The sequence below is a fragment of the Astyanax mexicanus genome, chromosome 25 (assembly GCF_023375975.1).
Source record: "Astyanax mexicanus isolate ESR-SI-001 chromosome 25, AstMex3_surface, whole genome shotgun sequence".
Taxonomy (NCBI): domain Eukaryota; kingdom Metazoa; phylum Chordata; class Actinopteri; order Characiformes; family Acestrorhamphidae; genus Astyanax; species Astyanax mexicanus.
Window position 1 is genome coordinate 19,720,651 of NC_064432.1, and position 243,793 is coordinate 19,964,443.

The following is a 243,793-nucleotide window of genomic DNA, read 5'->3' on the forward strand; positions in this document are numbered from 1 at the left end:
TCATTTTACCCCAGTAAATGTTATGACAACGTAATATCATAGAACTTACGTCAATAGACACCAAAGTCAATGTCATAAAGTTGCCTTTATGACAGTTGATGCCTTTAGAGTTGTCATTTAGCACTTATGCAGGTGTCCTTTATATAGCCTTATTAATACTCAACTATAGCGAAGTATTGCCAACTTTCCTTAAAATATACACTAAATACAACTGTAAAAATGTTATACAGTGCAAAAATACACCAAGTGGAAGAAAGATGGAGATTTGATCACTTTTTTTGAACAATAAATCAATGCATATTTTGTTAAATATTGTCATACCCGATTCTAACATTTCAAATCAATGTTCAAAACATGCACAAAATAAAACAGAACTCAATCATTTTTTTCATTTTTCTTCATGGTTTGAAGCTACAGTAAGGAAAGTTTGAGCTCTAGACTTTCTAGAGTTTCTCTGCCTTATCTCTCCCAAACCTTCAGACCCGCTGGCTCTTGACTGCGTCAGGGTTGCCAGATTGGAGACGCAGCCGTGCTCGCCCACTTTGCGTTGCCAGATTGGGTCCCACAGCCATGTTGTGGGGACACAGTGGGGGGGGGGGGGGGGGGACGTTGGTGAATGAATGGATCCTTCCTGACGGGCTGGCTGAGGAACGTTCGTTAGCTGAGGTTCTTCTCGGTTCTGCTCCGTCACACAACTGGCAGCTTTCAGGAAGGGAGTGAAGGCTGAAGCTCCATGCATTTGAATTGAACACTAGCGCAGATAGTTCAGGCTGAAATACGCAATGCTTTTTTTTCTAGCAATAGCCTGAACTGAGGGAACCTGAGAACTTCACAGTATAGTATAGTTTGACAATGAAACAATGAAGAGAAAACACCTACAGTGATTTAAACACATTAGGAAAAGTTAGTGAGGGTATGTTAACCCTTTAGAATCACCAAGTGTTGCTTGGTATGCTCCTTACATACAATAATATGGAAAATAACATTTTTATTTCATTAGATGGTACCACACATATGTATGTATTACCAAATGAAAGCAGTAACAGAAATAATAGGCATTGTTTTATACTGAAGTGAAGCAATAGAAATTTGACAATGTCAATTATACTGATTAATCGCTGCAGCCATAGCGCCTTGTGGTAAATTAGCAGTTTTATTTAGCGATGTAAACACAGCGTCACTAGGGTCAAGTTCAAAAAGTAGATTATTTTGTATTTTTGCAGAAATATGGAATAAATCTCACAACTAACTCTCATTCTTCTCTCTCTCTCTCTCTGTAACGCTGAGTGTGAAGACAGGACGAGGAGAGCGGACGCTAATGCAAGTAATATTTATTTAAGAACTGAAAACAAAACATAAACCAAACAGAAACTCATAGACAGGGAGACTAACTAACAGACGAGATTAACACAGCCGTGACAGACGTGTAAACGCACAAGAACCGAGCCCAACACTAACGACAGAGACACCTAAATACACACACATGGCGGGAACAAGAAGAGGCTACACCTGGGGAGTGACTAATGAGGGGCGGAGCTACAAATGGACACAGGTGAGTGGAAAAACACCAGGGAAGTAACGCAGACCTGAGAATAACACAGACATGAGAAGCAGACAGACTAAAGGTGTGACACTCTCTCTCTCACACACACACACACACACACACACACACACTGTTGCTGCTTCTGTGTAGCATACATTTCTTTTAGGATAAGAATGAGCTTAATGATTATGTAATTTGCAAAGGTTTCCAGTACACCCTCTTAATTGTAATGTCCTGAAGAACGAGGTTATTCATTTCTTAGCTTTAAAAATGTTTAGGGAAACACACTCTGAACACTAAGGATAATCTTTCCTTTTCCTTTTTTGTATTTTGCATTTTGAACATAGTTTACAAAAAAAAAATAAAAATAAAGATATTTGGATATAAATATATATTTTTATTTTACACTTAAATACTCAATATTAAACCTTCCGGTGTTAAAAAAATAAATAATGTGATTAAGCATCATAAATCACAGCAAATTATGTGATTAATTAGTTTTTTTAATAATAAATCAACAGTCTGCCATTTATTACATTATTTAATTGACTTTATCAAACGATATGCTTTTGCTCTTGTCTCTGCTTTGTTCTCTACCTATAGCACTACCCCTAATCTGTGAGCACATGTCTATAAAATGATACAGGCCGTCTCTAACCTTTCCCACATGCAGGTGAGAAATTCCCAGTGCTCACATTGTCATGAATGATGTAATATTCTTTCTTTTTTTTTTTTCTCTTACTGAAGGGCGGGGCTTCCTCGGACACAGCCACCCTGTTGAGTGTTATGAGCGATCCCATTCATATTTCATTCAGTGACCTGTCCCGTGTCCCGCGCGCCGGTAATGTCTCTAGGCCAGGCTCGCTCGTGCTTGAGTTACACTACAAATCCCACGATGCAAAGGGCTGAGGCATTTAGCATCTCTAAAGGCACAAAGCTATAAATCAATTCAAAGATCGGCAATTGTGCTTCACTTTGTCCAGCATCCATCTCTTTCTCCCTCGCTCCCTGTGTGTGTGGGTGTGGGCGGTGAGCGTTTGACCTCTGCAGGGTTAAGTAATGGTGTTGGGTTCAGGGCAAATGAAGAGAGATAAATTCCACATGGCAGCCCGCGCTCCCTCAGGAGTGATTGGAGTTAGGCCTCTGTGGGCCAACGGCCACTTAAACATGATGGAGACATTACAGGGTCGAGCAGCAGTGGAGGAGCGGTCCAAGCACTGGACAAACGCTGAAGAAAAGAAAACGGCTCCACCAGAAATACCACAACCCATTTTTTCTCTTGGCAAACAGACAAATAAAGAGACATGGGACTAGTATGGTATCCCATACTTTTTTTGCCATGTCTTAACTGAGCTGCAATACATATGTTATGTGGTCTCCTGCATTGAATGAGAATGTTATTTCTGCCAGAACAGCCATAGGACACTGCACAAGATAACACCTCACAATTTACACAGGTTTAAAACATAAATGGCATAAACGTTTTAAACACAGCATTCCCAAACCATTCCCTTAAGGAAAACATCATGATCAGTTTTCATACTGCTGTCCCATGACTTTTGGCATGACAGTGTAGCAGGAAAGCAGGGATGTATAACATTATAACATAATGTTGTGATATCGTAACTCCTGTTCACTATGTGTGATGTGGGAAGGATGGGTATAAAACAAGAAGAAAGAACAAACAAGAATGTAGGATTTTTTTATTTGTTGGAGAATTTCTGAAATCAATTCAGGGTCAAACTTATAAATATGCATAAAGCACATCTAATATTTAGTCAAAATATGTAGTGCATCTGTATCAAATTCCACTTTATGTACTAGTACTAGCACTAGCTCTTCTGTAAGGAACCAATGCTACCACCACCATGTTTTACAGATGGTACAGATGGTACAGATGACTCAACTTTACTCCAAACATACCTCTGTATTTTGTAGCCAAAGACCTCAATCCATGTTTATGACCATAAAGTGTATCTCCATAACTTTTATCAAGACTTTTTATTGTCTATGTTGCAAATTGACTTCTGAAGGTGTCAGTTTTGGAGTAGGTGGTGCTCTTTTTTTCTGGTTCTTGGTTTGTTCCTGAGCATCCAAACTACTTTCCTGTCAGCTGATGGTGACAGTTTGGGTATTTATCCAGCCTTTGAAAGGTGGCTACATTTCCTGATAACTGGTTTCATAACAGACTCTTAGATTTTTTTGCAATAGTTAAGCTAATACTGTGGCATAAGCAAAAACTTTTAATGACTTTGAGCCCATCAGAATCTAGATTCGCATCGTCCTCTCCCATCATAGCTATACATTATTTGCTTCATTTACCATGCTGTAGTGCTTACGTGAGTGCAGTTTTGTGCTCCTGTTAGTCTAGTTTGCCAACGCGTCTATATAAGCGAGCCTAGCATTAGCGTGTCCTAGCATTACCCCCTGTTCTCAACACAGAGGGCAGCCAAAAAAATACTGCTGTTCCCTTGATCCCTTAAGAGCGAATAAAAGAGCACTTCCTGGCAGTACGGCAGTGTTCAATAACCCATCTTTCTCATTGCAACAGTGTGTTAGGTTTTCCAGTTGCTCAGAGGGATTGTAAGTATAAAATCATGAACAGTTAGCTCACGCTAACTATGCTATAAGGTTTCATGCACTTTTGACTCTTTCTTAGCCACTTAAAAGGCAAACTAGGCCCTTTAAGTTCTAATATGTGAGCCTATACCTTGTCCATGTCCTGTTACTGCCTCTTGTTTTCACCACTGAGGGCAGTTAGCTTGCCCAGCCTATTGGACTGACCCCACACTACACTACACCTACTAAACTGTCCTTTACGCACCTGTAAATAGCAATGTACATCGATATATTCACAGTTATATACAGTTTTATACCCGTGCATTCAAAATACAATATTGTATGTTCAAAGTGTATGTAATGTGAATAGCCTAAGTGCATAATTTCTATTTTTATTTTAGTTTATGTTGTATTTACTGTGTTCTTATCTTTTACCTGTTCATGTGATATGACAATAATAACAATAAATCAGATTGATCAGACTTAACCAAATATCAGCACAAAATAAGACATTTGCCTTAATAAATTAATAAATAAATTCCTCTGTACCATACTCAATTATTTTTTTTTTTACCCAAAAGCCCAAAAGCATTAAAAAACTGTACAACATTCAAGCTATTTACATCCTAACATGGATTACAATGCAATGTCCTCCATGCATAGCTAGCTAGCTAGTGCTACATTTAGCTTCAGTTAAGGACAAGCTATTTTTTTGCACAGTACATCCTGAAAAAATAAATACTCACCCAATATATTTGCCCTCATGTGAGCTGATTCCTTTCATACTGTCCAGAATGTGTGTTTTCTACTATGAGCTAATGCTTGTGGAAGGGCTTAAACATGGCTAATATCTGCATTTAGGGGCGAGCCTCCTCTAATCACAGCTGGAGTCATTGAATTGCATCCTTTTTGGACCGTAGCACCGCCGAGACACTAATAAACCTGTATCAGCGCCATCCAGTCCATTAAAACCACAGCTACACTAAAACAAGCCCCTGGAGGTGTGCGCTTTTTCGTCTATAAACATTTACAGGACTCAGCATGCTAGCCCTCCACTTCCCAGCTAACAGAGACTCTCTAAAATCTCTAAAAGTGTGTAATTTTTAAAAGCTGTTGTAATTATTTTTCTTCCTCGCTCAGCGGGGTGTCTTAGCGGTGACACAATCCAGAGTGTTTTGTGTAGGAGCTAATGAGACAGTTGTTAGTTTCCTATGGTCCTGCTTGATTTGATGCAGTGTTAGTCATTTATTCCAATTTGACCTTTAAGCTGTGTGAGAATCCTGTCGTCCATTCCTTTTCCACCAGAGGGCAAATTTGGTTCTACTCCTCCACAGCTTGTTAAAATCAGAGCAGATTTTAAGCTGTGTCTCTGAAAAATGACCCTAAATGTGTGACGAGGAAGACTTTAATTGCTGTTGTTGGTATCACATGTTTCAGATTTTCCAATTATTCTCTTTTTATTTAACTGTTATTTTTTTTATTTATTTTTATTTTATTTTTTTTTTATCTTTGAGACTCTCCTGCCAATTCATATTTAGCCGGCTGCAGGAATCACAAACCTGACTGGTTACTGTCAGCAACTAGTGAACGGGGTCTCCTTAAGGGGGAATCCAAAACATTGATGTTGTACATTGCTTAATTCAATTTCCTTAATTAATGGGACCCTCAGAGTGCGCACTCTCGCAGCTTTTAGACTCTTTGGCTTGTTTTTGTGCTACAACTGCATACTCTCGCCGCTATAAGACTCTTTGGCTCGTTTTCTGCGCTGTAAGTGTACACTCTCTCAGCTTTTAGACTCTTTTTCCTGTTTTCTGCGCTAAAACTGTGCACTCTCGCAGCTTTTAGACTCTTTGGCCGGGTTTCTGCGCTACAACTGTGGACTCTCACAGCTTGTTTTTGTGCTACAACTGCATACTCTCGCTGCTTTAAGACTCTTTGGCTCGTTTTCTGCGCTATAAGTGTACACTCTCGCAGCTTTTAGACTCTTTTTCCTGTTTTCTGCACTACAACTGTGCACTCTCGCAGCTTTTAGACTCTTTGGCTCCTTTTCTGTGATAAAACTGTGCACTCTCGCAGCTTTTATACTCTTTGTCCAGTTTTCTGCGCTATAATTGTACACTCTTGCAGCCTCGTTTTTGCGCTACAAGTGCGCACTCTCTCAGCTTTTAGACTCTTTGTATCGTTTTTGCGCTACAAGTGCGCACTCTCGCAGCTTTTAGACTCTTTGTCTCGTTTTTGCGCTACAACTGTGCACTCTCGCAGCTTTTAGGCTCTTTGGCCGGGTTTCTGCACTACAACTGTGGACTCTCACAGCTTGTTTTTGTGCTACAACTGCATACTCTCGCTGCTTTAAGACTCTTTGGCTCGTTTTCTGCGCTATAAGTGTACACTCTCGCAGCTTTTAGACTCTTTTTCCTGTTTTCTGCACTACAACTGTGCACTCTCGCAGCTTTTAGACTCTTTGGCTCCTTTTCTGCGATAAAACAGTGCACTCTCGCAGCTTTTAGACTCTTTGTCCAGTTTTCTGCGCTATAATTGTACTCTCTTGCAGCCTCGTTTTTGCGCTACAAGTGCGCACTCTCTCAGCTTTTAGACTTTTTGTATCGTTTTTGCGCTACAAGTGCGCACTCTCGCAGCTTTTAGACTCTTTGTCTCGTTTTTGCGCTACAACTGTGCACTCTCGCAGCTTTTAGGCTCTTTGGCCGGGTTTCTGCACTACAACTGTGGACTCTCACAGCTTGTTTTTGTGCTACAACTGCATACTCTCGCTGCTTTAAGACTCTTTGGCTCGTTTTCTGCGCTATAAGTGTACACTCTCGCAGCTTTTAGACTCTTTTTCCTGTTTTCTGCACTACAACTGTGCACTCTCGCAGCTTTTAGACTCTTTGTCCAGTTTTCTGCGCTATAATTGTACTCTCTTGCAGCCTCGTTTTTGCGCTACAAGTGCGCACTCTCTCAGCTTTTAGACTCTTTGTCTCGTTTTAGCGCTACAACTGCGTACTCTCGCAGCTTTTAAGCTCTTTGACCGGGTTTCTGCACTACAAGTGCACACTCTCTCAGCTTTTAGACTCTTTGTCTCGTTTTCGGCCCTAAAACTGCTCACTCCTACAGCTTCTAGACTCTTTGTACAGCAGCTACACATTACACTATAGGCTTTTGACTTAGAGGCAACTAAACTTATCTTCATGTACCAAATAAAAATATGTGTGAGCATTAAGAAATAATCTGTGGTACTTTTTTTTTAGAATTTCCCCTAAAACTTTATTTAAATAACAGGGAATTTTAATAAGGCTACATTTATATTTGATGTTGAGACAAATGTTTATAATTATAAAATGTGATGGGGACAGGGGACAGCCCCCTTCACATTTCGCCTTTCACATGTAATCACTTACGTATTGTATATCAACATTACATTCACACATATAAAGATTCATAGATTCCAACACCTCATTCTTAGTGCATTATATATTTTTATAGAAATGTAATGCATTTCCACATACAACCACACTGTCTCCCCCTGCTATAAAGATGTGTTTTGCTCCAGTATATTGGGCCTAAGGAGCGGTTAAACTACTGATCCATTACAGGTTTAAACTGACAGCAGTTCATCGTTCACTCCCTTCCTCTGGAAGCTCAGGAAGGTGTGTGTAGCAGTAGAGGTGAAGGCAGTCAGAGACGGGGCGAGTGTGGGTGGAATCGGAGAACGGAGCGTGAAAAACGCCCCTTAAGGCTGTAGATTCATTATAAATTCGCCGGGCTGCTGCTGCCACGGAGCATTTCCATTGAGAAAAAGGGAGTTTTCTCCTGCAAGGTCATTGGACAGATTTAGTGAAGTGCAGCGGGATGGAGGTTAAGTATGTGGATATTAGAGACTTGTTTGTACGTGTTATATTACTGTTATATGATGCTGTACTGTTATAATTATCATAACTAAAAAAAGACCTATGCAATGTATTTTTGATTAATATGATCTACACATTGTTTTGTGTCAAATTGAAATACACTACAGCAAGTGTAGGGGGTGTGATTTATTTTGTTTCTTTAAAAATCCTTTAAAAAGTGCTGAAAAATGCTCTATAATGATAACATGAAGCACACAGTCATTTCAACAGATTGTAATACAGGACAGGAAGTGTAGGGGGTGATATGGCTTCTAAAACAACAATTATCATAACTAGATTGCAGTTCCTACAGAAACTGCGAGTGTGATTGCAGTGCTGGCTGGGGTACCCAAACTTTTGACCTGTGGCTCCATTACACACAGTACTGGAGTTCTAGCTGCCGTCCTTCGATCTAGCTGCCATCCTCCGACGGCCCCATTCATTCCTATGGGGCCACTTCGTACAACAATAGTACGAAATCCGTACGTCGTAAGGTTTCGTGACGCATATTTTCGGAAAGAGCTCAATAAGTTCTACAGGTCCACAATTGGTTTCATCTTAGTATCTCAAAAATTGTGACGTACATTCATTTTCAATGGGCAAAAAAGCGCACACTTACGAAGTTTTTACGAAAAACGTAAGTCCGATTTCCCTTCCCCTGACTGTCCCCTAAAACTCCCAGCCAATGAAATGTAGAGCTCAACTGCTCTAATAGCTTCAGATTTCCTACACATAAAGAAGAATGATTAAACAAAAAAAAATGATCATTTTAATATTCTGATTGTTTTATGAGTGGTTATCTTATTATTTACTCATACTGAATTTATTAAACAAACATTGAGAAACTCTATTTTTAAGATTTTAGTATTTTAGTTTATGACAGGAGTGTATCCTAAGTTCTACAAATCAGTTTTGTGCTCATATATGATCTGTTATATGATTTTATTCATAATATCTATTTATTCATAATATCTATATATCATTTTTAATGTTATTCTTATTTAATGTTATTCACATGTTTATGGACAAGACCTTTAGACTAGATTTGGGTTTCTCATTTGAGCTTTCTGGCTGACTGATTGTAAGGCCCAAAAAAACGAATTAATTAGTATTTAATGCAACAGTTATTTATACAGTGTAGGTATTAATCATACACCAAAGCCAAACGATTGTGAATGGGAATTTTTGAGGAATGTAATTAATGAGAAATAAAATACTGTTAATTTAACAGTATACTGTACATTTGTTTGCTTCTTTTTTGTGTATAGTTCTGCATGATTTTGGATTAAACTGACATTATTATTTTTTTGATTAATAAAGACAAAAATGCATTGTAAAATCACCATTTAATAGATCTAAGTGTCTTTGCATTATGATGTCAAACAAAAATTTATTTCTAATAGTAGACAATATATTTTTATGTCCCCATAATTACATTTTCAGTGAACATCAGACAAATACAAATTGCTATTAATTAATGCCATTTTTTGCTGCTAATGTAACCATATATTTGTCTATTTTTCTCAAAAGATAAACACAATTTATATGAAATTTGGATTTTTTTTTTCAACCCTTTCACACCATGCAGTTTACCCCCTATAAAATGAATGATCAGTTTATGTGACATCATCATCATCATCATTATTGAGGATGTCAACACCACACATACTGCACATAATAGCTAACTATTATTAAACTATTATTAATACATAGTTGTTTAGGGGAAGAAAACAATAATGCTGGAGATGAAATTGAATGATTTCTATTATTATCTTATCAAATATATCCCGTCATATTAGACCCTGTCACACTGGAACAGAGGTGCCTGGATCCAGGAATAACTTGTTGAACTGGATGTAAAATCTAAACGATTAATAAAATCTTACTCTTCTAACCTTCATCCCCTGCTATTATTTGTTATTTGAGAGTTTTGTATATGTTGATGATGAGAAGAAATATAAGTTATTTTTTGGTTGAACTTTATATATTATTTACATATAAAAACCCAATGAAACCTAAATCAATTTAATGCACATTTTTGAATAAAATATGAAGGTGACAATTGCTTGACAAAAAAGGATTAAGTGATCATAAACATTAATTTTCCTGAATATCTTTTCAGATTATAATCACACAGGGGCAACATTGTCTGATGGGGTTGAACTTTAGGTGATAGAGAAATGCCTAATACTGATTGGGATTTTTATATAGGTGGGAACATTTTGTTTTCCAAAGATTTAACTCATCAACATTCAGAGAAGACATATGACCCAAAAGTCACTTGAGTAAGAGGATCACCCGATAGAATGACACGTATGGTTCATTTTACATTACTTGGCATTGCATGTGCTGTGATTTACCCATAGCGCCGATACAATGATTATACTGTGCAGCACTAATACCCAAATAAGTATACAGTATCATGTTGATATCAGTACTCACAGGCCCAGTATTTGTATAATCACCCATCTAGACACCACTATGGCAATAAAAAAAAGGTTACCAATAGTAAGCTGACAAATTCTTCATTAGTTAATAAATGGTAGTAGAATATTTAGAATATTTAATTATATGATAAATATGGTATAGTCAGAAACAGGTCAAATGATCAGTTCTACTCCAGTTTTAGGCTGTTTACTCTCTGTTATGGCCAGTCTCCAGTTAGAGCGCTGGCTGTGTTGGCGTTGAACGTCTCTGAATTTGGGGGTCCATTGAACCGCTGGGCCGGCTGAATCAGGGTTTGAATCGTTGGTTTTCTTTTGTCGAGGAAATTGGCTCTCTGCTTCTGGGAAGCCTCCAATGCAGGAGAAATGGCCTGCAACAACAGCAAACAAGAAAGCCACCCTCAGCCCGTCCAGCAGCCACACTGAGGCAAGCAATGGTCCAGTGCGTCGCTTTCATTTCCTGAAGAATGAATCAATCTGACTTCCATTTTTTATTCGGCCTTGCAGAGATGCTGCAAACTGGGGTACATATATATATATATATATATATATATATATATATATATATATATATATATATATATATATATATATATATATATATATATATATATATATACGTAGATATAGATATATAAATGCAGTGCAGCCTGCCTGGGAGCCTGAAATGACACAATTTTGTTTTCTAGAGATGTTGTGGATTTGAAATGCATTGATGGCTATGGGGTGAAATTGAGGGTGTAGGTAGTAGAATAGTATGCCTATTAAGCTGTTGGTTCTCCATGTGCTACCTTAACAACTCACAAGTGACATTTGTGAAGGTGTTCTGTGCTTATTGGTGCCTATAAATATAAGTAGAAGATCTTAGCTTTCACATATGTCTCATTTGCTCTGGATAATCTGACTTCAGATAGCAGTTGTGTAAAATGCCACAAATTATAATCCTTTTCCAAGCACTATTTTGGATGGTTTGGACAATTACTAGAAATTATGGTAGGCTAGCTATCTATGAACTATCCAGCAATAGAAGAAGATAATGAACTGGTGTTGTGCCAAAATCTGACTCCCTGTCACGTGCATGCACTCAACAGATTAGCGATCTACTGTAACTGATCTGTTACGCTTATTCTGCTGTGTGAAGGGAAGTCCATTTCTGACAGGGAGGCAGAGTTTGGCACAACACCTTAGAAAGGCCACTGTATCATTGTCAAGAATTGGGAGACTCAACCCACATACAGTAGTAGGCGATGGTGAAAGTATGAAACCAGTTTTTAAACCATTCCTGAAATGCAGTTTAAAACAAAAGCTAACTGCACTAAAATGATATCAAATAAGAAAATGGGCAAGGATTGGGGTTAGTATGCGCATTCTTATATTGTGACATGTACAGTATACCTCCTACTACCATTATTAAGCATTTCTAAACCTTGTGCCACAGTAGCCTTTGTGTTGGTTCTGTTCAAATAGCATAGTACCATGAGCCTTGGGCGCCCAACATCCTTCGCCTGTCGCTGATCAGACTGCTTTCAGTAGGTAACCACCACTGCTCACTGTAAGCATACAGCGAACCTTGCAGGTCATAATGATCTGGCCCATAAAATACTTACAAAGTCTTTACCTCAAACGTGCATGTTTTTAGAAACTAGACACTTCTTATATCATTTCTTATTACAGAACTTGGTGCTTTGTCTTTTCTTCACTGGTTTCAACCTTATAGCTTTACTGCTCTATTGTCCTCTATCTCTCTCCCTCAATTTTACTGTCGTCATCCCTTTCTCTGCCTCTTTCTATCTCTCCTATTCATCTGTTCATTCAGTTCTCTCTCTCTCTCTCTTCTCTGTTTTTTCTTTGTTATTCTATTATTTTAATCGAGCTAATCAAAGTCTTCTTTTCTCTCTCTATCTCTCCTTTTAGATTCACTCTCTTTCTCTTTTATTATTTACATCCCACCCATCTCTCTTTCCCTCTCTCTCTCTCTCTCTTCTTCTCTCACTCTCTCCCTCCCTCTCTCCCCCTCCCCAAGGTCTGTCTGGGTCGCCCAGGTCCATCTCCTCTGTCTCCCTTCATCTCTCTCCTCCTATTCATCCGTCCATCCCTTCGTCTGTCCCCCTCCTCATCCCTCCATCCCTCCGTCTCCCCCCCCCTCCATCCCTCCGTCTCCTCCCCCCATCTTCAGATCCCCAGAGTGACACAACAAGTTAGCAGGGCAATAAATCAAAGCCGGGCTGCTCCAGTTTGGGCTGCTAATGTAATTAACAGGTGCTAAGTGCAGTTAACAGCCTGTAATTTCCTCATGCCATTTTAAGAAGCCTGTCAAAAGAGGAAGAGAGGAAAAAAACTTGCTTCATGCTCATTTTTTCACTTTTTTTTTTTTACTTTCCTTTTTCTTTCAGAGGAAAGAAGTTGGAGCTACGTGAAAGACCGGCTGTCAGTGAATAATGAGAGGGTAAAAAAAGCGCAGGGAAAGTCTGCAGGAGGAAGCAGCTTGCAGGAAGTTTTTGCGAATGTTTGTCTGCAGTAATTGCGAGAGAATGTGGAAAGCTGTGCTAATGCGATTAAGAGTGTGAAGGTAAATAGAGTGCTGCTCCTGCAGCATACTGGAGCACCACTTTATAATAAATGCAAACAACCCCCCTCTCCACCTCCTCCATGCACTCTCTCTCTCCTTCTTTCCTTCCTTCCTTCCTTCCTTTCCCTCCCTCCGTCCCTCCCACACTCACTCTGCTCCCTACTGCTATCAAAAGACTGACTCTCCAGAGATGATTAATCAATTAAATCTATATTAGTCAACAGCCAAAGCCCTAATCTCTCTCTCTCTCTCTCTCTCTCTCTCTCTCTCTCTCTTTCTCTCTCTCTGTTTCTGTCTCCACATCTAACTCTTCTCTTTCCTCTTTCCTCCTCTTTTCTTCATTTCTTCTTTTTATTCTTCCACTACCTCTAATGATAGAGCTTAATCACCCACACAAACACCACTATTCTCTGTCAAACGCCATCACTCTCCACCAACCACCATCATTCTTCACCAAACACCATCATTCTCAACCAAACGCCATCACTTTTCACCAAACACCATAATTCTTCACCAAACATCATCATTCTTCACCAAACACCATCATTCTTCACCAAACACCATCATTCTTTCTTTTACTCTTGCTTTAACTCACAGGCTTCCTTTTTGATACAGACTCTACCTCTAATGATGAGTTTAATCACCCATATTAATAACCCCTCAAATACCACCATTCTCCCACAAATGCCATCACGCTCAACCACACACAATCACTCCTCATCATTCTTCAAGAAAGACCATCATCCAGAAATATTCCTTCTCCAAACATCATCATTCTCTTCCAAACAGCAATGTACACCGACACAATGCAAACAAAAATCAAATGATCCTCAACATTCCTCATCAAATACCATCATTTTCCACCAAAACCTACTTCCCATTTTCCAACAAAAGTCGATTTTCTTCCATACAACCTTCTCAGGAACATACCACAACTATTCAACAGACATCAAACATACACCAGCATTTTTTATCACCAACACCACTATTCTCCACAAAATAGACCATCACCAAGCTCTCCACCAAACCCATTTTTTCACCTCCATTTACTATTACTCTCCATTAATCATAATCAATCTCATTCAGACCCCATCATTCTCCTTCAAACATGGGATTTCCTGTTATGCCACAGTATAATGGATTTACCATGATCCCACGGCATTCCATGCCCACCAAATAACATCATTTTATGAAAAGCCTAAATATATATAATTCTCAACCAAACACATGGTTTTCCCATTGTCTAACTTCACCTAACACCTTCTCTCCATTAAACACTATCATTCTCCACCAATGATAGTCATCTGTCATCTACTAAGCCCCTTAATTCTTCACCAGACACCATTAGCATTAATTAAAAAAAAAATAATTTTAATCTCTCTTTTCTACAGAAAACATCTAACAATATTATGGTTTCATATCATTTTTGTAGTGGTTTATTGTAAGCTCTGCACTGTCTCCTGTCTCCAGGTTTTTAAAATGTATTTTTCTGTGAAGTGCTCGGTTATGAAAAAGAATAAATATTCCTCTTTCCACTGGGAGAGTTAATGTAGAGAACGTTCAAGGAACAATATTGGACTTTAGGCTTTTGTGCTTTTGAGAGTACATTCATATTGTTTGTACCTTGAGGAGCAAAAATGTACCTGCAGTACTTTAACAGTGTCTGTACAATATAACAAACACAACTTATTGGTTCCTTAAGGGTCTTTTGGGCTGATTAGACTCTGGTCTTGCCACAAGAGGATATCAAATTGCCCAATAATAAAAGCTCTCAGTTGCTACTTTTGAGTAGTGTACCCCTTGGTGAGAGATCACTGACAGCTCGACATGCGTCCACAATGCACTGGAAGACATTTTGCCCATTTGACAGACTTTGAGAAGGGGTGATTTACTGGACTGAGAGAAGCACGGTGGTTAATTTGACAAACTGCCAATGACTCCACTATCTAGGTTGCATATAGGTCAGCATCCATTGTCTTTATTTGAAGACAAAGAATTATCATGAATGAGAGTCCTGGAATGCTATAGACTGGAACTGTATCGTCTTTAGCCAGAAATCCAGGTTCCGTTTGGCATCAGACAACAGTCAGGTACAAATATATAGAGGCTTTGTGGTGAATTCCTTGTTCCTATATGTAGTAGACTCCTGGTTTGATGATCTGGAGAGCCATCACATACGCGAGTTGGTCACCCATAGTAATGATACAAGAGACACATGCTCACCCAAACACAGCAAGGGTTTTCCAGGAATGTCTATGCTAGATTGGTACAATTCTTAGGCCTGCCAGATTGCCAGATGTGTTGCAAATCAAGCATTTATGCATCCTACGAGTGTGCAGGATCTACAGGCCCAGCTGTAACATTTTTGGTGCAAATCACATATATGATATATCATCATTACATTTACACATATAAAGTTTGGTTTGGTTTCACCAACTCCTCTTGGTCTTGGTACATCTAAATCAAGAGGCAGACGGCCAGTGAGAAAACAGCTTCTCTGAGCAAATGATGAAATGATAAAGCCAAGTGGTGCTGGAGTTGTGTGAGGATTACAGTAGGGATCACCATGAGCTCGGCTGATCCACAGCTTGCATCACACTTTCTCTGCAGATGTTTTTAAACTACTCCTAAACCACATCTAAATCACTTCAGTTTTTTTTTTTTTTCGGTCTTATAAATAGCAAACATTTTTCACACTAAAACTGCCAAGCTTTAATGGGCGCGAGGCTGTGAGGGACTCAACTGCTCATAAATAAGGGATTTCCCATGATCCCCGAGTGCTCCATGCCTTCGTATGTTGCTTTAATATTTTAAACACAGGAGGGTAGGCCTGCCCTCAGCTCGTGAATAAGTCACGTGGGACAGAGAGCCTATAGCAGATACAAAATATTAATGAGCTCGGTTACAAAAGGAGTGATGCCGGTATGTGTGTGTGTGTGTGTGTGTGTGTATATGTGTGAAGTGTCACTTTGGAGTTTAGCACACCTGTTTCACACACTGATTCACTATTGATGATTAAAAGGCCCCTTGGGTCATCACTCACATCATTTAAGACATCATAATTGTGTATGATTACATACATTTTCAAGCATAAAGAGTTTTTAACTTTGTTGTGTATTTTTAAGGTATTTCTTAAGGTTCAGTTGTGTGGGATTATGTACCAAAAATAATTGTAAAAAATGTTTATACAATATATGTTTAGCCAGTCTTTAACCCTGGTGTTGCAGTCAAAGCTGCTAGAGCTGAGTCTGAGTCAAGACCAAGACTGGAGTCCAATTAAACACCAAGACTGGGAAACTTTGAGTCCAAGTAAAGACCAAGACTGGAACACATTAAGCCCAAGTCAAGACCAAGACTGGGACACTTTAAGTCCAAGTAAAGGCCAAGACTGGGACACTTTGAGTCCAAGTAAAGGCCAAGACTGGGACACTTTGAGTCCAAGTAAAGACCAAGACTGGAACACATTAAGCCCAAGTCAAGACCAAGACTGGGACACTTTAAGTCCAAATAAAGACCAAGACTGGGATAAATACTTTTAATACAGGTTAATGTAAAGAAATAGCTGTATGCAGTTCTGTGGTTTTAGTTATATTGTTTGTTCATTTTTTTCATGAACAAAACATAAAAACGTAAATAATTACACCCAAGAAATCAGGCTATTCGACCAGATTGTTGGACACTTCCAGGACACTGATACCATTAATTTTACCATACCATAATATTTTGACACCTCCCAACTCAGAAATACTTCTGCTTTTAGTTTAAAAGACACAATCTTAGGGATGCTGCTTTATATAAAACTACATTCTGTAATGTTGCTTAAAAGGTTAAACATGCACCCAAATGAAAAGTCACCTGCTTATTTAAATACGATTATCAAGACTGTAATATTCACAGGAATGCACTTAATGCACTCTGTAAAGGCCATTAGATATTGTTTTATTGTTTTATGTATACAAGGTATGAATAAATACTATTTACTAAACCTATTAAAATAAGTTTATTGGCATCTGGATAAATTGCAGGAATAAATTACGTTTAGGTGCAGAATTACATTTAGAGAGCGTGTTTGGTTTTCTAACAGTAGCTGAAAGTGGAATCTAGACAGCCCCGCTGGAGCAGAAGCGGAGGAGCTTGCGTTTGCATGTCAGCAGCACTCATGTCTGTGGAACACGAGCTAATATTAATGTCCTCTTTTCACGACAACTTACAAATCCCCCCTCCAGAAACCCCACCGAGACGCCTCGCTCTACACAACTTCCTCCAACACAAACCAAATGTTTGCAGAATGCCAGAAATATGAGAGGCTGTTTCCAACTACTCAGACTTATAAACACTACCAAATGTCTCTCTCTCTCTCTCTCTCTCTCTCTCTCTCTCTTTCTTTATCTCTCTCTCTCTCTGTAATGTGTAGTGTGCACTTGGTGACTGTACTGAGGTTTTGTGCTGGAATTTCTGACTGGTTCTGCTCACAGTGGAAATGTATGTACACAGAAAAACCCACAACGACCCACTTCATACAAGTATACACATACATAACATAAAAATGCATCCCCCACTACGTTTTAGTTAGTGTACCTCTTGGTGAGAGATCGTCGGGACATACAGTATGAACAAGCGTCCTGGATTGCAACTAACTGAAACTTTGTCATGGAGTTCAGGCCATGTTTGTGATTATATGATGTTGGCTTCAGAGGTTTGGATGTATGGAGGCTTCTATGTAAGAACTTGATCCTTCATCCACACCTTGATTGACCTACAGTAGCTACAGTATGTGTCATAAAGCATTGTCCTGTTGGAAGTCCAGTTAGAGTTGGAGAACATTTCCAGAACAGCAGTAAGCTATTTTTCTTTCAGGATAACCTCATATATGGCTGGATCCTTGAGACCTGAACCCCATTAAAAAAAAACCTCTGGAATATAATTAAGAGGAAGATGGATGGTCAGAAGCCATCAAACAAAACTATACTGCTTGAATTTTTGCAGCAGGAGTGGCATACAGATATTCAAAAGCAGTGTGTAAGACTGGTGGAGGAGAACATGCCAAGATGCATGAAAACTGTGATTAAAAACTTGCTTTACTGCATTATTTCAGGTCTGAAAGCTCTGCATCTGAACATTTCTAATTTTTATGCAAATAAATGCTCTTAATGACAATGTTTTTATTTGGAATTTGGGAAAAATGTTGTCAGGAGTTTATAGAATAAAACAACAATGTTATTTTACTTAAACACATACCTATATATATAGTAAAATCAGATATCATATATGTTTATATCCTCCATATCGATTTTTTCCTTATGTATGGGGATCAGTACACACAAATCTATATGACAGCCTATCTCTAAAATGCAGCTGACTCCAGCACACATTCCCTTAGCTCTGCTAAAGAGAAATAAAAAATAAAAAGCCAAAAGGCAGGCCATATTGAGTTTTTGTTGTGGTTTGCCCCCGAACAAAAAAGAGCCCATTTAAAGGATCTAAAATGTATGCATTATCCTGAGCCGCTCGCCGACAGCACGCTCAGTTCTCGGCGTTCAGAAAAGACGGCTGCAGCATTACGGCTACAATACAGCAATTAAAATAACCAATACTGATACGCTTCGTCCCCTCGTCCTCGTAAAAACGTATTTTCCACACGCCAGCTTTGATGAATGGCTGGAGCCTGGAGGTAGGCAATGCGATTCTCCAGCAGCTCCAATACACTCGACCAAATGGACCAGAGGGAAATCTATAGGAAAAGTTAGATCGGAGTGAGGAAGGCCAGGAGAGAGAGAGAGAGAGAGAGAGAGAGAGAAGTGAAAGAGTGTGACATGAGAGAGAGAGAGAGCAGGAGGAGAGGAGAGACTCATCATCAACTCCCCCAAGCCTTGAGCCGCTCAGTAAAGCGAGTGTGGAGTGTGACACCCCGGAGTGTGTGTGTGTGTGTGTGATGGCGATCAAGTATTGGATATTAATGTGCTGAGGGGAGTGTGTGTGATCATGTATTGGATATTAATGTGCTGAGGGAGAATGTGCTGCGGGCCATCGCAGTGAAAGATGAAGTGATCGTTTCAGTGTAGCTCTGAGCTGGAGGATGAGATGATGGAGAATGGGCATCAAAGAAGAAGGAGACACTGGGTGTGTGTACCAGCATTTTCTACAAACACGATCCACAGAGGGCTGGAGTCTGATCACTGCTGAACCTGTACAAATAGTTCTTGATCTGAATCTGAATTTGAGTCACAGAATTACAGAGGAGAAAGCGTACAGTACCTGAATTATGAACTTAGTGTTCTCTTTAAAGAGAAACAGTCATGATGGGTTATTTACACTAATAATGTGTTCTTGTGCTAGAACTTTGACAATCATAGCATTTTGCATTCTGTACAAAAAAATGAGGATTAAATTGTCAGACATCTGTTAAGCAAGCGGACATATAAGTGGTTTCCAGTCCATCCACTATTTCTTTTACTAGGACACTCACTAGTTTCTCCCTATAGGTTAGTGCCAGACTACTGCATGACATAGGGCCTGTACATTCTTGTTTTCAAACTTCGTGCCATTATTGGCCACAAGAGGTGAGCTGAGATCTTGTACAACAGAATTAAATTATTAAATTGTATTAATCATTTAGTCCAGATGTCTTCAAATCTTCAAAAATTGAACTGTTGTGACTGAGAACTGGACTCAAGCTACAGAATGCCTAGACTCCACTCCTTCCAGCAGTTTTTCCCTTAGCCCACGATGTGTGAAAACCAGCTCTGGAAACAAATAAGAGACCACTTAAAATTGTCTTTGATTTTACCAAATTGAAAATCTCTGGAATATAATCAAGAGGAAGATGGATGATCACAAGCCATCAAACCAAACTGAACTGCTTGAGTTTTTGCACCAGGAGTGACATAAGTAGGAGTGTTATCCAAAAGCAGTGTGTAAGACTGGTGGAGGAGAACATGTCAAGTTACATGAAAACTGTGATTAAAAACCAGGGTTATTCCACCAAATATTGATAAAAAAAATGTAAAAATGTATGAATATGAACTTTTTGTCTTTGAAAGCTCTGCATTTTTTTTTGTTATTTCAGCCATTTCTCATTTTCTGGAAATAAATGCTCTAAATGACAATATTTTTATTTAGAATTTGGGAGAAATGGTGTCTGTAGTTTATAGAATAAAACAACAATGTTCATTTTACTCAAACATAAACCTATAAATAGCAAAATCAGAGAAACTGATTCAGAAACTGAAGTGGTCTCTTTTATTTTTTTCTTCTCATTTAATTTCATTCTGCCTGATGAAGCTGGTGGGCTCATTTGTATTAGATCAATAATTTTTTTCCATTCTTAAATTTTGCATGAAACAATAAATGAGCAGTTGTCCCAATACTTTTTGTTCATATAGTGTAGATCTGTTTTTTTTTTTTTTTTTTTTGCGGCCTATACTTTGATCTTTAGCCTTGATATGTCCCTCAATTCAATGGAAATATTGTTCATTTTTTATAAATTCTGATAAATATTTGAGTATTCCTGCACTAGACCATCCACTAATCCATAGTCCTTCCATTGTTTAGCCCATTCCTGGGGTGGTGGTGCCGGAGCACAGAAATACACAATCCCATTTCTATTTTCTACCTCTATCATTTGTTCACAAGTGTCACCCTTCTCATTGGAGCAGAGTTACAAGGGAAAGCGGTTAAATTCTCCAGCTAAGCACTGGGACAACACTTGTAGCACCTGATACAGATATATCTACAGCAGTGAAGTGCAGCAAGTTCAGCAACTTAGCTGCTGATTAAGTAGTTAACTTTTTTTAATAATAGTATGTCTTCAGAAAGGGGGCAGGTGGTCATATATTGGTTAAAATACATGTGTCACAATTTTGCAAGTGATTCTCACCCCTCTGTTGGGAGTGTGCCTCTAAAAAAAAACTCAGATTAAAGGGTCATGGAGCCCTAACACTTCCCCCTACCCCTCATCCTAAGCATAACCTAGCATTTCCTAGTCCAGTTGCTCACCTTCTCTTATGCGTAGACCTGGTAAAAGAAAAACTGAGGGAGCTGAAGCAGCTGAGAGACTGAGAGAGAGAGCTTTCTGTAGAATAGTGCGAGAAATAAAACGAAATTAATTCACCGCATCCAAAAAAGAGGCTGACAGCATCTAGACTAATAACTGCTTTGTGTTTGTGTCCAAGTTGGCGACAGGCAGAGTTTGGAGGCGAATGGAGTGAATGAGAGAGAGCCTGCAGCAGATTGATACAATCATTTCTCCACGGCCAATCCGGCGCTATTGTTTTCATTCTGCTGTGTGTCGATTCACACGAGCCAAGCGCAGTGAATAAGAGCATATCAACTATGTTAATCCCTGTCAGTCTTAGACACAGAGAGAGAGAGAGAGAGAGAGAGAGAGGGAGAGAGGAAGAGACGGAGAGATCGAAGGAAAGACACAGAGAGGACAAGGTAGAGAGAGGTAAAGATATAAACACATGGAACTGTATCGGAGGAAGACAGTTAGAGTATATGGATAATGAGATGGATAAAAAGCGGGAAAAGACAAAAAAGGAAATCTCAATTAATGAGTGAGTGCAGTTTCCATCTTGAACTGAAAGACAAACAAAAGCCCTGTCGATGCAACTTGACACAGTAAGCTCATTACGTTCAAAATATTGCATTTACATATAAATTGAGTTAAATCGCGTTTCTCCAGCGGTGCAGTCGGCCCGCTTTGTTACCCAATAGTTGCTTCTGTTAACAGCGATGAATTTTGGCAAAAGCCAGTAAGAGCTGTTTAATGTTCCACAATTAGGCTCTCAAAGACATGACAGAGACATGACAGAGCATATATAATGTGTATATATATCTGGAAAGGTTTCTATGATTTTACCAAATTGAAAACCGCTGGAATATAATCAAGAGGAAGGTGTTTCATAAAGTGTTCCAAAAGCAGCGTGTAAGACTGGTGGAGGAGATCATGTCAAGATGTATGACAACTGTGATTAAAAAGCAGGGTTATTCCACCAAATATTGATTTCTAAACTCTTAAAACTTTGTGAATATAAACTTGTTTTCTTTGTATTATTTGAGGTCTGAAAGCTCTGCGACTGTTATTTTGTTATTTCAGTTATATAACTGAAACTGATTCAGAAACTGAAGTGGTTGCTTAATTTTTTCCAGAGCTGTATGTGTGTGTGTGGTCATATGTGCATTTGTGTGTGTGTGTGTGTGTGTGTGTGTGTGTTCTGTTGACCTGCAAAGGAACCCATGGCACAGGCAGAAAACACACTCGTTACCCCTGCAGGCCATTCTGTCTACTCCCATATTGTGTGATGCCATTCACTCTATGATTGGCCATTTACATAAAACCCGAAAAGCCCTCAAAGGTCTCTCTCATCTCCGGCCTCTTTCTGACCGAGCAGAACGCGACTCAAATCAATAAGAGGGCCGCAGATCACAAGCGGCGAAAACGATTACAGACAGCCTCTGATAACCCATTAGAGCCGCACATCTCTACAACCACAAAGTGAGAGGTAAGGAGCAGCATCTGACTGCTAAAGAGATGAACGCTGTGAAGAATAGCGATGAAAAATCTGATTCTCTGCTTTCCAAGACCTGTTTGGTATCCAAGGTGTGCTTTTTAGGATGTTTTCATACCTGGAAGTCTGAAGTCGAGTGTGAAACAAGGTTTATGTGCTTCAAGTGCTCATGCAGCAAGTGTTTTGAGGAAGAATAAAATCTACAGTTACAGTAGATACAGTATTCAGTAGCATAATCTGTTGTGCCTGTATTGTTGCATAAGGGTGCAGGTTTATTGGTGTGTAATTGGTGTGGTCTTGTTGACCACACAAGCTTTTGAAAAGTTTTTAGGGAATAATAACCTTTTCTATTCATTTAGGCAGGAATGCTATTAACTTTTGTCTTTTAACCCTGATGCGCCGAAATGCGTTGGTTATTTTTGTTAATAAATCAGAAATTCTCCAGTCAACAAGTGCTGCTGTTTTTTTTTTTACCATTTTTTGATCAGTGATTTTATTGCCAGGCACCTTGTTGTGCAGTGAAGTTGCGCCAGATCCATCTGCTTCTATTCATTTAGGCACAAAGAGATGGGAAGCTTCTGAAAGTTGTAAATCTTGAAAATATTCCAATGCCAATGTTTTGAGGACTTACCATCATAATGTCAACTAGGCAGATAATGTGGATTTAGTGGATGTAGTATTGTCTACATGTGAAAGAATGTTCTGCCTTTAGCCTGGTTAGATTTGGTGGCAGCAACACATCTCAGAAACGTTGGGAGAGCTTAGCAAGAAATAGAAAGAAGAGAAAGAAAAGAGGCAATTTGCAATTAACTCACGTGACTGGATATAAAATAACATTTTAGATAGGTGTAGAGCCTTTTAGAAGTTGTGAAGGCATGCATATAAAAATTCTATAACAATTTCAGAAAATGTTGCTCATCAGAAAATTCGAAAATTTAGAGGGGATTTTTTTGGATATCTCCAATCTACACAGAACATAATCTAATTGAGAGAATCTAGAGAAATCCCTGTGCAAAGGGAAAAGGCTGACAGTCAGTTCTGTGTGCTGGTGATCTTCGGGCCCTCAGGTAGCACTACATAGAAAACAGGCATGTTTAACAGCTGATATGTGTTCTGCTTTTGTTCGATTCTGAATAAAGCATGGGTTTATGACATCTTAGGACCATGCTTTTTTTATTGTTATTTTTTTTTACACTTCACACAGTGTTTCTACTTTTTTGGAACTGAGGTTGTACATTCGTCCCTCACCTCCCTACAGAAAGGTAATCTCGTCTGAAGTTTGGGAAACCCAGCTCTTGTTGATTTAAGGCCGAAGGTGCTGACCGTGACTGACGAATGCTGCTTTTCAGGATGACCTATGCCACCTCCACGCCACTCCGTTTATCTGAGAGAGGCATGGTAATGACACTAATGGCTGTGTTTTGCACTCTCGCTGTACTCTTTGGGTCGATACCGCTGAAGGATTCGATTGCGATTGGCTGAGGAAATGAGCGGGGGGGGGGGGGGGGGCGGGTGAAGCTTCACGCCGTTAAGAAACCCCCTTAATGGTGGAGAAAAGCAACAATTGCAAAAGGTGCAGGCATGATTGGGGAGGGAGGGGGGCGTAATTATATGGTTATCTCTCTCTCTAGCCTTTTCCCTTCCTCTGCATCTGTCTCTGTCTCTCTATATGTCTCTCTCGCTCTTCATTCTTCTCTCTGTCTGTCTCCTTCTCTCCTCCTCAGCCATGGCCCGGGGGCATGCCAGCAACACCCAGGATGACAAATGGCTGCTTAAAGAGCATTTTAAGAGGATTACTGCCCCTCCCAGCAGACAGACAGAGAGAGAGAGAGAGAGAGAGAGTGAGAGTGAGAGTCAGGGAGAGTATCTGGTGAAAGCAGGAGCGTATTAGCCTGCTGCTGTTGATTTACTGAGTGTAGGAACATGCAGAGGAAACGTCTACCTACATAAGCCACAGCAACAGCAGAGGCAGCTCTCAGGAACAGGAAAATTTAACGATACATTTGCCCCCAGTTACACAGATCAACCCAAACCCCTCTGGAAGAACTGGGACTTCTGAACTCTAAGTTCAGTATAAAACATAAATCCACACTCCGTGCACATGAAAATGACAAAAATAAAAAACGCTTTGTTCAAATGCAAAAGTCATGCTGGATGCTGTTAAGATTAAATATTAAACATTAATACGATCCACATGATAATTCAGACAGATTGTAAGGTAACACTTTATTTTGAATTTTTTTAATAAACCCTTAACAGAGTATTAGTAACACATTAAAAACATATCAGTGTAGGAACAATGGTGAAGCATCTAAATACATTGAGGTAAAGATCCTGAAGATGTACTGTTAATGCATTACTTACGTTAAGTACATGTGGTTGGTCTGGTGCAGTGTGTGGTGCAGTGGATAACACCGCCGCCTGCCAGTGAGCTACCATGTGGTAGACCGGGGTTTCCAATCTAGGTCTGGGTGACTGAATGCTGTGCTACGCCAATAGCAGTGTAGCGATTTATATTCAGTAACTCTTAATTTAGAGTGTTTTTTTTATGGAATAAAATAAACAGTCATCAGACTCTCAGTAACATATCAACAACATACTGACCATGTAGCAGCATTTATACATCCAGTAGACTATCAAGAGGCTTTTACTGAAGACTATATACATACTAAATTTAGTGTTACCGAATATAATTCACTACAGGACATATAGGGCATCATGTGACTTTTATTGCTTCACTGTAAAATGTGCTCTATAATGTTCGAAAGAAATGCCAAATTGTGAAATTATATATTTTTTTTATGTATAGGTTATGTCTAGCAGGTTTATTTGACACAACATAATGGTCCATATGGCAACAAATTTATAGTACAAAAAAGAATTTGAGACACTTTTAAAAAATAAAATGAGTTAGGTAAATTAGATACTATGAACTAACCAGAAAGTTGGATACTCTAAACATTGCAATGGTGTGTGACTGTATACCCAGATGTAAATTGGCACCCTGTGCTGGGTCAGCTCCTCAGGTGAAAGGTTGTTTTGGTTGAGAGTACACTTTGTGTGGCTAGTGTGTGTTGAGTGTGTGTGGAATGTAATTGTAAGCATCCTTGAGTAACAGAAAGGAACTATATCAATGTAATTGTAAGAAAGTAATTGTAAATAAGTATAATCCTACCAAAGGAATGAAAAGCCAAACCCAATGAAAAGTTCAGAACTGATCAGTCTGATCAGTGTAAACATGCTGTACAGGAAAATACAATTGACTTTATGAGGGAAGATTAAATCTGAGCATCTTACTCTCTACTTATTGGCTAAAACGTACTGCCTCACTACTGCAGGTCTTTGTTCTCATTACACTGCAGTCTGTGAGCTTTCCGACTTTTTTTTCTGAACCTGAAAAGAGTAAAGAGTAAATCTGTTTTCTTTCCTGCTCACCCAAAACCGCTGTAATGATGATGATAAGGATAATGAAAGAAAGGCTCTTTATAGTGAAGCTCATGATGATGTTCTGTGCTGACATGGTTTCGGGAAATCGAGCCTTGAACAATCTGAACCCACTACTATAATACCATTTGTGATGGCGCTCCATTACCGAGATGTTTTTCAGGCGGTGTAATATGATATTGATTACCATTGAAGATGTATACACTGTCAGACAAAAGGACCGTACACAGTGCGCCGCATGTCAAACGTGTGAAGGAATGGCTAAAAATGGTTCTGTTGATTCGGCTGCTCATAACAAATCGCACTGGGATTTCATTAGGCTTCTGATTTCTTCCATTGTCTCTGTTGTGGTATGAGGAGGAAATCGATCCGCCTGTCAGTACTCCCAACGTTGGGACCACAGTCTCCAAAGGTATTTAGAAATATGCCTTCCAGATTGATCACCATGTTGACCAGCATATGGAGCTAAAGGTCATTTTTTCCAACCATGTTATTGGAGATCCACTGTTTTGTGAATCTTAAGTGGTTTTCTGATCCAGCACACCCAATTCAACTTGACTTAGGAACATAAGATTAAAGCAGCAGTCCATAATATTTTTTTTGGGACCTGTTCCTGGCAACATCACATGCCTTACCAACAGCTTTCGCTGGTTATCTAAGTAAATGTGGTGCTGATACAAGAGCTACTGCGAACATGGCGATAACAGAACATCAAACTCAAAAAAGTCTTACAACACTGAACCAAAGAAACACAGAATTAGAACTGAAGCGAGAACCTTCTACAAACACAGGAACACAAAGAGTTCTAGAAAAAAATTAAGCAAGAACAAACAATATAGCCCAGAACACTCAAAAATGCATTTAACTAAACAGTATTTGGACACATTTGGGCACATTCAGCAAATAACTTTTAGAAAACAATTGCCTGGTTCTAGATGTTTTAGAACAAACAGCCAACACTTATGTTTCTCTAACGCACCTTTTAATAGATTTTAAAACATTTAAAAGTTTTAAGGACCACCACAATTATGAGAACAACCATACGTCCAAGCCTAAAACACTTATTAACACTTTATTAGTGGTGAAGTGGTACAGTTCAAGCTTTTACCACACAAAAATCAATTCTAACGAGTGTGCAAGAGTGTGTGTGTGAGATTATTCCTGAAAAGAGCTGCTGCACGGCTACCTTCGGCTGTTTTCTATCAACACCTACGAAGCCAGGAGCCGTGATCAGTCCTCCTTCCATCAACTGATCCTCTGTGAGCAGCGATCCCCTCGTTAATCTTGCTCTGCTTTCTGATGGGCAGCCCGGGGGCCCACTCTGGTGGGCAGTGTGAGTGTAACATAAACACGGCGGCGCTGTGGAGATGTGGGAAAAAACCCTGATGGATCGCAGGAGTGCCGAGTCATCGTGGCGGAGGCGTCTTACTGTTAGCGTGGTTAGCTATCTAGCGGTCGGCTAGTGGTTTCTGGAGCGCGTTCTGAGGCCCGTGCCGTCCCCAGGTCAGACGGATCCCATGGCTCGACGCTCAGCCGCAGACTTCTACAGACTTCCCTCAATGAAAACAATGCCTTTATGGAAGGATTGTGTGTTGAGCTTCAAAAAGCAGGGTTTCTGAGTTCAGCACGCTCAGTCTGGGAAACTTCTTCAGGGTGTGTTTATGTTTTCTGCACGACGTGACCTTTCAGTGGACTGGTTGTTGGGTTAATTACACACGGTTAAATATTTTGATGTATTTTTGGTGATGTTTTGGTCGTCACGGCGGAGGAACAAGATCATATTTGACGATGACGATGGGGAAATCATGAATGGAGGAGCTTTTTACTGTAAATGTCACAGTTGATGGTGACCTTCAAGACTTAGCCTGAGAGGTAACTTTTAGAAATTGAGAGGTATTCCTGTCATTTACTGTACTATAAATGGGAAGACAGAGGCACAAGCGACCAAAGAAACCCACAAACTTGAGTCGTTTTGTCAAGACGGAGCAGGGGGAGTGCACGGAGAGTGGACGCAAATGCGAGTTTATAAATGTATTAAACAGATATAACACGGACATTTACACCACCCGCAGCATCCGCAAAGCAACCAGCATTGTGAATGACCCCACTCATCCCTCACACGAACTATTCTCCCTCCTGCCTTCGGGAAGAAGGTACCGCAGCATCCGGTCCAGCACGACCAGATTCTGCAACAGCTTCTACCCCCAAGCCATCAGACTCCTTAACTGCAGAGACTGAACTGATGTTTTTTCTGTACATGCACACACACTCTTACCCCACTTACCCCAGAAAATGGAAAGCACTAAAAACCCTACTACCTCACTGGACTCTATTGCACACTGTGTAATAGAGTAATTACTACCTCACTGGTCTTTTTTGCACACTGCATAATTTGCACACTGTCTTGTTATTTATTATTCTTTGTCTATATTGTGTTGTATTGTCTGTCTGCACTTTTGTACTGTTGCACTATTGTTCTGTCTACACTGTGTTTATGTGCACCATGGTCCTTGGAGGAACGTTGTTTAGTTTCACTGTGTACTCTATATATAGCTGAAATGACAATAAAAACCACTTTGACACTTTGACTTTGACACTTTGACCAAAGTAAACATATAACAAGGCAAATAAACAGACTGGGGAAACTATGAGAACTACAGAATACACAAAGGCTGAAAACAAAGAAAAACCTACAACCTAACAGATGTAAAACGTACAAAAACTGACAAACTATATATACAGCGAAGGGGACAGGAAATAGGAAACACCTGGGGACAAGTAATGAGGGGGCAGAGCTTCAAATGAACACAGGTGGGAGCACTGAAGACATGGGCAGAGACAAGGAGAGCACAGAGAGGGTTTTGTGCTTAGGAAAGGTACATTAACAAACAGGATGGCAGGAAAAACACAGAGACAGATAGGAGAGACACAGAACAGGACAAAAATATGACATTATTTCTTGTTAAAGTGAAGATTACCACTATATTACCATGGTTTAATATGTAGTTTCAATGTTTTAAGGCCAATTTCTTTATAACAAGCCTAAACACGTTGCCTAAAGTTAACTAGTTGTTCAATTCATCTCTTGAACGCTTTAATGATATTACGCAAATGTGGAAATTACTTCCAAAATTTCTTTACTAGCTCTAAATTACGCCGTGTAAACTTTTATGAAATGTGTTGCAGGCCTGAAATGCAGGAATAGATGCATATTAACAAATTACATTAAATACCTTCTTATTCTTACTGTCTGCAGTCAAATAAATAAAAAGTTTTTTAGCATTTTATATACTGTCTAATAAAACAGTATCTAATGTAGAGTAGAGATGTATGTAAAAGAAAACATGATTTGTTTAGCGTACAAAAGCATCCAGCCTGATGCGCACCCACCCACCCACCCACACACAGTTTATTAAATGGAGGCTGAAATACACAGATAGAGCCTGAGCTGAGGATGAACATATGAAGTATAATATTAGAGCTGAGTGCTCCAAGCAGAGTGAAACGGTGTGCAGACAAATAAACAGAGGGAGAGGAAGAGAAGGAAAAGTGAAGGGTATTTTACTGTTCTGATGCGACCACTAATGTTAATAATGATGTATATTTTACATTTTGATATATGTTTCTTTTTTTTTTCTTTTTTCTATTGTGCATATGTCCACATGTTATGAGTCAAAATAAGCTGAACTGTAGAAGACAATAAAAGAGAAAACAATGAGATATTATATACTTTTAAAAATATTATAAAAGTAAGGCTTGAGTGAGATCAAAAGAGTCTTCTGTGAGACAGTATTGGTTTATTTTCGATGTGATTCAACAGAATTCAAGACAAGGTTAAGAATTCTTTAAGAGCTTTTATTTGATCAGAGTAAAAAAAAAAATAAGAGTTGTTTCTTAGGAGTCACATTTCAAAAAATATAAAAGAAAAAATGCTTAAATCTCAGGCTGGTTTCAAAAACGTCTTAATAATGTCTAAGAGAAGATTCTTTCCTTTGGAAATATAGCATATATAACAAATGGAAATGGTAAATGGATCCAATTCAAAGTAATACTTTATTTAATTAATTCATTAATCACAGAGACTATGGTCTAATAGTGGCCCATTTCCACTCGGCCCATGACGCAATATGAAAGAGCTGGACTGAGGACTGTACTGAAGTAGGTCTCTGGAAATCTGCCTCATTTTCTTGAACATTTTCCACTGCCTTTGTGCCGCTCCATTGCCCGAGGGGATTCAGCCAAGCATTTTCTATTAACAAAAAACATGCAAAACACACACACACACCGCTACCCCCCATCTCCCACCCATCCTCCCTTCAGTGGGCTCTGGCATCTGCGATCATTGGCTCTGGCCTGGTGAGGATGATGGAAGGCCACGGGCGACAGCATGGCACGGTGAACAGGTTGCGTGATGCCTGACCCTTGACTTCTGCCACCTTTCCTTCAGCCGCTGCCGACAGAAGCTTCTTTTTTCTTCCCCTGCAAGCTTCAAATATGGTGAGTGTTTTGGCTGAAGGCCATGATCATGTTAGATTCATTAAACTGATGGCTGCAGCTCATCACCAGAGCTTTCAGCCAGGCCAAAGAGTCAAACTAAAAAAAAAAAACTTTTTGCTGAGAACAAAACGTGACAGAAAATCTCTGTGTGTGCTTCAGAACAGAAGCAATGTTTCGAAATCTTTGAAAAGAGGTTTGGTGTGTTTATTATCTGATCATAGTCAGAATTTAGTAGAATTTAGTAGAAAATGCTGTAAAGAGGAATAAAATAAATATCAAAAATAAATATTACAGTTCATTTAATATTTCTCCTGTGAATTACGATAAAAGTAAAATAATTTTAGCAAACGTTGGTCACTTTGGCCTCATTTTTCTTTGGTACAAACAAGTTAACAAGTTTTGTTTAGTAGACGTTTAATAAGCATTTTCTGAATGTTATAATTAATGTTCTTAGTTCTTATTCAGCATCACTTTCAGTTCAGTATTTATATTTTTAGCATTTGAATTTTTATTTGGAATTTTTCACTTTTCCATAATATTAGCATTTGTCTAGCTGTAAATGTTATGTGTGGAACATTCTAATAATATTGTGATGCAAACCATTATTATGTCACATGTTTATATTATATATGTTTGTCACATGACTAGACATAGGGTATGTTTTGTGTTTTAACGGTGATTGGGACATAAGGTCAAATTGGACAGTTTAGCTCTAGAAGGTTTATATTTTTTGTGAAAGGAAAAAAAAAAAGTTTTGCTTAGTTTTATCTATGAAACTACAGAATCACAATGAACATTACCAGGATCAGCAGCCAGGGTTGCCAGGTCAAGCTAAAAATCCTGCTCAAAGTCTGACTAAAACACACTTGCCAGAAGCTTAATCTAGCTCAATACCAAACTCAGTACAGTTTGAACATTTGCAATTAAGCTTTTGGTGGCTGCAATAAATTAAAAATAAAAAAAGTAACCCCTCAAAAATGCACTCTTTATTCTTTGAATTTTTACCTTCGACTATCACCAGTTTGGTAAAAAAAAAAAAAAAAAAAAAAAAATGAACCTAGCAACTCAGGTAACAGAGGCAGTTCAAGAGTGTAATACAAAGAGAAATATTGATACTAAAAGAAGTAAATACTAATAAATAAATAAATAATATATGAATAATAAATAGACTTAATTGCAATTTACATTAATAAAAAAAACAAGTACTTATGCATTTTCCTCTCAGTACAATTCTTACAGGAAAACTACTCACAATAGAAGAATTTATTTACATTTTTTCTCAAAACATGAGAAAATCGAAGTAATATATGAATTCTGTTAATATTTAATAAAAACACATTTAAGTCGAATTAACTGAAAATAACAACATCCTGCATGTGTGAATATCTTTGTAAAATGTGCTTTGTAATTTTATATAGATACATCAGTTCGAGAACCATAACATAGCATGTCCACAGCGCTGCCTGGTTAGGTATAAAACAAAGTTGGTTAAAAGTGTCATGTCTGGTGCTGTTAGCTCCTCTGTCCCTTCCACACCAAGCTCTAACGGAGGTTCTCAGGTCAACAACTACACTACCCAGAATGCACCACCCGCTGACATCACGCACTCACCTGATCACGTGACACCTCACCTGCTTCCTCCAGGAAGTCCCGAATACTGATTACTGGCACTATAAAGGTGCACGCCAAACAGACTACCACGCCGCGTATTGTAGGTTCTCCTCTTTACAAAGCGTTACTTTATCTCTTGTCTCAGTTTACTTTGTGTATTACCTTGCTTTTGTTTTCTCGACGCCGATTATTGCCTTTGCCTCTGATACTGGATTGTTTGTGTATGACTTGGACTGTGTTTTCACTACTGCCTCTTGGATTACCTCTGATACTGGATTGCTCGTGTATGAACTCTGGACTGTTTCTCATTTATGGTATGGTTTTGCCTTCATTACTGGTGATCACCCATTTCTCTGTATCGACTCTGATTACATCTGTTTATTCTTATAATAAACACATTTTGATTTTATCAGTATCTGCACGTGTCTGCCATTCTGTACATACCATGACAAAAAGAGGTTTGAACACATTTTTGTTAATGATTTAGTTATTTATTTAGCTATTTTCTCAACAACATCAAGCAATTTAAACATGTACAATAATTCCCTTTCCATCCTGTCATCTTGGAAGGACCGTCACTTTTAAACAGCATCCTTTGACATCAGCAACATCACAACCTTCACACTGTCTCATTTTTTAAGAACTGAAGACCTTGTTAAATATTCAGCAGTTAATCGGATTAATTTAATCGAATATTTCTCTTATAAAAGTCTCCATACTTAGCTGAGGCAACTCTAAAAGTCACACTTAAAATGGCTAAAGACGCACACAGGTATGCGATTTATGTTTGGTGTGTTCATGACTGTTGAAGTGGAGTGAACACCATGATGTTTCACATCTGCTTGCACTACTGTTGATGTGAAAGTCCTCGACTCTACATTAAGAGGAAACCTTTGCTCTCTCAGAGAAACACAAGGGCAAGACTTAAGTTGGTCAGAGAGAATGTAGAATGAATGAATGAAGTTCAACTTATATAGCGCCTTTCTAGAAACCCAAGGACGCTTTTACAATTAACACGTTTTACACACAAGCACATTACACATTAACACTCATCCACACACCGGTGAGAAGCGACAGCCAATAGCGCACAGCGTACTCTTAACCGGAAACAACCGTACACCTGGAGGACTGCATCGGGCACTACAACATTTACCCAGGACAGAGTGCCAATCCATATCTGGGCACAGTCATACACACACATTTACACACACACTTACTGTACACACACAAACCTACATATATACCACACACTTTACACATACACACCAGATCAATTTAGAGTAATCAATTTTTCTGGACAATTTAGAGTATCCAATTTACCTGATCTCCATGTTTTTGGCCTGTGGGAGGAAACCGGAGTCCCCGGAGGAAACCCACACAGACACAGGGAGAACATGGAAACTCCACACAGATAGGGACTTGAACCCAAGACCCCAGTGCTGGGAGGCGAACATGCTAACCACTAAGCCACTGTGCCGCCAAAAACTGTAACAATGCTCTTTTTGACAGATGAGTCTATAATGTCATTAGTTGGCCACTATAACAAAAGGCATGTTTGGCGTAAATTAAATTCAGGATTCTAAAAAAAGAACCTCAGAGCAAATTATGAAACGTGGTGGCGGAAGTGTCATGGTTTGGAGCTGCGTTTCTGCAGCAGGAACTGGCCAGCTCATGATCATGGAATCCACCATGAATTCAGTCATGTATTAGAGAGTGTCTGAGGAACATGAGATTGTAACTAAAGTAGAATTGGACCCCACAAAATGACAATGACCCTAAACATGCCGGTAAATGGGGTGACTTGAAACTACTGTCCACTGTAAAAGATGTTCTGACCCTCAACCTCAATTAGGTATTACTTAAAGCTCAAATCCTTATGCTTAGCCAATTTATCTGCTTCCACCACATCAACTTCAAGAACTGACTGTTTATTCACTGCCCAATGTACACACTAAGAAAAGTAAGTACAGATTTGTAATTAAAAGGGTGCAAAGCTCGTCGCTGGGGCTGTACCTTATATTGAGGTACAAAAAAGTACCTTGCAGTGAAAGTCCTTTTTGTACCCATGGTTTTTGTGCCAGTAAAGATTATAAAAATTATAAACATTATCATCAACTAAATATGGCTCAAAAACTTGATGGTCTAAAATTGTCTGGCTTTCAAATAGAAATGTGCAATTAAAATATATATTGTTTATTAGTACAGTGATACAGAATACTGAATGTATCTTTTGTCTGGTTAAATGGTACAAATCTGTACTTATTCTTGTTAGAAATGACTTTGTACTTCAGAGGGAACAAATCTGACCCTGTAAAGACCAATACTGTACTTTTGAGGCTACAATTATGAAGAGTGTACCTTTGAGTACAAAAAAAGTACTCATATCGTACCTCTGTTTTTTAGAGTGTAGTAAATCCCGCCCCTACATTGCCATTACAACCAGATCATCACCTGTGAGTGTTTTTTTCATATGGCTGATTGGTGCATGCTGTGTTTTTTTAATACCACTATTATATAATATTTAGTAAATACATCTTTATGGGCTGTTTCATATCTTTGTGTTGGAGCTATGGAGTTATTACTCCTTCACAGACATTGTAACCAATATGCACCAATATGCATCCCTGTACAGCTAACCTCCTCAAACACATCGTCAGCCCTGCTGCTTTACTGAAGAGCCCCCGCTGTGCCTGAGCACTCGCAGAACTAACTGATGGGGTTTGTTTAAGGTAAATATACACTAGACCTGTGCTGATGTGCAATAATAAGGTGATAACAATATTTGAAATATTCAGTTAAAGTTTGCACAGATGCTCGGAGCTGCTCTCACTTTGGTCCCATGCTTTACTTTGATGTTAGCACAGCTGTTGCAGTGTATTATTGGTGTGAGCAAAGTACAGTGGCAACTCTCTGGGAATGTGTTTTTTTTTTGGGTGGTCAAAGCTATTTTATGAGGTCCAAAGTCTATAAATCCCAAAAATGTAATAGCAATAAAAACCCAGACTCATAAAATGATTCATACGTAAAGGCCTGTTCCACTTCACTCCATTTTTGGTGTGCAAAGTAATAGCATTTATATATTCAGATGAAAAGGAGGAATTGGAAGACCTTTTTTACGTACTGTAATCAATAAAAAACATAACGGGCATTTAATATTAAATTACAACACTACACACACAAAAGCCACACAACGTACAACCTAAACAAACATGCAAGAAGCCATGGGACGGAAGCTAGCATTATGTCCCATTACTTTTGCTATGTAATAGCCTGCAGATATGCTTTAAATGTATACATTTTTGAATATCGTAAATTATATTATACTCTGAAATATCGCCCACCCCTAATTATCACATTAGGGTACTTTGTTTTTTAAATCTGTCACGCAGCCTTGTACTCCTTCCACACTACCGGACTCCATTTCTCAGAATTCCGCTGGTTATGACATCAATAATAACCTTTCACCTTCACCCAATCGCGTTACGCTCCGACGCTCTGATTCACCTGTATTCTGAATTACTTCCGGTTCATTCTTGTCTAGCTCCTGTATTTAAGGCATCCGTTTGTAAACAAACACCGCGAGGTATTGTCGACTCATGTTGCAGACTAAGCGTTTTCCTATGTTCTGTTTTTGCTTTCTTGTTACGACCCTGTTTTCGGATTATCGGTTTATGTCTTTTGTGTTGCCCTTACTGGATTTGTTGTAAGGTTGGACTGTTTCTCGGTTTCGAACTCGGACTGTATTTTTGACTACTGGTATCGGTGAGACCGCTGTTTGCCTGGCTTTCCTGTTAGCAGTATCTGTTAGCTTGCCTGCTAATAAACCTGTTTGTACTTTTAACTCGGCTCGCGTCACTCCTCTCTACCTGGCGTCACAAAATCTGTTTTTACCAAAAGAAAAAGTCACACTGTTCTCATTCCCCATCATATATCCACTAGAAACAGATTATATCTGTCTAGTATCATTTATTTTACTTTAGTCCTGAATATATGGAGATATTTGGAGGTATTTATTAGTATCATCACTTTCTGAGTCATTAACGTCTGTCACAAATCTGATATATCCGATAATCTGATTATATCCTATGCAATGACATGTTTCATTTTGTTGCAGTAGTGTATTTTTTAAATATTTTTTGTAAATCAGTGTTTTGTCATATCATCAAGAGTATCATTATCATGAAAATGCCATAAAATATCATGATATTATTTTAGGGCTATATCGCCCACACCTCGTTTTCATTGAATATGAACATTATTTTTGCCAAAGTGGCTTGTCTGATGCATGGACAGTTATAGCCAGATGCTGCTGGTCACAATCACTCACCAGTATATTAGCCTTATATTATGAATTCCCAATTACGCATCAGACTCTATAGATCAAGGAATGATAAATGCCCAAACAACTTCAGAAATGGAATGTGCCATCCATCTGGAACCTTCTATTACTATAATCATTTTAACCCCCTTGCCTCGAGAACCCTGGAGCACTCATGGTGTTTAATATAAGCTGCTAGTTTCTGCCCAGTAACTTCTGGCATTCCGCTGTATTAGGCAGGTGGTTATATTGTTCTGGCTGATCTGTGTAAATTCACATTAGAAGGAATCTTCAGCGTTAGTACTTGTAAAAGAAAAGCGTAACACCTTGTACTGACAGCCAGTGATGTGAGTGGGTGTCGACTGCAAAATCAAAGCACTTCCATTATAATCAGTGAAGCTGTCTGTAGCAGCCACGAGTGACAGAGAGTGATGCGATACACTGCGCTGTTTTTGATGGACGGACACCCTAATTATACACTATATTGCCAAAAGAATTTGCTCGTCTGCCTTTACATGCATGTGTGCATGAGTGAGATCCCATTCTCACCCTCATAAGTCCACATCAATTCAGAATTTTTTACAAATGAAGGTTTTTGTATATGTTTTGACCTTAATCTACATTCTAATATACAGCTCTGAAAAAAATTAAGAGACCACTTTAGTTTCTGAATCAGTTTCTCTGGTTTTGCTATTTATAGGTATATGTTTGAATAAAATGAACATGTTTTCAAATAATGCGAAGAAAACAAGTTCATATTTATAAAGTTTTAAGAGCCCAGAAATAAATATTTGGTGGAATAACCCTGGTTTTTAATCACAGTTTTTATGTATCTTGGCTTGTTCTCCCCCACCAGTCTTACACACTGCTTTTTGGATAACTTTATCCCACTCCTGGTGCAAAAATTCAACTTCAAGTTCAGCTTAGTTTGATGGCTTGTGATCATCCATCTTCCTCTTAAGTATATTCCAGAGGTTTTTAATCTGCTAAAATCAAAGAAACCCATCATTTTTAAGTGGTCGCTTATTTTTTCCAGAGTTGTAATGTTGGCTATCCCTTTGCAGCTAAAACATCTTCAACTCTTTTGGGAAGGCTTTACACAAGGTTTAGGAGTGTGTTCATGGAGATTTTTGACCATTTATCCGGAAGCGCATTTGTGAAGTTAGACACTGATGTTGGTTGAGAAGGCCTGGCTCTCAGTTTTTGCTCTAATTCATCCCAAAGGTCTTCTATCGGGTTAATTGTTCATATAAAGTTGGAAGCATGAAATTCTCCAAAGTGTCTTGCTATGCTGAAGCATTAAGAGTTTCTTTCACTGCAACTAAGGAGCAGAGAGCCTGAAAAACTCCTGAAAAACTTTAGAAAACTGAAAACGTTTCAGATTGTTTCAGATTCCCAAATTTCAAGTATCATTTATTTTCTAAATTTTACAGTCTATCACTATTGCACTCTCTTCAACTCTCAAAATCCTACTCTCATTCTCGTTGTCTCTTTCTATTAGTGTTTCTCAGTCTCACACTCAGTCTCCTTCTCTTTCATTCCTTCCTCTTTCCTCTGTCTGTCTCTCTCAGTGTCTCTCTCTTTTTCCTCTATCACTGTTATCACTCTTTTCTTGGCTGTACAGTTCATTCTCGTTTTAATTCCATTCACTTCCTTTCATTTCTTCTTTTTATTTTTCCTGCCCCCACCCCTCCTTCTCCTCTTTCCTCGTTCTCCCCCTCCCTTCCTCCATTTGCGGAGTGTTCGCCTGAGTCTGGCTGTTATCCCTCTTTAGCGGAAGGGCAAAAATCTAATCAAGTCACATTTGAATATCACATGGGGCTAAAGGAGAAAAAGAGAGAGGGAAGGGGAAAAAAGAGTGAGCGACTGAGTGAATGGAAAGAAAGAAGGACAACACTGCCCCCTAGCTGTGGGGAAGCTAATATTCTCTTTCAGACGTAATCTCTTCTGCAGAAGAATTTGAGTAAAATGTAAAAGCGAAATTAACTCCCTGGAAGCAATTAATGGAAAAAAGCAAAAATGTTCACATTTATATATTTAGAGAAATGTTAAACTTTCCATACTGATATGTCAGTTTATTTGTTTTTATGAGTAAACTGATTAATAAATAATGTTTGTTCTTCACATTACCAAACAAATAGTACAAATTTATATCTAAATATAACAAATATCCACAAATAGGAATACCTAATCCAGTCTCTTCTTGATCATCTTTGAGTATATGTTTATGGTTCTTTATGCAAATTATAGAAGAAACAACCCTGAAAAAAATTATGGGACAGAAACTAGTATGATGTCCCATTTATTTTACCATGTCCCATAGACACTAAATAACACAGTGTGCGAGAGTCACATGTCTGTTGTCTGCATGGACAATTCCAGCCAGATACCGCTGGTCACAATCATTACCACCCACTGCGCTTGCTGTCCACTGTGGGTGGTAGTAAATGCCTTTAATAACATTTCTGGTGCACATGTGAAACTGTGGATTAAGGAATGTTAAATGCCCAAAAAATATGGAAACTGATTGATCCAAGCATCTGGTATCCACTACCCGTTAATTCAGCTCCTTAATTCAAGTCACCTTGTTTTGAGCCCCCTGAGCCAGTGATAAACCTCATTCACAAGATAGCACCTCACAGCTTATACATATGTTTGAGTTCCCAAGCCGTCTACTGAGGTAAGACCTTATGATCTTACTGCTATCACTGGGACTTTGGGCATACATTTACCAGCATGTGTCTTATTTGCTCTGAAGTCTAATCCCATATTCCACTGGAGCTGAGAAACTGTTTATAGCTGAGGGGCATCATTTAATGGCAACAGAGACGCAGTGCATAGAGATAGCATGACAATAAGTGTCTTAAATATTGACACCCCACGGGATAATCTAAGAACATATTAGTTTAAAGATGCCCTAGAATATCAGATGGAATTTACTTTATTCACATTATTGAACATAAAGATTGGATTTTCACATTTTGCTATCATAAGAAAGGGGAGCGCAAACTCAGTTTCTATACTCCAAACCGGACCAAAAGAAACATTAGAAGTGTAAAAAATGGCCTTTTTATCCTTTTAAACTATGCCTCAAGAATCCAGACCCAAGAAAGTGAGTGTGGACAAGCCTTAATGCTAACCAGTTTACAGTTTCTTCAGCTGGCTAATAGCACATCAGGCTGAGAAGACATAAAATGAGGAAAGCAACATCCGCTATATCCAGTAAGAGGAATAATTACAAAACTTAATTATAGTGTTTTCGTTGCAGTGTAGAACTGGGCTATGCTATGTGGCTATTGTGAGTGGAAGCCGGTGCTGTAAACCAACCAATTAAAGCAGAGCTTAGCCTTTTTTTCACAAGCCCATTTTAAAAGAAAGAATACTCACAGTGTTGAACTCTGAGGCAAAATAACAGGGTTGTAAAACTTGTGCATCACTAGCTGTAGGGTTGTTCTGTTTTTCATTTCCGGGAGTAACAGATTTCAAATCTTGTATCTTGTCTTCTGGGTTTATCGATACTATTAAAGATTCCATTTGGCATCCTGCGGCACATTTACCCACAGATTTTGCAGCTTGACCTGTAGATTCTGCTCAACACTCATAGGTTGCCAAATCTGGGGTCCTAGTTGGTGCTGTAAATACTGGATTGGTGATACACGTGGTGAATAAGAAGGGCAAGAATGTGTCACAATCGGACAAAGACATTTCCGGGAAAACATAGCTGTGTAGTGTGTGGGTGAGCATTATCCTGCTGAACAATGTCAGTTGGATTATAGGACTGCCTATAGGACTGCATACATTGCTGAGCTGTTTATTTACTGCAGTTGGGTTCCAAACAGAACTGATTGGATCTGTTGTTAAAGACGATTCTGTTCAGTAGCAGGTCTAAAGCAGTCCAGGTTTCTCGTTCACAACACCACTGGAAAGGAAATCAACAGTGGCTGGTTGACGGATGGCCCACATGGCAGGCAATTCGTCAAAACGACCATCCTGCTTTTCTCAGCCCAAATTAGCTTTTTCCAAGTTGTGCATCTTGGGGCGTTTTCACACCAGCACTATTTGGTCCGGTTAAAATAGAAACTGGTTCATTTGTACCCTTTGTGTGGTTTGATTGAGCAGGTGTGAGAACAGTATTCAAATTCAGTTGTGGATCAAAACAGCTGGACCGAGACCACCTTCCACTACATAGTCTCGGTTCAGTTGAAACGGTCTCGATCCAACCCTATATAGCTATATACTAAATATAATTCATTTATTTTAGCTAAACTGCTGATAAGGTGCAGTTTAATCTGATATATTGGCCAGATCATGCTAATTACCACAGCTACAAACTAATACTGTCTCTGCTCCATGCTGTTTACATGCGCAGTAAGTGCAGCGTTCATTGCTCGCAGCCGCGCGACTCCGTTTACTATGTGTACATCTGCGCTCCATGTCTCACTGTGTTTGAAAGTGCAGCGGGAAATGTTCATTGCACAGCTTCGCTATATTTGCTTTCTTGCTCTCGCGCCAGACGTTTTCTTGCATATTAAGTTTGTGCCTGTGTGAAACCAAACAAAACAGAGGGTGAAAACATAGTAGTAAAGAGGGAGCAAACAAACTCATCAACTTATTCGGACCGGAGAAACGAACTACGTGTGAAAACGCCAACGGTTAGGTAGACAATACAACATAAATTTGGTGTACTCAAAACCACCAGTGAACGGTAATGCATAGTGTTCTGCCCCCTCAGTTTTTCAGTACTAATTCAGCAGGTTAAGGTTTCCCCAATCACATAACAGTTAGACAGTAATGCCACTCTAGCTCTGAAAGAATGTGTACATATCCGTGCCCAACTAAACATGAAACTTTAAGGGGTATGTTTACCCAGGAACAGTGTGCTTTAGTGTAGAGCAACTCCCTGCTCGTCAAGAGACAAGAGATCATAAGTTGAAGCTCCAGCAATGCCCCTGCACTCCACTGCCAGGAGGAGTCCCCTGGTGTGGGAACATCACGTAATAGAGTGAGTTCTAACCTGCAGGCCGGATTTAGCAGTAAACAAATTGCAGAGGAGGTAGAGGAGGACACAACGTACAAGTCTTTTGGAGTTGATTTTCCATCTGTATTTTCTGCATATTCAGAAATACGGTACAAACCTCTGGATTTATGTCATTTATTATTTTTCACATTAAATCAAACTAGTTATACACCAATCCAGATGCACCACTTCAGTCATTTTCTGGAAATCAAAGTAAAGAAAAATGTTATTCCATGCTGGAGCATTTCTATTGGTCCATTCATCAAAAAATCTAAAACAATGTAAAGAAAAATGTGCTAGATTATTTAGGCATGTTTTAAATAAAGATTGCTTTAGTAGGCTAAGCAAATATGTATGGTGCTCTAAAATATGCCTCTGCTTTGTACGTATCATTAAATAGGAATGAATTATAACAGTATTATGAATAAAGCAAGTATCCAGTTCTTTAGTAGCGTATGTCAATGTAAAATTATATGTGTATTTTGATTTTTTAAGAATTTCAAGAATAAGCTTATATTTTAGATTTTTGTCAAGACATTAATAATTGCTAATGCATGTGTTATAGAGTCTTTGTAAGGTTGATCTTAAAAAAATAAAAAAATAAAAGTTTTTGGGGCCCACTACAGTAAGTGGCCATAACAAGTATGTAGTGGCACATTAACAATCCATGTAATAACAGTGTATCTACTGGTGAAGTACACACTCATAAAATGTTTAAATCGTGTCGACCTACACCTGTAATTGGGTGCAAGTGAAATTATACGTAATAGAGTTTTTTTGTGGAATAAGTTGTCTATACATTAAGATACATTAATAACAGCTCTTGTCTGGTATGGATTTAGGGCTGTGGTTGTTTTCGAATACTAAAAATCATTATTTGGCTTTTCATCATGAAAAAATTGGCTAAATATTCTATATCTGACACTGAACTATACAGGCACTAGGGATATTTATTAGTGGGACTGTTTTTGACCTCAGTTTTAAAATAAGCTAATATAACTCATTGCATTTAGAGCTGGATGACCTTTGGTTGCAGATATATAAGCATATAAGTGTGTGTGTGTGTGTGTGTGTGTTTGAGTGTGTACGAGTGCTGCTCTTTAGGCATCTTCATCCTCCAGCCTCAGAAACACTTCAGCTGAAGGTGTCCGCCAAGGGCGACAGTGGCGATAGTAGCAGATTGGTCAGTAATCTGTGTGATTACAGTGTGTGTGATGTTCTATTAGGCAAGAGTGTGTGTGAAAAGGGTATATACGGGAGTGTGTCTTTATCTGAGTAAACACTGCTGAAGCTAAACTGACATGCCAAAAGTCATGACATTTCCACTATGCTTTAATTGATTTACTTGTGTGGTTTGGGTCATTGTCTTGGTGCATAACCCAGTGTGTTTTCAGCTTGAGGTCATATATTGCTGCCTACATACTACTCCTTAGGAGTATAATCAACCATGATGCTCCTGCCACCATTTGGATGAATTTTTTTTTTTGTCATTTTTTTGTTATTAAAGAATTTTCATGTATCATAAAACCTACATTTAAAATGTGTTATTAATATTCAACCTGGTGCCATTTAGAGTGTTAGAGTAATATTCACCCTATTGAATAAAAATACAGAAAGCATTAGAGTGTTAGGAGTTAAAGTAGCTGAATGACACAGGGTTAAAACTACTTACTGATGCAAGATGACGTGAAGAAGACTGAGAGGAAGCTTGTACTGATGCTAAATAAGAGCATGATAATGATGGAGAAGATGGGAAAGATGTCAAAGGCGTAGAAAAAGATGATTGTGATGAAAACGATTATGAGGAGAATGTGGTGATTAAAATGAATATGATGCTGATGCAAAAAAAGGAAGATGGTAATTAAGCAAAGGTGCGCAAAGTTGGTGATGATGATGATGATAATCACGAAGATGATTCTGGTGGTGAAAAATAAGCTTAAAACGTAGTGATGTAGTGGTAGCAGTAATGGGTAAATATATTATTATAATGAATTTGGCAGTACACATTTTACTACTACATGGTAACTAATGTGAAAATGTACAGATACATACAACAGCGTTTAGACAGTAAAGAGTACGAACCCAAAGTAATTCCTGTTTTGTCTTGTTGCTTAATTGCTTTTTTAATATAAATGTATTCCTGTGTTTCAGGCCTGCAACACATTTTTCATTTCAAAATTCTCCACACTTTCCCTTTGTGAGATAGATTGGGACTACAGGCAGGTCAGTACCCTCTTCTTCCACAGACATTCCTTTGTAATTTTTAAAATAAAAGTCTAGGTAGTAGAAATAAAATAGCATTTTTTTGTATTTTCTATACTGCCATATTTCTATACTTATTTAATAATTACTAAATTATTAAATAATTTAATAAATAAAGAGTTACATACATTCCATCATCACTATTATTTAGTATCGTAAAAGTACAGCACCAGTCAAAAATATGTAAACATCCACACTATGAAGGAGGAAGTGTTAAACCAACCAAAATACTTTATGAAGCATTTAGGTGCTCTTATCCTGGGGGCTGTAAACTTGTGGTTTCTGAGGCTGGTAACTCTGATGAACTTATCCTGTACAACAGAAGAAACTCTTGCTCATCCTTTCCTGGGGCGGTCCTGATGAGCAGGGCCGCTGCTAAGGTTTTGGAGGCCCTAAGCATAACTGGTCAGGGAGGCCCCACCCCCCCCCCACCCCCCCATGGTTCTCCATGCATTTTTTGATTATTTATTTGACTGGAAAATGTCACATCTGGCAACAACCAACAGAGCAAACAGAGCCGTGCCATTTCAGGCAATAGGGGTGGGGGCATTATATTATGCACAAAAATAATAACGTGCCGCTTTTAAGTAGTAGAGTAGGTGCCCCATGCAATGTTTAAAGACAAAAAAGATGAGCGTATCATAAATAATTCACATTGGGTTTTAAATTTAATAATGTCATAATTTCAACACATTTCATTCTCAGTCAATTTGGCTCCCTGCAACTGCAAAATGGTTGAGGCCTAACGCTGGCTGCGTTGTCTGCGTATGCAGAGCGGCGGCCCTGCTGATGAGTGCCAGTTTCAACATTTTTTAATTTATTTTTGTATTGACTGACTGAAGTAATTTTTGTGCTTTACAAAGTTAAATAGTTATTGGTTCTTCCAGGTGATTCTGTCTCTATATAAACAAGAGGTAATCTAAAATATAAAACATAATTGTTTTTGTTTACTAAATAACTCCATGTGCTTTTTTTCGCAGTTTGAATGATGTTAGTATTAATCTACATTGCAGAATGTTTTAAAATATTGAAGAAAACACATGTTTTATGATAGAGAACAAATAAAAATATTTAGATTATTGTATTATATAAAAATTCTTAACAAATATTTTAGTAATGTAAGAACATACAATAAATTTATGATAGAGGAAAAAAAAACAATGAAAATTAAAGTATTAGATTAAAAATACTGTAAACAAATGTTGTAGTACAGTAAGCATAAGCTTGAGTTAAATCCGTCTCCATGAGTTCATACAGCCAATCACCTTCTCTCTCAAACTTTCTAACCACTTTCACTAACACACCTCCATTAGATCCTCTCCGAAGAGCTTAAACCATCCTCTCTTAATCTGTTCCATGCCCACACACACACACACACACACATGCTCTAATCTGGGCTGCTTTGCTATACAGTTTAATTACATTCATTATCGAGGCCTACAGCTCGAGGATCAGTGCGGGCAGGACTCATTCACTTATCTCCTGTTTACTGCTGGAAAAAAAGGAGAATAATAACTGGACAGAGATAATGAGTAATGGGAAAAAGTATTCCAGACATAAATAATGAAGGGAAACAGTGGCTTTTTCCCCTCACATCATCTTTTATATGGACCTTTTCACCCCATAATGGGAGAGGCGGCGTCCAGCAAACTTTTAAAAAACTGGGTTTGGGTGTGAAAGTAATTTACTGGTGTTATTCATTTATATTGCGCCGACTTGTTTGTATGATTAGCAGATTGGCTTGTAATAGTTTCTGAAAGTAACCCACAACTGGAGTTCTGGTGTTTAAAAAAGATGGTGTAAACTGTGTAAACTTTTTACTATGGTAAAACTGCAGATATGACTGAAAACTCAATATATCTATAAATCTGGTTCAACATACAATATGATATGATAAACTAAATAAAGTATAATGTTAAAGTTTCAGTATTTATTTGTGACAACAAAAACACAGCCATCATGCTGCAACTTTCAGTTGCACTTTACTATTAGGCTATTGTGCATTCAGGAAACATAAGCACACTGGTTGCAGGACCTCATTAAAGTAAATGAGGCTGTTAAATTTCTTGTAATGAAAACCAAATGTCATTCTAGTGCACTATTTCAGCAGGACAATGCTAATCCACATATTTCCATGATTATGATTGAAAATGTGATTGAAAATGCTTATGATTGAAAATGTGTGGAATTATATTATGCTTTATCAACACTTAATCAACAATACTTAATACTTGAGAATATTCGTGTTGAGTGTATAAGATGTATATATTATTTTTAAAGGATATATTGTCCAGCTCAATCTTATAGGTTAAGTGCATGCAAAACAAAAATAATAAAAAAGGTACAGAGCTTTTAAACCTTAAATAATGCAAAGAAAACACGTTCATATTCATAAAGTTTTAAGAGTTCAGAAATCAATACTTGGTGGAATAACCTTGTTTTAACTTGTTTTCATGCATCTTGGCATGTTCTTCTCCACCAGTCTTACACACTGCTTTTGGATAACTTTATGCCACTCCTGGTGCAAAAATTCAAGCAGTTCAGTTTGGTTTGATGGCTTCCATGGTGATCATCCATCTTCCTCTTGATTATATTCCAGAGGTTTTCAATTTGGTAAAATCAAAGAAACTCATCATTTTTAAGTGGTCTCTTATTTTTTTTTTCCAGAGATGTATATACATATGTACATAAGTACATGACAGGACGTTAATAATTAATTTTGTATCAGTTATATATGTTCAAATCCATCTCAAGCTCATCTGATTTAACATCATTAAACACTGATTTACCAAATTGGTACAGTATGAAAAAAAATATACGAAAAATACTACACTCCTATGAGGAGAGCTTTGGAGATTTTTTAATTAACTGATGTGTAATGTCTAATGGCTTTTGCAATCTCCCATGGTAGCTAAAGTATGTTACACTGAACTGTGGGATATGTGTGTAGGGCTTTCTGCTAGAGTAGCTTGTCTGTACGCATGGACAGTACTTGCCAGACGCTAAGGTCACAATCATTTCACACACTGCACTGTCCACTGTGGGGGGTAACGTTAGCCTTCTATGACATATTCCTGGTACGCACATGACACTGTGGACTGAGGAGTGTTAAATGCACGTACAACCTTATAAATGGTATGTCAGAATATTCCATCCATCTGTTACCCATTATCCTGCCTCGTCCCAGCTCCGAACTCAATTTACTTCATTTACATTGCCTTGCCATGAGCACACTGGCCAGTATTTAACCTCAATCACAAGATACCACCTCACAACACAGGCCAAGCCATCCCCCAAGGCAGCACTTCCTGGTAAATTTGCAGTACATATTGCTATGCTCAGTATTGGCGGTGTGTGTATTAATAACACTGCTGAACCGGACTGACTAAATAATTGGATGGCCAGTTCATAGATGGTCAGTGTCCATGTTTACTCCATAGGAACGGGACATGATTCCCACTGTCCACTGTGGAGAGAGTTCCTGGCAACACACACACATACGCACACACACATAGTCACACACACACACCAAAACACAGTCACACACACTTTCCCAGTCTGGTGTTGGACACTGAAGGCATGGACACAGTGAGGAGGGGTGTAGCGCAGAAATAGCCAGCAGGGAGGGCGGGACTAAGGGGGAACAGCAGAGAGAGAGAGACAGTATGAGGTGACCCTGCCCATATGGATCACCACACCTACCATACACACACACACACACACACTGAACTGGATTATTTCCCAAAGATTGTTCTCACCCCATGAGACTCTCTATCTCTCCCTTGCCATTTACTGCATCCCCTACTCCCCCACCAACAACCTACACACACACACACACACACACACACACACACACACGTGCACATGACTCCGGAAAAATGCCTGGAATATCCTGTCAACCACCTGCTCTCTGCAGAGCGGGCTGAACGAATGAATCACACAGACAGACACACAGACAGACACCTAGTTGTATATATTAAGCAGAGCGGGAGAAACTGTATTACACTCACAGCGGGACTGAATGAGAAAAAGGTGGAATAAAGAAAAAGGATGTAAAAGAGAGAGGAGAAAGAGAGTGAACGAGAAAGCGAGAGTCTGATGGTGAGATATATAAAAAGAGAGATAGGCCTATACTCTGCCAGGAAGGACCTAATAATCACCGTGTAACACAAAGTCAGTTAAACTTGAGGAATATTAATCTGCCCAGTTACGAAGCATAAGAGATTGTGAGTCAAGTTCACAAGTGAAAGTGACAGCAGGTGCTCCGGAGAAGCAACAGCAATACATCCTCCAAAAAGAGAATGGTGGTGCAAGTGGTGGCCACAGACCAATACTTATTAATAGTGGTCTTTTTCACTACTGGTAACAGCCCTTCAGATTACACAGGTAGTCCAGCTCCTCCAAAATGAAACATCTACAGCTCTTAAGCACTTAAAAATGATGAGTTTCTTTGATTTTACCAAATTGAAAACCTCTGGAATATAATCAAGAGGAAGATCGATGATCACAAGTCATTAAACCAAGCTGAACTGCTTGTGTTTTTGCACCATGAGTAAAGGCATAAAGTTATCCAAAAGCAGTGTGTAAGACTGGTGGAGGAGAACATGCCATGATGCATGAAAACTGTGATTAAAAAACAGGGTTATTCCACCAAATACTGATTTCTAAATTCTTAAAACTTTATGAACATAAATTTGTTTTCTTTGCATTTTTGAGGACTAAAAGCTCTTCATCTTTTTTTTTTATTTCAGCCATTTGTGTTGCCATGCTGTTGTAATGGATGCAGGATGTGGTTTATCATTGTCTTGCTGAAATATACCTGGACTTTTCTAAAGAACGGAAGCATATGTTTAGCTGTTTTAGCATTGATCGCGCCTTTCTGAAGGTGCAAGCTGCCCACACTATTGCATATACCATCACTAATTCCATACCATCAGAGATACGGGCTTTTGAATGCATTAATATCAACTGTGAGATGAAAAAAAACAGTATGGTCCATTAAGAGAACCTATCCTCTTTTGGCACCAAGGTCCTTTTTTCTCCATTCTGATTCTGTTTATGGTATCATTATTTGATGCTGCTGCCATGTACAGCTCTGGAAAAAAATTGAGAGACCACTTCAGTTTCTAAATTAGTTTCTCTGATTTTGCTATTTATATGTATTATATTTGAGTAAAATAAACATTGATGTTGTATTCTATAAACTACGGACAACATTCTTCTAAATTCCAAATAAAAATATTGTTAGTTAGAGCATTTATTTGCAGAAAATGAGAAATGGCTGAAAAAACTAAAAAGAGGCAGAGCTTTCAGACCTCAAATAATGCAAAGAAAACAAGTTCATATTCATAAAGTTTTAAAAGTTCAGAAAGCAATATTTGGTGGAATGACACTGTTTTTTAATCACAGTTTTCATGCATCTTGGCATGTTCTCCTCCACCAGTCTTACACACTGCTTTTGGATAACTTTATGCCTTTACTCCTGGTGCAAAATTCAAGCATTTCAGCTTGGTTTGATGGCTTGTGATCATCCATCTTCCTCTTGATTATATTCCAGTATTTTTTAATTTGGTTAAATCCAAGAAACTCATTACTTTGACGTGGTCTATTTTTTTTATTCCAGAGCTGTAACTGCATGATTATATCTATTGCGATGCTGCTGTGTCTATAAATGTTTTTTTTTTTCTACCAGTACTATTTACAGCTGGATTCTCATCGTTTTGTAACTGCTTTGCTGGTATTACATGGAAAGGCTCATAGAAAGCTATTAAAGTAAAAAGTGAACCTGACAGAGAGAGAGAGGTAGAGCAGTAGTCGGAATGAGAGAGTCGTGACACTTAATGGAATAAATTCCCAAGTGTGTGAATGTGTGCCTCCGGCTCTGTCTCTCTCCAGGAACTCAGGCAGAGTTCTAGATCCTGGGGCTCAGGTTCTGTCTCCACTGGCGTTGCGTCCCAAACTGCTCCCCTGGGGGCTCAGTAATGAGCTACAGGCCAGCAAGTTCAGGCTGTTTTAAACAAGGCTTGCAGTAAAATGGCCAAACCCCTTCAGGGCTCTTGAGTTTTTGACACTTGCTGAGTTTAAAATCATCAGTTAAAATTAGCGCTGTCACAAATCGGAAGACGAGAGATGGTTGGTTAATATAAATATGGTCAACATTTTTTATGAAATATGAGACCAGTAAATGATGGGAGTTGCTAAATGAAAACAAGCTCAATTTCCAGTGTTACAATTCTTAATGTGAGGGAGGTTACCTCTCTTAACAAGAACAAGGAACTTTAAATGTACAATTTAATGTCTTATTTTATTTAAAGTAATCGTTATGTCAGTGTTAAACTCTGTAAGCATATGGGTTCAAATCTGAAAACAGACAGTCCAGATTATTTATAACCTCAAATAAAAAAAGATATACAATCGGGATACAAAACAAAAAGCTAATAAAAAATATGAATTGTTTTTTTGTACATTTACTGTGCCTTTTATTTTTAATTTAGACAGTTTGAACCATAATATGGCTTAACTGCTTAATACATTTTATTTTAGCACATTCCAAAAAAAAGTGTTTATCCATTGCAGTTCATGTTGCCAATGCGTTCATTAGTATTTACAAATGTCATAGCAACTTTTTAGTTTCTAAAAATGTGATAAAGAGCAGTTATTAATTATTAGTTAATGGTATATTAATGAAATCGTACTAAAAGCAATGGCAAAGTCTCAAAATGAGTGAAGTAACACCTAAATCAAGCAAAAAAGTCACTGTTTTTGGACACGCTTGATAGTGCTTATTTTGAGTTCAAATTACTTAAAATAAGGTACAAATTATAAGTAAGAATGATTAAGATAATTATCCCTAAAATAAGTAAAATAATCGAACACTTACACACAATGCTTAGTAATACAAAAAGTCTTATCAGAGAAGAAAATAAGATTTAATGCCTTAAATTTAGAAAATTTCACTTGCTAAGATTTAATTGTTTGCAGTGTAAGACACATAAATTCACCACAAATCCCCAGAAAGATATTCATATTCATTCCCCGAATCTCCAGTATCTAATGAACACAGTAATGACCGTGGCTATGAATGTACTGTAAATGAATTAATGAAGCTGAAGTTGGAAAACCCCCAACATGAGCCCTTTAATTAAAAAGTAACCACGAAAAAAAAAGAAAAGTTGTCAAATATCGTACAGTGTGATTTTTCTGCCACTGACCACATCTGCCATCTGCTAATAATTACTGAACAAACCATACAATAATGTGACTAAACTGACCCTTCCACACGCCCCCATCCCACCCCAAGCTAAACACGAAACAATTACGGGTCTCTTTATTACACCCTCTGACGTGACTCGGACTGGGACACGGAGTCAAATAAACAAAATCAAACAACTTTATGGAAAAAAAAAAGGAAAAATAAATTGAAGAATATAGAACGGCAGGGCTGAGTGTGACAGGGCTCCTCAGTGAGGGTAATGATCAGTGTGACTCAGGGTGAAACACGCAGCCTGACAGGGCTACAATTAAAACCTTTCACAGAGCGGCGCTGAACGCTGTAGCACTGTCATTATATTCCCCCTAAACACACACACACACACACACACACAGTCACACACACACACACACACACAGATTCATGTACACAAACAAGCATGGGGTGCATGGAGGCGGTGGCCTTCTCCTTTGACTTTTTCAAAGAAAAGCAATTAAACTGCCCCTAGCTCAACTGCAGGACTGTGTGTGTGTGTGTGATGAGTGGGCTATGTACGGCCTAAACGCTACACCAGGGGTCATGGCTAATGGCGCAAACTTTCATCAACAAACAACAAATAACAGCATCTCTACTTTGATGAGACGGGTGACGATGGCGACCAATTAAAGCAATAGATTGGCAATTCCCACTAATTTCCCCAGGACCCCTGCTCCCTGCTCTGAAAGTATGCATTCAGACTTAGTAGGGGTGACAGTTCCCCAATGGTTGAAAAAAGTTCCACTAAAGTGCCCTCTTTTAGAGTGGCAAAAAAGTGACAAAGTGATGTATTGACTGCCCTTCTTGTAGGAAAAAAAAAATGAACCATTCTCCGCTAGGATGCCCTTTCTTGAAATAAATATTGATGTGCCCATAAGAAAAAAACCTTTTATGTTTATATTTATTATGTATTTATTTATTAATATTATTTTTCTTAAAGCCAGATCAATAAGCAATAGCTTAAACAATATAGTTCATTTGTGTTATAGGTCACAGAAAGTGTGGGGTTTTTTGGGGTAGCATTGTCAGCTCCCTAAATCAGATCTGCATTTGAAATAGTTGATGTTTGGGTTGTGCTTGCAGATGATTTTTAATTTTTTTTTTTTTTTTTTTTTTAAGTATAACCATTCTTTGGTTAGGAACCTCTCCATCTCTATAACCCCTTAACAGACCAGGATTTCTATTTAAGCATTACATAAAAAAGCTTTAATGTTGGATAAGGACATTACTGAAAAGCATAATTGTAATTGTAATAGAAAGTATAGAACAATAGTTAAGTAAATCTGCTATGTCAAAATATAATTGATAAAATCATAAAATTGGGTCTTTCCTGAATTTCATTTTGAAATCAATACAGATCCTGAATACAAATCAAACAGTTCATGGCCTTCAAACCTTTTGTTCTCTATTTTTTACACCTATTTTCGAACCTGCAGAGTTTGGGTTGATTCCTGTTACTGATCTGGATTTATTAAGTGAAGTAGAGAGAAAACAGGCAGATTCTTTAAGTGTCCTGTAGGAGATTTTAAAGCCCTCGAAATTTCAAATTGTCTGCCACAGGTGCTGCATCTGTGATTTCATTTATTTTTCCAAATGGCATTGCCTTTGCCTGCGTGTTATGTTTATATGATGTTCATAGTTTGAACCTGATTGAGCTTCTGCTTTCACACTGAACCAGAAAATTTGGTTTCAATGGGCTGCACGGTGCACAAAGCTCTGCGGCAGCCCTGCTGTAAGTGGATTGTGGCGCAGCAGACGTGCAGGGTCATAATGATTGAAATTTGTGCTCTGCGCACTTCGGTCGAGACTCGGCACTTCGAGTGTGGCCGATTGTAGATAATCCACTTTTGAGTCCACCTAGAAAGTGCAGAAAGCGCAGGTATCGGACCACAGCAACATAGGCGTAGGAACCGGGGGGGATGGGTGGGACATGTCCCACCCAATATTAGAAATAGGTGGATTTGTCCCCCCCAAAAATGAAATCAGTTCGCTCACATCAGCCGTAATATTAATGAGGAGACAGACCGGACCAATCGGAGGAGGAGAGTCAGTTTGCTGTTGGGGAAGCCCCGCCCCCTCGCTGTGAGATTTAGCAGCGGGATCGGGCTGCAGCAGCTTCAGCTGATTTTAAAACAGATCTGGATATACGGAGATTTTTCTAACAGAAAGGTAACGATAGGCTAACCACGTAAACTGTGATGATATGTTTCTGATAGCTGGTTAAAAATACACGTCTCTGAATCAGCACACAGTTTAAACCCACTGTGATTAATAAACTGCAGCTGTGTTAGTGAGTTAGTTTAACTTAAATTAATTAGATAGGGAGTCAGGGTTAAAGAAAAAAAAATATATATGTAATGTTCAACTTGACCTGTACCTGATCAGCTAATCACTATTTCATTTTCAAACTGTTTATTAATTTAGGATTGCAGGACTTAGTGTGAGCTATAATGAACGAAAATGAATTTAACTAACTAGTTATCTAGGAGCTACATGTAGTGGATAGCCAGGATTTAGTACAGTACTTTATGTTTGTAGTTTAAAGCAGTTTCTTAACCCTGATCACTGCCCTAAATCTGTGTTTTCCACCTGATCCACCTGATCAGCTAATAAACAGTCATTTACTGAGTTTACCTGTTAAAATCCTTTAGCCCCCTATGGAGCCTAAATTGCCTAAACAGTAGAATATGTAAGAACTGGGTTGAGAAATACTGCTGTAACGTGACTTCTGTTCATTTGTAGTTCACAGTAAGACCACATATCCTGATGTTTATAAAAATCTCTATGCAACGTAAAGTTACATTCTTTTACATAAAAGGACACCATCTTAAGAAGAGCTCTCAGTAGAAAAAAAAATAAAAGCGCAGGAGAAAATGTAAATATATGACAGAATTGACATTCCAATACATAATAATAATAATAATAATAATAATAATAATAATAATAATAATAATAATGATAACCAAATCTGTTATATTATTTTAAATATTAGGTGATAACTGATCATTTTTGTTATATGTATATAATTCAGACATTGCATGCATATTTTTTTCTAACAACAGTAACTGTAACGTGGAGTAACCTGTTTAGGTTGTAAAATCACCTTATAATAACAATTTACTTTTAATTTAAAGTAATTTCCACAAATGTTGTTCTAGGAAACTTTAGGGTGGGCTTGGGTTCATATTGGCAAATGTGTCCCCCCCAATATCAAGCCCGCTCCTACGCCCTTGCACAGCAATGTTCATGACCCACAGGTTGAAAAATCCTGTTTTTCACCACCCCTATGAGACAGTAGAGCTGTGTGACATGACAAAATATTTCATTTGACGTAGGAAAAGCATATATTCTTAAGTGCTACGCTCTATCATCTACATTGTTGCGAAATACATCAGCCTTTTCTTTGCCTGGTCGACACATAAAGGCAGAAAGTTGAGTGCAATTTGCCCAGGTTTCCAGAGTTAGCTTAGATTTGTGGCATTCTCTCTATCTTTCTCTCTTTCTCACTTTTTCAGACACACACACACACATTCAGTCTCTCTGCATTTTCTGTCAATTGTGTCCTAAGCCACACCTTTTTAAAATGTGCAAGCCATGTTGTGCAGCAGGTGCCCTCAGTGCCTAGAAGTTTGCTTGTTTAGTTCTACATTAATGCTACAAGAGTATATGCCACACAGATTATTTAACCACTTAATATGTCATTTTGTGTCATGCTTATACTGTATTAAGCAGCTAGTGGACTGAAAATCTACCAGCAATCAGGAGTTCCCTATGTTCCAAAGTCAGTCACTCACTTGAACAGTTCAGGTAGAAAAACACTCACCAGTGTAACGTTAAACCAAGCAAACTGAATAAGAAAAAGTACAAAGACCCCTGTTTGAGAATTTACTGAGTGAGCTAGTTGTGAAAACAGCCTGAGTGAAAACAGCACCTTATCGATGCACATGCTGTGGTCCACATCACAGCACCAACAAAGCTCAATAACCCAACCAACAGAAAAGAGGTAACCTGCCTTCTGTTAATCAATGAACACTAATAGATTTACCTCAGCTTGTTCTAATCAGCTGTTTACACCGTTCAAATAGCTCCGGTAGAGTTTTTCTACGCCGGAGACTCATATTCTCCCATGTTTGCTCAGTCCAGCAGTGAAGCGCAGGCTAATCCACATTTCCAGAAGCTTCATGATTCACTAAAACATTAATGTTCATGAATAATTAACATTTGGGAATTGAGACTGGGAGGCAGGGGGAGGATTTGTCCATATTAAAATAAACCATTTAACAGAACATTATAATAATGGACATCCTGTCTGGATTAAGTGGAGACATTAACAACTTAATACAGCCTCCCCTGGAAAGGTACATATTAAAAAGAAAAAAGTTTTAAATAGCAGCAATTTATTTTCCGCCTAATTGGTCTTGTAGCGTTGGCTAAGCTAGTGCTGAGGAGTGAATGCAGTTCTGCAGTTACTGTTTGGCCAGCAAAAGTATAGCAACCCTTTAACAAACACACTTAGAAATACATTTGTAAGGAAATTGGGGGTGTGCGCTTGCTGTGCTTTTAGAGTTAACACAGATATTACATAGACATATATTTTATTGTCACATTTCTGCCATTTAACAAACAGTGCCGGCACTTTGTCCACATGGATCAAGCAGTCTACTGTCTATATCCACTACCGATATTGCCATTCAGTGGCTGTAATCTGCATTACACACCCTATTGAATGAGGGGAAGAAGGCCAGATGAGTTCAGCAATATGAACTTAGCCATGAAGGTACCATGCACTGTCTCTCAAAGTGTGCTCTCTGGTGATGTTAACAACATTCAGTGCTATAGGGCAATAAAACCTAAAAAAAAAAAACTATAACAAATCACTTAATGTGTCAATAGACACAACTTTGTCCTGCCTGCTTCACCAAAGTTATATAGTGTTGTTAGCAGTGTGCAGATTAATTAAATAAATAAATGCTGTTCTCCCTAGTTTAGGTTGTGGAGCTTCACAGAGATTCTGTTTTGTTCAATTACGCTATTTTAAGATAAAATGCTACGTCATTTAGTTTAAAACTCTCGATTTTCTTTATTATCTGCATTAATTCTAAGAGCTTAAATAAAATATGGGATAATCAGCTAAGTGAGTGTCTGTGCATCTGGTCTGTGTGACCGTTAAGGACCCTTTCATGGAATTCTTGCCAGATTTCAGGGAAATGGTAAAAGCATGCCAGTAATGGAGAGTAAGGTAGGAGAGCATGCCAGATCCTGACTGGATTTCCGGGCTGAGGTGTTCATCTAATAAATCAAACTGCCTCTTCCTCAAAATTCCCAAAAGTCATTCTCAGAACTCAGGCATTATGGAAAGTAGAATGACCCGCTAAGCCACAACCAGACAGAGCTTAATCTGCTTTAGTGTGATTCATCATTTACTATCCAATCAGCTGCGAGGTTACCTCATAATTTAATGTTACGACCTCATAAACCAATAGTAGTGCAAGCTCTGTGTACACCAGTGCTCTCTTTCTAGTGACACCATATTGGTGTAAGCCTGAGACTGTATCTGTTGAAGACACACAATTTTGGAATGGGTGGTACTAAAGATATAATGAACTTCAGCATAGTGAATGTTATTACAATAGGATTATAATAGGAATTCGCCAACACTCTGTTGACTCAAAAACTGCTAATTGAAACCTGCCGTTGGAGCTGAAAATGAAGAACTGCTACATATAAATGACCATAGACCTAGAATGGGAAGTCATAAAAAGTTTCCCAATACTTTTGTCCTTTTTGTGTTTGTCTTCATAGCCCTTCATCAATAGTAAGTTTCTGACCATAGAGCCATTCCTGAGCCTCCCTTAAAGGACACACTTTACACATGTGTTTCTGGACAAGCTGAGATATATGGATCCGTCACTAAAAGTAAAAAAAAAAAAAACGTAGACTGAGATAGTAGAGTAATATTACAGAATTGTACACTAATAAAAGTCAGTTGTGCTGCTTGCTTCATCAAAGTTACAAGTGTGCCAAGACCAGCAATGAAACTCAGCCTTAGCATAGACACTTAAAAATCTGTTTATAATCAAATTACTCATATGAACAGCATTATCTGATTTACTCTTGAATCAGAGTAAGGCCGTAAGAAATCAGAGAAGAGAGCTGGATGTACTTTTTCCTACTATTCTGGCATTTCTCAGTCTGTGCATGCATGAAACAGACCCTGATAGCAGAAATAAGGTTGCAATGTTTTAACAAGATGGCATCCAAACATGTTCAGATTGATGGTAAGCTGTGGGATCTTCTAGCTGATGGATGTTCATATTGTGGTGGAGTTTGGGCTTTAAGGCATGACATATAAGGCATGTCTTATTATGTGAGACAATTGGCTGATTGCAAAGCAATGATCTGATTGTTTCCTGGTTGATTTAAATTCAGTTTTTCCATATTAAATTTAAGTAAAACATGAACTGATATGTTTTTTTGTCTGATGTCTGCACTAAGCAGATTATGTTACCTGTGGTCAGAAACTGAATAATGCTAAATATTTATGAGGAAATATTTATGAAGTGGCCAAAGAGTGGAGGGGCTGTTTTGACTTCATTCAGCGAAGAGATGTAATTGTATATCTGTCAGTTACTCAGTTGTCAGTTGTAAGGAATTGTGAAAGGAGTGCTTCTAGCAGAGACCCGTCCACCCATCCACCTAACACACACACAAACACACACGCACACACACACACACACCACCTTCCAGATTAACTGCCCTGTCACACAGACTCCAAGGGATACAGCGCAGCATAAAAATGCAAAAGCAATACAGACGCAGTCGTAACCATGATGAGAGGCCAATAAAACAAATAAGCGATTGAAAAAGGAGGGGGGAGCAGGGCATGTTTCTGTTTCAAGGCATTCTGGGAAAAGAATGATGAATGGTGACACCCCTTTCCACCCCCTCCAAAAAAAAAAAAAAAAAAACACATTTCACACCATTTTTTATTGTAGAACCTAAACCTGGAATGATTTCCTGCTACACAGGAAAATAAATGAAGGTGAAAAATATAGTCAGATAAAATGGTTGCGCATTGCATGAGCCTGATTTTGTGCTGGATTTTTCATTCCAATTCCAGATTCTTCTGCCTTATTGTATGATTTAGGCTTGTATACAAATTCTGTATGGCATCCTGCGGCACATTTGGTTACAAATGTTGCAGTCGGGCCTGTAGATCTTTCTCAATACTCATAGGTTGCGAGGTGCATCCCATAAATTCTTGATTGGTGATAAATCTGGTGACAGGTCAGGCCTAAGAAGGGTTGCAATCTGGTGGAGACCTTCATGGGAAGCCCTTGCTGTGTGTGAGTGAGCATTATCCTGTTAAAACACTCCCAAAAGAGGCAACATATATGGCTGCAGGATGTCCTGCACATCTTACTGAGCCCCCCTGTTACTACTAGAGGTGAATGAATGTCTAATGCGACGGCTCCCCGTCATGAAAGGCATTATAGCTTCAGTCCAAATAATAGCTAAGTGAAATAAAATAAATGTATGGTTAATAGAAGTGCTTTTCTCTTTTTATTTTTTATTTCCAAAATTTAGGGTGCACAGTGCCTATGATGATTGCTTCTTCAGACATAGTTGCGTGGCTGACTGTTGTCAGGGTTTTAATCAGTCAGTGGCGCACCTGTGTTTCCTGCCGCCAGGTCAGAAAAAAACAGGATTTTTTATGTGAACACACCTCACTTCCAGACCACCACGCCTATTGCCGTTAATATGTTCCTAAACTCTTACCAACGCATGCGCAAGGCGTAAAAATATCCTGTTGGTGGGGTGTAAGATGATAACGAGCATTGCGACGCACCTTTCGCAGGGTGTACAATAGGGCCCCTAGTGTCTAATCAGACCACACTTGTAATAATTTACATGAAGTTTCTGCCTGAGACATACAGTATGACTGCATGCTGAGTTTTGCAGCAATGCAGGGTGCATTATTATTATTACTGTTATTATCTTTAATTGGATGATGCCTCTTAAAGCAAATTACACTCTGGACTTCTAAGAGTTAATCTCCCTTTCCAACTGGCTCCACATTACTTTGTCTAGCGGTGAAAACAGGTGATTGCTTCTAGAACAGTCTGTTCCTGGGAATATAAATGAGTTTGCCTCCATTCAGGCATTTCAGCCTTTTTTAGTGAACCAGCTAATAACAAGGCTTATATTTGACAGCAAATGGAACTGGCTTGCAAAACGCTTGCGTAGTGCTTGGTCAGAATGTTTATGCGTGTGTGTGTGTGTGTGTGTGTGTGTGTGTGTGTGTGTGTTGTGTGTGTGTGTGTTTTTGTGGGAGAGAGAGAGAGAGAGAGAGAGAGATTGGGGTAGGAGAGAGAGAAGAAAATGTAGTGTGTATAAATTGCAGCCTTACAAACTATCAGTGGGTACTTAAGTGAAAATTGACTATTTACACTGAGCGTTTCTGCAGAACAACATTACTGAAAAGCATGCAGCAGCACAGCGGCGGGAAAAAAACTGCAAGGTAATGGACAGCAGACTGAGGTTAAACTGTTGATTCGACCTTTACACGCCGACTGCATTTACAGCGTCCAGATGGCAGAGTCCATTAATAAATCTGAAAAATATACCGGTGGAAAAAAACTGAGTAAATTGGGGAGCGTGGTTCGCTGTGGATAGAATGACTGAGCAGGGGCACGGATGGATGGATGGATGGATGGAGGGATAGAGGAATAGATGTAGTATGGGTGCCTTAGTCTAATCTGAAGTAGTGTGTACACAGTGACAAGCCCGGCTCAGCCCAGAGAAACAGAGCTAAACATTTAGCTGGTTATCTAAATCGAAGGGGAGTCGCTATACACATATTATTAATCTATATGTGGGAGTTGCAGTATAATATTTATGGTGCATTGAATATGGATTTAGATATCTGTGAGAAACATACTAACGCTGACACATTGAGGGATAGTTTCCCAGAGAGGGATTAAGCCTAGTCTTGGACTACATGGCATTTTGAATGGACCCTAAATCTGGATATATAAAAATATTCTACGCTTCTACTCAGTGATAAAACTCTTACAAACGGACCACAATAAAAAAACAGCAGGACCAGTGAGTATTTTGGCTTTCTCGGTCACATGACATCACGTTCAGTAGCTCCTCCATTTCCACCTACTGTTGTGTTTACGATGATCTCCGTGGAAACGCGCACCCAAAGTGTAATTACAGTGCATTGCAGTGGACAAACAGCTATTTTATTAAACGCAAGGTGAGAAAACTCAGAGATGTGTGTCCGGACAGGACTAAAATTATCTAAAGACCATAGTAGATAATTTAGTCTGTATTTTTCTCTAAAATCTAAAGTCTAAAATCACAGAGCACCCTCATAAAAGAGAAAATTACCCCAGGGCCCCTTGAGAAACTAATCCCGTCTGAATAGGGCTAAAGTGTAGGCTGAGTTTCTTGGCCACTACGCCATTAAACACTGTTCCATACTGAAGGACCCTTCTTATATAACCAGGAAATGCAGCCGATGTTTGGAGCAATTTGGAGGACACAACTGATGTATCCTTTGCGACCCTTTATTACCTGAAAATTAATGCAACACAAAAATGGAAAAAGAAAAACACTACAGTAAAAAAACAGCCAAAATAGTAGTTGAATAGTTGATTTTCTAATTAAAAAAGCGTGTGCACACATATATAACTAAGCACACAAATTACGCACTGCAATTTAACTTGCGGTTTCTGAGACCGGCACCTCCAATGAACTTATCCTGTGCAACAGATATAACACTTGATTTTCCTTTCCTGGGGTGGTCCTGATGATAGCCAGTTTCATCATAACGGTTGATGGTCTTTGATGGTCAAGTGCGACCTCACTTGAGGATATTTTCAAAGTTCTTGAATTTTTTCTTTACTTAGTTGAGTAAAAAAATAATATTAATACAGAAAAATGTCCTAATACATTAATGAATCTACAGAACAGCATGCATTTTTAGCGAGTATGCATAAAGCAGTGATTTTCAGAGGTTGTAGGGTAGAAGACTTAGATTTGTATTATAGGAGAAACAGTAGAGCTGGAGATAAGAGAAAAACATGGGGTTTTAGGAAGATGCACATGCTCTTTTCTGGGCCATGCTCTACTCAGCTCTTCATCACACGTCAGGCAGGATGTTCCAGGCATGTCACTCTAGGCGAAGTCTCAGGTGTGTGTATGTGACGGTCTAATTGGGTATTACACAGTCTGTGTGTGTGACGCACCTGTGTGTGTACCCATATAGCATAGACACGCTAGCGCTCTGGACAAAAATCACACAAATTGGTTGGATAGGTGTGAGTCACAGAGTAGATGGCCTTTGTTTTGTGCTATTTTTTATATTGTTTGTATGGAGGGTTTTTTTCTCCTGTTGATGTGATGGATACAAAGATAGAGCAGAGCAATATGGGTCAATATGGGTTGAATCAGTGCTCATAGTTAAGCACAATAAACACACAAAATAAATTGTGTCATTTTGACAACCTAACACATGGTTACTATATTACAGAACACACACATTCTGACTAATGTACAAAACACTGACATTATACTCTGAAAATAGAGATCTAACCCACACAGCATGTTATTAAAGAATGATGTGAGGGAATTTAACATTTTTTAAACCACAATATCACATGTGTACCAGTAAAATGAAAGAGAAGCTGTTACCACCCACAATTAAGGCAAGGCAATTTGAAATTGAAATTTTCCAGATTTTCTGAATAACATCCCCTGTATGTACTGTATAATGCTACCACCATCATGCTTAACAGTTACTACAGCGTTCTTGAGGTTAAATGCCTCACCTTTTTCCTCCAAACAAACATCTTTGTCTTTGAAATTCCTCCAGAAGGCTTTTTTGGCCATGTGGGTAACTTCAAACTGTGGTTTCTGTTGGGCAGCAGCCTCAATCAATGCTGATGTAAAACTCACTTGCCTGTAGACAGTAACAGCTTCCAGTTCATGTGCTTGGGTGGTTCTTGGGTTGTTCCTGATTAATTTCCTCTCAGTTGATGGTGATATGTTGGGTATTCTTCCAGATCTTTCAGTTTGTATATCTTTCAAAAACATCTGGTTACATACAGTTGATTGGATTGGAATTGGATCTTGGAATCCAATGGCGTTTTCACACCTTAGATTTGTTGCTTAGGTGCGAATCAGTTAAAGAGTTTTCGAACTTGCACCCTTTTCCACTTGGTTTTGCTTGTTTCCAGAAAAGGAAAAATCCCAACAAACCACATGATACCGTTCTTTTAGTTTACTGGTCAAACTTGCCTGGGACCAAAATAAGAAAGTAAATACAGGAAGAATGTTCTGTGTTCTGGACTAGTGTATATTTCTATGCAGTTTAACAAGAAGTAGTGGCAAACATTAGTCATTAGTCATTAGTTCATATCTGTAAATATTATGTGGGTAATTTACCAGATTAAACTGGCCAGAGGAGTCGTTTAGCTCAAACTGCAGAGTATAGCTATACTAATGCTCTCACTATTCCAGAATTCGTTTGGGATGAGACTGAGACCTTGGGATCGTAGGATCTCTGGTATATATCTGAGTGCGATTACAGTTTTCACACCTGCCCGAATGAGTCACATTAAAGGGCGACAACAAGCCAGAATCCGATTTAACCAAATTAAAAATTGCAGGTAAACCAAACACTGTAAAGTAGTTTAGAAGTTTTGGCTCAGAGAGACTTTCTTGACTCCTTAGATCCTTAGAGAATTCCTTAAAATTTCCTATTGTGCTGTGTGTTAGTGGTCAGTACACTTAGTGCTGTCGAATATATTTTTATATGTGGGTAGAAGGAAGCTGCTGGCTGTAGTCAATCATGATCACTAACAGGAAGTTAGGAGCCTTAGCAAGTTAAAATACATTTAGGTTCTTTAATTTAGAAACATTAAGGAACTTTTAGCCCCTCAGAATTAATAAATAAAATGATGTATGTGGGTGTGTGTCTATTTTTGACACTGATAGAGTGTATATATTGTTTTTCATTAATGATGTACACTGACATCATTGGACAAGAACCAGTATTGTGTCAGTATTTTGACTTTTGGCCTCTGGGATGTGTGTGTGAGACCTGCTGCATTGAATGTGGAGGCATTTTCATCATGGACAGTTCTAACCATGCTTTCAGACCTTGCTCTAACTCCACTCAAAAACACGTTGCCTTGTCATGAGCACACTGGCCAGTGTTTAACCTCACTCACAAGATAACACCTCGCAGCTTATAAACTTGTGGGTGTTCCCACTTGTCAGTGTTTGATGGACATGATAAGTGAGGTTCTGCTAATCTCCCCCCCAATGCACACAATTTAAAGGGCTAGACCATAAAGTTCATAAGGATGCCACCAGCAGCTCCAACCTTCACTCAGTTATGACCTCCAGAAGTGTGTGTGTTCTGGGTGGGTGTCAGTAAATCATGACATGGTAGCTGGAAAACAGCAGTAGGTGTAAAGTAAAGAGACACACACAGACGTGCACACACACACACACACTCAGCGGGTAGTACAGTCTAGATGGACACTACAGGGCACTCCATCCATCTTTCTGAAGGAGGAGGTAAAGAGTAAAGAATCAGCCCCTCTCTCTTTTCCCCCTCTCCACTCTCTCTCTCTCTCTCTCTCTCTCTCTCTCTCTGTTGTGAAATGAGGGTGCTCCATCATTCCGCACTCTGTTCTTGACAAAGACCAGAGGTGCAGGCACAGAGGTGTGTGTGTGTGTGTGTGTGTGTGTGTGGTACAGGTACAGAAGACTTTGGTGTGAATCTAAAGTTCAGGATGTATAACAGCACTCACACCTATACAGTATGTCCTTCCAGCAGAACTATTATTTTATACAATATATTCTTTAAAGTAGGTGTAAATATACCACACTGCATCAAGCTATTATTATTCAACAATAGCTACTGTATCTTAACATTTGTCATGCACCACAATACAACAATATTATGTACAGTATAAATGGCGATTAAAAAGAAGCCTTAAGCCTTAAGTATTATTTTTAAACAATTTTCACACTTCTACTTAGTGATAAAACTGTTGCACCTGGACTGCAGTTGAAAAAAACAGGAGGACCAGTGAGTTTTTAAGCTTTCTCAGTCACATGACATCGCGTTCAGTAGCTCCTCCATTTCTACTCGCTGTTGTTTTTACATGGATCTCCATGGAAACACGCGCTTAAAGTGTAATTACGGGCCGCAGCAGTGGATAAATAGCTATTTTATTAAACGCGAGGTGACGAAAATCAGAGATGTGGATCCGGACGGGACTTAAATTACAGGAGAACCTTGGCCATCCAAACTATAGATCATAGGTGTTGCCACTATAAAGTATGCTTTCATAATTATGAAACATAATTTAACATTTAATACAATAATAATATTAGGTTATGTGGTTTTAGAGGAAATCTTAAAAAAATAGTGTACAGCTCTGGAAAAGAATAAGAGACCACTTTGATTTTCCTTGATTTTACCAAATTGAAAACCTCTGGAATATAAGCAAGAGGAAGATGGATGATCACAAGCCATCAAAACAAGCTGAACTGCTTGAATTTTGCACCAGGAGTAAAGGCATAAAGTTATCCAAAAGCAGTGTGTAAGACTGGTGGAGGAGAACATGATGCATGAAAACTGTGATTAAAAATCAGGGTTATTCCACCAAATATTGATTTCTAAACTCTTCTGAAAACTTTATGAATATCAACTTTTTGTTATTCCAGCCATTTCTCATTTTCTACAAATGAATGCTCTAAACGACAATATTTTTATTTTTGAATAAAACAACAATGTTTTTTTTATTTGTTACTCAAACATATACCTATAAATTGAAAAATCAGAGAAACTGATTCAGAAACTGAAGTGCTCTGTTGTTGTTTTTTCCACAGCTGTATAGAGTACAAACCCACTCAGAGCCTTTAATGCCCACCTGGAATGCACCAAGATCACATTCCAACCATGCAAGCTTTTTATAACCATGTTGTGAAGTGCATGCCTCAGTGGTCTGGGCAGGGGGTTTAATGTAAGGGCTAATCAGAGTATAAACTGTAGAAGACTATCACTCTTTTTAAGGTCACAGCCGTTTAATCCCTTGCATGTTTTCTCATTTCACTTTTAGAAGACAGCGGCATCCTTTCTTGTTGTTTTGCAGCAAATTAATTTTAATTAGAGTCCACGGACATCACTTTCAGACAACATGCATTTTAATTTAATCTAATTATTTCAGGCACCAGACCCTATCCATAACTGCCAGTCTGGTAATCACTGGGTCGGCTGGCAAAACTCACTTTAACCGCAGGAAAAACACAGCATGGGCTAAAGTATCCTGGACTTTCTTCTGAGCTAAGTGGAGTGTGATGTATGTGTAGATATACTGTAGTATTACGTGTTTAAATAAAGAATAAAAAGTAACTGTTCAGCAAAAAATATATAAAAAACATAGATATGATCTTCTAAAGCAAAGAGATAATGCTATCCTGGGGTCCTACAAGCACCAATGGGGTCTTGACATTGTCTCTGAGGGGTCAGGAGAGTGATGCTGTGCTGTTTATGTGACTGAACTCTTAGTACCTTAATTCTAGGCACGTTTGCTTAGTGTGCAGTTGAACTAGTTAAACTTAACAAGCTTAAAACCTACAGTAAATATCGTCTTGGTACAGAAAGTCCTTATATGGGGACAGTAGTTTATTTTAACAAATTATACTTGTTATTTGGGATCAGAAGAAAATTCTCCGCTCATGTTTCTGTCTGGAATGGCGGGTCAGTGTTTCAAAAAGATGAAGTATCATGGTGCCGAGAAGCAGAAATTTAATGTCCCCACATGAGGATGCAGGGTCTTAAGAGGTTAGAGCCAGTCAGAGTGCAGTTCAAATGTTTTAAAAAATGATATACAACAAACCCTAATCACCATCTTTACTAAACAACACTTTTATTTTACTTAACTTATATTTTTATATAATTATATTTGACCAATATTGAGGCACAAAATCACCTTTGGCACCAAGCTGCAATTTAGAGACTGTAGGAGAAACTAAATTAGTAATGAATAAATTCAATGAACCTTCTCAAATGTGACCTTATGATGTCAAACCAATGGTCAAATTTATATATGTGTACAAAACATGTAGGCATTTAATGCCCCGTCCACACAAAGCCGGATATTTTTTTTTTAAATATCTTTGTCCACATGAGCAGCGTTTTCAGAAATATCTCCGTCCACACGGAAACGCCATACCACTCAAAAACACTGAAGTGAACAGGGATTCTTTAGACATTTTAAAGTTTTTTTGTCACTTCTCAGCAACAACTACTTCATTTTTTTAATTGTCCCACCAGGTGATTGTTGGTAATTTCAGTAACGTTGGAAGACGTTTTCGAAAACCTCAGTTTTTAAAAATACCCGGGTTCGTTTGGACGGGGCCTTAGTGTCAGTGTTTTAGTAAAGCTCTGTTTTCTCCATCCACACGACAACAATGGAAACAGAATTTTCAGTTGGTCATCCCTACTAGAGATACAAGGAACAGTTCAGCGATATATCAGGCATTTTTCAGCAGGATAATGCTCACCCACACAGTTGTCAGTTGGAAGCCCATGAGAAGCAGCACATGTGGCCACAGGATGTCCTCCACATATCGCTCCCTCAAAATCACTACTAGGGTGACCCAAAGACTGTCATATCTGGAAGCTGCGCAGCTGCAACAGAAGAATCCTGTAAACCTGCGCTGCAGTCAGTATGAGATGCTTGACAGGTTTTTTTCATCTCCTGTGTGTTTTATTAGTGTAAGTACAGGGACAGCGTCAGTGTGTAGCGAGGGAGGAACAGGGCTTTACAGAGCAGAGAAACAAGCATGGGAACGGGCGGGCCCTTCACTCCTTCACCCCCACACCGCCGGCCTCAAAAGCTGAAGGCAAATTTTCATTTTACGGCCCGTCAGCTTTCTGATCCGCGCCAAATGAATGCAGCCGCAAACAAATCTATCAAGTCCAACATCAAAACACGCCATGCTCCCTATCACCATGACTGCAAGGAGGAAGAGAGAGAGAGAGAGAGAGAGAGAGGTATACAGGATGAGAAAGAGTGAGTGTGAGAGAGTACAGGGAAATGATATAGAGAAAGAATAGGAAAAGGATTTAGAGAGAGGGAGAGAGAAAGAGACAAAGAGAGAGCAGGAAAAAAACGGGAAAAAAGGTATACAGGGAGAGAAAGAGTGAGTGAGAGAGAATACAGGGATAATATATAGAGAAGAATAAGGAAAGTATTTAGAGAGAGAGAGAGCGAGAGAAAGGGTATACAGGGAGAGAAAGAGTGAGTGAGAAAGAGAGTAAGGATAAATGGTATTAAGAAAGAACAAGGAAAGGGTTTAGAGAGAGAGAGAGAGAGAGAGAGAGAAAGAGTGAGTTTGGGTGTGCAATAAATAATAAATAATAATACTCAAGCTATTTATTTTGTAATAAAGTATTTATAACATGAATTTGAAAGCTGGCGATATTGCCCAAAAATCACAATATTTTGTGGTATTTTTGTGATAATAATATGCTTGGCAATATAAAAAAGCACTGAAAAATATTAATTTTACGAATATATTACTGCAGCGTTTTATGTTACAAAGACGTCTAAAATACAGCTCTGGAAAAAATGAAGAGACCACTTCAGTTTCTGAATCAGTTTCTCTGATTTAGCTATTTATAGGTTTATGTTTGTGTAAAATGAACATTGTTGTTTTATTCTATAAACTACAATTTCTCCCAAATTCCAAATAAAAATATTGTCATTTAGATAATTTATTTGCAGAAAATCAGAAATGTCTCTGATAAGACCTCAACTAATGCAAAGAAAACATGTTAATAGTCATAAAGCTTTAAGAGTTTTATATTTCTGGTTCTCCTCCACCAGTCTTACACACTGCTTTTGGATAACTTTATGCCACTCCTGGTTCAAGTAGTTCAGCTTGGTTTGATCTTCCTCTTGGTTGTATTCCAGAAGTTTTCAGTTTGGAAAAATCTAAGAAAATTATAATTTTTAAATGGTCGCTTATTTTTGTCCAGAGCTGTGTATGTATGTATGTATGGGAAAATGATATTGTAAAAAATCAAATAAACAAAAAAGAGAAATGCCCACAATGATCTATCACAATATTAAACTATACAGTATTTAGTGTACACATATAAACTGTGAACATAAACAGTTACACAAAAATAGAAATTTCATTCAAACAGAATTCTATCATTATCACAATATTTAATGTTTTTTTTTTATGTTTTAAAAATTATAGGAATATTATTGTGTACAATATGATATTTTAAACCCCTTCTGTGGAAATAAATGTTCTTCTAATTGAAGAATCACCAATATATTAAAATGGCTGTAGCAACCCTAGAATTCTTAGGGTTAAACTGAGTTTTTTATGAGTGTTTATATCGGATGATTGAGAACTCATTAGGGGCCTGATTCTGTGCCCTTCTTTTGCTTCTTTGCTGTTATGGAAAATCGTTATTATTCTTCGTTGTCACTAACTCTCTCTCTCTTTCTCTCTCTCTCTCGTTCTCTCTGTAACGTTGTCTTTAAAGGGCCGCTCATGCCGAGATGTCGACATATGAATCCTTCCCTCGCTTTGCGTCTCAGTGGGGAATAGATTAGGGGCGGCTGGTGGAATAGACAGCTATTTGGACGCGTTGTGGCAGAAATAGTGCTCAATAAAGTCCACGCAATCACTCGGTGGCCCCTACTGAGAGCGATCGTTTAAAGCGGCCGAAAAGAATGTCGATTTCATGCCGTAAGGATTCTAATGAAAAGCCTTGGAGATGCCTGGGACGGACGTGACGGGTTGATTTGTCTTTTGTCTGTCTCTACAGGCATCCTCCAATCAACCGAGGAGAATGAGAGATGACAGGTATGAAACGCTGGCGCGTGATTGGACGGCTTTGAAAGCGGAAAACACCTGAAGCGTGAAGCGGTGAGTACATCGATTGGATAAGTACATGTGTGAATGTGCAGCGAGAAAGCGTGTATCGATGTTGTTTTTTGGGTTAGAGGGAGTAATGACTGTTCATTACCGCGACACTAATGACCTATTGTGACATAAATCTAACAAATGTCAGTGGGGCGATTGTGACGATGCATTTGAGTCATATTTGAAAGGAGCAGATGCTTTTTTTTTATCTTGTTCATTAAAAGGATTTTTTTTTCTTTTTTTTTTTTACATTTGTTATGTTGAAAGTGATTTCAACACTTTTTGAGTTCAGAATTGAATTCTTGTTGACTAGTTTCGTGTTGCTGATCAAAAGGTATGACCCCATTATAGCTGATTATAGTAAATTCATAATAATGCATATGCAGTATTATCACCAAAAACTGTTTTAGATTGTTATGTTACACTTTTGAAAATTCTGGAAGTTCTGAGCTACAGTATTCATGGCCTGTAGGCTTTACTAACATGAGCACACCCAGCTTGTTTTTCAGTAAAAAGAGCATCATTTTGTTATTTATAATGTGACTATAACAAATACTTTTTATAGGATTAACGTATTCATTCTAAAAACATAACAACATAAACTTAAAGAAGTTCATACATCAATGTATTTCAATTAACCTGCATTTACACATTCTCACCAAAGCGTATCTAAATCCCCTGATCTTTAAAACATTTGGACTGTCTCTTCAAACTTGCTTTTTTTAGCCAGGTGAAGAATTGTAGGCTCTGGGATGCGACGAAAATCTCAATCATTAAATTTGATGCATCAAATTGATCACATTTTGCGATCCCAGAGGGTTAAGAAGTGTGGTGGTGAAATTTTGTTCCTGCAGAACAACTAAGAGGTAAGTCTTCTACCTATCTATATATCTACCTACCTATCTATCTATCTATCTATCTATCTATCTATCTATCTATCTATCTATCTATCTATCTATCTATCTATCTATCTATCTATCTATCTATCTACCTATCTATCTATTTATCTATCTATCTGTCTATGTGTCTGTCTGCCTGTCTGTCTGTCTATATGTCTAGCATTTTTGCACCAGGAGTAAAGGCATAAAGTTATCCAAAAGCAGTGTGTAAGACTGGTGGAGGAGAACATGCCAAAATTATAGAATAAAACAACAATGTTAATTTTACTTAAACATATACCTAAAAATATTAAAATCAGAGAAACTGAATCAGAAACTGAAGTGATCTCTTCATTTTTTCCAGAGCTTAATATTATATGACCCTGTGTGTCTGCTGCACCCAACTTTGTTTACCAGCATGCCTGCCACAGAGCTCTGGGTAGTGAATATCTGCAAATGCACTGTGCATCCCATTTCTTTAAACAAAAATTAGTTTTTCATGTTAAGTGTAAAAAGTCATTTGAAAAGCATATTGCAGAAGTAACAGCAAAGGTATTAGTTTGTCTGCCTGATGCGGAGAAACAGCTTAACAGCACTCCTTTTTCTCCTTTTTTTTGTGGGCCTTTCTGCTTTCTTAATATGAACAGGTGGGCCATGAGGTAGAAATTTAGAGAGCCTCTGCTGTAGAGTACCAGTGTTCAGTATTCAGTATTCAGGGGTGTGTACAAAATAGGAAAGAGTAATCTATCAGAGATGCTAATAAATCTGAACTGAGTTTATCATTACAGGGTGAAGCAGAGGATTCTGCTGATACAGCCGTGTACACTCAGCCAAGAAATAGGAGGACTTTTATAGTTATTTTAACTTGATGAGTTGTTCCATTAGCCGAGAGTGTGTGTAAGTGTGTTCAAGAAAATGAAAGCATGTGTGTGTGTGTGTGTGTGTGTTGGATTAAATGCGTGGCTGTGTGCATACTGGTCTGAAAAAATGAAGATGCTACCTTTTCTAAAAAGTGTGATTCAACATTATATTACACTGAATTAATTTATTGAGTATTATTAAGTTATTTGATGTATAAATAGTAACTTTGTGATTTTGGTTGGTGTGAAAAACGGTGAGAAAACATTTAACAAGCCTTTTTCCAACCCTGTTACTTTGCCTCGGGATGAAACACACTGATTTCCCTTTTATGGTGGGCTTGTAAAAATAAAAGCTCTGTTTTTATTGGCTGGTTTATGTCACTATGATGGCTCAGAGCCACATAGCATAATTTACCCTTGCCTAGCATTGTTTTTTCAGACTATATATATTTTTTTTGGTACAGTATTTAACAAAAAACGTGAGTACACTCCTCATAATTTTTGCAGATATTTCATTTTGTATGTATATATTTTCATCATATAGCTTTTTATATAATGCATTACACATTACACAATTTATACAGATTGTCAAAATATTTTATTTTATTTTATTAAGTAATTGTTGTCACATTCTCGTCCTGTCCTGTGTCTCTCCTGTCTGTCTCTGTATTTTTCCTGCACTCCTGTTTGTTTATTTTCCTTTCTCCTTAGTACATGGTCCTTGAGTTCCCATCTGTACTCTCCGCCCCCTTGTTACCTTCCCCCAGGTGTTCCCTGTTTCCCATCTTCCCATCTTGTGTGTGTATTTATAGCCCTGTGTTTCCAGTTTCCTTTGTCGGTTCTTGTACATTTAATCATCTCTTAAGTTTGCCTGTTCTTTGTTTTTTTTGTTTCATTAGTTCTAGCTCCTGTGTCCTGTTTTGTTTTATTGTTTTTTTTTGATGATAAATACCTTGCATTTGCGTCCACTCTCCGTGTCCTGTTCCTGCTTCATACCTGACAATTGTAGTGCATTTCTAGTATAATATGATAATATAATGAAATAAATGCAGAATCATAAGAGGTGTGCTCAATTTTGTTGGATACTGTACGTATGTTTTTTTTTTTTTTTTCGGACAGCAGCGATATACGGTACAGGCCAAAAGTTTAGACACACCTTATTATTCAATGCGTTTTCTTTATTTTCATGACTATTTACTTTGTAAATGTGCATTTCTTTTCCATTCATCATCATTTTCAACAAGATTTAATTGTCAAAAAGTGAAAAACGGTAAAAAGAGAGATACAAGGGTTTCGACTGAAAAGAACGATATGCAAGTAAAGGAAAAGTGAGGTAGCTCCACATTTCACAGTAATTACATGGGAATTCATGTTTATAGATGAGTAAGTATTCTCATTAGGTCTTTCCATCTTTGGAAACATCTGATTACATGACCATATCGCTCAGGACTGCTGCACTGTTATTTCTGTGCAGTTGAGATAATGAGTCAATGGGTTTGTGTCCTGTTAGTGTGTGTCTGTGTGTAGTTGCTTAAATAAAAGAATGGGAGTGTGTTCTACTTCAGTGTGTGTGTTACAGCTATTAGTCTGCACTGTGAACTCACAATTAGTCAATATTTTTTAGAATATTTTAGGTTAATTTAGGTAAACATTTTGGCCGCATATAGATTCAAGCAGATCTTTAAGTAGAATCAACTTATGATTACTGAGTTTAGTCCACTTAGTTTCCATGCTTTTGGCAGAGTCTATTGCATAGTGTTTTTTTTTTTAGTTTACTACATCATCTGAACAGCCAAACCACCCCTTACACTGTGCCAAATTTCTTGATGAATGGACCAATAGAAGTGCTTTAAAATCACCTGAAATAAACTCTTTTTACATTGACTTCCATTGAAGGATTGGACGTTTTTTTTCTCTCTCCTATAAAGTTGCTGTTTTGGAGATACTTGTTTTTAATTGGACGGTGATGATATATTATGACGGACTGCCTGGCCTCTATGTTGTAGGCTGTAGGAGCTTCTAACTTTGTGTTGACTGTATGCGATACTGTATGAGAGAGTGTTTTCTTTCTCCATCTAATTTTTTAGGAGCATTGAAATTCTCACTATAAAATTCTAAGTAAAATTACATCAAATATACCGTAAGTCATTGATATAACAAAAAACAAAAAATTAATTAACTTATTAATTTAGACATAACTACATTTTAGGGGTAAATAACATAATCAATAACATAATAAATAAGCTTTTAGTAAACATTACAAAAATCTTCATGTTTTGAGGCAGCAAATCACCTCAAATTAATTAAGTATATTCTACTTGTCCAGGCTTATCCAGTGCATGCCAGTAAATCTCAGTGCTGGCATTGACTGTGGCCGTTCCTCTACACATATAAAAGCCATTAAAGATATTTAAACGTACACTCCATAACTCACACTGTCACACACACCTGCAGGATGGATAACACATTAAAGCTAAATGGGCGGTATTAAACATTCTCACTAATTGCTGTAGACTGTAAATCTTCTGTTTGGACGTCAACACCAGAGGCAAACACTGTACACACTGAGCTCTACAAAGCAAAATATCTTCATAAGATTGTTAAAAGGAAAGAATTATTGTAGAACAGTCTTGAAAACACAGCTACAGATTGATTGCAGTTGCATGTACTTTATGAATTGTGTGATAAAGTTTAGAAAATATATTAAAAATATAATTATTATGTGATTTCAAATAAGTGATGTCAACAGATAATTAGAATTATTATTTGTTACAAAAAGCATATTTCATATTTCATATTTCCTGGTGTATCAGTGCCAGGTCACTGCGTTTACAGTACTTTTAGTTATATTCAAGCTTCATTTCTATGATGTTGTCCCATGAAAATATAATATAATAAAATAAATGCAGAATCATGAGAGGTACTCATTTTTGTTGAAATAAAGAAAACGCATTGAATTAGAAGTTGTATGCAAACTGTTGGCCTGTACTGTACATGTAAAACATTTAAAACGAAACAGCATGGCTGGAATATGCAAACAATACCTACCATTAACTAAAAGGTGACAAATCTGTATTCTATGAAAGTTAAGCACATAGGGAACTTTTAGAAACATGCAAGAAATAAAACAAAAAGCTTCATAACAAAGTGCTTTTCAGGGGAAAAGAAAAAAAAAAGTGACTGAATTTGACAATTCGCCCAAGAAAGGAGAAAAAAAAGAAGCATTCATTTGAACAAAACGAGTTTCCCCAACTTAATACCACACAAATGAGGCGTGACGCGCTCAGCCTGTCCATTTGAGTCGTTCAAAGGAAAGAGAGTGAGGAGGATTAACAAAGCGGCCAGACGAGGAACAACAATTTCCCTATTAATTATCTCCAAAACACATTTCTGGCCCGCTGTAACAAAAAGAGAGAGAGAGCGAGAAAGAGGAAAACGATGGGGATTAGAAAAGAACGACTTCCGGAACGCTCCGGCGTCTAACGCCAGCCTCAAAGACTCTCATTAAGTCCCGGGACCGTGAATGGCGTGAGTGGAAACTAAAGAGTCGCTAATAAAAACTCCCAACTTTAACTCTCCTGGAGGTGAAGAGAAAGCAGCTGTATCTCCGTCGGCCCGAGCGGCTCTCGGATTGACAGCCGAAGACACAATCGCCGTGACAACCTGCAATCTTGTCATTCATTTTGCATGAATATGAGGATGTGCACGCGTGTGAGCATGTGTGAATGAGGCAGAGAGGGAGCGAGACACTGCTGTTAGTGACATTTAAGTGACATTACATTAGATAGATGTGACAGAAAGCATTGGGAGCGCATAACAGGTCATTTAGATGTCTGTCAAATGAGCACCAGCCTTCCCCCGAACCCCAACTCCCATGGTTATTCAAGTATATGGCAGGATATTTTTGCTTTTTTTCTCTGCTCATTTTCTCCATTTCCATCACCAACACTTTAACTGTAAGACTGTCTTTCCATTGATATAGTTGAACAATTAGAGTTTAGTATGTGGAACTATGGAAACGCAAACTTATTTTAGTAGTACATTCTCCTGGATTTCATAATCTGATTATCTAATTATTATTTGTTTGGTTTGTCATTTGTAGTTTGATCAACACATTTACATGAACTTCAGTGATCAGATTTATGGGAAATTGTAGCGTTACAGGCTGTAGTCAGACGCATCCAGTAAAAATGAGACGAGGCTTTAATATAAGGGGCAAAAACAAAGACCGTCTTCGCAATATAGGCGAGGGTCAGAACTAGAGAGACAAATAAACCAATACATCTGAGCTAAATTACTAGACAAAAAACGGAAGAACACAACACAATATAAACTGAACAAATAGGACAAGTCAATAAACTAATTCAAATTAAAAAAATGTCATATGCAGAAAAAAAAACAACTTCAGTGACAAGTTCTGTCTTTGTTTTGTTGGAGACGACCAATGAACCTGTGGAGTCTCTGGAGGTATGTTTTCGTTGAATCCCAGATCACCTTTAAACTTCATTAGAGCCACTAGTGGCCATAGATTTTTTGAACTCTGATTCGCTATTCCAAAAAGACAATGCTCATCCACATACATGAGTAGTTGGATAATAACATGTGTTGGATGTTATTGGACATGATACTAACATTCCAACCCTTCCGCAAAATATATTCAAGTTGTATGGAATGGATTATGGCAGGAAACCATTAGGATCCTCTACAACTTCATTCTGAGATATCTGGTATGTTGCATTATAAATGTGTTATGAGTTGCCCATATCAGTAAAATTTGTATAATTTTTATTCCTGTTACCTTTTATCTCCTTCTGCATAGCACTGCAACCCCACGCTTCCTGCAGAATGCAGCTATTTCTTTAATGATAAGTGTAAATAAACAAACAAAATCTATGGAATAAACTTCTGCTTACAGTGTTTTCTGGCCCCTACTTTATTTATTGACTTTCCCCAGCTCTATTTTAGTGCTGGTGTGTTTCCCTAGGTCTCCAGCTCCTTAAAGTCCAGTCCAGAAACGTCCTCTGCTTCAATAGCCTCTTGCCCTGTTGCCAGCAGATAGCGGTGAACTACATCAACCAGCCAATTCCTCCTGAGCCGACCATGCCTCTGTAAACCCCCACACTCGTCCGCCGCTGTCATTCTGTCACAATGCATCCCTCCATCTTTCCACCTCTCGGCCTCTTATCAGCCTCGTACACACCTAAACCCACCCCAAACCCCCTCGGCTCCGTCCCCCGGCTTGGTCCAGTCCAATTTGGCGCTTCCGGAGTGGTATGTAGGAGATAATGGTGATGGCTGAAGTTCCAGTTTCAGAAACTAGAGATGGACTTGACCTCTCGTAATCAAGGTCAAACAGTTCTAGTACTGAACCAGGCTGCTAGTAGGGTGAGTTGTGTTCGAGAAAAACAGCGATTTTTAGTCCAGCTATTTGTAAAGATTTAATCTACACATTGTAGTATTTTGTGAATGGATTTCAACCTGGGTCCTACAATATCGCTTCCATATTGCCAGTGCTTTATGCTATATTTGTACACATTGTATTATTTACTGATAATTAAAGAGAGTAAATTAACTCGGAATTTGTATTTTTGCTGAACTGTTACAATGGACATGACATGGACATATGAAACTTATTGAGGCCTATCTGAAAAAAATCTAATGGCTGAAACGTAACAGTTAACTTTTTGGAGATAACCACTAGGGTTGTAATAATTTATTGTTTTATAATTATCACAACATATATTTTTACCAAAAAAAAGAGCTGAGATTACACCTTAAATAACATCAAACTAGAACAGAAGATGTTACTGTACTTCTTATCCTAGAAAAAAGAGTGCAGCTAAGCCACATGCCCAATTTATTTTTTTATTTATATTTTACATTGATATTGGGATATCTAACAGTGGTATCATACATCGCAATTTTTTTGTGGAGCAGGGGTTCGGGTAAGAAGAAAATGTTTAAATAAAACACACTTTAAATACAAAGAAAACATCTGTTTTGCTACATTTTATGTTGTCATGTCTTTACCATTGAAACACAATAAACATGATAAAATGTTCAGATGTTCAGACTCAAACATATCCATATACAGAAGAACATATTACATTCTTTCATTATATTTTATTTTAGGCTTGTAATTGTTTATGTTTTACATTATTTACATCTTGTAACATAAAATATATAGTTTTTTTATTGTACAATAAAAAATACATACAAGTGGTAATTGCTAAGAACAGGATGAGAAGTCTTTAACATTTAACAGTAAACAGTAAGCACTACATTAATTTTACCAGTGTTCTGAAGCCTTGACAGTGTCTTTATTTGGTCTTTTTTAACGTCGGATGTTCTTCTCAATATGTGGATGTCTGTATTAAATCTCTATTGTCTGAGACAGAAAAGCTCATCAATCCCACCCACTGCTACTCTCCACCTTATAGAAAACATCATCACTGGTAAGCCGTGAAGAAAAATTAATTAATTAGCATGTCTTTACCAGATGATAGTAATCATAGCCTGAGGTGGCACAGTGCCTAATGAGAAAAGAGTAAGGTGTCTTAATGTTTTTGAGAGCGTTTGCCAATTTAATCAGAGAAAACAATTCATAAACACAAAGCCAACAGATACAGAGCATAGCTGAGCATTTCTAATTTACCAGTGATAAATCAACACTGTTAAGTAGCCAGTAGTGTTGCGGTCAAGACCACTATAGCCAAGGCCGAGTAAAGACCAAGTGGCAAGTCCGAGTGGCAAGTTAATTAAATAAAGATATTTTAGGTGTGTTTGTGGGCAGCAGTGACTTAGCTGTTTGAGCACTGGGGCATCCACAGACAAGATTGTGGGTTTGATACACAGGTCTGGTGGGTTGCCACCAAACAAGATATGTGGACTCATGTGGCACATAAACTCACTGGAGTCAATTTTGAGTCACTTGTGTTTAGAAGGTCATCGGTTTAAGAACTGGTCATGGCAGTCTTTAGGATCCTTGAGGTCTTTATTTCATCGTATTGGCTAGGAGGCCTAAAACCAAGCAAGATTCAATCCGATTGATCCAAAACACCCTGTGACTCAATGGCTACAAGGCCTTTTTCAGTTGTCTGTGTTTCATAGCTCGCTAGTTTGAAACCGGACCTCGGCGGTATTTGGGATCCTTAAGGTTGTTTCTTCTTTAAGTCATGGTATTGGCTGGGAGGCCTGAAATGGAACAAGATACAAATCAAGTAGAGTCTCAGCAGTCTTTGAGACCCTCAAACTGTTTTCTTCATTTTGTCGTTGTAGTGGTTGGGAGGCTCAAAAGCAATCGAGATAGAAATTGTGCAAAACCACCAAACAAAAGCTGTAGACTACTATGGATCTGGAGAACAGCCCGCCGATCCCGTGGTAGGTATAGTGGGTTGTGTTTCTGAGCTTGCCAGTTTGAGACTAGTTTGGTTTAGCTGGTCTTTGGGATCCTTAAAGTATTTTCTTCTTTTTGTCATTGTACTGGCTGCGAGAACCAAAACCAAACAATATACAAATTATGCAAAACCTTCGAAGTATCAACCTAGGCAACTGTGGCTTGTAGGTAAAGTCGATTTATCCCTTAGCAAATTTAGTCATTTGGGGGGTTTTTTTGGGGGGGGGGGGTGGTTGCCAGGTCGAGACCGGGTCTTTGCGCTCTTCCGGACCCTTAAGGTGTTTCATCTTTTTGCATCATACTGGCTGGGAGGCCTAAAACCGAATGAGAAACCAAATGGGTCACTGTGACTCACCAGAGTCTGCTGATCCTATAGTGGGTATAGTCGCTCATGTTTCTGAGGTTGCTGGTGGGCAAGAAATTAAATATAGCAAGAAGATTCTGTGTTCCAGTGCGTATATCTGTAGAGTTTAAAGCTGCTTTAACATTGAACACTGAAAAACTGCGCTTTTAAACACAGTGTTTGGGCGTGCAGGGCAGATATGCACGTAGTAAATGGAGTCGCACAACTGCAAGCAGTGAATGCAGCACAGACCGCAAGTGTAAACAGCACGACCAGAGGCTGCGTCTGTTGGCTGTGGTAATTAGCATTATCCAGCTAATATATCACATTAAACTGCACCTTATCAGTAGTTAAGCTCAAATAAAAGGAGTATATTTGATAGCTGGATCAAAGGTTTGGTCCTAAAGAGAACAATTTTCAGGTGCCAATCTTTACACACTTGCTCTGTTTTAAACCAGTTTGCTTTAATTCTGTTTGTCTCTTTCTTTCTTTTGCTCTTTCTCTCTTTAAATACATCTCACTCTTTTGTGTTCTATATTTTTCTTTACACTCTCCAATTTATTCGCTTGGCTTTCTGCAGCCATGCTCTCTCTTCCCTCCCCCTTTTTCTCCTCTCTCATCTCTGATTGACACAATGTAATGAGAGAGAGATACATCGTACATACATCGTCTTATCATCAGAGCAGCACTGCGTTAAATTACATTGACAGAGAGAGAGAAAGAGAGAGAGAGAGAGAGAGAGAGGGAGCAAGAAGGAACAAGACAGTCTGCGCTGGCAACCTGTTTAAATATCACTGACAATATTAGCTTGACAAAGTAGCTGTGAATTTCATGCATATATGTTTTGCTACAAGAAATACACATGTATGTACGACAGGGTATATCACTATCTCAGTTAGAACACATGATGCATGTTATAAGTTAATGTCTACACCGCTGTTGGTTCTGCTCCATTAGTTTAACAGTCACAATCTCTGGCTAGCATTGTGCTTTGTGATGGGGAGTGAGAGTGTCACCAAGAAAGAGTAAGAATTAGTTACCCCAAGGTTGCCAATCATGTGTGACTGATGAATTTGCCCAGAATTAGGCTATTTTCACACATCAGATGTTTATTGTGATCTCTTCACATGATCTTTTTTAATATCACCAGTATCTGACATGTCTGACCAGTCCGCATATGTGCAAAACAGCATAGTTTCACGTGATGTTTCTGTTTCATACTCTTCAGAATCACAAGAGCTATGAATGAGATCAGGCTCACATAACTTTCTAGTAAAAGTATCTACAGTCAAATACTGTATGATGGAGGTTTAAAAAAGGTTTAAAAAAGGCATCATGGAATCTGAATATCACCAAAGGATTTTAGGTCACAATGTAGGGCTGGATTTGTGTCCTTGGTCATGGGTCTTCCAGCAGGACAATGACCCCAAACAATATTCATAAAGCTCCCATAAATGGATGGAAACAAAGAGAGTGACTAGTAAGGAGTCCAGATCTAAATCCCACTGAACACCTGTGGAGAGATCTTAAAAAGTGCTGTTGGGAGAAGGCTTCCTTCAAATATGAGAAACCTGGAGCAGTTTACAAAAGTAGAGAGGTCCACAATTCTGGTTGAGAGGTGTAAGAAGCTTGTTTATGGTTATAGGTGTGATTATAAATGTGATTTGGTTTGCAACCAAACGTTAAGAGGGCCAATAATTTTGTCTGGCCTGTTTTTGAAGTTTTGTGTAAAATCATATCAACCCTATAAACATTTATTAGAGATCAGTCGCATTATGCGAGTCAGAAACGTTAAACATGTTTTAGATTTGCTCTGGGAGAAGATCAGGTGGCAAAAAATTGGATTGTAGACTCCAACCACTATAGGATCTTCTGGGAAGATCATCATTTACAATCTCCCTGAAACTGGGAAATGTTTTGCGATAGTCAGCGAATGTAAATGGGCCGAAAAATCTGTTTTTCACTAGTATATGTATGTGCTATATGTATTATTTGCTTACCTTATCAAGAGTGCCCACCACAAACATAGCACCTGCTTCATTGTTATGGTGTTCTGGGTAGTTACCTGGTAACCTGTGGGTGTTCCCCAGTCCCCACATGACTTTAATGAGGGTAAAAGCAGAATTCGAAACGCTGAGACTGAGGATGAGAGTCTCACAAAAGAGTTCATACAAAAATACCTCAATAAAAAAAATCTAGAACACTACTATTGCTGTTGCTATTGGTATTTTCACTATTGAACATAAGAGCAATATCACTCACTTGTTCTAGAATGAAGTGGGGAAATGAGTGTGTTTTTTAAATTATAACTTAATAACAGAGTGGGCATCCAAGGGAGAGAGAGAGAGAGAGAAAAGAGAGAGAGAGAGACCGAGAGAGGGGTCCTAGGAAGGAAGTTAATTGCAGAATTCTGGGTTGGAGTGGAAGTCTGACGTTGATCAATAGCTTGAGAAACTCATTAGTGAAGTGAACCTGTGTGTGTGGTGTCAGTTGCACCAAGCAGGTGTGCCCATTGACACTATGACACAATGAGCCAGCATCCCTGAGACTGAGGAAAACGTGTGTGTGTGTGTGTGTGTGTGTGTGTGTGTGTGTGTGTCTACATATATTCACATAAAACAGAATTATATATTACTCTAATGCTACACTAATAAAAATCCAGTTAAGTTCAGTTCAGTTTGGGTTTATACACATAAAACCTAAATATAGTACATTCAAACCACAGCAATAAATCCAGTTCACTCTAATTCAGATTGGTTGCTTTACTTTGGTTTAATCCAAGTTAATTCAGTTTATACCACTAAAATGGGTACAGTACATTTGTGTTTTCACCAGTTTAGATTTTTTAGTTTGGTTTAATTAAACTCTGTTCAGTTTGGTTTATATGCACCTTAAATTCAGTGCAGTCAGGATTAATTTTAGTTTATATAAGTTCAAATCATTTAATTTTCTTTAGCTTGGTTTGGATCAATGCAAAATAATTCACTTTACTTCTGTCCAATCACTCTTTCTCCAGCAAAGTTTTATTAACTTCACTTAATTTCACTTTATATCTCTCAAAAAAAATCTAATTTGTTATTTCACCAGATCCAGTTTATCTATTTTTTACAGTTCAAATTAGATGAGTTCCCTTTTTTCAGATAAGTTTAGTTTAATTCAGGTTATTGAAGTTCAAGTCAGCATTCTCCAGTTCGGTTTAATTGAATGTCTGTAGTTATTTTTAGTTTATACCAGTTTAAATCAGTTCAGTTCAGTTGGATTAAATTTAGTTTAAAAGCAGTTAAACGCTCTTGTCTCTGGTTCAATTCAATGACATATATTTCATACAAGCTTAGTAAGGTTTTAAAGCTGTTAAATTCAGTTCAGTCTTTAAATGTCCAGAACAGGCATGTGGTCATTTCAGTCTGACCACCCATTGAGTCTCTTACACAGTCAGTGATCACGGCGGTGAGAAAAGAGGCTTCTGATTGCAGCAGAATGAGTTTCTCAGATAATCAATGTTCTCTGATCCCTGCATTGTCCTCTCATACTCACCACGCATCTGTCATCGATTTATTTTCCCTTTCTATTTACCGTTTATTGTTTGCACATCAGAAAGTTTTAAGGAGCAATTGAGGTGGATCATGTATTGTGAGCAATAAGTGGCGAGTCTTTCCGCTAAAGCAAAGATTGAAAAAAATGAAAAAACATTCTTTTCATGGTGTAAAAGAGTTAAAGCCACCATTATTACTGCTGTTTAAACCTGCGCACACACATTGCCTGACTAAAACTGAGCTTAAAACAGACGGTTTCCCTATATAAAGGCTTGAAAAAGCTTGGAAAAAAATCATATAATAATCCATATTATATTGCTATATGTTTTGCTCATTTTCATTGTTTGGCAAGATCTGAATCTGGCAGTTCATTTGTATGTTAAGCCAAACTTTCTTTTTTAAATGCACCAACAGAAATGCAGCAGAATTAAATGAACAAAATAATAAAATAACTTTTTTACATGGCTTCTATATTCTTATACACCAGAAGTCATGGGATAGTGTTATTATGTAGTGTTACCACAGGGAACAGCCTGGGAACACCAACACCTGTATAGGTTGTGAGGTGTTATCCTGTGAGTGAGTTTGAAAAGTGGCCAGTGTGTTCACGGCAAGAAAACTTTATTATAATTATAATTCATTATTGACAACGTATTAGAGTTCCACTTCCACAGTGCACCAGGATTACATAATTAAAGGCATTACTGCCCACAGTCGACAGGGCAGTGGGTGATAATGATTGTGTCTGGTGGCATCTGGCTAAAATAGTCCATGGGAACAGCCAAGCAACAGGCATCCTATTCTGTTGTAATTAAGTGTGTTTATTGTGTTTATCTGAAGGTGTGTTTGTTGCTGTCTGTGTGTGTGTGTGTGTGTGTGTGTGTGTTGAAGGAGAAAGTAATTACAGCATTAACCTTGCCTTGAGAGATGTAACTTTGCTGCATGCAGTGCAGACACACACACTCCTACACACACACACACACACATACACAAACTTCTGAAGAGATTTATTCTCATAGATACAGTCGATCCCTCAGATGTCCCAACAATTAAACACATAATTGGCAGGATTATGATGTGTGTGTGTGTGTGTGTGTGTGTGTTTGTGTTTATACATGGGTGAGAAAGTATATCCATGCCTATATACAGTGGTAATTGTGTATATGTGTGTGTGTGTGTGTGCTGTATATATGTATATTTAGCAGATAGTGTGGGTGTTTGTGTGTGGATGGGTTCAAAGTGTACACAAGGTTGAGCCACAGCCATCTGTATCACCTGCTATTGTTAGCAACGCCTTTGTCCACAAACAGTGTGTGTGTGTGTGTGTGTGTGTGTGTGTGTGTGTGCATTGTGCGTGCATTTTCAAGACAATATCATCTTGACTTTATAGAAACGGTCCATTCTCTTGACTTTATAAACTGGTGGTAGTAGTAAAAGTACAGAACAGAATGAAGTAAACTGATTAAAACATCCTTATCAATGGCATAAACAGTATTATACAAAGGAGATGAAGAATTATTGTATATAGAGTGGCTTGCAAAAGTATCCATACCCCTTGAACTGTTCCACATTTTGTCACTTTACAGCCACAAATAGATAGACAATGATGATAGACAAACACAAAGTATTGCATCAGTGTGACGTGGAACTAAAATGATACATGGTTTTAAAATTTTTTATCAAATAAAAATCTGAAAAGTGTGTGACGTGCAAAAGTATTCACCCCCCTTTACTCTAAAACCCCTTAATAAAATCCAGTGCGATCGACTGCCTTCTCATACCACTGATATGCTGAGAAGTAGAATCAACACCATCCAGTAAATGTGTGATAAGTCTAAATTAATGTAATCATTTTAGCATTCTTGTGACACCAGCTTTTCATTTGTTTTAAAAAGAGTGTGTTCTGCTTTTATTGGACAAACTATATCTGTACTTTCCAAAGCAGGCAAACTAGTAGATTGTGGGCCTTACTGTATGATTTTTATTGCATTCATTGACAAAAGTATTAGTAAAGTCAGGACATGGGATGATCACCACCCTAACTCAATTGTCCCTACCTTCATAACTCAATCCCAATGCATTAAAAGTGCTAAAAGGAGCACCAAACATCATCCAAATAACACTATTCCACAGCTCAATGCTAGCCCAGGCCTGGCATTAGGTGTGATTCTGCCTAAATGTTTATAAAGAGAGTCATATTGCGTTTACATTTGAATGCACTTAAACATCTCTATCTGAGCCAATGAATGCATGTATAAAATATTGTTATCCTTTGTTTAGTTGGTTTGTTTGTGTTTCCCACCTGTTCAGAATATTTTTGTCTTCTTGTAAACGCCCCCCTGCAAGGGTATTAGAGTGTGTGTGATTTATAGAAGCCCCTCTATGGTCATTAGCGTTTGCAGAACTCCCCATTCCATCATAGACAAACTCATAATTTCCATAAACACCATTATTATAGTGCTTAAATTCCCAGCTTTTGAATTCCTGTTGTATTACAGCGCGCATCTCGCACAGCCTTGAGCCATCAGCCATGATAAATGCCTCCTAAGTGCCTTTTTTCAGCAGCAGATTAAACAGCTTAGATTATGACCATTATAGGTAAAGCCCCTGGAGCCGAGATTCCGCTCCGTTATAATTAGTTTTCTCGTTAACTTCACACGTTTTTTTGCGCCGGCGCGTTATGTTTTGATGTATTGGCTCTTTAGGCCGCTAGTCGAAGTGGAAAAATGCTAACGTCTTAATGAAATGTTTAGCATTTCCCATCTGCCCCGCGCTCATATTGCCATAATGACCCACGAGATGGTGCTTAACCCGGTCACATCCAGCCTGATGGATGTGCTCAGTTTAGGCTTTTGTTTGCGTATTTTTCAACTTCCTGTTTAAATGTTTCTTCAAATTCACACTCCTCTGCCAGCATGGACAGCGTTCGACCTGTTTTAAGGGGGAATCAGCCCCTAAATACTTTGTGGATTGTGGAGGACAAGCACTTTTTTATGTTTTTAGTCTGTGTTTCTATTAAAGTGGCCAGTGAGTGGAATCACAAGCAAGTAGGGGTTTCTAATAAAGTGGTCAGTGAGTGGAAGCACAAGATAGTAGCAGGTGTTTCTAATAAAGTGGCCATGGAGTGGAAAAAGGGGGTTCTAATACAGTGGACAGCGATTGCAGAAAAAATAGGGTACGTTATTAAAAAAATGTTACAAAATGAAATGTCTCTCGTTTATTTGATTTTTATCTTCCTTGTCATTCTTAGTGTAATTTTGTGGTGCGTTAGAAATGAAATTGGCATTGTCTGACTTCAAAGACGGTCCCTCCAGGAGCTTGACCGCTTTGATTTGGTCTGTTTTCCACTTTATTTGAATCCCAAGGGCCTTTTCAGTTTTATATATTGGATCTGCTATTTTCTGCTGTTTATTTCTCCTGAATCTGCTCAAATACATATATGCATAGTATTTACTTTTAATATAAACATTTAGGTATAGCGTGTGGGCTTATTTTATCAAACTCAATCATCTTTAGATCGCAAACAGAATTTGGATTCGTCAGTAAACATACCGAGTACAGTTTCTGTCTGTAGCAGTCTAGTTTTCTTCTTTATTACAAAACTGCAAATGAAATCAACAGTAGCTGGCTGTTCTAACAGTTCTGGTAGTCATCCAGTGTTGGGCACATTTGTGTGTAATTCTGATTGTCTCAAATTCTGCCAGTAATGACAGTCAACCATTAAAAATGACAATTTAGCTTCTTTTAGTTCAATGATAACACTCCCTCTGACAGTCTGTAAACTGAGCAAAATGTCTTAAGGCATGTCTATCAGTCACCAAGAGGTTCACTAACTGCATGCTGAGATTTGCATCTAAATATAAGATGAAACTGAACCTGAAGCTTTGACACATCCCTCACCTTGTTGCCAGTCTTTCTTTCCATTTCCTGATGTCTGATGTGGTGTTTGGACCATCTTTTCTTCTCAAACCCAATCATTCATCAGTGTGTTCTGACAGAAGAGGTTCTCGGACAGTCAGACTAGGGCACACACTGACTGACGGTGTGTGCATGCGTGAGTCTGTGTGTGTGAGAGTGATAAATTCAGTACATTAAAAACTGAGGCTTAAGGCTGGTCCAATCAATAATGTGTTTGGTGCTATGCGATCCTCCACACACACACTCCATATCACCTGCTCCCTTAAGCCTTCATCTCCAGACGACAGCACCGCCTGAAGAAATGGAGCCACAGCTGTGGAATCTTCTCATCCACCACGTATATAAGAGAGTGTTTCTTAAAGGACCCATATTCAACATATCTTGGGTTTTTAAATAAGAAACACTCTCACTTATACAGCTCTGGAAAACAAATAAGAGACCACTTAAAATGATGATTTTCTTTGATTTTACCAAATTGAAAACCTCTGGAATATAATCAAGAGGAAGATAACTGATCACAAGCCATCAACCCAAGCTGTAAAGTGTAAAGCATAAAGTTATCCAAAAGCAGTGTGTAAGACTGGTGGAGGAGAACATGCCAAGATGCATTAAAACTGATTTAAAACCAGGGTTATTCCAACAAATATGGATTTCTGAACTCTTAAAACTTTATAAATATATAAACTTGTTTTCTTTACGTTATTTGAGGTCTGAAAGCTCTGGATCTTTTTTGTTATTTCAGCCATTTCAATGATAATATTTTTATTTGGAATTTGTTGGAAATATTGTCCGTTGTTTAAAGAATAAACTAACAATGTTCATTTTAATCAAACAGATACCTACCAAATAGCAAAATCAGAGAAACTCATTCAGAAACTGATTTACTACAGACAATATTTCTTGGCATGTTCTCCTCCACCAGTCTTACACACTGCTTTTGGTTAACTTTATGCCACTCCTGGTACCAAAATTCAAGCAGTTCAGCTTGGTTTGATGGCTTGTGATCATCCATCTTCCTCTTGATTATATTCTAAAAGTTTTTAATGTGGTAAAATCAAAGTAACTCATCATTTTAAGTGATCCCTTATTTTTTTCCAAAGCTGTATATATATATATATACAGCTAATTGCTAATATTTAACATTAAGAGACTAAACAGTGGAGAGAAGAGTAGAACTAAAGAAAGGAGAGGGTGCTAGAAGAAGGAATGTAACATGATGAATGCTGATTATGGTTTTCAGTTAGCTTTGTACGCTTTGACCATCTCTCAGCCAGCCAATTACAAACAGGGTGGTGAGGGTGGTGATAATGATGAGATAATGAAGCAAAAGAAGCAATGTGTCCATCACATTTACTGACACACGGCTGCATTGCGTCAGTAAAGCAATTAAAAGTGTGTGTGTGTGTTTGTGTGTGTGTGTGTTATCAGCATGAATTGAACATTCCAAGCAGATGGTCAATGTCAAGTTAGAAGGAAACATCAGAGAAAGTCTCGCTTTGTCCAAAAAAGCTGCAGATGGAGATGTGTGTGAAGTGAAGAAGAGACTGTGCTTGAGTAAGTGTGTGTGTGTGTGTGTGTGTGAGAGAGAGAGAGATAGTGAAAGAGATGTTAGAATGTCAAATTTCTTGTGTGCTTGTGCAAATGCTAATAGGCTAATGCTAATACATCAGAAAAGTCAGTTACTTAGCCTTCTTATAAACCTCAAGCACACAACCTAGATCCCATAAAATCCACCTGGCTTTAAATGGTGCAGTGGTCCAATGTGTTGTCACTATGATCTGAGGATTGCCAGTTTGAATCATGGATCATTGCTGAATCATTGCTTTGCCATCAGCAGCCAGAGTCTGAGAGAGCACAGTTGGCCTGGGTCTCTTTGGGAGGGTAGAGAGTGCTCGCCAAATCACTTCCAGTATAATTAGTTAATCAACACAGGCATCTGTTAGCTGATGTATCAGAGGTGGGGATTCAGCTTTTTGCTCCGGGGGCTCTGGCTACACAGTGATCAGTGATTCTGCATCAGTGGCAGTTCTAAAGGGTCCTAATGGGTGACGTAAATGGCCTTCCAAATTGTGGAGAAAATTGCAGAACATCCTTGAAGCTGCCTGGTTTACCACAGCAACCACTATAACATTTAAATTACAAAAATAACAACTTCCAAAAGCATAGCCAACACTCCGAAGCACCATAATTACCTTTGTGTTTGTATACTGGTTGAAGTGGTTATTTGATGAGCTCAGATGAGTATATCTGTTTAAAGCATTTTTTTTTTCATCATGATGTTTTTGTATTTGTGGCTTGTACTCTGATTTAATCACAAAATGATACAAATAGTGACAAAACTATCACAAAGTGATCTAAAATAAATAATTGTGAGAATTATTGGGTCTTTATAAAACACTGTGCTTTTATTAATGCCCTGTACAAATAAATAATACTTTATTTATTATTATTGTTTAAAAAATGTTGTTCACTATATATACTGTACAGTACCAGTCAAAGTTTTGGACACATGTTCTCATTAATATTTGTTCTTTATTTGTATTCTTTACTACATTGTAAATTAATATTTAAAGACAAACTATAAAGGAACACATATTGTTGCTATTCAGTGAAAAACAGGCACTTTACAGGAGAGAGATATCAGGGGAAGTTGAAGTGTAAAATAACTTATTTCATGTAATTTTGGAGAATTTCTGTTGGTCCATTCATCAAGAAATTTTGAGTGTAAAGGACAGTTTGTGTTCATACTATGTCATAAAATAAAAAAATACAAAAAGTCTTATTGGAAAGCAACAATGTGCGATTAGGTCATAGACAATAAAAAAAGTTTTTAGACTTTACAAACCCCAGACATTTTCATTTATTCATCGTTTTGATATCTTTAGTATTAATCTACAATGTAGAAAATAATAAACATTAAAGGAGAAGGGGTATCTCTATACCTTTGACTGGTACTGTATGTTAATAATTCTTACATCAGTTAAATAATGCTCCTCTTCCATTCTGAGGACATTGATCTCTATAAGAGATTTATGCTATTTTTTCATCAGCAACCAAGAACAAATGCTTTATGTGCATAATGCTGTGGCAGTGCTGGGGGTGTTTAATGATGGTCTTTATGATATTTATGAAGAGTGCTCCTTAGGACGCATTCCAAAGCGCCACTCCGACTAATTATAAATGTGACCAATCCAGCCAATTAGCTCCAATTAGAGAGAATTATCTTTCTGTCTGCAAGCCGAGGAGCCACTTCAGACAGAAATAAATAAATAATTATAACACATTCCAGCCAAAATATTCCGGCTATTTACGGCCATCTTTCTTTCTCTTCTTTCTGTCGAGCCCAATTCTGCGTCCGCTCTACAATCTGCCCGTTCTGAGCTGTGCAGAAGAGTGTGTGTGTGTGTGTGTGTGTGTGTGTGTGGTTGTGAGTGTATGCAGCCAAAAAGTGTGTTTTATTTGCAGCTAATGAAAAGGAAGCTGTTTATGAAGCAGATGATTACAAGGGTTTGGCCCAGCTTTTCCCCCACCCTCGTTGAAAGTGTGTGTGGGGGGGGGGGGGGTTGGGGGGTGCGAGTGTGTGTGATTTGTGGAGGCTCTGAATGATGACATTCTGAAGACATTGCAAAGCATTAGGGCAATGAGCCAATGCCTCAGCTCCAGCCATCAAGAGGAGCTGGTTCAGTTTATTTATTTATTTTTATTTCATTTTTTCCCTCCCTGCATCTCCATAATCCCTCTAAATGCCTGCTAATGTTGTGCATTGATGGAAGACGCACTTTTACACTTATTTAAAAGAGGGTTGCACTACTGGATTTGTATGTGTTTTAGGAATCGGTGAAAAATATTTAGCTAGTAGTTAGTAATGGGAGCCAACATAACGACAGATGCTGTGGTCTGATGTGAGAGGTTCTTGCTGGGTAGATGGTGTGGATTGATATGGGAACAAACAAATATATGATAAAAATAAAACACTTTCCACTACAATTGCTACAGCTCTTGGCTAGCGGCACCAATCCAATGGGAAATGATTGTTGAAGCATTGTCTTTCATGCTAAATGCTAGCAAACAGATGTTATCTCTGCACACCACTGAGCCTTTCAGAGTGGTGTACAGTCAATGAGCCACAACATATTCATGCTGTCCTGTCCAAGTTTTTCTTAAACTAAGTTTGATGCAAGTCAACAAGGAAATAAAGTGTATCACATCGTTTGACAGCGACCCAGTCTTTCACTAGTGTTTGTAGATGCAGGATCTGAGGAATCTGAGTTTAATGATTTGGATGGGTGAGCAAATACATTTAGCTATATAGTGCATCTAGTGAATCCTACCAATCTAGGGCACTACTAAATCCATCATTATTTTAATGAAGGTTTCTACTTTTTTGCTGATTGAACACACTCACTCTGGACTGGCTATTGTTCCCTCTTGAATCTTGAGTCAGAGTGAATGTGCCAACTAACTACTTGTGGTAAATTGGATTCTGGTTTGTTCTCACCCTTGATTTGTTTGTGTAGGTGTTAATACAGGACTTGCAATTTGATGCAGATCAAAATAAATGCACCAAGACCCTCTGAAGCAGTTTATTTATTCCAAGAATTAGATCTGACTTCAATGTGACCCAACACATTGGTGTACTCCATTGCAACATATCTGCTGTTGCTCCAGGTTAAAATGCTCAGAAATATATACTAGTCCAGATCACAGGACCTTCTTCCTGTATTTACTTTCATGCATCTCCCTCTGGCAGATCTGTACTATATAAAGAAAGAGTGGTTTGATGTGGTTCAGTGTGCTCATGCCAAGGCAATGTATATTATCAGATTTCGAGCAAAGTCTGATAGAGGGTGTCAGATGAATGGGACATTCCATTTACAAAGTTGTGCAGGCATTTAACATTCCTCTAGCCATTATGTAACATGTATATCAGGAATACGTTATAGAAGGCATTCCCACCCATAGTAGACAGTGCAGTGAGTTGTGTGTAATGATAGTAACTGGCCCTGTCTGGCTAGAATTTTTTCATGCAAACAGACAAGTGACTTTTGCAGAAATTATATCCACATTCAATACAAGTCAGTGCAGCGTTCTTTAGCTTTTCTCTTTAGCTATTTTAGGGATGTGGCAAAAGTCATGGGACACGATGCAATGTTTATGCTATGTAGCATAAATGCAGTAACATGCATTGGTTGTTTGGTTTGTAGAACATGCAGTCTCACCTGGATGTTTAGTTTCAGGGAGATGGTTTCTGTGAAGATGGCCACACTGCATCCATGACAGAAATCAAATATTAATTTTCCTGTTCACAGTAAACACACACACACACACACACACACACACACACACACACACACTGGTTCATTGATGTTGAGCAGCTAAGCAGCAGTAGCAGTGGCGCTGGTGGCTCTTCTGGAAGCGTCTGCGGCTTACAATACACACCATGTGGGCTTTAAAATCCTTTTACACACTTTCCACTCAGACCTGTACTCCCCTCAGCACTCTGCACCCACAAAATTAAGCTTTAAAAAAGCACTACATGTCTTCTTATTGCTTACGTAATTCTTCAAATATCTGTTCCAAATGAGCTGCAGGAGAGAGGCACTTTCCTTTCACGCTACTTGAGGATCAGCTACTCTCACCGAAATGTAAATGTAACACTTAAATACATAGCCAGGGCTAAAGTACATACAGTACCATCATGGTCATAGTAAACCAGCTAAACCATCAAACTAATCCCTTATCAATACTTGGTTAAAAAGCTTTTCATCGACACCACGTTCCATTTTTGTTTATATGAAGATGTACAGCTCTGGAAAAAATAAGAAATCACCTAAAAATTATGAGTTTCTTTGAGTTTTACCAAATTGAAAACCTCTGAAATTTAATCAAGAGGACGATGGATGATCACAAGCCATCAAACCAAACTGCACTGCTTGAATTTTTGCACCAGGAGTAAAGCAGCATAAAGTTATCCAAAAGCAGTGTGTAAGACTGGTGGAGGAGAACATGCCAAGATGCATTAAACCAGGGTTATTCCAACAAATATTGATTTTTGAACTCTAAAAGTTTATAAATATGAACTTGTTTTATTTGCATTATTTGAGGTCTGGAAGCTCTGCATCTTTTTTGTTATTTCAGTCATTTCTCATATTCTGCAAATAAATGCTCTAAAAGACAATATTTTTAGTTGGAATTTGGGAGAAATGTAGTCTGTAGTTTATAGAATAAAACAACAATGTTCATTTTACTCAAACATAAACCTATAAATAGCAAATCCAGAGAAACTGATTCAGAAACTGGAGTGGTCTCTTATTTTTCCCTGGGGCTGTATAGGTTAACAAAGTATGCAGAGAAAAGTGAACTAAAGGCTAAGCTTCTATATGATCAGAGTTTAGAAACAAGTAAGTGATTTTAAAGTTATGGCTGATCTTTGTTTGGACCAATGATAACATAGAGGCATTTGTTTAATCCTTCAAATGTTTTTTTTTTTTTTGCTGTTTTAAAATTGCATTTTGCTTATATTTGCAGAAGCATTTATAGACACTGACATGCCAAAAATCATGGGATACGAACTACACTGCCTGGCCAAAAAAAAAAGACTTTAATATTTTGTTGCACCGCCTTTAGCTTTAATTGCAGCACACATTCACTGTGGCATTGTTTTGATAAGCTTCTGCTAAATGTCACAAGATTTATTTCAATCCAGTGTTGCATTAATGTTTACCGTGCTCCCTGAATCACTCTTTCACAATTCCAGCCCCATGAATCCTGCCATTGTCATCTTGGAATATGCTCGTGTCATCAGGGAAGAAAAAAAAATAATCCATTGATGGAATAACCTGGTCTATATTCAGTATATTCAGGTAGTCAGCTGACCTCATTCTTTCAGCACATCTCAACTGTTGCTGAACCTAAACCTGCAGACCAACTGCAGCAAAAACAGATAATTTACTTACTTAAATCCAGGTGGCAATGTTTTTTTTTTTGGCCAGGCATTGTACTTTATTGTGTGTCTTTTGCATGTGGGAGGGATTTCTGCCAGTGCTGCTTGTATGTTCGCGTGGTCAATTTTAACCAGACACTGCCGGTCACAATCATTACCACTCAAAGTGGACAGCGCAATGTCTTCTATGACATGCCAGTACAGCTGTGACCCTGTGGATAGGGAAATGTTAAATGTTGAAAGAAGGCTGATTCCACAGCAGTGGGTTTGTGATAGCTTGTGACACTGCGTGGAATTCACAGCTAGGCATACAGTATGGCAAATATAGAACATAATGGAGAAGTTGTCAGTATAGGGCGTTGAGAGGAAGCTGTAATGCTGGTCTAATTTTAGAACGTGGGTTTGAGCTGAGGAAGGGTTTAATGCAGGGGCGAAGCATGGCTCTAGATGACAGCAGCTTGTAAGTCCAGTTCATCCAGGCTAAGGGATGTTTGCAGGGATTTAGCGAGGAACTATGGAGCTAAAAGAGACTAGGCCGGGCTAGCGCACAGGCTAATCCATCAAGATCCATTTCATCAGAAATACACTAATCCTACAATAGTGGTACAGAAAGTAAACTTGTTCATGTATACACAACAGTGTTTAAAACACAAACGCACACATTTATTCAGTCTATCTCTATAATTTTTCAGTTTCCTCCCTCCTTCTCTCTCTCTATCTCTCTCTATCTCGCTCTGTCTCGGCCACCCACAGGCTGTTAAGCAGTGGTGTAGCAGGGAAATAATCTGTAGGCAACATCCTGCTAATCTGACACCCCACTCCCCACAGCAAAAATCCCTCCTTCTCCCTCTTTCTTCCCCTCATCCCTTCTTTCTGAGCGGAGGCATTTAGTCTCTGTCACTCTGAGGCAAATCTAAAGAAGCTAAATCTTTTCAAATGAAAGGCCAACACCAGACTAAAGCACAACAGTCCTCCGGCGAGAGGGCTTTTAAATTGGCCGGACGTCTTCAGAGTTCTGCACTGGTCGAGGTCAGAGCTGCGTGGAGCGCTCAGTCATTTCCTTTTTTTTTCCTTTACAGAAGAAGGGCTGATCACGACACGCAAAGAAAGCAAAGAGAGAGAGAGAGCAGCAGCAGATAAGCAACATGTCTCACAGCCAGGATTAAGCCCTCAAAGAATAAATTAAACATTTTCTTAACCAACCACACTCTTCAAAAAAAAAAAAAAAAAGAATTCATGAGGGGTTTCTTAGTCAAACTATTGGCTGTGCAGACCAATCAGCCATATTATTAACACCAGCTCCACTGAGCATATAGGACACTTTGTAGTTCTGCGTTTACAGACTGTAGTTCTGTTCTGCATGGCCTCCATCCACATGGTTGGGCATGTGCTTGGAAACGCACATGTCGAAAGCTGTGCAGCTCAGTCCAGCACAGTTTTGAACAGATATTTTCAGTTACAACTGAATTTCCGCTTTTAATCCCAGAAATCTTATTTACCTTTTAAAAAGCCATTTAAATGCCAGATTAAAGGGCTGATTACTGTTGTTTTGCTGTTTTTCTCAGGTTTTGAGTGCTTGGCGCCAACTCAGCTCTTGATCGGTCCGGACAGAAGACAGATGGCCTGTGGGGGTGGGGCTGGTGACTTCATGGCCCCTGCATTGTTTAATAATGCGATATACGTATATATATATATATATATATATATATATATATATATATATATATATATATATATATATACACATATTATTTAGGTGGTGGGTATTTCTTAACCACCAGCATCACTGCAGAGCTGGGAATGATCAAATTAGCCTATATAAAGCCTTTAATAATAAGAAGTAAAATATATATTATGATATATTGTAGTATAAGTCAATAATGTACTTATTATAACAGGTCTGCTCCTAACTGATGTTACTCTCAGGGTGAACTTAGCATTCTCTTTTCTTTCCTGTTTATAGCGCGGATCATTCGGTGCCATTAAACTCCATAACAGCACAGAAACCCTGTCCACAGTCCCCGTTCTGCCTCTTCCCAGCCCTATTCTTTCTCTCAAAATATTTTGTTGCTTCACTTCTCCATCCCTCTCTCGCTCACCCGCTCTCACTCACTTTCTCAGCCTCATCCTATCCATGTGTCACAGTGTCATGCAGGATGATAACGATGATTTTTGGCTTTGTCTTTTTATGAGGGAGGGAGAAAAGTGAAAGAGAGAGAGAGAGAGAGAGAGTGAGGGAATGAAAAAAAATACATTTAACACTGCAAAAGTTTTTTTTTTTCTCTTTTTGGGTGGAGTCATTCACAGTATTCACTACAGACAGTGTTTTACTGACCCCTACTGCTGTTATAATGTTACTACGGGTACAGTCTTGCTGTTCGGGTGGACAACCGAACTCTTGAGTGATTCATTTCAAGGTTAAAATGATTTATTTACATGAAAATTCATAAATGTCATTATGTGTTTGCAAGTAATAGTAATAATAATAATAATAATAATAATAACAAAAATAAATTTTATTTAACGCAAGTTTTTGAATGAGTTTCTCTAATTCTCTGAGTAAAATGAACATTGTTGTTTTATTCTATAAACTACGGACAATATTTCTCCCAAATTCTAAATAAAAATAATGTCATTTAGAGCATTTATTTGCAAAAACTATAGACCGTACTGCATCGAGAACTGTCATTCAACAGCAGCTTATAAAACCACAAGGGCAAATTATTATGTTGTCAAACCATTATCAAGCACTGCAATTCATAAATGCCACATTACTGGGCAAAACAACAGAAAATCATGCAGTGGAGAGGAAATGGATACAGTCAGGGCCGTTTCAAGGCATTTAGGGGCCCAAGCAAAATGGACCCCACCACATACCATCACTCAGACAGTGATGGTATGTTCAGACAGAGCGCAGCTACAAATATAACCATATAAAACTCACTTCAGTCAAATAAGCTTAAGATGAGTACGGATGTGTAAAGAATAAGTTAATCAGTTCTACTGTTAAAGACAGTAGTGAACAGCTGGTGTGCATGGATACTGCTGAACATGTTCCACTCTGGTTATATTCTACTGTCAGCAACAAGTGTGAGGTGCTCCCTCAAAGGGGGTTTCCGATAACAATGTTGTTGTTCTTTTTGCATTGACTGTCATAAATTTCAGACTGCCTCTCACACAGTTTTTTGTTGGATTTAGTTCATAACCAGTCATTTTCTGGGGGCCCTAGGCCAGTTTGGGGCCCTAGGCAATTGCTAGGTTTGACTTTCCTGTTGCAACGGGCCTGGATACAGTAATCTTTGGATAACCACTCCTATCCACCTTATTCTGCATGATGACAAGAAAGGGACACATTTGTTTACAGTGATGAGTAGTATAATATGCTCAGTAAGTGTCCCAGTAATTAGATGAAGAGGAGAAATTTGCCTGAACATTAGAGTTTTGAGCACAACACAGAAAGATAACAGTGTTAAGGAGCTCCGTTTAACTTTCCACAGAGAAGGAGCTTTGTCTGTGGTTGAAGGAGCTAAATTTTCAAGACCTGAAGCTTCATAACTTCAAAACAGAGTAGTAAGAATAGTAAAAGCAGATGTATGCATGTTTGAATTGATGTTTTAAATCGGCTCCTTCAACCACAGATGCAGCATCTTCTTTGAAAGATGGTGGATTTATTAGCTAACTAGTTAACCTAGCTAACCTAGCTATAGCTATGTGGTTTCCCCACATAAGCTCCCAAATAGCTGTAAATATGGTTAAATCACCTGCTGAACTGTTGGGTTTCCATATCTAGTGCTACTTTATGATCAGTGTCCACAGCAGCAGCTACTTCAGACTGCATTTACTTTAAATACGGCCAAAAACCACTTAATATGAACTGGCTGGAAATTCTAACACAAATGCAGAAAAAAATACTCTTAAAATTGAATAGCACTCATTCTTAAGCTTATAGTGGTTTTCTTGATTGCTGGTTTGTTCACATTCCTTAGCCCAAGAGTTGTGTAATGAGATATTATCAAACACAGTCATCAAGTTCACTATTCACTATTGGTTGTCGGGTTTTGTGGCTTTGTGCTGTTTCTTTTGTTCTGTCTAAACGGGTAGGCCTGCATTATTAGGAACATTCTTGTATGCCTTGTTTATGCGAGTGTACCACTGTAAAACATGGTGTTTTAAGTTTCACTTTTACATTTTTCTGTAAGGAAAGAGAAACCCAGTAAACTAGCATCAAAACTATTTAATCTTACATAAGTTCTTATGTAGGTTGTTATTTAGATTATTCATCTGTTATATAGGAATATAATTAAAGGGTGCAGGGTGAGCTCTGAGCAGAGGAGATGCTGAGAAGGTTAACGGTTAATTTTTCTATGTGAAAGTAATGGTAGGTTTGAACAGAAAGTTGCTAGTTTTGTTGCTAGTCGCTTTTTGGAAAATTAAAATGTTGGTAAATTAATGTTGGTATTTTCCTCTTTTGAAATTTTGTGATGGAAGTTGTGTGGCTGCAAGTAGTGAACGCAGCACACACTGTGCGTGTAAACAGCATGGAGCAGAGACAGCGTTTGTTCATAGCTGTGGTAATTAGCATTATCTGGCTAGTATATCAAACTAAACTACACCTCATCAGCAATTTAGCTTAAATAAAAGGAGTATATTTGATAGCTGGGTCGGATCGAGACTGGATCACGTTCTCACCACAATCGAACCGCTCCAGAATTTACTTGGGACCGGACTGAGATCACCTCCTCTAGCAGGACTCAGTCCAGTTGTTTTGATCTGCACCTGAGTGTGATTACTGTTTTCAAACCTGCTCAATCAAACTGCACTAGGAGTACAAACGAACCTGAGTCTGTTTTAACCAGACCAAATAGTGCTGGTATGAAAACACCCTTAGATGGCATTTATGAAAAGCACACAGGACTAAAACCACAGCAGACCAAATAGAATGGGGATGAGGTTTATGCTGTAGTAAAGCTTCTGCAGGACTCATGATCATCAATTTCAGCAATTAAAATTATAATACCACATTAAAACACACAAAAAAAACAAATTTCTAAGTAATTTCCTCTCTTTTTGTACTACTTTGTCTTACAATGGCCAACTTGTTTTAGGCTGTATCCTCAGAGGTGACAGTTGAAAGACCTGATCTACTAGGCGTAACTAAAACTTGTTATAAAAAAAGTGTAGTCAATGTGCACTTTACGTAAACACCTTAAGAAACCTGTTCTCCCTCCCTGTTTCAGCTGCCAGCAATAACATTCAGAGTAACAAATCGCTCAAACACCACTGCCTTTAAAAGGTGTTAATATTTCAGGTCTCAACCAGTCCTTCATGAAGAGATCAAGCATTTGAGCTGCCTGCTTTTTTTTTACTTCACTGTCATTTTTTATTTAGCCTTAAACAGTTTATAGGCAACCGTACTGCAGTCACAAAATATGAGCGACAGAGGTAAGAACATATTTTTATTGTAAAGCTGTTGTAAGAATCTTTGTCAAACCTTATTTTAATAACACTTTGTGTTAGAAGTCTTTGTTTGAGGTAGGATAATAAATATACAATATTTTATTTGCTTTCATTTGGTTTACTTTAAATTATATTTTAATTCATTTTTGTTTTGCAGTAAAAACAAGCTAAAGCTGAATTTAACTGAGTGTTAAATGATAATTATTTTTGCTAACACTGGAAGATGCACAACTATCATTCTAATACATTCAAATAAATGCCCATTAATGAAACTGAACTATTTTTCTATTGACTGTTACCCTACACCTTACCCTGAGCCTAATCCTAACCATAAACTTTAAGAGTAAGGTTTATATTTTAGATTAATGTTAGCATAAGCATTGAGAATCATTTACTTTTAGCTGAGAGTTTAGTTGCATTTAATAGATATTCAGTTTAATGTTCTTGTTTAATGTTAAATGTTAGTTGAATGGTAGTCTGACCATCTATGAGGCATCTATAGTGGACCCAGGATCCAAGTAAAGTGATACCTTATTTTATTATTTTATTATTTTTATAAATCACACTGGAGATTTTTGACGTGTAGTAAAGTATCCCATAACCTTTGGCATGCCCATGGAGACCAAAGAATATTCTTCATATACCTGCAGAATGTTCATGCTCGCCTACATTGAATAAGGATATGAAATATGGAATTTCTGTCAGAGTCATTTGCCAGTTCACCCAGACAATTCTAGCTAGACGCTGCCAAATGAACAGAAGGTAGGATATTTCGAGAGATTAAAAACATCATATCTTAAAATCCTCCCAGCAGAAGAATAGGAAAGGTATTTGGACTAGGAGTGTGCCATATCGTATCATACGCAATAATATCACCAACATTTTTTTTATATCGTGAACGATATTATACCCTGGAATATCGTGCCATATCACCCACCCCTAATCATCACATCAGGGTACTACTTTTTTACTTTTTTGAGCAAAAGAAAAATTCACACCGTTCTCATTTGCTTTTCTCATTTACTAGAGACAGATCATATCTGTCCAGTATCATTTATATTACTTTAATCCTGGATATGTGGAGATATTTTAAAGTGCAGTATTAGTATCATGACATTCTGGATTGTTGACTTTTGTTACAAATCTGATAAAGTTTTTGTGTTTTTTAATATCTCAGTTAGGGGTGTGCCATGTATGCAATAATAACATTTTTATTTTGTTGCAGTAGTAAATTCTTTAAATATATATTTTTTAAATTCAGTGTTTTTTCATATCGCCAAGAGTATCATTATCGCAAAAATACCATGAAACATCGCCATAACGCCCTCCCCTAATTTTGACCCAATATGAAATATAGAAAACAATTCTAACATAACAGAAACAACTGTTGCTTATAATAAATTCCTCATGGTTGGTATGAATGATCCTCTCTTTTCACCAAAAAACAAGCAAAACAAGCAATTTCGGATATGTTTGGTTTGTTGAATATTCGTACATTCCTAGAATATGTTACCTTAAAAACATACCCACCTGCCACAAGCAATTACTTTTAAGCTAATATATTTGTTGATTCGCAGGAATTAGGCTGTGCTCTGATCTGAGGATCGTTCTGGTTGGTAAGACAGGATCAGGGAAGAGTGCCACAGGAAACACCATATTGGGGGAAAAGGCATTTCATGAAGAAGCTTCTCCAGTATCTGTGACACGTCAATGTGAAACCGGACGTGGTCGGATTGTAGGAAGAAATGTTAAAGTCATCGACACTCCAGGACTGTTTGATACGTCGATGTCTAACGAAGAATTGCAAAAAGAACTAGAAAAGTGTGTCAGTATGTCCGTTCCTGGGCCTCATGTGTTCCTGCTGGTGATCAGACTGGGGAGGCACACGGGGGAGGAGAGGAACGCTGTGAAGTGGATTGAGCAGAACTTCGGAGAAGATGCCTTATGTCACACGATCGTTCTCTTCACCCACGTCGACCAGATTGGAGACAAAACACTGGAGGCGTTTATCAGTCAAAGTAACGATCTTTTGCGACTTACTAACAAGTGTGGTGAAAGATACCTCGGATTTAATAACTGTGCCACTGACACGGAGAAGAATAACCAGGTCAGAGTGTTGCTGGAGATGATATATGACATGATTGAGATGAATGGTGGAGGACACTACACCAATGAAATGTACGAGAAGGCCCAGCGTGAGATAACAGCAACAAAGATCAAGGAAATAGGCCTGGGAGTGGGGTCAGCTCTCGGAACTGCTGGAGCGGTTGCAGGAGGCATTGCTTTAGTAGCTACAGAGGTGATTTTGGGACCAGCGCTTTTAGTGGGAGGAGGTGCTGCACTAGCAGTTGGAACAGGAGTGGCATTATTAGTGGAAAAATTGAAGAAGAAACCCCCTGAAGTGGAGACAAAAAGAAACTAGAACTACTTTATAACCCTTTAAGAATTTTGCAAACCAGTAAAAATGTAATTAATGTATGTATTCACTTGCCAGGTTCAGCTCTTTACTTCTCTTTACTTGACTTCTTGTGTTTGTTTTAAAGTGACTGTCTGTAATTTTTGTGAATTATGGGGATATTGTGACCTCTCTGGTGAGAATGTTAGTATTGCTCATATGAAATTCTGTCAAAATGTAAAGAGCTATTACATTAAACCATCAAACAAACCTACCAGACCACTTTTTTACTTTTCAGAATCAATATATTAGGCATTGCAGAGATGATACCATCATTTAGACTATCTTGTCCCCTCCAAACTAAGGAAAACTACTAGTGCTGCTGCTTTAATGTTAATACATTGCAAAAATATAAATTATGTTTTTTTTTTCTATACAAAACAAGATATAACATTTCATCAAAATCAAAATAATCTTCGAAGTACAAAAACGAAACTATTTTTGTTTTATAAATAACCTATTTATAAACTGAACAGTTTAAAGGTTTTTTGAACTTGCACATCATATAAAGATTCAATTTAAAGATTCTTTACTCCTCTGGTTTTCAAAATGGTTCTTCGTGGAACCAAAAGTGATTATTCTATAACATTACTCAGAAAACCTTCTGCAGCACGTTTTCATTATAAAATTAATAGATTGTGTATAGGATTATTAATACTAATTTGTTTATATAATTAAAATAATCTCCTACATTATTTTTTCCTATGTACAATCCAAATGAGTTTTAAAGGCTCAAACCCAGAAGCATCAACAAGATGGACATGGAAAAGGGAAATTATAAAATTCCTTTTCCTTGCCACTGTGTCACCACAATAATTGGCATCTCTGTGGTGCTGCTCATAAGAGGCGTGGGCCTGTTTTTCTCTGTAAAGCTGCTTTGTGACAACTTTTGTTGTAAAAAGCGCTATATAAATAAAATGTAATTGAATTGAATAAAAAAACAAATAACAAGCAAGGGATAAACCAAAAATGAAAAGCGGGTAAACAGGTCGAAATGGGGCAATCCAAAGAGAGAGAAAAACACAGAGAAAAACAGTATGAGGGTTAAGTGTGCAGTTAAAATGGTTGGCAATACTTTGCATAGAGAGACAGACAACAACTTGGCTGCATTTTGCAAAATTATTTTTATTACTGTTTGCAGAATTTAATGAAATTTAATTCACAATTGCAAAAACTGTACGGAGGACTTCAATAATTAATTAAATAGAAACAACAAGAGATTGAAAGAAAGACAGGGAGAATAAAGAAGAGAGAAAGATAGATAAAACAAGCTACTCTGAAGTTACTTAGGTAAGTTTTTATGATTGAAATGAACAGTCGAAATATAAGGTAAAGCCTATTGCACACAAGACTTATTGTGTCCATTGTTCTTAATAAAGTTACGAACTCTGACACCAGCACCACAAATAAGTCACACTGCATTTTGAAAATTGACTGATATATATAAAAATGAGCTCAATTGGCTGTCTAGTGTTCTGTACTTCTATACCTTATAGTTCTTTCATTTAGAATTGTAGAAACACTTACAATTTTAACATGAATGGGCGTGGCTAAAATTGTGTGTGCTCTATGTAAATGTTGCTCTTTGTAACATAAAAAGAAACAAGCAAAAATAAACAACAGATTTTTGGAGGGGTGTAAAATATTGTGTAATTTATATATTTGAGAAATGCTCAAAACAACAATCAGTACTGCATGAGAATGAGCATGTGAAGCAGTCCAATTCCCATTGGTCTCTACGTAGACCAATGCTGCACTCAAATATTGAAATGACATAAAATACCCGTTACTGCTATGCTAGCATTACTAAAGCTCAGTAATTATCTGTTCAAAAAAAACGTTCAGTTTGGTTTCATGGTTTCATGTTTGGGTGCTGTTCTATACCTGGCAACCTGCTTGGCAGGTTTGGAGACAAAGACACAGATAAGAGATTACCGTGACGTACCACACATTTCAAATAAGAACATGCAGGCTGAAGCTCTGTTTTCTAGACCTGCCAGTGCTTAAACCTCAGTATGTTTTCTTAATATCTGATTATACATCCTGACTGTGTGTCTAGACAATGAGTTACTACAGAAAATATAATCTGTAATGCTCTGTGAAAGCAAGAAAAGTTTGGTTGTCCATAATATTAACCCTTTAATCACTGTGAACTATGTTTTATTTGACAGAAGCAGAGGACAGAGAACTGTCTGATCTGAGGATCGTTCTTCTGGGTAAGACCGGATCAGGGAAGAGTGCTTCAGGAAACACCATCCTGAGGAAAACGGCGTTTGAGAAAGATGCCTCACAGGCTTCTGTGACCCAGCATTGTGAGATGGGATCTACCAGGGTTGGTGGAAGGCTGATCACAGTCATTGACACTCCAGGGATTTTAGAGACATCCAGGACTACAGAGCAGCTGAAAGAGGAGCTGGAGAAGTGTGTCCGTATGTCCGTTCCTGGTCCTCATGTGTTCCTGCTGCTAATCAGACTTGGAAGGTACACTGAAGAAGAGAGGAACGCTGTGAAGTGGATTCAGGAGAACTTTGGAGTAGATGCCTTAATGTACACAATCGTTCTCTTCACCCACGTCGACCAGGTTAAGGCCAAGACCGTAGATGCCTTCATTAAAGAGAGCAGAGACCTCATTAGTCTGATTAACAGCTGTGGGGGAAGATATCATGCACTGGACAATACATCAACCAAGAACAGCGCCCAGGTGACGAAGCTGCTGGAGAAAATGTCAGCCTTGTTAAGAAGGAACGGTGGCCGGTACTACTCCAACGCGATGTACAAGCAGGCTCAGAGAACGATAAAGGAGGAGGAGGAGGAGGAGGAGAGGAGGAGAAAACAAGAAGAAGAGAAGAACTTCTCGTTTGTTTCCTGGATCAGCAAAATTTTAGAGGATCCTATGCAGTTCTTTACAGACCAAGCAGTACTGGCCGTCACTGGAGCTAATCTGAGCACTGTAGCCACTGGAATGTGGTCAGGGACAGTCATTTTCCTCCAGATGTTGATAAAGACGATGGTGTGTCTGACTAAAAGCGTGATTAACTGCACAAAAAAGAACAAACAACAGTAGTCATGATAGTTAATAGCCTAATACAGGTTACCACACACAGCGTTGTATAGCAAAGTACTGTATTAGTGTGGTATAAATATATTTACATGAGTCATTATCCCAATAGTAGTCTCATAACTTTAAGAAAATGTTTAATCAATGACTTTTTATGACTATTCAACACATTTATAAGATTCAAACTACAAAGTAATCATATTTTTCTGCTTAATCCTTTCTTATTCTTATTTTTTATTGTCTGTCGTGCATGCATAACAGGGTGGACAATTTTAGTAGAAATTGGCATTTGCTGAAAGCATGGTTGATCCAAGAGTTGCAATAATGCTGTATTATTCATGATAACCTTGATTTGTGTTAAAGATACTTTTTGATTGTCTTAAATTATTTTAATTATCACAAAATTTTACCATCACAGGTTGAACAGTTTACATTTTTTTCATCCAAATATGAAGACAGTATGAAAAATATAAGGTGACGAATTTAAGGCCTACATGGCCCTTCAAACAAAGTTTTTTTCAGAGGCACACTCAAGACAGAGGGCTTTAAGAATCACTGCCAATATGGCAACACAAGCAAACAAAGCAACCCACAAATTTATGATAAACAATAATTAATTGAATGTGTCATAACAAGCATAAGAATATCGGTAGTAGTAGCCAGCTAGCTAACACACTTTGTAATGACATTCTACAGAAAAAAATTCAGAAACTTTTTTTACTCAAAACTGAGCCAATCATACACTGTGCTGAGTGAACATGACCCACAGAGCACTGTTTGTGTAGACCTTTGAAATTCTAAGCCAGTAAAGCATCTCGAAACACAGAAGCTACATGAAATAAAGACAAAAATAATCTGCAGCTGGTTCCAGATAGCAGACCAACGCAAAAACAAAACAACGCAATCTATTCTGCTACTATTCTACCACAGAAAGCTCTGCATAAAGGCTGTTTTCACTGATTTCAGTAGAAACGTCAACACCTTTCCCAGTCCTGTCAACCCAATTAACTCTTATCACTGCACTCTGTCACTGTAATTCATGGTGGACCTTGTTCCATAATCAGATAATTACACCAACATCACCCAGCGCCCAGGACTGTTAATCTGGCTTTTGTTCCACTGAAGCCAATATAAAACGTGGCCTAAAATCAGGGATTAGAGCTGGAGGTTTATCTACCTCAGGATTTGCAGAAACTTGCAAGTACACCTTTGCTTGGCTGTAGCTGCTTTATATGTTGTTGAGTTTCGTGTGATGGCTTTCTTTGATAGCATGTCCTGCTACAAATGCTACCATGAAGTATGTATTGTCTTATAAGAACAAAAAAATTTACTAACTGCGTATTGCTGTTGCTTATCTTAAAAGTGCCAAATAATACTTTTATTAAATATTAAAAAATAAAAATAGTTTGAACAGCTGTGGTTCATTTCTCTGTAGTTCTGTAGTTCAAGCTGGGAGCATCCTCCCCTTGATTTGGTTTGGTTTCACATAAGGAAAACTGCAAGGGCAACAAATGCATCACAACAAACCATGTGAGCACTCCTGTCTGCTTATTGGTCAGAGCTGTCTGGGGTTGGAGCAAGAAAGTAAATACAGGAAGAATGTCTTGTATTCTGGAAAAGCATTTTAGTGCAATGTTGCATTGATCATTTGTTAATAGCTGTAGTAATTATCTGTGTAATAAATCAGGTTAAACTGCAATCTGAACAGCTGTTTAGCTCAAACATGAGAAGAGTATAGTCAGGTCAGATCGAGATCATGTTCTCACAACAAACAAACCGGTAACTCATGATCTTCACCACTGAAGCATACAAGTAAAGCCTTAATCTAATCTATTAAGCTTCTAATGCATGTTACTGTGGACTTCTTTCCCCACAGGTTTTTGCAAGGTTTAGTAATCTTTACAGTCATATTCTAGTAATGATGTGTTGCTAGAAGTAAGGTTCTGTATTTCTGGTAGAATCAGAGCTCAAATAATTATTTATATACTTATTATTATAAGTATGATTGATTTGAACTATAGTTATTTGGGTTAATAACTAATTTGTTGTGTACGTTGCTCTAAATAATTCCAGGTAACCAGGTTAATCTGTACCCAAATTCATTATTTTACTCATTAAGTTTTGTGTTTTTGGATTGTGTAAGATATTGTGTACATTATAAATATTATAATTATGATATAATTATGAGAACACTTGCTTGGCTCTAACACATAAAATTAGAAAAAAATAGTTTGTTAAAAAAATTAATCATAGATTTTTAGAAATGTAATTTTTGTAATATATATATATATACAATTAAACAATTAAAACCCCTTCCAAAAGTAAGAGACCGCATTACAACTAAAGAAAAATAAGCCAGGTTTTTATCACAATTACCACAAAACTACAAATATTGCTTAAATTACAGTATGTGCTCATGAGAGAATTGAATGCAAACTTCACCTAATCTGAGAGTCACAAACATTGAAAATCAGGTCTAATTGTTCTTTAAACAAGTAAACTATGGAGGATAAATAAAGTATAAATAAATACACATATAAATGTATAAATATATAAATAAATAAATGAATGTTGAAATTAATAAATATATATAAATGCACACATAAATGAATAAATAAATAAATAAATAAATACATGCACAAATAATAAGGTAAATAAATAAATTAATAAATACATTTCTTATATTTATATATATTTGTATTCATTTATATGTGCATTTATTTATGTCAACATTTATTTATTTATTCATTTATTTATTTCAACATTTATTTATTTATACTTGGTCCTCCATAGTAAACACGCTTATCACTTATTAATAATTTCTGACTATAGCGTGTTTGCTCTGTGTTCGGGTGACTTGCGAAATATGCGCTCTCATTTTGACAGCTGGATGCTTGAAAATAGCGCCACCGGAAGCGTCGAAGGAACAGACATGCGCAGTAGCTTTGTTATTGTTTTCCCTCATTTGTGGGGCAAATTTCATTGCCTAATAATAAACATAACATTGGTCATTACAGTAATTTTATTGAATTAAGTAATTATTTCTAATTATAAACATATAAATTAATTAAACAGTACAGGTGTTCTATCATTTCACCCGTGGATAATTTAGGCTCCAGTTTAGCTGGAAGGAGAAACTGAGGAGGGTGAAAACTAAAGGTTTAAACTGAGAAGAAAAACAAACAAACAAACCAAAAAGCCTTTAAAAAGAGCAGCAGTTGTTCAGGTAAGCTACGTTTTTTATAACATATTTATTAAACATGGTGAAATTGATAAAGAAAACACACATATGTAGCTATAGCTGCAATTTTTTACACTGAGAAACTGTTGGTTAGCTAGCTAGGCTAAATGTCTAAGCTAACACTCAGCTAGGGCTAATTCTAACCTAGCTAGCTAAATAGCTGTAGCATAACAACAGCAGGCAAGATAAAAGCACAGAAGAGACACAAACATAAAGGGAAATGTGTGTAATTCACTGTTTAAAACACTTTATTAAATTGTTAATTCATTTATTTTTTACTATTTAGCTAAATTCAAGGAATATGTTGGCCTTTGAATTAACTAGCTAAGCTAGCTAACCCATTAGCAATGATTTTCTCAATAAAGCAATTTGTTTACTACAGTAAAACTAAACTAAAGTTTAGTGCACACACCAATTTCTATTAGTCTAAAAAAACACAGTTTAAAACTGTATAAAATTATTATTATTATTATTATTATTATTATTATTATTATTATTATTATTATTATTATTTTTATTATTATTTAACCAATTTAAGTCATTTGTTGGCCTAATTCACACACACACTTCTAATAGTCTCCTTAAACACATACACACACAAATTAAATATTTATAAGTTGTTATATGTGCTTCTCCTGATAAAGTCATGTGCTGTTAAAGCTTGTATCTTCTTGTAAAAAGGGCTGCCCCTGTGGGAGTGCAGATGAGTAATGGGCAAAGTAAAATGGGATTTACCACACGTAGAACAGCCCAAATACCTCCAGGTCAGTTCCAACCCCAAAGTAATTTTATTATACAACCATAATTGACAAAAATAGAAAAAATAACTGTACAAAAGGGAAATAAAATGAGTCCAGACTATAAACATAAGACTCTGAACTAATAAACACTAGCCCTGTAAACTTTATTAAACCACAGTTAGTTCTGACCCTGCAATGTGAGTCTTTAGTATAACGTACAAATACCTTTAATTTTCACTTGACTTTTCTTTCCCACAGTAAGGAGTGTTCCAGTAAGCAGACCCCCCTCCTCCCCTCCTTTTGTAGCACATCTGGAGCTCCAATGATTTTACAAGAACGGGTGTTTAAATGGCCACCAGGTAAGAACCCCTATGTATATTTATAAACTTTAAGTGTCTCTTTATAAACTTTAAATGTTCCCAGCAGTTTTGGAGATGTGCCCAGGCATCTGCCATCATCACGTTTCAGACAAGCTTAACAATAAAGTTTATGACGTAACAAAGCCTGTGTACACCACAAACATTGTCAGTAAAAATGCTTCTCTTTTCTGATTTCTGTTTAAATGTAAAAAAATAAATGTGTTAAAATGTCAAATTAGCTAATCTTTTTAAAGTTATTATGAGTTATCAATAGTTCTTCTCTGTTGTGCTCATTTTTTATTCTTTTCATTTTTTACTTTTATATTTATTTGTGTGTCCCAACACAGTTAAATATGAAATAAAAACAAGACAAAGAAGGTCAATGTTAATTTTATTACAAATTTACATTAAAAAAAGAATACCACTGTCAGATATAGAAATGTCAGAAACATCAAAGTTAAAAGAGTGTTCATACTGTTCACTAATTCTCAGCAGTGAAAAGTATTAGTGATACATAACACCATAATCTATGTTTATTAAATGTGTTCAACTAAACCCAACCTGACAATCTCCAACAATCAACAGAAGTCTGTAGTCTAAAGTGATCCACTAGAGGGAACTGTTTCGTTCACTAGTATGGATTTTTATGCGCAAATCACTCAACACGTTGTTTTCTATGGTATTTTCTTAGGTTAGTATAGTATTTCCAGAAAATGTAGTTTCAGAGGTCTTATTGAATGGAATTACATAACTTTTTACAACAGTTTTTTTTTTCATTTGTGGTTCGTTATTACCACAAAGTGTTATCTCAATTATTGAACAGAAATTTGTATTTAATTAAAAAAAAGATTTTTATTATTGCTCCAAACTAAAAATACTAAATTAGAAAAATATTCTATCACTTTTTCTTGTTAAGGATGTTAAAGTGTTAACCGAGGTTTTCTGACATACATACATAGGCACACACACACACACACACACACACACACAGTTCAGGTCCCTGGGGGATGACTTGGCTGGAGGTCCAGAAGACTCTGAAAGTCTCCTATACTGTGGGCCTGCAGACGTTATAGGGAGGGGTAGTAGAGGTTTGGGGGAGGTAAAAAAAAAAAAAAAAAAAAGTCAACAGTCAGTTCATTGTAAATCTGGGACTCATTAGCATCATCCAGCATCACTAAAATCAACCATGAATTTATGATTATCGCTCAAATTACTTACAAATATAAGCATATATATCACATTACAATCTAATTATAGCGTTTGCATGTAGTTTTATATATATTGTATATATATATATATATATATATATATATATATATATATATATATATATATATATATATAGAGTTGTTAAATTATAATTATGTTATAAATTATAAATTATGTTTATTTTACTGCTCATAGATCTGCTGTTTCCAACAGTATATGGGATCCTACTACTGTAATGTATGTATAGCTTTATTTACTAATTTATCCTCTGTAAGTATATAATATGTTAAACAGGTTAAAGGTAAAAACATATTCTTCATTCAAAAGTTCTAGATGTTTGCAAAGGGTATTAATATTACTACATCAGTAAGGTAAGCGTCTAAGTTAAGTAACTCACCAGTGTAAGTAGTTACTGGTTTAGAAACCAGCCGATGAAATAGGCACAGACGTTCTGGATGCCGCTCCAGCAGTACTCCTCTGCCAGTTTAGTAGCTCGGTTCTCTGGTTCTGTGGTGGGTTTTGCTGTGGTGGTCTTGCTGGGCTTGCGGGGCAGCACAGGTTTGGTGGGTTGTTTGGGGGTTTTGGGGACGGCTTTGGCCGCGGTTGGTGGTTTGGGGGTGGCGCTGGTCTTGGGTGGCTGTGGTTGTTTCGGCTGGCTTTGGCTGCGGTCCTGCGGAGCCGTCACTGGCGCTGAGGTGGTTGTCTTAGGCCAGGAATTGTGGAAGACCATCTGAGCTTCATCCCCAGCTGTGCGGCACATCTGTGGCTTGTAGACGCGGGGTCCCTGGCAGGCGTTGGGGAGCTTGCGCAGCTCCCACATGACCTGGGTGAAGTAATGGCGTGGGTTTTTGTTGTAAGGCCGGCACAGGTTGGGCTTGCCCAGGAAGTCGCACCAGTAGGACTTGCCCTTGTTCTTGCAGGAGACCCGAAGCTTGGTGAAGTCTCCTTGGCCAGAGATCACCAGCGTGCAGGAGTCCTTGGCTTTGGAGCTGAAGCGGATGGGCTCGTCCCAGACGCTGTTTGGCTGTTGGGGCTCTTGCTTGGCCTTGCTTGGAAGGCTGGGCGTGCTTTCGTTGGCGTGTACGTTAGCTTGGTTGCTGTTATCTTGGTTAGCAACGCTTTGGCTGCTCTGGGCTTGGGCATGAATGACCCAAACGCAGCAAGCCAGCAGGAGAACGGTGCTGCACGTTACCCTCATGGTGCAGGAGTGGAGACGGGGTCCCGGACAGTGGTGTTGACAGGCCGGAGTGTGGCTGAGCAGTGTGCAGAGGGGGTTGGACGTATGGACAAGGTTTATATACACCAGTCCAACAAAGAGGCCTTTAAGGAATGCCGGTAACCCCACCTCACCTCGGCTGCATGAGCTGATTGTGAAGATCCAGAGCTGCGAGGGGTGTGGTTTAGTCTGGTACCACTGAGTGTGCCAGCGCATTGGGTAGAACCTGTTTTGGTTCACTGCGCTACTGTTTATTTTGATGTCTAACATGAGTGAGTGAGTGTGTGTGTGTGTGTGTGTGTGTGCAAAGGGGGTTGAGCGTTGGTTAGCTCCTAATGGGTTCCATCCCTCACAGACTATTATATAATCTAACATGCCCACATAACCGAGCCATTGACTATTGATGGGAAGTTTCGGTTTAACACAGAATAACAAAAAGATAATTTCACCTGGAACCAATTAAACATTAAACCTCTTGTACTCCTATAACATATTATACAACGTATTGTACATGGCATTCCCAGGCACAGGGCCGTTAAACATTTATACAAGGTTCAAGGTTTTTATTTGCCATTTGTGTACAGACCACAGTCTAGACACATTGGAATGATTGTGCATGGCTGTCCCTGAGTCAAGATTTTAAAAAGATAAAACTATAAAAACCTATAAATAAACAAAAAAAACAATTATACCAAGACATAATAAATAACCAGCAAAAGTAATATTATTAACTATTATAAATTATTATTGATTTATGTGGCTTTCAGGTACACTGTAAATTCTGTTGTAAGAACTGTTAATTAATTTACCCTTATTGTTACCAATTTATTTTTACATAACTTTTACTCCCAGTTTTTTCTTTGAATATAAAAACGATTTTATTTTTTTTATGAGACTTTAGGCATATATGTAAAAAAAAAAAAAAAAAAAAGATCTGTTTTCTATTTTACAATCTCTTTTTCCGGTCCTGCTTTTATAGGAATTCATTTTTAACTAAGTATGTTATATCCTGTGAGCCAAGCTGAAGAACAAAGTGTAGAGATTCCAGATTTCTCCTGGATGCTCCTCAGCCAGCATGTGTATATGTTCAGTTCCGTCAGCAGCTCACCTGATTTACCACATTTACCAATTTACCAAACCAGTTGTTGATTAATATGATGAGAACTAGAAATAACTCTATTAAACTCAGATGAGGAGAGATTAGGAGATGCTTTAAGGAAAACAGGGAAACGGGGCTGTAAAATATTTTATTGTAATGTTAGTGTTTTACTGAGCTATTAAACACTTACTTCACAGTTAAGAAGCTTTTTCTTTACTGAAAATTCCCAAAGGTGCCTAAACATTTGCACAATACAGTATATATTTTTATATGAAAATAAATGCAATTAACAAGACAAAATCTGTGCACTCTGGATTACAGAATTTAATGAGTGTAGGGTAAAGATGATGTTCTGGTTGAAATCTGTACCAGTAAACAGAGAGTAAAGAGTCCAGTCTGTGTTCATTATTACACTGAGAATAGAGCTCTTTGTGGGTTAAGTGGGGGGGGGGGGTAGTCTGCAGTGTAAACATAGTGTGAGAGAGAGAATGGGGGAGAGGGAGCGGCAGAACGACAGAAAGACGTAGAAAGAGGGGTTTTGTCAGACTTGGGGGTTTGGGTTTTTTTTGGATGGGAACATGTGTTGGGGACATGTATATATGTATGTGTATTTATGAGTGTGTGTTTGAACAGCCACAGGATGCAGCTATATCGCACCACTCTGACAGGCCTATACATTCACCACACAGTTTCCTACCATGTACGTTTATGCTGTGTTTACACAGCAGATAAATTTCATTTAAGGCTGATCACACTGTCTTTTAACGATTTTAGTGATTTACTATATATTCAGCAGTAGTCAGGTCAATGCTCCTTAACTAACTAACTAACTAACTAACTTAACTAACTAACGTAAAGTTTCGGTTTGATCTTTTACGGCATTACTGGAATCTTTTAAAGAGTTTTAGTGGCTGCAATTTGGAATGTGTTCCAGATCCACACCCAATGTTTTGCTTTGCATTGTCCATTCCTTTAAACTTTTTAATCTTTTTCATTTTTCTTGATACTGCAGCAGGACCCTTCTTAGCCATTTTATTTTTATCTTCTTGATGTAAAAGTAGACTTCTAATTACCGTTGTTTTATTTATTTTGAGAACATATTGAGTTCCTGAAGAGTTGTCCAATTTTTTTGGAGGAGGATTTCAACCACTTCATCTTATAAATCAGTTCCACTCAAAAACAAGGGTGTATGGGTAGAATTAAGAAATGGGATTGGGCCTAAGTCTGTGTTCAGACTGCCAGCCTAAGTCTGATTTTTGTGAGCCAAACAATAATCCCCCCTCCACCAAACTTTAAACTTGTCACAGTGCAGTTAGACAAGTATTGTTCTCATGGCACCAAATCAGCAAAACTAGATTTATTCTTTGGATTGTCAGACAGAGAAAGGTGCGTCATCTCTCCATAGAACACATCTCCACTGCTCTAGAGTCCAGTAGCGTGTGCTTTACACCACTGTAACCGATGCTTTCGATTGCGCTTGGTGCTGTAAAATGTGGATGCAGCTGCTCAGGCATGGAAACCTCTTTTTGAAGCTCTCTAAGATCTGCTGGTCTGAAGACCACATGATGTTTGGAGGTATGTAGGGATTGACTCTGCAGAAAGTTGATGACCTCTGGGCACTTTGTGCCTCAGCATCTGCTGACCCCCTCTGTCGTTTTACATGGCCTACCACTTTGTGGCTGAGTTACAGTCATTCCAGTGACTTCTATTTGTTCTAATTCCACTGACAACTGACTGTAGAATATTTAGTAGTGAGGAAATTAAATGGGTGAATACAATTTTTGACCATATCAAGCACTCAGGTGGTTAGTATTATTGCTGAAATGTGAATAAAAAGAGAAATCCATGTCTGGCAACTAAAAACAAAGCTTCCCTAGCCAACACCACAGAGTGCTTAGACAGATGGATTTATTTAACTAGCCTATAGGGGGTTTTTGAGGACACCCCATCCCCCTCGACAGGAAATTCCCAGGCTGCTTTTGTTGCTAGTTCACCCTGGGAACCTAGGAGCCCAAACCAGATGCAAGATAAAAAAATATACATATGTAACCTAATATAATCATGCTTAACTCTACTTAAACTCTACATATGTTCACATGACTCCGGTTACTGTTCTTGGTTAAGAGCAGTATGTTGTTCTTCATTCCATAAGGACCACGTTTGGCAAATATATGCAAAAAAAACTTCTGAACAAAACTTATATGTAAGCATATGGGTGGTTTCTCAGTAGCTTAGCCTGGTTAACCATCACAGGGTTTTAATGAAAGGACCTGCTTTGGGAATCATTTACTAGTGTGTTTGGTCAAATCCAGCCAAGATATCTTATTATTTATTTCCCTAATTGTTAGCCCTTCCAATTGATCTACCTACTGAGAGACCTACCTACCTACATACATACACACCCACTATATTGGCAGACTATAAAACATGAACTGCGCTAAAAAGCACGTAATAGTGTTTTTTTGACCATCCATCCATCCTATATTGCCCAAAGTATGCACACACCTATCCAAATCATTCAATTCAGGTGTTAAAATCACTTTCCATGACTACAGACTGTCACTATACCCCACTCAAATTTAGCCAAACAGATTCACAAAACACAAAATTTAGTTCATTGTTTATTTTGGCCCAGTTTAACATTTACCTCTTTCTGCAGACCCCTTGTGACCATTCTTCCTGCTGAATGGAAATAGACTGGTTCATTTTTATAGTATAGTCTATATAGTGTTTACACTATGGCTGCTTATGGTTGTATAAAACCCATAAACATAATAAAGTGTATACATAAACAGTTTTCTGAGTGCTTTGTAAGTAATTCTACGAATTCTATGAATTATAGGCTTAGTTAAAGTTGAAAATTCGTTACAAATCAAGTAATGCAACAAGATCACTAAGGTGTTGCAATATACTGTATATTAATAAAGAAAAACGATCAGCAGGTTTGGCAACACACTGTAGGACCTGCAGAAAGAAGTTATACGTACATTTCATTGTTTACATCATTTGTTAGTAATAAGAAGTTTTCTTTAATATTTTTAAATTCAGAAAACAACAGTGACCATTCTGCTCGTTCTGCAGAAACTGGGAATCAAAATAAGAAATAAATAAGCAAATACAGTAAGACACTGGAAAATAAGACAACAAAAATTCAAGTAGGAACTGCAGCAGTTACAGTATCTCCCAAAAGTAAGCACACACATTACATCTTTGCAAATATTTGATTATATATTTTAAAGTATTAAAGCAGGAATAACACTTTTGTGAGATACTGTACATAATAATGACTGAATCATAAACCAGACTTCATATAAAACAGTTTCTTTAGTCTTTACATCAAATAATAAAATATCAAGGTGTTCTTGTCCTGTTCATGTTTATATGTGTTTGCTAAGGGACTGTTTATAAAATATACTATATCAATATATATAGTATGTGATATTCACTTTTACACAAGCTATTTCTGATTCCAAAACTGTGGAGTCTTCATTATTCATTAAACAACAATACATATATTTTAAAAAAGCACTGTAAACATCAGAACTAGACAGAATTGAGTCTGCTGATTCAATTACGTAACCTTTTATATTGTGAATATATTTAAAATTGTGCTCATTATTTAGACATTCAGTAATCATCAAAATGAACAAAAAATAAAATACTAGTTGATTTATTTATTTTTTGAGCCAGAAGCTTAATAAACACAGCTGCCAACTGCTTCTTGTCTTATATTTCTCTATATGATGCAATAAGTCCTTATGGGATTTAGGCTAGTTTCCCTTTTGCTGTAATCTGAGACACACTAAAGACATGGTTTATAAAATTGATATAAACACAAAAAAAATACAAAAGTCCAAAAACATTCCTGATAACAATGAGTAGAAAGGAACATTCAGTAGAACATCTATAACTCTGTGTGGTAAACAAATCCTGTCTGAAGTCTTTATGTTATCAAAACCACACTCTCAAATATAAAGATTATTTATTAAACATCTGTAAATCAGATTCACAAGTGTGAAGAAGAGCCTTTTTGAATTGTACAGAACATCTGCATAAAGTTTAATGTCCCAAACCATTTATATCTATACCCTCTTTCTCCTGAAGATCTACTGTATCTTTATTTTCATTTTTACATTTTCACACCTGCACCTAGCTTCATGTGTTCAGTGCTAAATTGTATACTGTACATTTATAGTTTACTGTACATATGTAGTTTACTTAAATGGACGGTCAGTTCCACGAGTTGCCTTTCCAGGTGTGGTGCAGAACTCTGTCACTCTGCCAGAATCTGTTTCCTCTTTGAGTGCCGGTGTCCCACAGCATAATGATAACAAAACAGATTCCCATCAAATTTCTTAAATTATTCAAATTTCAGCATGACACCCATTCTGTTTCTTCTTCTATTATATTATATGGGTGACAATAGTCTGCCTCATCTTCCTTTATATTGTCTGAACCGTCTGAAGAGGTGTTTTTAAACTGCAGATGAACCAGACCATGGTTCATTTAATCCTGACCATGACCTTCTTATTTGGTCAGACCAAATTTTGGTTATTTGGTTTAAACTGTGGTTCATGGATCCTTTCAGACCAGTTATTTCGGTTCAGACCAAAGTGAAAAGTCTAAAAGTCAGGACCAAACAAGATAAGTGTGAAAGCGTGAAAGAAAGTAGATTTTCAGGATCTTTAGAGTCTTTTCTGTTCATTCAGTCCTCATTATAAATCATTACAAATCAATTACAAACCTTTATTTTTAAGAGTATTAAATCATATATACCAGTTGTTTGACAATATATATAATTTTACAGTGATAAAGTCATGTTTGGAGAGTTCACAGGTACAAGATATGGTATTGCTTGGGCTCCTGGAAGCTGTGATGCTCTCCTGCTGCTTTGTGTCACGTTATGTTCCCTTTTTTTCTTCCTCTGGAATGAAATGAGTTCTAGAAAAATCCCTGATTAAAAACAACAAACATGTATTCATCAATAACCAGAGCAAAAAATACAGATGTTACTTATGAACAAGTAATGTGGTTTTCTTACCGTGACGATTTCTCTAGCTCCAGTTTTCCGAACCGCTGAGTAAAAATAAAAACAGAAAATTTAGTTTTATGATACACAGTGTAAATCGAGCCCTGGATACATTTCATTTATATCACACTTCCCATTTTATGCATGCACTTTTTCTCAGGAATTTATGGGGATAAAATAAAAAATATTTAATGTTACTTTATTGCTGTTTAAGCTTTTTCTATCTGAAGCATAATAAAATCCACAGTGTTTTCATTGTGAATGCTTTATTTTACTCCAATGGGGTATTAATTATTATGATATTTTGGATTATTAAAAATCTACAGTGCTACAGATGCAGACATAATGTGTAACGAGCCAGAAGTCTCAGCATGGAGTTGTAGAGCAGGGTTGCAGAGGTTCCTAATGGTGTCCTGCACATCTAAGAGCATCCTACACGTTTTTCACTCATCAGGTAAAAAAAGTTCTGGTGATACAGATGACCATGGCAAGGCAAGCAACAGTATGTGGACAAGCATTGTCCTGTAGGAATAGTGGACCAGAGTGGCACCCCAGACCATGACCCCAGGCCTTCTGGACATGTGATGCTGATCCATCAGCCAACAACAACGCAAACCAAGAAATCAACAACAGTCCAGAAATACGAACAAACAAACAGGAAGTCAGACTGCACAAGTGAATGCAGTGAAAAGTGAAAAGATGAGACTGTCAAAGAACCTTGTTAAAATAACAATAAAGGTGAAGAGATGGACAAGCCACGTGAGGAATGAGGGATGTTGGACAAGAATGAATAGAATGAAGCGTGGAAAAACAATACAAGAATAAAGATTTGATGGAAAGAAGAAAAGAAGAAAGAAACTTCAGCTTAAGGATGTGACGGACTAAAAACGAAGAACAGATAAAATGATGGTTCAAAATGATGAAGAGAAAAGTAAAGAGCGTAAAAGTGAAAACGTGAACGGGTAAAATCAGTGTACCTGCTGGTGCTGTACTGGGCAGCGTGTCCCAGGTTAAATGGTAAAAGTGTAAGTGTGCTGCTGACATGTGTCACCAGTCAGGCTGCCTCGGCGGGGCGGAAGCCCGAGGGTACCGTGTCATTGTGTCGTATGAGGGATAGCTGCAACACATCCAGGACAGACATCATTAAAGCTGTGAGACTGATATATTTACATATCTTATTTTTATTATTATAACAAGCTGTAAAAACTAGGGATGGGCATCTGAATAAGGCAACTTATTCAGATATATGAAGAAAAGAAAAGTACGTATGTGACTCTCACTAAACACAGAGTGCTGGACTCCTCTTAAAGCAACAGAGTCTAATTTATTACAGAGCATGTAAAACTTCTCTAAGCCTAAAATATTCACTACCAGTCAAAAGTTTTAGAGCACTGCAATTTTTTTGTAGTCTAGTAGCAGTGATGTATGGCCCAGATAAGCTTAGCAATTACTTTATTACTGCACTACTTTACCTGTTACCCTGCGTTCACACTAGAATGCGACAAGTCGCTTGTGTCGCTGCCCTGCGTTTGTCGCTTGTGGGCGTGTCAATCTTAGTCTAATGTTAAGCTGAGCTAAAAGTGCTGTTGCCATGTGGATCAGCCAGACGTGACTCCTCCTGTAGCAGTTTTTTGAATGTGTAGGAAACTGACTTCATCTGTAATTTCTCTAAAGAGTTATATGTTTAATAGTTACAGAGTTCTCTGTTCTCCTGTGTCTAGTTATTATGATGAAGGTGTGAATGTGCTAAGTGTTGAGTAAATGCTGCAGAAGAGTGCAGTAACTTAATCTGTTTACTACAGACAGAGGCTTTGTAAAAGTTCTGCCCTAACTTTTGGAGCATTTAAGTTCACTGTATTTTCCAAAATTGCAGGTTTTTCACTGGACCTGAAGTTGCAAAAATACATTTTTTTTTTTTTTTAACTTTTGACCAGTAGTGTACATATAACTTCACTTCTAACTTTATTTTTAGTCATGATTTTTCAAATCTTCGCAAAGACCACATCTTTACTGCACTGTTTTTAGCCATTTGTTCAATACATTGGTTTAACTAAATGAAAAGAAAAAATATGGTACAAAATGATTATGTATGAGCAATCATCGAGGTTTAGCCCAGAATATCATATGTTGCAGTTTTTCTGATGCTGTGACCAAACATTAAATTAAATATATAAATTGTGTTTCTTATACTGCTAAAATTGCTGGACATCAAAGTTTGTTTTTGCTTTCTTTAAAAAAAAATCTAAAATGTTTTTTTGATATCTCAATATTTATAAAATTGTCTAAAAGGTTTGTTTTAAAAATATGCACATTCAAAAAGTTAAAAACAGATTAAATGCTCATGCTTTCGACAGACATGCATAGCTTAGCAGACCATAATAAACAAAATGCAGAAAGAACTATATATAAGCAAGATGTTATAGATATTCATCTCCTAATGTGATTAATATCTATTAATGTTAAACATGCAGAAATTCTGTAATGCAGAAGTTTCCGGTTTCTGATTTTTTTTAGATATTCTAGACTACTGTTGCTGTGGCAAAGCGGCTTACATACAGTATTGCTTAAAAGTTTGTCAACCCTTTAGAAATTGCTATATTTCTACATAACATTGACCTAAAACTTAATCAGATTTTCTTCAGATTAGAAGTCCTAAAAGTAGGTAAGAAGAACCAAATTAAACAAATGAGACAAAATATTAGAATTCTTCATTTAATTATTAAGGGAAATTATCCAATATTATATTATTTATTATATAATTATATATTATTACTATATACAGGGTGGCAAAGTGTGTGGACATTTGCTTTCAGTGTATCTCATTTCCTCTTTTCAGCTTTATTCTTCTTTAACAATTGTTTGGTAGAACCACATGTGTGCTTAGGGTCATTGTCTTGTTGCATGACCCACATTCTCTTTAAATGTATGGACAGATATCTTGACTTTAGATTTTCCTTCAGAATTTGATGGAATAATTTAGAATTCATTGTCCTCTGAACATTTTGGCTTTATATTGGTCTCATTGGTATCTGCTAATCCTAAATGTAATATATGTAATATTTGATCATTTTGCTCAGTAAATAAATGAGCAAGTTTAATATGTATACCTAATTTGTTTGATTTGGTTCTTTTTTAGGACTTAAAATTTAAATGTAGAAATTTCTACAGGGTTCACAAACTTTCAGACATTACTGTGTTGATTGCATGCCTGCTGTAATATAGTGAAGTGCATCATTGACTGAAGCAGCTGCAGTTCCATCACCATCACCATTATATGCAGACTGTTTAATAACATGCAGACATGAAGGGCAAGGCCTTACTGTACCTGGCCATCACAGGGTTACTTATTCCACATATACGATCATTATGATTACCACTGATGTCCATACTGAAAACAAACGCATGCACACAGATACAAAACAAATGATGCATAAAACAATGAAATGAGGGGAAAAATACATATATACTCTATTTATATAGTTGATGAATGAAGAAAAGGGAATATGGATTTTTTTTGTTTATTGTTCTCTTTTACAAGAAAGTAAAATATTAGATAAAAAATAGAAAGCTGCCGTGGAGATGAGACAATTTGAAAGAATGAAGGTACTTGGATGAATGAAGTAAACAGAAGAAAGTGAGTGAAGTGTAAACGAGAAGTTATGGAATGAAAATTATAGAGTGAAGTGCCAAGTTGCTGGAAAACTGGAAGTAAAGAACAAAAGCAAGAAATGGAAAAGGAAAGCAGGAAAGAGAATATATTAGGCTTTACCTGGCCATGGAAAAAGGCATGGCAAACCTAAAAGTAAGAGATGTCTGAGCGAACATTCATGCTTATGGTTAAAATAATCTATAAACTTTTTTTAATAATTGTCAAAAATTAAGCTCTCAGGTACTGTTGTCTATGTTTGTCATGTTTTCATCATTGCTATCAAAAATTTCATTTTTAAAAACTGACAGTAGACTCTTAATGGATGATACTTTGTAACAGACTTAAGCCCTGTTGGGATGGGGTTAGTGTTACATAGAGAAATGGATAATATAATTATTACCAGTAATATCCCATTCAAATGTATTTTACCTTATGTAAAGCCAGTCGTAACCATAACCTCAGCTTATATTTATCCTATACAAATATATATGTAGATAAATATTCAGTAAAACACTGTATAAAGGAGATACTCTGTTTTTTTCCCGCAGTACAGAGGCTCTCGAGGAGGCATGGTACAGAAATCTTGGCATGCTGAACTCCATGGGAAACCTCAGTCAAATCCAGAAGATGAGCTAAAGCACTCCTCAGAGGGGCGGAGCTTCTGCAGCTAGAGGTGAGTCATTGTGTAGCATAGCCTATAGCCTACATATGGGTTATAAACATGTAGCTGCTAATTTTCAAACTAAATTTTTACTATTGGTGATCATGACATGTTTTTGGAGGTGACAGCCGTGTATAAATCGAGTAGCCCCTCCCATCTCAATTATTTACACTATGACTTTTTTTATTCCATGTGAATTACTTCAAGCTACTACCTCAAGCTAATCCCATCGCAATAGAGCTTTAGACACTTACAGCACATACAAAAAGTTCAACAGCATGTTGTGCGTGTTACTTACTCGTCAAAAACATCCTCAGTGTCCATCCTGCGGTAAAATTTGGCGAGTTTGACAGACATGATGATACTGGGGATGAGGAATAAACAGCAGCCACCCAGACCGAACCAGAATGTGTTCTGTCACACACACAAAACACAAATTATGTGAGATTATGTAAATTAAAAGAGTCTAATCATATGCACATAAAAAAATACAGTTTAATAGTATGATTACCTAACTAGTTGCCTGACAGCTCAGTAACTACACGTAATACAGATATAAATACAAAAATACAGTAAAACAAAAAACGTTGCAATATTCGCACAGGGAACACAGGCTAGACTTAAAAAACTTAAATACTACAGAAATATGGGAAGCCGATTAAGTAAAACTAACCCAAAAATGGATAGTTAAGATAATTACTCATCATTTAAGTTAGATAAAAATGTTGGCGTACTCCTAGTTAAGGTAATTTGATTAAAAACATGATCTAAGCCCCCTTGGTTCCTTAGACCATCTATTTGCATACTGAGTGTGTCTTTCTCCCCCTTTGCTCACCATCAGTGTGTAGTCATTACAGATACTACATTTCCCTATATGTTCAGTTTTAATATACAGCTCTGGAAAAGTTTCTTTAATTTGACAAAATTAAAAACCTCTGGAATATAACCAACAAAAACATCAATGACCACAGCCATCAAACCAAGCTGAACTGTTTGAATTGTTGCACCAGGAGTAAAGGCATAAAGTTATCCAAAAGCAGTGTGTAAGACTGATGGAGGAAAAATATTGATTTCTGAACTTTTAATACTTTATGAATATAAACTTGTTTTCTTTGCATTATTTGAGGTCTAAAAGTTCTGAATTTCTCATTTTCTGCAAATAAATTCTCTAAATTACAATATTTTTATTCAGAATTTGTTAGAAATGTTGTCTGTTGTTCATAGAATAAAACAACAGCGTTATTTTAACGTACATTAAGGCCGTCAGCATTTGAGTTTTCTTAACAGTGCAGTTGTAATTAGGACTGCAGACAGTTATAAAAGCCAGAATTATTGTGACATTTTGATGGCAGAGTTGTACATCTTCTTTGGGCCGCAAAAGAAACACACACAAGGCACACGGGACACACACACACACTCAAGTGTCAGCCTGAGGACGGGGTTAATGCGGGTTATGGAATCTGGGGCTTCTCTCAGGGCAGCACTGACTCGACCCGACCCGGCCCGACTCTAGAGTAACAGAACATTGAAATAAACCCTAAACACAGCCAGCTGGCCTTAACACACCTGTGTCTGTGTTCAGGAATCTGGGGTGAGTAGAAGATAAGTTATACTGAGTTTGTGCCAGATTTATTTATATCATAGCAGTCCCGCAAAAACCTGGTATCTCCTAAACAGCAGCTTAGCATTCAGAAAGGATAAAGACCTTAACAATAAAACATGGCAATAATATCGTTTATAGCAATAATGAATGGGTAAAACTAATATATATCAATCATGAAACATCTTATGAAGGGTATTACTTAGGTTCTTATATGGAGGTAACTAAAGGCCAGTTTATACTTCTGCGTCAAACCTACGACATAGCCTACACGTCGCCACATACCCTACGGCGTAGCCTACGCTGTAGCTTGATGTGCACCTTTCTGGAAATGTAACTACGCGTCAGCCTACGTGGACAGCCGCAGCTGTGATTGGTGTGATTCGCTGATACATGCACACAGAAGTATAAACATGCTCTGCTGTGTAGCACACTTTTGCTGGATAAGCGTAGGTTCGATGCAGAATTATAAATTGGGCTTAATCAGGAAGATCTGGAAGATTTTCACTGAATCAACTGACATGATCAGGTTCACCTGAGTATTGACTGATCTCACCTGATTGTGTATTTAAACCCTTTCTTGAATTGCAAAGAATTGCCAATGTTTCTGTTATCATAGCGAGCTTTTACATTTTTTTTTTCGCCGTTGTGTTTTTGATGTGTTTTTCTACTTTTTTAACATTTTACCATAATTTGAAGATGACCCATTTGTTTGTCTATCTGGTATCTGGTTTTGATTCTGACAGGTCTGACCTGGTCTGGCTTGTGTACTACATTTCTTGTTTGCCCTTTCAACATGAAATCTTTTTTCTCGTTTTTATATCCACACATGTCTACACTACCATACTTTATATTTTAGTATTTGTAGGTCAAAAATATGAAAAGGCAAATCAGACAAATACTATTACACAATTTACCATAATAGCATTAAAATCATATCACTACTGAAGCTTTAAAATAACATAGTGATGTGCATATTTTACTTGCACACACACACACACACACACACTCACACACATACACACTCTCCAAAAACATTGCTCTTCCGCTCCGCACCTCCCGGGGGTTCAGAGAGCTAACAGTGAGTATCTTGTTCTACTGTGTGTGTGTGTGTGTGTGTGTGTCTTACCACTGAGTCGATGATGAAGCTACAGCCGATGATCTCGAGCGAGTCGATGATGTTGCTGATGGGTTTACACTGAGCCACTTCCAACATTAACTACAGGAAACACACGGTACGTTAGAACCCAGCGTTAACTACAGGAAACACACGGTACATTAGAACCCAGCATTAACTACAGGAAACACACGGTACGTTAGAACCCAGCGTTAACTACAGGAAACACACAGAACATTAGAACCCAGCATTAACTACAGGAAACACACGGTACGTTAGAACCCAGCGTTAACTACAGGAAACACACGGAACATTAGAACCCAGCATTAACTACAGGAAACACACAGAACAGTAGAACCCAGCGTTAACTACAGGAAACACACAGAACAGTAGAACCCAGCGTTAACTACAGGAAATACACAGAACAGTAGAACCCAGCGTTAACTACAGGAAACACACAGTACAGTAGAACCCAGCGTTAACTACAGGAAACACACGGTACATTAGAACCCAGCGTTAACTACAGGAAACACACAGAACAGAAGAACCCAGCGTTAACTACAGGAAACACACAGAACAGTAGAACCCAGCGTTAACTACAGGAAACACACAGAACAGTAGAACCCAGCGTTAACTACAGGAAACACACAGAACATTAAAACCCAGCATTAACTACAGGAAACACACAGAACAGTAGAACCCAGCGTTAACTACAGGAAACACACAGAACATTAAAACCCAGCATTAACTACAGGAAACACACAGAACAGTAGAACCCAGCGTTAACTACAGGAAACACACGGTACATTAGAGCCCAGCATTAACTACAGGAAACACACGGTACATTAGAACCCAGCATTAACTACAGGAAACACACAGAACAGTAGAACCCAGCGTTAACTACAGGAAAGTGTACAGTGTTATTTCCCAGAATTCCCAAAAAATCATGGAACATCAGTTCTGGTCAATATTATCAGCTCCAGCTCTGCGGTTAGTGGAAGATACACATAAGCCCACTCACCGAGTTCTGAGCCCAGTTCGTGTACTGTCTGAAATAGCTCACCAGGTTCCGGACATATTTTCCAGTCTCCTGTGCCAGCAGAGGAAAAACATCAGCACAGGGGAGTTTTAATACAGACTGCACTTATCCTGGGTGAACGGTATAGATGAATAGGTTCATGGGTTAATAGATCAATGCGTTGGTAGATAAGGGGGTGGTGGGTTAATAGATGGATGGGTTAATATATAAATTGGTTAATAAATGAATAAATGGTAAACAGATTAATCAGTTAGTAGATGAGTTGGGAAATGGGTTAATAAACCAATGGTTCTAGGGTTAATAGATGAGTTAGTTAATGGGTTAATAGATGAATGGGGAAGTGGATAATTACATTATTGGTATAGTAGATTAATAGGTAATGGGTTAGTAGATGATTAAATTATATGATTATTGAATGAATAGGTTAATGGAATAACAGATTGAATGGGTTAGTCGATAATTGGGTTATTGGGTTAATAGATGTATGGATTAGTCGATAATTGCGTTATTGGTTTAGTAGATCATTGTGTTATTGTGTTAATAGATAATTGGGTTAATAGAAGATTGGGTTATTGGGTTAATAGACAAATGGGTTAGAAGATGAATGGGTTATTAGATCATTTTGATTAATAGATGAATGGGTTAGTAGATGATTAGGTTATTTGGTTAATAGATGAATGTGTTAGTAGATGATTGGGTTAATAGATGAATGAGTAATATATGATTGGGTTATTGGGTTAGATAAATGTGTTAATAGATGAAAGGGTTGATAGATGAATGGGTTAATATATGGTTAAACTCTGTACCTGTTTTACAACTTGTGAGGCATTGTTGGCGATGAGGTACTCTGCTGCATCGATGGCACTCAGAACGTTTGTCACTTTAGTCTGAAAGTGAAGCCAGAATAAATCCAGTAAATCCAGTGTGTTCACAGAATTTCTAACATTACGACCAGAAAAATGCTCCTAACAAGATAAAGTGATATTATTTTTAGAACCTCCTAAATGTAAACATTATTGTAAACATGCAACTCTTTTTGAAATTGGCCACTGTAGCCATTTAACACGCTCATTCTAATCAAGTACTAATTGTACCAGATTCTTCCTTTAAACCTCATACATGTGCTTTGAAGTCTTTAGGTGTGTGTGTGTTCAGTTGTTCATAATAGTGTTTTGTACTCACTGGAAGTTCTCTAGACGTGGTCTGCAGTAACGTGATGCTCTGACTTAAAGAACTCTGAAACATAAACAGGAAACGGCTTTAAAATGTAAAATTCGCTAAGTTTTTTTCAATTTTTTTAATAATTCTTATTTTTCTGAGCCCTGATTATAAACCCCTACAAATCCTCACACACACATACCATCACACACATCCTATTCTACATAAACATACGATCAGAACACCAAAACACATCAATACAACACAACAGCAGGGGGTTAAGAGGGTATCATCTCTGTTTTAGACCACTGTCTGAACTCTTACCCGTGCTCTCACAAATTTCTGTAGTTGCAGTGAAGGAGGAGGAGTGATAAATCAGATGGATAGATCAGCATAAATGATATACTATATATATATATATATACATACATATATATATACATACTGTTGTGTATATAATTAAATTGCAGCAACAGAGGAATAATAAACAGTGTAAATAATACATTAATTAATTATTTTATATTTATATTATTTTATATTTATTATATTAATAGTGTGCATGATGTTTGTGTAATTACCATGGCCTGCTCCATAGGCAGAACCTGTTCTTTATGGATCTGTCTGATGCTGCTGGCGTGACCCTTCAGTGCGTTTCCCAGAGCTCCACGGGGCTAAACACCAAAATCACACATATAACATATAATCATATTTATATATAACAAAAAAACAGTACATAAATACAGAACAGAAATTTACTGTACATTTACTCTGAGGTCAAATTTACAGTGACACTGAGAGACTATACACAAATATATATTACATATGTACATGAATGCAGTGTGAATCCAAAACTAACTTATTGCACGATAAATTAACATAATGTCGATTGTTTTTTGCCGCCCTCAGTATTGCTTGCTGCACCCGCTTGCCTGTATTTAGGTGGCTTCCACAGACCCAACACCCTTTAGACGTAGTCTTTACGTAGTAACAGTAACCTAAACCATGAGTCCAAAAAAAGTTTTAAGATTTTAGAAATCAATATTTTGTGGAATAACCCTGGTCTTTAATCACAGTTTTTATGCATCTTGGCATGTTCTCCTCCACCAGTCTTACACACTGCTTTTGGATAAATTTATGCCTTTACTCCTGGTGCAAAAATTCAAGCAGTTCAGTTTAGTTTGATGGCTTGTAATCATCCATCTTTCTCTTGATTATATTCCAGAGGTTTTCAATTTGGTGAAATTAAAGAAACTTATCATTTTTAAGTGGTCTTTAAAAAAAAAAAAAATTCAGAGCTGTATATAAAATATTTACAATTTAACAAACACATGATCCTTGGTTCTGACTCCGGTCTGGTCTTTCCGGTTTAAAATCAAATCAAATTAGTTGCTGTAATAATTGGTTAGTACATGTGTGGTTGTGATTGGCTGAATGCCCCACCATACACCAGCACATCTGCAGTTACCTGATTTACAGATATGTTAGAGTACGCCTCATGAACATTCCAGTTCAAAAGACACTTCTAACGGACAGCAGCATTTATTTTTTCCACCACTGCTGTGTGCTGATATCCACTAACAAGCTTTAATGTGTTGCTGAGATACATGTTTTTGACAGAATAATCTTTAGTGCCTAAAATGTGCTTCTGATTTTAACCTTTAGATTTACGGGTCAGGACATGTTGTGTGCTTTTAACCTTCAGCCAAATGTGTGTTTCCTGTGAGTGTGTGTGTGTGTGGTTGATCCGGTGTGAATAAGGCTGTTGTTAGACTCCTCACACAGAGAGCATCATAAAAATCTGAGAAACTTTCCAGCGGTTAAACCTGCTATATTTTACCATCTCAGACACACGCATACAGAGTTTACGTTGAGTCTTTTAATCTCTACTTAATTTACTTTAACACAGTTTCTAATATTTTGTCTAAAAGTCTAAACCACACTCTCAGTCCTGTACTGTCTACATGTTTACAGACACTCTGATTTACACAGTAGACCACAGTAACGTAAGCATGCCCACTGAGTTTAATCAGCCAGATCATATGCAAACATGCAGGAGTGGAATCACTATCTCTGCTACACTGTAATGCCTAGTTCACACTACACGGTTTTAGCACGGTTTTCTCTGTTTTTTATTGGCTGTTTTTTGTAGAGCTCAGACATATACCTCTGCTCGAAAGCAAATTGGTGATCACTCAGTGATGGCAGACGAGTCACAGGCATTTAGCAAACATCTAGCAGGTTTACTATCTAGACCAGTTGGTGACTGTGAGTTAACAGCAGCGACTACCTGCAGCCAATGGGATTATGTAGAAAGAGAACCACCTGTCCAACCAACATATCTTTTGCAGTTTTTGAACTGCCACTGATGGCAAACACAGTTTTTTAAATAACTTAATTATTTTTTACCATTGCATTAAAAAAAAACAATTACAAAACTATGATTTGAAACAAAAATCAATAAAAATCAAGGTTAGCAAAAATGATTGAGCCCATGCTAATATATTGTAACAATTATTACAACAGGCCTAAATGTTGCTTACCAGATTATCGGCCTGGGCCTCCAGTTCATTTGCAAAAGAGAGGAGATCCACCACAGTCACGCCTTTATTCACCTGCCAAACAAAACACACACACATATATAAACAGATGAAACCACTCAGCTCTGTGCGGGTGTGTATGCGTTTATATCTGTATGAGTGGAAAACATGCCATTTTAGATGTCATTGCGTCATTTGGCTTACGAAAAGAAGAAGAAAAATATTGTTTTTATAAAGCCAAAATTTATTTCAAACTACACATGCCAGACATCCTCCTGCACAGTGAGATCAGTGTTAGACACGGTTGTGTGTGATTAGCTAGCAATACTAACACAGTACACCAATGGAAAAAATCAAATATGTGCCAACATAGACTGTATTTCCAAATATTTGTGAACACCCTTCTCATAAATGCTTTATTCAGTTACTTCTAATTTGCTGACACAGATGTAAGATGCACAGCTTGACTACTCCCTCTAGAAGAGACATACTGGCAATAGAATAGGACTCTGAAGCAGATAAATAAACATAAACCTATTGGCAACATGTCAAGTGTCAGGTGTGGGTTAGCTAAATGAGTATTGGGCATCGTGCTCCTTCCCATACTTTTAAATTGAATGAGCTGGGGATGAATGAGGGGGAAGGGTAATAATCCAGCATCCTGTGAGTGGTCTAAAGTGCTGCCACTATGATCAGGAGATCACTGGTTCGAATCCCGGGCATGTAGCTTGCCATCATCTACCGGAGCCCTGAGAGAGCACAATTGGCCTTGTTCTCTCTGGGTGGGTAGATGGCACTTTTTTCCCCACAGTACTCCATGATGTCGCTTAGCACAAAGCGTCTGTAAGCTGATGTATCAGAACCGAATCGCTGCGCTGTAATGCGACTCGGCGGTGCTGCATTAGCAGGCGGTGGCTGACTTCAAATGTGTCAGAGGAGGCATGTGGTAGTCTTCACCCTCCTGGTGTTGAGGCATCACTACTGGTAGGGGAAATACAGCTGAGCTGAGTGGGTGATCTAATCGGCATAGCTAATGTAGGGAGAAAAGTGGGATTAAAAAAAATATTTGCCTGGACAGTAGAGAGACAGTTGCTCCAACAAAATTAAAACCAACTACTTTTACTAGATTTTATTTCAATAGAAACAACGAATGAGCAAGTGTTACAATACTTCTCTCCATGTAGTATACTTGTGTGTGTATATATGTGTGTGAGTGTGTGCGAATGTGTGTTACCTCTGTAAGGTATCCTGGGTAGTTGATTTCTCCGAGGCCTGTGTTGGCGAAGTTGATGAGGTTATCTTTGCCCTCCTGTTCCAGCAGGGTTACCCCCTGCAGATCCACATTCACCCTCTCCAGTATACTAGCCAGCTCAGGGTTATACTGGTGAACACACACACACTGGTTATATTAGTACTGTTATTAAATCCTGAACATCCTGAGTCAAAATGCTTATTTTTACTTGTATTTATTGAGATAAACTCACCGCTGTGGCGTTGATGAATTTAACAAAGTTGAATTTATTCTCCAGCTTCAAAGCTGCATATATTCCATTATTTTCATAGCAATCCCTTGAAAAAAGATAGAGAGAATGATGAGGTCATGTCTTATTACTAACTACACAGCAGTAGAGCCATCTAGTGGACAAACATAATAAATCAGTTTTTCTTTTGGACATAAACTCATCTTCAAAAAATTGGAACGGAAGATAAGGGTTACTGGGAACAATAAATGATTACATGTATAAACATATACAGCTCAGTTTCTGAGCATTGTTGTTTTATTCTATAAACTACAGATATTTCTCCCAAATTCCAAGTAAAAATATTGTCGTTTAGAGCAGTTATTTGCAGAAAATGAGAAATGACTGAAAAAACAAAAAAGATGCAGAGCTTTCAGACCTTAAATAATGCAAAGAAAACAAGTTCATATTTATAAAGTTTTAAGAGTTTAGAAATCAATATTTGGTGGAATAACCCTGGTTTTCAATCACAGTTTTCATGCATCTTGGCATGTTCTCCTCCTTCAGTCTTACACACTGCTTTTGAATAACTTTATGCCACTCCTGGTGCAAAAATTCAAGCAGTTCATCCATCTTCCTCTTGATTATATTCCAGAGGTTTTCAATTTGGTAAAATCACCAAGAAAAAAAGAAAATCCTTTTTAAGCGGTCTCTTATTTTTTTTCCAGAACTGTATATACAGTACTTAAATGACACAATAAGATTTAAAACAGTGTCATGAAGCATTTTTCTACAATTTTACCAATTTTTATACATAGAAATAGTGATATATGACATGATTAAACCCTTAAAAATGTACAACGTTATATACAGGTATAGAAATACACAAACAAATGTACACACGTGCACCTACCTGTACAGGCTGCCCAAGGTGAGGTCCAGGTTGGGGTCCTGAAACAGTAATCCAGGTAGGAAGTTCTTTTTAGCAGGATGGACCAAAAATGGAGTGTCTATTACCTGTTGGAATAGCGCATCAAAGTGTGCTTTTAACGTAACATTGTGCTGTTAAAGTGCCAATAATGAAAACTATTTGGCTTGTAATGCACACTCAGACAAACACACTCACACATATATAATCCCTCACATACACACTCACACACACTCACACACATTTACACACACCCACACACTGTAAGGATATTTTGAGTAAATTTTTATTTTCCACCTCAAACCAATTCCCACTATGGCACCTTATTCTTGATGTGTACCTTGAACAGTTGTCTGTTGGCCAGAGGCTCACACACCAGCTTCTCCGTGTTCCCCCCCGCAACAAACGATGTAACTACAATTCCCATCAGCACCCAGGAAAAGATGAAGCTGAACCCCACACCTCTGAGATGCCAGACAGAAAGAGAAATGAACAGATTAATTAAATACTATTCACTAACGCTGCACTATATATCGTTTCTGCATCGTCAACATCAGCTTAAGCAGTTAGCAGTTAGCTAAGTACATTTTCCCTTTGTAGTTAACAGTGTTACTTACGCCATGAGGAGGTTTCCGCCAGTGTTAGACATGCAGCCGCGTGTGGTGGGCGTGGCATTCTTATCATAGCCACATGAGCCACACATCAATCCAAGGATATTAAATGCCAGAATCAGCACCACCATACAGCACACCACCACACACCCGATCCACCTAAACACAGAGAGAGAGAGAGGTTAGATAGATAGATATATAATATATAATTAGTATAACTATAAATATAAATATGCAGTGAATGTATTTGAATAGAATTTTTATTGCACTTATTCCGTATGTATTATTTTATTGCGCTTAGTCCGTATGTATTATTTTATTGCGCTTAGTCCGTATGTGTTATTTTATTGCACTTAGTCCATTTGAGTTGCTACTGCTCCTCCTCATCATCTGTCCTCCTGTTACTCCTCCTTCCCCCAGGGGAGGAATTGTAAAGTCTGATGGCATGATGGACAAAGGAGTTTCGGAGTCTGTTGGTCCTGCATTTGGGGAGGAGCAGTCTGTCACTGAACAGGCTCTTCTGGTTGCTGATGACGGTGTGCAGAGGGTGACTGAGGGTAATGTCTACAATGCACTTATCTACCTATCTTAAAAACAATTATGCAATTCTACACTGAGCATAAGACTGGAGGACATATGGACAAACTATTACACATGCAGGAGACACTAGCTATGGAGTTTTAACAGTTTTTCTAAGCTAGATTACTCTCTGATAGTTGATGACCAGCTAAGGACACCATACTGGTTTGATGCTGAATTTGTTATGTGTAACATCAGCCTCAACTTTATTTACGAAGCGCAGAATAGTAGGTAGGTTAGCTGCACTGCAAAAAGCCAGGCTCAGCCTGGTTAAAGCTGTGATGCTAACAGACACAACAGCTAGCCTGGGTGAGAAATTTGTACACAGGCATTTTCACTACAGTACAGCTCCATTGTTAGTGTCAATCTGCTGTTGGTTACCTGTAGAAGTCCAGCTGGTCTATCTGTGGGTAATATGCTTCAATGTTCTTCTGTCCATCAGAGAGAAACTTGGTGAAGTTCTCTAGTGCTGGTTCCACCGGGAACATCTTAGTAAAGCCAATGATCTCTGCACCGGACTTATCCAACAGAGCTTTCACTCCTGTAGCACAGGAAAGAGAAACAGACAGATGCTGTAGTAAATGTGTGTATGTATGTAAAACATCCACATTTTGTCACAGCTACACAGAATCTTTAAAAACTTTATTCAACCCAAGAACATCTGCAGACTTACTGGGCAAAGCTGGAGATCCAAGCAAAGAAGCACAAAAACAGAAAATGCTCAGTTATACAGTAGGAATTATTCAGTATTCATACATAATAACAATTATAATTAACTGTAAATTGTAAACTATATTGATAATAAGTTATGTCCCATTAACATTAACAATTTTAAGCAGAAGAACCAGTTGCGACAAAAATTTAATATCGGCTACTTGTGCTCTCTAGATATCAGCTTAGACCACTGAAAAAACAATATCGGTCAATCACTAATCTGAACATTATAAATATTTGTAGAGATGGTGGAAGGATGAAAAACATTTACTCACTTGATACGACACCTTTGGTTTGTTCTCTCACCATCAGTGGAGTATCATTAAACGCTGAGTATCCCTGAATACAGAAAGAGAGATCAACCAACACTCACAGGACACAACCAAAGAAAGAGAGACAGGACAAAACATCAGAGTTGGTTTTAGGAAAATTAATCAATCAAATCAAATTAAATGCTACATTAAATAAAAGTTACAGTATTTAACTGTAACACTGAAAATACAGCCTGTTACACATTTAAACAGTATATTGTTAATATATTAATATTTACAAGATATTGTCCACCCTAATACTACCTTCTGTACGATGTAGCTGAGGTCAGTCTTCATCACAGTCTCTAGATTAGCCAGCTGGGGGCTCACATCTGGAAGCTAAGGCATAAAAGTACAACAAGCAGGGGTTAGGCTTCAGTCACACACTCACACACTGAAACAAAGACACAACAGATGGTAAAACCTCTAAACACAAAATTATATACTGTATATACAGCTCTGAAAAAAAGACCTCTTAAAAATGATGAGTTTCTTTGATTTTACCAAATTAAAAACCTCTGGAATATAATCAAGAGGAAGATGGATGATCACAAGCCATCAAACCAAACTGAACTGCTTGAATTTTTGCACCAAGAGTGGCATAAAGTTATCCAAAAGCAGTGTGTAAGACTGGTGGAGGAGAACATGCCAAGATGCATAGAAACTGTGATAAAAAACAGGGTTATTCCACCAAATATTGATTTCTGAACTTGTTTTCTTTCTTTGCAAGCTCTTTATTTATACAGTCGAGATACCTATTAATTACATTTTACAGTGTAGTGCGGTCACAGCTTTCCAGTGCATCTAAGCAGGAGTACACCTGACCCCGCCTCACTCAGACTAGGCCTGAATAAAGGCGTACCTAACAGCCCTGTGAGGACATATAAGGGCAACCCTGCTATAAGTGCTTTAGTCAGAGAAGTGTTTGTGTGTGTGCATTACCCCGTTGAAGTTGGCGCTGATGGCGAGCTGGCTGAGTGTGCCTCGGATGGTGCTGCAGGTGTGTGCGACGTCGCCGTTGCTGCAGGCCGGGTCGTTTAGGGTGTTGGATAGAGATGAACGCTCGGCCTGCAGTGACCTCTGCAACTTCCCCGTCCCGTCCTGCAGCGTCTCCAGCGATGTGCTCACGTTTTCCAACGCCTCCTTTGTCTCTCGCATCGCTACACACACAGAAACAAAAGCGCATAACAATGTGTACACACGTGTGCAATCAGAAAACTTCATACACTTTTGGAAAAAATGAAGAGACCACTTTAGTTTTTGAATCAGTTTCTCTGATTTTGCTATTAATAGGTGTATTTTTGAGTAAAATGGACATTGTTTTATTCTGTAAACTTGGCAAGTTCTTCTCCACCAGTCTTTCATAATGCTTTTGGATAAGTTTATTCCACTCCTGGTGCAAAAATTCAAGCAGTTCAGCTTGGTTTGATGGCTTGTGATCATCTATTTTTCTCTTGATTATATACCAGAGGTATTTAATTTGGTCTCTTACTTTTTTCCGGAGCTGTATTATGATTTAATAAGGATTTTTTTTAGTGAAGATAGGGATGGAAAAATATGTGAATTAGCAGTATGTGGATGAGCACTGTCCTGCTGACATAGCGCAACAGTGAATACATTCAGGGGCTACTGTTTCCACGACCACATTAACGTAAAGCTGGGCTGTCAAAGTGTTTAATTCAGACGGAAATGTGATAACAAGGCAGTACAAGACAGTACCCCGCCTCTGGCACAGGTGATAACCATGTTTCTGTCCTGCTTCTGTGGGTACAATGTGGATACTATATTTAAGCTCTGTTGGGTCTTTTGGAGCGGGTGACTGGGGTGAGGGTTGGCAGCAGTGTTTTAGGCAGGGTTAACTCCCAAGTGAGTTCAGTTTAATGAAAGAAAAGTTCAGAACATTTATCCTGCCAGCTCTCTTATGTAAGCCGGTACAGACTGCCGCCTGTTTTAGTGCCACTGCCCCTTTATTAGATTACAGGCTGTATAAACTACAACATTTATTTAAAATGCTACCAAATGTTTTGATATGGTTCACAGCATATCTGCACATACTAGATTATGTATTATGCCGATTTACCAATGTGAAATTATGGTGACACCACTTTAATTCTCATGTGGTCACTACAACCCCTTTATAAAGTGAAGATGACCTGGCTTCAATGACACAAAAATTACTTTGATCACTGATGCAGTCACTGGGACCACTCAGACTCGATTGAGGACATGATGACATCACTATGAATTCATGATGACATCAATACAATACATGAGGCCACTATGATCAGGAGATCACTGATTTGAATCCCGTTCATGTAGCTATTAGCCATTAGCTGCTGGAGCCTGAGAGTGCACAATTGGCCTTGCTCTCTCTGGGTGGGTAGATGGCACTATTTCCCCTCATCTCTCCTAAGATAATGTCAATCAGAACAAGGCGTCTGTAAGCTGATATGTATCAAAACTGAGTCGCTGCGCTTTCAGCAGCAGCAGTTCAAAAAGAGGCGGAGTCTGACTTCACATGTATCAGAGGAGGCATGTGCTAGTCTTCACCCTCCTGGTGTTGAGGGCATTACTAGTGATGGGGGTCTTAATAAGTGGGTTAAGTAATTGGCCTTGTAAATTGGGGAGAAAATGGGATAGGATTTTTTTTATAAATTTATATAAAAAATACAATGCATAAGAGACATGGAAATAACACCAACACAAACTATAGAAACACACAAATCATAAACAAATCAATAAATAAATGCTTAAACACAGTACAGACACATTCAGTCACAGAACAAGAACACACACATAAACAAGAACAATAAGTGCATGCTGGTCACAATACCAGGAGGGTGGGGCTTAATCTATTACCTTTAATAGCACTCTCCACTTTGACTTTATACATTCACAAAGAGAAAGAAAGAGAGCAATTAATAAGTTATGTGATATTAATACTCAAGCCACAAGTCTATGTGTGTGTGTGTGTGTGATCATATATATATATACGTATATATATACGTGTATATATATATATATATATATATATATATATATATATATATTATTCCTGGCAGCACTGAGGAGAGTTCTCAGAAGGTAAATGAAAGAGTTTAGTTTTTAGAGTATGCAGTGTGAAGCTATTTTACAGCAGAGTATAAAAACATCCCATATTATCTAAAACTTTACCGGCCGTAGAACCAAACATGGTATGCATGCATGCTATAAAAATCCAAATCATTGCACATTTGCCGACCATAAACCAGTTACAGCACATTACTAGATCAGTAAACATAAACAGATATCAGAGTGTTATTGGGTTGTTAAAACAATTCATCAATCAACAGGTAATCCTATTATGATTTATACAAGCACAGAGATCGGATCGAATTGGTATTAAGGGACTCGGATCAAATTAAAAGACTAAATAACCTAATCAGGACATCCCTAATATTATCACTCAATGTTCTAGCACATTATATTTACTATATTAATGGGGGGTGCGCAGAATCAGAGTGTGTGTTGGGTTTTACCTCCAGTCATGCGTAGGGCGTTGTCTAAAGCGGGTACTACTTCTTTCTCCAGCTGGTTGTGTATCCGCCCCCCTAGCAGAGGCCCGATATCTGATTGGAGATTGAGAGTCACAAGACAAAAACATGGTTACACCCTGAGATCAGAGTGAGTGTATAAACAGGTTATAGAGGGTGAGAGAACGTACTTACTGTCTAAATCTGACAGCACTTTATTCTTGGCGGTGGTGTACTGTGCGGTCAGGTAATCTATTTGCTGTAAACAGAGATAAATACAGAACATGGCTCACACATTCCTGTAACTGTTTTTAGCAGAACATACAGGAGAACAAACTATAAAAAAAGACATATTTTTGCTGGCCTGATGGAATCTGATCACAAAAAATGCTTTACGTTTATACTTAAATTAAATCTATTAAATGTGCACAAGATCTGTCTCTGGTCACCTCTGAATAAGGCTTGAGTCACCCAATCACAATCTGATCCCAATATGTAATTAGTGTGTCTACACCTGGCTTTTCTTGGGGAAAAGTGAAATCCAGATGTGATCTGATCAACAAAAAGGATTTTTTTCATCAGTTAGGCCTGTTCACACATGGCATTAACAGCATTTTTGGTGATCAGATCACAGTTGAATTTCACCTCTCCACAAGAAAAGTCAGATATAAACACTCCCAAGTTTCCCTAAAATCTGATTACAAATGGGGATGTTCAGAGATCTTGTCCACATTTAATACAAGTGTAAACAGAATGTGTTTTCTGTGATCAAATTCCATCTGTCAAAAAGAAAATATATACTCTATTATGATGTGTGTGTTTATGTGTGTGTGGTCACCAGCAGATAAGAGCAGTAGAGTTTGCAGTTTAAATAGTTTAAATAGGAATTTGGACAAAGTACAAGGTGTGTGTGTGTGTGTGTCTTACCGCTGGTGTGTAATTGGCGAATGATTTCAGGTCTCGTATGTTGGTGCTAACGAGTCTTCTGGTGCTTTTGATCTGGGTGGTGATATTGTGGTTTGCTGTGTAGGCAACAAGTACACCCGCACTGCAGCACACACACACACACACACACACACACACAGAGAAAAACAAAAATTAATATCAATACAATACAATATATAAACACGCTGAATGTACATATCACATCGTATGTCAAATAAAGCTACTCAGATATTCTGCTTGTACACCCATATGAGAGTAAAGTCAGTATGCAGTAATAGCTTTTAACCACAGGGTGGCACCAATCCAACAATTTTAACTCTCATAGGTTCCCAGTGATGTGCGTGCCATGTGTGTGATTAAAAGGGGAAAGAAACATCGTTTATGTTTTTGTATTTTCTTGACATTTAGAAATAAGTGAAATTTAAAATTCAGAAACAGTACAAAAAATTCCAGTAAAACTGAAACACATCCCAGCACAACCTACATTTACAGATTGCCTTTGGATTTTTTATTTCTGTAAATGAGAAATAATAAGTAAGACTTAATTACAGTAGATACAGTAATCACCAGCGTAATCTGTTTATACCCACACTGCTATGATTTTGGCACAACACCGTTTTTTTTCTTTTTCGCTTTTTTATTGTTTAATATGTGATGGTAGCCTGCTTCAACTTCTTCCTGTAACTAGGCTGAAAGCAGAAGTCTCAAGTCTCCCGGATGTCGCGAATATTAATAACCGCTCCCTGATGCCCGCAGATCAGATAAAATCTCCCAGAATCTAGCATGAACATATTCATGAAGCACAAGCAAAACGGAGAGAGGCTTTTCTACAAAGAGTCAGCCAATCAGTTTTTAGTGTGGGCGGGCAGTGTTTTTTTTTTCCCCTCCTGGACGGGATGCATTCAGGAGCATCATGGCTCCCAGGACCTTTCTCACTAAAACTAAAAATCTTTGCAAATTGTGATGTCTGTAAAAGTGTTTTCACACTGCAATAAAAAAAACGGACCATGGTTCAGCTGATACAGATTACGACCACATCGACTTTTGGTTAGTCCAACCTTTTGATTCAAAAGTCCGGACCAAACAAGAAAGAAATATATATCTAGCATAATAGTGTTGAATTTTGTTTTGGTACCTGTATCAATTTTTCAGACTATTACAATAACTAGGCACAACTGTTCAGGTCAGAAACATCAATAAACACATGTACACTCACTCAGTAGCTAAAATAACTAAAAACACTCTCTCTCTCTGTTTATCTCAGACAAATATTAATGAACACATTAAAGAATGATTCCAAAAATCTGCTCAATGAAAGAAACAGAAACCAATAATAATGAAGCATGAAAGAATGAAAAGCTCAGAGACGGACAGATCAGTCTACAGCTCTATTCACGCAGCTCAGTTCTGTCTGAACCAGCGAAAGTCGATCGAGACTGAAAGACAGACAGGCAGAGCAGCGGGCAGACAGGGCTCAGGGTTGTCCAGCCTTCACAATCGCTCATTGTGGTCAGAAGCTGCTGTCAACACCGTCCAGCACAGAACACAGAGAACGGAGCGGGACCAAAAATACAGCCGGGAATTTCTCTCAGAACTAACTCAGGGCTATCAGTGTCACAAAACTGCACACACAGGTGCTTCTGTGAATTCTGAGTGCAAAGTCACTTTACAACTCTGTGTTTGTGTGTGTGTGGATTAAAGGAACAAAATTTGGTGAGACCAAAAGAGGTGATCTCGTTCTGAATCAGCTAAACCATGGTTTGGTTCATTACCGGTGCAATTCACACCAACTACAGGTAATTGAGGCAGGCTATTATCACCCTTTAAACAACAGAAGAAGAAAAGTACGCTTGTTGTGCCGAACTCTTTATTGGACTCTTTATTGCATGCAGGTGCATCACGCAGCAGTATCAGTACAACAGATTATGCTTGTGATTCCTGTATCTACTGTAACTGTGGATTAACTCTTATTTATACAGAAATAAAAGGAAGTTGCACTAAGATTAGTTTTTTTAGAGGTTTGTCTGCCACCAGCAGTGGGGGACTTTCTTTGCCTACCAGTTCTTTTGTGATAAATAAATGAGCTCACCAAATATTCCACACAGTTGATTTTGGTAATCCCAAACTCTGTTTGTCTCTAAAGCCTTGAATATACTACACAGCGTTTAAAGTGGGATCAGATTATAAACAGGCTGGACATATTACACCACACGACTGTTTTTTGTAGATTGCTATATGAAATCTGAACCAATATAGAGCAGACACCACATGACGGGGCATGATCCATTACATGACCAGATTCCTGACTGAGTTTGTGCCTAAAATTGGCTTAAAAAAAATCAAATGTTTAATTTTCTGCGACTACACGACTTTCACTACGACTGTCAGCTCCAACTGCACCAGAGTCTGCAGACTAGAGAAACTAGCACAGACTCACCACAACTGGAAATCAGGGATAAAAGTTGTGTAGTGTAACTCCTGCTTAATGCTTTTATCCTTGTTTTTCAGCCTGACTTTAATTGACAATGCTCTTGTCCTTATGTTTAACAATGGCAGTTACAGACTCCACCAGTGTTTAAAAGCTTAGAAGCAAATCTAGGGGCCTTATTATACACTACATCAACAGTTTATTTTTATGCCATGAGCTTGCATTGTTTAAATAACAAAGACGTTTATGCATGTATCAATGCCGGATTTCTGGTGTGTTGCTATCTTGGCAATAGAAAACACAGGTGCGCCACTGACTGTTTAGAACCCTGCCAACAGACAACCATCAGACATTAATTGAAGTCTTGAAAATGCCGGTGTTCGTACACCACCACTTGTTACACACATACACACACACAAGGACCCAAACTCACAGGTCATTTTTTTCTGCTCAGAAGTGCAGAAGCACTGCGCCAATAAAATAGCAATCCTCCAAAGTCAGAGCACACCTGGCTCTTAAATGGAATGACAAATGTCACACTGATGATTAATTAAGAGAATACATGCCTTTGGCACCTTTTGAACCGTGCGTTTCCTGTCATTTCGATAGCAAAGATACACTAACATGCCCTAAATCAAGCTACACGGTTGGCAGCTCCTCATAGATAAAGCAATGGAAAACACATGTAAAGCCAAACACATGTGCCAAACATCATGATGTACATGTTATTACATGTTGGATACAAAAAGTATCAAACACGCTTAAATTCTCAAAGCCTGGTCTAGAATGTATTTTTAATCACGTCTTGTTGGTATTTGAGTTGAAATTGTACATATAAACACACATATACACACACACGCACACACAAACACGTTTCACTGTGTCTCACTCACAGATACAGTCACTGTGCTGTAATTGTCCTGGACAGGATTGGATTACGCGGCAGTTCAGCGGTTCAGTGGCACAGATTGTTTTTATCACGCAAAGACTGGACCGAACCGGACAGACAGATGGACAGACAGATAGAGAGACAGACAGAGTGGGACGCAGGGGGAGGATGGATAGACAGAGAGAGTGTAACAAATAGAGAGAAATACAGAGAGAGCAAAGGGGAGGAGTTAAAACAGAGAGAGATAAATGGAGAGGTGGATGGAGGACAGACAGGGGATGATGGGCTAGGGGGCGGGGCATGACCTCCATTCTATTTTAAGTCAGGGATTTAGTGTAACGAACTTTAACCACCAGAAGCCTCAGTCACAAATACGCTCACATTTACACATTTACTGTGTTTATGTAGTATGCGTTCGCACCTGGCTATCTGGCTCTGATTAGGGTGGGATCAAATCCCTCATATGTTGTAAATAAAGCTCTGGAAAAAAATAAGAGAGCACTTAAAAATGATGAGTTTCTTTGATTTTACCAAATTGAATACCTCTGGAATATAATCAAGAGGAAGATAGATGATCACAAGCCATCAAACCAAGCTGAACTGCTTAAATTTTTGCACCAGGAGTAAAGGCATAAAGTTATCCAAAAGCAGTGTGTAAGACTGGTGGAGGAGAACAAGCCAAGATGCATGAAAACTGTGATATTAAAAACCAGGGTTATTCCACCAAATATTGATTTCTGAACTTCTAAAACTCATTCATTACATTCACATATCACAACTTTTTGATATGTTAGTATTGCAGATACATTGCATGCAATAACTTCAGGTTTTCTTTTTGTCTGTCCATATGGACATATAAGAATGTGTTATACAGTGTACACAGAAACCCACGGGTTAATAAACTGCGATTGAAGCCGCATGCTCTCTGTTTCTAAGTGGCGTGTTGTTAGCGTGGGCACTTACGTGATGAAGATAGATGAGGCGATGAGCGAGGCGGTGTAGAAGCCTCGCTGACAGTCTGCGTTTTTACGGTGTCTCTGATGCATCTCACCCCCACAGTTCTCACAGCAGCGGCACATGCAGAAAAAGAAGCCCACCAGCGGCATCAGAATCAGGAACAGAAATCCCAGCACCGCCAGCACGATAAAGCCTATCTCATAGTAAATAGCCTGCAGACAAACAGACAAGAGAAAGTCTTAAATCATCGGAGTAAAATAGCTTTTAGCTTGAAAATGTAAAATATAAGGTAAAAAAAAGTATTAAAGCATGATCAACACCTATTTTAGTCAATATTGCAGCATCAGCTTCTTAGAATTTAGAGTTTTCTACAACTTTTCTACAGTTAACAACTTAAATACTGCAGAAATGTGGGATCACTTAAGTTGATTAAGTCAAACTAACCCAAACTTGGATAGTTAAGGATAAACACTCAATTCATTTGAGTAAGATCAACTTTTCTGCATACTTTTAGTGAAGGTGAATTAACTCAGTTGGGTTAAACTGACTGAATGTAAAAAAAAATCAATTCAGTTTTTAAATGAAGGAGCATTAACCAACTAAAATAATAACCAATTACATAGTTATTTAAAATGTAATGTAATTAGCATTAGCAGCCAATACACTTTAGTCTGATACCCTGTATTGTTACCTCCCTAATTCTGTTAAGGTATAGATTACTTGTGCTTATGGTGCTGATGGTGTTTTTTTAATAAAGTGTATAAATTAAATAAAAGAATTAAGCAAGTGGATTTATTTAAACAAGATCAAAGAGAAGTGTTACCTGTAGTGTTAAAACAACGTTTTCAGGCTGATGTGCAGAACAGCAGTGGAACAGCACAGACACACAGAAACATAAGGTTTAACATAAGAAAAGTATGATAAAATATTATTATAATGTTAAAAAATGACAGTTATTTAGTACAAAGGAAATATTACACACCTTCTGGAGCTCCTCGGGTTTGATTCCTCCCATATTCTGCTGTAAAAGCTTTACAATCAGATCTGCAATAAAACAAAAGGTGGTTTAGCTATCCAATTTTCAATAAATACATGTGAATGCTGCAAAAGTAATAATCTCCCTTCACTTTCAATATCTCAACCAAAGAGATCACCTTGCATTGGCACGCTGGTTATTAACAGACCCAAGTCACAGTTTGAGGAGCACTGTTAGCAACCAAAGACTTACAAAGAAACCTCAACCATCTCATTTCCAACCTCTCTGGTCTAATATGATATTATAAATTAAGATCATTTATTATTTTATATTCTTTATTATTCACACTATTTTTATCAACATAATACTGGAATTGTTATTAGCTATTAACGTCCTTCTTGGTCTGGTACAAACACTTAAGCTGGGGGCCTTATACCCTACTAGCCCATGCCTGACATGTACATATGTATGTATTTGCCAATTAGATCTGTCCAGCTCTCTAATGCATATATACACTATATTGTCAAAAGCATGAAATGTCCAAAATCTGTTGGAATGCTGAAGCTTTAAGAGTTACTTTCACTGGAACTTAAGGACAACCCTATACCATAATCCCTCCTCCACCAAACTTTACACTTGGCACGATTCAGTCAGAGATATCCATCGATTGCCACACAAAGAAAGAAACATGATTCATGATTCTCGATAGAACACATACAGCTGCTTGGCCATCAAAACCCATTCCATTAAGCTCTTTACGCACTGTTCTTGAGCTAGTCTGAAGGCCACATGACGTTTGGAGGTCTAAAGCAATTTCTTCTTCATAATGTTGCAGACATATTTGTGCACTATGCACTTCAGCATCTGCTGACCCCCCCCCACTGTCATTTTACATGGCCTATCATTTTGAGTTGTTGTCGTTCTCAATCACTTACACTTTGTTATAACAACACTGACAGGTTGCATCCCATCACAGTACCATGCTAGAATTCACTGAGCTCCTGAGAGTGACCCATTCTTTCACCAATGTTTGTAGAAGCAGTGTTCATGCCTGAGTGTTTGGTTTTATAAACATGTGTTCATGAAATTGATTGGAACACCAGAATTCAATGATTTAGATCATTTCATATTTCATATTGCAGCAGTTTATATTGTAAGACCGTATCTGAATGCCATAATAATAATCCTTCTTCTGAAATATGCTGCTCAATGCCAGTTTATGCTAACAACTAGTTTCAGATGATTTGAGCTGGTCTCTGGTGGTTAAGGTGGTTGGAAAGCTGGTCATCCAGATGAAAAGAAGCCCTATACTGCAGGAACTAGATGTTTAACCAGCACCAGTATGATACATTTGATGCATCATGATCATGCAGTTTGACTAGCTAAACCATAAACCTCAAACAAAAACATACCATGTACTGGTCAAGAGCTAAGCTGGTCAATCAGATTAACCAGCTTGGGAAATCATTTGTATGTACTATGTAACATGATTTCAGGTCACAAGGTTTCAGTTGTCAGGTCCGAGTATTGGTGTAATGGTAAAGCTGTCTGATGGGGTCTGATGGTCAGTCTGTAAGTGTGTTATATATGAGTGAGTCACTCTGTGTTTAAAACACACTCTTACTCACATATGACCTAACATGACCTACATAAGCAGCCACAACACAGAAACAAAGCTGCTTACCCAGCTGCTAATCCATATGTACTGAATGTCTCATAACCCAGTAAACCCCACAACCTTTCATTAGGCCTACATAATCATACGAACCCCTCCGACGTCTCAATATGCTTTATGCTCTTTCTTTGCGTTGTCATGTGATATCAGGTTTTGCACACGGACCACGATAGCGCCGTCTAAGCACTCTAAAGGACACTGGAGCGAAGAGACACTGACTCTTACTTTGGTTTGGGCCGAAGCCAAATTTCAAAATTCGAATGTACAGTTCACAACCACTGGAGATGAATGAGTATTTGCCCTTGGAAATCCCCTTTGGATTTCATTACAGGCATTTTGACAGTCCAACATTACACTAAGGAGGCCTTAAATTGGCCGAACACATAACACTCATCCAAACACTGCTGCTGTCTCAATAGCTTGTCTTGAAGACACAGATGCTATGCATGATGCAATGCAAAGCCTAACTCTGATTGAAAATGTGCAGGATGCTATTAAACATGCTGTCAAAACTCTACTCCAGGAACTGCCTGAGAATATTTTATAAATGTTCAGTATCATATATCACACTCTCTAATAATTTACTCAAATTTACTACCTTCACAAACGGTCTGCTTGCAGCTGCTTGACAATACAAGCTGTACAGAGCTAGCATAGTAATGTTGTAACTATGTATTTATTGTGTTATTCCAAGAGGGCAATGTTCATTTTTATACTGTTGCCATACGTATATACTGTATACTGTACTGTACATGTATGTGTGTGTGTGTGTGTGTGAACAAGAATGGGACAGAATGGAGTGTATGGAGTGGCATATGGTTAATCCTCTTTAAAGGGTCTGTGCCTGGCAGTTCGGCCATCCCTCCTTTTCTGTTGGTTTCTCACTCTTTCATTGTTAGTTTAAATCTCTCTCTCTCCCTCTCTCTCTCTCTCTCTCCCACTCACTCTCTCGCTCTATAATCCCAAATCCTCCTTTTCTACCTTCCTCCCCACTCCATTATTTTCTCTCACTAATTTAGCCTTATCTCACCTTTCCCCTTTCATCCCTCTTTCTCTTTCGCTCTCACTCAGTATGGGGCTTTAAAGTAGCTTTGCATCGGTTACTAAGGGAAAGGAATAATAGAACTACCAATAGAAGAGTAAACAAACTGCCCGTTTTAGTTCATTCTTATTTACACTTAACATAAATTAAACTAAATAAAGTGGTCAGCATCAGTTTTCCGTTTACTCTCTTTACAAAATGGCTGTTTTTCAGCTTCAAAAGATACGAGATGTACAGGGCTAGGATAGTAATGTACATTTTTTCCTATAGTAGTAATCTGTGGAACTGGAATCTGGATGTGTCTTGCGTTAATGTAGAAATATAAATCAGATCTTTTACATCTCTGGCTGTAAGCGATATGTAGTTTGCTCATTTAGCTTCTGTGTTACTGGCCACGTCGATACACTCCTTTATGCGACAAAGCGAGCAGCTACAAACATACCCACAAAAGAAAAAATTGAGGCTCCATGAGCACCTTGTCGCCTACCAGTGTGAATGCATTGCAGGGTAAGAATCTAAGTTGTAGCACTTGGGTGGAACAGGAACTTTATTAAAAGCGGCTGGTGAACACCAGTTCTATAACTGAAGCATTTAAGGTGAAACAGTAAAAAAAAGGAGCCAGCATGATCGTTCATTCTCCATCTTGCAGCTTTGTGCCTATATGTTTTCTTATAGATTTTATGATACATTTACATTTTTTATCTCACTTTTCTCTCCAATATAGCTATGTCGATAATTCCACACACACCTTTTTTAGCTGTACTCCCTAATCACTAGGGATGCCTCAACACCAGGAGGATGAGGACTAGCAGTAGCACATGCCTCACTAATCACAGCCTCTTTTCGAACTGCTGCTGATGTAGTATTTCCGAGTAGAGTCACAGCGCGCTCTGTGGAAAGCGCAGCGTCTCGGTTCTGATACATCAGCTCACAGACGCAGCCTTGTGCTGATCAACATCAACCTAGAAGTGACATGGGGAAGAAGTGATCTACCCACCCATAGAGAGAGCAAGGCCAATTGTGCCCTCTTGGGGCTCCATCAGCCAATGGCAAGCTGCATGACTGGATAACAAACACACAGTAATACAGAATTGCTGAATTCAATCAAACTCACAACCCAGTGATCAAGAACCCAGTAGAACACACAGTTTACATACAGTACATATTCATTTATCCTCACTGTATAAAGTTATATAAAGTATAAAGTTCCACAGTGTGTATTTCACATGCAGGCATTAGAGATAATATATTTATATCTAAAAGTTAAATAAAGCTTCCTGTTCAAGCTTAGCTTCTAATAGCTTCTATTTGTAAGCAGATATTTACAGCCTACAGGGCCTAAATTTATTGGACAGCTTTGTTACAGCACTGGCTAACAAAAACACTTAAGCATCTCACACGTGCAGTATCAGCACACTAAAGCCTCTCTAAAGAATCACGCTGTTACATCACTCAGGTAAAGAACAGGGTGTTTGTGTCCATTATAAAAAAGGGGTTAACTTTAACTGTGGTTGATAGGGGTGTATCGGTACACAAAATGGTACTCTTTTACACTGTGGTTTGGACCTGAATGATCAGTATGAGTAAAATACAGTGGAAAAAACAAGTGAAAAGAGCCTAAAACCAATGACTAATTCATGCAGAGCTCTGTGAACTTCTCACTGATTCTTACTGTACTTCGTTCAAAACCCTGCAGTGTTGTTCTAAACATGACACAGATGATTATAGTTGATAAGTATTCCTTTCTTCTTTTATATGATGCATATCAGCACAAGTACTGGGACAATTTGTAGAGAAATGAGGGGCGGAATAAACAAGCAGCTGGTTCGATAGGTAGCTTGCTAGATTAGACTCTATGCTAACCGGCCTCAGCGGTACACACCCTCATGGGACAGTGCAGGCAGCCACAAACACACCCAAAAGAGATACATTTGAGGGCGATATTTGGAGCAAAGAGATAAATTTGGGGCGACATTAAGTTGACACTAAGTTGAAGCACATTAATTATTTAAAATGGAGCAGAATAATAAAATAAAAGCGGCTCAAACAACAACAAATAAGCTGGTGTATAATAAGACAGCAGTATTAAAATTGGAAGTGCAACTTTGACAAACTTAACTTAGCAACTACAAAATTAATGGAAGTAACTACTTGACTTTTTAAGATGGACTGAAAGAGTATAAAGAACTTTCAGAGTGCATTACTGTATTTGGCGATTATTGGACAGTATATTACATTACATTACATTACATTACATTTGGCAGACGCTTTTGTCCAAAGCGACTTACAATAGTCAAGTACAAAAGTAATAGAAGTTAAGATAAAACATTTTTAGATAGGGCTTAAAGGAGGTCGAAGGGAAATAAAGGGATAGAGAAGTGAAGGAGAAGTAGTTAGTGTGTTAGAGGTGTTAGGAGACTAAGTGCTCTTCGAAGAGTTCTGTCTTCAGGAGTCTCTTAAAGATAGTGAGAGATTCTCCTGATCTGGTAGTGGAGGGTAGTTTGTTCCACCATTGGGGAACTCTGTATGAGAACAGTCTGGATTGCTTTGTGTGAATGTTTGTTTGGCAAAGCGAGGCGACCTTCATTGGAGGAGCGCAGCGGCCGGAAGGTAACGTAAGTCTTCAGGAGTGAGTGCAGGAAGGAAGGAGCTGTTCTGTCATCACCTTGTAGGCGATTGTAAGAGTTTTGAATTTGATGCGAGCATCAACTGGTAGCCAATGGAGCTCAATGAGCAGTGGGGTGACATGTGCCCGTTTTGGTTGGTTGAAGACCAGACGTGCTGCTGCATTCTGGAGTGTAAAAAGAGACCAAATTGATGTGTTTCTTTGATTTTACCAAATTGAAAACCTCTGGAATATAATCAAGAAGAATATGGATGATCACAAGCCATCAAACCAAGCGGAACTGCTTGAATTTTTGCACCAGTAGTGGCATAAAATTATCCAAAAGCAGTGTGTAAGACTGGTGGAGGAGGAGAACATGCCAAGAAGCATGAAAACTGTGATTAAAAACCAGGGTTAAAACTTTACGAATATGAACTTGTTTTCTTTGCATTATTTGAGACCTGAAAGCTCTGTATCTTTTTTAGTTCAATAAAACAACAATGTTCATTTTATGTTCATATACCTATAAATAGCAAAATCAGAGAAACTGATTCAGAAACTGAAGTGGTCTCTTCATTTTTTCCAGGGCTGCATATTGCATTGTAAGCTCTGTATTAATGATACATCTTGCTGATACAGAGTCCTAATTATTTGAGACGATACATAAGACAGAACACACTGTACTAACATGTTTACCCTGTATTATTTCATACCCGTGTGCTGAACAGGATGGACGCGTGTGTTGTGGACTGTTTGTGTAAGCACTGTGTGTAGGTACAGGGTAGGCACTGTGTTGGCAGCATATGGCACTCAGATTATCAGCTTACCTGATTGGACAGGTGACTCAGAGAGCCCCGCCTAATCGGGCAGATCGGCTAATTGATTAGGCAGCAGGGACTTACCACTGCAATCCTATTCTCCCCTAAACACACACATTTACACACACAAGCTCCATTCTGTAGCTCCATATAAACAACTGCTCCACAAAAAAACACCTGCTTAACCACCTGACCTGAAACCCAGAGAAAACAACTCCATCTGTGATTTAAAAAAAATAAAAATATATACATTGTTATTCACTCTCCTGTCCTTTAACTTTTCCCTTTTATTGTATGAAAAGATAAATCAAAGTGTTACAGGTGCTATTGTAAAAGTTCTACACAACCAAACAACAAAACACACACACAGTAGTCTTGAGAGTCCTAACCACTCAATCATCACTGCCCCTGTGATCCATGTGCAATTTACAACCCACATAGCGTCCATGTTTAACCCCTACTGGTCCCCTCACGAACCCTGATGGGTCACTAACATCCACATGTGGGCCAACATGGACCCTGTGGACAAAATTCATGAGCTACCCACCCCTTTGCCATGCGCAGCTCATACAGACCCCACATGGGCACTTGGTCACTGTTACCAAGGTTGTGGGTTTGATACCAGGGGGGTATTGGTACACTATACTTTTTGGCCCTTGAGCTGCCGTGATGGATTGCTGCCCACTGCTCTGAACACATATAAGTTATAATTACGAGATACTAACTCATCATTTTGAGATACTAACTTATAATTATGAGGAACTATGTCATAGTAATGAGATACTAAGTCATAATTACGAAGAACAAACTCATCGTTATTAGATAAGTCATAACTTTAAGATACTTAATCATAATTATGAGGAACTAAGTAATTATTATGAGATACTAAATCATAATTTTGAGATATTTATAATTATGAATAACTAAGCCATAACAACAAGATACTAGGTCATAATTAGGAGGAACTAACTCATTATTATGAGAAGTCATAACTTTGAGATACTAACTTATAATTATGAGGAACTGAGTCATCATAACGAGATACTCAGTCATAATAATGTCATAATAATGAGATACCTACTGGTACTGGTCATTATTATGAGACAGCAATTCACAATAATGACCAAGTATCTCATTATAATGACTATGCATTTCATAATTATACATTATGACATAGTTTCTCATAATTATAGTTTCTTATTATTATGACTTATAATCTCATTATTATGACTAAGTATTTCATTATTATGATTTACTGGACGACTCTTTCTTTCAGGAACTCTTAGTGGTGTAGCACAGCATAGTCACCAAGGCCTGGAATTGAACCCCAGTCTCCCACATGGAAGCTCACTTGCATGCAGTGGTGTTATCCACTGAACCACACCAACCACTAACCACTAAAATTATCAACATACTTAAAATAAAAAATTCAAACATTGACACAAGTGACAATGAAGTGTAATTACCAGAATTGGAAACAGCATTACTGTTACGGAATTTAAAAATGTCAAATAACAACATTCAAAGAACATCCAGAAAACTTTACAGATTAAACTGTCTAAGAACATTAACTCCCTGCAAAAAAATCCAGTTCAAGACCAGCTGGGCTACCAGAAAAAAATATACTCTATTCTGGTGGGCTATTGATCAGATAGGTATTTTATCAGTAACGTTTAGAAAATGTTCTACTAACCAAAAACTGTAAGCTAGATAAACAATTTTAAAGAGTTTAAATTAACTCTGATACAGTAAGTTATTTGAGTTAGTTGATTTTGCTGTGCACAGCTGCACCACGCCCCCTTCCACATCTGCACTCCCCACTCTACCAGCAGAATGCAAAATCAGAATGCAGCGTGATTGCGTTCACACTGTTATCTTTATTTTGAATCAATTGAATGCTATCAACTAGAATTCGGATCGAACGCTCGCTCACCTTTGGGGAAGGGGTTGGGCTGCACGGCGTACAGCAGAGCGTGCACCATGTGGAACAGCAGACCGATGGGTCCGGGCTCGTAGTACGCGTGCGTCTCGTACACCACGGACGGGACGTAGCCGAAGTCCAGCACCTCAGCCGCGTGCGCCCGGTGCGTGTCCGCGCGCGCAGGGGCTCCGGTGGAGGCGGAATTCTTCTGCTGCTGCTGCCGATCCTCGCGCGCCCAACTGCACGAGCCCCCGCAGTAAAACAGCAGCAGCGCGAGCCGCGTTTTCCACAGCATCGCGAGCGGCTCTTACAGAGGAAGACCCCCCTAAAATAAACCGGATTCAATTAAAGCGAATTGATAAATGAATTAGGAATCCGAACCGGAGCAAAACCTCAGCACAGCTTAGATCAGATCCTCGCGTTCTTTCCCCGAATTCCACATAAAAAACAGGAGGAATAAAAGCTCCAGTATGAATTCAGGCGCGCGCCGGTTCCGCAGGACTCATCCTCCGTTATCTTCCACACTATCTCTCCTCCTTCTGCTGCTCGCGCGCCCAGGATACACCGCCGCTCCTGCTGGAGCGCGTGCGCGGGACTGTAGCCCGTCGAGTGTGTGTGTGTGTGTGTGTGTGTGTGTGTCATCACGCATGCGTAAATACACTATACCACTTTATTTTTAAATAGCATAGTAGTATTAACCTCATCAGACCTGGACTTTCTCCTACCTATGTGGGATTAGTAGTACCTAACAAGTATAAATATAAACTTTGTCTTTATACAGGAAGTTATTTTTGCAAAAAAACAATGCCTGCAATTCACAATTTTTTACGAATAATTTTATTGTAGCTTCCTATTATTACTAAATATTTGTCAAAAAAAGCATGACATATTAAGCCAGCCATGTTATTGTACTACACAAAGTACTGTCTCCAAAAGTGCCCAAATTTAGCATATTTTCACATTTAAGCATATTTTGCCCATTTAAAAATCCCACATTCATTTTTTTTGTTTGTTTCATTAGAAAGCAATAAAGGGGATGGCAGAAATAACCGTTGACTAATCAAGTAATCAGCTAATTAAAAAAAACAGTTAAATTAACTTTCAGACACCAAATAATGCAAAGAAAACAAGATCAATTTCTGAAAGAGTTTAGAGTTCAGAAATCAATTTTTGGTAGAATAATTCTGGTTTTTAATCACAGTTTTCATGCATCTTGGCATGTTCTTCTCCACCAGTCTTACACACTGCTCTTGAATAACTTTATGCCACTCCTGGTGCAAAAATTCAAGCAGTTCAGTTTGGTTTGATGGCTTGTGATCATCCATCTTCCTCTTGATTATATTCCAGAGGATTTCAATTTTGTAAAATCAAGAAAAAACATCTTTAATAAGTGGTCGATTATTTTTTTTCAGAGATGTATATAAACACAAAAGATATTCTAGACTGGGACTTTTTACTGTATATAAAGTATTTGTACTTTATAAACAGAACCTGAATGAACAGCTTATTCACTCGCATACCTGTTCTGTCCAAGTGAGGGTATGGGCTGCCCTTTCCCTCCTCTAAACACAAAGAGCTGTGATCTAATGCACAGACTGAGCCCCTTCGCCCCCGTCCCCCCAGTCCCGCCTGGCTGGGCTCATGTTTCTCTCAGTATAATAAGACTGCATCTGTAACAATCCCCTGACTTAAACACCATTCAGATCGCCCTCTCAGCACAGAGCTGAGCCAGCCGGGCCGGATCAGTCTGCCTTCCATGACTGTAGGAACGGTTTAATCCTCAAGAAATTTGACCTTTCTTGTAAATATGGACATTTTAAATGAGATTACAAATCATAGGAAATAAAAGAAATACTGATTGCAAACAAAATACACATTTACCCATCCTAGATGCCTCCGAGCACAGAGAAGTTAATGCCTCTTCTGGACATGGTTACCATGGTTACGAAGTTTTAAGTGGTGTTTATGAATGTAACTCTGTATTGTAGTGCTTGAAGATTGGCTAAAGTAATCCCTTGCCCATGTGGTCATATTTTATATATCTTTTGCTAAAATAGAGACAGCTTTGCACATCTTGTCTGGATTTTCTCAGGTAGAGTCACCTGGTATTCAGGATTCAGGAACAGCTGTGCTGAACTCGTCAAGAGTTCATTACTTGATTTTTTTTGAGTGCATCAGTTGTAAAGTTGTGAAGAGGTAGAGTTGGTATACAGTGAATATACCTATTTGAGTAATGTTCTAATCCATGTTATGGCAAAAACTACTTGACTAGGTAAAAATAAAAAAATACTTTAAGGAATAAAGGTCAGTAAATCTGAAACATTTCAAGAACTTTGACCAAAGACCATTCAAAACGTTGAAACTGGTTCTCATCAGGACTGCCCCAGGAAAGGAAGAGCAAGAGTTACCTCTGTAGCACAGGATAAGATCATCAGAGTTACCAGCCTCAGAAAATGCAGGTTTACAGCACCCCAGATAAAAACACTTGAGAGAATTTTTGTTTGTTTAACACTTTTAAGTTACTGCATGATTTCTTATGTGTTCCTTCATAGTCTGGATAAAAATAAAAAAAAACATTGAATGAGAAGGTGTGTTTAAACTTTTGGTACTGTTCATTAATTGGACCTCCTGGGTTTAAAGGAGAAGGTGGGGGGTCAAGGCCTTAATGCTACCTCCTTGAAATTAGTTTTTGCAGGGTGTCTGTCTGGTGTCGTCTGAGGGATGGAGATCACAAGCTTAGGCTTGTGCTTGTACGTCTTTATGTTTCAGGGCTGAAGGTGCAGCATTGGACGTTGCTGTTTTTACAAAAGAGATGCATGCATCTCAGTTTCACCATTTAACTTTTGACACAGTATGATATGAACATACATATGGATAAAGTGCAGAATGTTAGATTTAACCTAATAAACTCTTTGTGTGTAGTTCATGAATAGCTATCTAACCATCCACACATCTGCTTCTTTCTGCTTCTTTCAGATCAGGGTCGCAGTGGGTTCAGAATCTACCCGGAATCATTTGGCACGAGGCAGGAATACACACCCTGGACAAGGTACCAGTCCATCACACTACCTACTATTTTGGATTGGACCAAACAAGGTAGGTGTAAAATCCTTTCTTAGGTGTAATAAAAGTTAAAGGGCACATGTACCACTTTTTGTATGTATTATTTATGCTTGTTTTATGCTTTAAAGACAAAGTAATCTTTAATTTTAACATGGCCAACCTCTCAAGATCCCTTCAAATTAAACAGGCTGGTCCCATCAGGGGTGACACATTTTTAAACACCTAATTTTACCTACAAAAGTGACTTAATTCAATTACTATTTTAGAGACAGTTCAGACAATTTATCACCAACAATGAGTTCATGGGAGTTCATGCATTTTACTTATTTTTTGATGAATACGCCACTGTTACTCAAAGTAAATAAGGCAATTCTTACTCCTAATGTTTCACTGTTTAATTGAACATGCATTTAACTTGGCCTAGGGTTCATTTTGAGGGCGCATATTGAAAAAAAAAAATAGGTTTCAGCAAAAGCTGGATATTGTGAAATGGCAGTGGGCCTGACGATTCCTTCTCCAGGTTTACTTGCATGCGGTGAGTTTTAGAGGTAGGTGTATTCTCCTTTCAATCATGTAAAATTTATTATTTTATGAAGCAATAGAAACAGCACTGTATGGACTAATATTTTATGTTAAATGTGGGGGGGGGGGGGGGGCGGGGGCACATGGTGGGTAAGATCCATCTGTGATCAATGAGTCTGGGTCCACTGCAGCCTCAGCTTTCTGTTCTTGGCAGACAGAAATGGAACCCGATGTGGGTCTTCTGCTGGCACACTTTAATTTGACAGAGATAGGCTGTCCAAAACGCTTGTAATGCTTTGAAAGTACTACATAACCTCATATTTAAAAAAGAAAGTCCTTAAAATTCTGAATGTTTCCCGAAACCTTTTATAACTAGTACTTAAATTCTTTCATAAGTTTGGAGACTAAGAGAAATCAGTACTGTACCATCACCTTTCTGTAGCAGCACCATGCTGCCTCACGATTGAATAACTGCTTAAAAAGTAGATGTACGGGTGTTTCTAATGTATTGGTAATACATATAATAACTTGCTCAGTCTGTGTGTAAGAGACCTCTTTCAGAAAAACGCACAGATCGGATCAGAGTCAAAAATCCCTGGAGTTTAGCAGGCATGATAACAGCTCAGCTACACACACAATCTCTCCCTTTATATGTAAGCTGGGATTAGATAAGTCCCACGCTTCAGGAATCAGGACTGATTTGATCTGTGCTGCAGGTAAAATATAAGTGCATTGCTTTGTCTCTCTCACACACACACATTCAAAAACATATATACACATTTTTTTATTCCGCATAGTTCCCAGCTTAATCTTGGTACATTAAGCTGTTAATAATCAACTTTTTTAATAAACCCAAAATGCTAAATACTGATGGTTAGAATTAACGCTGAAAGACAAGCAGTGTAGTAGTGTACCTCTTGTTACAAGATTAATGACTGCTAGACATGAAAAAATAAGGAAAACATCTGGAATATAATCAAGAGGAAGACGGATGATCACAAGCCATCAAACTGAGCTGAACTGCTTTATTTTTTTTCTATCCAAAAGCAGTGTGTAAGACTGGTGGAGGAGAACTTGCCAAGATGCATAAAAACTGTGAAAAAAAGTGATTTTACAAAATATTTTTAAGATTTCTGAACTTCAGAGAAACTGATTCAGAAACTATAGTTGTCTCAAATGCATCACAGAGGCATGTAAAGCAGTCAACAATCTCTTACCAAGAGGTACACTACCCAAAGGTTGCCACTTTTGTACAAAGACCCAGTGTCTAATCATATCTCATCTGTAATCATTTTTGCGATAACCCAGTATGTTTTTTTGGTGAAAAGAGAAATTAGGAAATAGTGTTTCATCTTCTACCTAATGAAGATCTGCTTATCTTCTGCTGTATAAATTTACGAGTGTACACCCAGCTTATTACTGTATGTGTATGAAAATATGTCTCTTGAGGTATGTATGCTATGTATTGTTCAATAATACTGTCACAGAGTGCAAGTAATAATATATGATGATATGACAGGCCCATGAGCATGTATTGTACGAAATGTTCGGTAGAGGAGATCTGCTTACATCTTTAACTCCATGTGGACCAAAACTGCCTTTCTGGACCGAAACCATGGCAACATGCTGCATAGCAACAATCAGTGCACACACAGACATCATTCTAGAATTAGGAGTATCCACCCCCCCCCCCCCCCCCCAATAAATCAATCTTTATTAAATCGATATTTAAAAATTATGCTACACTAATTAAACATATTTGTCACTATTTAAAATGCTGTGTATTTTAGGCAAAATGTATAGACAAAATATTAATAAACTAATAATTTTTTAATTATTATTGTACATGTAAAGATTGGTGTCATACTTTTGTTCATAGTGATGTGTTTAAACCCATCCAATAGAAAGCATTCTAGTTGTTCTATTTGGATGAAAAGTTAACTTTTCTTCTACTCAGATTTTAGAAATATGTTTTTCTTAAACTTAATTTAAACAATCACATTACATCACCCTTCATACAGTATCACAGTACATCATAACCCCTCTATCATGATAGGTTTCATATCGCTAAGTTCTTCCTAATACACAGCCCTACTCTTAACTCTAATATAAAACAGCATTACATCTGCAATATATATATATATGGCTGCAAAATAAGTCAAACTTCTAATCTCATTATTTTGTATAACATTTCTAAGACAAATCAACAGTATTTAAGTTACTTAGTGAATCTCTTAGTTTTTAATAAATTATAATGTGTAAAAAATGAATAAAATCCCTGTCTTTAGACGTGTGGAATCTAGATTGAGCTTAGCACACAGAGTTACATATATAATACTTCTCTCTACCACAAAATCTGTTTGTGACCTAAAGCTTAAGCGTACTTGGGTTCTGCAGCAAGACAATGATCTGAGACACACCAGCAAGTCAAAACGTTTTGGAGTGGCCTAGTCAGTTTTAAATAAAGATTCACTGCCAGTTATCACAAATGCTTAATGGCAGTTGTTGCCATCCAGGGAGGCAATTTGTTTTTCACATATTGCCAGGATGACTTTGACTTAGGACAGCTTTTTTTTTCTTGTAATAAAAGAAATTATCATTTAAAAACAATCTTTAAACATTTACTCAGGTTATCTCTGTCCGAGATTAAAGTAAATTTGGAGCAAAAGCAAAAGCTTTTTCAGAAGCATAGTACACATGCACAGAAATAAAATAATTCAAGTGGTACAAAACAACAAAACTTTTATTCACAAATGCAATACCTTTCATGTGCCCGCCCCCATTCCTTCCCGTCCCACCCCCCTGAAAATACATCACTTACAAAGGATGTGAAATGATCCATCTGCTTCTGCTCTTACAGAAAAAGCTAATCAATAACTCAGTAACTGCAGATATCGATATTAATCAATAAAATAAGAGGAAACATACTGTATCTGTATGAATCAGAAAAAAAGAGAGAGAGAATAAGAGAGGTGAGAAGAGGCTATGTTCAGACTGCTAGTCCAAATCAGATTTTTATATCTAGATTGTGTCCAGATTGCTTTTTAATTGTCTGTACAGACTAAAACCACATTAAATCAGATTTTTGCAAGTCGGATCCAAACCACATTTGTCTGAGGTGGTCTGAAATGCGATTATAATCAGATTTGCAGAGATGCCTGATAATCAGATTTCAGTGCGTCTTTTGCAACATTTACAATACGACAACCAACAACCTCATCAAATCCAGAGTAATGAATTAAAGGCATCAATCTTTATAACACAGGAAACTGAACAGATACATTTGTGATATCTGGACGCACAAGTTCTATCTAATCATAATAACAATTGCTCTGCAGTCTGATCATAGTCTTGAAGTCTGATAGGTTAGAAAGCATTTAGCTTAATATCTTACAAAAAGACCCAACATTTGCACACACTATGCAGATAGAATTGAGATATAAAGGTTATGTGCTGGTATAGATTATCCCAGTACACACTGGGGTTTGGGGACTGACTGCTGGACCTTATTACATGCTAAGCTTAGTGATATCAGAGGAAAAAAAACATTGGGGCAGCTTCCATAATTATAGATGAAAATTCAGCAAGAAAAAATGTCCAAATAAAACAAAACCTAAAAGATACGATGGCAAACTTCATATTTGACTTGTTTCTTATACTAAATATATACACTGACATACCAAATGGCATGAGACAGGAGCTATTATTGTGTCCCTTGCATTGCTAAATTTGCTTGATCATTTGTGCACACAGGCAGTTCTAGACAAAAGCAACTCAGTACACTGTCCACTGTGGGTGGTAATGCCTTCTATGACTTATATAACTTCTATGACTGATAGGAATATTAAACGCCCACACAACTTCAAAAATTAAACGTCCCTTCCTTCTGGCACTGACTATTAGGCCGCACTCCCATAATTCACCTGGCCTTGCCATGAGCATGCTGGCCAGTGTCCAACATCACTCACAACTTAGAATACAGGTGTGGGCATTCCCAAGGCAAAACTTCATTATTAAAATACACACTGCTGTCCCATGACTTTTGGCATGTCAGTTATTTTTATTTTATTTTTATTAAATATCTATTTTATACTTATGCATGTATTATGAAGTCTTACTCCTTCAAAAAACACACTGAAGTTTGAAAAATTAAAATGAGAAAAGAAAAAAGGAAACAAGAGCAATGCCAACATTTTTCAAGAAAATCCTAATGTTTGTTTTAAACATGAAAGCTTTGTATTTCCATAGTACTTCTCTAGATATTCTGTCCTATAAGCTGTTATTATAAGCACCAAAAATCAGAAAGATTTATTTCATCTTTAAAGATTAAAAAAAAAAATAATAATTTTAATTCACCCACAGGTCAGAACCACTCAGTAAACTAGATCAATAAATAAGAATCTTAAAGACTGAGGAGCTACCCATACCCATGTTATAATGTATGATAGATATTTTTTGTTCATGTAACCACATAAACTGAAATATAGTTTGATTTAGTAAACTAAAGTGCATTTTTCAGTCCATATGTTCACATATATTTTTTTATTATTAAGGTGGTCTAAAATAATACTATATTAAATGTCGAATCAGGATGTTTTTGGAGTGACGCCATTTAAACAGAGCAAAATCAACTTTACAGGCAGTCAAACAAACGGAAGAGCAGAACTCCTGGATAAATAATAAGAAACATAATAATACAGCTAGAATTTTCTGAAATAAACAGGCCTAATCTGTAATTGGTCGAGCTTGTGATTGGTTTGGCATAGTGCATCGGTCACATGACTAAGAAAGCTGACTGATGGATTAGGAAATATTTTTAGGGTTGCAGTGATACCAAAATTCGTATTTTTATTGTTTTTTTTGTATCTGCATCAGCCCAGAATTCCCAAACCGGTGCATTCCTACATATTAGTGAGGTGGTTTTAATGTTATGGCTGATCAGTGCATATTTCGTTTTTAAAAAAGAGCTAAAACTGGATTGTCTACAGGAGGGGTCGGCAATAGGCGGCCAAGCGTGAAACGTCTGGCCCGTGAGGTTGTTTGAACTATATCGAATGAAAATAAAATAAATAAAAAATAAAACTCTTCTTTGGTAAACTTTAGTTTACACACCTCCTCAGTCTCGCTGTCGCGCTCGGCATGACTTTAGTTTCCGCCCGTTCTCGTTTTTCCGCCCATTCTTGGGCTCCCTATCTCCTTATAACGCCTTTTTTCCCAAAAACCACATAACAGCTTGAAAAATATCTGTCCCGCGGCCAAAACTAATTGCCGACCCTTGGTCTACAGGAACTAACAACAAATAACGTACAGAATATGATCAAGCATTTAAACAGTGAAATACACAACTTTAAGACATTTGCTCATAACTGAACATGCACCAACTGTATCCAGTACTGAGTGACTTATTTATCCAGGAGCATACACACATATATATATATGATATTCCTTAAGTAAAATTACCAAAAGGAATGATTATGATTTATTGGACTTTGCCTATAGTGTTCTGCACTGCATCTCTATCATGTATCATGTTCGTACAAAATACTAATACTATAAAAATCTTATTAAAGAGCTAGTCTGCAATTCACAGGCATTCAATTATAATGAATGGATTTATCAAGGTTGATCATAAATGAAGTCTGTATCAGAGCATAAAAACTACCTGATAAAATCAGAATTACCACGTTTTAGCTTCACAATAATAATAAAAAAAAAAACACAAAAACACAAGTCATTGTTTGATACCCTGGCTATAATTTACACACCAGTGCTTTTCAAACTTACAGAGCTAAACTGCTCTACACACTTCACTGATATGTCCCGTGTAGCTTTTGAGGAATTACGAGGGTCTCAGTGCCATCATCAATGTGAAAATATGTGTAGTGAGCCTGTAGAGGGAATCCAATAATGACATCACTGGGATGTCTCCAGAGTGGTGTGATGTAAAGTTGCTCACAGTAACAAAAATGTTATGTGATGAGAAGTGGGGGTTGTAACATTTACAGCACAAATATGGCCTAATAAATACTATACTATCATTTTATGTGATATATTTTTTTAAGTGTGATGATACAGTAAAAATTGTAGCTAATATAAAAATAGGTTTTCTAAGGGAACTACCGTGGTTTTAGGACAGAACCTTCCCAAAAAAAATGATAGTAAAACAGTCTGAGGCATCAGGCAGTGTATTCTTTACCATTTCATTACCAATAGTTTCACATTATCATGGACCTGATCTATTAAGTAATAAACTCTGGCACGTCTGGTAAAAATCCATCACCTCCATCACCACCACCACTACTACTGTATAGAATTCTGAGAGAATGGAGCATTTCACACAATCTGAACAACTGAAATAATGTAAAAATTCACCTGTATGGAAAATGCATGCATGAAGAAAAGTCACATTTTAAACCACTCCTCACAGACCTCGCTTTATACTCAGTTCACACCTGCAGATTCTTCAGGTTAGCATCCGTGTTTGTCACAAGACACGATACAAAATGCTACGTTCACACAGCAGGTAAACGAGTTTCTCTGTTGAAGTCTGTTGATCATTTTAGGCTGTTTGGACTCTCTTTTTTTATTGTGATCTACTGTACATCTGATGTTGGTCAGAACAATTCACTCTGCTAAACTGATGCTTATGCACCAAGTAGCAAAGCTTCATGTAAAGATTTGGTTTCATCTTCCCCAGCATCACAGGAGCTATCAAGCAGTTTCAGTGTCTGCAGCTGGGCTCATCACAGAGAATATGTTCAACCTTGCTGTAAAAAGGACACGTCATTCGGACACGTCCACTTCGTTAGTTTGTGTTTTTGTTTAACTTTGTATTTAGGCTTTTAATGGCCTTTGAAACTGCAGCAGTGCTGTCCTATGGCTGCGTTCGGCCATTTCATTAGAAACACAGAGCAGCTGTGACCCAAACACTATCCCACCACTGATCCCCTCACTCACTGCTGTCGTCCATTTTCCCTCTCATTAATGCATTATGTTCCTTTTCCTTGATGAAGAAAAAAAAAATATTGCATGAATTCTGATCTGGTTGTACAGTCTGAGACACATTGTTGTTTATTGGATATGTATTGGATTTCAAAACCAAATCAGATTCAGTGTTCACACTGCCACACAGAGAACACACCTGTACCACGTATGATCAAAAAGATCAGATTTGGGTTGCTTTTACCTGCTGTGGGAACGTAGACCTTATTCTCTATCTGAAGTGAGTCTATATACTTTTTTTCTAAGTCTCTCTCTCCCTCTATCTCTCCCTCTCCCTCTCTCCCTCCCGCGCACGCTCACTCGCTCACTCACTCGCTCTTTCTCTTTCTTTCTTCATTTCTTTCTTCTTCCCCATCAGGACGGCAAAGCAACCAGGCAACCATCTCAGTTCTAAGTCCAAGGCTTACTTCAATTTTTATCCGAGCAAATATGGATCCATGAGTTTAGAATGAGGGAGTATAGAAAGAAAAGTAAGGTTGTCTAATGTGTGTGTAGTAAGTGTGTGTGTTTGTGTTTTAGTCTGCAGCTTCAATAAATTATATGCACTTCTTAATAAATATCCCACGATTCCTTTCTACCCGGATCCAGTAGCTCCAGGGTCAAGGGTAAATAAAATCGAGCTGGTTAGACTGGGGGATATAACAGTCCATCCCTGTCGCCCCAGCTCTCGTCACTCTCTGAACACCAGCATGTAAAGCATGTCTCTTAGCGTTGGTGATTTAGTCGATTCTGTTCCCGCAGATGGTAAACCGGTCGATCTCCAGCAGGTCTTTTTTAGGAGCTCTGTGTACGAGTTCTGTTCCGTCCTGAGTGAGGATCTTCTCCTCAGACTCGTCCGGCGTAGTGAGGAACTGATCCGATTCGCTGGTCGGGAGATTAGAGGCAGTGTACTCCGGCTGGTGGGAGGGCTGGGTGATGATTGATGCAGATACACCCTCGTCTGCAGACTCACCTAAGAGGGAGGAGTCAGAAAGACATGGTGACTGTTACACATTAATATATATTCATCAGGTACTCAAATATATTTAAATGTTAATAAAAAAAAAATTGTAAAGCACTAAAATAAAATTTATGACTGAAACCAAACAAAATTACATATTCACCTAATACTGAATATGTTCATAAAATTTGACATTTTTATGACTTTTTTTGTCTTGCTTTTCAAAAAACAAGCTATTGAAATACTACAATTTATAAATATTAATTGAACATATACCAACAAACAGTACATTTACCTTGGCAGAGCTATTCTAATCAAGTGAGTGAGAGTGCATCCTAACGTTAAAGAAAACACAACTGCAATATGACTTATTAAAAAAATAATAAATAAACAAATAAATAAATAAATAAATGTGATTCTTCTTTAAAATATACAAAAAATATTTTTTGTGCCATTTTAGCCAAATATTGTTATTTTGCCCAATATTTAATGCATCCCTGGAAATAACAGATAATCCAACTTTTGAATATTTTATTATAATTTAATTAATATAATGATAATTCAGGGTATTTTTGCAAAAGCAATACTCTTCGCAAGATGACAAAACTCTGAATAAAAAATAAATAAATGTAAAATTCTATGTGGTTGTATGTGGCTGTATATGCTGTACCCGCTGGTTCCCGCGTGTATTTGGTCCGGTGAGCTCTGCTGGATGCTCTGCTAGGGGCAGCGGAGGGGGGAGACTGGAACAGCTTCTCCTCCATGTTTGCTTCCTTCACATAAACACACGACTTCCCCAACAGCACGATGCTGTTCAGCACCTTTAGTGTGATCATACTGCACACACAGCATAATAATATGAACAACACGCTTTTAAACACACACAGTATATTGTGTAATTCTGCTAAAATTAGACTGGAAACACACACACACACACACACATGCATACAGAACTTACCCCAAATAAAAGAGTACCACACACGCAAAGCCAAGCGCCCCCTGCACCTTCACCGAGCTCGTCACCACCCGGATCAGCTTTTAAACAAAAAATTAACACAGAAAGTGTTTAAGAAATTGCTGGACAAAATTATATGTTTAATTATAAATAAATTATATGTTATCGTACATTTCTAATTCTCATATATACAAACAGTATAAAGCCATTAAAGATTTTTTATTTTTTTAACAGGCTGATGGCACTCTACTGATGTTGGAGTATGATGTTTGTAAGTGTGTGTATGTTAGATTCTGAGTAATACTAATAATCATACATGTGTTTAAAAGGCATATGACCATTACTGAAACATTTATTCTCACAATATGTACTGATATTGGAATTATTGTCCAACCCTAGTTAATTATAATACAAGCACTAACATACAGTGTAGATATAATGTGTGGTTAAAGGTGGAGGTTACCAGTAAAGCGAGGGGGAGGGGGATGAATCCCATTCTTCTGGACACACTGTCACTGTAGTCTGTATACGCCTAAAACACACACACACACAAAATTTCAATATCCCCTTTGATAAAGAACACAGGATACGCTTTATGGACAAAGGTATTGGGACACCTGCCTTTTATCCATTATCCATCGTTTAGACATATAGGACAATTTTTGATAATTAAAACAAACAAAAGCCTCACAGCTTGGGTGCAACTCCTTATTCTCAACCTCAACAATTCAGTCTGGCCATGATCCCAAACTGAACAATCTTAATAATGTAACTATTTAACTGCTTGATTTGTAATTTCTGACTTACGTTTTTCTGTCTGCTGCTGACCAGATCAAATGCCAGGCTCGCTCTGTATTCCCCGTACACCTGAAACACAAACTTACCATTATTATTATTCAGGCGAATCAGGAAAATGGTTCATTAAAGGAAGGATAGTATGTTCATAGACTGAACAATGGCAAAATCACAACACTCAAGCATATAAACACAGTTTTGAATGCAAAGACACTTGATAACTGCATTAATATTCACGGTGCCATTTTTTTTCCACAAGCTCCTGCAATGTCACACAATTCATTTTTGTCCAGAGGTGCATTCATTTTTCCCCAAGATGAGTGTGTTGAGGGTGGCAGATTTGGACCACTGTGCAAACCATATATTAATATTAAGCATACAAAACTATTAGTAAGTGAAAAGACCATATAATATAGAACACACACTCATTTATTACTTTATGTAAGAGGTACATTTATGATTAGACTAGCACTACTGAGGTATTGTGTTTTAGTGGTATGTCTGTTGGAATATTAAAATGTTCAGTGGTCAATAAATATTCATAAATTGTAATTTTGCAGTTGCTTTTTATTTGAAGGGAAGAAAATTCGCATTACGACTATTAAATTAATTTAGTTGTAAAAAAAAAAAAATTACAAAATGAAAGCCGGTGAAAAACTGTGCTAGGTATATGGCCAAATGTTTATTTTGTTTGCTTTTGGTAAAAAAAAAAAATAATAAAATCCACTCGATCCCCATATATTCACCTTCCTAACCTGACCAGGGACCCCAGTTTACCCAGTGCCTCTTTCTGCTTGTCCTTTACCTGAATTACAGTTGAATAGAGCAGTAATCAGGTGAAGTGAGTATAACAGACAGTGAAGTGATGGCAAGGGTTAATCACTAGCTGCTGAGGTGCATTACGTAACCCCGCATTTAGAGCACAGAAACGTACGCACACAAAAACACACACACGCACACAGTGGAGTAACACCACTCAAAAAGGCCTACAATAATAGAGTTTACTAATTTACTCAGATTATCTAATACTATACAGATTAATTAATTTATTTTTTATCTTTATCTGTCAGTGTTTGTGTGTGTGTGTGTGTGGCGAGCTGTGACACTAATCTTCCTGACAAAACTAAAGTAAGCCACTGTAAGACAGAGCAGATCTCTGCCTCTAATCCCTGCCAGTAAACGCCTGCCCCCAACCCAACCCAACCCACCACCCATCCTCTTTCTTTTCTTTCATCTCTTTCTGTCTTTCTTTCTTTCTTTCTCGTGCCCATTCTCTCTCACATCACCGCCACCCCAAACATTTCTCAGACAATAATCCATTACTAATTTTATTTAATATACTTGCACTAGAAGTGTGCCATATCGTATCATATGCAATAATATCATATGCAATAATTGTGCCATATCACCCATCAGGGTTCTACTTTTTTGCTGTTTTTAGCAAAAGATAAAATTACACTGTTCACATTTCCAATTATATATCTATTAACACACAGATTATATCTGTCCAGCATCATTTATTTTACTCATAATAATGGATATATGGAGATATATGGAGTGCATGATTAGGATTATGACATTCTGGATAATTGACTTCTGTTACAAATCTGATACAATTCTTGTGTTGTTTAATATCTAAGTTAGGGATGTGCCATATCATATTGTATGCAATACATATATGTATACATATATTGCATTATCTTGGTTTTTAATCACAGTTTTCATGCATCTTGGCATGTTCTCCTCCACCAGTCTTACACACTGCTTTTGGATAACTTTATGCCTTTACTCCTGGTGCAAAAATTCAAGCAGTTCAGCTTGGTTTGATGGCTTGTGATCATCCATCTTCCTCTTGATTATATTTCAGAGGTTTTTAATTTGGCAAAATGAAAGAAATCATTATTTTAATTTCACTGGCTTGTCTTTATATTTTTTTCCAATTACAATGAAGTTGAATTTAACCTCATTTAATCAAAATATATTTGTATATTTATGTACCACACGCATACACACATACACTAAGGACAGTGGGGAGGTGGAGGCTGGCTCCTCCCGCTCTGGAAAGCTGTGGAGGAAGATTTGGGTTAATGGGACTATTGGGGTCATCTCAGAGGCTGAGAGCTGGGTCACTTTCCAGGCCCGTCTCGGGGGAGACCAGTCCGCCTTTATAACCAGTTCTCCTGACTGTCAACATGTCTTACTTTTACACTTACAGAAAAAAAAGCACACGGTCTAGGTTTACTCTAGCTGAATTAGGGCAGATATATTCCTCACGTGTTTCTAATAGAAATACGGGTGCTTTCTGGAAACCAAACTAGATTAAACGATTTGTCCAATACCACAGGTTTTCAATCATTTTTGCTTTGCACTTTTTCCACCTATAAATAAACAAAATGTGTTTGTTTTCAAACAAAAAAATATTACAAATCTACGAATAAACAATATTTATTGAACACTGCATATTTTAACATCCCAGCAAACAGATCAACAAAGCACAACATATTTACTCCAGTAGTGCAGTTCTAATTATAAATATACCTTAGTAGTGCTATTCTAATCATACATTTACCTCAGCAGTGCAATTCTAAAATCATACATTTACCTCAGTAGTGATATTTTAATCATAAATGTATTTCAGTAATGCTATTGTGCAGGTGGAAAAATCCCTAACTGGAAAAATCCCTAACATTAGAGGAAGCATCGCAGTAACACTAATAAATCACAAATACATCAGTAATTTTTTGGCATAAATTATTTTATTTTTTACAATTATTTAAATACCAAAATAATAATTTAAGTTGCTAAATACTCTGTCTGTGTGTCTGCTTGTCTAGATGTTACTAGGTCACACCAAAGGCAGATGTTTTCACAAATCAGAGCCGTTTCTAAGCTTCATTATCATAACTTGAATATTCATATCCACACAGGTTGTACTCACATCTGCTGGGATGTCGTTAAATTTAGTAATGAAAGCGTGTTTCACCACATCCACAGCAATCTCCGACGCAATCACCATACACACATCCGGAAACAGCACCCACAGATGATCTGAAAATCAGTAAAGAAATAACATTAGTTGCACTCATCAAATAAAATATTATGTAATCAATCAAATCACAACTAATGTCATAAAGCAGCTTTACAGAAATCAGTAACAGGACAAAGGATCAAACAAAACAGAGAACCAGATTAATGAATCAATGCATCATTAATGTTTCATTCGTATTATGTTTTGTATTTCATGTATTGTTAGTCTTATTTTATATCCAAAAATAAGTTTTTATCTCTTAGAATTAAACAGGCTGTTCCTTTGCTGTGCTAAAACTGTCTGTAAAAATATCTCTTCTCTGACTGATTACTCTGTATTCATAAAAACAGACCAGGCTTTAAAAAAATTCTCATAACCAAAATGTGAACTGAACAAACAAACACAAACTTAATGAAAGTTTAGGAACAGACTTCAATAAATAAAAAATAATAATAATTCTAACTAGAAAACTGCATTTCCTAAAGGAAAGGCATTATATGTTTGCGCAGCCAACATGGCTCACATCGATCGCTAAGGTATTGCAGGTGGTTGCTATGATGGTGCTAAGATGTTGTAATGGTTTGTGTGTTGGTTGCTATGGTGTTGCTAAGGAGCTGCCATGGAATCTGTGGTGTGTAAAATAACTCTTCTTTGACTGTCTTGCCCTGTACTCATTAAAAACAGAGGTGATTTCTAATGATGTTATTTAATAGGAGCTAATTAGTTTGTTCGTTTTATTAGAATAATTGAAGTGATTACCTGGGTTCCAGGAAAACTGCTCCATATTTCTGAGGCAGACGATTAATAACAGCACATAGTTTGTGAATCTTTCTTTAATATCTGAAATAACAGAAACAGAAATAATAATAATAATAATAATAATACAAATAAAAATGAAAGTTGATATATATTTTATTGTGATTATTTATTTTATTTAGCGATGCAAGACTTACCACTGTTGGACATCTGAAAGAGGTTATTCTTCTCAAACTTTTTGAACACACTTCCCTTAATCTCAACAAACTGCAGACAAAGACATGAAAATATGAATGCATTACTGCTTTAGTCATATTACTGAATAAGTATATCTGTTTCCACATTTACATATCGAAGAACCGTTTAATCCAACTTTATGAAATATTGGTGCACTAAGCAGGACAATAAAAATCAGCACAATAAAGATTGTGCTGATATTTAATGTCCTATCATTTGTGGGTACTGTGCTATCTTATGAACTGTGTATCAGATCCAGATATGATACCTGGGGTAGGGTGGTGTAGTTTGGTAGGTGTGTGTGTGTGTGTGTAGAGTGTGTTTAGTGTATATGTGAGTGCACTCACGTTGTTGGACATCATGATGGTAAGCAGGGATTTGTTGTGAGAGTTGAATGCCACGTTTAAGGTGGTGGCTTGAACCATGATCAGAATGGCATGAAGAACTGCAGTGTCAGCTCAGGAAAACACCAGAAAGACTGAGACGCTATCATTAAACTGGGTTATTTACCTCAGTAGTGCTATTCTAATCATACATTTACCTCAATGATGCTATCCTGAAAATGAACCTCACTCAGTAGTTCTGTTTTAAGCATACCTTGGCAGTGCAACTCTAGTCACATGATTGAAAAGTAGTATGTATAAAGGATACAGACGTAAAGGACAGCCATGAAGAAGTGAGGTATCACTCCTATGTGGGCTCTTTTCCTCTCTTTGGGCTCGGTGGCGGTCCAGTACAGAGCGTCTAGAATGTCCTGCCCAAACGACGAGAACAACCGATCTGCCACCTAAACAACAGAGAGAGAGAAGGAAATCATAGTTTAGACATTAAGGAATTATTAAGAGTTGTCAAAAAATACAAATAATTATTTATTAGCAAGTAAAAATCCCAAGTCTGCAAAGCTACCACTATTGCTCCCAAGTATGAATAAAAAAAATCATAGTTATCATAGCGTTATTTTTTGTTTTGATATTTACTGTGAATCTGAAAAATTTGCCACACTGATTGCATAATCCTGTAACTGCTCAAGAGTATAGACTACAGCAACAGGACAGACAGTTCAATGCAAATATATAGTGTCAAAAGCCAATGGGAAATATGTTTAAAGCAAAACTGATTAAAAAAACTTGTGTAGAACATCTGTAGAATACTAAAAGATGGTTAAACACATTTTCTTCATTATCTCAGGCTGATAATATTAGTTCATCTGACTAAAACATAAAATATTTTTGTGTGTGTGTGTGTGTGTGTGTGTGTGTGTGTGTGTGTGTTTACTGCATGGATGGGCTAAAGGCAGAGGACACATCCCATTTGTGTTTACAGTACAAGTGTGAAGTAGCTATCATTACATGAAATATAAGATACAACTCTGGAAAAAAAATAAGAGATCACTTAAAAATTATGAGTTTCTTTGATTTTACCAAATTGAAAACCTCTGGAATATAATCAAGAGGAAGATGGATGATCACAAGCCATCAAACCAAACTGAACTGCTTGAATTTTTGCACCAGGAGTAAAGCAGCATAAAGTTATCCAAAAGCAGTGTGTAAGACTGGTGGAGGAGAACATGCCATGATGCATAAAAACTGTGATTAAAAAACAGGGTTATTCCACCAAAAACTCTTCATGACAACTTTATGAATGTGAACTTGTTTTCTTTGCATTATTTGAGGTCTGAAAGCTCTGCCTCTTTTTTGTTATTTCAGCCATTTCTCATTTTCTGCAAATAAATGCTGAAATGTTGTCTAAAGTTTATAGAATAAAACAACAATGTTAATTTTACTCAAACTGAGCACCAATTCTCAGAGCTCCCATTCCTTCTCGGTGATACCTTCAAATCAAAGGTATCACCCCCCTGGTCATCTACTGACCTGTGACCTGCAGGCCTAATCTGACCCACCTGACTGTAATATACAGCTGCTGGTGCAGGCCGTGAGGAGCTGGAGCAGGTGTGTTAGATTAGGACCAGATTAGAGGATTAGGGCAGATTAGGGCACTAAACTGCACTGGGGTGGAGATCTGTGGGCATCTGTGTCCGATATGCGAGAGATGTGTATAAGTGCGGGTGGTCTGATCTGTGGTCAGTGTTCTGGTACCTCCAGCATGTTGTAGATGATGTAGAGCTTGATCACAGACTGTCCCCGGATCAGGTGGTACATCATGGAGTAGTCCACGTAGTGCATCATGAAGTAACACAGCACCATGATAAACCCCTTTAGAACATCACACACCTGAGCTGGCTGCAGGAGACGAGAACCGCTACACACACACAAGCACACACACAAGCACACACCATTTAACATCAGTATAAATCTACAAACACTACCATAAAGGATTACAAATTTCACTTTTATGTGTAGAAACACTTATCATTATTATTATCAATTATCAATATGGCAAGACTACCCACCAATCCTGTTTCAAACCTGATGGTTATTACCTATAACTACAACTGTTGTTTGATGACCAGTGTATATACACTTCTAGTTTGCAAGATAAGACAAAAATCCTTCAAAGTAGAGTTCCATATTTACAGCTCTGGAAAAAAATAAGAGACCACTTAAAAAATGATGAGTTTCTTTGATTTTACCAAATTGAAAACCTCTGGAATAAAATCACGAGGAAGATGGATGATCACAAACCATCAAACCAAGCTGAACTGCTTGTCTTTTTGCACCAGGAGTGGCATAAAGTTATCCAAAATCAGTGTGTAAGACTGGTGGAGGAAAACATGCTAAGATGCATGAAAACTGTGATTAAAAACCAGGTTAATTCCACAAAATATTGATTTCTGAACTCTTAAAACTTTATGAATATGAACTTGTTTTCTTTACATTATTTGAGGTCTGCATCTTTTTTTGTTATTTTCAGCCATTTCTCATTTGCTGCAAATGAATGCTCTAAATGAGAATATGTTTAGAAAAATGAAGAAAATGAAGTGGTCTCTTAATTTTTTCTAGAGCTGTACACTTCTCAACACACACACACACACACTTATTATCTATGTTAGTAATTCTTGCAGAGTGTCAGACAAAACAGAAATTGCATCATGCAGCACACTTTAATGAGTACTGCTGCATTAGCCAATGAGTAAACATATTAACATAAAGCATGTAAAATCAGGACCTGTACAAAAACAAACTCCTCTAACTCACAGTATTAAACACAGCGTATTGCTGCCACCTATTGGCTGGACATGGACACACACTGTTCCAGTAATACTTTAACGTAAAGGCAGATTGTGTGGTGAATCTGAGCACGTACTGAATAGCACCCAGTAAAAGCAAGTACACAACTGTGCAGGATTCTATAGTGAGGTAAACTGCAGCTGGTCTGCCTGCATGCGTGTGCCCACGTGCAATGGAGCAGAGAAAGTGTGTATGCATTTGTGTGTGTGTGTGTGTAAAGCTGCTGCAGTCATTCCAGGGCAGGGTTGGCATGTGTTTCTGCATACCTTCTGTAGTGGCAGTGTGGGCATATATTAGCCCTGCAGGCAGAGAGATACAGAGTGAGCAGCTCCTTCAGTCCTAACACTTTTTACTGCGTCTAATGGGACGACTTTCCACACTGTCCATCTATTAAAACAAAGCCCAGAGCCTAGAGGCTGTGAAGAGAGTGTGTGCACGGTGTGTGTCAAGATGGTGAATCACAAAGTAATTCCATAACAGAAATAAGAGCAAAATAGCTGCACCTAATAATTATTTTTTTTATCTAATTCATTAAACAATTAGTTAAAGTGGTTAAAAGTAATCTGTGGTAAATGTATTTTATCATCAGTTATTACAGAATACAATCTTAAAATTGGTACACTAAGATGGCGTGAAACACATATGGGCACTCCTGCATCAAATTTCATAATTTGTTGATCGTTTTTAACAAATTTCTGCTAATTTTACTCCATAATTTCTTGAGTGTCTTTGAGTGAACAGTTTAAAGTTAGTTATATTCTAATTTCTGCATCTAGTCTAGAGCAATTAATCACAGTGTCTGTACACTGGTATCAATGACCCTCAACGGCATAGTGCCCCAATGATGATCTGTTGTGAATGTGCAGAATGTGAATGTGTAATTTCTTCTCTTGTTAGTGAACATTCTAGAGTAAATAAATAAAAAAATTACAAGCTAAAAAGATGAAAAAAAGACAAGATAATAGATGCGTAATTATCTTGACCATAACTTATCACACTTTATTTCCGCATAATTAAATGTCTGAGATATAGAGTATAATTAAGTCATTCAGAGTTTAGAGCAGTCTGATGTGAAAATGCTTCATTATAGAGAACTTTCCCAGTGATGGTAACTGAATGTTTAAAGCATATAATAGCTCCCTCACCTGAATAGCTTTCTGACTTAAATATATTTCTTATTTTTAAATACGTAATGTGTCCGAAGATATTTTTAACATTATTTGACAAATATTTATATTCCATATGAACTTCCCATGGACATATATACAAAAACATGAAACATATGAAAAAAGTTAATGCATATGTGACTGGTGAATTTGGATAGTAAATTAAATGGCTATATTTGAGATGTGTTCATGGAAACCACTGGTTCCCAACATCACCAGTGTAAAGAAATGTAAAAGTGCCTAAACGTTTCTCTATAATGAACTCTTGCATTAACCCACTCTGAATGACTTTGTTTACATCTCAACTGTTTAATTATGGAAACATTTTGAAAAATTATAAAAATTCCTGAACATTTACATGTTTGGTCTTGCACTGGGGTGACGTTGCCATGCATACTAAATGTACGTTTGTTTTGCTTTAAAAAAAAAAGGAATTAAAAAACTAGAATAAAAAAAATAAACCAAAACTGTACAACTTGTGATTTGATCACATCAAAAACATAATTTGTGCATTACCATATTTATTTGTGTATTTTTATTATACTTAAAAGTACAAAACAATATTAAAAACCAGCAGACGGCCTCCTCAAAAACTGTGTATAGCTGTCATTACCACATACAAATTCTCTGTCCAAAAGCATAAAGAAGGAGCTTAAATTCCTTCTTGTGTGCTATTTTTATCAGCTGGGATGGTGGGACGATGTTAGCCTGGAGCCCTGAAAAATGATTTGGTCTATTCACTTCTTTGTGCCTGAACGCCACATTAATTTGTTTTTTAAGCTTTTTCAGTCAAATTTATTAAACACTGTCATTTAAGCCAAATAGTAGGTGCATGTCTATTTAAGGGTGTTTGATTTAAGGGTAAAGGTATTAAAGTTAAGTGTATGTGTGTCTGTATTACCTGAGCCCACAGCAGGGCAGTGTGAGCAGTCTGATGAGCGCCAGCAACACTCTGAGGGGTAACAGGGTGAAGACATACAGGAACGCATCCAGACACAGGAAGAACCCAAACACCATCAGCTGAAGAAAAAAAATATAAATAGATTTAGTTTAAAAGTAGCATAACTGAAGTAGATCATGGATCATTAGATCTGCACTAACAATATAATGATAACTAGCCTCTTTATTGACTTCCTGAAGCTGCCAGAGATGGCAATGGTCAAAACCTGATCTTTAGATAAGCATAAAAGCATTTTATTATTGCATATTATATATGATATGGCACACCCCTAACTGAGATATTAAAAAATACAAGAATTTTATCAGATTTGAATCAGAAGTCAATGATCTAGAATTTCATGATACTAATAATGCACTCCAAATATCTCCATATATCCAGGATTAAAGTAAAATAAATGATACTGGACAGATATAATCTGTGTTTAATAGATATATAATGGTAAAAGAGAACTGTGTGATTTTTTTCTTTTGCTGAAAACATCAAAAAAGTAGTACCCTGATATGATAATTAGGGGTGGGTGATATTTTTCAGTGAATAATATTGTTAACAACACTCAACAATTTTGGTGAAATTATTGTGTACAACACGATACGGCACATCGCTTGAAAATACAATGGTTAATAGTGAAGTGAGCAAATATTATATCTATACATTGTACAGGTGCGAGAATGTGGCTCCTATTATTTTCTAATAGGAGCCCCGCCCCTTCAGTGGATTAAAATGTGATGTGGTGCCCTATAGGTGCCCTAACAATGGGATAAACATTGTAAAAAAACCTTTGTTAAACTTGTTTGTGTTTATTGTGTGATGTGATTGTGTATATTGTGTGCTTTTGTTTGTGGTGTGTGTGTGTGTATGTGTATGTAGTGTATAGCATCTATAGTGTGTATAGGGCTGTGCAGTACCTTCTCCAGTTCTCTGGGAATGCGGAGGCAGGTATAGACCCTCTCTCTCCTCTCAGTGTATTTGGCCTCATTATGTTCCAGAAAATATCCTCTGGTCAGCTCAGCACTGACGAACCTCACCAGAGACAGATCTGCACAAACAAACAAACACACTCATACAGACACTCATGAATACAATGCACAACACAGCACAATAAAGCTATTCATCTCATTATTCAGGACTATTATTAGCAGCGAACTATACATCTATAGTGTGAGTTCAGTGCAGAGGATGAAAACTCTATAGGCAGGAGCTGAACATGAGAGAAAGTGTGTGTGTGTGTGTGTGTGTGTGTGTGTGTACAGCACAGGAAAGTAAATCAAAGAGAATAACATATATATTCTCATCTTCATACCGCTCCCATAGTAAAGGATCTAAAACTATTTTCAGGCTTGTCAGAAACGGTACATTATTTACCCCTATAGCAATATGGCAAAACTAACTTACAATGTTTAAACACAATTTAACAATATATATTTTAATATTATTTACAAAACTGTGTAAAATGAACCCTTTAGGAAGTATGTCAGCATATGTAGTGTTATAAAACTGTATGAAGTTACTTTACTGAGCTAACAAACACCACTAACCACACCAGCAAAACATCAAACATTCAAAATCATTTTTTGAACTTTTAGCTCTGGATAAGTTGTTTTTATACTTTAAGCTCCACAGTGTTGTACTGCCAGGTTTTAATGTGGCTGGTTGAAGGCATTTCAGTTATTCTTGCAGAATCAGCATCTAAGTAAAACAAATTGTGAATTTTAAAGTCTTTTAAGAGTCTTTTCTTAAAACTGTTTGATTGTTTGAAAACTGTCATTTCCAGCCATTTTAGGTGGGAATAATTAGGTAAAATTACCAAATTTTCCTAAAAAAGTAAACGTGCAATTCGGCCACGCCCTTAATCGGTATTTCTGGTTGGCAAATCGAGTTTTCAAGACAACCAGCGAACTTGATCAGCCATGATTGAACAATGACCTTCCATCTCTATGTAATAATTCTGCATCATTATTAACATTATAACTTTTTACCACATATTTTGCCTTGCTTACAGTTTTACAATATTATATGATATATTGAATCATAACCCCACAAGCCCTATCGCTGACTATACCTGTGCAATACCTGTTTCCTGTTTTGTTTGTGCTAAATAAGAACAGTGAAGGGAGAGAGTGTGTGTCGCTGTTCTGTCACTCGTTTTCTCCCAGAACTGTTTATTTACTTTGACTTGAGGCCAAACAGCAGTGTGCTTATTCTGTCTGGTTCAGAGTGTTCCTCTAGCGCTGGTTGGAAAAGGTCCTCCTGAGGTGAACCTACACACTGACAGCAAATACGCCCAGATTAAATGGGATAATTAAGTAAAAAATCTATTTAGTCTTTAATCACACACAAAATGCATTCATCATGCAAACTATAAACCATTACACAACCAAACTACACCATTTAGATTAATCCACAGTTTAAGAAAAGCCCATGAAGATCTGCAGTTAGCTTGTAAGTAGGCCTGTTACGGAATTATATTGAAAACAGTCACACCTTATCATCATCCCCTTAATCTAAAACACCTGGATCTAATTTCACCTTTAAGTGACCTGCTAATTCTAAAATTTTACATACTTTTGCCACTCAAAATATGCAATATTGGACCATTCCTAGTACATTAATTCCCAATAGAGATAGGACCAATCCAACTTTGGAATAGGAGATGATATACTAACAGAATTAAGGTATTGGATATCCGACAAACGATCCACTTACTGATCCAAATTTCAGTCCTCTGCTAGAACTGGACTATAAACCTATCTGTTGCTTTGACTACAAATTGTTTGTTTGGAGATATTTTAGGGCAGAATGAAACGCTACTTGTAATGTGAGTAAAGCCAGCATGCTCAGGGCTGAAGGTAGGGCTCTATTGACAATTTAGCCAGTTTGATCAGTTTAATCAGCACCTGTAGAGTTTTTTTGTGAGAGAGTACCAGAGTTAGCTAACTAACACTGCAGCAGATCCAGCCTGTAACTGAGTAAGCTATTGAAAATAGCTAAAGATTTGTGTAAAATGTTTGTTTGGAGATACTTTTCAGATGCATGAATGCCTGAAATACATGCATCTAGCAACTGTATTGCAACACCATAGCAACTAGCAACTTACTGCTTTAGTACAAGCCACTGAACAACATTGCAATATTATATTGTGAGATGCTCTGTGATTCCCACCCCTGATTGCAACCACCTGTCATATCACAGCAACCAATTAGCAACATTATAGCAACCACCTGTCATATTACAGTAACCTCACAGCAACACCTTAGCAAACACACTGCCATTTACAATTTAGCCACACCACAGCAACCACCCAAGATGCCACAGCAACCATATAACACCACCATAGAAACCACATAGAATACAATATCTACCACCACCACCTACCACCTACCACTTAGAAACACCGTAGCAACAAGAGGTGGCCACAAAAAGAGTTATTTATATGTTTACTTGCCTTACTTAATTATTCAGCCAATCATTATATTATAATTCAGTTACACTTTAACAGAACATAACACTTATATTCACTACACACCCTTTTGAACATTTACAATTAATTTTTTATTTTAGCAGAAAATACACAAATAGTAAGCTAATAACCAAAATGTGTACTAAGAACAGCAGGCATGGTTAATAATTAAAAAAATGTGGTACAGTGGATGTGAGCGAGGTCAGAACCAGATGAACAAATATTTGCATTCACTGCACAATCTGTACTTTCCATTTACTGTACTGTAGCCATAATGCCAAAAACATCCATTCTGAGCATTGACCGATTACTGTAAAAATCCCAATAACAATATATTGCTAAAAAATAGTTATCATGTCAAAGTGATAGCGTGTGTAAACTATTGTATATCCAAATGCAATGCATTGTGGTAAATGTAGATGTATTCACTCATTGACAGCCCTCTATAGACCCCACACAACAGCTTCTACTTCATAGCACAGGACCTGCTGTATAGATAACAAGTAGCATCAGCTCTCGAGACAATATTTTATTTCCTATTCAATTTAGAATATCATGTATGAATGTTAAGCTAATCACTTTTTCCCAAGTAGTATAGTATAGTAGTAGTGAACTGTAGTATAGTGTAGTGTTCTGTAGGGTAGTATAGTGTTGTGTACTGTAGTGCTGTGTAGTGTTTTGTTGTGCAGTGTACTGTACTGTAGTTTAGTGTAGTGTAGTGTGGTGTTGTGTAGTGCACACTAGTGTAGTGTACTGTAGTGTATTATAGTATTGTGTGCACTGCAGTGTAGAATGGTGTAATATACTGTAATGCAGTGTTTTGTGTACTCTAGTGTAGTAAAGTGTAGTGTACTGTTATGTCATGTAGTTTAGTGTAGCGTATTATAGTGTATTGTAGTATAGTATACTTTAGTATAGTACAAGCTGTCAGTCTGGGCTACAGTCGAGTCTGCACTTCACTGTGCTACTGTGCATTCTGTGATATTATGTTATATTGTATTAGACTGCAGGACACGCTGGTTCTCAGGCTGTATTAGATTAAAGCTGCTCTCCGGGCGGCTGAATTGTATTACAGTGAATTAGCTCCATTAGCCCGGTTAGCTCAGCCCGGTCTGCGGCTCCGGGCTCCGCTCTTACCGGACACACTGCGCCGGCCGTCCGCCTTCTTTGCCTTTCTCTCGTAGAAGCCGAGGGTCTCGGTCTGCTCCGAGGCGCCGCTGCCCGTGTCCGGCCTGGCGGCTCCGCAGGCGGCCCGTTTCTCCCGCTCCTTCTCCCCGTTCTCCCCGCTCTCGGCCTCCTTCTCCTCTCCCAGCCCCGCCGCTACCGAGTCCGCCATCTTCACCCACAGCCAGCGCGAGCGCAGACACAACACAGCGCTACGTCATCACGCACAAGTAAACACAACACCCACACGCACAGCGCCATGTAAAACAATATACACATATACATAGACACACATTCGGACAACATTTCTCTCAAATTCCAAATAAAAATATTGTCATTTAGGACATTTATTTGCAGAAAATGAGAAATGGCTGACATAACAAAAAGCTTTCAGACTTCAAATAATGCAAAGAAAACAAGTTCATATTCATAAAGTTTTAAGAGTTCAGAAATCAGTGTTTGGTGGGATAACCCTGGTTTTTAATTACATTTTTAATGCATCTTGGCATGTTCTCCTCCACCAGTCTTACACACTGCTTTTGGATAACTTTACGCCACTACAGGTGCAAAAACTCAAGGAGTTCAGCTTAGTTTGATGGCTTGTGTTCATTCATCTTCCTCTTGATTATATTTCATAGGTTTTCAATTTAGTAAAATCCAACAATATATATATATATATATATATATATATATATATATAAACTATATAAATAATATATACACATCGCCATGTAAAAATAATACACACACGTGTGTGTGTGTGTATATATATATATATATATATATATATATATATATATATATATATATATATATATATATATATATATATATATATATATATATATATATATAGCTTTGGCTAAAATCTAGCTTTAGCTCCAGGTACAGATATCTATCATTATTTGTTATTTCATATATATCCAGTTATTCTGTCTAGAATAAATATGTAGTTTTAAATATAAATAATATTAATAGGTAATATAAACAAATAATAATAATAGATATTATGATATCTTAATGATCATTTGTCATTTGTCATTGACTAATATTCAGAATTAATTTGTGGCGTATGTGTAATGTATCTCTGTGAACACTAGGGGGCAATAATATTAAACACTATCACTGACCGTTCAATTCAAATGCAGTGAAAATAAAAAAATATAAAATAATAAAGAATAAGAAGAATTAGCAGGATAATTGACCAAAAATGACGTGTCCTATATTTAATCACATCAATCTTTAAAAAAGTATATACTGGACATTTATAGTCCTGGAGTTTATAATAGGCAGACACAAACAATGACTTACATAATGAAAAAGAAGATGAACACACTTCCAGGTGTTTTGCACTTTACTGAAAATGTTTTATTGAATTCAGTAACGATTCAATAAATATTAAATAACTTGCGCGAGTAACGAAAGCGCTGGCCTTGTCATCATAACCGAACACAGTTTATTGATGCGAATAATTGAAAAGCATACAGAAAATACACACTGAATGGTAAATACAAATACCTGCAGGTATAATTATACATCATACGTTAAAGTATTAATTAATAAAGGGGTAAAGTCTGCAGTTACGCCCATAAAAAACAAACAATACCATATCCACACAGAACATTATCATCAACTTCAGAAAACAAAGCCAAACCGAAAATCGCAGAACAGAATTACGTCATCCAGATAGCGTAAAAATTGCGGTGTGAAGTCAGTAAACAGCGCAGCGTATTTATAGAGCAGCCAGTGAGATCTGAACTCTTACTGGTTCAGTGATGGAATGTGTGCTGGAACTGGGTTTTTTTATTACTGGTTTCAGTCTCTGTGAAAGCTGATGTAAGAGTTTTACGTATGGATGACATCATATGTCACGTCCTCATTCACGCAAGCATACGCAAACGTGCGCATACACACACACACACACACACACACTCCTCCTTTTTCTCCGTCCCCAGATGAGCGCTCCCATCCCTCCGTTTCCATAGCAACCCACTGTCAGTTCACGTTACTCCAGCGGCTGGGTTGCCATGGTATCAGGCTGGCTGTCCTGGTTGCCAGGGGGCTGGCCGTTCCAGGGGCTGCCGTTGCTGAGCGCCTGTGAGTTGGCATAGTCGTGGAGATCATCGTCATGGAGACCGTTGGTGGGGTCATACTGTTCGTTCTCCAGCCTCGTGATCAAACGCTCGTCCACGCCCCCCACGTCCCCGCCCATCAGAGACGGCTCGCCTACCATCATCACATCCTACAGCCAGGGGGGGAGGGAGAGAGGGGGTGGATGAGAGAGAGTAAGACAGAAAGAGAAAGAGAGAGAGAGAGAGAGGGAGAGATGCAGGGGTGTGTAGAGAGACGTAAAAAAAGAGAAAAAAAAAACAGAAAAAAATTGTTACCAATGCAAAATAAGAACAGCACATTTTTGGTATTACATATTATGCATTATATTTATTCTTTGATAAAATATTATGTATGTATATATGTTTCAGTGGGATTAATGCATGCACATCCCAAACAATAGTGTAAATATTATATTTAAAATATGAAGATAACGAGACTACCACTAAATATGTTCACACTTTTGCACACGCACACACACACACACACACACACACCCTTTTCTACCGACTCTATCTCTTTGCTCTTTAATTAGCTCATTCAGACAAAGCATAGCTACAACATGTCTGCTAATTAAGCTCATTTGCATTGCTAATTAGCTCGTTAAGGCAGCACATGCTGTGCAATAACCATCTGCATGTGTCAGTCACCTACCTAAGCTCCGCCTCCAGCCACCCGCCGCCCCTCGTTTCCCCGGCGACACGTTTGGGCTGGGGACCAGAGACGGACAGCACTAATTATCATCAAATCAATTACGACTAATTGCTATCAATTACAAACATATCAATTAGACCAGTTAGATCAAAGCACATTAGCAAGCACTCAGTATGACATCATCAATTAAACAATAGAAATCTATTGTTTACCGAATAAAGAGCAAATCTAAACAATTATAATTACAGGGTTTTAATTAATCACATTTATCAATCAGAACAAAAGTATTTTAACACATCGCTATTGATAATTAATTATTATATGCTATTCTAACTATACTATAAAAAACATTATAGATAAAAAAGGATGAGAACCTACAGCTATTCCTGATCTATTTCACACATATTCACACACACACGCACACACACACAAACACGCACAGAGTGTTTGATCTTACTAACATTCTTCTGAAAGAAATATCAAATATTAAAATGTGTGTGCGTGTGCATGTGTATGTGTGTATACATGCTTGAGGGCGTAGACTACCCTTTAAAAGTTTGGAGACAGTATGTTTGCACCTTTACGTTTAACCCAGTAATCCAGTTTTATTTGAAAGAAAACTGTATAACAAAAATATTGTTTAACAATTGAAATAAAATCTACATACATCCTATATAATATAAACATAAAGGTATATATACAAATTCTGAAATGCTGTTTGACTAGCAGTACAGGTGTGGGTTGGTGTGGGTGTACCTGTGTGGGCAGGCTGAAGCTGTTGGCTGGGCTGCGCTTTTTGCTGTTTCCTGTGGTGTTACCGGATGCGCTGCCGGCCGAGTTCCGCCTTCTTCTTCTCTTCGCTGTGGGTTTGGCTGGTTCTGCTGTCAGTCAAAAATAGAAAAGGTGTAACACACACAAATAACAGAGAAGTGGAACATTTTATTTAATAATAATAGACTTAATGTAAACTGTTTCAGAATGAATGCGTGAGAGCGGATGGGTTCAGTTCTATAATAAGGGTGGATGGATGGTGGGTGGATTTTTACTGAGTGGATTGTTGGATGGATGGATTAATAAATGGATGGCTGGGTTGAATGGATTGGTGGGTGGTTTAATGTATGGAGGAGTGGACTGGTTGAGAGAATGGATGGGTGGAGTGTAGTGGATGAATGGATGGATGGGAAGGCAGGATGTGTGGGTAAACACATGGGAAGGGGTGGATTGATGGTAGGTGGATTTTCACTGAGTGGATTGTTGGGTGCATGGATTAATGAATGGATGGCTGGGTTAACTGGATTGGTGGGTGGATTAATGTTTGGAGGGGTGGGCTAGGTGAAAGTATGGATGTTTGGGATGAATAGATGGATGGGTGAATAGAAAAAGGCAGGTTGGGTGGGTAAGAAAATGGGATGGGTGGATGGATGGGGAGGGGATTTATACTGAGTGGATAGTCATGTGGCTAGATCAATAGATGGATGGCTGGGTTGACTGTTGGTGGAATAAAAGAGGGGCAGACTAGGTGAAAGGATGGATGGGTGACTAGGAAGGCAGGTTAGGTTGGTAGATGGCTAAATGAGTGGGTAGGTTAGAAGGGAAAATGGATGGCTGAATGAATTGGTTGGTGGGTTTGCTGAGTGAAAGGTTAGATGGGTAGGTTGGGTGGGAAGATGTGCTGGGTGGTTGAAAAGATGAGTGGGTGGATGGTGAAGTGAGGTTGGTGTAGTGATGGGTCTTTTGGATGAATGGTCACTCACCTTTTTTGGGATTTGATTGGAATATTTCTGTCTTAAAGCTGGGCGAGGGTCCAACTATAACAACATAAACAAAGATATACAGTCAGCAGCAGCATTAATACCAATATAATAATACCAATTTATCCAACACACAGACATGAATATACAAATGAGACAGTAACACAACACTGTGTCTCAGGGAGCTGCAAAGGGTTGCCACAAGACAATGGCAATATAGGTAATGAATACAGCTCTGGAAAAAATTAAGAGACAGTTTCAGTTTCTGAATCAGTTTCTATGAATCAGTTGCTATTTATATGTACATGTTTGTTTCTTTACAAAATATGTAGATGTTTTGCTTTTGTTTTTCATGGCAGTAAAAGAGGGTTATTATGTGTGAAACAGTGAACTACACACACACACACACAGATAACACACCCAAGCTCACAAGCTTCATTAATTAGTCTAAAAGTGTTATTGCAGAATTTCACAATACCCAGGACGAGCTGTACGCCGCACTCTGAAATGTTAATCATGAGTCTGAAGCATGTTTACAGTAATGAAATACCGAAATTGTAATTTTTGACTGAAGCCCAACCCAAACAAAGAAACAAAAATTATTTATAGGCTTAATATTGAATAGAAAACATGATTTTTCATTTGTCTTTATTTAACTTAGCCACTTTTAGCATTAAATTAATTGAAACTGAAATTGTATTTTTGTCTTGCTCTGCAAACAAAAGGCAGTTACATAAAAAAATATATATATGAAATACGTATTAATATCGCAGAAGAGATACCAACAAAGCACAGTACATTTAACTCAGTAGAGCTAGTATAATAATTCATTTTATTCCAGCCATGCTGTCCTAGTCACCCATTTACCTAGCAAGCCTCGATGAAAATATCTTAATCAGTGCAATTTTAGTTGCGATCCTAAGCATAAATGTACCTTTCTAATTATTAACTTATTTCAGCCACATTTACCTAACTAGCTAGCTTCCTCAGCAGTGCTAATTTTGTCTTATATTTACTAGCTGTGCAATTTCTCACAAATTTACCTCAGATGTGCTGTTCTAAATATAAATTTACCTCAGCAGTGCCATTTTAGTAATTCATTTAAGTCAGTGGTGGTGTTCTTATCATAAATTTACCGCATGAGTGCCATTATAATCATACATTTATTTTTAACAACCTCTGTATAAAATTATTCAGTCTTTTTACTTATTCGGCCGAACCCGAAAAAAAAAAAACGTTTTTTTTTTTGCCATTTTCGGTAAAATATTTTCAGTTAATATATTTTTGGTGCATCCATGCAGTGTACTACACCCACTGCTGTAAATGTAATGATAAAATGAACCCTTAAAGAAGACACTATAAAAATCAAAAATCCAAAAATATAACAGTGCTGTTTTTATTTGAACATGAACTAAAAAAAATGGACAATGTGTGTGAGTGTGTGTGTTGCTGTGTGTGTGTGTGTGCGTGCGTGAGTGTGTGTGTACCTGGTGGTGTGGTCATTCTCTGCCACTGGTGGAAGAGGCAGGTCTTCAGACAGTCCCGTGGACTCAAGCCGTACGTTTTATGCCTCGACATCAACTCCTGCATTGGCTCCAGGATCATACACAACTAGTCACACACATACACAGTAATTAAAGCTCTTACTGAGACAATGGGTACAAGTGGAAAAAGATGCAAACATTTCTGTGTGTATTTGTTTGTCTGGTTTTGTACATTTTAAGAACCAGAGTTAGATTTGACATTTGACAAAAAAGCATGATGTAAGAAATGATGTAAAAATTTGACAAAATTATTTTTATATTTTTGGCCAATTTTCTCCTCATTTTGGCTGAACCAATTAACCCATTGACTCACTAGCCTTCCCCCATCACTAGCAATACTCCTACACAAGGTGGTACAAACAGAGCAAGGCCAATTATGCTCCCTCACAATCTTCTAACAATAACATCAATGCCCAAACCTTAGTAGTTTATCTGTAAAATTAGAAAACTAAAAAGGAACAATTGGAATTGAACACTTATAATAATACATCAGTGCAAAATTAAGCATTTCACTGAGTTTAACCGTAATGTATTTTTACTTTATTAGCAAAAAGCACTTACTGACAAGCTATAGTTTAATATATCTGTATATATAATACACATATTATAATACACATGTATTAGGAGACCCCACACTCACATATCCCACAGGTCAGTACTGCACTGTATAGCTTCCACGGGATGTGGCAGTTAGTGAAAGTTCCTAATGATTTACACTTCCAAATTATTTATTTTTAATAGAAGGAACATTCTGTCGTGGTAATTACATTATCAAATTATCCTAAAACAAATCTCAAAAATGACCTCAATAATATTTGATATTTGTCATATGGTCCATTTTGTTATTTGTATGTGTGTTCACATATATAACAGTGAACAGTATTTAACCAGTCATACAGTATCAGACCAATGCTTCAATAACTGAGACTCCATATACATTAGTGTGGACTGCAGCAGGTGAAGAAAAAGTTATATATATATATATATATATATATAATATTCCCCAATTAATATGATTAGTTACAAATGTGTCGTCTTTAAATAGAATTATGCTATTGTACTATCATTATATCAGTGGCTTTTAATGACATTTTAATGACTTTTATTGTTTATCGCAATAATTTATATTATAAAAACATCTTACTGTGACAGACCTAGTTAATAAATATATATTTGGATCATTAGTGTTAGTTCATCACCAGGTGTCAAACAATCTGAATTATACTTCTCCTAAATTACTTTATTAAATTGAAATTTGTCATTAGATTTTCTAAAATAGCATCATCTTTAATACTGTGTGGGTTATTCATGCATGTGACAGTGTCTGTGATTGTGTGCGTGTGTGTGTGTGTGTGTGTGTGTGCATCTTACTCTGAGGTAGTTCAGTGTGAGATTGCTTAGTCCCACTCTGCTGATGTTTTTGGACAGTTGCTCCAGAGCTCCAGGGTCTTGTGCCTGGCAGAGAAACACACACACACACACACAAACACACACAAACACACACAAACACACTGTATTTATTCCGTCTGTTATTCTCCCGGTACTCCAGTCCAATATGTCTCTAATTCATTAATGGAGAGGTTGCCCATAGCAACGCTGCAACAGCGGCACTAAAAGGTTCACCTTGATTGATAAAAATAACACACAGCAATTTCGCTTCTCGTCCAAACCTGCGTTATTAGTGTCAATATAATATTCCAGCTCCTCGTAAACTTACACAAAATACTAACGACGTCCTGCGTTTCAAACAGAACACATAAAACACACAGAACCAAAAAAAACATGGCCTTCAGCAGTCTAGATCAGACTCACTTTTTAAATAATTATAGAATTATGTTTAATCAAACTGTGTTGTCATTAATGACACGAAATGATGCAGCCTGCCATCGTTATTTTAAAAAACACCTCTGGTAAAATGGTAAAAAGTACACGCTAACAGCTCAGTGATACATAGCATTTTTCAGCAGGAGAATGCTTGTCCACACACAGCAAAGCTTCAGTGAAGTAATTATAAATATAATGTGTATATTACTCATGAAAAGATTTAAATTTGTATCAACTAAACACCTTATATAAACTCATATGAACAGTATTTGACTTACGTGAACAGCCAGCACACTGCGAGGGATGAGCTCACTGTAGTGCGAGATTGTGAAATGCCACGTTTTGATTCTCATGAGGTCATCAAAGGTGAACACCAAAATCAGACGTCCCTCCGTGCAGACCTGCAGAATAATCACAGGGCGAGCGAGAGCGAGAGAGAGAAAGAGAGAGAGACAGAGAGAGAAAGAAAAAGAGAGAGAGAGAGAGGTTCAGTTAGGCTGTTGTATATAAAAAGTGCCTGTAATTTTACAGATGAATTCTAATATAATATGTTGCTTCCCTGACATTTAAAATCTGTATTGTTTAGGAATGTTTGCAGACTGAATTTTCCCCCGTATGTAAATGTGATCCGTTCTGATTGGCTGCAGTCTGGACAGAAGCGTGAAATTTCAGTCTGAAATCCTCAGGCAGCTTCATCAACTCGTTTTTTTATTCTGGCTTTTTTGGACGGCTGCAGTGATAAATGTATTTTCTCAATTTCATCATTTTACCCTAAAACCCTCTGCTCCAACTTCCCACTTCAACTGTCATTAATACAGAATAGGGTGTTTACTGTATATATTTCTCTTGTATTGAATTTTTCCCTTCATGTCCACTTAAATTCACACACTGTGGATATGGTGTGGATTTAGCATATACTACTTTTTCTTCTATTTACTTAAATTTTTCCTCAGGCCTTCTTATGTTTCTGTGATTACCCCTCAATCATAAAACAGCAATGATGATTCATAATTTATGGTACATTTTACATGACTATTTTCCAGCCTCTTTTATTTAGAGACTAACTGAATATTTGGCAACCTAAATTATTATTTAAATAGAGAAAAGCATCTATACCAAACAATGACTAATTTTAAAGTCACACTGTGCTTTGTTGGTGTGTCTAATGGGATGCTGAAAATGTTCAGCATTGAATACGTTTTTTTTAGAAGCAAGACAATAAAAGTATATAGATACATGTATACATGGCTATTTAATTTATTTAATTTAATTTAATTTATTTCAATGGTGAAAAAAGTGTCAAATGTCACATTATACCTTAAATTGCAACTTCCAAATAAATCTAAAAACAAAGTGGTCTCATAGGTTTCTTTAATGTACATTGATCTCTATCATAAATATACAAATAAACAAAACAATATACAAAAAGCTATTTATTTACATTAACCTGCATTAAAAGCAGGTTAAAAACCTTCCACATTCTCTGTGCAATTACATATTCTCACTGGAGGGGTCTCCAAATCCTCAAGACCTACAAACCATTGCTTTAATAAAGTGATGAAAGTACAGTTTTTCTGAGAATAGACCTTTAAAAATATCTCTGACTGGAGAGACAGATGTGCTGCAGTGATATTCCCTGACTGGACAGGTTATCATGTAACTCCATCTTGCTGGTGTCCAGTTTGAAACTGCGGACCATCTGGTGATACTCTGTTTTTATTAGTCATCCTCCAGCCCTTCATTAACGGTCAGAAAGTGAACATAACATAACTTTTAAAAGCTACAGCTTATTTTCCAGCTAATAATAATTTTAATTTCTGATTTAGTCTGCTGATTTCTAAAGCAAATGTACATGGTATAAAAACTTTACATCTATTCTTTACATTGTATCAGAATATTCTTTTGTATTCTGAGGCTGGTAACTTTTGTAAATTTTGTCCTTTTTTTTCTGATGAGTGCCAGTTTCATCATAACATTTTTGATGGTCTTTGTGACTGCAATTGAGGATACTTTCAAAGTTCTTGTAATTTTTCAGATTGACTGACTTTCATTTCTTAAATTATTATTTTTTTCTTTACTTAGTTGAGCAGTTCTTGCCATATAATGGATTAGAACATCTACCTCTTTACAACTCTTGAAGTTCAGCACAGCTGTTAACTGAAAGCCATTTGAAGAAACTAAAATATATAAACATATTCTGGTTTGTTTAACACTTTTTTTGTTTACTAAATAACTAACTTTAGACTGGTAGTCTATGTGTGCGTAGATGTAGGGGGGATAGTTTTTGATTTTTTTTATGATTTGTAACACAATATACAAACAACTGATCCACTTCGGCAATACCAAAGATAACTGTGATTTTTTTTTCTCTTCAAGCTAAGAAAATAATCCTTATAGATATAAACTATCCTATTTGAACTCATTGCCCAATTATTCTTAATTCACCACATAGTATAACAATGCCATATCTAGTATAGTAATACAATGCAATAATCAAATTAGTTTCTTTGATTTTACTTAATAAAAACCTCTGGGATATAATCAAGAGGAAGATGGATGATCATAAGCCATCAAACCAAACTGAACTGCTTGAATTTTTGCACCAGGAGTGGCATAAAGTTATCCAAAAGCAGTGTGTAGGACTGGTGGAGGAGAACATGTGATTACTGTGATTAAAAAACAGTGTTATTTCACCAAATATTGATTTCTGAATTCTTAAAACTTTATGAATATGAACTTGTTTTCTTTGCATTATTTGAGGACTAAAAGATCTGCATCTTTTTTTCTGCAAATAAATGACCTAAATTGCAATATTTTTATTTGGAATATATATATATATATATATATATATATATATATATATATATATATATATATATATATATATATATATATATTTTTTTTTTTTTTTTTTTTTTTTGGGGGGGGATATATATATATATACACACATACAGTATCATCTGAATTGAATTAAGTTAAAATTGCATCACGATGAAAGCATTGTGTATGAAAATGTTTAATATCTGTACTCTTGGAGAATGTACTGGGGCGTGCACTGGGTGAAGCAGTCTGAGACTGGGTGAAGCTGCATTATGAAACTGGTCTCGGTGAGTTGGAATCGTGTGCTGTTCTGCATTTACAGAAATAAAACGCTGTACTGGTTAAACTGGCAGTTTCGGAGCAGAACTGGCTGTGTGGAACTCTGAACCCCAACATTCTGCTGCCGGAGGAACGCTGGGTAACCGCGAGGTTGGCATGGCAACAGGAGAGATGTAATCCCAGCAGACACGCTCTAATCAATGCCTCCACACACACACACACACACACACACACACACACACACCCTTACACACACATACACAGAAATAGTATTTGTAATAGTTAGCTCAAATCGAAGTTTTTGGAAATCATTACGAAATTCATAAACATTGAATTACTAAAGATCAAAGTTAGATACGGCTCAATTATAAAGAGTGATGGAGAGACTTGTATTCGTTTATTTATATATATATAATAATAATTGGATATTTTTCACATTACTGATTCACTGGGATGGTAAGTCTGTACTCGTACGGTGTACTGCAGCAGTGCTGGTCTATTCGGGGGAACTAAGGGGGTTTTCTGAAATGTGTGAGATTCACAGTATAAAATACAGAAAATTCACCTAAATTTGTGTCAGACTAACACAGAAAAATACTTAAAGTAACACTAGGCTAGCAGTTACTTTGATTTGCTTTAAATCACTTAAAGATTTCTTTAATTACGCTGGAAACCATAAGCATTCAACTAGTAAATCATGAATGTAATTTTAAATTAGGTTAATTAGCTCACTAACAGGCGCGACCAAAACTTAAAACTTAAATACAAGATTTTGCTTAAAATACTGAATATTGTACTTTAAAAGACACACCAGCTGTTTATCTAAGATTACTTTGCCATCCTGCTGAATGTTTCCTCAGGTTTAAGGTTAGGGTAAAAAAAAGATCATTTGTATCAGTAGGGATGTGCTATATCGTATCATACAAAATAATAACAGCAAAAAAATGTATGATTATTTTATTCTTGTTTTGCTATCAATTTTAATGACTTTTAATTGTTTATTTGCAGTTTTTATGCATGTGTTTATCATGCTGCATATTAGTTTTATAGTACATTTTTGTTGTGATGTTACTGTAATTTTGTTAAATATTTTTTAGTCAATGTTTTATACAAAATCAGGCTCTTAATAAGTTACCGCTAAGAAATAAGCAAACATTATAGATTTTTTTTTGTTTATACTGAATGTGTAAAACTCTAATTATACTAAATTGAACTTTAATATGTATCTTGTTGAAGTAATATATTTTTTTTATTAATTTTTACTAATTTAAATGTTTTATTATAACTGCAAGAATATTGATATCACAAAATTATTTATCATGATATGAAGACTAGTTAGCAGGAGTACATAATTAATAATTATAATTAATAATTAAATGATTAATAATTCAGTGACAATTTAAGATTATTTCTCAGATTCTAAATTCTTGTCATTCATGTCATGTTGTTATGTCCATATCCTGCACTAGATCTAACCTAGAACCTAGAACTAATTTTTAAAAACATCACCTCTATCATATTCTGTAGAAAATAAACATTGCTGCTTTACATTTTAACTCATATGTCCGAATTTCTACGTTCCAATATTTTAATTGGAATAACCCCACGAGTCGATCACACCCAGATAGCTGCCCCGAACATTAACAGTAGTAAAGGCAGTAATATTATACAGTTTATTAGCACTTTTATCTATTAGTATCTCCTTAAATCAGTTATACACACAGTACTGTCTAACTCTTATCTGTTGGTATGTTTCCATGCAATTTGTGAATGTGCAAAATACTGTATAGTGCATTATGAACATTAGTACCACTAGCAATGCTAACCAGATACACACATATTGGGCCATATTTTGAATAGATTCAGCATAAAACACTGCAAAATGATTGTTAAACCAGTTGTGCTTAACTCCAAAGTCTTTAGCTAACTGTTGTTTAGAACTGTTTTGGACCATTATCAGAATGATTTTGAATAAAAACACTGTCAACTCAGGTGTGACCTCATTCCCAGCTCCAACATCCAACTTCTGAGGCAAATGGATAACATGTTCAAAATTCTATTCATTCTGTTTATTTCACTTTATTTCATTCTTATATATCCCTGGATCCTCTGAATTACTGGGCTGTGTACACAAATATCTGTAATATTATTATAATCAAGTCGGAATACTAATATTGCCAGATGAAGGCAATTGTTGATAAAATACCAAATTACAACACATTTCTGTTAAAAAATAAATGAGCTAATTTGAGCTGTATTATTAGAAATGCTTTACTTAAGACGAGCGTTCTGAACCCATACTCCGGTGTGCTATTCCAGCAGGACAATGCTTGTCCTCCTACTGCTGCCCTCTCAAGAACGTGCACTAAAAATTTTGCAAAAATATTGCCCATATCAGTCTAAATATTTAATCATTTACTGTTTCTGGTAACCTATACCTGCATTGCAATCCCACACTTCCTTCAGGGTGACTATCTATATTATCTAATGAGGATAGTATATACAGCATATACTGCATGTTGTAACAGTAATAACACATATATTACAGTGTGTCTGTATATAATCCAGCTCCTCCACTCATTATATTAAGGTTATACAGTAACACACACTAACGCAAGTCTACACTCACATAGTCTAACCTAGCGGCTGTTCTTATTCTTATCACAGATACAGAACCAAGAGAAGACACTGAAGGGTGTGTGTGTGTGTGTGTGTGTGTGTGTGTGTGTGTGTGTAAAAGGAAAAGAGAGAGAGAGAAGTAGTGGGCGAGGGAGAGGTGGGGGGGAGTGGGGGGAGGGATGAGGGGGGCTATATTTTCCTTTTTTGTTTTGTGCAGCTCAGCCCTGAATTCACAATGAGGAGGAACACATTCCGGCTCACAATGAGGAGCTACAAACGCTCAGTGCAGAGAGAGGGAGTGTGTGTGTGTGTGTGTGTGTGTGTGTGTGTGAGCGAGAGAGCAGGAAAATATAGTGAATATATCTGTGCTGAGAGAAAAGAGAGAGAGGAGAGTAAGGGAGGATATGTGGGAATGTGGATATGTATATAAGTATATACTGTATTTAAATGCATAAAATTAAAGTGGGGCTGAGTTACACACTGTCTATAATGTGTGTGTGTGTGTGTGTGTGTGTGTGTGTGTGTGTATGTGTGTGTGTGTGCATGTGTTTGTTTTCATACATTTTTGGATGGTATATTTTAGTTCATTTTTAGGACAAAATCACACAAAATGAGCTAAGACAAAAACTTTAATTTATATTGGGGATGAACCGAACTGAACATTTTTGGACCAAACCTATACAGAATAAAAAAAAATAATATAAAATATACAAATATAAAACAGGGAACATTTTTTGCAAGTTTATGGCACTCATTGCATAAATTAAATAGCCTAAATATACAGTATTTTTGTTCTTCTTTTCAATCAAAAAAATGTTATTACAACAATACAATTAAGAAAACATTGTTTTAATATATAATAATGGTTTCTGCATATTTGTTGCAACAAATTTTTATGAAGAGCTGTTTTAATAAAGATTCAATAAAGGTTTTTTGTAAAATTAACATTTCTTTTATTACTCGGGAGAAGTTCCCACAGTTGCAAGATGACTACATACATTTATAAATGTAGCACATATGGGGACAAACCTGTGTATGTTAGCGTGTGTGTGTGTGTGTGTGTGTCTACCTTGGCGAAAGTTGGCTTGCCGTGCTGTGTGACCATGGTGCACTGGTGGCAGTCTACAGTGATGGTGGAGTTGTTGAACGACTCTTTCGTGTGTTTTAACTCAAAAAACAACTCATACACTCCTCCCTCAAACAGCGTGCTGAAAAAGCGAGGGATGAGTGCCCGTCCGATTGCTGCAAGAGAAAAAGAGAGCGAGTGAGATTTATTATTAGTGTGAAACTTGGTGCGCTGTCAGTAATTTAAATAGAATATACCTGAATCTCCACAACAGTGTTTCTAATACTAAATCTACATATATGATGATGATATGATGGAATATTCTCAATACTGTCACCAATAATGGCACAGTACATACAGCTCTGGAAAAAAAAACTTCAATTTCTGAATCAGTTTCTCTGATTTTGATATTTATAGGTTTATGTTTGAGTAAAATGAACATTGTTGTTTTATTCTATAAACTACAGACAACATTTCACCCAAATTCCAAATAAAAATATTATCATTTAGAGCATTAATTTGCAGAAAATGAGAAATTACTGAAATAACAAAAAAGATGCAGAGCTTCCAGACCTCAAATAATGCAAAGAAAACAAGTTCATATTCATAAAGTTTTAAGAATTTAGAAATTAATATTTGGTGTAATAACCCTGGTTTTTAATCAAAGTTTTCATGCCTCTTGGTGTGTTCTCCACCACCAGTCTTACACACTGCTTTTGGATAACTTTATGCCTTTACTCCTGGTGCAAAAATTAAAGCAGTTCAGCTTAGTTTGATGGCTTGTGATCATCCATCTTCCTTTTCATTATGTTCCAGAGGTTTTCAATTCGGTAAAATCAAAGAAAGTTTACCATTTTTAAGGTTTTTTCAGAAATGTATTTGTGGTTATTATTAGTACTTAAAAGGCACATAAAAACAATAAAATAACATAGTTTAGAGTCTGTAAACAATACCCAGTATCTGTTTTCTGAATTCTTCTGAATTCTTATTGGATATTAGGGCTGCAGCTATTGACTATTTTAGTAGTCAACGAATCTGCTGATCATTTTTTTCAGTTAGTCGAATAGTCATTTTTTTGTTATGCTCATTTGTTTTTTGTATTAGTGAGGATTATGATCCAATGCATGTTTTACCACATCTTGACAGCTAAACTTTCAACACCCTGGACCGATATTAACCTAATTTCAGCAAGTTTTAAGACACGTACATATGTCTTCAATGTAGATATTATCAGGAAGTACAAATTGTGATAGAGAGTGAACCGAGTGTGTGCTCCATCACTCATCCCCGCATCTCACCACAGCACCTCGTGTACTGCGCTCCATCATACTTTAACAACACATCGACAGTGAAATTCCACATAGACAAATATTTATAGTTGACATTATTAGTCGATTATGTCAATTTATTGTTGTAAACCTTTTGGATATCAATGTTTTACAGTACGTTTTTTTACTTCTCTCTTAACCTGTTTATTTCTGTAACTGTTGAATTAAAATAATCACCATGCTGTGATGTCTTATCGATTAGGATGTTATATTTATGTCATCCATCATCAGATCAGAGATAAAGGAGGCGTGTTTGTTTATTTTTCAGTATATAAAATGAGCGGGAGGGGGGTGGGGGTGGGGAGGTACAGGTTCAGCCACACTGGTGGTCCCTTTAGAATTAGAAACAAACAGACCAGTGAATAGAGCCAGCGGCATTGCGTCCAATAGACTGCGCTACACTCATACACTCTCTCTCTCACTCACACACACACACACACACAGTACTGTTAGAGTTCTGCAGTTGTCAATCATGGCAGTAGATGTGTGTGAAGTCTGAAGCAGCATGTTTATTTAAACACCCCGCAGCTGCCAATCAAAACTCACCCTGTACATTCAGAATGGTGCTACATCCCAGCCTCTCTCTCCCTCTCTCTTTTACCTTCTCTGTCTTGCTGTCTCTAATTATATATATATATATATATGTATATATATATATATATATATAAATAAACATTATATTTATTACAAAATATGTGACAACAGTAGTAAATGAATGCTTGACAACTGAAAGAAAGTAAACAAGCAGTAAAAAAGAACTAAAGAAAACTATACATTCATCCATTAGGAATGCACCAGTGAAAAAAAAACTCTAATTATATACTAATATACTAATTTTAGACTAGTTTAAAGTTTGAAGTTAGAATGGCACTGCTGAGGTAAGTGTGTGATTAGAATGGCACTGCTGAGGTAAGTGTACGATTAGAATGGCGCTGTTGAGGTAAGTGTGTGATTAGAATGGCACTGCTGAGGTAAGTGTACGATTAGAATGGCGCTGTTGAGGTAAGTGTGTGATTAGAATGGCACTGCTGAGGTTAAATGTGTGATTAGAATGGCACTGCTGAGGCTAAATATGTGATTAGAATGACACTGCTGAGGTAAGTGTGTGATTAGAACGGCACTGCTGAGGTTAAATATGTGATTAGAATGGCACTGCTGAGGTTAAATGTGTGATTAGAATGGCACTACTGAGGCTTATTCATAATAAGAGTTGCACTGCTGAAGAAACTATTATTACAATGGCATTGCAATGATGAAAGTATTGTGGTTTGCTAATTTTATAAAGGGTTGTTAAATTACAAAAGACAAAAATACATTTAGGTTATTTACTCAGTTGTGAATAAGGAGCAAATTAAATGAAAAAAATATTTTCTATCTATTTTCTCTCTCTCTCTCTCTGCTGTTCACTCTCTGTCCCTCTGGATTTGTGAATAACTTGATGATAAAGGTGTGATGATGACAGTGTCAGTAAACATCTCTGCCATTCACAACATTGCAAATAGATTAATAAATAAACATGTATATACATAAACATGAATATATATATATATATATATATATATATATAGAGAGAGAGAGAGAGAGAGAGAGAGAGAGGGACTGATTTTCCTTAATATAGATTTATTTTCTCATACACACACTCAACCCTATACTTTTTGAAGTTTATTAATAATTAATAAACCTATCCTTGCTCCACCCACATGAATTCCTTCTTGGCAATCGTTGCCAGGTAGCTAGATGCTATGCAGAACATTGGCTAAAACTTCTATTAAAGCGAGTGGAAAGCGGTACAGCACAGTGCTTATTCTGACGCAGTGTGTAAATTGAGGGTGTGCAATTCCTGAAGCTTCTCCTGTTTGTAAATGAAATAAACTTTAGCATGGTACTAAACTCACTCTCTCTTCAACTCGACGTATTTCAGTTAGCGACAGCTAATGAATGCTCATGAATATTAATACATGCAAATATACTGCCTCTGATTGGCTAACAGCACTGCAAGGCAATTAGTAACATTTTTTAAATAAAAACATTTTTACACTTTTGCAATGTCATATGTTACTTTACAACATGTGTAATGCCCTGTTAAGTGCAGTTCAGCCATTGACCTAGTCTTAGAGTTTCTATAAAACACAAAATTCATATAAAACACTAATGTGTTATTTGCACAAATAACATAGGAACAAACTGCCATGCTGTTACTAGTGCTGTTAGGTTCTGTCTGAGGAGACGGCATCTGTCTGGCTTCAGCTCTGCCTGTGGGGGGTCGCGAGCCGAGGTGGGCGAAGCCATGAATTTGGCATAGAAAAGGTGCTTTTCCTGATCGACTCGTTTTTCTGATTTTTTTTCTAGCTACAGCAGACAATGGAGGTTAAGAAACAGTTTCATGTGCAGCATGAATATACAACTCAGAGAGACCTAGAGTATTTCACAAAGAGGATCAACAGGATCATGTTAGTCAAGAGCTTGCCTTAAACATACATATGCTATGGTGTAAGAATATTGGAGCTGCATGGGATGAATTGTCGCAGGACATCATTAGGAACCTCTACAACTTCATGCCTAGACAACTGGCATTATACATACTTTACACATGTGTTACATAATAAATCTTATAAATATTCTCCATATCAGTCATCATTTATTGTTAACCTTTATATTCCTTCCTGACCTATTGCCATACTGATGGTACATATACATACACTTACTGTAAGTCTTTGGTCCTTCTTCCAAGCAGAACGACAGGGTTAGCGTAGCATCCTCTTCAAAAAACTCTGTGCAGAACGCATCCCACCATAGAATATCACAGTCCTGTAGAATAAACACATACACTATATACACACTGACCCAATATACACACAGACACATACCTATACCTGCAGCCCACACACACACCTTTATAACCTCACACCCACCTACATCCCCACACAGACACACAGTACATGCACATACCACACACACAAACCTGTACTACATTCACATACCCACACCTATAACACCTACCACACACATATCACACACCTAATAACACCTACCACACACATATGCATCCCCTGTCTATACCCCTCTAACCACACACACACCTGTACTACCTTCACATACCCACACCTATAACACGTATCACACACACACACACACCTGTACTACCTTCACATACCCACACCTATAACATCTACCACACACATCACACCTGTAACAACCTATAATAACCTACCACACACATATCACACACACACACCTGTACTACCTTCCCATACCCACACCTGTAACATCTACTACACACATCACACACACACATACACACCTATAACACCTATTACACACACATACATTCACTGCCCATACCCCTTTAACCACACACACACCTGTACTACCTTCCCATTCACAGACCTATAACACGTACCACACATATCACACACACACCTGTGCTACCTTCACATACCCACACCTGTAACACGTACCACACACACCTGTACTATCTTCACATACCCATACATACAACTATCACACCTATACACCCACTGCACATACCCTCCAACCACACATACACCTGTACTACCTTCATATACCCACACCTATAGCCTCTACCACACACATATACACCCACTGCCCATACCTCTCTAACCAGACACACACCCATCCATTCAAACTGACTCTACACTGTTAATTCCACAGCATTGTATGAAGGACACAAAGACCCACATGTACCAAGTCTTTAATCCAGTTTACATCCAGTAAGACCACCAACATTTTAACCCCCCATTACACAGGCATCCCAGTGTGAACTCATCTGAATCAATGCAGAACCTCAGTCCAGAGCCCACTGCTTTTGTGTCTGAGTAAGACTGGTCCAATCCTCATTAGCATACTCTAAATACTCTTAAACCTGATTAGTTCAGCAAATAAATTGGTAGTCTGCAACTTAATCAGTGAATCAAAATTTAATAGGAAGAGTGTGAACACTTTAAGTTTTGATACTATTGTTATCTGTGCCTCTCTCTTCCTCTCTGTATATCTCTCTCTCTCTAGCAGCCGGTCTTGTCAGTAACAGATAAATTCAACTGGTTTTAATTTAAATCAGTGCAGAATTTAAAAAGCAGCATAAAAGATTAATGTATTAAATGTAATCTAGTTTAAATGAAGTTGTCCACACTGGAAAGGTATGTTATAATAACCTAGTTATCTGCTTTTTTGTAAAGCTGGTCTAATCTCAAATCATCAGCATACTCTAAATACTCTTAAATCTGATTATATCAGCAAATAAATTAAAACTTTGCTTCACAATCAGTGAATCCGATTTAAAAGGAAGAATGTGAACGTTTTTAAATTTTGATATTATTGTTATCTGAGTCTCTTTCTCCCTCTCTCTCTATATATATATTGTCACTAATAAGTAAATTCAACTGATTTAAATCAATGTAAACATTTTTGAGTTTTGATACTATTAATATCTAAGTCTCTCTCTCTCTCTCACTCTGTCAATGTCACTAATAGGTTTAATTTGAAATCTTACTTTTCAAATTAAATCAGTGCAGAATTTAAAAAGCAGCTTTAAAGATTCATTCAAATGTAATCTAACTAATTCAAGTTGTTACGACAAACTTATCAGCGTTTCAGTCTCAGTGGAGCCGGTCCAGTCCTCAGTAATTGGCATATTCTAAATACTTTCTCTCTCTCTTGCTGTAGATCTCATGCATGATCTTGTCACTAATGAGTAAATTTAACCGGTTTTAACTGAAATCAGTGCAGATTAAAAACAAATCATTTTGAAAGCGCATTAAAATTTCATTTAAATGGAATTGAATTGAATTTGAGTTGTTCAGACCTGGCAAGTTGTGCTATATTAAATACGAATGAGCAGCTTTTTGTGTTTGAGTGAAGCGGTCATTAGCAAACTCCAAATAGCCTTAAATTTGATTAGCTCAGCAAATAAAGTAGGAGTTTGTGGCACAATCAGTGAATCCGATTTAAAAAGAAGAGTGTGAACGCTTTTGTATCTCCAGCAATTTAAACTGGTTTCAGCTGAAATCAGTGCAGAATAAAAATTAATTAGTTGTTCAGACCAGGCAGGGTGTGCTATAATAAACTAATTATCAGCTTTTTTGTCCGAGTTAAGCAGTCATTAGCATACTCCAAATGGCCTTAAATCTGATTAGCTCAGCAAATAAAGTGGGAGTTTGCGGCACAATCAGTGAATCCGATTTAAAAGGAAGAGTGTGAAGGCTTCTGTGTCTCCTGCAAATTAAACTGGTTTCAATTAAAATCGGAGCAGAATTAAAAAACGAACCAACCAGAATGCAGAAAGTTTAATTATGGCATATGCATACTTATAAGGACATTATTATAGATGCATAAAAAATAACAATCAAACAAACAAACTCACCTCAGTGCGAGACTGCAGGCGTTTATTGAGCTCGTGCATGCGGTAGTCGGGCTGGACGGCGCACGGCGCGTGCCTCCGGTAGAACGGGCCGAACGGGGAGGCGTAGAAGGGGTCTCGCGGCGGAGCGCCGCCGCTCATCGCTGCTGCTGCGCGAGCCCCGCGCTGTAGGACGCACGTGGAGCGCTGCGCTCTCGTAAACACGGGCACGCACGCACACACACACACGCACGCAGACGAAGGGAGAGTGAGCGCGAGACAGAGCGAGTGACAGTGAGAGAGAGAGAGAGAGAGGCGCGCGCGGACACTGCAAGATACGAGTGACACGTCTAGCGCACCCGCTCGCGCATTCTGTGGAAAGGAAAGGGGTGGGAGGGGTGGAGCTTCGCGGATGGGGAGTGGTTCTGGGTGGGGCCTGGGCGGAGTTGGAGAATAGAGGAGGCGGAAGCAGAAAATAGGGGGAGGGGCAGGAACATGGGGAAGCGATGTGGAGGAGGGGCCTGAACCATTGGGGAGTGACTAATGGGGAAGGGAGGAGTTTGAGGAAAGATCTAGCAGGACGAAAATATGGGTAATACTACAGGGGGCGGGGTCTGTGGTGGAGCAGAGGACAGTAGGCGGGGCTTGGTGAAAAGTGCAGGCAGGTCTTAAGGGGTACAGTGTGTACTGTGTGTGAGTGTGTTTGCTGTGGACAATGCCGTGTTGGGTCACTACCCACTGCTGAGATTCTGCCACCTGCCTCGAACCCTGCCCTTTATTTTCAACTACATTAAAGTTTACATGATTTGGTAATTTTCTAATTGCTGCTATTACTTGCAGACAGATATATCAACGATTACAGGTCTGGTATTATTGGGCACTGGAGCCCTAATTTAGCGACCCTTAGGTGAGCCGTAAACCGTGCACTGCACATCTTGATTTAGGGTGTGTCATTGTGTCTTTTCTATCGTAACGACAGGAAAAGTATACCTTGTGCAGCCCAAGCACGCAAAAGGCATGTATGTACTGATTATCTTAATTAACCACTTTCTAAATTTAGCAGATTGCTATTCAAAGGGTGCAGCTTCCTGGACAAGTCCAGTAATTCTCAGTAGAGGAACGTGACCTGCTCGTTCACGCTGTGAAGGTGTGTAAGCAGCTCATTTACGGGAACAGCAATGTTTGTTTTCTCTTTATTGTTGTTATAAAAGTTGGGTTTGTGTGCTGCAGCATTTATTTCGACTTATTTCGAGACCACTTCGCCCATTAGGGTAGATATATTCACCAGCACTCTTGCTATTTAAACAAAGCAGAAGGAATACATGAAAATTAACAGTTGGTAGGGTGTAAGATAGTAGTAAGCATCACAACACGCTTTGCACAGTGTGTAAGATAGGGCCCTGTGTTTTGCCAAAAGAGGGTGCCCTATAAAAAGCCCCTCAGAGGATACTTTCATGTAGTGTACCTCTTTGTGAGAGACCGTTGACGGCTGGACATGCCTGTACAGTGCACTCAAAGACATTCTGCAGTTGACAGACTTTGAAAGTAGGCATAACATTGGAATCTTTAATGGTGAATTTAGATTCACATCACCCCATCTGCTGTTGCGAAGATCCAGGGAGCCATTGCATACAACAGTCAGTCACCCCTAGTAATAGTAGAGATGCAAGGGACACTAACAGCTCGGCAACATGTACAGGAGAACTTGCGGCCACACGTGTTGTCTCTCATGGCAGGGCTTTCAACTGCCATTATTCAGCAGGATAATGCTTAGCCACACACAGCAATAGTTTCCCAGGATTAAACTTCAGACTATAGTTTGAGTTGTGTGTGTGAAGTGGGCAAAATCTAAAATCACACATTTCATGCACAACACAATACATCCCTTCTCTGATTCACTCTCTTCTCTTGCCCTCCCTCTCTTGCTGCACACACACACAAATACATAAAGAAGGAACAGAAAGAGAGAGAGAGAGAGAGAGAGAGAGAGAGTACATCTGGATTATATTACTCTCATTCTGGGGGGAACTAGGGCCCCAGGAGTTCACCTCTCCCTCTTTCTCTCCCTCTTACCCTCTCTCTCACTCTCTAACTCACACTCTTTCTCTCAGTCTCTCTGTCATTCTTGTTCTCTCTCTCTTTCTCTCTCTCACTCTCTCTCTCACTCTATCATTGCTCTCTTTCCCATGGCCAAGAACAAGGAACTCCCTCTTGTTAGAAAACAACGCTGAAAGTCAGTCACTCACACACACACACACACACACATAGTCCCATCATTAAAACTGCTTGCTCTACGCCTAATACCAGAGAATACTAAATAATAATCATCACCAAAAGAATAACCCACTATATATATATATATATATATATATATATATATATATATGTATATACACTACTGTACATACTATATATTGGAATTTGCCCCCCCACACACACACCCCAACCAAATGCTCAGCCCTAATGATGACCACACACACACATTTACACACAACCATACATACACAGAAACGCATACACACACACACACTCACTCTCTCTCTTTTTCCCTATATCGCTCGCTCTTTCTCGTGTTCACTCCCAAGCCTTTCACACCCTCTCACACACAAATGCACACACACACACCCCTCCCCCTCTAGGTCAGTTAATAAGAGTGGTTGCTGGGCTCTTGTGAGCGAGTGGAGTGTCTCATGGGGAAAAAGGAGGGGGGGTGCGAGAGGAGTGGAATTTTACCCACTCCAGCCCTGTATGAATGGCGAGAAAGAGAGAGAGGGAGAACCAAGGACTGAAAATGCAGGAGTAAGAGAGTGAAAGAGGGGATCTCAGTCTTCTTTGTATTTGTCAACATTAGTCTGGTGTGTGTAAAGTGGTGTGATCAAAGCTGGCCACAGGGTGTCACTCTCTGATCTGCTCAAGGTGTGCTTGGGCCCCTGTTAGTTGCCACTTTTAATATTTTGGGGGTTTGGGTTTTCTGTGCAAGGAGCAGCACCCAGCACTGCAGCACAACCTGGAATGTAAAAGCAATCCAATCCTGGAGCTATTCACTGAAATGATCTAGAATGTAAAATTAGAATAGAATAGAATAGAATAGAATAGAAGTATTGTCATTAAAATTCAAAGACACACAAACAAATGGGGATTTTTATGGAGTGGGAAGAAGAGAGAGAGAAATGAGAGAGTGAGATAGTGAGAGAGATGGAAAGGGAAAGATAGGTGTAGGGAGAGAGGTAATGAGAAAGAGAGAGTGAGGGGTAGAGATAGAAACGGAGAGAGAGAGAGAGATACATCATTAGTGTGAAAGCACAAAAGTAAGAAGGTGAGAGAGATGGTCTCACTTTATTATTTGTATCTGTGTATCTGATCAAGGTGCGCTTGGGCCCCTGTTAGTTGCCACTTTTAATATTTTGGATTTTTTGGGGGGGGTTTCTGTGGAAGAAGCAGCACCCAGCACTGCAGCACAACCTAAAACATATAGACACAAGACATTAAAATCAATGAAATTATTTTCATTAAAAATCACTGACACACACAGACACATGAGTATTGGGGTGAGGGTCAGAGAGAGAGAGAGAGAGAGAAAGAGAGGGGGGACAGAGCAAGAAACAGAAAGGGAAAAAGTGGTGTATAGAAGAGAGTGTAAGAGAAAAGACAAGAAAGAGTGAGGGAGAGAGGATGAGAGAGACAGAAATGAGGAGAGAGGGGGAGAATCCAGGAGTGACAATACAGGAGTAAAGAATTATTTGTATATGTGCTCTGGGTGTGTTTGGGTTCCTATTAATTGCTTCATTTTCTGTGCAAGAAGTAGCATACATCACTGCACTACAAAGTGGAGAAATCCGTAGGAATCCACGCGAAGTGTGTGGTATAGAATAGAACAGAGAGAGAGAGAGAGAAAGAGAGAAAGAGAATGAGGTAAAGAGAAATGGATGAGAGAAAGCAAAAGCGGGGATTTTAGTCTGTTTTTAACTAGAATGGAATAGAATTCTCCTCACTAAACAAATTCACTGACACAGAGACAGAAAAAAAGACAGAGAGAGAGAGAGAGAAATGGGGATTTGGGGGCAAAGTAAAAAAGAGAGAGATAGAAAGAGAAAGAGAAGTGCAGAGACAGAAAGAGAGAGTGTAGGAGAAAGAGGAGATAGGACATAGCAGGCGAAAGGGCAAGGGAGAGATAGAAATGAAGAGAGAGAGGAGAGAAGCAAATTATATTTTTCTCAGTAGTGAGAAATATAAAGAGTGGATCTCAGTCTTATTTGTATTTGTGTATCTAATCAGAGTGTGCTTGTGCCCTATTAATTGCCACTTTTTGGGATTTTGAGCAGCACTCAGCACAATAGGAGTAAATAACCAAATGACTGGAAAGTGTGTAAAATAGAATAGAATAGAATTATCATAATTCACTGACAGAGAAAAGAAAGATGGAAAGAGAAAGAGAGCGTAAGAGAGACACAGAGTAACAGAGAGACAGAGAGAAAGAGAGAAAAACAAAGAATAAAAATACAGGAGTGAGAAAGTGAAAGGTGAAAGAGAGGGTTTTAGTCTTATTTGTATTTGTATATTTGATCAGGATGTGCTTGGGATTTTGAGAGGGTTTTCTGTGAAAAACGCAGCACCCAGCACTGCAGCAGAACAGAAAAATAGAACCTGGAGGAATCCATGAGAATCGAGGACAGTGATTGGGCAGAATATGGCAGAATGTAGAACAGAATAGAATAGAATAGAATTATGTTTATTAAACAAATTCACTGACATACACAGAGACAAAGCATGTGACAGAGAGAGAGAGAGAGAGAGAGAGAGAGAGAGAGATAGAGAGAGAGAGAGAAATGGGGAGAGAATCAAGGAGTAAAAATACAGGAGTGAAAAAGAGAATTTCAGTCTTTTTGTATTTGGATATCTGATCATGGTGTATTTGGATTCCTATTAGAAAAATAGAACCTGGAGGAATCCATGAGAATCATGCACAATGATTGGGCAGAATAGGGCAGAGTGTAGAACAGAATAGAATAGAATAGAATTATGTTCACTAAACAAACTTACTGACACACACAGACAAAGCATGCGAGAGAGAGAGAGAGAGAGAGAGAGAGAGAGAGAGAGGGGGGGGAATCAAAGTGAGAACGTGAAAGAGAGGTTTCATTTTTTTGCACTTGGATATCTGCTCTGGGGTTCTTGGGTCCCTATTAGTTGCCACCTTAATGTTTTGATGTGAGGTTTTTTTGGCGGTTGGGTTTTTGTGGAAGGAGTAGAACCCAGCACTGCACCACAACCTGGAATATAGAACCTGGAGAAATCCAATATAAAATCTGAATCAAGGCAAATGATTCAGTGTGTGAAAAAGAATAGAATAGAATAGAGTAAAATTATTGAACAAGTTCACTGACACACAGAGAGAGGATTATAAGGGAAAGAGAGGAGCAGAGTCTGTGTCTGAGAGAGAAAGACAGAGAGAAAAGGAGAAAACCAAGGAGTGAAGATAAATACAGGAATGAGAAAGTGAAAGTGGGGATTTCTGATCAGGGTTTGCTTGTGCCCCTGGTATTTGCCACGTTTTAGGATTTTTTGAAAGGAGTGGCACCAAACACTGCACCAAAATAGGAAGATATAAGGTATCAAATGGAGATCAAGGATAATGATTCGGCATGTAGAATAGAATCGAATAGAATAGAATAAAATAGAATAGAATAGAATAGAACAACATTAAACAAATTTACTGATGTAGTGAGAGATAGAGAGACAAATATGGATTTGGGGCAGAGCAAAAAAGAGAAAGTGAGTGTAAGAGAACGAGGGAATGGGAAAGAGGAAGGTAGAGATAGAAATAGAGAAATGAAGAGAGAGGAGAGATCCAAAGAATGAAAATACAGGAGTGAGAAAAGAAGAGTGAATCTTATCCTGATTAGACACACAAATATATATAAGACTGTGTTTGGGCCATATGCCACATGCCACTTTTTGGGAATTTTTGGGGGGTTTGGGGTTTTCTGTGGAAGGTGCAGCACACAGTACTGCAGCACAAAATGAGTATATAACCTGGAGGAATCCATGAGAACCGAGAACACTGATTTGGCAAGTAAAATAGAATAGAGTAGAATAGAATAGAATTGTCTTTATTGAATTTACTGACACAGAGAGAGAGAGAGAAAGAGAGAGAGAGAGAGAGAGAGAGGGTAGAAAGTATAAGCAATGTGCAGAGAGAGCAAGAGTGAGTGTACGGGAAAGAGGGGATGGGGAAGTGCAGGAGAGAGAGGGAGTGATATGGAGAGAAATGGAGAAAGAGAAAAGAAAGAAACCAAGGAGTGAAAAAGCAGGATTGAGACAGTAAAAGAGGGGATTTTAATTTAAGTTTGTATGTGTATATCTGCTCTGTGTGAGCTTGGGCCTCTATTTAGATGCTACTTATTATGTTCTGTGTAAGCAGAATCAGCCAACTCTGCATCAAAACAGAACCCGGAACACAGAACCTGCATGGATCTATGGGAATTCATGCAAAGGAATTAATTTGTGGAATAAAATAGAATAGAATAGGAAGGAATAGAATTATTGTAATTAAACAAATTCACTGACAATCCGCATAAACTGGCTTTTTAAATTAAACTACAAATGCACACTGGTTGTTATTATTATTCTCTAATAGGGAGAGTGCGGTTTCTTACACTGAGCAAGAAATGCTGCTCATTGTTTGGAGTAAAACACACACACACACACACACACACACACACATACACGCACACACACACGCACAGAGGCACAAACACATGGGGATTCAGGGAGGGGGGGTTGGGGGGCAGAGCAAAAAAGAGAGAGAGATAGAAGGGTAAAGAGAGGCGCAGATAGAGCAAGAGAGAGAAATGGAGGGAAAGAGGGAGAGAGAGAGAGAGAGAGAGAGAGAGAGAAAGAGACAGAGAGGAAGGGAGGGATAGAGTTGGTTCTACATGGTCCTCATTGTTGAATTCGGTTTTTGATTAAATATTAACGCGATTCCACATTCTCTAAAATACTGCATACACCACGTACATGAAAGAGTCCACGCTGCCTATGCAGTATTTCTCTATACAGCATAATGCTGCCTCTCTGCCTCGCTTTCACTCTTCTTACACACACATACACACACACACACACACACGCACGCACACGCACGCACAGACACTGTGGGCCTCTGCCTTGGCTCATTCCTCATTCCTCATCTATACACTCGTACCCCACTATGCCTCATATAGTCTGTATGTATATGATGCATTTATTTTTTTCAGTGCACTCAGCACTCCTTTCACCAAAAATAATGTTCAGTAAGAATAAAAAACATTTGACAAGACATACATACATATTTACATACAGTGTCTGGTTTGGGACAAACAATTGGGCAGTTTTCCAGAATTTTTATTTGCTTATTTGAAAGCAAAGAAAAAAGTCCCAGGACCTACCAGACACCCTGTTTTAAAAAATAATATGTGTGGCTTTGCGTGAATGGCAGCATTGCGACACTGATCCCATTTATTATAATATTTTGTTCTCTCCCCACTCAGGAGCATGACTAACTCACCATCAGTGTGTAGTCTTGTTGACAAGGGCTACCTTCCATTGGGTATATAGTTAATACACAAAAAATGAATAATAGAACTGCCTGTATAATTAATGGCCTCTTAATATGATTAACAATCAAGATTATCTTGTGTTTTTGTTTCGTAATAAAGGATAAAATGGCCCTGTATCCTTTCTGCCAGAGAATTTTCCCAATATTTTCTCTGATTTTGCCATGTGTTGGTATATGTTTGAGTAAAATGAACATTGTTGTTTTATTTTATAAATAACGGACAACATTTCTCCCGAATTTCAAATACAAATATTGTCATTTAGAGCTTTTATTTACAGAAAATGAGAAATGGCTGAAATAAAAAAAGATGCAGAGATTCAAATTCAGTCTGGAAAGTTCTCCTACAACGGTCCTCTGCACATGCTCACAGAAGAAGAAAGGGTGGAGTGTACTTTACTCGAGTGTGTTTAAATATAGTTTTTTTATACACAATTGCAACTTAAAATAAAATTAACAATAAAATTAGATGAATTAAATCATTAGAATATTATGAAATAAGTAAAATCCACTAGTTATTTGAGAAAGTAATGATGTTTCCTTATACAGTGTAAACTGTCAAGGTTACATATTTGCTAAATGCTTGAATTACAGCTGAAAGTTTACATTTTAATGACACTATAAGCTATAGTGTTTAAATACTTATGGACGTGACTCTAGACCTGTTTTATCAGTTCCCAAAGGTATTTTAGCACTAAAGGCAGAGAAATGATATTAAACTGCCGACCAAAAAAGAAAAAAGAATAAAATCTGAAGCTTTGAACTGTCATTTATCTCACTGATCTGAAGCTCTGGTGTTCAGATTAACTGCAGCAGAAAGCCCGACCCGGCTTCGTCTGATGTTTAAACTGTAAAAGGAAACCTTTAATGTATTTCATTTATGAATTGTCTGCTACCTTAGATATTTAAAATGTCAGGCTAATAAATTCTTTTTTTTTTTTTTGGAGCAAAACTGAAAGAAAGATCACTGTAATGTTATAATCTATGATATAATTCTGTAATTAGAAGTTATCAGTGTTATAATCTGGTCATAAATCTGCATTGCTTATTGTATATTTGAAAAATAATGTAAGAAAAAATGCTGACGGAATATTGTAGTTGTACATACATATTCTGTACGTTATTTGTTGTTTGAAATATGCACTGATCAGCCTAATATTAAACCACCTCACTAATATTTAGGGATGCACCGGTTTAGGAATTCTGGGCCGATGCAGATAAAGGTCTGGAAAAAAATTCAAGACCACTTAATGATGAAGTTTTTTCTTTGATTTTAACAAATTGAAAAGCTCTGGAATATAATCAAGAGGAAGATGGATGATCACAAGCCATCAAACCAAACTGAACTGCTTAAATTTTTGCACCAGGAGAGTCATAAATTTATCCAAAAGCAGTGTGTAAGACTGATGGTGAATTTACTATTCATTTTGTCAGGTGTTTTTCCCTACAGTCCCTAAAGTGCTCTGTGCAGGAGACAAAAGTGCTGTGGCATTGTGCCTTAATCTTAGTAAAAAAATTTAAGTATAAAAGTTAAGTTTAGTAAACTGAAAGATAAATTCAGTAAATATTGTCAAATAAATATAATAGGTTATGGTTTTAGTTTGTCGTTTTCCATAATTGGAAAGTGAATCTGTTGTGATAGATAGTAAGAAAGAGCAGGAATATTTTCAACCCATAGGACCATAAACAGGATCTGAATGATTTAGTATAAGTATTCTATCATACTACAGGTAAAACCTCATAACCTTTCAATGTGCAACCTTGTACAAGAATTTGTGTATGAGAAGCGGCATTTTTAATACTTAGACCCTGTATGTAAGTACACAATTTAGTTCTTTACTCTCATATCTACAGTACTATCCCAATTAACCTTAGATTATAGGCCCTAAAAGAGAACCCTGTAGGACTCCAGAACTCTGATTTGCTAAATTAATTTGGTGCAGTGATTTCACAGTGCAAACAAACCATATATTAAACGTACCATTGTTCAGTTAATCCAGGCCAGGACTGACTCTTTTGGTCTGACCAAATTTTGGTTCTTGGTTCCTTTCACACCTACTACTCCTGAGATGTGGATCAAACAAGATAGGTGTGAATGCAACTGTAGAATTCAGATTCTTTGCACTTAGAAATTATAAATGTTAATATAATGTTTTGGCTTAGCACTTTGTATAAGTTGCTAAACTCTGTAACAGTAGTTTTAGTAGTTTGAATAAGATTTTCTTTTTATATTTTATGTTGGAACTTCTCATTCTTCATAAAAAATAGATTCCTTTTTTAAACTCAACTCCATCATAAAGAGAGCCGTCCAAACCTTTCCTCCCCCATTAAGATCAGATTCTTTAAAAGCCTCACCAGCGAAGAGTGGAATAAACAACAATACAGATGTTTACAAACAGGAGTAAACAAGAGTAAAAAAAAACAACAAAAAAAGAGTCCACACACACACATCTCACAAGCACACACATACACACACTCACAAACACATCATACGCACAAACACAACGCGCATGCAGAGTAAAAAGGAGAGAGATAGAGCGAGAGTGGTTGAGACAGAGACAGAGTGGTAGAGAGAGAGAGACAGAGTGGTAGAGAGAGAAAGTGGTAGAGCGAGGGAGTGAGGGAGAAATAAACGAGTGTAGGGCTGAAGCGCGTCTCGCTGTATGCTTCTACTATTCACTGTTCTTTAGATGTGATGTCGCCATGGCAACCTCAACTCAGTGACCTCGTTCTTTCAGCTTAGAAATTATGGGCTGCCCTGCCCGATAACGAAGAGAGGAGGAGGATTTGATTTCAAGCCTGTTAATGTTTTGAGTGACAATATACCAATCAACTCTAATCTGATACATCTAATCACCATTGAAATATTAATAATATGTGTATCGATAATAATGGAGGATACTGTATTCTATCCATAATGAAATAGTTTTATTATAGAGCAACATAGTAGTCTTTATCTACAAATAGGAATAAACACACATGCAGACACACTGGCGGTTCTACAGCACATACATAGAGTGACATATAGTGAGCACACATGCCTGGAGTGGTAGGCAGCCAACATTGCAGTGTCCAGAGAGCAATGAGCGTTAGGGGCCTTGCTTAAGGGGCCTTGCTCAAGGGGCCAACAGAAACTAAAGCCTTGGTGGGAATGGGCAGTAGTGAGTCAGTGGGAAGTGCAGTTATGATTTAAGGCTGGTTTAAACTTCTGCGTAATATCAACGCGCTGTCTACGGCATAGCCTGTGTGAGAGCCTTATGCCGCTGTGTGCATTGTTCGTGTCTGCGTCACTTCATAGTTTAAACCGCAAAAGTGGAAATGTGTGGGCAGGAACACGACACCTGGTGGACCAATCACTGCTGTCGAGCAGCATGTTGAGCCCAGGTATCAACCCACAATCCTGCCATCAATAACCAGGTGCTCTAAGCACTGAGTCACCACTGCCCACAAGTTTTCTGCATATCCCAGCTGAGAGTCAGAGTCCTGGATCAGCCATGCTATGGCATGCCACTGAGGCTCAGTTGTAAGTGTTGCGTCACTGATTGCAAGGTTGTGGGTTTCGATACCCAGGTCTGGTAAGATACCACTGTTTTTCACTTGGACAAGACCCATGCCCTCACTGCTTCAAGGAGCACAGTATCATAAGCCACCACTGTCCTTCCCACTAAGCAACAATTACTCTTCCTTACAGAACCACCCCCCCTGCCCCTCCCCACTAAACCACCACTTCCATTCCCACTAAAGGCCAATTTATATTACTGCACTGAATCTATGCTGTAGCCTACACTGTAGCCTGATGCAAATCTTCCCAGGAATGTAACCATCAGACACAGACGACAGCAGTGATTGGTCCACCAGGTGTCGTGTTCCTGCCCACACATTTCCACTTTTGCGGTTTAAACTATCAAGTGACGCAGACACGAACATAGCAGTATAAATGCACACAGCGGCATAAGGCTCTCACACAGGCTACGCCGTAGACAGCGCGTTGATATTACGCAGAAGTTTAAACCAGCCTAAAATCACAACTGCACTTCCCACTGACTCACTACTGCCCATTCCCACTAAGGCTTTAGTCCCCAACACTGAACAAAAACTGCCCCCACTGAGGCATCATTGCCCCTGCAACTGCCCACTGACTCACTACTGCCCATCCCCACTGAAGCACCACTGTCCATCAATTGCCTGCCCCACTAAAGCACCACTGAACAAAAACTGCCCTCACTGAGGCACCATTGCCCCGGCAACTGCCCAACAACTGCCTTTCCCACTAAGCCACCACTGTTCTGCCCACTGACTCACTACTGCCCAACCCCACTGAAGCACCACTGTCCTACAACTGCCTCCCCCCACTGAAGCACCACTGAACAAAAACTGCCCCCACCTAAGGCACCATTGCCCCTCAACACCACCCTTCCCACTGACTACACTACAACTGCCTTTCCCACCGAGCCTCCACCATTCTTCCCCACAGAACCGCCACCACTGAGCCTGTGATTACCCAAGTTCTTGTAAACACCTTGATCAGATTACTGACAAACTCAAGATGTTTTGCAGCAATCAGATTACTAAATTCATGAGAACACACTCCCTGTCTACAGGACATCCACTCATATAAGTTAATTATACAGTTATTATTCTTAATAAATAATCTATTGGGTTTAGCTGGTTGGTTTATCTTTTGGAGTTCCACATGGTTCTATTTTAGGGTCTATGATGTTAATAATTATAGTACTGCACAGGGGAAATTCTGACTTATGATGACAATTTGGGAACTATGATTTAACATAATTTCACAGCATATGTAATGTTCTATCCAGAATTCAATCAATATTATTAGATAAAATAATACAGCAGAAACATCTACAGATGAGAACTACCACTTGTACCAAATGAAGGACCTCATATAAAGCATTTCAGCAAAATCATAGTTCATAAATGTTTGATTATTATTTTTATACTAGAAGAGTGTACCATTTTCTCAACATAGAACAATATCAAATGCTTCATATTTTTTAAACTCCAGTTATAAACCTTTAAAAGTCCTCCAGCATCAACTCACCAACCAGTCAGCTCAGAGTAGCAGTAATGTCAACACCTCTGTTGTTCAAACCTTTTTACTGTAGAATAATGGAAATATACAGGTATGTTTTATTTGCATTCTCTGTGAAATACATCATTATGAGTCTTTACCCATTTAGCTTCATTTACCCCATTCATTTTGGACTCGTGTTTGCAATCAATTTCTGATATAATGGGAAAACAGAAATAAGTGGGCACGTTTTCCATAATCCAGCTCTGATTATACGGATAGATTTTGAGGGCACTGAGTTGAACTGACTAAATTGCTGACTTTATTTTTGTTTAATTTATCAAATCTTTTTTATGAAATATTATAATACGTTTTGTGAAACATGTTTCATATCTTATTAGCATCTACTGGATGCTTATATATGAAAAGGTGAAAATCATGACTGAAAGCATATGGGTCTGATATCAACATGCCACAAAAGGCTTAAAGCTGTTAATCACAGCAAACACTGCAGATATCACCCTGAACCAGTACAACACAACAGTTCCCTCAAGTGGTAAAAAATAGAAAATACACATTTCATTAGGGCAGACTGATGACTGAAAACACAACAATAAAAAATCACTACAAAATAAACAGCAACCACTAATTGACTTTATTATTATTTTAATAATCAACATTTTATCTTATAGTAATATAACTTTAGTGTGAGACAGCTAGCTTTTGTTTCATATATTTTACTTTTATTATGTAGTTTATTCTAATTAAGTGAGAACAGTCATTTTTTTTATCATTTACAAAATGCATTGTACTGAGACATATCTTTATTGAATCATGTCAAATTTAAAACTTAATTTTCTAAATTAATACACCCCTACTAGAGCTCCATCAGTATGAATATTTGCTGAACCATATTCATTTTATCCATGTGAGCCCAGTCAGCTGAAAAAAGCTTTCAAAATATTTGAATCAGTTAAATGAATTAAGCCAATTTTATTTAAATAATTAATTATTATTCTTTTCTGAGTGTAACAGAGACCATTTCTAAAGCTAAAATACCATTAGGATGTATTACTTCATGAGTAATATTAATTTATGCAAGCATTCTTTGAAGCATATATTTTATTAAAACATTTGAATGGGTAAAAAATAAATACAATAAAAAGTACAATTTTACAATGAGCTGGCTTTCTCTCAAGTTCTAACTAATCACACCAGCATTTTATAAAAAAAAGTTAAGTCATGATGAGTCAACTGAAAATGAATTCAGTGGAAATGCATGAATTTCAGCTGTTGCTAAAATGGTCTCTATAATATATTCATGCATTTCCATGCAAATTATTTTGAATGGAAAAAATATTCCCCCATCCCACCTGTTTGTTTGTACTCTTCGGTCGACTTTGGTCAAATTATTGTGACTTAATTTTAAGATGCCGGCTCCTGAGAACTATCTGTAGGTACTGTGTGTATAAACAGCCATTTTTAATAAACTACCTGTGCACTTTTAAAGCTCACAGTGCCTCGGTTTAAATGTCAGGTCTCTCAGAATTCTACCAATAAAGTGTGGCTCTATTTTGAGCTTGTTAATGGTGTAAAAACAGTGATTTCTTTGCTTGGGCAACACTATGCTCTTATCACTGGCATTGTAAGATGGTTGGGAGCATCAGCTAAAAGTGATGTATTGTGGAATGCTGGGGGCTATTCTACAAGTTGGTACTTGTTATCATGTTTAACTACAACCCAAGTCCATTTCACATTGGATTTCTCCTTTAAATAATGTTTTTTTTTTATGTAACATACAGGAATCAGACTAAGATCATTACAATAAGATTTTATTTATATTCAAATGTGTTTGTTTAATTGTATCTTTGTTCAGCTTTGTCCTTTGGAAACCATGTTCAAGTAAAAGTTGAATTTCAAAAAGGTCAACAACATTAATGCAAAACATCTTCTGAACTTCTGAGCGGTAGCAAGACTGTATTGACATAGGCTGAATAATTGCTAAATTCAGCAAAAAAAAAATGCCAAAAAAGTTAAAATACTTGCACTAGGCTCTGTAAAAAGACTGAATGACTGCAGTACGTTGTGACCAAAATTGGTCAAGTCATTACTCAGCTAAAAAAAACAAAACAAAAAAAAACATTTGTGATGATTAAGACGGTTTAGATCCATTTTTTCTTATTATAACTTTTCTCTTCACATACATGTTCTTATGTTACAGTATGTTAATCAATATGACAAAGGTTGGCATTTCTGATGAATTCTTGTTTTTGTTAACCGGGATTGTGTTTTTATTCAAGTTAACAGGTGATGATTATCACAATATACCGTACATTTACATATCCACAGAATTTCCAGCACAGTATCAGATAGTATTGCAGAATAAAGAATGATTTCCATGCTCTCTCTTTCTCTCTCTCTTTCTCTCTCACACACACATACTCACACACACACACAGGCAAGTGCACACACACACACACACACACACACACAGAAACACACACCCCTATCTGCAGTTACAGCACTGTTGCCTCCGTCTTGCTGTCTGTGGTGACCAGCTGCACAAGACTTCCAGACGCTGGTCTCTCCTCTCCCACTGCCCACTTATAGAGCAATCTACAAGATAGAGAATATTCAGTGAAGAGCCCAATAACAACTAACTTATCATCAGTAACCAATCGGGTGGGGGATATGACCATAAAATAAGGTCATGATATTTCAAAATATTTTTGCTTAATGATATTCTTTCCCAAACTTTCCCAAATGTTTCTGATTTGGAGTTGTACACTAACCCTAAATATGATTTTTTTTTTCTTTCTGAAAGTGATTAAATATGACTGTTCAGCAGACGCTGACAAGCAATACAACATCACAGATCCACCAATGGACAATACGTACTCAGCTACATACTCCAACGGTGTCCAGGCACTGACATCAGCATCTGGCATGAACTGTCTGTTCATGGGCGTGTCCAGAGTAACTCTGCATGAAGTAAACAACAGTTATGATACAATCAGAAATAAATGAGTGGAGAAGTGTTAAGCAAGAGCTATGATAATCTCACAGAGCACTGTTAATTCCATCATCTGAAAATGGAAGTACTATGGCACTACTACAAAACAACCAAGGCATGTTCATCCACCTAAACCTATAGCCCAGGCAAGAAGACCACTGATTAGTGAAGCAGCCAAAAGGCCTATAGTCACTTTGGAGGAGCTGCAGAGATCCACAGCTTAGGTGGGAGAATATTTCCACAAATCTGGCCTTTATTGAGATGTGTCAAGATAAATGAAATTTTTAAAAGCAACCACCCCTGTCCTAGTTCCTCCACACACTAACTGCATTCTAACAACATTCACTCCACTCATCTTGACAGCGAGTTTGTATCAGATGTGATTCTAAAAGATCAGTGTGGGATGATGCTGGTACTCACGGTAGGATGGCAATGGCACTAGCTCCAGCAGGAAGTCCACTGTTAGCTCCACCCAGACTCTGACACAACTGATGAACTGCAGCCTTTGCCATGCCATAGCCAATCATACCTGCAGGCACAGAGACAGGATGAACAGAATAGTTACATATATGTTTTTAAAGAAGCGTGAATGGGAAACACAGGACTAAATCTTGAATCTCTTGAATTATTAGTTAGTTATTCTAACTACTTCTCATTCAGGTCCTACTACAGGACTATTCACATGAACTTCTTCTTACTTGTCCTTCCTGAACTCACTCGTGTGGTTTTGAGTGTGAAGGCCTTTACCAGATATATAAAATATATTTACAACTTAAACGTACTATAATAATATATTTTTGTTGTTTGTGAACACCTGCTAATCTAACAGAATTATTCTTTTGACCTCAAAGACAGTCTCTGCTTGGGATAGTTTTACAATACACTACACTACACACTGGAACACTGCTATTCTAGAGGATTTGATTGTATTTACCCTCAAGATCATTAGTGAGGTCAGGTACTGATGTAGGATAGTTAGTTCAGATATGATATCCCAAAATATATTTAGTGGTATGCCATTACAATTACAGAGAAGGCTTTTTCTTTGCTCCACAGCTCACTGCCTGTTTGGTTGGTGCATCTAATTAAATTGTGTGTGTGTGGGAGTACCAGTGTTGTTTAAACCCCACCCACCCAATATTCTGATTGGATTTTAATTGGATTTTTTGATTGAAGTTTAAAACATTCCAGTATATTGCCTAGCTTACATTATCATAATATATAGTGATATATTGAAAAGTAACCCCAATATCATGATACATATCATATTGTCAAGTTCTCGCCTATACCCTGTTCTATGTGTATGTGTAGGTGTGTGTGTGTGTGTGTGTGTGTGTGTGTGTGTGTGTATTTGTGTACCTGGGGTCGGTTCGAGTGACGCTTTAGCGCCCGTGAGTGTGAGCAGCCCCCCCTCCTTCAGATGTTTGGTTGCTAGGTGACTGGAGATGGTGGACGTCCACACACTTTGCTTCCACATCAAGTCGGCATTCTTATACAGAGCTGAGAGAAAGGGAGAGAGAGAGAATGGGAGGGAGATTGTAAATATTTGAATAAGATATGATGTGGAGTGCTTAAAAGTATTGAAAAAAGTGTTTGTTTTGCTTCACATTTTAGGAATCAATATTCAGCAATTATCCTGTCTTTATCAATGCTGGTTAAGTGGAAAGTGTGTGTGTGTGTGTGGGGTGTTCTCACCTTTGGCCTTGGCACTGCCCCCTGCCCAGCCTCCAGCCACACACAAAATAGCGTCAACCTTCTCTTCCCCCAAAAGTTCACCAATATCAGCTGTAACCTGAAATGATTTTCAGTTCTAAATATAGCACCATACACACTTCCATATACAGTGTAAATATAAATGCATATACACATTATTCAGGGTATCTACTGGTACCACTGCCACTTAAATACAAAATTAATTCCGCTTTTATACGATACAATACCGAAATGTGAAACGGTGTAATGAATAATTTTTTATACACACTGTATGTACATGCATTTTGCCTGTTTTGTTTAGCTCTTATTGAAATGCTTTTATTTCAATGCTATGACATGAGGTCTGATCACTCACTTGGTTGGCTTGCTCAGTAAAGGAGTCGGTCATCTTGACGGTGACATTGGCACTTGCTTCTTCATTCACATTTAAATCAATGCAGGCAACCCACTGTAACAAACAAACCCACAGCTGATAGAGTGAAAACATCAGAAATATGCAACAATTCCTTGCTGAACAATAGTTGCTGCTGTTCCTTTATGCTGTGCTCCAGTATGTCGCAAATCTTAGGTCAGGGGATTGTGGAGGCCAAACACTTTTAACAGGTTACTAAGTAATTCCATATGTGTGTTTTCATGTGGAAAATAAATTAAACAAACAACAAAAAACACTGATTAAAAAGGTGTGTCCAAACGTTGTTTGTATATATATATATTTTTCAATGCAGCTGAAAATGTACAACTTGAAATGACTAAAAAATTAAAATTAAAAGTTTTTAATCAGGTTAAAATAAGGAACTACATAAACAAAACTATAACAAAAAATAATAAATAAAACAAACAAACAAACAATAAAATAAATAAAAAAGGACCAAATAAATAAAATACATAAAAATGCAAAGGATCAAAAAGTAAAAAAGAAAATCAAATTAACATGAATAAAACAGCTGATATAATCTAAAATAGGCTGATTTAGTGGCACTAAATCTCTCACTACTTTCTCACAAAAACTCTAGGAACCTGAAAGGTAATCCAGTAGTTATATATCCAATTATGAGATTTTTGTAAATCACTTAAATAGGCTGAGGAAGGTGCTGAGGTAAATAAATGAGATGTGGTGTAGTAAGAGTTGTTGGGAGAGAGCTCTGACAGCAGCAGCATGGTGCTGGTAGTGGTGGATCACTCACCCAGTGTTTGGATCGGAAGTACTGCACACACTTCGAGCCCAGAGCTCCTTTACCCCCGTAAATAATCACCTTCTGAGCCGCTGCCATGCTGTACTACACTCCTGCAGCTTCGGGAAACACAGGTGTAGAGATATTCAAAGGGAAATGAGTAGAGTAATCAGCCTGTATCCCCACTGTGTCTGTGTGAGTGCGTGTGTTTACAGCTCTGAGCTCAGTGTGCTCTGATCGCCCCCTATCAGGCCGGAGTCACACTATAACAGCACTTTAAAGACAGAGAGAGAGTTTTCTTTAAATGAAATCCCTTTACAAATAAGTTACATTAATTTGTGGTCAAACAATTTTAATATTATTGAAAAGTTACTTTATTTCTGTATTCAGTTCAAATGTGAAACTCATATATTAGTGATTTATTTTAAGCGTTTATTTATTTTATTTAGCGCTAGCTGATGATGCATGAGTTGCAGTCAGAGCAAAAAAAAAAAAAAGGTTTTAACACTTATAGTTTAAAGACGTAAAACTGGAGTTTAAAGCTTTTAGAATTACAGTTTCAGTACTAAAACATGCAATGTCTGTGCTAAGGAAATATATACATATATTTTCAGTATATAAAAAAATGATCAAACATTTATAAACTTAAAATTTTCTTAATGGCTCCTCATAAACCCATTTATTTTAGACTTACTAGGGAGACCCCCTAGTGTATGTTTAATAGGAAACATACTTTGAAGTGGCTCTTCCGAAACAGAAGAAGAACCCAGAAGAAGAACAGTTACATCACATCTTTAGCAGAAGTTGTGGGATAGCTCCATTCAGAATTGAGTGTGCCTGTGCACTATTCCCTCTGTCTGCTTAGTGTTCATACAATATCTCTGCTCTGCCTCCTACTGTTCAAAGAAAAGCCTGTATATACACTGATCAGCCATAACATTAACACCACCATGTCCTACACTACCATCTCCCACATTAACACCACCATCTTCTACACTGTCCAACTCATCAACTCCACTAATCATCATTTAGCCCTTTATAGCTCTAAAATTACAGATTGTAGTCCTGTATCGGTTTCTTTGCATACTTTATACATTAATCCTCATTTCACCCTGTTCCACAATGGTTAGGATCCCATAGCACCACCAGACGACTGCTATTATTTGGGCGGTGACACTGACATGGTGTTGGTGTATGAGGTGTTACCGGGTGTTGTGTTGGTACAAGTGGATCGGACACAGCTGGAGTTTTAAACACTGTATGCACTTAATGTTCTCTATACAAGTGTTCGCATTAATGCTTAATTGCAAAGTAATAAATATTGACTTAGACTTAGAATCTCAAAACAATGACTTAGTATCTCAAAATAACAGCTTAGTATCTCAAAATAACGACTTAGTATATCAAAATATTGAGATAGAATCTCAAAATAATAAAATAACAATTTAGTATCTCAAAATAACGACTTAGTATCTTAAATTAACGACTACAATAAAAAAAACTTCCGAAGTTCCCTATGTAGGCAGTTTGTGCGCGGTTTGGAGCGCAGCAGCTCTCGCTGTAGCTGTGTTGTGTGTAGTGAGATTCGCCGACAGTCGCTGTGCTGTTTCTTCAGTGAATGTGGTGGAAGAAGGGAGCTGATGAGCTGTGAATGAGTAAATAAGAGATAATAACAGATCGGTCTCGAGCTCGGAGTAGTCAGGTAAGCGGGTTATTTAGTCAGAGCTGTGTTATTATTGTTGTTATTAGTGAGAGTTTAGCGCTACGGTATCTAAGGGAACTGACTGCCGTTAGCAACCGCTAGCCTAGCCTAGCCTAGCTGAAGTTCTTTTGCGGTACATGAAGAGCTTTTGTTAAAACCCCGGTAACCCAACGCTGCGTTTTACCGGGTTTAGAGGAGTGATGGTGAGAGAATGAACGGTACACTACAGTCACCGGGTTCTTTACAGCAGTATTACACTCAGATTCACACGAACTGTTCATATTTATTCACGTTAACAGCTAGCGAACCCAGCTAACTTACATCTGCTTCTGTTAGCCTGGTGGCTAACAAACTAGGTTAACTAACTTAACTAGCTTAAGTAACTCTAGAGATCCGTCTAGAGGTGAGAAATATGACAATAATTTTATCATGATACACAATACGTATTATATATTTTAGCAGAAGGACACATTTAAGTTACTAGTGAAATAGGAAGTTTAGAATGCCTCTGTTTTAATAACAATATTAATATTTGACGTAATTTATCGATCACACATCGCAAACAGGAACAGCTATATATTGCAGTATCAATACAGCTCTGGAAAAAAATAAGAGACCACTTAAAAATAATGTGTTTCTTTGATTTCACGAAATTGAAAACCTCTAAAATAAAATTAAGAGGAAGATGGATAATCACAAGCCATCAAACCAAGCTGAATTTCTGCACCTGGAGCAGCATAAAGTTATCCAATAGCAGTGTGTATGACTGGTGAAGAAAAACCTGGTGAAGAAAAACCCTGTGATTAAAAAATCAGGGCTATTCCACGAAATATTGATTTCTCATTTTCTGCAAATAAATGCTCTAAATGATATTATTTTTTATTTGGACATTTGGGAGAAATGTTGTCCAATGTTTAAACATGTTAAATATGTTTAAACATATACCTATAAATAGCAAAATCTCTTAATTTTTTTCCAGAGCTGTATTTTGTCCCACCCCTAGTGCAAGCCTGCCTGTTGGTCCTTACAATGACATTATTTTCACTCAGACATTACAGGTTACGTATTAGTTTTATTGTAGTGTTTTAGTACGTTTATAGCTTGTGTATATATTTCAGTGTAAATGTATATACGTGTGTGTGTGCGTTTGTTTGTTTGTTTGTGAAGGATGGACCCCTCCCTGCTAAGAGAGCGTGAGCTCTTTAAGAAGAGGGCTCTGTCCACTCCGGCCGTAGAGAAAAGACCAGCATCCTCAGAGGCGTCCGGCTCGTCCAAGAAAAAAAAGAGCAAACCCGACAAAGAGTCGTCCTCAGCATCAAAAAACAACACAGGTCAGTACTGTGTGTGTGTTTTGTAAATGCAGTAAATGCATCTCTCAGCCCTTGCTGTGTGCTGGGTTATGTGGAATATGTGAATATGTATTGTGTCCTTTCGACAGCAGAGATTCATGATGTATCCAACTTTAATATGACTATGAGTTCTTATTGATGAGCCATTGTTGGGTATGGAATCACCATTGGTCAAATGATCCAGGACCACCACTTAGATGGTTGTGCCACCATGAGTTGCTAAACAGTTTAAATTAAATTGCTTCCGGTTCTTTTCAAATAAAACACCATAACTGTTCATAATGTTTCTAAAATCAGATCTGTTGAACTAACTATTCTCACTATGATTTTGTAAGTGATCAGATCATATTTGTATGTCTGCCTGGGTTACTGTGGTGTCAATTTGGCAATCTTTTTGGATCCCCACACTTCCATCACTCTCGGTTTAATGAGGTCACTGTTTGTTGTGCTGTGAGTGATGCAAAAGATGCTTTGGAATCCGATATAAGTGTCTGGAGCTTCCAGACTGAGACGCATCTGTACAAATCCGATATAATTAAAATAACATTTCAAACATCATGTTGTTTCCGGTTTCAGACTATAAAAAAAATCTGGATACAATCTAAATATGCTAAATATCACATTTTGACTGGCAGGATGAATATAGCATAAACACAAATTCAAACAGGACACTTTTCAAGAATAAGAACAGAAATGTGAGGTTTGTTGCTGAAACATAATGAGGGATGCCAGGAAAAGCTAATGGGGGAAACATTGTTTATTGTTTTTTTTAACAGATTCTATCAAGATGTTGTTGCAACAGTTCAGCCCCACAATATCTGAAAACCCTGTTGAGTGTGTAATTGTAGCAACTGATGACACTAATCTGGGTGATTTACAATGTGAGAAGACACATGCTGTGAAACATTTCTTGCAGAAAGTTTAATGGAGTTCCTGAAGCCCACAGTTCTGCTGGAGGTGTCTGTAAGTAACAGGACAGGTTAGAAGTGTTTGTGTCAAACTGTTAAACAACTGATTATTATTCAGTTTTGTTCTTCAATCAGGACAATAATGGCAGTTTGGATATGTGCCCTATTTAACCCAGGTTTGTTTATTATTTAATGACCCAAAAGTATAGTTTGGGTTAAATATAACACATTTACTCAAACATAGTAGCAAGAAAAAAAGCAATAATGTAATATTCAATTCTAAATTAATAATTTGTTTAGTGCTTGTTAACGTACTGTGGTAGGCCCCTGGGGTTAGGGGCGTGACCACTTTGACCTGAAAGGAGGAAGCTCACAGAGATACACAGACTCGGGGAGTAAATGAACTCAAACATACCTTTATTGGCTTTTAAATGCCCTCCACCGCACCCAAAAACAACTCACAACATGACAACGGCCCAGTGGGGCTCTAGAGTTCAGTAGTTTTACTTAGTTTTTTGTTCCTATCGTCCGCGCAGCCTCAGCCCTCAGCTCCCCAGTGAAAGTCCTCCCCAAATGAGGGCTGAGGCTGAGTATATATGCCTCCCAGCTGGCGGCTCAATCAGTCCTCATGCGGGCCAGCTGAGACAGGCATGGCTTTGAGCTCTGGCGTGGGGTGGACCCACAACTCCCCCACCTCCTCACGCCACAGTACTATGTGATAAAAGTGTTGAATGTAGAACCTATGGCGGAGCTTTTGCAAGTTTGCTTTGCTGTTTATGCTTCAGTGCTTATGCATTGTTGTGGTTGGATTGGTCTGGTCTGCAGTAGTTGTTCGAAACACTTGTAAGAAATGGGCTTCCTATTTCATGGGTTTACTTCCTTTACATGTTACAAACAGTGGAAGTTAAAACATGGGAGATGTTTATCGATTAAAGTATTTTAATCAGTTTGTCCAACTGAATTTATAAATGGCAGCGAAGTCGGAACCAAAAATTATACTGCAATATGTGGTTGTTCTGGAAAAAAACAACCAGAAATTTTCTCCAGAAGTCAGTAATACATAATCATGTTGCAAATATTTTGCCTAATACTGGAGTGAAATAAATTCTGTTTCATAGATATTTTTTTTAAAATAATTATGAATTTTCTTTGTCGAGATTTGAATACATTTTACCACTTTTTGTCACCATTAAAAAAATAAGATAGCCTAAATATATATTATTGTGTTGCTATGCTGCAGTCCTACCTCTGTAAGACTCGCTCACTAAAGTAACTTACTTAAGTTACCGCTTTATTACTCCACTGACACCAGTAAATACATAGTACCTGGTATTTGCAGTATTGTGATATCATTGTTATTGTGAGCAATGTATCGTGATATCATATTGTTGGATGCCCTGTGATTCCTATCCCTCGTTTTGAAACAGATTATTGGGAAAATCATAAAAAAAAAAATTATTTCAGTGTCAGTATTTAGGTAATTTTTATTATAACCTAATTAATCAATTAAAGTATGGTACCAGAATTGTCTTGATCATAATCATGTGCTCTGTTCACTGTTAACTGTTATCAGTTCAGTATAAATTCTTAGACATAGGACCCCACTGCTGAACTGTTCTGCAAATAAAAACACCTTTATTCTGTAGCTTCAGGCAAACATGAGGGTTGAAGAAGCTAATTTATAGAACCTGTGGCAAATTGACTGTACTCACCAAAAAAAGACACATTTTAAACCAGGGGTCACCAACCTTTTTGAACCTGAGAGCTACTTCTTGGGTACCAATTAATGCGAAGGGCTACCAGTTTGATACACACTCATGAAATTACAACTTTTCTCAATTTACCTTTAATTATATGTTATTATTAATAATTAATGACATTCATCTATGTGAAGACACATATCAATATGCAACACTATTTTTATAAATCTCTGCAATTGTTTACATTTTATATTATATTATATTTTAATATAATATTACATATTATATTACATTATATTGTATAATAATATATAAACTATAGGCTATCTCTAAGCTAATATTAATCTAATATAATCTAAAATTACACCAATGCAACTGTGATTTAAAAAAAAAAAAGAATAGCAACAAAAATGCTATTTTTAGACCAGGTCTGCGGGCTACTCATAAGGTCCTTGCGGGCTACCTGGTGCCCGCGGGCACCATGTTGGTGACCCCTGTTTTAAACCATGCATAAGTGGGATATCTACAGGTGGCCCCATTCTTGTGTTTAGTAATGGGTAGGGAGTCAGAAGCAAAACCATTATTAGGCCTTTTACAATAACTATTGCTTTAGGAATATTCAGACATTGTCATTGCAATGTAAAATGTTTAAATATCATAAATAAATTAAACATAGATAAAATGATTCAACGCACAGGCTCCTTCATGTTAATCAGGTCTTTTTGAAAAGTAAAGGATAGTTGTTATTAATGAAATTCTCATTAGAGGTCTATTCTATCATGTTTCTAAGTTTCCAGTAGCATTGTAACTTATGGTATATATGTTATTAAACCGCAAACATGCTGATATTGCGCTCCAAATATAGAACAAAGAAAAATAATGCAAGCTATTCTGTTTTTACAGACTTGTACATTTATTGGTTAACAGGAGCTCAAACAGTCCACTGAATACTGTCCAGTCTGTCTCTTATCTCATGATTCCATGATAGCGCCGCTTCTCCCGGTTCATTAGTCATGCTGTTGGCCTGCTTTCCTCTCCTGCCGTTGTGTCTGTATTGTCTACACTACCTCCTCGCTCTGGCTGCGTCTGTCGCGGTTGGTTTTGGTCTTGGCGAAGCAGCCGCAGTCCAGCAGCTCGTAGAGGAATGCCAGTGTGGCGAGGGACAGGACCGTGAGGATGAAGAGCAGGAGGATGATGAAGCAGGCGATGTTCCAACCGTCATGGAACGGATAAACCTGCTGCCCCAGTGCAGTGCCACTGCTGGATACGCTCATACTGACCTACAGACAGGAAAAGATTGAGGAGTTGAATGAGGGTGGGTGGTATTGGTGAATAAATTGAATGGGAAAAAGATTGATAGAGGAATTGAATATAAAATAAATTCATGGAGGAGTTAAAAGGAGAGGATTTAATGTAGGAATTGAATCAGAGCTTATTTGATTAAGAAATTGAATGGAAGAGGGGTTGATGAAGGAATTGTTTTTGGGAGAATTGGAGAGACAGATAAAGGAGGAAGAGAGATGGATGAAGAAATGGAGAGTAAAGGAAGAGAGAGAGATGCAGAGAGAAAATAAATGTATGAGAAATTAATATTATGACAGCAGCAGAAAGCGCTGACCTGATTTGGTTGACTTGACAGTAAAGAAGGAGCGTCAGCGCATGTGTGTCTGTGTGTGTGTATAAACTTGCCCATCTTTCACTTATTTCCAACAACTTGGTCCAGATCTACTAAATCATGGTTTGGTTTGTTTGCAGTGTAAAAACACTTTTTAGGCAGTTCACACTTTCAGACCAATTACAGGAAGGTGAGGCACCTGCACTCGAAGGGAGGCGAAGTCTGTCACAGAGGCAGAATTTGGCAGAACAACTAGAGAACTGGCAGAAACATTCTGAGGTACAGGAAGACTCCTCCCACATGGATGATGATTACAGGATGTAGTAAAGTGTGAAATACCCAAAATAACCAGACTAAATGTACAATATACTGTGAAAAACACATATGAAGCTTCTGGTCCAGACTTTCAGCTGTGAAAACACACAGAGCCTGTATTCAGTGTGTATTTGTTGATTGCATGCTGTACATTAGGGGTGTAGGCAGCTGCTGTTGGAGTAACAGTGTGTTCTGTAATGTAGTTAATTCTGTAATACGAGCTGTGTGAGTGTAAGTGTTTGTGTGTCTCCAGTGCGTTTCCAGGTCATTTAGTCAGTAGAAGAGGAAAGTCCCGTTATTGGGGATGTAACCGTACACTATCCTCCGAAACTGAAACTAAGCATCAGGCATTAAGCTGTCTATTCAGTGAATTAATCTATAAAGTAATGATTCTCCTATTGACCCTGTACTAAAGTCTTAAAAAATAGTAATTCGGTATCAGTGTGTGTACATATAATACATATAATCTCAATTATATATTTAATTTTTGCCTAATGAACCAAAAGCACAACACATCTTGGCCTACATTCGCTTTCAAGAGCCCGTTTACCTCGCCCTTTCTTTCTCTGTCTCTGTTTGTATAGCTCTACCTCTTCCTCCCTTTTTCACAGCTTTTTTTTAAGCACACAGACAGATGGCTCTCAATTTTTCTGCGTCCCTCAGGACTCCGCCTCTCCACTAGGGCTACCCAAAAGGTGTGTGTGTGTGGTGGTGTGTGGTTGTGTGTGGGTTGTTGACATTTTTTTTTTTATTTTAATTCATGCCTTGTGGCAGTGCCCACAAGGGGTGTGACATATTGGATCATAATATTGTCATCTCTTTTAAAGCAATAAAAATAATAGCGGTATTATGTTTGAGAACACTGTGGAGCTTTTGTAATCATGATAGCATGATAGCAGTTCATATGCATGCACTAAATGTTTAACACTAGGGAAGGGCGATATAAAATAATATTTCTTCGAATTTTTTGTGGGTTTTATTTTTTATAAATATTTGTCTATTTGATAAATAATGATAGTTTAGCAAAATAAAAATGTAACATAGCAAAACAGATACAAATTAATCTGCTGTCAAGCATGTCACAATATCACAATATATATATATTTTTTATAGTCACATTTCATTGCAATTTTATTGCGTACAATACAATATGATATACACCTATTCTGCACTTTTGTTACAGTAGATTATTGTTAGATTTTTATTTAGTTTCAGTCAACAACATTTATTTTTCTACAAAATACGACTCATTGTGTATTACTGAAGAATTATTTATGTGACATTACAGAAAGCAACACATCAACATGTTCATCCAGCAGTGATTCCCCACCCATTCACATTAATGCTATAAAAAGTGTTTTGGTCTGATCTGCCCTAAAAGGCACAATACAGCGCAGCCGATCAGAGCAGAGATCTATTTCCATCATATATCAATCTTAAAGAGTAACAAGTTTGAAGTGTTCTTCAATGTAGATAATGTATTACTGCTGGTTATTTAGCAAATAGCCACACCCCTTTTATGAAGTAATATATAAATAAAACGTAAGAAAGATAAAGTGTAGAATGTGGGTTGTTTAATAAGAGATTAGATTAGTGCGGTTTTAGTTCATTAAAATAATAAAAAATATCTGATCAGATTAGATTGGACATGTTTTCTGATCTGAGCCCTAAATGTGGTGTATTTGTTAATAGAATGTTAGAATACGACCTCATTATGCTTCCTGTACATTAGTCTATTTATAACACGCCCGAGTTTCGCTCGCTCTCTGTCTTTATAGATGCTCTCAGAACTGCTCTGTCAGATCTGTGTGTGTGTGTGTGTGTGTGTGTGTGTGTGTGTGTGTGTGTGTGTGTGTGTGTGTGTGTGTGTGTGTGTGTGTGTGTGTGTGTGTGTGTGTGTGTGTGTGTGTGTGTGTGTTGGCGGCGCTAGCTGATGTTGCGCTTAGGAATGTATCAAAAATAACGTACCTGTGTGTCTTAGTAGGATGCTGAGGATGCTGGTACTGCCAGCCCACTCACTTCCTATGTGGCTCGCCCTTCCTGCCTCTCTCTCTTTCTATCGCTCTCTCTCTTTCTCTTGTTCTCTCTTTTTCTCTCGTTCTCTCTTTTTCTTGTTTTCTTCTGTTTGTGTCCCTTCGCTTCACTGTATGTCTCTCTCTTGTGCTCACTCACTCTTTCTCTCACTCTCTCTTTCTCTCTCTCTCCTTCTGCCCCTCCCTGCAGTATAAACAGGCTAGCTTTAGCTTCTGTTACGCCATTGGCTAATTTCACCATCACACAGCACAAAGACCAACCTTATTGGCTGTTGCTCTGCAGGTGGCCCACCCTCAGTCTGGATGAATGATTTATGGGGGCTGCTCTGATTGGCTGTCCTCTGGTTTAATGGGGTGGTGGGCGTGGGGTGTTTGTCATATACAGAGGGCTGGGTGAGTGGGCAGTGTAATCAAATATTGATGATCGTTGACTGTTAATCTAATAAGGATGCTGTAAAGACTGTTAAGAGCCGATAAATGACAGAGAACTGATCATGAACCTTTTTCTGATGATGGAAAAAAAAATCCTGAAAAATGATTTATATTCATTTTTACAGTAAAAACAGTTTATTATAGGTCATTAATTAACTTTTTACAATACAATGTTGTATTATAACGGAGTATCACTGTAGTCAATGTAATTTCAAAGTTTTATTGCCTGCTTGACAAGGGAAAAATCAACATGCAGTGGAATACATCATACATATTCACTAGTGAAATAAATAGATTTAAAGTCTGATTAATATAGCATAATGACAGCTATATTTGTAGAAACATAAAATGTGTTTCCTACATAGAATTATATTTTTGGTGTTTCTAGACCTACCTAACATCAGATCAGGATAAAATCCTGGTGTTTTTAAAAGGCTTTACAATTGTCTTATATTAATGTTCCGTCTTCCCCTCTTTTTTCTGTTTTTCTCTCAGACTCGAGTAATGGATCGTTTAATCTCAAAGCTCTCTCAGGGAGCTCTGGATACAAGTTTGGAGTTCTGGCACGAATCGTCAACTACATGAAGGTAACCCATACATTCAAACATGCTCACATCATGTCACCAGCACCAAAGCATAAAATGTAAAAGCTCTTGCTAATTCTCTATTAGACTTTTTTTATTTTATTTCTAAGTTCTTTACCGTGTTCGCCCCAATTTACACCACTAATTCCCCAACCCACTGACTATCACTAGTGATGCCCCAACACCAGGAAGAAGCCTAGCATATGCCTACATGTGAAAACAGACTATACCTCCGCCTCTTTTTGAACTGCTGCCGATGCAGCATTGCCAAGTAGCATTTAAGCGCACACGAAGGAAAGCGCAGCAGCGATTCCGATACATCAGCTCACAGACTCCTTGCGCTGATCGCCATCACCCTTTGGAGTGATGAGGGGAAAGAGGGTCATCTTCCCACCCAGAGAGCAAGGCCAATTGTGCTCCCTCAGGGCTTGGGTAGGCGATGGCAAGCTACATGGACAGGATTCGAACCAGCGATCACTGAGCCCCTATTAGACTGACAGTAGATTAATATATAATAATAGCTGTGTATTAGGGCTGCAAGGACTAGTTGCCATAATCTGCAATGTTGATTAAAAAAATAATAATAATAAAATTGACAGAATTTTTGTATCGACCAATAGTTAATTTTTAACAGCAGTGCACATGACAAAATGCTGGACACAGAAACACAATGGGGTAGGGGTTAGAGGCTGTTCACACTCAACTTGGTCTCCAAAAGTAAAAAACAAAACGGATTACTTAGTATTAATTAGTATTTTAATTAATTAGTATTTTCTCATTTAATATCAGAACATTTCACATTTATGTTCCATTTAAAGAGCATTTAAATAACACGCTCAGCTGTTTTTTTTTTTTTTAAGCTATAATAGAGAAAGCTAGGAACAGGATCCGTACCCACAAGAAGCATAAGTGGAGGGCATGGCAAAAATAGTTGTTTATTAAGCAACTAAATGGAACATTAATCAATACATATGTTGACTACCAATATAATCATTATAACAATTAAACAAAGAAAATCAACTGTAAATATAGATTTTAAAATCTGCCATCACAAGGAATGCAGCTGGCTCTAATTTGTCTGATATTAATGAGTGATCCTTTATCAGACATGTAGGAGAAAAAAAAATATTCTCAGCACCATCTAGTGGACGAAATATCATCCTGCTGTGTTGTTAATAGTGCATCACTAATAATTGAAAGTCCTGCCCTCTAAAATGAGATGTATTATTAAATAAAATAAAAGATATGTAGTTATTACTATGGTCTAATATTTCCTTAATATTATCTTAGATATATGAAAGAATTGAATTAACAGTATTCACCACCTGCTGTCCTCCACACAACCAAACACAACAGTCTTTTGCTTCACACGTTCAATCCACGCCAACTTAGGACAGATTGTATGGGAGAGTGTGTTTGTGTGTTTGTGTGTGTGTGTGTGTGTGTGTGTGTGTGTGTGTGTGTGTGTGTGTGTGTGCGTGCGTGCGTGCGTGCGTATGTGTGTGTACACATGCATCTGTTGTCATTCGCAGTCATATGACTAATCCACACAGCTCTTGTTTTTCTGCACACTAAAGTTTATTTATTGCAGCAATTATCTGAAACAAAGCTGTAATTATGACTAGAACTTTTACTTACAATTATAGTGCCAATCAAGTACTCCTTATTTGATGAGAATTGTTCAAAGAAAAGTTAAGCACATTGTTTACAAAAAAAATATATATATAGGCTCTAGTGAAATCCCACAGATTCTTGCTTAATATCTGGAAAGTTCATGTCTTGGTATGTACAAAGGCATTCTGAGTAGTTTGGTATGAATGCCTCATATGTCCCATTGGTTAGATGATCCAATACAACTAAAAAAACAGCAACCAAAACCATATTAAAGTGCTGGAAAATGGTTTTCAGAACCTCAGGGCTGTTAGCACATGCCGATGTTCAGACCTATATAACTGAAGACCTGAGTAACGTACAGAAGTCATACACACTTCATATCAAACAGCAGAACTTTACATATCTACCCAGATTAATTCAGTTTGGCTGTTAGCTGCCATTAAGCTGATATCTGCATTCTGATGTTGTGAGGTCAATAAGTAAAGTCATAATCCACATATCAAACCAGAGAACCTACTAATGTTACCTGCACAGTGTTGTCCATCTCTCATCAACTATCAGCCATTAATTAAGCTCAGAAAACAGTTAAAATCGCCAGTTAGCAGTTAGTCATTGTGGCTAGTCTGCTAATTTGGGCTTCATAATAAAAGGCCCCAGGCCAGATTGCAATAATGAAACGATGTAAAATAAAAACAATAAAGAACATCTAGTTTTTATATTATTTGGTCTTTACTAAATAAACTTTTGATCAAAATATGGTAAAATATATAACGTTTGCATCACGTTTAAGCATTTTAAGCAGTGCTGGGTATATATTATTACAGAGCAACTATTATATTTTAGCTATTAATGTAAAACATTTATTAAGAGTGTGTACAGATTTAAGTAGCCTATAATCTCCTGAAAATAACCTCTGGCATTTGGGACCATCTTGTATTATTTCTTTTTTGGCAAAAAAAACTGGTACCTGGCATTTTTGGTTTACCATAACCTGGTATTGTCAGTCAGTATGTGATGACGTACAGAACAGGAGGTGGCATGTATACTGATTATATCCATATTAGAATTATATTGTTTCGACCAAAAATATTGTGATATAAATATTTGCCATTTTGTCCAGCATTAAATAAAGTACTGTCCAGTACCAGTCTCTATTTTTGAGCCATTGTGTTGCTGGCTGGCACAGGTGTCTGTTGGCTAATGTTTTAGAGCTGGGCATCCGGCACTTTGCTTTGGCTGCCTAGTGATGCTGCATTGGTGGCAGTTCTGAAAGAGGCAGTCTGACCCCATATGTATTGGAGGAGGTGTGCACTCTTTCTCACTCTCCTAGTTTTGAAAGCATTACAGTTATAGGGGGAGTCCTATTCAGTGGGTGTTAAAGTCACATTTCTAATGTAGGCCTCGGTCTATTGTCTCTTGTCTTTTTTTTAAATGCATGAATTATCAGAGTTTAATCAAGCAGTTTGGCCATATGATAATTAAAATCATTTCTCTCTTTTTCAGACAAGACATCAGAGAGGTGATACTCATCCTCTGACCCTGGATGAGATTCTGGATGAGACCAAACTGCTGGACATTGGCATGAAGCAGAAACAGTGGCTTATGAGTGAGGTTTGTATTCGCATGCAAGATCACTTTTCATTATCAGTTGTTCTTATTGTTTTTAGACTTTTCCTTCTACTAAATATAATTTAGCTTAATTTGACACCCTTGTGGACAAATATGGCTTAATTCTCCTGTCTCTTTCCCTCTCACTCTCTCTCTCCCTCTATCACTCTCTCTCTCTCTCTACCTCTCTCTCTCTCTCGGCAGGCCTTGGCGAGTAATCCTAAAATAGACACTCGAGATGGGAAATATGCCTTTAAACCCAAATACCATCTGAAAGACAAGAAAGCTCTGGTCAGATTGTTGGATAGACATGACCAGCAGGGTTTAGGTGGTGTGCTGCTGGATGACGTGGAGGAGGGCCTGCCCAATGCTGCCAAAGCTATTAAAGTAGGACCCTTTAAATCACAATAATGCAAGAATTGTGATTGTGGGAGGTATACTAGTGTATAATTGACTACTAGTATGACTGGTATGAGACTTGTAATATTACGTGTTTTACTATGCAGTGTAGGGGTGGGACAGTATATCAATACTGGGATATTTGGGATAACTGTTCAGCAAGATGAAAAATTAACAACTGACCTGTATAACCCATCCAACTGTTGAAGAGTAAGGTTAGTGTGGTAGCAAACCTAAAATACAAATGTGCCTTTGTTTGACATAGTGAAATGATTACTTAAAATGACTTAAAATACTCAAAATTGTGTTAGCATATCTATAATAAGCATGACTTGTGTTTATAAAATGTATGAACATTTTATTTTTTTATTAACATTAGTTTTTATGTCTGTTTAAAATGTCCAGATTAATAGTAGTTATAGTTGTTTCACTTACAATAGCAGTAACAGTGGGTCACTTTGACCCCATTTACTGCTTGTAACTTTATGCATTTTAAGTATCAAGATTGTATCTATTTGGAGACTCATTTAAAACAGATACAAATTTGATCACTCAAACCATTTTAGGAGATGGTCCAAGTTCCTCACAGCCAACCGATTTCAATCTAACCAGAAATGCAGTTGTCTACCAAGTTAAATACTATTCGCTTTACCAATGTCAGGTGTAAACAGGGTCTCAGTTCTTTCTTTGAAAAGAGTTGTTTTTGGGATGATTGGTTGTCTTCCAGGTCTATTAATCTCAACCATGCTCTTGTGTGTAAGTGCAGTCAAATCCATGCAGCAGTGTTAAACCGGATAATTTTGATTATGTTACTGTGTTTGTTTCTGTGTACAGGCTTTAGGTGATCAGATCTTATTCGTGACGAGACCAGACAAGAAGAAGATCCTTTTCTACAATGACAAACACTGCCATTTTGAGGTGGATGAAGGTCAGTGACAGTACTCAAGGTGAAAATAGATAATTAACACAAGAAACACTTCATTAGCAGAACTTTACTAATGCTGTGTGTCCTCTAGAGTTCCAGAAGCTGTGGAGAAGCGTTCCTGTGGATTCCATAGATGAAGAAAAAATTGAAGATTACCTGAAGAGACAGGGCATCTCATCCATGCAGGAGACAGGACCAAAGAAAATGGTACGTTTCCAACACACACACACACACACACACACACACCCCCCCCTAGACACTGATATAAAAAGTATAGCCACTGCTCTTAGTGTGTGCTGGGTGAAGACAATTTTTAAAGACATTTTCACGATGCATAATATTTATTGTGCTCTGATACACAGACACTACTATTAAAAAAGATTATAATAATTGTGCTCTGACACACAGACACTACTATTAAAAAAGAGAGTGCTCACAAGAGACCACATCATACAAAGAGAGGGAAGAAACATGTTTAAAATGAATGTAAATTAAAATCTTTAATATCTAACACAACATTTACGTGCATAATCAATCTGCACCATAGTATTTTGTTATCCCATGTAGCAGACCTCTAATGCCGACGTGAAGGTGGCACAATAATGTGGGCAGGTTTAAACAAGCAGTTTATACATTATGCTTTTGGCTCCAGTGTCTGCCTCATCAGGTTTAAATGAAGTATCTTACTAATTTTCTGTAATGATAATGCTGGGCATTTATTATTTCTGTAATAATAATTGCTGTGATTAACAATCACAGTGATTGATAATTAACCAATTATCTACAGATTCCAGCTTTTTCCACTCAAGTTCTGTTTTCTGAGAGAGATTATTTTAACGTCCTTTTGCAGATCCCGGTGCATAAGAGGAAGAAGCCGGGTGCACAGAAGAAGAGACGGTTCAAGACCCACAACGACCATCTGAACGGAGTTCTGGAGGACTACTCAGAAGGTGTTCCCGCCAAGAAGTGATTCTGACGTGTCGTAACGGCTCAGTACTGCAGAAAAAGACTCGGACAGCGAGGACGGACGCGTGCGTTTTCTCCAGTGCACTGTGTATCTGATCAGACCGGTCTAATTGCCAAACCCACAGTCAGACACACCAGAGGACTAACAGAGACACCGTACAAATGTGAACTGACTGTACATAGTTTCTTTATTTTATTTGCTTATATTTTTGTGCCAGTGCTTTGAGGAATATGTTGAATCCTCTTTTTTGTTTTAGAATAAAACTTTAAATGGAGAAAAAGCATCATTTCTTTTTGACTTATTTGTTTTTCTTATTGAATAATTCATTTTTGCTGATCTTTAATATTGCCCACTTTATTTGCCTAGTCAGAAGAACCTGCTAATGTGAATGAGTCAGCATTTCATGGTTTGCAGAAAGACTGTCACAGTGTTCTTATTGGTCATCACAGTTTATGGTGTCATTATCAATTGTCACAGTTTATGTTGTTGCATACAGTTGTCACAGTTCATGGTGTCATGCATGGTCATCGCTTTTTACGGCGTTCTGATTGGTCATCACACTTTATGGTGTCACAATCAGGTCTTCACAGTTCAAGGTAGTCGGAGGTTATGGTGTTGATCAGTCATTACAGTTCCTGGTGCTGTGTTCAGTCATCACAGATTGTGTTGTTCAGATTAATTATCACCGTTCGTGGTTTTTGATCTGTCATCACAGTCAATGGTCATTACAGTTTGTGGTGTTGGGAACGGACATCACAGTTTGTGGTGTTGGGATCGGTCACCACAGTTTGTGGTGTTGGGATCGGTCATCACAGTTTGTGGTGTTGGGATCGGTCATCACAGTTTGTGGTGTTGGGATCGGTCATCACAGTTTGTGGTGTTGGGATCGGTCATCACAGTTTGTGGTGTTGGGATCGGTCACCACAGTTTGTGGTGTTGGGATCGGTCACCACAGTTTGTGGTGTTGGGATCGGTCATCACAGTTTGTGGTGTTGGGATCGGTCATCAGAGTTTGTGGTGTTGGGATCGGTCATCACAGTTTGTGGTGTTGGGATCGGTCATCAGAGTTTGTGGTGTTGGGATCGGTCACCACAGTTTGTGGTGTTGGGATCGGTCATCACAGTTTGTGGTGTTGGGATCGGTCATCAGAGTTTGTGGTGTTGGGAACGGACATCACAGTTTTTGATGTTAGGATCGGTCATCAGAGTTTGTGGTGTTGGGAACGGACATCACAGTTTTTGATGTTAGGATCGGTCATCACAGTTTGTGGTGTTGGGAACGGACATCACAGTTTTTGTTGTTAGGATCAGTCATCACAGTTTGTGGTCTCGGGATCGGTCAACACAGTTTGTGGTGTTTGTGGTTTTCTGATCAGTCTTCACAGTTGATTTATTTTTTGATCAGTCATCACAGGTTATGGTATTGTGATCGGTCATCAGAGTTCGTGGTGTCACGATCAGTCATCATCACAGTTTGTGGTGTCACGATCAGTCATCACAGTTTACTGTTTTCTGATCGGTCATCAGAGATCGAGGTGTCGGGATCAGTCATTACAGTTCATGGTGTTTGGATCATTCATCACAGTACATGATGTTGGGATCGGTAATCACAGTTCATGGTGTTGGGATCGGTAATCACAGTTCATGGTGTTGGGATCGGTAATCACAGTTCATGGTTTCACAGTTGTTGAGGTGTGTATTGTATCTTCTGCATCCATTGAACTTTGAAGAACAGGGAGAACAAAGAACAGAATGATTGTTTTGTACTATTTAAAAGCTTTATTATTAGGAGTGTTTCATTTCCTGTGGTTGCAGACACTACAGCAATCATTAATAATAATGACATAACTGTGAACAGTGGCCGTTGTAGCAGTGAAGTGGGGCATTGGGCTTCTGTTTCTTACATTTCCGTTGAAATAAATGTTTTGCATTAAACACCTTGAGATGTGATTACTTGGTTCACCTCCAGCACTCTAGAGTTTTTTTTTTTTTGCTAATATAAATTAGACATTCCCTAAGGAAGCATGTATGAAGACTATAGATCTTTTCACCAGGTAAACAACTGTTCTTACCCAAGTATATTTTTCTATTTTCAGTAGAATATGTTTTATTACATTGTCAAGAATATCGTTATTGCAAAAAATTTGCTAATCTTTGTGATAATATTTTAGGCCATATCACCCACCCCTAGTTATGCCTAAAAGACCAGATAGGAAATAACTGCTCTTGAAAAAAAGTTTACTTATCATCAGTTGGGCATTTTGTAGCCATATAGAAACAGATACTAATCTCTGATTGAAAAACAGTAATTTGAAAAAGAATAATGAAAAAAAAAACATTTTAAACATATAGAATATTTTTTAATCTCTCATTCTACCCTCTGTCTCTCCCCCTGTCCGTTTCCCCCAACTCTACACACCCTAACCCAGGCAGCAAGATTCTGGCAACACAGAGAGTCTCCAAGTATTGGCAGTGTGTTTGATAGATGGAGACAGCTTAGAGCCTAGAAGGACTACAAGACTAATAATGCCAGGCAGATAATTTTCTCCTAAGGAGGTAAGCACTGAGCTTCAGGTAAGGGTAGCTAACATTAGATAGCTATCTAGCAGATTTATCACATACACTAATATAGGTGGGCAATTTAGGTCAAAATTCCAACGTTTAATTGCTGTTTTAAATACATTTTTGAGATAACAGACTTGGTATTCAAAATCCACGAGTTCATGTAGTGAAAACAAAAACCTTGTAAGAATTTTAACATTAGCTGATCATCTTCCAGAGTATGATTCCTCATTATATTCCACTGTAAAAGTTCTGGAACTTGTCTTGCACTTCTTTGTGTAGATTTGATGTCCTCAACCTGGCAACCCTGCCAGCTTTGCATCTGTGGACCAGGAGGTGGGGCAGAAATCTCCCAGTATCTTCATGTTAGAAATTGGACTGCAGGAGCCATTTTTCACGCTTACTGTCATTTAGTACATATTATTCCTGTAAGTGTTGAAGATTTCTCTCTTAAAACACACAATATGCTGTAGGCGATGTAGAACCAAAGCCTTTTTCTTTCAGCTTCATATCTAATCCATTATTTCCTGAACAAAGGTTGTAAATTACAGGTAACCACAGGTAATCATATGCAGCACTTAGATCTGAATGCATTTTTAAGGCATTAACATACAAAGTATGAAGCATGATGCATGACATTGTGCAATTATCTGCAATGTTGCACACTGTTTGACATGACTGAAGTTTAATAGTCTTTTCATAAACTCCTCTGTCTTCATAATTTTAGCAAATAATAAGAAAACATTACAGTAATGACAGCTGTATCTGTACACCCACTGTCTCCTAAGAGTCTTCATTTAAGGACTGGAGCTGATTTTCTGATTCCAGAAAATGATGCCTGCTGTCATTGTCTAAACCAAGGTTTCTCAAACTGTGGGCCATAGAACACCCCCAGTTTCTGAATCTCATTTTTTGCAGAAAATGAGAAATGACTGAAATAGCAAAAAATATGCAGAGCTTTCAGATCTCAAATAATGCAAAAAAACAAGTTCATATTCATAAAGTTTTAGGAGTTCAGAAGTCAATATTTGGTAGAATAACCCTGGTTCCCTGGGTTTTAATCACAGTTTTTAATGCATCTTGGCATGTTCTCCTCCACCAGTCTTACACACTGCTTTTGAATAATGTTATGCCACTCCTGATGCAAACATTCAAGCAGGTTTTCAGTTTGGTAAAATAAAAAAAAACTCAGCTTTTTTAAGTGGTCTCTTATTTTTTAGAGCAAGACACAACCAATGTGTAAATAGATGGTACCAGGAGCCAATGGGGATGATGTAAGCCTAATGCACCACTGTGTTTATCCGGCACTTGCTATAAAACTTGGAATTGAGTATAACGCTTAATGATGCCTCTCTCAGTGTTACTGTTCTTCACTGGAAACTGAATACAACAATATAACTACTGCTCGTCATCTAGCAGCTCTTCTTCATTCAGTTCAGTTTATTTTTTTAAGTGGTTTTAGCAGTAAACACTGATATAATGCAGCTCTACAGAGCTTTAATAAGCTCACTGAGGGCAGCACTGCCAAAGCACAACTCCCTGAGACGAGGAGGAAACTCTGCCAGGCCAAGACTCAAAACGGCAGTGCCATTCTCCTCAGCGCCCGGCAGAGGAGCACTAAGCCAAGGAGACGCGGACAATATTTACAGGAACAATATTACCAACAGAGACACTCAGGGCCGGGAGTCCCACAGAGCATAACTGGCCTCGCTCCCAGGCACACTCTCACACTCTCAAAATTGCTCTTTAAACTTAAAATTGAATAATGGTCAGTGGTTTCACATAACCATGTGTTTAACTATGCACTGTGAAATCTATCTTCCCTAGTCATGAAATAATTAAGTTGATCTAATCTTAAATACTACAAAATACTGTAGTCGAACCAACTACAAATGCTGGACACATTTTTATTGTACTGACTGTAGTGATTGGTGTGACTGGTTAGAGTACAGAGGCCTCTGAGCTAATATGAGGGACACTTAACATCTCAGCAATAAGTGCAGGACATTCTGTGCCCAGGTTTGTCTCTACTGGATTACAACACTTCCTTGACCTAACTTCATTAATGGGACCGGCTGGGATGCTATAACTCACTTAAACTGATTAAGTCAAACAAGCTATACTCTCAGTTTATTTATTTGGTTTATGAACAATGTTTTGTCAAATTTTAGCTTACATTCAGCTTACATTTACAATTGAGTTGATTCAACTGAGTTGTATTGACTGCAGTGACGCGTATTGTTTCACTGTAATGTTTATGAATGACCCTTTAAGGTGTGCCTAATATCTGGATTCTGGATGAGCCCATTGGTTACTTGGCCGTCTGTTTGCGTATTGGGTGTGTCTCCCCATCCCTTTTCTCACCTACATCAGTATGTAGTCAATTCTAGCAAAATTTCTGTCTTAAGAAGCGATTGCTGATCAACTGTATCTAAAGAAGTAAGTAGAAAATTATATAAATTATCATGACTTATTTTTTGGTCCTTGTAATTGGATTACTCGTGAACATTATTTTAGCTTTATTCTGATTGGTGTCAAGTAAATATATGAACAGGGTTTACTAGGGGTTTGTTTTTCTCTGATTATGGGTTCTAAAATATTGCTGCTGCTCAGAGTGAACCGGATTCTTAAGTGGTTCTGGTTACTACTACTGATTTTTAGCTATGTGACATACTTTAGTCCATAGATTTCTATAGATAAAATTAGGCTAATAAACTGCTAAGAATGGCTTAATTCTGGTCCTGCTGTAACATCTAATTACATGTACAGTGGATCAGACTGGGAAATAAAATCTCCAGTATTTAGGTCACACATCTCCTGTTCATCTCGCTCACTGTGCCATCTCCACCATGTGCTATGACTGGGTGTTTTGTATGCCAGTCTGGATGAAATCATCTGCTGAATTAATAGAATTATAAACAGAACTTCATAGCTGGGGAACAGATGTAAGACCAGAATGACTAGGCCTTGAATTCTGCGAATGTTTGGCAGATACCCATGTGAACATTCTCACCTGTGCATCAAAATACCCTGAAGAGAGAGGAACGTGGACAGAGGGAAAGATTGAAGAAGATTCAGTGAATCTCCCATCATTTCGTCCGTCTGTCAGCCACCATCACTCTCATGTAGTTTTTATTCTGTCATATTTACCGTTGTATGAGTGAAGGCTAATGTTTAGTCAAGGGAGGTGAACGCTTCTTAGGGTTCAGTGCAGGTCTTTGGTGTTGAGGATGTAATGCTTTGTGTTTACGGATAGCATACAAGGATTTCTAGGAGTTTTCCAGATCTCGCCTTGACTTCCACAATTCACATTCCTTAATAGCGAACAGTTAATAATAATTATATATTTTTTGTGGAGGCAATGTAAGCAGCATCAACATTAGCAAGACACCGGTACGTCCAGAAGGCCTGGTATCATGGTGTGGGGTGAAATTTGTACAATGCCAGATCACCTTTGGTGATTATTACAAATCCAGTTTTACAGCCCAACATTATGTTAATGAGGTCCTGCAACCAGTGGCCCTTCCCTATCCTACAGGACAATGTTGGTCCACATGCTGCTACAGTCTGAATAGCTTGCTGTGAAAAACACTCATGCAATGCCATGTCTAGCTGTGTTGCTTAACCTCTGATTCAAAATAAGTGGGATGCTATTGGACATGATATCAACTCTCCACTCCTACTGAAAAATCAGCAGGAACTGTGTGGGATCAATTATTACAGAACACTATTAAGAACCTCTATAAATGCTGAGATGTGTGGTGTTTTGCATTCCACATGTATTGCACAGTACTTCTGTATGTGTAGCTCAGTATATATTCGCCATATCAGTCTAATCTTTAAACATTTATTGTTCCAGATAGCAATTATCTGCCTTTATCAAAAAAACAAATGAGGCAAAATGACTATATGGACAATACAAAACTACAATAGTAATGCATGTTGAATTAGTCCAGCCCAGCCTGAGGAGAAGAATCCCAGAGACAGACCGAGACTCAGAGAATGATCCACTCTGACACATGTGGGTCAGTCAGTATGTGGGCCGGCCGGATGACAGGGACGACTTGGCCTGTCCTGCTGCGAGTGTGAGCTGGCCCGGGATGCCAAAGAGCTCTTCCAGTTCTTCTGCCTATTGTGTGCACGAACCCACGGGCAATGTGGCAAACATACAGAATAACATCACCGTATTTGTAGACATTGTCACGATACTCCACACTCTGCACTGAATTTGATAAACAAAAGAGCAGAGCCACTTTTAAAATGAGCTATACACATAAAACAAAAATAAAATTACAGGTAATATCACTCAAAATCATCATTGCAAGTAGTTGCTTTATTTAACACTATTAAAAAGGAATAATATGAATTAGAGCCAGCTAACCTCATATTCTTTTTATGACTGAATAAATCAGATTCAGGATCATTTATTAATGAACACAACCAGTTGGTGGAATTTACTTCTGGTACAGCATAACATAACATGCTCACATCTCTTTGTCAAAACAAAGAATGATATAGACAGTGAATAGACAACTGCAAACAGAATTTTCAGTTGATGATCTGGTTTAGTGACTGTACAGCAGTAGGTAAAAAACTGTTTTTGAGTCTGACTGATTTTGTTGGTAGGGACCTGTGGCGTCTATTAGAAAGCATGAGTGTGAACGAATGATGTGCAGGGTGAGAGGGGTCATAGGTGATTTTTATTGCCCATTGTGGGGTGTGGCCTGTGATTTTTGATTATTTGTCTACAATACGTTGTAGTTTTTGCGTAAATAAGTGTCCAAATTTTCGTACCAGACTATTATGGATGAGGTGAGTATGTGTTGAATGATGGCGGTGTAAAACTGAAGGAGAATGATGTGACTGAGTATTTTGTTGTTTTTTTTGTAGATTTTGTGTGAAAACATTAACAGATACCCCTTTTTCCAATGGGAAAACTCTGCATTAGTGCATCACTGAGTGTTCACAATGGCCTTTGGCTACACACTGAAGATAAGTAACAGTGACTGAATTGCCCATTATTAAACTTCATTTATGCCCATTATGCTTTTTTTTTCTTGTAATTTACCCCATTTGAAAAAAAACAATAATATATTTTCATAATGTAGTGATTTCTCTATGAATGGTCCAAAGAACGTATGTCACAATAATATTTGTTCAAATGAACAATGATTATTCTTCGTCTGTGAGGTCACCTTCTGAAAGGGTTGGTTACAACAGCTGAAGTACAAGCACAAATGTTACACAATGACTTTACTGCATCCTTGGCTGCAGGTGTTTCCCAGCATAAAGTGTGTGTGTGTGTGTGTGTGTGTGTGTGTGTGTGCATGCGCACCATTTCTTTGTGCACAATAAGCCATTATTCAGGTGTAGAGAGGTATTAGCAGTATGAATAGCTTTTCTATAAGCGGATATGTTGGAAACTGTTCATTATCTATAATATCTGACACTGGACACAGCTGATATTACCGCATATAGTATTATCTGAAACTACATACTGTATACTCAGTAATAATGAAGCTTTTTTTTTTTTTTTGTTAATGGATCAGGCTTTAGGAAAAAAATATTATTAAAAAAAACAGTTATCAGATTCATTTCTTGAAAAAAACATCAGAATAAATACATATACATTCCTCAATTCTGTGATGGCACCTTCCTATAATATTCACACAATTCATTATTCATTTGTTCAGATCATTTGATTCAATCCCTTTAGGATAATGGCCTGTGTGAAGAGTGTGATTTGAGCTAATTTATTATGTAAAAATATCTAATAAATAATATATTTTGTACAATTTTACCAGCTTTCCAAGACGGTGGCTACCTTCACTGAACCAGTCTCCCCGATTCAGAGCTCATCCCCAATTGGTAAGTGATGAGATTTTTTTTGCTAAAATTTATAAGCTATAACCATTGCATAGTTGTTTAGTCTCATCATTGAGTTTTATTGCGTTTTGTTATTCTACATTTTTAGTCCATTATGCTAATGATAGAAATGCGGCTGTTAAAATGTTAACTGTTTACTGTCTTTACTGTTTAATCATAATCAATATTTTTTTACATTTTAAATTAGGAATGTTTGTGGTTGGATCTACCACTCGACTGTTTGATAAACTATACTCTTAAACCATTGCTCATTTTAAATAGCCATAAAGGATGTCATATTCCTTTTTGTGTTGAATAAATGAGTTATGTGACTATTTTAGGAAGGTGTCAGTATTTTAACAAAACATTTTGTTGTAATGTCTTTGGAAATTACAGATGTAACAGCAGTAACATAATAATTCGTAATAATAATTAAATCAAGAGATTGTGAAAGTGTTATATTGTGTAGTTGTGAGCTACTGTTTTAAATATTAGTGTTGTCCACTGGGGGGCAGTGATGTATTTATGACTCAGTAACAGTCCTCCCCATCACACACTGCAACCTTAAGTCTGGATCTGGAGTCTTTATATGATCTGAGGAGAGAGGGAGAGAGAGAGAGAGAGAGAGAGAGCTGGGGGCTAACCATTATAACCCACTGCTTTAGCTAAGCATTTTACTTACTGCAGCCTGTTCTATACTCAAACATGCAATATGCCTACAGAGAGAGATAATTAATTACAGAATACACAAAATAATATAATAATAGTTACATTCTAATAGTTAACAACAGTGAAACAAAAGTTCACTCTTCACTTATAAAGGTGATAAGGCAATTGGTTTAATAAGTTAGCTGGCCAACTAATTGAAATGTTTCCAAACAATGTTTTATAACCTGCTCTTTCAAATTCAAACATTGAAATTTAAAAAGAAAACTTGAAAACCTCATTTCAAGTGCTGGCCCATTTTAGCTGAACATTGTGTCATACCTCAGAAGCTAACTTAATGATACTCAAATCTCATAATTCGAAAATTATACTTTTCACATTTTACAAACAAAAAATTATTTTAGAGACTATATTCTTATAAGTAATTTAAAGGAGAAACTGAGATTTGCTTTTTCTTGCTAGCAGGTGGTACATCATTGTACCTTAAATCTCCTTGCAGTAACTTTAAAGGAGAGCTCTGATGTAAAATGGACTTGGGTTGTAGTAAAACATGATCACGAGTACAAACTTTTGTCAAATAGCCCACTCCCATCATTTAAAAATACAGCACTTTTAGTCGATGCTCCCAACACACTTACAATGCTTGTGATGGGGGCATAGTGTTGCCCATGCAACGAAATCTCTATTTTTACAC

General features: G+C 37.7%; 8 protein-coding genes across 26 annotated transcripts; 2 read left to right on the plus strand and 6 right to left on the minus strand.

The window, feature by feature from the left end:
- Positions 1 to 98,033: 98,033 nt before the first annotated feature.
- LOC103042902 (GTPase IMAP family member 8-like) lies at positions 98,034 to 103,732 on the plus strand. Its single transcript, XM_049472377.1, has 3 exons — positions 98,034 to 98,198; positions 99,791 to 100,419; positions 102,848 to 103,732. Exons 1-3 carry the CDS (start codon positions 98,186 to 98,188, stop codon positions 103,730 to 103,732), a joined length of 1,527 nt encoding a protein of 508 aa, XP_049328334.1. The 5' UTR covers positions 98,034 to 98,185.
- A 4,708-nt stretch (positions 103,733 to 108,440) lies between these two features.
- Positions 108,441 to 110,726, minus strand: fgfbp2b (fibroblast growth factor binding protein 2b). Its single transcript, XM_007230302.4, has 2 exons — positions 109,673 to 110,726; positions 108,441 to 109,124 (listed from the first exon to the last, which is right to left on the minus strand). Exon 1 carries the CDS (start codon positions 110,705 to 110,707, stop codon positions 109,685 to 109,687), a length of 1,023 nt encoding a protein of 340 aa, XP_007230364.4. The 5' UTR covers positions 110,708 to 110,726; the 3' UTR covers positions 108,441 to 109,124; positions 109,673 to 109,684.
- A 3,472-nt stretch (positions 110,727 to 114,198) lies between these two features.
- Positions 114,199 to 151,351, minus strand: prom1b (prominin 1 b). 14 transcript variants are annotated; one of them, XM_022681986.2, is made up of 30 exons: positions 150,764 to 151,351; positions 142,697 to 142,758; positions 142,538 to 142,564; positions 141,721 to 141,926; positions 137,423 to 137,543; positions 136,691 to 136,754; positions 136,502 to 136,591; positions 135,843 to 135,866; positions 133,926 to 134,143; positions 133,248 to 133,322; positions 132,948 to 133,011; positions 132,632 to 132,640; positions 132,340 to 132,499; positions 131,386 to 131,538; positions 131,109 to 131,232; positions 130,754 to 130,857; positions 129,865 to 129,949; positions 129,615 to 129,761; positions 128,384 to 128,455; positions 126,422 to 126,514; positions 126,168 to 126,185; positions 125,868 to 125,921; positions 125,492 to 125,572; positions 124,668 to 124,736; positions 123,659 to 123,748; positions 121,228 to 121,343; positions 119,945 to 120,007; positions 117,597 to 117,736; positions 116,632 to 116,666; positions 114,199 to 116,514 (listed from the first exon to the last, which is right to left on the minus strand). In XM_022681986.2, exons 1-28 carry the CDS (start codon positions 151,044 to 151,046, stop codon positions 117,667 to 117,669), a joined length of 2,742 nt encoding a protein of 913 aa, XP_022537707.2. In that variant the 5' UTR covers positions 151,047 to 151,351; the 3' UTR covers positions 114,199 to 116,514; positions 116,632 to 116,666; positions 117,597 to 117,666. The 14 variants fall into 14 exon arrangements, with proteins under 14 accessions (XP_022537707.2, XP_015462066.3, XP_022537709.2 ...); XM_015606580.3 differs by having other exon boundaries at positions 114,199 to 116,543; XM_022681988.2 differs by lacking the exon at positions 119,945 to 120,007 and adding an exon at positions 120,389 to 120,415 and having other exon boundaries at positions 114,199 to 116,543.
- Positions 151,352 to 153,822: 2,471 nt separating this feature from the next.
- gtf2e2 (general transcription factor IIE, polypeptide 2, beta) lies at positions 153,823 to 234,288 on the plus strand. 2 transcript variants are annotated; one of them, XM_049472622.1, is made up of 8 exons: positions 153,823 to 153,847; positions 220,726 to 220,889; positions 228,406 to 228,497; positions 231,612 to 231,719; positions 231,921 to 232,103; positions 232,950 to 233,043; positions 233,132 to 233,247; positions 233,891 to 234,288. In XM_049472622.1, the coding sequence occupies exons 2-8, from the start codon at positions 220,727 to 220,729 to the stop codon at positions 234,008 to 234,010; spliced, it is 876 nt and encodes a 291-aa protein (XP_049328579.1). In that variant the 5' UTR covers positions 153,823 to 153,847; position 220,726; the 3' UTR covers positions 234,011 to 234,288. The 2 variants fall into 2 exon arrangements, with proteins under 2 accessions (XP_049328579.1, XP_049328578.1); XM_049472621.1 differs by lacking the exon at positions 153,823 to 153,847 and adding an exon at positions 219,400 to 219,558.
- On the minus strand, positions 157,062 to 178,158 carry tapt1b (transmembrane anterior posterior transformation 1b). 2 transcript variants are annotated; one of them, XM_049472619.1, is made up of 15 exons: positions 177,959 to 178,158; positions 174,270 to 174,400; positions 173,305 to 173,423; positions 171,504 to 171,536; positions 170,146 to 170,308; positions 168,701 to 168,836; positions 168,397 to 168,494; positions 168,010 to 168,079; positions 167,816 to 167,896; positions 166,967 to 167,076; positions 164,041 to 164,100; positions 163,697 to 163,765; positions 163,237 to 163,313; positions 162,949 to 163,115; positions 157,062 to 162,290 (listed from the first exon to the last, which is right to left on the minus strand). In XM_049472619.1, the coding sequence occupies exons 1-15, from the start codon at positions 178,155 to 178,157 to the stop codon at positions 162,058 to 162,060; spliced, it is 1,746 nt and encodes a 581-aa protein (XP_049328576.1). In that variant the 5' UTR covers position 178,158; the 3' UTR covers positions 157,062 to 162,057. The 2 variants fall into 2 exon arrangements, with proteins under 2 accessions (XP_049328576.1, XP_022537713.2); XM_022681992.2 differs by lacking the exon at positions 171,504 to 171,536.
- ldb2b (LIM domain binding 2b) lies at positions 179,329 to 199,699 on the minus strand. Of its 4 annotated transcripts, none has more exons than XM_049472620.1 (10): positions 199,360 to 199,699; positions 196,685 to 196,787; positions 192,655 to 192,827; positions 186,146 to 186,268; positions 185,415 to 185,498; positions 183,987 to 184,110; positions 182,503 to 182,556; positions 181,505 to 181,626; positions 180,749 to 180,804; positions 180,118 to 180,227 (listed from the first exon to the last, which is right to left on the minus strand). In XM_049472620.1, the coding sequence occupies exons 1-10, from the start codon at positions 199,495 to 199,497 to the stop codon at positions 180,221 to 180,223; spliced, it is 984 nt and encodes a 327-aa protein (XP_049328577.1). In that variant the 5' UTR covers positions 199,498 to 199,699; the 3' UTR covers positions 180,118 to 180,220. The 4 variants fall into 4 exon arrangements, with proteins under 4 accessions (XP_022537714.1, XP_007230273.2, XP_049328577.1 ...); XM_007230212.3 differs by having other exon boundaries at positions 181,505 to 181,629; XM_022681993.2 differs by lacking the exon at positions 180,749 to 180,804 and having other exon boundaries at positions 179,329 to 180,227.
- qdprb.1 (quinoid dihydropteridine reductase b, tandem duplicate 1) lies at positions 213,770 to 218,189 on the minus strand. The gene is made up of 7 exons (XM_007230210.4): positions 217,869 to 218,189; positions 217,040 to 217,132; positions 216,667 to 216,763; positions 216,331 to 216,471; positions 215,392 to 215,500; positions 214,857 to 214,940; positions 213,770 to 214,574 (listed from the first exon to the last, which is right to left on the minus strand). The coding sequence occupies exons 1-7, from the start codon at positions 217,953 to 217,955 to the stop codon at positions 214,475 to 214,477; spliced, it is 711 nt and encodes a 236-aa protein (XP_007230272.1). The 5' UTR covers positions 217,956 to 218,189; the 3' UTR covers positions 213,770 to 214,474.
- smim18 (small integral membrane protein 18) lies at positions 224,405 to 227,652 on the minus strand. The gene is made up of 2 exons (XM_007230207.4): positions 227,414 to 227,652; positions 224,405 to 224,795 (listed from the first exon to the last, which is right to left on the minus strand). Exon 2 carries the CDS (start codon positions 224,787 to 224,789, stop codon positions 224,574 to 224,576), a length of 216 nt encoding a protein of 71 aa, XP_007230269.1. The 5' UTR covers positions 224,790 to 224,795; positions 227,414 to 227,652; the 3' UTR covers positions 224,405 to 224,573.
- Positions 234,289 to 243,793: the final 9,505 nt, after the last annotated feature.

Excerpts from the sequence above, each read along its gene's own strand:
- smim18 (XM_007230207.4), bottom strand. The coding sequence starts at position 224,789 with ATGAGCGTATCCAGCAGTGGCACTGCACTGGGGCAGCAGGTTTATCCG.
- qdprb.1 (XM_007230210.4), bottom strand. The coding sequence starts at position 217,955 with ATGGCAGCGGCTCAGAAGGTGATTATTTACGGGGGTAAAGGAGCTCTG. Across the intron at positions 216,472-216,666 it reads GGGCAGTGCCAAGGCCAAAG|CTCTGTATAAGAATGCCGAC; the intron begins GTGAGAACACCC and ends CCTTTCTCTCAG. Across the intron at positions 214,941-215,391 it reads AGTGCCATTGCCATCCTACC|AGTTACTCTGGACACGCCCA; the intron begins GTGAGTACCAGC and ends TACTTCATGCAG.
- gtf2e2 (XM_049472622.1), top strand. The coding sequence starts at position 220,727 with ATGGACCCCTCCCTGCTAAGAGAGCGTGAGCTCTTTAAGAAGAGGGCT. Across the intron at positions 220,890-228,405 it reads AGCATCAAAAAACAACACAG|ACTCGAGTAATGGATCGTTT; the intron begins GTCAGTACTGTG and ends TTTTTCTCTCAG. Across the intron at positions 228,498-231,611 it reads GAATCGTCAACTACATGAAG|ACAAGACATCAGAGAGGTGA; the intron begins GTAACCCATACA and ends TCTCTTTTTCAG.
- ldb2b (XM_007230211.3), bottom strand. The coding sequence starts at position 199,497 with ATGAGCGGCGGCGCTCCGCCGCGAGACCCCTTCTACGCCTCCCCGTTC. Across the intron at positions 196,788-199,359 it reads GCCTGCAGTCTCGCACTGAG|GACTGTGATATTCTATGGTG; the intron begins GTGAGTTTGTTT and ends TTTATTCTACAG. Across the intron at positions 180,228-181,504 it reads GCTTCAGCCTGCCCACACAG|GATGTGATGATGGTAGGCGA; the intron begins GTACACCCACAC and ends CCCTGGCTGTAG.
- LOC103042902 (XM_049472377.1), top strand. Across the intron at positions 100,420-102,847 it reads AGGCCCAGCGTGAGATAACA|GACAGAGAACTGTCTGATCT; the intron begins GCAACAAAGATC and ends ACAGAAGCAGAG.
- prom1b (XM_022681986.2), bottom strand. The coding sequence starts at position 151,046 with ATGCTGTGGAAAACGCGGCTCGCGCTGCTGCTGTTTTACTGCGGGGGC. Across the intron at positions 131,233-131,385 it reads GGCGGAAACCTCCTCATGGC|AGGTGTGGGGTTCAGCTTCA; the intron begins GTAAGTAACACT and ends CTGGCATCTCAG. Across the intron at positions 129,762-129,864 it reads AATTCATCAACGCCACAGCG|TATAACCCTGAGCTGGCTAG; the intron begins GTGAGTTTATCT and ends TGTGTTCACCAG.
- tapt1b (XM_049472619.1), bottom strand. The coding sequence starts at position 178,157 with ATGGCGGACTCGGTAGCGGCGGGGCTGGGAGAGGAGAAGGAGGCCGAG. Across the intron at positions 168,080-168,396 it reads CCATCATGATGTCCAACAAC|TTTGTTGAGATTAAGGGAAG; the intron begins GTGAGTGCACTC and ends CTTTGTCTGCAG. Across the intron at positions 162,291-162,948 it reads ATACACGCGGGAACCAGCGG|GTGAGTCTGCAGACGAGGGT; the intron begins GTACAGCATATA and ends CCTCCCTCTTAG.
- fgfbp2b (XM_007230302.4), bottom strand. The coding sequence starts at position 110,707 with ATGCGCTGGCACACTCAGTGGTACCAGACTAAACCACACCCCTCGCAG.